At 43.5% G+C, this 227,496-nt stretch overlaps 5 protein-coding genes across 11 annotated transcripts; 3 read left to right on the top strand and 2 right to left on the bottom strand.

Annotated features, from left to right (window-relative positions):
• Positions 1–17,768: 17,768 nt before the first annotated feature.
• Positions 17,769–50,571, top strand: FBXO28 (F-box protein 28). The gene is made up of 5 exons (XM_006276639.4): positions 17,769–18,072; positions 28,149–28,258; positions 30,936–31,074; positions 42,107–42,302; positions 48,033–50,571. The coding sequence occupies exons 1-5, from the start codon at positions 17,827–17,829 to the stop codon at positions 48,425–48,427; spliced, it is 1,086 nt and encodes a 361-aa protein (XP_006276701.4). The 5' UTR covers positions 17,769–17,826; the 3' UTR covers positions 48,428–50,571.
• Positions 50,572–70,399: 19,828 nt separating this feature from the next.
• DEGS1 (delta 4-desaturase, sphingolipid 1) lies at positions 70,400–77,419 on the top strand. The gene is made up of 3 exons (XM_006276633.4): positions 70,400–70,531; positions 71,731–72,473; positions 74,550–77,419. The coding sequence occupies exons 1-3, from the start codon at positions 70,450–70,452 to the stop codon at positions 74,694–74,696; spliced, it is 972 nt and encodes a 323-aa protein (XP_006276695.1). The 5' UTR covers positions 70,400–70,449; the 3' UTR covers positions 74,697–77,419.
• A 6,436-nt stretch (positions 77,420–83,855) lies between these two features.
• Positions 83,856–149,251, bottom strand: NVL (nuclear VCP like). Of its 4 annotated transcripts, none has more exons than XM_059717509.1 (23): positions 149,130–149,251; positions 145,152–145,225; positions 142,914–142,966; positions 141,999–142,098; positions 139,728–139,779; positions 137,854–138,123; positions 137,243–137,369; positions 136,909–136,985; positions 136,486–136,620; positions 134,374–134,475; positions 132,041–132,158; positions 130,892–131,036; positions 129,402–129,657; positions 126,632–126,850; positions 125,851–125,955; positions 124,871–124,933; positions 123,339–123,458; positions 119,882–119,981; positions 103,360–103,466; positions 99,673–99,749; positions 95,471–95,559; positions 92,646–92,716; positions 83,856–84,982 (listed from the first exon to the last, which is right to left on the bottom strand). In XM_059717509.1, exons 5-23 carry the CDS (start codon positions 139,761–139,763, stop codon positions 84,938–84,940), a joined length of 2,262 nt encoding a protein of 753 aa, XP_059573492.1. In that variant the 5' UTR covers positions 139,764–139,779; positions 141,999–142,098; positions 142,914–142,966; positions 145,152–145,225; positions 149,130–149,251; the 3' UTR covers positions 83,856–84,937. The 4 variants fall into 4 exon arrangements, with proteins under 4 accessions (XP_059573492.1, XP_019338673.1, XP_014453583.1 ...); XM_019483128.2 differs by lacking the exon at positions 149,130–149,251 and adding an exon at positions 148,844–148,992 and having other exon boundaries at positions 92,646–92,713; XM_014598097.3 differs by lacking the exon at positions 149,130–149,251 and adding an exon at positions 148,844–148,989.
• Positions 149,252–149,275: 24 nt separating this feature from the next.
• CNIH4 (cornichon family AMPA receptor auxiliary protein 4) lies at positions 149,276–159,388 on the top strand. Of its 2 annotated transcripts, XM_006276632.4 has the most exons (5): positions 149,276–149,360; positions 151,549–151,617; positions 152,905–153,017; positions 157,884–158,024; positions 159,182–159,388. In XM_006276632.4, exons 1-5 carry the CDS (start codon positions 149,292–149,294, stop codon positions 159,207–159,209), a joined length of 420 nt encoding a protein of 139 aa, XP_006276694.1. In that variant the 5' UTR covers positions 149,276–149,291; the 3' UTR covers positions 159,210–159,388. The 2 variants fall into 2 exon arrangements, with proteins under 2 accessions (XP_006276694.1, XP_059573519.1); XM_059717536.1 differs by lacking the exons at positions 149,276–149,360; positions 151,549–151,617 and adding an exon at positions 149,764–149,988.
• Positions 159,389–166,860: 7,472 nt separating this feature from the next.
• On the bottom strand, positions 166,861–210,169 carry WDR26 (WD repeat domain 26). 3 transcript variants are annotated; one of them, XM_014598083.3, is made up of 15 exons: positions 209,444–210,167; positions 207,829–207,928; positions 207,661–207,717; positions 198,566–198,702; positions 196,950–197,047; positions 195,917–196,073; positions 194,161–194,217; positions 190,512–190,650; positions 188,510–188,650; positions 181,603–181,722; positions 180,266–180,411; positions 178,981–179,059; positions 178,262–178,391; positions 173,601–173,786; positions 166,861–172,033 (listed from the first exon to the last, which is right to left on the bottom strand). In XM_014598083.3, exons 1-15 carry the CDS (start codon positions 209,761–209,763, stop codon positions 172,008–172,010), a joined length of 1,893 nt encoding a protein of 630 aa, XP_014453569.3. In that variant the 5' UTR covers positions 209,764–210,167; the 3' UTR covers positions 166,861–172,007. The 3 variants fall into 3 exon arrangements, 2 of the variants coding, with proteins under 2 accessions (XP_014453569.3, XP_059573501.1); XR_009456710.1 differs by lacking the exon at positions 166,861–172,033 and adding an exon at positions 176,974–177,139 and having other exon boundaries at positions 173,702–173,786; positions 209,444–210,169; XM_059717518.1 differs by lacking the exon at positions 194,161–194,217.
• Between the last annotated feature and the right edge of the window lie 17,327 nt (positions 210,170–227,496).

Here is a 227,496-nt window from a genome sequence, read left to right as displayed (position 1 = left end):
ATCTTAGCAACTTCTTGGAGCTTCTGAGAGCTGCTGTTAACCCCTTCGTGGCTGCTAGCTACTCCAGACTGTCTGTCCCCCCCCCCACCCTGAAAGATGCTAAACAAAGTCTAAAAGACAGTGAAATAATACATGAAATCCTTCTGGTTATAGGTCTAGCCTATCTAGAGGCTTTTCAGTGAATAGCTCAGCCCTAGCACCAGCGAGCCAATGCACTCCCATGACATTTTTGTTTAGTAAAATATGCATTTGACCTCAAATACTGAACATCCCAAAATATTAAATACACTAAGCACGTTAATGTAGTCATACACATACCATACACTTTAAAATATTAACTCTCTGGCCTGTTGGGCCACAGTTTCAAGGGCCAGCTCCCTACTCAGGGAGTCACAGCCTTGCTTAGCCCAGCAGGGGGCAAAAGGGGCTCTTTCCCAGGTCACCAGGGAAGATTTTGTCACCACCTGCCACCTCTCAGGATCACCACCTTTTGCCCCTTGGGCAGCTGCTCAGGGACACCACTGCCACTTAGAGCGCCACTTGGCATTGCCATTGTTGCTCTGTGATTGCTGCTCAGAGATGCAGTCGAGGTGCTTGCTGGGGTCTCTGCTGCCTCTCGGGGTCATAGTCATCGCTGCTATACAAAGTTAGCACTGCTGCCCTGGAAGACCTGCTCTGCTGCCTCTAGAGATCATCAGTTGGGGTCTCTGTAACCTCAGCTTGCTGCTTCTGGGAGCACCGTGGGGGTCTCTGATGCAGAGGGTCAGTGCTGAGCGTGCCCCCTCTAGGATTTCAACTCTGAAACTCACCAGTGAGACAGCTTCAGCTGTCATTTACTAGTGAGGATTAACCAGTTTCAGCGAGAATGCCATTAAAGGATGACTGCAGTTGGGAATCTCCCTGGGCTGTCCAGTCACAGCCTCAAAGCTTGCTTTCCTTGGCCCCTCAGGACCCTACCGCTCCCAGCAACAACCCATCTGTCCCCCCCTAAGTGTAACCTCCCTGTCACAGAGTACACACAAGCTTGTTTACACCATTGAATAGCTATCAATAGATTCATTATTACTTGTTTTTGCACTATTGTTACCTTTTTTCCCTCCAGAAATCTAAGATACAGATAGAAGTGCTCTTTTTTCAATTTCCCCTCTTCCATAGGGCTCAAGCCTTACCCAAAAATCCAGAAGTGATCCCAACTTCAATGAGAAGGCAGTAGCACTCAGGACCGCTAGAATCAATGTCTCTCAGCTTACTGTAATGTGCTACAAATAATCTGTGGTCCTCACTTGTGGATTGATTCTCTACTGCCTCGCAATATTTAACCATAAAATGTAGGCAAAAGAGAAATCAAATTCTACCACTCAGATCTGGTAGCACTTCATTCCCACTCTGGATTCACTTGGGAAGTGAAAAAGCAGACTTCTAGAGGTCTTTTACAATTCTGCACCAAGTTTTCAGCAGCACTGGTTGGTTGTAGAAGAACAAAGCTAACTTGATGTGTTCTCTTAAGTATGAGTGCAAAATCTCTCTACACTCAGCAGAGATCATAACCAATGGGAATGTTAACCAAAATCAGCTATAAAGTGGTGTCAAACCACTTCTTTTGCAGTTATACTCCACAATTGAACTCTTGATGGACAATCTACATAAGCTTCTGTGAATGTGATTTTTATCTTTTCAACACAAAACTATAGTCCCACTTGCCAAGGAGATGCAGCCTCAAAGCATGACCATCCTCTTTGTTCCCAGTTTGTGCTCAGTTTGCATTATTTGCAAGTGGTTGCCTTTTCACTGCCAACTGGCAATACATGTTAAATGAGAGCTGCCACTCAAAAAGAAGGGCATTACTCACCAACTTTACAGGTGAAGTGAGGTCAAACACACCTGCACGCGTGCAAGTGTCAACACAGCTGCATCAATTGCTTTTTTTTTTTTATAACAACTTCTCCCTGGGGCATTCCCCATTTCTACCCTTTATAACAGTTCAGTCAAGGATTTCACTAGACTAGACAAGCATGAAATTAATTTTCCACAGTTGTTGATTAATTCCAAAGATCACAACTTGATAACTAGGGAGCATATCACTCCCTCCCAAAGAGAGACCCGGGGGCCGGGTGCCAGGGGATGAGAATTCTGCAAGATTCACCTCAATTCCCAATAAACAGTTCCCTCCACTGGAGAGGGGTTTATGGGAAGCATAGCAAAGCTTCTCTATCCTTCATATCTATATCAATGAAAAAGAAAAGTCTGAATCCATTGCAGCTAGAGCCACCCCATTTGAGCAACTACCTCTTTGTGCTACCACATTGACACTCTTTTCTCCTGGCTGCATATATCCAGCTGAAGCCAGGGGCTGATTCCCTTGCAGCTTCCCTTGAAGAACTCCTAGAAAGGATCCAAAGAGAAGTTAATGCTTTTGGACTAGTTTGGAGGGTCCCAAGGAAGAGTACCAGAGTAATCTCTTTACCCTCCATGTTCTTCGATGAGCCATCTAGTTGAGATCACTTGGGTGAGCAGAGCGGGTGATCTGGACTGTTAATGGGCCCCAATGGCAACCAGAATCAACCCACATGCCTCACATTATAAGTGCTCAGTCTCTTTTTCCACTGTATCATTCCACCTGACAGCGTCTTGGGGGAAAAAAACAGTTTCTTACCAGCACTCCAACATTTCACATTTTAACTACCAGAGCTTTGGTTTTTTTAGTCCTTCAGCATTACCACATAGAACATCTTCTCCTCCTATAATCCATCAGCCCATTCAGAGCTGATTCCAAGGTGCACAAGTGTTCTGCACTTTCCCCCATGACCAGAAAAGTGCCTGTATAAGATGCAGCTCCTCCTATCTTTTGCAATAACTTGTCTGTAACGTGGTGAAAAAAATCACTGCTGAACCTGCCAGTTTCCTTACCCCAGGATAATCTCTTCTACACTTTAATGCAACAAATGCTAAGTGACCTGAGTTTCAGGTCTACAAGAGTAAATCAGGAATTAGCCTGCCAAAATTAATGGAATAACTTCTGTGTTCGTGGCACAGAGGCAAAATTGGGCCTGGTTGTAGATTTGCTATCCAGCGCCACCTGCTGTTGAATAGGTATGGAGTCTAAACTCAGCAAACCTTCCAGTTTGTACAGGGTGGTGCTTAGGAGTGCAGGGAGCAAGGGGAGAACTGGAAGCTAAGGGGTTGGAAGAAAGGGCTGAAAAGGAGAGAATGCCTGGAGACATGCCTAAGTGATGCTCAGAGGCTTATAGTGCAACATCTTGTGCATTAAAAGCTCAGCCTTTCCTCCTCTGTCTCTCTCCAGTCCCTCTGCCGGCACCAGATGTGTCCCTTCTTTTTGCCAAGAGGTGAATGTTAACTAGTTTTGCTGAACTGCTGGGAAAGGAACCTACACTAGTCAGCTGTACTATGCAACCAGCTACTTCCTTATGGTTCTTACAGGATTTTTGTTATGCACTCAGTTTTTAGTACCTGTTTTATTTTAGAAGGGGGAAAGTGAGCATGGGTCTGTTATCACTCACTTCCAGCAAAAAAACATTGTGGGAGGAACAGGGAGATGTGAGGAGGTCCATTTTTCCCCCCAAACTGGGAAGAAACAGCAGTTTATGAAGATCTTAGAGGAACTGTTGAAGGCCTGAGCTCACTATGCAAAGCACTGTCTCTGTACCAGCACTGGGACCTAATCATACTCATCTAGCTCCTCTAAAGACAGATGTCTTTGCTTTTCACTGTAGTCAGAGTCGTCTTCTAAGTGGCACACACTGAGCATGGTTAACTATGCTGTTACCTGACAGAAGCGTGCACCTAACATGTCCAGCCCTGACCTCTTAGCCTTCCATATATCAAGATCCCATGCAGCACTGTAACTGAACTGCTGGCAGCCCTAGGCGAACTTTTAGTATAGGGCCCCCCCTTTGCCAGAGATAATGATAATAATAAATTTTAACATTACCATTTTCAGGGTCCCTTTCTGGGCAGCCTCCTGGTTCGCCCATGCCATGCCTGTGTCTAGCCCTGATCCCATGCATTGAAAAAGACTCTCCCAGAGGGTTTTAATGAGTATTACTTAAGAGACTAAGGACATAGGCAGGCAAGGTTCTTTGAGTAGATGTGATATCTTTTATTAGACCAACTGAATAGTTAGAAAAAATTCTTTGCACGCTTTCAGGCATAAGCAACCTTCTTCAGGCATAGGGAGTCTCAGCTGATCCAAGATCTCCAAGGAATGAAAGAAGCTAAATGTGTGAGTGACAGGTTGTCAAGGAGAATGTAAACAGGTGGCAATTAGGAAAATAAAAGGTAGAGGGGATGGAGGGGGGAAACAAATAATCTGTTATTAGTTGGTCTAATGAAAGATATCACCTCTACCCAGAGTTCTGATTCCTTTTGCCTGTGGCTACAATCTGTATCTCAGCAACAGGAATGGCCAAATCACACAGATCTTATCTTACCTGAAAAAAGCAAAGACCTGCCTTCTACCTTGTGTACTCATTTACCTCTGCATGAAGTGGATGTAACATGAAACCATTCTGATGTGGTATCCCTGTACTTTGCAGAGATGTGAATGACTGGAGAAGACAAAGCTGTGGAGAATCAGGACCTGCTGTTTGGTTGCTTAATCTGCAAAATAAGCAGCAGTAAGAGACTGGAAGACTGTTAGAAATATTTCTCTCTCATAACTTAGATCCTCTCTGTAAACAGCCTGTGCACATATGGTGCAAGAAACACATAGCACGATCATAATAATTAGTATGCTAATAATTATTTACAAGCCAAGAAGTCAGAGCACCTAGAAACTACCCTAGAAATCTGTAATGAACTAAGCTGCCACCAATTCCACTCTTGATTTGAGATTTCCAGGAGGATTTTAAATGGTGATTCTATAAATAAGGGGGTGAATAGTTGGTACACTGCCTATGAAAGCTTATGCTACACTTCTCTGATTTAGTTAGTCTTATATCAAAGTGCAAATCTACCCTGCCTTCTTCCTGACCAACACAGCTAACCTCCCCTTTCTACTAACTACTACTCTATTAAAATATTACTAATAATTAATATAGAAAAGTTTTTGATTTTCTACAGTCCAACAAGGAATGGGTGAACATCAAAGATTCTGCACAAATTCTGCAAACCTCTCAGTCTTTTTGGTCCATAGAAATCTCAATTCCCTTCTCCTAAACTCTTCATGTTCACCACATACTCTAAACCTGTTGCTTTTCTTTGACGATAGTTCAACAGACAAAGGGAACTTCTTTCTAGCTAAAGAAAGCCTGTGCTGTATATTTGGGCCAGAATAAACAAACTTCCCCTCCAACAATCTTTCCCTCCTCCCCAGTTTGGGGAGGTAAAAATGAGTGACTTGTATACAACATACACAGTGAATTTTTCCTTCTCTCCTAAAGTTTTCTTCTCAGTAATAAAATGCTATTCACCAGTCCAATCACACTCTAAGAGTTGTGGTGATTTCTTTCAGCCCACACCTTGCCAGAAAGTTTTCTGTAATGGAAAGTCCATTTGGGGCACGTTACTATAGTAGTTTAGTAATTAAGCAGAAGCAGCTAAACCTGCTTTTTGCCAGTGGCCACCTATCCAACCTCAAAAATAGAATAGGCCAGTAAGCTAAAGTGGGGCAGACAGCTGAAGAAGGAGCTAATTAAATAACTCTTCTTGTTCAGTCTTTGCCAACAGGGCTCCTGTGACTAAAGCTAGCCTCCATGCCAAAAGCCTCAATGTACTGATTGGCCACACACTGGTGCTGCAAATACATCTGAGTAGGTGCTCACGGGATAAGGAGAACAATTTAGGTCACTCTCCTACCCTCATGTACCCAGCACTTCATTTAGCTTGTCAGAGTGGTCCCTCCAAAGTCAAGGCCAAGAAAAAAACGGACATTAAAATCAATAATAATTTTCAGGGCATGAGGAATTCAGAATCAGTCCTAAAATAGTTTTCTTGCCAGGACTGCAGGACTGAAAGTCCTTAGTTAACATATTCTCTTAGTTAATTCATATGTTCTCTTCACATGTTTTCATACTGACAAATCCCTCTGTGCTGATACCCAAGTCATATCTTATTTTGACTGGCCCTGCTGAAGGCTGGATCATGCAGCTCAGCTTGCCATAGACTCGAGAAGGGACTGTGAATGATAAAAGGCACAGGCAGGGATTAGTCCCCAAACACTGTTCAACTATTCTAGTTCAGTCCTACCAGCCTTTGACATATACTTGAAAGATCTATCTTTTTTGGCAACATTTGTACAGCTTGTCATGCCAATCAAGTCTCACTGAGCTGAATTGAGGGACATAAAAGGAATTCCCCTCCCCCCACCTCTACCCCCCACTGCCCTTTTAGGAGCAAATTATTTTCTTATTTACAACAGTCACATAACAAAGTCAAAAGGAATTATTCAGGTTTTATACCTGTGTAGTTGACAGTAGAACTGAATCTTTAATGAAGGAAGCAATTTATCTTTCTCTGTTTTTTGACTGTTCTAAGAGAAGAGGTGGAGAGATACCTGGCAAAAGACATTTCAGCTAATTAATACCTTTCCATATCTCCTCCCTATTTCTATAGATGCTGCTTCACTGCTTCTCTTTCCGAGTTGATGCATTTGTACTTAATTGTACTTTGCCAAGGGTATTCTTGTGCTAATTCTTTAGTCTGTAAACCTTCCAAGGAAGGAAGTATTATTTCTTCTCTGCCTTTGTACAGTGCTGAGCACAAGATGCTCATATCAATACATTACTAGACAAATAGTGATACTTTCCTGTGTTACAGAACAACTAACACTGAACCAGTCCATAGCAGTATACTAGCTCAGCACCCTAGCACTGGGACATACTGTACTTGGAAGGCCTAGGGAGCTGCATTAATGCACGGGCCTTGTACTGGCCCTCCACACAGAAGTGGATTTTGACCCATTGTGCATAAAAGCATGTAGGTTTTAAAACTGGCCACAAGATGTCGCTATAACTCTAATCCTATCTTACGCTTTAAGGGCAGGGCTGCTCAGTATTTGAATGTCAGGCTTCATAGCACTGATGAAGTGCTCTTGGGTTCACAAAAGCTTGTGCGCTTCCGCGCTCTCACACGTGCTCTCTGTCTGTCTCTTATTTAGCTAGTCTATAAAGATACATATCTACCCTGCCTTTGGGCTTCTAAGGAAAATTGAAAGGTGACACAGGAATGGTCCTGGTGATCTCATAGCTGACTCTCCTCTGTTGAACTGGCACCAAAGCAATGGCTAGTTGGTGTTGGATCCCTGCATGGATCTCTGAAATAAGACAAAACCAAGTTCTGGGTAAAAACCGGCTTGAGTAATTGTCAACTTATACTCCTTCTTCTGGCTTCGGGTTGGCAGTTGTTAGGTATCTCCCCCACATCTGGAGGACTGCAGCTCTGACAACAACACTTGTTAGAAAAGAGGATTTTGGGTCTATGCCCATTTGACCAGAAATCCAAAAAGGATACGTTCCAGCGTCATTTCTTTCTCTACCTAATCTTCGAGGTTGAAACTACCCCATGCAGGGTAGCATGTATAAAATTCCTACCTAGCTTGTGATAAAACAAGATTTAAGAAAAAGAGAACATCATGCTGAATAAAGGAATAAACTTTTTTGCATGACATGTCTTGCCTGAGACTGCAGAAGATCTTCAAAACTGATCTAATCCACGTTGTTTTGGCCAGAAATCACACTTATTTACAAAAAAGTGCATTTTCTCCTTCCCTAGCTTGCTTCCTTCTCCCTGCCTCTCATCTCTAAAAGTGAACATTATACCCACCCTCCTGATCTGCAGCCTTGCTTTCTTTTTCTGGCTTAAAACATCAGCCATGATGCCAAAAGGCATATTAATTTATCTGTAATACAGATGAATACAGTATTGCCAAGAAGCCTCAGCTAGGTTGTGGGGCTCATTATGCTACATGATAGACATATACCCGTAGTAAAAGAATGAACATTTTAATAATAAAATACAACAGGTGGATGAAACCAAGAAACCAGGGTGTGTGAAAGGGACAGGGTAAGGAAGGTTGAGGTAACAGTAACATGATGATGTTTTTGCATACACTCATTGTAAGTACAAATCATAGGTGCAATAAGCAGATTAGTGGCAGTAATGTCATCTTGTCACCTGCCTAGTATTATCCGGTGGTATTGTCCTGTTGACATAATAGCAATGAGGTCAGTTTTGCTGCATAGGGAGGCACTAAATCCTGTCTCTCATCTTGTTTTTTTTTCAGGGGTTGAAAACTTACAGTATATGAACTGCATCCGGCCCAAGGCACAGTAGCATAAGTGGGGGCAGATGACAAGGATACCAGGTCCCCTTTATCTGAATGTATACCCCTTCACCACCCTGATCCAGTTTTTATTCAGTGCTCCCTGCTTCCCCAACCTTCTCTGCTCTTTTTCTCTTACACACCCTTAATGTAGCCACTGCTTCTCTCGCTGCAGCAGTTGCTGGCAATGGGAATTTGTGACAAGGGTAACAGTCACTGTAACAGAGGATGAATGAGAGTGGCTAGGGACATACATTACACATAAACCAGTTTAAGTGATCAGAAGCCAGTTTAAACTTGTAACAGAACAGACATTTGGTAAACATAAACCAGTTTGAAAATGGCTAAAACTGGTTTGAGATAAACCTGGTTGAATGTAGTATCAGACTTAACTGATTTGGGTCAAACCAGTTTATGCAATGTCTGTCCCAGATCCCTTGCTGGTGTAAGTTAAATCAGATTCCCCCAGCATCCTGGCATGCTCTCTGGGCTGAGGAGGGGCGGGGGGTGGGGGACTCTATGCTCCAAAGCAGAGCTAGCCCTTCCCCTCTGCTTCCTGGCTGGAGCTCTGGCAGAGACTTGCAGGCACAGCAGGGTCTGCTGGCTTCCGCATGCCCCACTCCCCCCTCTCACCACTCACTGCTTAAGCGAAGATCCCTTCCTCCTCTCTCCCACAGCAGGGACCATAGCCAGCATGTGGTATGCTAGCTAATGCTGTGTAAGGCAGATAGGGCAGTGTCTGTTTAGGGCTTTTTGGAGCTAATCAACAGTTCAGCTGATAATGTCCCTGCATTCCTTCCTTTGGAAAAAGGTGTTTAAGAAGAGCTTGAACTAATGAGTGAGGCTTTGTTTTCTGATGGGGTGCCAAATGCTGATAACAGAGCTGATAAATGTTCTGTTATCAAGGAGGGGGGGCCCTCCCTAATCACAGCATCCTGCCGGGACCTGGCCATGACCCCATTAGCTCAGTCCTGTGCAAGGGAAGAGAGGGCTGCCCCATTGCCCCCTGGCTTCTAGCCTGAGCCACTGCAGGTATGTGCCGGCATTTCTCAGTCCAAAGGAGATGTCTGTACAGTTACAAAGTGACTCAGCCTAGCCAGGTTAGACTAACTTGCAAAGATTGAATCAATTCAGGCTCAGGCTTTTTGAATATCTATCCCTAGCCAGTGAGAGAACATCCCTGAGCACAGAACAGGGAGAGCAGTTGCAGCTACAGGCAGCTGAGAGCAGTGGCTGGGGTGCAAGTGCTGGCCCACCTTTGAACCTAGCTGCCTTATTTTGGCCTGCCAGTCCTTAAAGATTACCATTTTCTACCCTACAACATTTGAGGTTACTATTTTACTGGGCCCATGTTATATATATCAAGACATTTTTCACAAGAAAATTTGCACCAGTTTAGCTGAAATCAGATTGGTTAAACCAGTGTAAATCTTATTTCCCTTTAAGAGTGGCTCATTCTGGTTATATTTAAGCCCCATTTCCCATTGCTTTATGTTAAACCAAAATAAGTCACTCAAACTGAAAAAAAAAAAAAAAGGCAAGACGGAGCTCTGTGCCACTTTAAATCTGTTTAAACACACATCTTAGGGCTTCTCTACCAAGACAAGCTAGTGCAGAATTAGATAAGGTGTAAACTTACAGTGCTCTTGCTACTCGGTGCAAACTCTCTGTGTGGACACTCTGAATTACATTCTGCCCCCTCTCTGAGTATAGCTTTTATCTCCACCTCCCTAAGAGCCAGGCTAAGCCTCTTCTGGTCCCACAACCACCACAGCTTCATATGGTGAGCAAGGAGCCAAATCCCTGAATTCAGCAGCTGTAGGGCCAGGGAAGGGTTAACCTGGCTTTTGTCAATGACATCTGGCAGCTCTAGCAGCAGCCTCTTGCCCTGCCTGGATCAGAGGCTTGAGCCTCTCTCTCTCTATTCCAGCACTTTCCTTGTCTGAGCCCCCCAGGTTTTATGCACCACACACACAGCAGCTGTCTGTGCTACTTGTGTCACACATGCTGTGGGTTGGCCACTATTGCCCTACTGAGCTGGCTAACAATTGTTCAGGGAAGCAGTAAAACTATGCCAGCAGAAAAAAACCCATCTGGTGGCATATGTCACCTTGCCAGTAGGGGGTTCTACCAACATACCAACATGCTGGTACAGCTATAGTAGCAGCACCTCTGAAATGCAGACAAGCCTGCAGTATGCAGTAAATGTACCTTTGTGAGAGCTGGCCAATTCTACACAAAGAGCATCTACGTGGGATGTTAGTGCAGGGTATCTAGTGCACTGTAAATGCACACCCTATCTTAATGTGTACTGCTCCCTCGGCAGACAAGCCCTGACCTAAATTCACACAATTCTGACTGTAGATTAATTCTTGCTTCCAAACAAACCTCTCTGCACCATGCTGTATCTGCCTGCTCTTTGATCTACCTTTAGGATTCTTTTACAGGTTCACTGTCCTAGGAGGAGGTGTCATGCTGAAGATAATTCCTCACTTCCATGACTTGTGAGTTGAAAGAGACTTGCACTGTACTCTGCTGTACCACATTTCTGTTCACACTGCTCTTGCTCTAGATCAAATATTGCACTCAAAATACTTAATAAAATAATGTTAGTGTTGCTAAGTGAAGCATGCAAAAGTTAGGAAGCAGAAGAATTAAGGTTTTTAGTGCAACCAAGGTGCTTGGATCCAGAGCACAGTTCTCTGCCTCTGGAGCTAAGGAAGAAACTGGCTGCAGTAGAAGCTCGGTCCCTTTCACATGGACCTGCCACAAGGGGGGAAATGGGCACACACTCCCTCGGTCCATTTCATGTCTATTTCCTAGAGAGCACTGGAATGCTGACTCAGGCATAATGGGGTCACTCAGTTTCTGCAGGGGAGGCTGCTTTAGTGCAGTGATTCTCAGTCCTTTTAGGCACAAGACAGGCCTTAGAAAATGTCAGCCCTTTGCTTTTACATGTTTTTTTGACTATGGAAAACTAATAGCACAATTCTTTTGTTGCAAAGAACTCAGAAAGACTACAACAAGTCAGAGTATTTTTGACACTGTAGATTCCTAATTTAAATCTCTGGTTTATCTTGTGAATCATGTGTTTGTATACCTAACAGTGCTAATATTATGAAGCACTCTCTAGCATCCTTAAAAGGATCTTATGGCACCCAAAGATGCCATTGAACCCTGGTTGGGAATCACTGCTTTAGAGATACTCATGCTTTCCGTATCTGCTCCTATCCCTCTCTCCCCAGCTCTTAGCTCTCCACATCCCTGTTGCAGTTCTTGCCTGTTCCTGGCCCCAGCGCCAGCCTGTCCTTACTTCCTACTCACTCTTTGCTCCTTTCCCATTTCCACAGCTCTCACGCTCCCCCCCCCCCCAACCCTTCCATCATCTCATATCTCTCCCTGACTTCTGTCTCAATACTGTACTCCCTCCTTCTCCTCCTGCCCCGCTATCCCAAACCAGGTTCTCCTCCTTCCCCTCTCTTGTCCCCTGAATCTCATTTCCTCTCCTCACTTCTGTTCCTCCCCCTCTGTATATGGTTCATGCATCATCTTCTTCACCATGTTGTATGGACACCAGGCAAGGGGCCACTGAGACCACAAGAGTACCACAGTAGCCAGGCAGAAGCATTTGTAGGCCTAGGTTACAACCCTAGGTTGGGGTGAGCCCAATGGCTCTATCATCCATACATTTATAGTCCAGTTGACATGGGGTAGCTTGGGGCATACTCAGTGCAGGTAGGATCTTTAAAGCAGTGGTCACCAAGCAGTGGTCACCAACCAGTAGATGCTCTTTGTGTAGAATTGGCCAGCTCTCACAAAGGTACATTTACTGCATACTGCAGGCTTGTCTGCATTTCAGAGGTGCTGCTACTATAGCTGTACCAGCATGTTGGTATGTTGGTAGAACCCCCTACTGGCAAGGTGACATATGCCACCAGATGGGTTTTCTCGATCCACCGGTAGATCTCGAAGCCTCTTGCGGTAGATCTCGGAGCCTCTTGGAGTTGATCCAAGGCTGGGGTGGGGGGGCTGAGTGCCCATTAGCATGCACATGTGTACCCCAGCACAGCAGGTCAGTCCGTGGGGGACGGAAGGGGTGAGGGCTAGATCGAGGCCCCCATGGTGAGAGACAGTGCCGCAGAGGCAGGAGCAGAGGTAAGTTGAGTGGGGTCCCGGCCGAGTGCAACTTACTTGCTGGGGAGGTGTGCCCCCAAATAATTTTTTCTCCCTCTGCCTTGATCAGCCCCCTTCCCTTTCCTCCCCACAGACTTACCTGCTGGGCAGCGGAAGGAGGGGTGGCAACAGTGCGTGGTAGATCTTAAATGCCAAAAGTGATCTCCTACTTAAAAGGGTTGGAGACCACTGCTTTAAAGGATGTTGCTTCAAATTCTAAGTTTCTAGTGAGCATGTGTGAACTGAGATCTTTCAAATATTTATTACTTGGGAAAATTTTGCAGAACTTCCAAGACAGATTGGAAGAAATTACTAAAGAGGAGTATACCTCCTCTGCTCGCACTTGTAGGAAGGCAGTTAGACAGGCCAAAGCTACCATGGAGCTGAGGATCGCATCCCAAGTTAAGGATAACAAAAAATTGTTCTTTAGATATACAGGGAGTAAAGGAAGGCCCAGGGTGGAATAGGACCTCTACTAAATGGGCATAAGCAACTGGTGATGGACAGGGGGGACAAGGCTGAACTCCTCAATGAGTTCTTTGCCTCAGTGTTCCTAAGCGAGGGGCAAGACAAGGCTCTCACTGGGATTGTAGAGAGGCAGCAGCAGGATGCCAGACTACCAAGCGTAGAACCTGAGATGGTGCAGAGGCACTTGGAGGAACTGGATGCCTTTAAGTCGGCAGGCCTGGATGAGCTCCATCCGAGGGTACTGAAGGCACTGGCTGACGTCATTGCGCAGCCACTGGCGGGAATACTTGAACACTCGTGGCGCACGAGCCAGGTCCCGGAGGACTGAAAAAGGGCCAGTGTGGTCCCCATTTTCAAGAAGGGGAGGAAGGAGGATCCAGGCAACTATAGGCCAGTCAGTCTCACCTCCATCCTAGGCAAAGTCTTTGAAAAAATTATCAAGGCTTACATTTGCGAGAGCCCGGCAGGAAAAATTATGCTGAGGGGAAACCAGCACAGGTTCGTAGCAGGTAGATCATGCCTGACTAATCTAGTCTCTTTTTATGACCAGGTTACAAAATGCCTGGAGGCAGGACTAGGGGTTGACGTCGTTTACTTAGACTTCAGGAAGGCCTTTGATACGGTATCCCACCCCATACTGGTGAACAAGTTAAGAGGCTGTGACTTGGATGACTACACAGTCCGGTGGGTGGCGAATTGGCTAGAGGGTCGTGCCCAGAGAGTTGTAGTGGATGGGTCGGTATCGACCTGGAAGTGTGTGGGCAGTGGGGTCCCGCAGGCCTCGGTCCTTGGACTGATACTCTTCAATGTCTTCATCAGCAACTTGGACGAGGGAGTGAAGTGTACTCTGTCCAAATTTGCAGATGACACAAAACTGTGGGGAGAAGTGAACATGCCAGAGGGCAGGGAACAACTACAAGCAGACCTGGACAGGTTGGACGTATGGGCGGAAAACAGCAGAATGCAATTCAACAAGGAGAAATGCAAAGTGCTGCACCTAGGGAGGAAAAATGTCCAGCATACCTACTGCCTAGGAAATGACCTGCCTGGAGGCATGGAAGAGGAAAGGGATCTTGGAGTCCTAGTGGACTCCAAGATGAACATGAGTCGTCAGTGTGATGAAGCCATCAGAAAAGCTAATGGCACCTTATCATGCATCAGCAGATGCATGACGAACAGAACGAAGGAGGTGATACTTCCCCTCTATCAGGCGCTGGTCAGACTGCAGTTGGAGTACTGCGTGCAATTTTGGGCGCTGCACTTCAAGAGGGATGTGGATAACCTGGAGAGGGTCCAGAGAAGGGCCACTCGTATGGTTAAGGGCTTGCAGGCCAAGCCCTATGAGGAGAGACTAGGGCACCTGGACCTCTTCAGCCTCCGCAAGAAAAGGTTGAGAGGTGACCTTGTGGCTGCCTATAAGTTCATCATGGGGGCACAGAAGGGAATTGACCAAGGCGCCCCTGGTGGTTACAAGGAATAATGGCCACAAACTAGCAGAGAGCAGATTTAGACTGGACATTAGGAAGAATTTCTTCACAGTTAGAGTGGCCAAGGTCTGGAATGGGCTCCCAAGGGAGGTGGTGCTCTCCCCTACCCTGGGGGTCTTCAAGAAGAAGTTAGATAGGCATCTAGCTGGGGTCATCTAGACCCAGCACTCTTTCCTGCCTATGCAGGGGGTCGGACTCGATGATCTACTGAGGTCCCTTCCAACCCTAGCATCTCTGAATATATGAATCTATGACAGCAAAAGGTATTCTTTGACACCGGGATGACTCTCTTGCTAATTTTTTTAGCATACTGTGAAACAGATATATGGCTGAAGAATTTATACATGGGCAAAATTATTTGTTTTTCTCTAACATCAGTCTGAGAAATAGCTGAAACGCTTATCTTGCTGGGGTCATCTGACCCCAACTGACTTGCTGCCCCTGGGGCACGGGGCTGGACCCGATGATCTTGCAAGGTCCCTTCCAGCACTAATGTCTATGAAATCTAGGAAACATCCCACAAAAATTTCAGCCCAAGATAGACTCTGATTGTGATGTCGGGCTACTGCGTTTATTCTGACACTTTTTAAAGATTGTTTTCAGGTCTTCAACTCTTGCTCACACTGCAAAGATCTGGACAAGTTGCAATTCTAACAGCATACAGAACATACGTACTGCATCAACTGTAAATGCTGCCTGCAGGCATATTATTGAATGTGCACTAAAAGGTGCATTTATACATTTTCAGGAGCTACTCCTGGGGTCACGGGACTGCACTCAATGCCTTACTGTGGACTAAAATGTTAAGCCACACTTATGCTTATATTGTGAATCATGGGCAGATTAATGCAAACTGACCATTGTGCAAGAAAATGATATAGAGAATAGCAAACAGTGCTGCGGTGCGAATCAAAACCTAAAGAATCAGTAGACAGGCTGCATTTAACCCAGCAGGCTAATTACTGGTTATCTAAAGAACCCGATCTTCAAAATGCAAGCTGCTCAGGAGACACAGCAGAATGGGAAAGCATTCTGAAGACGATTAAAAAAAAATCCACCACAAGTGAAAGGTGACTTATTTCTTTTGAATTTGGAAGTTAACAACGTCTCCATTTGGGCCTTGTGTGCCAAGATACCAGTCTAGCCTGAATTGATGCAACCCAGTTTCTAATCACTAATGGTTTGTGTTGAAAAAGCTGTCAGATCCTGAGCTTTGAAAAGAAAAAGGGAGGCCTTGTTCCAATATTGGCCTGTAATTTTAGAGCTGCATTAGCAGGGGGCAGGGCAGAAGTCAGTACGCCTCTAAATATGTACAGGGTGCACTGTGCTCTGCTCCCAAATAGGAAATACTTGTTTCGGAGCACATTTTTGGAGTGCCCTTGTGCTGATGCATGCAATGGCTTCCCTGCCGCTTCCTCTTATGGCACCTGATTTATTGCTTCCCTAGCTGAATAGTTCCAAGGTGGGATCCTGGCATGGGCAGATCCAGGATTTTGAAGAAGAGGGGTGGGGTGGGGGCATGCAGATGGTGAGGTACATTGTCACATATGACACAACATACATTTTTCTCCTGTTAAAAATAAACTAGAAGCTGTATTCATAGGCTAGGGGCCTGGGGCTGTATGATTCCTTTTCAGATTAAGCAAAAAACAAATAGAATGTCATTGGAATGAGTTAAAAACAGTCTGCTGGGCTGTGAAGTAGGAGCTTCATGACAAGGAGCAGCTGACAGACAGCAGCATGGCAAAGCAAAGGCTAGCTTGACTGGTGGAACATCCAGACCATTAAAAAGAAGTGGGGATCACTCACACTTATGGAATGAAGAGTTTAGGAGGGATCAGGTAGAGGATGATGAGTTATGAAGTCAAGAGCTCTGCAGAAAAGGACCTGAGGGTTATAGTGGACAACAAGCTGAATATGATGAGCCAACAGTGTGCCTTTGTTCCCAAAAAGGCTATCAGCATACTGGGCTTCATTAGTAGGAGCACTGCCAGCAGATAGAGCAGAGGTGGGCAAAATGGTGGAGATGGCCAGTGGTTGGACTCCATTTCCCAGCAGTCCCTGCCTGCATCACTGTGGCTGGTTTCCATGGACACCCAATAGTGGCAGTGCCATGACAGTGCAGGGCCAGGGTTTCCATGCAGACCAGCCGCAGCAGTGCTGGCAGGGTACACTGCTGGGCAGGTGCTGCTCTGGGGCCAGGGCTGGGATCCTGAAGTGGTGACAGTATGGTCTGGAGCCCGGGCAGAGCCACAATCTGCTGCCTGCATGCCCCTGCCCTAGATGTGAGGGCAGCAGATCGCAGCTCGGCCCTGGCTCTTGACCATGCTGCCACCATCACCAGATCCCAGCCCTGGAGCAGCTCCCTGCCCAGCCATCTGCCCTGCCAGTGCTGCTGGGGCTGGTCTCCATGGAAACCCTGGTCCCTAGTCACAGCCCCACTGCTGCTGGGGTCTCCATGGAAACTAGCAGCAGTGACCTGGGCAAAGTCTGCTGGGAAATGGAGTCCACTGTGGGCCTGATGTGGCCCACGTCTGCCCCAAGATAGAGGGAAGTGGTTCTTCCCCTCTATTCTGCACTGGTGAAGCTGCACCTGGAGTACTGTGTCCACCTTTGGGCCCCCCCGCTATGTGGATGTGGACAAGTTGGAGAGAATATAGCAGAGGGCAATGAAAATAGTTGAGGGGCTGGGGAACAAGAGTGGTGAGGAGACGCTGAGGGAACTGGGCTTATTTAGTGTGGAGAGTAGTCTGATGAGGGATAATAGCAGCCCTCCAAGCCTTGAAGGGGGCTCCGAAGAGGACGGAGCGGGCTGCCGACAGGGCAGGACATGGCAGGCCAGGGAGCAATGGGCTCGCGCTGCAGCAGGGGGTCTGAGGGTAGAGATGAGGGGAGCCTCTCTGAGGCGGAGGGCGGGGAAGCTCTGGGCCAGGCTGCGGAGTCTCCTTGCTTGAGGGGGTGTTGAGCCGGCAGACAAAGCCCTGCTGGGGGCAGACAGGTGGGGCTGGTCCTGCTCGGAGCAGGGGGGACTCCATGCCCTCCCAGCAGGGCTCCAATTACATTGATTCTGGGGCGATCTGCAAAAAAAAATGGGGATGCCCTAATAAAATCGCCCCGCCCCAGGTTATGATTTTCAAATCTCACAGAGGAGCTCTCTCTCTTATGGGTGGGGCTCAACTGCCCCCTAACAAGAGCCCTGCCCCTCCCCGACCCGTGCGCTGACTCCGGGCCGCGCGACCTCAGCCATCGACCCCCTCCCCAGGGGGCGGGGCGAGGGGCGGGGCCAGACAGGAGGGGCTCGCGCCGAGTCCTTTAAGAGCTCCTCGCGAGGGGCGGGGCCGGAAGCACTGTCACCGGAAGTGCCCCCTCCCGGCGTGGCGGCAGTAGCTGTGGCGGCAGTGGCAGGGGACAGAGCCGAAGATGGCGGCGGCGGAGGAGCAACCGCAGCAGCAGCGGGCGCTGTCGGAGGGGGAAGGCGGCGGCGCGGCGCCGGCCCCGGGCTCGGGCTCGGCGCGGCTGTCCCCGCCACCTGCCCCGCAGCCGCCGGCGGCCCTGGCGCCTGTGGATCAGCCGCCGCAGAGCAACACGCTGGTGGGGCTGCCCATCGTGGCCATCGAGGGCATCCTCGGCTTCCTCTCCTACGACGAGACCAGCCAGCTCCGCCTGGTGAGCGCAGCCCCGCGCCGGGCCGCCTCCCGCCCACCCCTGCCTCCTGGGGTCGGGCAGGGCCCGGCTGCTCTGCAGCTCCGGGTTTGCAATGTGCATCTCCTGCCGTGGCGGGCGTGGGGGAAAGCCAGCTGCCTCCTTCTTTGCAGAGGGAGAGGTGTCCGCCGGGCCCTGAGCCGCTTTCCGCACCGGAGCCGTCTCCCAAAATGGATCCCGCCCAGCGAGGCTCTGCTCCCCCCTCCCGGGTCCAGCCTGTGCCGTTGCCATCCTCCCCACCTCTCGTAGTGCCGCAAGCTGTAGCTCCCCAGGCAGGAGGAGGATGGAAACCTGCCCCACAGGGGTTGCTGTCTTCCCCGGGCAGGTGCCTAGTTTAATGTCCCCTGCCCCGGAAAAAACACCCTAGTGTGTGCATAGGCAGGTGGGATAATTGGTGGGTGAAGCCAGTGCCAGGCGGGCTTAATGAACTTCTGGGGAGCAGCCAGGTAGGGGGAGAAAAGCGGCTTCTGTAGTCCTGCTAAATCTGAGGTAGGGAGAGCTTTCTGGTTTAAGGCCCTGTAACTAGGCACAGGGCAGCAGACTCCAAGGTTATAAGGAATTTGGGCAATGTTTCCAAAAACAATATTTTGAAAAATGTTTTCAGTATCTTGTATAGAAATCTTTGGGCAAGAGCTCTGTCCAGGACTAAATGTTATGATCTTTGGTAAATACCTTTCTAGCACGGGTTAAGTTCAGCTGCAGTGGGTTTGTGGCTTGTTTGGGGTTTTTTTGGCTTTCTTTGTTTTGGGGGAGAGAGTGATATTTCAAGTCGGCCCAACTGCTAAGAAACCTTAACACCTTGGAACGCTGAATCTTCTCTCTGTCAAGATGTTGCACTCTTGGAAATGTGCATACTGTTTAGGGAGACTTCTTTATGTGCCATAACTGTGAGAAAACATTGGCATTCCTGGGATCCAGGCCCTGCTTTCAATTCTTCCACAAACTTCCTAGGTGACATTGCATGAATGATACTGCCCTTGTTGTATCTGTTTTCCTGCTTGTAAAATATGACTAGTACTTGGTTACCTCACTGCTTTGTCTGCAAAGCTAAATGTAATTAATGGATGTAGGTACTTCTGGCATTCTTGGTTGAAAGGCCCTATGGAAAAGCAAAGCACTTTTGCTGGGCTAAAGAGGATATTTGTAATAGTCACCTATCTCATTGAGAGAAATACAAGTATTTTTACTGGGTGGGTCCAATGCTGGGTATGCTAAGATTTTTTTGACAGAATTTCTCCATGACAGCCACCAAGGGAAGTAGTAATGAAATTGTTGGATTCTTAAAACAAGGTTGGATAAAGGATTGACAGATGTGCAATAGGTAACAATGCTGCACTGGATAGCGAATAAATAAAATAATCCAGTGGATTTTTCCATCTTGAATTTTTTGATTCAGTGAAGGTAAAAAAAATAAATCCTTTATCTTTGTTCTTTTTCAGGGACTCACCTCGGTATCTGTCAGTAGAGAAATGCTTTCAGAGAAGCTTTTTTAAAAAGTACACATCTCCAACCAGCCACTGACATCAAGAATGTCTGACTGCTCCCTTTCTCCTACTCTTGCAAGAGTGGAAATCCAGAATCATTTGCATTCACCCATTTGAAGTTATATAAGGGGATTGTTCAAAACTAAAATATGTTCAGTCACCGATCCCATTGAATGCAATAAAAAGGAATTATGAGAAGACTTATCTTTAATGTTGTCACTGTAGAGCCAGTTCCTGGCATGAGATTCTAATATTTATGTTGAATTTCTCATGGTGTCCAAGAAATATAAGTGGAGCCAGGCTGTATTTCATCCTTAAATTTCTAAGCAGGTACTCAAAGCATTGTGAGGTCCTTTCCAGCCATACTTTCTCATGATCAAAATGGAAGTTGTCCACCCTGTTCTGATGCTTTTAATAACGGCAGTGGATATAATAGAGGTGGATGTATTTCTATTAAATTCTGACATCCTGAGGTTTTCAGTCTTGTTGCAACACACAATCATTTTCAGCATCCAAGCTCTGTGGATATATATTGATTCCAGTTGCATACCTAAGAAAGATACTCTGCAGTGAACAAGTGAGTTTAATGTTGCTCGTCTTGCAGTTTTCAAATCTCATGGTCATGAAGTAAATGTAGCCAAATAGTTTTCTTCACAGAATACCCACATTCTGGGTGCGTCTACACATGTGGTTAATTCAGAGCAATAAACTCTGGAGCAGTTTGAGCCATAGTAAATTACTCCCAGTTGCAGGGTCTACACAAGTGCCCAGGACAGCAGCAATTTGAGTGGAGTGGAACAGTTTATCCAAGGGATGCTCCTGTCCTGCTCTATCCCAGGCTCCAGGTGGTAGCTGTCAGGTGGCAGAGGAGTTGGCTGGGGTATGAGGGTGCTGAAAGTGCTGAGTTGTGTGGCTAGGTGGCAGGCAGAAGTCTGGCCCCTGCTGCCTGGGCTACCTGGGCACAATTTATACCTGTGGTCAACATTTAATGGCATGTTTAATGGCAGTAAATTATCCTGGCCTAGTTAGTACTGTCCCCAACAGTGCTATCTTACTGTGATGTAAATTAGTTTACTGCAGCCTAATACTGTCACACATGTAGATGGTAACACTTTCCTCCACAGCTAATTAGTCTACTCTGCAGTAAAGTACATGTGTAGATGCAGCCTCGGAGTTTAATTTTGCAGAAGGGAGGATGCTTTCAGAGATGATCCTGATAAACTAGACCTCATTTGTCATTAGGACATCGAGAAACGAATGGAATTATTAACTGTGCTTTCATGCAGTGAGTCAGGCGTCTCTACATAAATTGCATCCGTCCCTTTTTTCTTCCCCCCCCCCTTGCACACAGCACTCTGGAGAAGAATAATGATGTCCTAGTTTCAGTTACCCTCTTGATATCTTTGGATCAGTCCCCCAGGGGAGATACCATCAGAATCCCAGGTGAGAGATGATATTGGAGCTAGAGAAGTTGAAAACAGGCTGGTTGAGGAGATGTTTCAGAAGAATTAGCAGATAGGATAGCGCTAGCAAATCTTTTTAGTATAAGAGGAAAAGATGGATGTAGGAACGCAAAGGGGACATAATCTATTGTTAATAAAGCTCTTTTGTCATTAAGAGAGAAATACAAAGTATGTCCTGCTTATGATGATTGCTGTCAGGCAGGGCATCAGCCATGGACACATCCATCCACAAGAAGTCCTCACCATAAGTCAGTGGGCAAAAAGCTTTCTAATATACTTGAAGCCATTGCATATAAAATAGTCCTGAACGAACTAGGTGATTGAGCAGGGACATAGATTTAAGTTAATGGAGAGTAAACAAATAGGTATTCAGAGTACAATTCAGTAATGAAGGAGTATCTTGTATGATCTTTCTGAACTGAAAGATGTAGTTAGGCATGTTAGTCTGAAGTCAAGTAACTTTAACCAATTCCTAAGGTATGTGTATATATATATAATGCTTGTTTTAATGTCTTATGTATAAACAGCACAAGCTTTTGTGAGCTGCAACTCTGATGAAGTGAACTTCAGCTCATGAAAGCTTGTGCTACATATACTGTATCTCTACTTTGACTAGTTTATAAGGTGGAAATCTACCTTGCTTTTTTCACAGTAAGATATTAATTTTAAAGTGCCCAAGTTTTACTACAGTCAAAGTAACCAAGAGGAAAGCAGCGGCTGATCAGCTTCTTCCAAATTAGTTTGCTCTGGTTACCAAGCTATGGAAAAAGACAGTATGAAAGGAAGGGTTATTGGTACCCTGAGAAGGTTATTGGTAATTTGATGGATTTCAGAAAAACGTTCTGCTAGGATTCAAGATTTGATTAAAAATGAAATATTAATAGGTACCACTTTTCTTCTATGAACTGGTTATGGGAGGAAATGTGACTGTAGATAGAATAGAGAACCCAGGGTTTTGTTCCTGGCTCTGCTGCTTGCATGCTGGGTGACCTTAGACAGAAAAATGAAGAACCTGCCTAAATTTCTCCATCTTTGAAACAGAGATAATACTTACCTCCTTTCTTAAGTTGAATTTGATGAAAACAGGAACACCTTACTTTTTTATTAATAATGTTCTGGCAACTGGGTTCATGAAAAGCATTCATGAGTCCAGAGCCTTGTGAAGTGGCACTTGGATGCTAAGGAAATGGTCTACCATATTTACTTGAATACAAGATGACCCTGAATATAAGAGAACCTCCCAAATAATTAGATTCTATATATGGAAAACTTATAAATTTGTTATCATTTTCCAGGTGTATAATCTAATTATTGGAGTATTGTCTTGAATTCATCTCCCTCCTGCTACTACAGCAGGGAAAATAGTGGCTGGGGGTAAGGAGTTAAGTGGGCTACTGACCCCCCCCCAACTTCTTCCCCCCTGCTGCAACCTTCCTGGCCACCTTTACTGTCAGACCCTGTTCAGGCTCTGTTCCTTTTCCAGGCACAATGTGGAAGTGAGCTGCATGTGAAAGAAAAGTGCAGGGCACAAGGGCAGAAATTGCAAAGAGAAACAGGAGACTGCTGTGGGTCTAACTCTGGACCCCAGCCCTGACTACTGCAAACTTCAGTACAGGTACTCCATAAACACTTCTGAGCGCTACTTTTGTACCTACTTACACATAATACAAACTGCGCTCAGTATTAATCCAGAGTCAAAAGTCTCATGCTTCACCATATAGGATAAGGAGCCACATGCTGTTTAGCCCCCATTTGCGACTGGAACCAGGTGTTCTTGTCACAAGTCCTGGGACCCTCCAAAAATGTATGTGCCGATAAGGCACACAGAGGACAGACCCACCCTAATCATGTGTGACAGGCTGAAGGTCTAGGTGACAAAACCTCAGTTACATAGGAGTTTGACGTTTGCCAGACAATTAAGACTTGTGAAGAAACAGGAATTATTGGAAATGGGAAAGAGGCACTGCTAAGCTGTGGGAGTGAAGAGGAAGTGTAAATGTATTTGATGTAGTAGTTCACCATGACTTGAAAAAGAGTTGGCATGGAAGGGGACTGAGCACAATGGGCACTATACTTATTCAGATGGACTATGTTAACCTAGCCTTGCGGAAGGCTTCCATCAATGCATTTGCCCAATATGGGGCATGTGTATTCTGGGCATGCTCAGCATGGGCTACATTCCCTCAACTTCATAGTTGGCTTCCAAGACTGAGCACATGCTGCTTTTTATGATAGCTGGTGTATTTAATGGGGGAGTTTCCTGTGATGTGAACGTAAGGGGCTCTCCATTCCTCCCCAGCTCGGCGATTGGGCATGTGGGGGACCCCTTGTGCCCCCCCCAGACCCAGGAGGCACCAGTCGCCAAGCCAGCAGGGCACGGGGGAGGCACCCCCCTCCCCTCCCCCAGCGTGCCCCCTGCTTGACCCAGAATTGGACCAAAAGTGCTTTTGGTCCACTTCTGGGTCTGCTGCTGAGCGCACTGGGGAGCCACCCACACTCCTGTGGGATGCTCTATGTACCCCAGCATCGCAGCATTCACAAGCCGCCTGGTACCTAGAGGTATGTAGAAAAAACATTTAAAGCTGTGTCTATGTCCAAATCGACAAATCTTTCTGAATCTCTCTGAATTGATTTGGAAGGTTCCGATGTGATTTGGAGAGATTAAAGGGTCCTCTGATTCGATCCGGATTCAGAGATCTGCCCGCTGAATCAAGCTGAATCTCTGCCAAATCAAATCAGGGACCGAAGCTTCGCACAACCCTATTTTTATGCCATTCTTTTAAAATGGCATTTGTTATCCAACTTCCTACACCCCCTTGCCACTTGCAAACATTTATATGCAAGTGTATGGTATAGGAAGATGAATATACACATGCTGTTTTAAAAGAATGGCAATATATATGTATTACTCAGATGGCTGTGTGGAAATAAGGTCCAGTTCAAGTAACTGCCATAGCAAGTGTGATTTAGGTTCAAGTAATCCAGGCCTGATGTCCATGTTACTCGCACTTGCTGAATACAAGGTTGTCTTGAATTTTGGCCCTCTTCACAAACATACCATATTTTATAAATTGTGCAACACACTCGTGTGTGTGTGTGTGTATTCAAACATGCAAAAATGGAACGAGCTGGACACTAGACCCTTCACTTTTTCAGAACAAAGAGTTTTAGTAAATCTATGGTGGTTAGTTTTACTTCTGTGCTATTTAAAACAAGACCTTGATGATATTTAATAAAATGGCTCAAGCTTACTGGAAGCCTAATACAGTAAAATCATACTCCAGGCTGTGGTGCCAAAGTGATCAGTTATTTTGGGTTTGGGCTCTGCATCGTATCTAAATATTTTGCATGCTTTACGTCCCATATGACATTGCTCCTGGGCAGATTCTTCTAGTGAATATTGAAAGATACGATCTACAAAGGAAAAGCTACTAGTTTTGTCTGATTGTGTCACGAGTTCATCTGTTCTGCAAATAAGGTGAAGATATAAATTGTATAAAATCTTCCTTTGCTTCATGTGGTGACCTTAGAATTAGAAGGAATAATATCATTTTTCAGTTTTCTTTAGATTTTCACATAGGTTTGGAAGAACTTTTGTAAGCAATATTTGTGCATAGCACATTGAGGTAGGCTTGGATTTTTTCCCTAGTCTTGGATAGAAGAAGAAAAAGTCTCTTGTGAGTCTTGGTGAATGTGCTCATAGCAAATTTTTGTTCTTTAAACTGAAGGGAATTGTCATGTTTTTATTCAGGTCTCCTGTGCTCAGAAAACTCTTGAACGAGTGGTGCAGACCATTTCAAGCCCAGTTAACATGATTTTGCTTGCTACTGCTGGCCTTTGTAGACACAGCAAAACACCAAAATGTGTTCAAGCTGTTTGAAATTGCAAATCCTTCCTAGATAGAGCCTAGGATGTAAAATAGGAGCTTCAGCCTGAACTTTAATAACTCTCGCTAGATATGACATTTCTTTACTTAATTGGGTTAGTATGAAAAATTCTTATCTGCCCAGTCACTGCTTCTATCTTAAAATACTAAGTAGAAGATTTCGAGATGTGATATAGAGTAATTGTTTGTTAATCAAGTGAAGGAGGATGAGCAGTATCAACTAGTACTTGGACTCAAACATTTTTTCTTAGTTGCTCTTGGCACTCATGATCCCATTAGCATTTAGATTCAGCCTTGTGATAGTTGAGCTCTTATTTTGGTTTTTCAAGTTCCTGTATTTTTCTCTGCATAGAGGTACTGGAATAAGTGTCCACCCCCTGCCCCCTCTCCCTGTAATGTTGGTAAACATGCTATTTTAAATAAAGCTATCCTTAGTACAGCTTGGATTGCCCTTTAAAGCCTACCTCTTGGGTATTATCTCAATACACTGTTGACAGTGTTTGCCACTAGATGTCAGTATGAACTTGATTATGAATATTGGTTGAGTGATTCTGTTTACAACTGTTTCAGATTTTCTATTTTGTCAGTCCTGCAATTGTTGAGTTTATCCCAAATCTGGTTGGTGCTAGGCTTTTTTTTTTTCCATTTATAGTAACACAAGTTTGCATCATCTCTTAAAACAATTATTTTTTCAGCTACTGAATCTTTTAATAATTGCATTAGTCTATAGATGACTCCCTTCCTCTCTTAGATTTTGGAGAGATTGTTGAACAAATATGGTTAATTAAACATTTATTCTCTTGAAAATTAAAGGGTGATGTTTGTTTTGGTCCAACTGAAAATTGTAAAGGAACGGAAACTGATTATTTAGCCGGCTCCGGTGATATAGTGCAGTTTTCCTTCCACTCAATTAGTATGTTGATGGTTTTCCATGTTATGTACCAGAAATACTTCTGTTCCTTGCATCTTCTTCAGTTGTCAGCAAGCAATAATGTATAGACAACCTGGGAAGGTGTACCTTGTTCTAACTCTTATTCAGTTATCCATTATACTGTCTGCAGCTGTATTAAAAATAATTAAAATGTGTGCATATTCATGATTAAGTTTTAATGGACAAATTGATAGTTGGTTGCTACTTACTCTTTTCCATTCTGTTAACATACGGAGAACAAATGCTAGCTTTTTAAGCCTACATGTCATTGTCTTATAAGTTAACCAATACATTCTTTTAATTCAGAGATGCTCAACCCCATGGGCTGGATCCAGCCTGCAGCCATGTCATCCAGCCTTCAGACCCAGAGGGAGCCCTGCAAATTTGTCAGCAGGGGAGTGGCAGCAGCATTAATTGCCACCCTTCAATTCTGCTAAATTTTTGGATCTGTGGGGACCCCAGCAGACCAGATGTATGCTAACTCAGGCACGTGGGGCTGGGGTGGTGCTAGGCTTGAGCTGGATGTTAGGCTGGGATGGCAGGAGGCCTGAAACATGGCAGCAGGGTTGAAAGGTTGAGCACCACTGTTTTAACTGGCAACCTTCAGACAGTCTGGAAGAGAACCTTTTTCTCAAGCCTGTAGATGGGTGGGATATCACAAAGGCTATACATATTGACTGTTAAATATTTTAATAGGATACTGTTCAGAAAATACTTTAAACTTTGATTTGAAAATCCTGAGTCTGTGTCCCAGGAGATGAATGCAGCCTGGTATATGGTATATAATGTTCCAAGATAAATAGAATAGGGCATAAGAGTTTAGGTGAATAGTACAAATTTATACAAGTAGTGCTTAAAGCTAACTTGCTAGTTCATATTCATAGGAAATACCGATTGCAGTTTAGAAACCGACAAACCAGAGAATTCAAAGTCAAGGCTGATTATTTTCTAGTCTTAAAGGTTAAATGTAATGGGAAATTCAGTTAATCCTAGAATTGTGTGCTCAGTGTCCTTTCTAGCCAGGTTGTAGCAGCTCTTAGAATGTCATTTTAACTTTAAATGGTATTTTAGGAACAGAGACTTTTAAAAAAAAAAGTATATTTAGAATGTTTTCGTGATTGATGTCTGGGGGGAGGGGGGGGTTGTAAATGAACATTTTGTGCCAAGATCTAGACTAATACTCTTTGTTCTAATGCCTCTCCAATTGCTGTTAACACATCCTATTGCCAGAGATGTGCTGAAATGAACAAGGATACTGCTATCCAAAGTAACAGGACATAATATTCTTTACTACAAACTCCATTATAAATGGAAGAAAACACTTTGCTGGAGAAGAATCTTTCTTATGCTTTGAGAAGTCTTTAGTGGTGCTATTTTAGAGTGTATACCAGAGTTGCTTTAATTCTAATTCTGGCTCTGTTGTAAATCAAAAACTTGCTCTCTGTATATCATGCTTTTTATTTCAATTTGTGGCTTTTAGTGTTTTTTGCCATTTTTGAGAGAGCAAAGTATTTAGATTCAGAACCACTCTAGGGTCTGAGTGAGTGTAACTTCTGTTGAAGTCTATAGGAATTGTGGTTTCTTAGAGCATGGCAGATTTGGCCTAGTGACCTTTATGAAAGGCCACTGGCGATTTACTAGTAACAGCATGATTTTTAAGTCAGATATTTGGAAATCGCTCTCTGGGCGTTCTTGGACATCCTTTGTCCAGGATCCATGAGGTTGGGGTGTCTTGTCCATGAAAATGTGTCCTGTTCAAGCAAGTGATTTTTCCCACAGAGTCTTACTCTAAGGTTAGCTTCTGTGTCCCTTTGAACTCTCCTTAGTTTTAAATTTGGAGCATACTATTAATTTGAAATTTGGAAGTGTGGGGAGGAGAGAATTCCCTTGTTTCCTTAATTTATTAAAAAAGTCTCAGCTTTTTTATAGAAAAGAGTATTCCAAAAGAAGAGAGTGGAAGGTCCTAGCTCTTTGGAATATCTTGACAAGATTACTAAATAGGGATGTCACATGAGGCTTTCCATTGAACTGCAGCTAACATTTTGAAGTGACGAAGGAAGGGATATAGATTTGAAAGTGAGGGTGCTGTTGTAACAAAGGATCAACAGAAGGCAAAGAATTGTATGAATGCTTAATCCAATTCAGTGATGTTTTGAAATGTAGAAAGAATAAAAAACAATCTTGCACTACTGAGCAAACAAACAAACTGGCTAATCATGAGGAAAAAAACCCAGGAGTTTTGTCTGAGACGTTTTAAGTTTTCTTTTTTAATATAGGTTTGTAAGCGAATGGACTTGGTCTGCCAGCGAATGTTAAATCAGGGATTTCTGAAAGTGGAAAGATATCACAACTTGTGTCAGAAACAGGTTAAAGCACAACTTCCAAGGTATGTGCAAACTGCAATTTTATATCTCAGATTCTGTGTTCTTCTGAACAGTTCTTTCTGTGTAAAAGCTAAAACGTTAAATCTTTAACTTGAATTAGCCAGTTAAATTTAAAATGTTTTTAATCTTTTAACTACTTGGAATGTTTGTTTTTATTTGTTGAAATGTTGTAGCTTACTGCAAAACCATTTAGCTTAACCCTAAAGCTATTCATCTGCATTGTCTTTATATCCTGGCTTTTACTTTACAGCCTATCGGGAATTGGAGTGCTCAGAGGCAATGCCCCTCATACTTGAACAGAGAAATAGTGTCTAGTATTCAGAAGCAACTCCTCTAGCAAATCTAGGCGCTATGGCTAGTTTCAGAAGGAATCTTATCTCTAGCTGCACTAAATAGACTTCCTAACTACCTGCAGTATGAGGGTCATGTTAAAAACTTTTAAATTTTAAAAAATCTGAAAAGCAAAGATTCACTTGCATATTTACTTACCTTTGTATCTCCTTGAGCTAAGGACTTAACTACTGCATCATAAATACAGTATGTGTTAATAACTTCTGGGGAATTGGAGCAACAGCATTGGAGGACATCATTTGTCCCTAAGTGAATGAGATCAGCAGCCTCTTCCTTCTGAAATGTAATAAAGCAGTCAAGCTTAATTGTCCTAATTCAAATTGACTTCATATTACAGGTACTGCATTTAAAAAAAAGTCACTGGTTTTCTCAGCTCAACTGAAGCTTGAGACTGAACAGCTCTGCTCTACATTGCAGTGCCAGCTAGAGATACCCGAGCTAGCTGGGGTACCAGAAGCAGCCTACCTGTGTTAGCCTGAGCAAACTGCTGCACTAAATTTGCACTACTTTAAGGTTATTTCAGGTAACCTGGGCAACATGCTGTGCTAATGCAGCTAAACTGTATTTCCAGTGTCTGGTACACTACTAATGACCACTTACATGACCCTTTATCATACAGCATAGATGTATGCTAGTTTTTATTAGTAGTGATATTTCTTAGGTCAGTCACCAGAACATAAATGAATAGCAATAGCACAGTCGTATTGTAGCAGTTGGCCAATAATGGAGCACATGAATACCTTGAGAATATTTTGTTTTTTAAAAACTAAGATGCTTTAAACAAGGGCTGTCTGTTAATCACAGTTAATGTACACGATTAACGCAAAACAAATTCATGCATTGATTTTTGTAACGAGCATTAATTGCACACTTCCGTTTTGACCGGGGTGGGCAAAATGCGGCCCACCCCACCCCCTCTCCGGACTTGGCCTGGCAGGGTGGGCCAGTTCTGGACCAGCTGGAACCTGCATGCACAGATCCCACCCCGGCTCACCCCGTGCCTGCTCTGGACTACATGCTGACGCTGAGCAGTGGCAGCAGCTGGGCAGAAGCTGCTGTTTGGTGCAGGGGAAAAGCAGCCCCTCCCCATTGTTGCTGCTGGGCCCTTTTTGCTGGAGCTGCCCAGAGCCCATTCCAGGGCTGCCCTGTGGCACCTCTCTGCTGCTGTCACCACTGCCTCCAGACCACTTAGCCAGGCAGCGGTGGCAGTGCAGAGGAGCCACAGGGCAGCCCACGCGTGGGCTCTGGGTGACTGCAGGAAGAAGGGCCCGGCAGCAGCAAGAGTCAAGGGGGGGGCCTTTTCCTCTGCACCAAGCAGCAGCTTCTGCCCAGCCGCTGCCGCTCAGCATGAACAGGTAAGCTTGGAGTCAGGCGTGGAGCAGGCTGGGGTTGGGGCTGTATGCATGGGTTTTGGCTGGTCTTCTCCAGCCAGCGCAAGTCCAGAGTGGGTGCAGGGCAAGCCAGGGTTGGGGCTGGGGCTCTGCGCTCTTGGTGGTGGCAGGGGAGGGTGCATGGGCTCCAGGCTGTTGGGTGGAGGGGTGGTGACTGACTATTAACGGTGCAATCAAAATTGTGATTAATTACAACTATTTTTTTATCTTGCAGTTAATTGCGATTAATTTTTTTAATAGTTTGTCAGCCCTACTTTAAGGCTGCTGACACACATGGAAAAAAAAAATCGTGCTTTACCAGAAGAACCAGTGCATTAGTTCAACCCAGCTCCACATCTGTATAGATTGGGTGTTTCAGGAGGGCTTTATGGTGCTTTTATCAGCTTTTAGATCAAAGCATCAAAAAAGCCACTCTGAAACCGCCAATCTGTACAGCTGTTAGGGAAGTCAGTTCCAGCTAACGTGATGCCTCTTCTGGGTGTGTACTGGGCTTGGCACAGCGTACCCTGAGTTTAAAATTAAACACTTTTTGTTGTTTTTTTGTCTGTAAGCTGTCTGTGTGTACGGTGTAGCTTTAGGAAACCCTTTCATAGTAGTGATGTTAGGAAATCCAAATTTGACTAATAGGTTTACCTAAAAATTACTTTAGATTTTAGCCAACAATGTCATTTCTGTTCCCAGCTTACTCTTGCCATCTGCAGCAATCTCTTCATAAAGACTCAACAAATGGAAGTGGCTGCATTGTTTCTAGTCACAGTAGGTTAATGGCCATGCAATTCAAGACTCAGAACCTCTGAAAGACATACTAGTGCTGCCTATAGGATTGTGATTTAGGAGAATTTAAAGCCCATCTGTTGGAGTATGTTTCATTTCTGATAGCTTAAAATTGTTAAATCATCTCCAGTGTTGTATAATGCTTTCTTTGCTTCCCTCTTAGACGAGAGTCAGAAAGAAGAAACCATTCTTTAGCTCGTCATGCAGACATTCTTGCTGCTGTAGAAACTAGGCTTTCTCTGTTAAATATGACTTTCATGAAATACGTGGATTCCAATCTTTGTTGCTTCATACCTGGAAAGGTAACATGTAACTTTATGCAATTTTATGAATGTATATTGTGGAAAGTTAGAACAATTTTTTGGCAACAAGTTATTAACTGCCATAGCTACTTAAAGTAGCACGCTTATTACAGTGAGTTAGTATAGTACTGAAAGGGGCACCCTGGAAAGAGATGCTTGTTTGTGTTTTTTTTCTTATTATTTTTATTTTAAGTTAATAGTCCAACTTGGAAAGTGTCTGTCTGTCTGTCTCTTCTTTTTAAATTGGTATATCAGTTCTGAATCATGGATTGAATAGTAAATTTGTTAGATCAAATAAATATATATTTAAATTATTTAATTTGTCTAGGTTTGGGTTCATTTTACTATTCATAGGTGTCCTGTTTGGACAACTGAACACATAAGATTTGACTTGCAGTGTGCTCCTGTGGGTAGGGGGGCAATACTGCATATACAAGTGTTACTAATTTAAACTTGCCTGCATGCCCCAAACTGGAGGCTGTTTCTTTGCAAAGTGCTTTCACAAATATATGTTCCTAATGCCATAGGTCATATATAGTTTTTTTTTTAATGAGTTTTATTTAAGAAAACAAATTTAATAACTTTTTAGTATGTGAGAAGTATTTTACAGGTTGTTTTTTTTTAAGGCAGAAGTACGGTAATCAGTTACTTTACAATGCCTGTAGCACCTAACTCTGAGTGATATCCTACATAATACAAGGTGTTGGTTGGTATGTCAAAATCCAGGAGTATTGATCCAGGTAATACTCATTACTATGCAATTAAATTGCACTATAATGTCTTTTGTGATTAGATCAAGCAAGTCATACAGACACTTATCATTAGAAATACCATACATCTTTCCATCACTGTCGAACAACTTTGAGTGTGTTTTTCCATTATTATAGTATTCGAATATCTCTTAAGCATTAAAGATTTAATTCTAATAGTGTGTCTGAGATGGGTATTACCATTTTACAGGCATGAGAAACTTGTGGCATACTTACATAAATAAATTGTTGCAAGGTAAGTGAGTGTTTGAATTAACAGCGTGTTGGTTGTAGCTGTTCTGTAGTAATTACCGTTGTACAGAATCTCCCCTCTGTGCTACGTGCATTACAGATATTCTAATTTTGGAGGGACAGACTACCTTAAATTTACCCTGGGGTAAGTGTGTGTGCACAGCCAGTTCCTGCCAAGCAGCTAATATGTTGTTAGCTGGTTACCCTAGCTTACATGTTTGTTTAGCTGTTGCAGTGAGTTACTCGAGGTGTGTCAGGAAGAATGGCACAGCTGGAATTTGAATCCAGGTCTTCTAAATATTAGCCTAGTTTTTTTGCTCACTAGTTAATCTTTCCTACTTCACTTCATACTCTGAAATGCTTGTGGAGAATTAAGAATGAAGTCTCTTACTGGATTTTGCATTTTTTCCTCTAGAGTGGCAATACTGACAGTAGTTCAGGATAGCCATATAAACCCAGGAGTGCTGCAGGGTGCTTACACTTGAGGTATGGTAGGATAAATTGTTGGCCTAAAGTGTAGGTGTAAGCAGGTTTTCTTGCCTGCAGGCTTCTCCAGGTGGGCTTTACTCCCTGAGGAGTTTCTCAGCCAGTCCATACAAATAACATTTTAAACCAACAAAAGAAGCAAACAAAATGTTGTTGTCCTATCTTGGACACTGAGAGGAGACCCATGTAGCTCTGCTCCTAGCACAGCAGTTTGGTCTCTCTATGCAGCCAGTAGTTCATCCCGCTGCTTGCTTCTAGCTTGCAGCTGTTCCCTCAGTTTGCTGCCTTGCTACATCTTTTTGGGGCTTCTAAGCTCCCTCTGATCCACTCCCTTATCAGCAGGGATCTGTTTCCCCTTAAAGGAGAAAATCATGGATTTTCCCATTTAAAGCAGAAAAACCTGGGAAACTCTGGGTTTCCCTTGTAGGCTGGTAGCATTCCAGCCTGCAAGGGGCTGCTTAGGGCTGGGAGGAGTAGGAGGAGGGTGATCTGAGGCAGGGGGTACCATGTGCATACATTGCATGTGGCAGCCAGGCAGCATGGTGAAGAGCAGTTTTTTGGGGGGAGGGGGAGAGAGATTTTGTTTTAATTACAGAAAAACATGGATTTTGGAGGGTTTAATCAGAGAATTTAAGTTTGTTTTTTTTTTAAATCAATTTTGCTTAAACCAGCAAGTTGCTTAAACTACCAGGACCAAGATAAAGCAGCACCTATTGGTTCTTGGTTCCAAGGGCCCCACTGTATTTACCACAACAATTCAAAAGGGTTACCAACTATGGACAGGGCCATTAGTGGTGCCTGGCACTTGAGCCACACCTACAAAGCTCAGGGCCTGTATATCCCTTACCTACATGGAGATTTACATAGGTTCTCTGCTCCAAGGCCTCTGTTTGGAGGTCAGAGAGCCCAGACTATGTATACCTACAGTCCATCTGTGAGAAGTTCCTGCACCAGTGGCCTGGCTGTCCACACAGAGAGCTCCCTTTTCCCTTAGCCTAGCACTGCTTCCTGGAGGGGATCCTCTTTGAATCCCAAACCAGTGGTCCTGACACTGTGGAGCCTGCCCTTATGTCGTTGGAGATCTAGGTGGGATTCCCACACTGAGTGTAGGATTTCTAGCCGCTGGTCCTTAGGCTATAGGTCCTCCCCACTTTGAATTTGTGCCACATGGGAGCCATCCTCTTGACACAGCTGGGTATTTTCTGCACTCTCACTTGGCTTCCAGAAAGTTTTCAGCAAAATGGACTGCCTCTTCAAGATTAGCAACCTGATTTTGGCAAACATACTTCTGGGCTCCCACCTGCTGAAACTGTTCTGGGATTATCAGCTCCAGTTTCGGCGGCCAGGTGCACAGGTCTGAGAAACTGGGCAACTGCTTGGGGCCAGCAGTCTGAGTTAAAAGGCTCTTCCCATCTGCCTCTTCCATGAGCCCCATGTGATCTAAAATGACAGCCTTGAGGGCATCACAGTTTCATGTGGCCTGAGCTTGTAGGGCCCAGTAGGCTGTCTGAGCTTCCCCTTTTAAGTAAGGGGCTGGTTTCTGGAAAAACCTCAGGCTTATCAGCAGGGGTCTGGGTTTTCTGTTTCCCACAGAAAAACAGAAAACCACAGATTTCCTGCTTTTATTAGAAAAACAGATTTTACCTTTAGCAGAGAAACCTGGGGTTTTCCTGCTTTTGCAAAGAGCTCTGCAGGCTGGCAGAGTTCCAGCCTGCAAGAGCTAATTGCAGAAAGGGTGGGAAATCCTGCCCAGAGGGGAAGGGGGAGGGAGAAGGGGAAGGGTGGGGCCTAAGGTTCTCACCCACTTTGGATCAGGCTCAGTTTCCTTCTGGGAGCCTGAGGTAAGTGGGGTGCTGGCGGTGGGGGGGGGGCGCGTGGCGGCGGCACTGGGGGGGGCGCGGGTAAGCTGACTGGGGGCTGTGAGTGGTGTGGTATTGGCCCGAGCGGGCTCCGTGCCTCTGTGTGCGGCTTCCCTGAAGGACCAATACCGCGCAGCTCCGCGTCCACATGCTGCTGGCCAGGCACTTTATTGCAGGAAATTGGCTGGGGGCTGAGGGAGTTGGGAAGTGTTGGGAAAAGACATGGAGCATCTGGCTGGCAGCGTATGGACCCAGAGTAGCACGGTATTGGCCCTTCAGTTCAGGGAAGCCACACATGGAGGCACGGAGCCCACTCGGGCCAATACTGCACCACTCACTGTCCGCATGCCGCCAGCTGGTCTTTTCCTAACCTGTCCCCGCTCCCTCAGCCCTCAACCAGTTTCCAGCAGGAGTGCCTGGCCAGTGGTGCGTAGACTGCTGTTCCCCGCTGCCGGGCTTCTCTCCCCCAGGGCTTCCCTAGCCCAGCAGGTGTGACCCAGCACTGCAGACAGCAGTAGAGTCACACAGGGATCCCGTTGCTGCTCAGCCCCTGTTGCCCTGGCGACACGCCTCCAGCCCGCACGCAGGAGGTGCATCACCAGGGCAGTGGGGGGGCGAGCAGCGGCAAGATCCCCATGCGGCTCCTCCGTCTCCAGCTGCGCCAAGTGGGCATGACCTGGCCCAGCAAACAGCAGAGGAGCCGCGCAGGGATCTCCCCACTGTTGCTCACCCCGCGCTGCCCTGGTGATGCACCTCCTGCATGCAGGGCTGCAATGAGGGCAGCAGCGCAGAACTGCCCCTCAATGAGGAGATCCATGTGTGGCTCCTCTGCTCCCTGCTGGGTTGGGTCGTGTAGCCGCCGGACCTGGCTGCCTTCCCTTCCCCCCAGGGCAAGGCGCCTGGGACTTCCCTCCTGTGCTGTGCGGCCCTGGGTAGGAAGGCAGCCAGCTCCAGTGTGTGGGGCTTCTCTCCTGTGACGTACAAGTGTGGGGGCTGTGCATGTGTGGCAGGGAGTGATGGTGACAGACTGCCCAGCAGAGGCTGCACCCCTCACCACAGTGAGCTGCACCGCTCCAGGCACTAGTGCCTGCACCAAGCGTGAGCGCCCTCACCTGCTGCTGTTGTGCCATAGGGGAAGCGCCAGGGGCGGACCCCACATCTCCCCACCCTCCCTCACACCCCACAAACATCACACACCCACACCCTGCCCCTCCACTATACAAAACTAAGAATTTATTTTTACATTATTACACAATCACTTCTATATACACAATGCAAACACAAGTTGTGACAAAAATAGTTTTTGTAATAAAATTAAAATATAGTAGGTGTTTGATTTTTAGTGTATGATTTGTTTTTTTTTGGATTCTAAGATGGCACCCTCCCTCCCCCCATTCCAAAAGGAGTATTTCCACAGGGCATGCAGAGGGCTTCACGTGGCAGAGGTTAGGGGTGGGACATCTGGTCCCAAGATGGTGAGCAGGGGCGGAGCAACTGTCAGGGTGTGGGGCTTTTGGCTCTTGACAGCTCACCAAACCTTGGTAAGTGGCCCTCTACCCAAAATAATTGCTCACCCCTGTTTTAGCACAACCTCAGTACCTATTTTCAAGGTAGATGACTGAGGGGCACTCATGTTCTCCATCCCATGCAAGCAGGTTGCCAGACTTCTCCAGGCAGGCTTTTGCTCCCTGAGTTACTTCTCAGCCTGTCCATGCAAAAGAATTTTTAAACAGCCAGAACAAGCATGTAAAGCCCTGTTGTCTTATGCCCGACGCTGGGAGGGACTCCTGTGGCTCTGACCCCTCCATGCAGCCAATAGTTCAGCCTACTGCTGGCTTCCAGCTCGTAGCTGTTCCCTCACAGCGTGCTGCCCTGCTGCTGCTCTTGGGGGGTTTTAAGATCCCAGTCAGCAGCCTCCCCACAGCTGCAGCTACTCAAGGGGGCTGGCTGGCCCCTCTTAACAGGAAAGCCACTTTGGTTACAGTAGGATTCAATCTTTGAGGCAAGGCTGTCTTCCATATACTTCTATGATGGGAAGGGTACAGCTGAGTAATTCTTGATCACAGTTTGCTTAGTGGAATGTTTGAAGGACGCATTGGCATATGTATTTGGTTCAAAAGTGCACTGCTGCCATTTTCTCAGCACTGACATGCATTTTGTCGTTTATATACATGCACGTGCTGGGTGTTTTTAAAAGCACTTGGCACTGCAGCACAAGCATGTGTACAAATGCCCAAGGTGAGCTAGGGCAGTACTGAAGCTAGACCTTGTATGCAAGATAAATGAGGAAGCTTGCCATCCTTTTTGTGCAAGCAGTCAAGAGCCTTTTTATAAAAAGTTTGATTTTTCTGGCACTGCAGCTTAAATGGCCTCTTTAATCATCATCAGCTCAGTAGTACCGAAGCACTGGTGTTCTACAAACCACTCTCCACTTTCAGCAGAAGGGCCTTTCATTTTTTTGATGCAGAAGAACTCCAGGCAGCATTGTGTCCCAGGCTGTGCTTGTGACCAAGAAGTTGCCAGATCTGTAATTGAATTCTTTGATTCATGCCCCCTGAATTGGCGAATCCAGTCCTCCTAAATCTCATTTTCACCCACAGTACAATATGCCTGTGTAACTGTAATGACTGTTTGCTGCACACTAAGGGCTTGTCCAAGCTGGGATGGCAGGCAGTATGTCTTAGCTAGTATGCTCCATCTACCTGCCTCTGGGCATATGATCCAAATACAGAAATATGACAGTGGGGCTGCTCTGGGGTTGTCCCCCAGAAATTGCTCTCGAGCAGTTGCAGAGGAATGTATCCAGGGGACATCTCTGGCATACTTCTGGGTTTGGAGTACATGCACAAGTGTGGTCCCACGCTGCCACGATAGCACAAATGTGTCCTGAAAGTGTCACAGTTAGAATTTTATAAAGAAAAAAAAGCGGGGGGGGGACAGACAGACAAATAGTTCCTATATGGAAGAGATGTAGTTTCAGCTAGACTTTTAGATTGGTAAGCAAGATCCAAACAGGATTTGACTATGTAAACCAGGTGTGGGCAAAATGTGGCCCAAAGGCTGGATGTGGCCCGCCAGGCCATTCTTTCTGGACTGCAGGGCCCCTAAAAAATTTAGAAAATTAATATTTATCTGCCCCTGGCTGTCTCTCATGCAGCCCTTAATGGCTTGCCAAAACTCAGTAAGCAGCCCTTCTCCCAAAATAATTTCCCGTCTCTGATGTAAACAAAGGAATGTTTGACATTTCCCCAGTGATAGCGCTCAGCTGTGTATCTGGGATACCAGTTCAGGAATGCTTACCCACAATTGCTGGATATTATGTATGGTTATGCCTGCTACCGTATTGCAAGACAGTGTTGTTGTATTGTGTGGGCATGCAAAATTAAGGGATCTGTTATATAAACATTTTATTTGCTAACATAGCTGGCTTCCCAGCTATTCTTCAGTTCCCTCTGTTATTGAACTACTACTTCCTGCATACTTAAAATATTGAATGACCACCTCTCTTGCCTCTTGTACAATGACTAGGTTGATACCAACTGGAGCCTACTTTATAGCCAGGGCCCATGAGTAATCTCTCAACCTGGACGCAGGAGTAGGGGTTGACGTCGTTTACTTAGACTTCAGGAAGGCCTTCGATACAGTATCCCACACCATACTGGTGAACAAATTAAGAGGCTGTGACTTGGATGACTGCACGGTCCAGTGGGTAGCGAATTGGCTAGCGGGTCGTACCCAGAGAGTCGTAGTGGATGGGTCGGTATTGACCGGGAAGGGTGTGGGCAGTGGGGTCCCACAGGGCTCGGTCCTTGGACCAATACCCTCCAATGTCTTCATCAGCGACTTAGACGAGGGAGTGAAGTGTACTCTGTCCAAGTCTGCGGATGACACAAAACTCTGGGGAAAAGTGGACACGCCGGAGGGCAGGGAACAACTACAAGCAGACCTGGACAGGTTGGACAAATGGGCGGAAAACAACAGAATGCAATTCAGTAAGGAGAAATGCGAAGTGCTGCACCTAGGGAACAAAAATGTCCAGCATACCTACTGCCTAGGAAATTGCTTGGTGGCACGAAAGCAGAAAGGGATCTTGGAGTCCTAGTGGACTCCAAGATGAACATGAGTCGTCAGTGTGACAAAGTCATCAGGAAAGCTTATGGCACTATCGTTCATCGGCAGATGCATGACGAACAGATCCAAGGAGGTGATACTTCCCCTCTATCGGGCGCTGGTCAGACCGCAGTTGGAATACTGCGTGCAGTTTTGGGCGCCGCACTTCAAGAGGGATGTGGATAACCTGGAGAGGGTCCAGAGAAGGGCCACTCATATGGTTAAGGGCTTGCAGGCCAAGCCCTATGCGGAGAGACTGGGGCACCTGGACCTCTTCAACCTTTTCTTGTGGAGGCTGAGAGGCGACCTTGTGGCTGCCTATAAGTTCATCATGGGGGCACAGAAGGGAATTGGTGAGGCTTTACTCACCAAGGTGCCCCTGGGGGTTACAAGAAATAATGGCCATAAGCTAGCAGAGAGCAGAGTTAGACTGGACATTAGGAAGAACTTCTTCACAGTTAGAGTGGCCAAAGTCTGAAATGGGCTCCCAAGGGAGGTGGTGTGCTCTCCCCTACCCTGGAGGTCTTCAAGAGGAGGTTAGATAGGCATCTAGCTGGGGTCATCTAAACCCAGCACTCTTTCCTGCCTATGCAGGGGGTCGGACTCGATGTTATATTGAGGTCCCTTCCGACCCTAACATCTATGAATTTATGAAACCTTGAAATTCACTGCAGAATTTGCCTTTGGTCATACCATGGTGCACTGTAAGACTAGAGTTGAGTACATTAGCTAACATGGAATGACAATTATCTAAGTTAGGATTTAAGATACAGACTTCAAAATGCTCCAAAGCAATGCAGCTTTGTCTTCTGATGATATGTGGCTAACCTTAAGATATAAACAGCCATTGCCAAACAAAATAGACCAGGCTGTGGGGGAATGTGTCCTGCCACAGCTGATCCACTTTATTGGATGAAGCACACATCACCCATTACCCTGCATCAGAGAGGGGTCTGATGCAGGACAGCAGGCAATGTTTCCCTTGCCCCATACTTCCTTGCCGGGACCTGGGTCCCAGGCCAACCTGTGCCTCGTGCAGAGGTGTGGGTCTCAGCATTGGGCAGTGAGGGACCTGGGGAATCCCCAGCACCCCATGCTTCCACATGAAGCATGGCTCAGTGCAGGTCCTGGCATGGAGGTGTCAGACCTGGGAATTCCTAGAACCCTGTATCTCCATGCCTGGACCCGTGCCTGGGGGCACGGATCAGCATTGGTGCTGGTTTGGAGTTGAGGGGTGCCAGGAATTCCCTGGGTCCTGTGCCACCCTGTATCTCTGCTGGACATGTGTCTACCTGTGCTTCCGCGTGAAGTGTGGATCAACCTGGGACCTGGTGTGGGTTCCAGCTTGGAGTCATGGGGGTTCCATGGTCCTGGTGTGGAGGTAATTGGCGCTAGGGATTCCCTGGGATCTGCACAGGCATTCCTCACTTAAATGTACTCCTGGAGATCTTGGGGAGGGTCCCCATAAGCAGGGAGCTCTAACTTTTCCCACTTAGACACACCCCACAATTTCCCAGGCCGGTCTCCGAGCAGGGAAAGTCAGGCAGATGCTCAAGGGGTCCAATCCTGCATAACCCAGGACAAATAGTAGAGGATTGTGTCCCTCAAGCCTGCAGAGCCACCTGCCCCAGAGCAGCTGGAGGTGCAGGCAGCTCCGGACTGCCTGCACTCTTCTGCCACAGAGTAAATAGACGTCTGCTGCAATAAAGCAGCACTGTTTAACAGCACCCGTTGTGCCCGATGTGGCACAACAAAGGGGTAGGTACATCTATTTTCTTGCTACTTGTACCACCATAAAAATATTTATGGTGGCACAAATGGAACGTCAGCTGATGTCTGTTTCTATCCTTAGAGCACTTAGAAGTGTAAACAGACCCATGCAGTGCAAAGCGATGTGTAGCCCTGAGACTTAAGGTCATCAGGTCAGATATCAACACAACCAACTCTCTCCACCGGTTCTTAATTACTTTCATGTCTTCCTGAGTGTCCAGAGCTTCAACCTGGACAACTCCTAGCTCTTGTGTTCTCAACATACACTGACACATTACAGGGATAAAAAAGAGAGAAAATGAGAAATGTTGATACCAACATCTCAGTTCAGTTTTGCATACCTCCTAGGCTTCTATATGGGACGGTATTTTATATTTAAGTGAAAACCTTCCAGGTTTTATTTTAAACGAAGCTGCAACTAGAGATGCATCAATAATATCAGTTGCATATCAGATCAACACAGATAAAAAGAAAATTAACATCATCTGCTATCAGCTTTTTTTGACCGGTGTAGCCGATAATGCCACTGGTAAATATAATACGCCTTTTGGCTGGGGCCCCCGGAAGCTGTGTGCACGTGCACAGCAGCATGCACGCACCTGGCCAGAATGCAGCCAGCCAGTGGAGAGCAGCACCCTGGACGTAAGTGTTTTGAAGGGAGGAGTGTGGAGGAAGGAAGGGGCGTGGGGGGACGGGGTAGATCAAGGTCCCCACAGTAAGGGAGGGAGTGGGAAAGGAGCTACTTCACTGCTCCCAGTCACAGCCATGGTAGTGAATGGAACCCAGGGCAGGGAGCAGGACAGAGCCATGGGCGACTCGTCCTGGGGGGGGCGTTTCCCACCACTGCACGCACCCCTCCCCCCCCCCCCCCCCCCGGAGAGGCATTTGGGACATGTGCCCCCCAGATTTGTCCACAGGGTGCATGCGGGTTGCTTTCTACAGGCTCGGGGCTCTCCACTGCTGCTGTTCCCTCAGGAGTCATATGCTAGATGCACACCCCCTGCCTGCCCAGCAGCAGTGGAGGTGGCAAGTTGTGCCTCCTACTGCCAGGTGGGCAGGAGATGTGTGGCCAGTGCAGGAATCCTGGGGCAAAGGCAGCAGAGCTGGGAGCCGTGAGCCCACAGCGGGCAACTCATATCTGCCCTCACCCCACTTGGTTTGGCTCTGTTTAAGAGTCCCTGCACTTAAAAAATGGTAGTAGTGGCGCTTGAACTAAAGCTAATTTCATGAACTTTAATTCAAGTACCAGCAACACCATTTTTAAGCACTAGGACACTGATCCCCTGGATGAGTTGCCTGCGGCTTTTGTCCCACTCCTGCCCTGACCCTGGATCCTGTTCACTGCCCTGGCTGGGCAGCGCCCCCAGCCCCTGCCCCACTCCCTCCCTCATCTTGGGGGGCCTTGATCTGTGCCTCCCCTCCCTCCCCCCCCCATGCCCCTTCCCCTCCACAGACTTACCTGCAGGGCACTGCTGTCCATGCTGCCAGGCTGTGCATGAAACAAAATGTTGCGAGTTATTATAGAATGTTCCAATAAATTTTATGCTGTGAATAGATCAGGCCATGAGTTCAAAGATGACTATTTTAGTAAATATGCATCAAAGTTTTTCTTAACCTGCAATGACCTCATTCTGCTTTTTCTATAAAGTATAACATTTCATTACCATACTCCAGCATTATGCTAGTGTGATGGGTGTGAGAGAGAAGCCTAGCAGTAAATCAGAATTTCAGATAATTTCAATAACTATTTTAAGCTTTTTTTTCCCTGAACTCAACAGAATATCTAATGGTTCTTCAATATTTTAGGTGATTGATGAAATCTATCGTGTGCTAAGATATGTAAACTCTACAAGAGCTCCTCAAAGAGCCCATGAAGTTCTTCAAGAGTTAAGGGACATCTCTTCCATGGCTATGGAATACTTTGACGAGAAGATTGTTCCCATTCTCAAAAAAAAGCTGCCTGGATCAGATGTATCAGGACGTCTCATAGGAGCTGCTCCAGGTATTTCTTCAACTGTTAGCCAATATTTAGTCTTACACAGGTTGTTTGCTTAGCAGCTTATTTTTTTTAAAATTCTTAATATCCCACTTTCTTGTAAGCATTTTCTGCCTCTTCCTTCAGTCATGGAATACCCTATTGTAGTCCAGCCTCCTCATGAAAATGCATTTGGCTTTCTAAGGATGTGGAGTGTGGTATCTAATTTGCCTAAAGATTTAAAAAGGCTTTGTACTGCTAAAAGAAAGGTCACTTGAATGTATTTTATAATTATGCATAGTTTGTATTCATTAAACATGCTTTTGTGCTAATAACTTGATCATTGCAGTTAGTTGAAATTTGGTACACAAGATTGCAACTCAAGATGTTTGTCTTTTTAAGAATAGGATAAACGGATGAACTAACTTTAGTTTTCTTTGTACTGCAATAACTTAAGGAAGCTTGGATGTATTTTTTCTCATCTGAAATAAAATATTTGTAGGCCTGTAATCTGTAAAGTGGAAAAAATCACTTGAAAATGGTAAGAGTGAATGTTCAAACTGTTTACTTTGCATAACTAGTCACAGGCTTCAGATGACTTAATTTATACTTTCAACATGTTGAGAGAGCCAGCTTTTGCCACTTTGGCCACGATATTCCAAAAAGCTGAACACCTTCCTAACTTGCGCAAAATGCATCCCAGCCCTCTGTCACAGAACCTTAGAGTACTAAGAGAGAAATTTTTCATCAGTCAGTCTTTGTAAGTGAAGTTGAGGGCTTTGTAAAAATGTATCCTTTAGTTCAACCAGAAATGTAAGTGGGTATAGGAATACATTAGATGAGATTCTTTTATCCTTCTCTCTTGGGGAAGAGAAGTAAAAACAGCTCATAAACGGGCATGACAGGTGGATTAGCATAACACACAAGTTGTATAAATCAATACACCCATCTTTGTTCACTCCATACCCTGCAGTCTTTAGCCATTCTACTCCTGTATTATAGAATCATAGAAAGTTAGAGTTGGAAGGTGTGCGGGCCGGGCCCCGATCCCGCCGCCAAGTGCGAGTCGGGGGGGTGCGATCCGTGGCCCATCTTTGCGCATGCGGGCTGTGGCCAGCAGCCCGGGCACGCGGGGTCGGAGAAAACCAGTGGCGAGCTAGAATTAGTCACAAACGCATAGTGGTTGATTGAAAGATTATTTACTTACACCGAAGATGGTCGCGGTGCAGGCAGAAAACTTGCTTGAATTCAGCTGCAGATAGAAAAGAAGAGAGACGGACTAGAGTTCCTCCCCGTGAACACTCTTCTAGCCCATCCGGTTGGAGGCTCTAAACCGCGAACCTGTCATCCCAACCGGAGAAAGTACGTATGGTAAAGAGCTCTGAATACACTCACTCACACGAAGTTTGCTAGGCTCCGTGGATCCTTCTTGCGCGCAGGGAAGAAGGATATGTCGGGATTGCGCTCGGTGACGGGGAGAGGCTAGAGGCTGATCAGACCTCTGTTGCCTGCTTGAAATGCGTTGGGTCCGTGAGGATCCGCAGTGCTTAGAGATCTTCACACAGCGTGAAGTCTCCTCCTCCTGGTGTTCATGGAGTCCTCCAACTTGGGCGGAAACCACTCAAGCTTTTTATATGGCTAGCAAGCCAATCGCTAGCCGCTGCGTGTGCATAATTTAGAACTAGCCAATGGTGGGGCACAAATTTGAATACGAATGGCGGGAACTCCTTGCAACGTGCATCTCTGTGCTGCAACAAAGAAATGCACCCTGCAAAGAAAGCTACAAAACGGCAGGAACTTCTTTTGCACCCGGGGTTCTCCTTTGCAGCGGAAAACTCCACCGTGCAAAGAAGCTGCAATTTGGCGGGAAATAATTCAGTGGTGCCAAAGCACACACAAAACAAAAATCACAACTTTGGGTTGTGACATTCCCCCCTTGCTGAAGGCACAGCTGAATTATGCTGTACTCTCATCACTCGAGTTATTGAGAGCTCTTACTACCGGTTGTCGAACTAAACGAGTAAACACAAAATTGGCCAACATAAGAAGTTTGTCTTCCAGGGATCGAATCAAATAATAACCAGCACAAATACATATACACATAATCAGATTCATAACAAAAAACTGCATGATCAGGGCTTCAGTGGGCGTCATGGCGAAGTCGTACGTCAGGCCCTCACTTCTCGGTGATGTTATCCTTCTCAGGGCTTCCCTTTGCCACGCACTCTGAGTTCGAGATCTGTAAACAAAACTCTTTAAAAATAAGTAACGTATTTCAAAAATATTTACAAAATGTACATAGAACCATACTACTATTTCCAGAACCTATAATACAAGTGTTTGCCACTCCAATCCACCCTCTCTTGCACGCTCAACTAGACGGTTAGTTAAGCTCAAACTCTGCGGACATGAGTCCCAACCATGAGACTATAGCCTCGTCAGACTCCATTTTAGATCCCCTGTACAGCTGTTGTAATTCCGTCCAAGCATGAAAGCGACTGGTGGCGGCATCTCGTGCATCAGTTACTGGGTTGATCGTTGTTACAGGACAAGCTGCTCTGTTAGGAGTTGATGTTGTTACAGGCTGAACTACTGCTGCGGGAGTCATTGCTGCTGTTGTTGCTTCAGGCAGGGGGGCGGATGCACTCCTCCGCTTGACTCTCTCCTTCGTCGGCAGGAAGGCGTGGTCGGTAGGGGCGTCGCTGCGTCGCTAGGCGGGGTTGCCGGAGACGATGCTGCGTCGATGGGCGGAGTCGCTGACCGAACTCTCACGGGTTCTTCAGAAGCTCCACCCTTCTTTTCTGGTTCTTCCACGCGGTCTCCCTCTTGCTCGGCGCCATCTTGGACCGGCGTTTCAGGCTCCTTTTTCTCAGCCACTTCTTTGACTGCTCGGATCGCCATCTGCAGCTGGGTTTTCAAACTTAAATTCCTTTGCATTAAATTCATCACAGTACGAAAAGTTGTACCACATTCTCCCCCCTCGTCGTACCACAAGGCCACTCTTTCATCCGCGGCGCGTTCCTCTGTCTCCAGATCTTCACGGAGTTTGGATGGAAGCTCGCGACCCCGTAATCTAGGCATTACCATACAAGGGGAGAACCGGCCAATTGGCTCTGGTTCTTCACTCTCCCGAGCATATCGTAGGCATCAGGCACACTCCCAGGTGAAAATCAGGTTCGTTTCACCTGCCGGGTTGGGTCCGGCGAGAGAGACAGTATCGAGGGGCCTGAACAGGACCCGCTCATCTTTCATTATACACCCGAACGCCGCAGGGAGCAAGTACACTTCCCTCTCTCTCGGGGCTCTGTCTTCGGAGATTCCCTCTTTCCCCCTTCAGCGACAGGCGTCCTCCGTTAACAAATCTTTCACCCGTTCCGCCCGCCTGGTGGTAAGCGATATGCACCTCCAGTTCCTCAAACCTTTTCACTTGGCGTTGGTTATTGCGCCAAGGGCAGTTCTGAACCAACTCTAGCTCTAGCGTGTTTTCTCCTGATCCCATCCTCGTCGCCATGTGCAGGCCGGGCCCCGATCCCGCTGCCAAGTGCGAGTCGGGGGGGGGGGGGCCATCCGCGGCCCGTCTTTGCGCATGCGGGCTGTGGCCAGCAGCCCGGGCACACGGGGTCAGAGAAAACCGGTGGCGAGCTAGAATTAGTCACAAACGCATAGTGGTTGATTGAAAGATTATTTACTTACACCGAAGATGGTTACGGTGCAGGCAGAAAACTTGCTTGAATTACAGTTGCAGATAGAAAAGAAGAGAGACGGACTAGAGTTCCTCCCCGTGAACACTCTTCTAGCCCATCCGGTTGGAGGCTCTAAACCGCGAGCCCGTCATCCCAACCAGAGAAAGTACGTACGGTAAAGAGCTCTGAATACACTCACTCACACGAAGTTTGCTAGGCTCCGTGGATCCTTCTTGCGCGCAGGGAAGAAGGATACGTCAGGATTGCGCTCAGTGACGGGGAGAGGCTAGAGGCTGATCAGACCTCTGTTGCCTGCTTGAAATACGTTGGGTCCGTGAGGATCCGCAGTGCTTAGAGATCTTCACACAGCGTGAAGTCTCCTCCTCCTGGTGTTCATGGAGTCCTCCAACTTGGGCGGAAACCACTCAAGCTTTTTATATGGCTAGCAAGCCAATCACTAGCTGCCGCGTGTGCATAATTTAGAACTAGCCAATGGTGGGGCACAAATTTGAATACGAATGGCGGGAACTCCTTGCAACGTGCATCTCTGTGCTGCAACAAAGAAATGCACCCTGCAAAGAAAGCTACAAAACGGCGAGAACTTCTTTTGCACCCGGGGTTCTCCTTTGCAGCGGAAAACTCCACCGTGCAAAGAAGCTGCGATTTGGTGGGAAATAATTCAGTGGTGCCAAAGCGCGCACAAAAAAATCACAACTTTGGGTTGTGACAGAAGGAACCTCAGGAGGTCATCTAGTCCAGCCTCCTGCTCAAAGCAGGACCAGCCCCAACTAGATCATCCTATCCAAGGCTTTGTCTAGCTGGGTTTTGAAAACCCCCAAGGATGGCACTTCCACCACCTATTAGTGCTGTGGTCTTTAAAAACAGCTTGGAAATGATGATTCCATTGTTTTTTGTATAATAAAATAGGAACATTTCTACACTGAATTTAACTTTATATCTGCTGTAACATGCATAGCCTGAACCATATGGATTAATATAGCTAAGAGCTGTTTTATGACTTGCATAACCTCTCCAAAGGGTGAAATGCCACTATAGTATATAAGTAGGGACCCACCCAGATCAGGGTGACAGATGGGCAACTTCACAGACTGATTGCAGTGCTGGCCACTGTTTTCACGGTTTTATCATGGTGCCCACCCTTCCCCCTGCACCCCCCTCCACACCTCTGCCCAAAGGGCCCTGGCAGCCCCACCTCCACCACTGATTAGCCAAAAGGGATGGGGCCACATGAAAGGGAGCTCTTGCTGCCAATCAGTGGCAAAGGGAGGAGGGGGTGGGCACCATCTTGGCTGCTCCCCTTCATGCTGCCTCCTGCTCCCTGCAGGCTGTGAGACTGAGCCACGTTCCCACTGGGGAGCCAGCATCTTATTTTTAGCAATTTTTTTCTTCCCCGTGATTCCACGCAAAATTGTGGAAACTGATATTTTTTGTGGCATTCGTGGAAACTGACGTTTTTCATGGTTTCTGCAAAAATCACAAAATTGCAATTTGAGTAGATCCTATATATAAAGTGAAAAGTCAAATGGCAGAGCCATTAATCTAACTGAAGATAATTTGTGCAATCTCACTGAGAGCAGGATTGTTTGTGGGATCTGCTGGAATAATGCATTGCACGTGCAAAGCAGCAACTCTTGAATATTCATGAGGCTTTTTTCTTAACCATTGCTTAAACTCCGTTGCTCAAAATCTTTTAACTTGGTGGTTTGTTTATTGCTTAAGTCTTGATGACACGATATAATGCTTTTATATTCAGAAGTGGAAGACAATTTATGCTTTGAATTCCTAAAAAACCTAAAACAGTGGGCCTAATTTTACTCTGACTCATTCTCTGAGCAATTCTCTTGACTATTACCAAATAGTTGTAAGTAACACTTGCATGCTTGGAGTATTTTTCAAACTACTGATGATTTAGATTCTGGATTTGGCAGTGGGGTGGAATAAAATGTGAATTTGGGCATGATTTGGTACACTTGGGGCTTTTCCCCCTGCCTCCTAAATCTTGTCTTAATAATAAAATCACTTCCTGTCCCCGCCCCCTTCTCTCTCTCTCAAGTTCCAGGTCCGTCTGCTGCATTGACAACAATGCAGCTGTTCTCCAAGCAAAACCCTTCAAGGCAGGAAGTCACCAAACTCCAGCAGCAAGTCAAAACAAATGGTGCAGGTGTGACTATGCTAAGGCGGGAAATTTCAGAGCTTCGCACCAAAGTGCAAGAACAGCAGAAACAGCTTCAGGACCAAGACCAGAAACTGCTAGAGCAAACCCAAATCATAGGTGAACAGAACGCCCGCTTGGCTGAGCTTGAACGCAAACTCCGAGAAGTAATGGAAAGTGCAGTAGGAAATTCCTCAGGTTCTGGCTCAAATGAGGAGTCTCCTAGAAAACGGAGGAAGGCAGTGGAATCCGTAGACTCTCCTAGGAAATCTAAACGCCTTCGAAACAGAAAATAATTTTGGAGTAAACAACGTCTCCAGAAGAATACACTTTTCTAGTAACCCAAGCAGTCTGGCTTGCCTGGATACTGTGATTAGCAGCATGGTGTCATTTAGGCTGCTGGCTCTCCAAAATTCCACTTAGACTTGAAAAGTAAACTTCTCACTCTTGAGACATTTATTTCCCCTTCTCCCCTCCGCTTCTGTCTGAGTGGGCCTAACGCACGGGATCTTTATAATTTGCAATAGATACGTACTAACCAGACCTGCTCTGTCATGTTTTGAGGAGTTAACCTTTTTTTTTTCTTCTGTGCGGATGTGTTAAAGTGAACTTATTTGTGTTTATGCATATATTCACATAAAAATATCTTAAATAAATCCAGTCTCAACTGATTAGAAAGTTAAATTTACAAACAGATGTCCTTTTCACTTGAAAAAGACCCACTTTTTAAATCTTGTTTTAAAACAAGTTGACTCTTTTGTTACAAGTGACCTTGTCTGGAATGTCTGAAAAGTAGTTAATACTTTGGGGATCTATGTAATAAGTAAAATAACTTCTTATGCTACAGTATTGGCTATATATTTTTGTAAACTATGAGCAAGGGACTTCTATCCAGTCTACATGTGCACACCCCCTAGTTCAAAGTATCTGGAGCCATATTCTACATTTGCATGAATAGATGCATGCATTGCTTAATCAGCTTGCTAAAAGCACTTGCCTGGAGTTGCTCTTAAATTAAGTCTCTGTACTTTCCCAGAGTTAGAGAGCAATTTTAATTCTTCAGCCATAACTTTGCATCTGCTTTCAGTACAGCTGCTTTCTTACAGTGAAAGGGTTCTTGTGAGACCAGTTGCAGAAAAGGAAGTATTTAAGCCAGGCTATTTGCTGCTTACACTCCTTGTAAACTACAGGTACAGTCAGCTAGAGGTTGAAAATTCAGAGGCTGTTTCTGTCCATCGTTCCTTTGGCTCATAGACCAAAAGCTGATGAGTATTGGACAAAATGATCTGTCCCCACAATAAGCAGGCTTAGTGGAACACTGAACGAAACACTGTATTACAAGAAATCTTAAAGAATTTCATGTGTGGAAAAGTGCTCTCTGTAATATTAATAACTATACTCTTAACTTTCCTTATTCTGAAAGGTAAATCACTTCAGACAAAGCTTTAATTTCTTTTGCACTTCTGTTTTGAGCTTGTAACTGGAAAAGCATGTCTTGCACTGTTCAGTCTTTTGATTGGTCACTTTAACAACCTCAGAGTTGTTTTGTACAGTGATTTTTTTTTTTTTTTTTTTTTTTAATTCTCCCCCCAGTTGTATATTTTTGGAACCTTATACAAGTATTGCTGTCCTTGTTTTTGTTTTAATGTACTAAAACTATGTAGCTTTATCATTTGACTGTTTATGCTTTCTTTTAATCAACTGTTGCCTTGGGTTTAGGTGGAATTAAATGCTGTGTGGCACTGAAAAATGCCACATTCTGGTGGTGGTTTGAAGTTTTGATGACTACTACCATGGCTAAAAGTGCAGGTTCAGCACTCCTATATTTTCTATGTCTGTTCACACAAAATTATTATGTTTCAATTAACCAAACAGGAATTTGAAGCTGTCCTGTAAATTCTTTTGTGATACCTAATACGCTTCTTTAAATTTGATTATCCTAGGTTTTATTTCTAAAACACACTGGTTTGTGTCAGAGATAATTTCCCATGAAACATGCCATTACAAATTAATGTCTAGTTTTTGGCAGAGCATTTAATTTTTAAATAAACTTGTTTTGCTAGTTTAAAGAGTCTTTAAAATGGGTTGTTTCATTAAAGAAAACATTAAATTGACTTCTACCCATTTGCTCATTGGTGATATAAAATTTAAAAGTGGCTAAGGCCTTTTGTTGTTGATCTGTAGAACTTGAGCTGTAATGCTATTACATGACAAAGGCCTGTTGGAGATACTACATAGCAGTTTTCAACTAAACACTTGAATGTTTCCCTTGTGTCTAGAAAGGACTTTTCTCGCAAAAGTCAATGTGATTATCATTTAACAGGTGTAACTATTGTATCAGTACTTGGTACATATGATTTTAGTTCATTTAATGGGCTTATTCCTTTAACAGGTATTTGTTTTGAAAGGATTTAAGCATAAATAAAAAACCTGTAACGTGCATTTTTTTTAAAGGTTTGTTCATGCATATTAGTTTCTCTCTAGTTTCTTTTACTTTTTCTTATTGAATCCACATAGCTTTTTTTTAAACAAGAGTTTTGGGCTAATTTTTGTTAATATTATATTAGCTAAAAGCAGGAGGAGTCATGAATTGAAAGCCCCCTGGGTGTGTGCCTGTGCTTTGGGACATAAAAACTTGTTAAGTAAAGGTATATGGATAAAATCCAACTGGATAGTCTTGCACTATGCAGCTTGATGCCATATTTATTTTTCCTCCATTATTTTATCAATAGTTACTTAAATGTAGGTGAAAACTATCAGGTCTTATCTGATCAGGAACTGACACGTGTAGACACTATATAAAGGCATAACTAGTTCTTGTAAAAGTGATATTCTCTAATCTGTTGTTCCCTGTATTGAAATTAATGTCAATGGGGAGAATTCTTACACCTTGTCTATACCATTTTGTTGGCATAGATATACCAGAGAAACATTAGTGTAGATCAAGCTGTACTGGCAAACAGCATTTTCTTTAAAAATCTAAGCAAAATTAAAAAGTGACTGCCTTCTTGTAAATTTAATATTTTAAACTAGTATCCTATTAGAAGCTCAGCTTTCAACATGCACAGTCCTCTAATCTTCCCCCAAAAATACATTCTTATTAGAACTTTGCATCTTATTGTTATAAAATTCCATTTTATTCCTGAAAAAACAATTCTCTGAAAGTCTGGTAAGTATCAGAAGGAATTCTAAAGGCATGTTGCATGACAGGTACCTCATTCACTTTTTTCAATGTTCCTAACTTTCTTGGATCAGAAATCCAAAATAGCCTAGCATGAATATCTCGTGTGTGCAGTGTGGCTGTTCCAGCCATTTTTTAGTATAGTGAGAAAAGGAGGAAGAAGACTCTTCAGTTGTTTCCAAACTTGTACAGAAAACAATTTGATACCAAGACATGAAAAGAAAAGATTAACTAGGGCTTCATTAAAATGGAGCTGTAAAAGAATCATTGGAAGCTTCAAAGGGCTAAGGAAGAACAGCAAGTGTGATGAGCCAAATGTTATTGGAGTGAGTATCAAATAGACATTGGGAAACCTAAAGTAGCGAAAGTAATGCTTTCAAAAGGCTAATGAACTGTCTATGCAGGAGGTCTGTTCCATATTCAATCTGAATTACATCAAACAAAAGATTTGCATTCACATGGCATAACTGCCTATAACACAGTAACTGGTAGTTTTACTTCTGTTGAAATCAGCAGGAAATTAATCTGATTTAGCAAGTTACCTTGTTACCTTCACATGATTAGAGCTGTGCTGCAATCTACTACTGGCGGTCCTGCAGCTTTCTTCCCATTATGATTTACACCTTGCTTGGATCAATTGATTCACCTGTTGTGCCTTCTCTTGCTCAGGGAACACCATAACAGAATGTTAATTTTCTGTTTAAGTACTGGCACAATCAGATTCAACAATCTACTTGTGCTTATGTGCTTCAGGAGTTTATAAACCCAGGTCGGTTTTTGGTATTGCATCTCTGTACTTTCAGCTTGAACAGTGTTGAGGTCCTGAATCTCCTTACCTCTGGAGAGGGGCAAGTGTTTGGGCAGTTCTAGGGTCCAGACAGCTGTATATTTTGAGGAAATCCCTAACAGGCTGGCCAAGTGGAGTTGTAACTAAGACACAAGGTACAGCTACCCAAAAGCAAAGGATGTGAAGATGGCTTAGAAGCTAAGAAAACAAGCCAGACCACTGGCAGCAATCAAGCCATGCATCTGTTTTGACAAATTGGACAGAATTTTGGCATAGAATACCAGCATCAACTTGCACATCATTTCAGCTACAATCAAAGAACAAAAAAATGCCAGGGACTGCAAGATGCGTAATATCCAGAACAGAAGCCCTTTAATGCACAGCAGCCTGTAACAATAGATCTGGACACCAGACGTTGCTAGCCAGTCTCCTTCCAATGGCACGGCAGCCAAGAAGACTGGTAACTTTCACTAAGGTTGCCTGGTGAGGAACACCTGGTATATGTGTTTATTTCTGGAGCTGGATACCACCATCTTTGGCAGATGTAGCTAGTACCCTTTCTTGGTTACAAGCTCCCTTTGTGTTTCAAAGAATGACTGCAGCAATTGAACTGCAGTAGCCAGCATATCAGCTATAACCTTCCCCTTCTTCTGTGGACTGCTACTCTCATCTCAGTGCATGGCCACCTACCCACTATGCCATTTATTTACAAACTGCCAAATTCAAAAAAGAATACCTTATCATAGCAATGTGTTAGGAGCAGAAAGTTATGAAGTATCTGGTGTGTTCAGATCAAACAAATTCAGTTCATCGGTGCAATGTTTGGTTATTACAAATTTTAGCAAGGTATTTCTCAGTTTAAAAAAAAAAAAAGGCAATAAGCAAGCTCCAGGTACAACATACGTTATACAGCCCCAATGGTATAAACTCATATTATGCCTAAAACTCATTCCAGATTAGAATAAAGAGCGCTGAGCAGGTCTGCAGGGGATATAGTATGCCTCTAACACTGCAAAATTGGGGTGGTCTTCTCCCCTGTTCTCAAATAGTTGTCTTTGCTATTTGTCAGGCAAAACATCGGGAGGTACCATTATGCTGAATAATAGCAATGCATATTTTGCTTGGTACTCTTTAGCCTTTAAATAGGTAGTTTCCTTGCTGTTGAGAGAGAGATCAGTGCTGTACCCTGATGCTGGGACTACCTGCAAAGGTGCAAAGTCAATCTATAGTCTCATTAGCCTTTGTCCATTCAACACCCTGAAAATGCTGTGAATTAGTACCCTCAGGCAGCGGTCATTATGGTTCCAAATCACATGGGGAACATAGTGAAGGACTTGCTTTCTCCAGAGTTTCTCAAGACTTAGAAAAGGTTCTGGGGATGGCCTTTCAGAACTGCAGAGTGAATGATCATTCTTTGCTGCCGAGGAAAGAACAATAACTTATTTTTCTCATTTTACAGAGTCCACATTGTGAGGGTCAAGACACTTCATGATGTTGCCACTAAAGGTCTGTTAAATAAACAAGTGAAGAAAAATCACAAAAAATATCTGAATTCATGAAAGACTCCAACAGTGAAAGACAGGTGGCTCAGGCATTGGGGGAAGTTCTCATGAATGAGAAGCAAAAGGATCAAGTCAAAGGGGCTTCTCTGTAGCCATGGAACTAGTGGAAAAAGTCGTCTTGACACCCAAATGAGCTGTAGAAACAGACAAGAAGGTGGAGATACAGCTGGTAAAGCCGATGACCAGATAAATGTTGCCAGAGCATGTATTCCATTAAAGTTGCTGTTAGGTTGTTTGGCATTTGGCCTCAACCTCTTCCCCGTTTAGCAAACCACTGGAGCAACATCAGTTTCAAGATCTGTCAGTCCTGGTTCCAGAAAACTATTCAGCAAAAACTAGGGCCATGGCATTTGGGTAATATGTTTCTAAAACTTTGCATTTAGGAAAAGAAGGATCACCAGCTTGGAAAAGGTACAGAGAAGAACAATCAAAATTATCGGGTATAGAGCAGTTGCCATATCAGGAGAGACTAAAAAGGCTAGGACTCTTCAGTTTAGAAAGGAGAAGGCTGGATAAAGTGAACAGGGAAATGTTAATCATCCAGTCTCAGAATACTAGAACTATAGGGCAGGCACTGAAATTTGTGGGAGGTGACAGGTTTAACACTAACAAGAGAAAGTACTTTTTTATTCAAAGTGTAATTAACTTGTAGAGTTAACAGCCACAGGAGGTGGTAGTGGCAGAGACCACAGGTTCAAAATGGACTAAAGTTCATGGATGATAGATTTATCAATAGGTGTTAAATAGAACTGTTGGGAGATGTTTTCTTTGGCAGCTATCACCACTAATGGTAGGTGCCAGAGAGAGTCATGAGCAGGAGATAAATCACTTCAGATATATTTGGTTCAGTGCTTTCTCCCTCTAAAGCATATACTCCTGGCAGAGACAGGATACTGGGCTAGATGGATCATTGGTCTGACCCAGATGACACTTCTTATGTTCTTAAGTGCTGGCTGGCCTGGAGGTTACAGCACTTTGCTGGAAAGCAAAAAATACTGGGTGAGTGGGGCTTCGAACCTGGGTCTCCTGGTCCCTGGATAAGCTCCCTCACTACTAAGTGTCTTTACTTCTGGAAGATATATAAGCAGGGTGATTCTATTTTAAGTACCAAAAATGGCAGTTATGTGGCCACATAGGCATGAAAATCAGAGTGGCCCTAAATGTCTAGCTACATTAGAAAACAATCTTAGAATCAGGGATGAGGAATGTCACTCATTTTGCTTTTGGCTAATAGAGAATTTAACTCTGAAGTACAAAGTAAACAAGGGCAAATGACTATGGTCCCTTTATTCATGGTGACTAGTCACCTGGAATGCTAGTATTGGCTTCAAGCTCCCTTGCTATAATGTCTCTTCTACAGGCACAACATCTAGTAATCTACTAATTAACTCTCCATTTTTATCTTATAACCAAGTAAAAGTTTGTAATAATGGATTGTGAACCAGGGTCCAAAGATAAAATGTCATGCATAAGTAATTTATGCTCAGGTTATCTGATTGTGTTGGCTGTGAATACAATATATTATGTTTATCTTGAGAAATTATTTTCCAAAGAATAAGGTGAAGAATGACACACATTTGGTCTGTAAAGTGATAAGAAATGTACTGGAATGCTAAAAAACAATGGGATGAACAAGGATAAAGTCCAAATTTTAGAGGCAGCCTATTAAGGAGGACTATGCTGTCAAAAACGCATACTGGTGTATGCTTACTGTCCTTTTAACATTTTTTGTCTTACAGAATGTCTACTCAGTAAATCTATTTGGCACTAAGGTTACTCTCAATTGTATAAATAAAGTGTACTTGCATTATTCTCTTAGTACTTCTAGCCTCTGTGTGTTGCCTACATGAGCATTTGTTTATAGCATAACAGCAGATTTGGGTGAGGGGTGGGAAATAATTTCAATACTTGTGTTAGCTTCATTTTCAGTCCAGTACAACGGAAAACCAAAAGTGTTTTAACAAATACTGTCTAAAAAGTTCCCTCCTACACATACCATTTATAAAATGAGTATACATATTTTTCATTTAGCAACACAAATGTACAGAGTGCTCTACATAACACTTAAAACATGCCAACTAAGAATATGCAGAAAATAGTCTCTTTCAATGGAATCACTATCTTGAAAAAACAAGTTCTGCAGGTCCTATTTAGTTTTAGGCCAAATTTATAAGCTTGAGCGTGAGTTCCTGAATTCATAATTGGAAACTCAAACTAAAGTGACCTGGCTTTCAGTCTTTTCCTATTTTATAGAGAAAGAAACAGAGGCTGAGGGTTGACTTCCTCAAGTCAGTGGCAGTGTTAGAAACAGAATCTGTCCCCTGACTGCCAGATTTGTGCTTTAACTCTTAGATCAAATATCCTGAAAATGTCCTCAGAAGAAAGGATTGCTGATGACAACTCCAGCTGATTTTCTAAGACACAAGCAAAAGCTCACTATTATACGTACCACACCAACAGACAAGTATTTCAAAACATTCACGAGTAAGTTATAGTAATATGCAAGTTTGCTATAAAAACAAGATGACATACTTTTTAAAATCTCAAGCAAACAACATCAATGTGTTGAATGTGATGGGAAAAACCTGTTCTTCATGCAAGAGTTCATAGAGACATTCCACTGATGGTGGATGCACATCCAGTGCCCTTGAGGCATGTGGTGGGAGAAACCTCCCTAAGGTCCGTTGTCTAGCTGTAATTTGATTGACAGACAACGCGGGTAAAGAAAGACAGCTGCTTATTTGCTTGAGCAAAGACCATAAAGCCAGCAAAAGGCAAAATGGCCCCCCCTCAAGGGTGAGGCGATCTTTTATACTTCTTACAACAAAGCAAGACTATATGGTTAACAAAAAGCAATACTTGGGGCGGTGCTCTACAAATCTTTGTAACAGCATATTTCTATTAAGCTGAACTAGCACTTTTTAAAAGCTAAAAGTTAAGTAACAGTAACATTATGTTAGCAAAACCTTACACAGTAGAAGATACTTCTCAAGGACACAACCAGTAAGCTCAAACAATGGTTTCTCTGTCTTATCTTACTTCTTGCTGTAGCTGATTTTTTTTTTTTAGCACACAGACACAGATTCACTTTTTAACTCAGAAAATGCTTGTTGCAGTTAAAATGATTACTTGACACAAGCAAAGGCCTAGCTATCATTCTGCCTTGTGGTCAGCTGCATTACTAGGCCACAGGTCATGCCTTGTATTCAGCTGTAAAGCTAATACTTCTTAAAAATCCAAATTATTGTAAACCTAACAGTATGCTTTCAGAAAACTATTCTGTTTCAGGGTAATGACAAACTTGCGCACTACAGGCAGAAGATTTATCCTTCAAGTCCTCATGTTTGTAACTGATGGTTTTAAGGACAGTGCTGCCCCCAACATGCCCCAGTTCTTTCTCACTGCCTAGGCTAGGTGTGGCCAGCCTTTTGCATAAGTGCCACAAGTAGTCTCAGTATGTGGCACATGGCAGATCAGGGAGGGGGCAAGACAGCACAGCAACAGATAGGGCAGAAAGAGCAGGAGACAGCACAGAGCACCGAGTAAGGAACAGAAAGCAGAGCAGCCAATCAGGTGGAGGAAGAGGATCAGAGTGGCATTTGGGGACAGTGCAACCCTGATTTGTGGCAAGTACGGCAAACAAAAAGTTTGCCCTGCTCAACTAAGGCACAAGTCAAAACACCTCAGCTTTCTAAGCTGCTAATGCTTACTAGTTGTAAATATTGCCGACATGTCAGGAGGCAGGCAGATAAGTCCACAGCAGCCTGCATGGGACTGGCTGCTGGCTGTCTCAGTGGCTTCAGCTGCATCTCATTAAAGTGCTCTTCCTTAATCTGCTCTACCCAGGCAGAAGGACTATTTATTCTTCTCATCAGCATCTGACCAGATTAGGGATTGTTGCCCTAGCTATCACCTGCCTATTAAACCTCTGAAGGGGACTCCAAGGCAGGGACAAAAAGAAAAACAATAGGGAGAGGCATGCGACTAGGAACCCCCTTCCTAAATCCATTAAACAGTTCATTAACAAATCACAACCCGAACTCTACTGAGCTTTTCTAGACCCTCAGCATAAGAGAATGCCAGCCTCTTCTAACTACTCTTCTCTGGAATCTAAAGCTTCAGCTTAACCAACCTCTGGAATCTAAAGCCTCAACCAACGGACTCTGCTCAACTTTAGGCAGCTACGTACTACATACTCATCTAAATATTAAAGCATAAGTACTGTATCACAGAATGTCACATGAAATGTAGGTACCGTATTTACCCAAATCCAAGACAATCCTGAATTTTAGACAACCCCTCCAATTATTAGATCCTAGGCATGGTAAAAGTATAAGTGGTTAATTTTCCATGGCTAAAATCTAGTTATTAGAGGGTTGTCTTAAATTCATTTCCCTGCTCCCCACACTGATGCAAGCAAAGTAGCAGCTGGGGGACAGTCATCTTGCCCCACATCCTTTTCCCCCCTGCCATTTGCCCCCTCCCCCATGCCTGCCCCCTTGTTGCCTGTCCCCAGTCTCCTTTGCCACTGTCCCCCTCTGGTGCCTTTGCCCTACCTTTGCAGCTGCTTAACTCTGTTTCCGCCAGGGGTATGGAGGCAGTAGTGGTGGCTCCCACTCCAGACTGCAGTTGGGGTTGGGGCCAGAGCTACAGCAGCTCCCTGCACTGCTTTGTGTGCCCCTTCCATGCACTCTTCCCTGCTCTGTGTGTCCCTTTCCCCAGTCTTCCTCCTACACAATGTGCCCCATCCCTGCACCCTTTCCCTGTACTCCCTTTGCTCCATGCTCCCCTTCCCCTATGCTCCACACTTCGCTCTGTCCACACTTACCTCACTCTAGTGCATCCCTTCACCTATGCCCGCCCTGCACCACATGCCCTTTCCCCTGCACCGCTCCCTGCAATAAATGCCCTCTTCCCCATGTTCCATGTGTCCCTTTCCCTGAACTGTTTCCCCATGCTCCTGTCACTGCGTGTCCCTTCCCCCACAATCCCTGCCACCACGTTGCACCCTTTGCTCCCTTCCCCCATGCTCCCCCCTGCACTGCATGCTACTTCCCTCCATGCTCCACGCACCCCCACCTGTTGCATAAGCCTTACCAGTCCCATCTGGAGCTACAACAGCTGTTTGCCTAGCCTATACTCAAATCTAAGACAAGGGGTTTCTCCCTCCCCCCATGCTGAATGGAGAAAAAAAACCTTTGTCTTAGATTCAAGCAAGTATGGGTCTATTTTCACTGTACAACTAGATCTGTCCTAAGTATATTTGGACGGGACTTACTATTGCCACTTGTGCTCAGGGATGATCCCATGCCACTTGGGAAGGCATGTAAGTCCCCAGATTTTTAGCTGGAGAAAAAACAGGTGGAACAATACATAAGTAGCACATAGACAACCAAAGGTAAAATAAGATTTGATCCCAAAAATCCCTAGTCGAGGCAGTGAATGAAAAATCTCACAAATGGTTAGCTGTTTTACACAAATCTTTCAGCTGCAAGTGTAGACTTGCGCTTTAGATTCATAGATTGTTAGGGGCTGGAAGGGACCTCGCAGATCATCAGGTCTAGCCCCACCCTGCTCTAGGCAGGAAGACAACTGGGGTCAAGTGACCCCAGCGAGTGACTGTCCAGTCTCCTCTTGGAAACCACCAGGGTAGCTGACTGCACCACCTCTGGAGGGAGTTTATTCCACAGTCTGGACACCCTGACTGTGAAGGAGTTTTTCCTGGTATTAAGCCTGAAGCAGCCTTCCAGGAGCTTGTACCTATAGTTTATAAACTATGCAACAAATGTCTAATTTACTTAGTCTATATTAAGGTTCAAATCTACCTTGCCTTCTGCCTGCCTCAGACTACCATGCCTAACTTTACCTCTTTCTTCACAAATCTTATCAAAGACTCGCTGGTAAAGCTGCTGTTTTCTAGAACCAGCTCTGTTATTGTGACAAACACCAGCCACTCCCTCTCTAACCCCTATGAAACTAGCTAAGATTCAAACCCTCCTCAGGGTTTGAATTTTTCTATATGCTGCACTCCCCTCTTGAATCTCTTGTGGTTACCACAGTTCAGGAATGTGCAAAACAACAGAACTCCAAACCTGGTTCAAACGATTGGGTTGGGAAAAATTGCTGGTTTTTAAGCAGTTTTTAGGTAAAGATTGCTAAAACACTCAAAAACTCTTCTACAAATGCGACTATCTCAGTTGGCATAAGGTATCAGATTTTGTAAAAAAATTGCCACAAACATTTAGGGAGGAATTTAAGTCTTTAATTCCTAAGAAGCAGTTGGTAACACTGCAGTACAAAACATCAGTGACTTTTAAATTGTTTTCAGTTACAACTGTAATATCAGACATATCTGTGTCAGTTTCAGTCTTCTTGAATTTCCCATGAAATCCTGAAAAGAATCAAGAATCTTCCTTTTATGAATGTTATAGTTCTCAAACTTTAAACTCATTATTCTTGAGCCTTATCAAGACCACTCAAGATACATGCTCTACAATTGAAAACAAAGTAATATAAACTACAAGCATTACTTAGACAGACTCCATATTCTGATTACCACATATATCAAACGTCAGATTAAATAGTCAGAAAGAATCTGTGCTGTCAAAAGAGAAGCACTGTGGCTTTGTTAGCTGCACCAGCATGCCGGTTGCTTTCTTCAATCAGGTGCTATAGGCCTATTTTCTTTCTTTTCCCTTCTCCATTTGGAGGCCATCTTATCTATTTTTTGCAAGCCTGGAACACCACTCCAACAGATCAATGGGATCTTGATATCATATAGACTGGGTATTGGAATCAATTCCAGACTCCCTCTACCACTAACCTCATGAGATCATTGGGTCCAGCCCCCCTGCTTAATTCCCTTTCACAAAACACCGTTACCTCAGCAGGTTCATGCTTTGTTGTCTTTTGGAATTAGAGAAATTCTTCCTCGATACAGTCAAAAGGATTTTTAATTTTCAGCTTTTTCCAATTCCGAAAAAGAAAGGAGACTGGTAAGCAAATCTGGACCCAAACAGACACAGCTCTTTTATTTACCAATTCAGATTCAGAATGGAGACCTGAATGTTAATAATCCTGTCGTGTCCACAGGACTGGTAAGAAACTCTCAATCTCCAGGTTGAATGCTTCCGTATTTTGACATGTTCACAGAAAATAAAGAGAATTTCAAGAGTGACAGAATGCATCTGTTACAGAGTAGAGATGTGTGTGTAGCTGTCCACAGGCTTTCATCAAATGCCTTGAAGTGGCTGCATTGCCATTGTTATCATTTATTTCCTGCCAGTGGTGGATTAAGATTTATTGGCGCCCTGAGCTCCAGCAGGGGGAGGGGCCCCTTCTCCTGCTGCTGCTGCCACTGCCATGGGTGGGGTGGGCCTCCGTGCCCTGTGAGGAAGTGTGGGTGAAACTGGCTGGGCGAGCGGAAGGGTGGGACATGCCCACCTCTTCTCTCTGCTCCCTGCCCGCCCCTCACCCACCATGGGCAGAGTGGAGACAAGCAGGGTGAGGGCAGATGTGGGCTGCCCGCTGTGGGCTCAGGGCTCTCTACTCTGCTGCCGTGGCCCTGGGGACTTGGTGCCAGCTGTGCACCTCCTGGCAGCAGGAGGCGCAACTCACCACCCCCACTGCTGCTGGGTGGGCAGGGAGGGGGCACACGGCTGGCATGGGGTCCTCAGGGCAATGGCAGCAGTGTGGAGAGCTCTTAGCCCACAGTGAGAAGCCCACATCTGCCCCATGTACAAATCCGCAACGGGGCACATGCCCTCCCATGCCTCCCTAGGGGTGTGCATGCAGTGGCGGGGAACTGCCCTCCCTCCTTGTCATCACCCCCACACCCCTTGGACAAGCCACCTGTGTGGCTCTATTCCACTCCCCACCCTGGCCCCAGGTCCCCCACACTGCCCTGACTGGCCAGTGCCCTCAGCCCCAGCCCCTGCCCCACTCCCTCCCTCACTGTGTAAGCCTTGTTCTGCCCCCTCCATGCCCCTTCCCCCATACACTTACCTACAGAGAGCTGCTCTGCATGCTGCCCAGCTGTGTTCCCAGCCATGTGCACGTGGCGCTCCCTGAATCTCATTCAAGGCAGACCCAAGCAGCCCCTTGCAAGCTAGAAGGCTGACTACTTGCAATGGGAAACCCATTGCTTTCCATGGGAACCCAGGCATCTGGGGGCCCCTGATTGGCAGAGGCCCCTGGGCCCATGCATTAATCCACCTATGCTTCCTGCCCTATCCAAAAAGGCTCAGGACAGTTTACAATAAATTACTTTAATCCAGTGAAAATATTGTCAGCCTTTGAATTACAAGTACTCCACATTAACAACTCTTCAAGCTCCCAATGCCTGTGTTTGCCCAAAATGAACCAAAATCTTTAATAAATGCACCATAGTTCATTTAAAGGTAGGTTATGCCTATCTTGATATCTGTCTCATTCAAAGACATTCCTTTAACAGGTGATAGACTTCCTTCAACTCTTCACCAAGCTGGGACTGAACACAAAAATAGAAGTCATCCTTAATGCCATCCCTGGAGATGGTATTTATAGAAGTAGTTCTGTGATACATAACAGCAACAATTTACTTATTCATACCATGTCTGAAGCCATAGAGGAGCTTATGTGTCATTTACAGACCACCATAAGGGAGTAATTAAGGATGCTACGTGAGATGGATTCTCACACATTCATCTATCCTTATGCCAGACTTCTGATGTATGCAAGGTTGGCTTAAGATCATCCACCAGTAATTATACAGCATACAGATATGGCAGTGTAGATATTCCAGCCAGCCTCATCACTAGTATAGCAGAAGAATACACTCCAAGTATGAAGAGGTATGCATTCTTCTTCCATCTATGTCCATAACAAAACCCATAACAGGTGTTTCCAACACACACATCATTTGACTCAGCGACTATAGTTGAGAGATAGTGTGCCCACACATAAATATCCATCTTTTCTGAATCCTTCCAGCCTCCTTTCCCTTCCCCAATTAAGCCAAATGAGACTGTAAGAGCTAAGCTCTGTGATAAGGAAGGAAGCAAAACCCTCTGTGTTATTGGGTTTGGGAGGTACCGCCCGTTCCTCTGGTTCTCGCCTGCCATGACTTTGATCTTATTAAGAGAGGAAAAAGATGGAATGTTAATAGGTACCCGTGGAGCAATAATGTTTGACCCGTCATGTGATCCCAGGTGCTTTATTCTCTTGTCTCTCTTTTACAGCGGCCTGGACCACAGGTGGTAGCCCATCCCACTTGCTTCCCCAGTCACCCTCATGTTCTGGAGAGGATCACTGGCTTTGCAGTTCAAAAGGTAAGTACCAGCCAAAGTCCCATGGTGCTAATTACCTCCTTAGCAGCTCATGTGAGTGGTGCCTTTTATCCTGCACCAATTATGGCCAAAGAGCAGTCCCAGCTGTTCCCCCTCTGCGGGCAATGGTACCTTACAGTCCTGACCCAGACCTCCTGGGTGCAAGCTGCTCCCGCCTGGGTTCGGCTTATTGCCTGCTAATTGCCCCATTAGCAGCGGAGGCTCACCGTGTCTCTCTCCGCCTCCCCACGGTTTGTGCCGGCTCGCCTCCGGGACCTCCCTCACTGCCAGCGCCGGCACTGAGGATCCAGGATGGTCTACCCCTTTGCTCTGGGATCGTTGCCAGCTTTTCCTTTCGGGTCCCAACCAGGGACCGCCTCTCTATTGTAGGACGCCTTGCCCTGTCGCTGCCTGGACCTGCAGCTTCTTCTCCCTTCTAACTCACCACGGCGGCTGGAGTTCTGTCGCAGGTATTGGGCATCTTTACTGATCTGGCAGCTGTACGGTCCCTTCTCCACATCTTTCTGGGTCTCAGTTCTGCATTTTAGGGCTGTCTTTCTCCGGGGTCTCAAGCAACCCCTCCCTCCCTCTCTCTCAGTGCCCGAAGGCATCTTTTTCTGGGGTCTCATCCTCCCTTTATTCCCAGAAGCCGGGTCCCATTGGCTTACCAGTGGTGTGGGGAATCTGCCTCCCCCCCCCTTCCCCCCACCCCCCTCACCTGGGCATCATGACTGCCAGCTGCAGGGATTTTCCCCACGTAACGGGACTCCGGTCAGGAACCCTGTTATACTCTGCGTAGAAAAGCTGGCTTGCCTTTGAGAGTTGCTATATGTGATTGATTTCTGTTTACTTTCATTTTTTGAATTCTTTGGGTTAACTCTGGGGTCCTGGGATAAAAACCAAGAAGAACTTAGTTCAATCTTGAATATTGTTCATCTCTGTACTTTAGGTAACAGTATTAGTTATAATAATTCATTACAGTTTTTTAGAATTAAATTATTTCACAATAACAATTAACTAATTTGGTTTTCATAATTAGCATAATTATTGAACTGATTGAAGATTAAAGCCTCTCTCTTTCCTTTGCAATAAAAATTAATGCTTAAGATACTTGATCATTGTTTGACAATATTTGACCAGTCAAGTGACCATATTTTTTTCCCAGTCAAATACTTAACCCTATTCAAAACAGCTATGAAGGCAGTCTTCTGGAGTGAGCATATATTCCAAGGACAAATCTAAGCTGCTTTTCATATTTGTAGGCATATGTTATGTCTTGGACTAAGGAAAGGATCATTCAGGTAAGGAAAATATTTGTTAACAAGGTGCTTTTCCCCCCCCAACAAGTGGGTTGACAGGGATCTAAAACAATAGCTGAGTGACCGTTCTTTACCCTATGCATTTCCAAGATGTCGGGACCCAGGGCAGCCAGCCAGCAGCTCTTCCTGACTCTCACCTGGGCAGATAAGGGTCCGGGGCCTTAGAAGGCCGTCAGGCGGGTATTTGTGATGCTTGGAGTGGAATTAATTAGGCGGACGCTTATCGGTTGTAAAGCAAGATTATTTATTTACGCCGTCAAGGTGGTGAATAGCGGAGGTCAGAGATACTTGGTTAGTTACAGCTTAAGGTTCGTAGGTCGTATGTCGGTCTGCATAAGAGTTCGTCGGTCGGGCAGATAAATGGAGAAAAAAGTCGGGCCGGCAGGTCGTTGATTTACGTCTGATTAGGTTGAGACGGGGGAGACTGACAAGTGATCAATTTGTCAGTTATTCTCACGCATAGGTTCAGAGGTTTTTTAGGTGTGTGTGCGGAGGTCTCCCGTTCTTCACGGAAGTGAAGACGGGTTTTATTTGTGTAATAGCCAATTGCTTTTCGCCACATCATAAATTTAATTAGAATCGCCAATTATCTAGCGGTCTTCGCTAGGGTGTTATTACAGGGTTATTCCTTGTTTTCTTTGACCAATTATAATGATTTATGTACAGCACAGAAGGCTAAGTTTTATCTCTGTTAGTGTCGCAGTTATAAATTTTTTTTTGACATGCGCAGCAAAAAAACGCGGTTACTATCATTATTGTTAACCCTTAGTTAACTTAGTGTAGAAAAAAACTGTTTTGAATGGTTTTATTTGTTTGTGACATGGGCACTACTTAATTTGGTTGTGACACAAGATAGTTGCGATCAGCACAGTTGTCTACGCTATTACTGCTAGAAATACCATTGACAAGACACTGAAGTACTTTCACTGAACTCCTGATGGCTGACTTCAACATGAGGTATATATTCTTTGCATTTGGGTCAGCTTTCTTTTTTCTTCCAAACAGTAAAGCAAGAAACTAAACTAAAGCACACTGTACCTTAAATGCTATACCATGGATGCCGTGGAATAAAGTGAAGGTAGTTTGAAAACTGTAGATGTCTTCCACCTCTATTTGCTATTAATTTCAAGGAAGGTACACACATTGCCTTGTTCATATTTCCTCAACAATATTGTTTCTCTTTATAATCTTGCATTTGTTCTAGTCTCCTGATTTTTGTATCTGCTTTAATGCCATAACAGACTATTTTCTTATCAAGGAAAATGCATACATCAAGTTCTACGTATGTTTTTAATGACTCATTTCCTTATAGTGAAATAACAGGAAAAGTAAGAAGCAAGGTTATAGCAGTAACTGACCACACCGTTTGTTAAGTGGAAAACAATGGGAAGGATATAACAAGAATAAAGACCCTTAAAGGATGAAATTATTATTATATAATTTAAATTCTCAATTTGGATATAATAGTGGTGGTTGTGCTGTGAAGATGTTACAAGAAAAAATATTGTATAACATCTGAAAGCATGCAATTCCAGTTCTCCTATTATATAAACATAGCCCTAATATTCATTTTCGTTATGGTATATTGATTGCCAAATAATGCTGGAACTGAAGCAGAGGGAAGCAATAATGAGAATTATTTATTCAAAAAACAAGATGTTACCTAACCTTTGATTATGTAAATGTTTTTGTTATTGAAAGTTAACTGTACAAAACTTATTCTACAAACCAAGTCAGAGGGGCTGTTTGTTTCCAAGGCTGTTACTGATATCACCATAATTTCCTCTTTCCATATTCAGAAAGAACTGCATCAGTTATCTGGCCTGAAGTGGAATGCCATTTTACAATAACAACGTCAAAAGTTTTCTCAATTTAATTTCCTTAGCCTGTTGGAGATCCTTCCAAACACATGTCAGCAACACCCTGGATCACTAAGAGTCTCTCTGACATTGGGAGAGAGAATTACAGCTTAGGCACAAATATTAGCATTCAATTTAATGAAACTCGGGAGCTTTTACAGTTACTACTCGGTAACACAAACGGTGAAGACCTCAGTAGTGAAGAACTTTTAAATAACTAGGCTCCCCACTGAAATGTCCAATGATTTGTAATGTGTATCAACAATACTTTGGCAAACCTTGTAAAAAATGCATTCAGCAGCAGTAAACTTTTCTGTGCATGAGACTTGGACATATTATCAGATTTTTTAAATAAATTTTTAAGTAGAAAGACTGGTATAATATTTCTTGTAGCTATACAGGAAGGATGATGAAAGAATCCCTTGGAGTGTGCCAAATGGAAGTCCTCTGTAACACTTCAGCTCCACAGCATTGTTTTGCAAAGTTGTGTGGTGTGAGTAGCAACAAATAAGGTCTCTACACTTTTTGTGTTCTGCAGATGTGGGATTTGCATCACTCCCAACAGGTCTTTAAAAAGGGAAATACAGTCATTAACCTGGGAACGGTTCCCTTATGTGCATCTACTTGTATTTTAAATCTGGGACCTCTCATTCTCATAAGGACTACTGAGAAACAGTGTTACTACACCAGACTATAAGGGGAAATAGCAACTCTGATGTGGAGGCTGCACTGTACTGTAAAAAATAGATATATTTATCCACATGTACAGAGCTGGAGTTCAACCCCTGTGGGTATGGGTATTTTTTGGGCGCTCTATCTAAAATTCCACTTTTAAAATGGAATTTTTATATTGAAAATTATCATTATCATTTGCATGTACATTAGGGCTAACAGTTTTAGCCAAAAGTTTGCAGGGAAATAGCTAATAAAGTCTCAACTAGTTAGCATAATTGCCCAAACAACAAAGGCACTGGTTATCTATAGCCATCTGCTCAGGCCAATGTAGGTTTTCTTAGCCTCTGGGAAATCAAATCACTAAGACCTCCAGGCTACAAATTCTTTCATCAGTCTGACTATTTTGGTTCTATGACCATTTGTATTCAGCTCTAGCTTACATGATGCTTTATAAGTTTATGGTATGGTTGCTATAAACCTGATTCTCGGCTTGTGTCTACCCTGAATGTTTTTGGATAATCTCTCTCTGTCCTGCAATGCTAATGTAGGTCAATTTCTAGCTTTTATATTACTCAATATACTAACTCTTTTAGCTAGTTGACACCATATGGTGGTGAGAGTGCTTGTGGCCAGCCCAGTGCTACTCCCTGTACTAGAGAAATGGGAGAAATTTTTAGGAAAAAGGAAGAGTAGTCAAGCAATTTTGTGTATTTTGGAGCCAGCTTCTAGTTCATACAAAGACTAACTCATGACTCGTTGTGAAGCAAAGTCATTAGCAAACAAATGAAAGACCTTGATAAAATCTAAACAGCTCCTACCTGATACCATTAAGCCCTCCCTTAAGACTGACTTCTGTCAGAGTGCCTACAAAACCAACCTAGTAGCGAGGCAGGGACAAGTTGGGACTAGTCCTCTTCTTCATCTTTACTTTTTCTACTTTCTTTCTTGATTCCACCTCCCACCCATGCCCCACACCCTTAATAAAATGACACATCTCTGACAGATTCTGACAGAATGGCTGTAATTCTCCAGATTGATTTGCTTGTATGTTATCTCCACATCCTCTTTTGTCCATTTAGGTTTGTGACTCTCCATCACCAGGGTGCAACTTTGAAGGAGATTGCATAATATTAGCACTATTAGGTGTGCAAACACCTATACATGATTCACAAGACAAAGCCAGAGGGTTCAAATAGGAATCCAAAGTGTCAAATCCATCCTGACCACCTGGGATCTTCCAGAGTTCTTTGCAACAGAAGAACTGCTCTGTCATGTTTTCTGTTGTCAAAAAATGACTGAAAGCTATGAGCTAGCATTTTCTGAGGGGTGTCTTGAGTCTAAAAGAGTTGAGAAACCGTGGTTTAGATCTTTACATTGTAAAACCTCCAAAGCAGGGATTGATTCTTTTCTATGTTGGTACATTACCAAGCAGGGCTCTAATCCCAACTGGGGCCTTTGGGCTGTACTATAATAAAATTATTTAATTGTTAATGCCATAATCTATATTTAATAATAATAAAGTCTTTCGACTGGCTCCTTCTGAATCTGGAGGGGCGTTAAGAACTTTGCATAAATGGGAAGATATCTCATCTGGTGGTGATCTGCTATCATATAAACTAACCCTAGCAGCATGATTTAAAATATCTTCATTTTGAGTGGACTTATAAACAACTCAAATCCCAACCATGTATGCATTCATCGTGGCATGAAGCAATCCTTAATCTAAAATGCTGTCAGTAAACTTCTCCCCCAGCAAATCCTCACAAGCCATCACAAGAAAACAGAAAGTACAATTGCAACATGAGCAATATCACGTATGACACTCTCCATGGCAAGTACACACAAGCCTCGGAACAAGATTTTTGGGATGCCCATGAGCACCTGCCAGCAATATGAACCCTTTTTTGATTCTGCAATAATGCCACAAGATTTTTATCTTCAATATTTATGCTTCTTCATATAAGACAGTGATTCTCATGTAGGGCAATGTGGCACCCTGGGCGCCTTAAGATCCTTTCCAGGGTGCTGCGGGGTACCATGCAGTGTTAGCACTGTAAGGAGCACAAAAATGAATTGCAAGATAAACCCAGAGATTTCAAACAGGAATCCAGAGTGTTAAAACCATTCTGACCTGTTGTGGGCTTTCACAGTTCTTAGTAACAGATGAATGGCTCTAGGATTTTTCCGTAGTCAAAAAATGAGTGAAAACTAAGATGGTGTTATCTGAGGGAGCCTTGAGTCCAAGGAGGAAAGCCTTGAGTCTGAGGGAAGCCCTGAGTCTGAGGCGGGGAGCCCTTAATTGGATGGGAGCCTTGAATCAGAAGGGAGCCTGGAGTCTGAGAGGGAGGAGCCTTTCATCTGAGGTGGGGAGCCTTGAGTGTAAGGAGAGGAGCCTTGAATTGGGGGGAGCCTTGACTGGGAGCCAGGGAGCCTTGATTGGAGGGAAGCATTAAATTTAAGGAGGGGAGCTTTGGGTCTGAGGTGGGAAGCCTTGAGTCAAAGGAGCAGGGCCTTGGGTCTGACAGGTAGGGTTGCCAGCTCTGTTTGAAACTATTCTGGGAGTTTTTCTGGAAGGCCAGCATGCCCACAACACAAACATGCCTATGTGCTTGTGTATATCAGGTCTGGATTATGCTCTGTAGACTTTAAATCAGGAAGGAAAATGCACCTTACATTTAAACAACCCACTGGACTACTGTACAAAGCAAATTCAACAGTTAATATTTATTTGAAGGAATGCCCTATTCTTGATCTCCTGGGTGACTCTCAGCAGCCTCCTGGAGATTTAGATCTAATCCCTGAAAACTCCAGGGCAATCCTGGGGGGTTGGCTGGCAACCCTACTGCCAGGAGCCTTGATTTGGAGGGGAGACTAAGGGTTTAAGCCCATAATCTCACAAGAGAGCCTTGAGTCTGAGGGGAGACTTGACTTTAAGAGGGGAGCCTTGAGGTGGAGAGCAGCATTGTGTCAGTCTGTGGGGAAGAGTCTCGCGTCTCTGCTTGCGCTGCTTTACTCCTTCTTTACTCCTCTTCCCCATTCCCTGACTTGTCCGATTTCTCTCCTTCCTGCCCCCTGCCTGCCCCCCTTCCTCTCCCAGCACCTGCCCACGTGGGCGGGATGGGGGAGGGGGCACGCGCCCAACCGAGCTAAGGCTGCGGGAGACTCGCTCGCTCTGGCCCCGCCCCTAGCAACATGCTCCTAGCAACGTGCCGGGCGGGGGGGACGTTGTGGGGGGTGGGGTGGGGAGAGGCTGTTGGTCCAGCAAAGTCATAAACGACACCGCCCTCGCACACGCCGCCAAACGGGCCCTGACCAGTTTCCCATCCAACAGTCACGTCACCCGCCCTTTCAAACCCCAACGTCGCTTCTAATCTAAGGGGGCCGTTGATCCTTGAAGCGCTGCCCGAGCTGTGCGCAGGGGAAGTGGCGGAGGGAACACGTTGCCAGGAACCAACGAAAGCAAAAGGGAAAGAGGCGAACTTTGGGGGGTCGGCAGCAGCCAATCAGCAACGAGCCAGGGGGTGGGGCGGGGCCTGGAAGGGGCCCTGTCCCCTCCCTCGCCGACGGTATAAAAGCGGGGGATTGGGGGTAAGTGGAGGGCAGAGCTGGGGCAGGTCGGAGGCAGCCGATATGGGGAACACGGTGGCGCGCGAGGACTTCGAGTGGGTTTACACGGACCAGCCCCACGCCGACCGCCGCAAGGAGATTCTGGGTGAGCGCTGCGGCCTCGGGCATTGGGTCGGGGCGTGCGCTGCGGCGGCGGGCAGCGTCGTAAGATGGCGGCCCGCGCGTGTCTCGGGGCGGGGTGGGGCATCCCCGCGCGGCGGCCTCCAGCCAGGCTCCTTTCTGGCCACGGCGGCGTCTGGGGCCGGGGGCGCTGTCCTGCCCGCTTCCTCGTCGGGTTGCGCCTGCTCGGGGCCTGGAGGCCGGAGGGGGGAGCTTTGCTGCGGCTTAGGCGCCTCGCTCCGGCTGGGGCTGCTCCCCTCTTTGCATGGCTTAAAGGGCGGCGTCCAGCTGCGCCACGCGTGTCCCTGGGTCCTGTGTGCCCAGGGCCGGGGAGTGGGGGGTCTAGGCTTGTGGCAGGCCTGCTGAAAAAGTTGCCCCCCTGCTAGTGTAGAGCCAGAACCTGGAGCAGTTGATTAATATTGGCCCTCGGGGTGTGGACAGCTTCTCTAGATCCCAGTTGAGATAGGGTGTGCACATGCTGGTTTAAAAAAATACTTCTGGGATGCTTTCCCTCTTGGCCTGGGTCTGTTGGCTCCACCGAGCAGTTCCTTCAGGAGTTACAGATGCTCTTGAGTGACTGCTTGCGCTTGTCTCGCTCTCCTCTCTTCACATTGCTCTTAATGGAGTTCTTTGACCTCTGGACCCAAATCATGTGAAGCACTACTAAGAAATTGGTGTTTTTTAGATTAAATGCCTCCTTCAGCAGATGCAACTGAAGGATTTCTCCATCTTCCTCCACTACAAGCATGTTTGCCTGACTCTCTGACATAAGCATTCTAATTGCAAACGATTAATCAAGCAGCCTTAACTGTAACAAACTCTGAAATGGCTAATAAATGGTAATCCCAACTGGCATAACTTTAATTTAGGGTAGTTGCAGGCACACTTAACAGTAAGCTGGAACAACTTGGCCTACATGAAACAGCCCTAAATTTAGCTTGTAGAACTACATCTATCCCCACAGTACATACATGTCATCACTTTGCTGGTTAAGTCCCTGCTTGCTCTGACTTGTTTTGTTCATACTCTGGGATACTTATTCCTAATAAATAGAATCCAAATAGTTGGAAATGTGACTGGAGTTGTTCTCTAGTTTTTCACTAAGCTTTTTTGTTGCAACTTTTTCCCTTTTTTATACTTAACTTTTTTCTCTTTTTTTTTTTTTTTTCTCTTTGACCACAACAGCAAAACATCCTGAGATAAAAGCCTTGATGAAGCCAGACCGGCACTTGATCGGGGTAGTTGTACTGATGGTTCTTGCACAGTTGATAGCATTTTATCTTGTTAAAGACTTGGACTGGAAATGGGTTATATTCTGGGCTTATGTGTTTGGAAGCTGTATTAGTCATTCAATGACTTTAGCTATTCATGAGATCTCCCACAATAGTGCCTTTGGCAACTGCAAAGCAATGTGGAATCGATGGTTTGGAATATTTGCCAATCTTCCTCTTGGCCTCCCATACTCCATATCCTTCAAGAGATACCACATGGATCATCATCGCTACCTGGGAGGGGATGGCATTGACGTGGATATTCCAACTGACTTTGAGGGCTGGTTTTTCTGTACTCGTTTTAGGAAGTTCATCTGGATTGTTCTTCAACCCCTGTTCTATGCCATTCGACCTCTCTGCATCAATCCCAAACCTATTTCTCGACTAGAAATCATCAACTTGTTAGCCCAGCTCTCTTTTGATGTTGTGATATATTACTTCTGGGGAATAAAGTCGGTATGTTACATGCTAGCAGGTTCAGTGCTTGGACTGGGACTGCACCCTATTTCAGGACACTTTATAGCTGAACACTACATGTTTCTAAAGGGGCATGAGACTTATTCCTATTATGGGCCACTCAACTTGCTCACTTTTAATGTTGGCTATCACAACGAACACCATGACTTTCCTAATATTCCTGGCAAGAGCCTTCCGTTGGTAAGTGGAGGGGTGTGTGTGGGTGGGGAGGGTAGGGGGATTGGTTTGAGTTTAAAGCTAATATAAATATTCTTGCCTAAGCTGTGGTCTAAATAAGATGCTGTAGGTTGCAGATTCTTCAATAAAGATCAGTATAGTATTCCAGAACGGGTTGGCAACCTTGCTACTGCAGACTGTTCTGTGTGACTCTACTGCTGATGCTTATCCTTTCTGTAGTGCAGGTAAGCTGCAGGCTTTCCAGTGGAGCCAACCCAACTTCCTTGGGATGAAAGCTGTCCTACAAGGCTTTCATTTGTCCCTCCTAACTAGAGATGCTTATCGGCTATTTTGTTGCTTCCTGTTTAACAAGCCACAACTAAACATGTCTATTCCTCACTGAGTGGGGTGTTTCCAAGTTCTTGATAAGTCATCCTGCAAGGGAACTTTACAGCAGGAGTTGGCAGCATTTTTGGCCAGAGTGCCAAAAACACCCCAACTCTGACTCGTGCCTCAATTTGGCATGCCAGGGACAGACCAATTTGGGGGGGGGGGGTTAACAAGGGGCTGGCTGCATATGTGCCTGGGGGGGGGGTGCACTGCACTGACTCAGCTTCATCCCTGTCCTGCTGAGGCACACATGCAGTTGTGGCCACCACAGAGCCTGGCTGTGGCTTGAGCCCAGTGCAGCAGGCCACGAAGCTAAGGTGCTTGCAACCTCCCTGCTGCAAGCAGCCCAGTTTCATGGCTGGTAGCAGCTGCTCGGAGCTGAGGGTGAGCTGTGGTGTGCTGAGTGGAATGGCCTTGTGTGCCATGCTCTGGCACATGTGACCAGGGGCTGCCAACCCTTACTCTAAAGCTTTTTACTATGATCTGTATGATGGCTAATTTAGCTAGAGCTGCATCTCATCTGAAAGCTTAAGATGTAATGCATACACTACAGCTTCATCAGTGGAAAGTAATGGAGGGTTGCATTACTTGCAGGGTTTACAGATCTTTGTCAAAGCTCCTTTTTCTGTAGTGGAAGTGTGGGTGTTTCACAAGTCTAGAATATGGTAATCAGTTCTACAATATCCTTGCAGATTTCTCAGACTATTACCATAAATGGGCTTTTGACCCTGTTACTTAACTAACTGGAGTACTCTTAATTTAAGCCCACTTTGCTTAGGAAAAGCAGCAAATGAAGAAAACCTGCCCAATAACTGGATCCTATGAGAGATTCTTAATAGCCTCCTTAGTGTACACAAGGGAAATTCCTATTTCTTTAGCTTCTGAAATAGGAAAACATCTTTAAAGACTCCAGAAGGATGCACTGATAGATATTTCTAATGGATTTCTACACTTTAGTCTGTATTCAGCGAGTCTAGTTTTGACCATCCCTAGTTCAGGGCTCCAAAGGTATGTCTGCACTTTCGGAGATCAGTGCTATGGGCAGTGAAATGCACTATGCCTGCTCTACTTCCATGGTCTCCCAAACCAGCTGGCTTAGTGCATAAGGGGCTTTCTGGTGCAAGACCACCTTTCTCCTTGGAAAAATGCTCCAAACTGCATCGCAAAACTACCTTTGCTATCTGGACTTGGACCTGGATGATGTCCTAGTTGAATAGTAGAGCGACTAACAGGCATACAGGACTCAGCAGAATTGTCATTGGTCTTGGCAGGGATGTTAACTTTCAACATGTTTGATTTACGTTCCCCTAAGTGGCACTTTCTCACAGTATGCATGGAAGCCTGAATCTGTTCAGTGAAGTTCTTGCTCGCCACAAATTGCCTTTGCTTAAATTTGGGAAACTAGCAAAATCTGAATGTTTCTCATCAATCACGGGTGGGTGGTGGTGGTGGGTTGGTGTTTGTTTTTTTTTTTTTGGGGGGGGGGTGCAAGTTGCATACATTAAAGTGTGTGTGTGGTGTTAATTCCTAATGCTTTTCAAAGCTTGAAGTGTATAGAATAGGGGTAATACTTTTCTAGTCAGTTTAAAGTGAATCTCTTACTCTGGATTGCTGAAGGGTGGACCAGATTGGCTTCAAAAAGCACTAGCAGATATATCTTGGGGAAACTTTCTGTTTATTTACATTTGTTTCTCTTTATTTTTGCTTTAGGTGAAGAAAATAGCAGCTGAATACTATGACAACCTGCCACAATATAATTCTTGGATAAAAGTGCTCTATGATTTTGTGATGGATGATACAATCAGTCCATACTCGCGTATGAAAAGGCATTTAAAGGGTGATGTGAAACAAGAGTGAACTTCTGGTGACCAAAAATTTGGATATGTCAAGAATGTTGCTCTAAAGTAGGTGGTACAAGGCATGTCCTGCTAAAGATGTGTATTTGTATACTGAATAATTTAAACTAATTCAACAATCTACAAGAGTACATCACTATATCCCAAAACAAAGACCTCTACGACAAGTTAGAGTAGACTGGCACCAGCTGTAACGCTCCTAGAAGTCTTCAGCTTCGTTGGTATAATCTACATCTTGTTTAACTAAACTTTGTTCAGTGTTAAGTATATACGACTGTCACCGTTGTTACAGGATTTTCTTTTTTTTTTTTTTTTTTGGCAGGTGTTAGCAGATCTTGTACTAAAAAAAAGCAACTTTCTGTCTTGTGTATTTATTCTTCCTTCTTTCCTGCAATTCTCAATATGCACTTTTGGCTTTAGCATGGTCACTGAGAGTGTACTAATGTTCACAGCTTAGTTGCTTTGTCATGTTGCAAGTTTTATATTTAATTAGTAAATCATGTTTAAAATAAGGTGTTGTTAATTTTAAATTTAATTGTGGAAATTTTAATTTTACTGTTACGCTTCAGGTCATTAATCTAAAATGGAAGTAATTAGTAAGATAGATGTCTTGGCTATTGCTTTAGACAAAAAAGCAGACACAAACACCTAGTTATGTTCTGCCACACTTAGATGCTTGCACTAAAGTGCTCTAAGCAAAAGAATATTTTGCTGTGCTCCTGAGTAACTGAAATCACAGCTTAAGCAGAGTGGAGATTTAAAATACTAGTAGAATGCTTGTTATCTAGGGTAGCTACTGGCACCATTGATCTGGATTAACTAGTTTTCTTGGGAAGCTGTTCAAGCAGCTGTCCTAGCAGGGACCCTGTAAGGCTCCCTGACGGCATGCCAGCTGCACACTGAGTGAGCCTTGGTGAGAGGAAGATCGGGTAAGCTAAGGTTCTACTCCATTCTTTGGAGTACTATGGACTCAAGTAGTGAAATAACTTATTGTAACAACATTCTATTTGAGTCATCTTAGTTTTCCCAGTGTCCAATGGGAAGCTTCATGTAGCGTAGCATAGCATGGCACTCTTAAAACCAAACTAACACAACATCTTGCTGCACAAAGTATTGGTAACCTAAGGTAGCTGACTTTGGTTCTCCCAGTTTGTTTGGGGGCTTGTATTTTTTTTGTGGCTTTTTTTTCTTGGTTTTGTTTCTTTTGTGGTGGTCTTAAACATTCAATGTTTGTGTAATTTGAATATTCATGTATGCATTGTCTATCCCATCCATTGAGCCATATGGATGGCTGGGCATCCTCCTGAAAAGGGGGATGTTAGCAGCCATCAGCCTAATGCAAGGTCAGGTTGGCACACAGTGATTCCTGTAGCCTAGTGGTCACCAACCAGTGGATCTCTATCCATCAGTAGATCTTGGAGTCGATCCAAGGCTGGGTGGGGGGGCTGAGTGCTTATGTGCACCCCAACCCGGTAGGTCAGTTCATGCGGGAAGGAAGGGGCAGAGGATAGATCAAGGCCCCTGCAGCGAGGGACAGTGCCACAGAGGCAGAGCAGGGGTAAGTTGAGTGTGGGGCCCTGGCTGGGTGGGACTTACCTGCAGGGGAGGCATGCCCCCCAATTTTTTCTCCCTCTGCTTCTATACCTGCAGGGGGGCACAGGCCCCCCTTTCCCCCCAGATTTACCTGCTGTGGGGGGCATGATAGATCTTGAGTTGCTTTTTAAATGCCAAAGATGATCTCTCCTACTTTTAAAAGTTGGAGACCACTGCTGTAGCCTTCTTAAATGTGGAGAAACTTCAAGTGTGAAGGGAGGGAAAAGGACTAGGCATCTTGCCAGATGGTGGCATGGCCCATTCTTGTTTTCTAGCCCTAAATTTCTGCTTCTAATTTCTTTGTCTCTGCAAAAAGCCACATTGGACTATGCTGAAGAACAGCTTGCTTATCTCTTGCATTAGTACTGTACCTTTTTTGTTTGCCTAATAACTACCCTTATGATATAGGGGCCAGGCCAATGGAGTTAGGCACCTACTTTATTTCGGGTACTACTTCTCACATCTTAAGCTCCTAAAAATGCTCCAAAAGGTCCTAGCTCTTGCTTCATATCAACTGAAGATAACCTCACGGTGTTGGTAGAATGTTTATCATTATGTAAGCCTGGCTAACATCAGTCCAGTTTAGCCTCAGTTCTTAAGATGAGTGACTCTTTCAGATGTCAGTCTTCCAGGACCCCTTGGAGGCACTGGAAAAACTCTGCTAGAGGAGCATGATGGGTTGCTAATGTAGCTTTAAGCTCTGGCATCTAGCATAATTACTCACTTTGAAAATATAGGTCCTTTATCTGTGGATGTGCTTAACAAGTGTAAAACCCTGCCATTGATTGTAATCTTGCTACAAAAGCTCACTAACCAAAATTAACTTCATTGTGGGCTTGTGACCAATAGTTGGCATACTGCTCGGTGTGAAAGCTTTGACTGCTTAAATAAACTTCCTTGTTAGTGGAATAAGGTTCCAAACCTATTTTTAATTTTTTACATTTTAAGTAAGGGAATATGTTTTAAGACTAGGGGAGGGATGGCTTCTGCTAGATGCCATAATATTAAACTGCAGCAGTTTAAGTAATATAGCTAAAGTATCCACTTACAATATGCCTGGGGTAGGGAGGCTCATTAGGTAATCTTTTACAATTTCACTTGTTCAATAAATGTCCTAATTAGTTACCTTAATCTTGCCTAACAACTTTTGATTGGCAGTAATCTTCATATTCCAGCTTTTTGAAGAAGAGCTTTGGGGGTTGTGGGGGGAACCAGAGGAGATGACTGGAATTGAAGATAGGGATTTAGGCCAGCAGGTGCCTGATGGGTAAGAAGTGTGGCTCCAAACTCAAGCTAGCACTAACCTGAATCAACAGTTCCGTGGCTGCCAGCATAAGGTGTAACAAGACCCTACATTTCCCTAGGTAACAAAGGGAACAAGAAGCCTATTAAACAGATGTTACTACACTAATGCCTGTGGCAGTTTTGGAAACAAAAGCTCACTTCTTGTACTGCAGAAAAGAAGCCAGAGTTTGAAAGAGATTCTAACACCATGGACCTTTCAAGACTGATACATTTTAGTTTTGGTGAATGAAGAAATTTGTCCTCTTCTTGAACTCAGATGGGGGGAAGGGAAAACTTAATTTTTTATTTATTTATTTATTTTTAATTATATACTATATGTGGCTTAGAACAACTCGGGGACCTCAAAAATGCAGATCATCAACATGCTCATTGCCAAACTCAGGCCTGAGGAACACTACCTGCTTCATAGTAATGTGTACCTTATGAGTGCCCTGCAACCACCCAGCTAATTACCTACTGACCCAAAGCAATTAGCAGCAGCCCCAAATCTGCATGCACTAGAGACCCACAGGTGTTCCTTCAGGCTGAGCAGAGCTCTTATGGACGTCTGCCTAGCTTTCCAGGAAAGAGACCTTTGCCCTCTTGATGCTCTTGTTGCCACTGCTATTTATTATAGGCATGCAGAACTAACCTCACTTGTGAGTGCCAGCTGCTGGAGTCCAGAAACAGCCACTCATCCTGAGGCTATTCCAGGAAAGGTTCACACAGCAATAAGTCAGTTTCCTGCTCTCCCTGCACCTGTATTGCTGCAGGACTCTAGTGTCATGTTCAAAGCAATTTGGATTTGAAGGTGCAGACTAACTGAAGATGCCAACCAGCTAGGAGCCATAATCATGCCTGAGAATTGAGCTGATTTTTGTTCTGTTGATAGCATTCACAACACCTGTTCTTGGTGATGATAGCAGAATTGCAACACTTCTAAGCTGCTGGACAGCAGTCTGGAAAAAGTGCTGGCTCACAAAAGCCAAATGAGCACTGGGATAGAACTCCCAGACTGACAGGAAACTTATTTTAATCATAAATTACAATATGCCACTAGCTTCTGGTATATATCCCACAACTCGCAGCAAGAAAAATACTAGTATGCAAGGAGCCTAGCAGGAGATCATTGTATTGGGGATGGCTGCCCAGAATGTGATGCACTTATTTAACAAGCACATACAAGTGCTGTGTGGATCAAGTGATTCAAAGAGGGCAGTAGCTTAAGCTAGCATCAAGAAGCAGGGCAGGTGCTTTGCTTTCAGTATAGTTCCTAATTAAAGCAGTAGAGTCCAGAGAAGAGCCACAGGCATGATCAGAGGTCAGGAAAACAGGCCTTATGACAACAGGCTGAGAGCTATGGGGCTCTTCAGCCTAGAAAAGCACAGGCTCAGGGGTAATCTGATGGCCACCTATAAGTTTATCAGGGGTGACCACCAGTATCTGGGGAAATGTTTGTTCACCAGAGCGCCCTAAGGGATAGTGAGGTCAAAAGGTTATAAACTACTGCAAGACCATTTCAGGCTGGACATAAGGAAGAATTTCTTTACTGTCTGAGCCCCCAAGGTCCGGAATAGCCTGCCATCGGAGGTGGTTCAAGCACCTACATTGAACACCTTCAAGAGAAATGTGGGTGCTTATCTTGCTGGGATCCTATGACCCCAGCTGAATTCCTGCCCCTCGGGCAGGGGCTGGACTTGATGATCTTCCGAGGTCCCTTCCAGCCCTACTGTCTATGAAATCTATGAAACAATTTTCAGGCACTGGCATACCACCATTTAGGACTTGGGAACTTTTGTACTTTGCACTGTTGGGAATCTGTAGAACCACAACTATGAATCTCATTTATAAAAGGAGATAACTGGCTGCAGAAACATTCTCCCACATCCGTTAACAATCAAGTCTGGAGCCAAGCTTCAGAGTGCAAAGGTCCCATAAGCAGACTCTTGTTGGGGAAAGTGGAGCAGCAAGACGACACATGAAAAGAACTGAGCAGCAGAGAGATATGATCACACTAGAGGTGGTTTACAGTGTTTGACCTGGCACGTCATTGTCTACTACGCTGTTTCCATCCTTCCTCTTCTTTCAGTACTGTGCCAAATGAGGTACAGATGTGAGAAACACATTAGATATTAGAAACTTTATTTAGGTTTGGGTGTTGCAACTGGAAAGTTTAATCATTGGTACTTATCCCTCTTTCCACCTCCAAGTACAAACACAGAAGGCAAATAAACATGAAGAAAGAGGGAAGAAAAGCTCTTGAGGCTAATACAAAATTGAACAAACTTGATGTTTTTACTCCTATCTGGGGATCAGGAAGTAACAGTCTAAAGCAGGAGTGGGCAAAATTGCAGATCTAGCTGGCAGCTGGACTCCGTTTTCCAGCATCCCCTGCCAAGGTCACTGCAGCTGGTTTCTATGAAGACCCCAGCAATGGCAGGGCCAGGGCTTCCAGGGAGACTGGACCCAGAAGTGTTGGCAGGGTGTGTGGCTGGTTGTGGAGCTGCTTTGGGCCTGGGATCTTGCAGCAGTGACAGTGTGGTCTGGAGCTGGGGCAGAGCCACAGTCCACTGCCTGCACACCCCTGCCTGCTCTGCCCTAGCTCCGGACCACGTTGTCACTGCTGCAGGACACTAACTTAGGTTAAGGAAGCACTGTTGATGGAAGATAAATCTCTGCCTTCATGTATATTTTAGGGGATTGAATGCATTTTCAAATGCTAAGTCTGTGATTTGATAAGTTGGATTAATTAATAAAGTTAAAAGGGGAAAATAAAGGGGGTTCCATGGCATTACAGATCAGTCACTGTGACCTCCATAGCAGGAACACTTATGGATAAGTCATCAAGGACTCCAAGTACTTGGATAAGAATAAGCTGGTTGATCAGGAATAGCCAGCATAGATTTATCATGAGCAAATCACACCTGACCAACTTGATTACTTTTTATGACATTGTGACAGGCTCTATACATGGAGGGAGAGCAATAGATATGTTATACCCTGATTTTAGCAAGGCTTTTGACACTACCTTCCACTACATTCTCATTTCTAAACTAAGGAAACAGACTAGATGAAAGTACTGCAAGTTGGATACAAAACTGGTTAGATCATCATGCTTAAGTATGATGTAGCCAGCAACAGTTCAATGCCCAACTGGAAGGAAGTATGAAGTGGGGATTGCCAGGGCTCTATCCTGATTCCAGTATTGCTTAACATTTCATTAATATTTCAGAGGATAGGACTGAGCGCACACAGCAATTTTGCAGACAACACCAAGTTGGCTAGAGTTCCAGACACTCTGGAGCACAGGGCTAGGATTCAGAATGGTCTTGATAAACTGAACAAATGGTTCAAAATCAATCTCATGAAATTCAAGAAGGACAAGTGCAGAGTCCTGTACTTGGGATGAAACAACTGCATTAAAAGTACAGACTGGGGAAAGATTGGTAGTACTGCAAAAGAGGACTAAGGGGTAGAGGAAGGAGAGGGCAGGGATGACAGGGGACCAGAAACAGTAGGAGCCATTGCTGTGCTAGGCTGTATTAATAGAAGCGTTCCTTTCAAATCTAAAGGAAAAGAAAGATGTTGACGGATTGGAAGGAGTCCAGCAAATAACAGCAAAATTGATTAGAGGCCTGGAAAACATGATTTATGAGGGAAAGATGAAATGGGATTGTTTAGTCTGGAGAAGAGAGGACTGAAGGAGGATTTGAATAGTCTTCTAATACCTGAAGGATGATTTAAAAAAGAATGGAGATAGCCTCTTTTCTGGCCACAGAGGGCAGGATTAGGAGCAGTGGTCTTAAGTTGCAGCAGTAGAAATTTAGGTTGGATATTAGGAAAATTTATCATTATGATAATGGCCAAGCACTGGAACAGGTTGCCCAGAGAGGTTGTGGAATCTCCATCTTTGGTTGTTTTTAAGAGCAGGTTACACAGATACTTGACTGAGACTCTTTTAGTCAGAGACAATCTTGCCTTGAACAAGGCATTGGATTAGGGTTTGGTTTTTTTTAGCTGAAATTGTCCTTATCTTCATAAAGGGATCCGCTGACCATGATCCAGACACACAGCATCGTAGATTTCATGCCAAACACAGAGCATCCCAGCTATCACTGGTTTAACTCAGCATAAGTACAGTTGCCACCACGAACAGTGGCCTTTGTCTACAAATAGGCTAAGCACCAGTTTCCATATCTACAAAAACATTTTATTTTCTTACTGCGAATGATAATTCTTAATGGCAATCCCTATAATTTTTCACTCTTGATTATAATGTTGCACCCATAATAAGCTTGATAGGTTAGTTTACATTTAGGAAAAAAACAACCTTCAGTCAGTAAAGACCTCTGGTGCTGGTGCATGGTAGCAGAATGGGTGAACCTTGTGTCTATTTCCTCCAGCTGGCTCATTTGTAAATGGGTACCTTGGTGTGCCACTGAATACAGAAACTGGTGTACCTTAACCAAGCCAGTTGGATGGGCTATTAGTCACACAGCTGTCTAAGTACCTCTTCTGACTTTGATAGACACCTAGCACCTCAATTTTATGCCACCAGGGTTGTACTGATAGTTCAAAAGAGTTCCTGTTTTTGAAGATTAGTAACTAACATGTGGGATAAAATATCCTTAAGTGTTAAGTGCCTTTTTGAAAAAAGAACAATATTTCTTTTACACTAAACTAGTGGTATTCAACCTCTGCAACCCTGCACTATGGATGAGGAATGCTGCGCCTATCCATGGGCCAGATCCTATGCATGAGATCTTATCCACCGGTTGGATCCAGTGGGGGGTTAGGGGGCAGGGCAAGTCCACAGATGTGATCCAGCATGCCAGTGCAACCTTGCACACCAGATTCAGCCACAGAGCAGGGAGGCTATGTTACCCAGACCCCAGGGCTTTCCAGAGGTTCAGAAATTTGGCAGCAGAAGAGCAGTGGCAATGCTAATTGCCACAGTTCTAGAAGCAATTCATGTTGCTATCACTCCCATCAATTTTCCTTACCTGCAGGTCAGGGAGCCTTATGGGCTGAATGACATGACTCTACAGGGGTTGAGCAACATTGGATTAAAAACAAATTGTTGTCAACTGCATTATCAGTATATGAATTGACCCTTAGCACAAGCAACACATACATGAAAAAGGAAGAGACTTATAAAATTAGTCTGGTCATTTTCAGTTGATTTGTAGTGCATGATTCAATTATTGTTTACTGCAAAACAAGCTAAAAAGGGAAGTTATTGTCAGGGTTGTTTTGGGTTCTCTCTTTTTTATAGTCAAAAACTTAAATGTGTTATTTATAAAACAACTTCACAGCTAATATAAGCCTGTGCTTCCTGTGCTAACAATGGTCAGCAACTCCTGGTCTCAAGCATGTGAGCTGTCCTTTAATACTCTGACCAGAGGCTTCTGAAGAGCAAGAATGGGCAGCTCCCATTTCCTTCAAGATTACATCGGCATGAAATGAATGGTCCTTCCTCTCCCGACATATTTAATCAGATGGTAGCCTTGCCATATTTAGTCAGTGTTTCCATACAAGCTCTTCCAACCTGTAGAATGCCGTAACCATAGCCCCTTCTTGAGAGAACCTGAGAAAAAAAGCCCTGTAGTACAGGGCTATTGATTCAATAAGGCCAACACTTACAAGACAGGTTTAACAAAAATCGATACAAATGTTACAATTTGTCATTTGGAAATATCACCAATTTTTACAATTCAGTGGTTTGGCAGATAACCAAGTAGCAGAAAAGCTTTCCTGTTACTGTATGTACCATAACCACGTGTTTTACTTATTACACATTTGACTAAGACGGCAACAGCTCTGATAAAGTAAAGGAGAGGCTTTTTTATGATGAGTAACAATTAGAGCCAAGTTTGCTTCAAATATTTCTCCTGCTTAGCAAAACATGCCCCTTTTTAAAAAACATTTTTTTCAGAAGGAAAGATGTGCAGAATGCTTATAGCTTTCAGTAGTTACACTTTGTCAGCCTTAAGATACTACAGTGTTTTTCTTTTCTTATAATCCAGTTTCAACTTGTTCAGACAGGCAGGGAAGTCGTGATCCTTTTTCTAGATTATGGCCCAACACAGAAACCACTCAACATAGCTTAGTTAAGGCCTGAAAAGAATCTCTGATATGAACTGTGTTCAACTCTTTCTCCAGTGTTTAAAAGCAAATGCTGAAGCATCAAGAACTGAAATAACAGCTGCAAGCAAAAGTGAAACTGAGGTCATTGATCTATTGAGGAAGCTAAGAAAATATAACAGGAGTCCAACAAGCTGGATAAAAAAAAAGAAAGAAAAAGAAAATCACTTTAATAAGCTAAGATCCTCTTGGCAACAAGCTGGAAACAAAATATTTAACAAGTTGCAGGAATTTCAACTAGTCATCTAAACTGAAAATCCTAGATGCCTGGTTGAAACATATGTCCTGACACAAAAGTGGTTTAAAAGTACATTTTTTTTTAGAAAATTATTGGGGTAAAATGTCAACTGGGAGCCCTCACCTGATCCGTGCTAGAACAATGGGAAAATTCTCCTCTCCTGGAGGATTCTTGTCTGGACATACTAAATTAAGAGCAACTCAAATCAGTAATAGCACTGGTACCATAGCACACAGCATCACCCACTTTTTGCTTGTATTTCTGATAGTCACAATTTCTTCTCTCTTTTCACAGATACTTAAGCTCAGCTTTCTAGATGCATTAAAAACAGTAATATTCAGTGCTTCCTTAAAAGAGAATTTCCCTGCACCAGCATTATGAAGGGTTTGCAAATTTCTGTTTTTTACTCCTTTGCATACAGGTTACTTTAAAATAACTTGCCCTCTGGAGAGTATTTCTTTTGATAAAGTGATAGGGAGGCTTCTCAAAGTTATGCTGGCTCAAAATGTCAGGGCAGTTTTGCTTTCAGTTTGGAAAAGGAAGACTCAGCGATGCAAGAGCATGTGGCATAACACTTTTCCAGACTGCTTTTGTGGCTTTCTCCTTATAGAATAATGCTGGGAAAAGGAATGCTCAACTTCTTGAAAATGTAGTTGCTTTCCAAATTTCATTTATAAAATTCTACATAAACTGTTTGCTCAGTTTAATGTATGCTATAGCTTCATTGACAGTAAGCAGAACTGGAGAAAAGGATCCCCTTGGATGTTTTACTCTTACAATTCTTAAAGTATGGACTCTGATAAAATGGCATCTAGATCCTTGCAGGTTTCTTCAGGTGCAATACTCCTTTAAGAAGTCAAATGAAACCAGGTGCAGCTTCTTTCCAGTTGTCTTTGAGGAAATAAACTTGGATCAGGCTCAGTCACTATGAGCTTCTTCAACATAGCAGAATTATTTTGTCTTTCAAGAGCCATCCAGCTCTTTCACCTGCTCAGTGACTGACGTAGCTCTTCGTATGTTATCTGATCCTAATAAGAGCAAATTAGGAGGAGGAAGAAAAAAAAATAAAAATGAAAAACACTTCAGCAGCCAGATCAAGAAACCATGCAATGTTTAAAAGGTGACATCCACTTTTTGCTAGGAAAACTAAATAGCAGCACCCTTGTGCCTGCTGGCTAGTATCTGGCTGAAGTATTTACAAAAGGCAAATCAAACAGTCAAAATAAATATCATTTATAAGGTTCCCTTAAGACAAAAGTCACCACTGATCTGCAATTATTAACAGAAATCTCTGTTGGCAGAGTTCTTGTCCTTCACAATGTTTTGCTAGTCAGACACTCCCCTGACAGTTAAATTAAAAAAGTACTAGTTTAAGCTAAACTTCAGATCTAAGTTAAACTTTTGCAAAGCCCTTTGTGTATGGGTCTCTTATTTCAGTCTGAAAGCAATTTGGTGTAGTTTAGCTTAAATCTGTTACCAAACTGAACGGAGAGGCAAGGATTTCCTTAGGGTGATATCTTGGGATAGAGTTAAACAAGCTTTCAAAGGCAAGACAATACTCTTGATGCCTGACAACAGCAAGCCAAGCACAGTATAGTTAAAAACAAAACAAAACAAACAAACAAACAAAAACAGCTGCAGGAAGGGATGAGATAAAATGCCAGAGGTAGCACAATTAGCAGAAGAAAAAAAAACCCAAACCAAACTGCAAATCAGAGAGACCATGCTGCAGGGGCTTGCAATGGATTAACACTGAGGTAACTGATTACATTTCTCATGTGGGCTGCTCTTATTCCTGTGATGTACAGGAGGATGGTGGATAATGCAGGATGGACAGGTTGCTGCCAACACTCAAGGCATTGTTACACGTGCAAACGCTGCAGTACTGGGCACTTTTAAAAGTCCTTGGTGCTGTGACACTTGCAGTTGTATAAATGGTGAAATGCACATCAGCGCAAAGAAAATGGTAACGGTGCACTTTTGAACTAAAACACTTTGGAGGTGCTTTAGTTCAAAAGTGCACTGCTGCCATTTTATCCTGATGTGCATTTCACCACTTATACAACTGCAAGCGGTGCAGCGTGATGCACATGTTATCATGCAGAGCAGACTCAATCAAGTCTGCTCTGAAGCGGCAGATCTCCAGTGCGTCCGAGAACTAAAAGGTACGTGTATAAATGCCCACACATTCTTTGTCAGAGCAGATCTGGACAAGTGTCTTAACTGTTAGGGTATTTCTGTGGAGAGAGTGAATCTGTCTCCACCACTTCCCTAGACCGGCAAAACCTTGGACCTGCAATAGTTTAACCAAAACAAATACTTTCATCCAGAAAGTTTTAGGTTTGATGAATCACATGCCCAATGAAGCTTTAGGCTGAAAGCTTTCCAACCAGTTCTAACTGAAATCAAGATTGACAGTTGTCTATTGCTTTTTCAGGGTTGTCTAACTGGCAGTCCACAGGCCTATCATGCCACTCCTGGGCTCCTGCCTGGCCACAGCTCCCCTCAGCACTTTCGATACAGCAGCAGCTGGGGGTGCTCCGTGCTCCCCCTCCCACTCCAGCCTCTGCTTCCTGCCCTCAAACCTGAGGGCAGGGCTGTGCCTGTAGTGTGCACATAGTGTGCAGCCTGGGAGAGGGCAGGGGGCTGAGTTGCCTGATATGTTAGCAAGAAAAAAAAAAACAAAACACTTTTGCCTTAAGGCTGATGAAGAGGACATTGACAGATTATTGTAATGGAGATGTTTAGCACATACAGAAAACAGATAGGCTGAACGGAGGTAAACCTAGAAAGGAAAGGGTTTAAATAAACCAGTGTTAACATTCACATTTCCATGCCAGAATACAGCAATGTCCATTTGGTCCAATATCCTTGTATCCAACAATGGCTTACTACCAGACAGTCTAAAAGGCAAAAATCCTCAAGTATCTGATCTATCTTGCTATGGCCCTGGGTGCAAGGTAAAACAGACAGGGGCTCTCATTGATCCTCCAGTCAAGGATAAAGGCCTGGGTAGAAGCAGATGCATTCTAGTTATCAACACATGGCTGTATAGATGGTATTGCAAGCAGGGCTTTTACTTTGACCATGGGGTGGTGTTCCAACAAAGGACTGCTGGGAAGAGATGGAGGGAATGGGGGGAGGGGAGCAGAAAAAAGCATCATGTACAGGATCACTAACCTAATAAGGAGGGCTTTAAACTAGGTCCCCTGGGAATGGAGACCAAAGCCCAGGGGTATGTGAAGAGCCAGGAAACCTGGATAAAAAACTTAGTAAGAGGCGGCAATAGTGGAAGCTTTAGCAATAATCTCAAGGAGGAGTTAGGACAACAGCTAGTTACCCAAAATGTTTATGAACTAATGCAAAGAAGTATGGGAAATAAACAGGAAGAACTGGAGGTCCCAGTTCAATCCCAGGATTATGACGTAATTGAAATAAAGATGTGGTGGAATAGTTCACATGACTGGAGCATAGTCATGGATGAGTATAACTTGCTCAGGAATGACAGGGAAGGAAAATGAGGTGTTGCCCTATATATAAAGGAGATGTACACACATTCAGAGGTACAATATGGATAGCAGATCAGTGGATGTGACATACCTTGATTTTAGCAAGGTTTTTGACATTGATTTCCTACAGAATTCTCATTAGCAAGCTATGGCAGGGCTGTCTAACTGGCAACCTTTATATGGCCCCATGGGGGGTTGATTTGTAGCCCCCAAGGGTCTGGCTACAGCAGCAGACAGTACTGCTGCAGTCTGCAGGATCCCTCTTCCATCTCTGGCTTCTGCTTCCTGCCCTTGTCCAGGCATGGCAGTAGATGGAGAATCAGTGGTGTGGTGAGCTGAGGATGGGGGCCAGGGTGACCATGCAGGGTGCAGCAGAAAGGGGAGGGGGGGTGTAGCAGGGGATGGTGGGAAAGGGCTATAACCTACACTGATGCAGTCCATGTGGCCATTTAAAAGTTGGAATGGACATCCCTGTGCTAAGAAAATACAGACTGGATGAGATAGTAAGGTGGATACATAAACTGGTTGGATCACCATGTTCAGTGAGTAGTCATCAACAGTTCAATGTCTGCTTGTGAAGAAGTAACAAGTGGGGTTCTCCAGGAGTCTGTCCTGGGCCCAGTACTGGTTGATATCTTTATTAATGATGTGGAGAATAGGATTGATTGCAGGTTTAGCATACTGGCAGATAACACCAAGTTTGGTGGAACTGCAGACACTCTGGAGGGCAGAGCTAGGATCTAGAAAAACCTTGAAAAATTGGGAAAATGCTCCAAAGTCAATCAGATGAAATAAAGGGCAAATGTCTAGCCCTACACTTGGGAAGAAACAAGTGTATGCACAAACAGACTGGGGAATGATCGGCTAGACTGAAGAAAAGGACCCAGGAGTTTCCATGGTTCATAAGCTGAACATGTGCTACCAATGTGCTCTTGTTGCAAAAAAACTAAACAGCATACTGTATTCCATTAACAAAAGTATTATTTGCAAATTAATGGAAGTGATTCTCCTTCCAATAAATGGAACTGATTCTCCTGCTCTATTTGGTACTGGTAAGCCTCACCTGGAGTATTGGGCCCCACGCTTCAAGAAGGATGTGTACAATTACCCTCCTGCTAGCTGACACTAACCCAGACATAGTGGAGCTCACCGAAATGTGGTGGGACCCAATGCACAACTGGGCAGTGAATATCAAGGGCTATAGGCTGTACAGGAGGGATAGGACAGGGAGGAAAGGTGGGGGTGTGGTGCTCTACATCAAGGAGAAATACACATCCTCAACCAGTAGCACTGGGTCAGAGGAGGGGCACACTGGGTTAGAATACAAGGAGGTTGAGGGGAAAGGGACTTAACGGTGGGGGTCTCCTACAGATCACCCAACCAAGCAGAAGAGCTAAACCGGAAATTCTTAAGTCAGCTCACGGAGGCAGTTAGGTCAAAGAACGTGGTCATCATGGGCGACCTAAACTTTCTAGACATCTGCTGGGAAGAGCAGTCAGCCAGGTCTGACCACTCACGTAGGTTCCTAGCCGAGATACAGGACCTCCATCTAACCCAGGAAGTGCACAGCCCCACCAGGGGAGACGCCTTGTTGGATCTGGTCCTGGCCACGGGTGATGACCTGGTGAGGGGTCTGCGGGTGCTTGACCACCTGGGCAACAGCGACCATTGCCTGCTGGAATTCATCATCCAGTGCAAGCCGGCAAAGGCCTGCAGCAAGGCAGCAGCCCTGGACTACAGAAGGGCCGATTTCAATGAGGTAAGGAGAATAGTCGGGGAGACACTGAGGTCCCGGAGGGGAGGGAAGTCGAGTGTCCAAGAAGAGTGGTCGTTCCTTAAGGAGACGATCCTCCACACCCAAAGGGAGGTAACCCCAACACGGGTCAAAGTGGGCAAGAGAGCACAAAAGCCCCCATGGCTCACCAAAAGCATCTGGGAACATCTCCTAGCTAAAAAGGAGGCGTACACCCAATGGAAGGGAGGGGCCATCACCAGGGAGGACTATACCTGTTGCTCGGGACTGTAGGGGGGGTGGTCAAGAAGGCCAAGGTGGAGATGGAACTGGGACTAGCTACATGGATCAAGGACAACAAGTCCTTTTTTAAATACATAGGAGGTAAAAAGAAGGTACCAGGTAACGTGGGGCGTCTGCAGGACACGCTAGGGAATCTGGTCGTCGCACCAGACAGCAAAGCTAACCTATTTAACAATTTCTTTGCCTCCATTTTTCTGAGCAGGGACCGGGTCATCCCCCTCACTGGGACCCCCGTAGGCCTCAGGGGAGGTGCATCCAGGCCTAGTCAGAGAGGACTTAGTCAGGGAATTTCTGGAGGGACTGGATGTATTTAAAATCAGCAGGTCCTGATGATCTCTGTGGCAGAAATGCCACTGTCTGTGTCCCTCTCCAGAAATCTGTCTCTGCCAGCGTGACAGGCTGGTGTTGAATTCCTCAGGGAGGGGGGAATCACAAAAGCCTGGTGCCTCGGTGTGTGGATTCTCTGGTCACCTGGGAAGGGGGAGGGAAAAGCCCCACTCACCAGCTCAGGTAGCCAGTGATGCTTTTTAAATTGGTTGGCTAGTGGCCAGCACTGGCAGCTTCAATTGGACCGAGGTCAGAAAGGTTATTTAAAGGCCCGGTCCAGGAAAAAGGCAGCCATTAGCCATGTGGTCGTCCAGGTGAATCTGAAACTGGGAGAGGAGTTTCACCATCTGAAACTGGCTCCCACCTCATAACCGCATGCTCAAAGAGTGACCTGCCTTCAGAGGAAAACTCCAACCACCTCTGGATCATGCGTGCGAGTAAGCTACTCAAGATCCGACTAGATATTTAGCTTACAGTAACTCAGATGCGAGATCAAAAGGCCACCATCAGCCATACTGGTTTGCTCTATGGAATTCCTCTGATATTTCTATGATACTGCTCTACCTTTTACCCTGTTTTCACCCTACCCCCTGGAATCAATAAAGTTCTCCTTTGTGACTGGTGTGGGAGACTTATTGAGGGGCGGGTCTAAATTATGCCTAGGAGGCCCCTTAGGACTGTAGACTAAGGGAGACTTTCCTGTTAAGCCCCTGACTTGGGGAAGTGCCCCAAGTGCCTGTAATGGGTCTAGTACCCATTGGACTATCAGGCCTGTGTTTTCCAAGGTGCGAAGAGCCAGAATTGAGTCCAGAGCCTTGGATGGTGGCAGTGGGAACTCCAGGCTAGCGGGTGTGCTCCAGGGAAGGGGTCGGCCAGACATGAGGCACCCCAGGGAGGGCGGCTCAATGCAGGAGCGCCCCCTACTGGTCTGCCACAATCTCCACCCCAGAGTACTGAGGGAATTAGCAGAGGTCATTGCAGGACCCCTGGCACGGCTTTACAAGCACTCATGGTGCTCTGGTGATGTGCCGGAGGACTGGAAAAGGGCCAATGTGGTTCCCATTTTCAAAAAAGGGAGGAAGGACGACCCAGGAAACTACAGGCCAGTCAGTCTTACCTCGGTCCTGGGTAAGCTTTTTGAGAGAATTATCCTGGCGCATGTCCGCAAGGGGCCAGCAGGGGAGATTATGCTTAGGGGCAACCAACATGGGTTCATTAGAGGCAGGTCCTGTCAGACCAACCTGGTGGTCTTCTATGGCCAGGTCACAAAATCCTTGGATGCAGGTGTCGTGGTGGAGTCTTTCTGGACTTTAGGAAAGCCTTCGACATTCTCATTAATATATAACTAGGGGACTGTGGCGTCGATACCTACACAGTCAGATGGGTCACTAATTGGGTGGAGGGCCGCACCCAGGGAGTGGTGGACAGGTCATTTTCAGCCTGGAGGGATGTGGGCAGTGGGGTCCGCAGGGCTCGGCCCTCGGGCCTGCACTGTTCAACATCTTCATCAGCAATTTGGATGAGGGGGTAAAAAGCACCCTGTTCAAATTCAAACAATGTGATGCTCTTGTAAAAACAAACCAAAAGAATTTGGGTCATATTAACATAAGCATGGTATGCAAGACACTATCATACCATCATTCTACTCAAGGTTGGTTAGGGTCCTGCTGAAGGGTCTGGTTATAGAGAAAATGGAGTGAATCCAGAGACAAGCAATTCAATGATATAAGAATTAATATGCAAACCATGAGGGAAGCTTGGCAAAAAACTAAGTACATTTATGGCTGGAGAAAAGAAGATTTAGCATTATAATTTTCAAGTACTTGAAAAGGTACCTAAAGAAAAGGGCAAGATTTTTTCTCCTTTGCTGTGGACAGCAGGATACAGGCAAAGGCTTTAAATTGCAGCAAAGCAGATTTAGATCAAATCTCAGGAAAAAAAACAACAAAAAACTTAGAAACAATGGAAAAAGCTGCCTAGGAAAGTTGTGAAATCTCCTTTTTCAACAGTTTTCAAAAGGAGACTAGAGCACAATTACCTGGGATGGTTTAGAACAAGTACATCTGTGCAGAAGATTGGATTAGGTGATTGAGGTTCTTTCCACCCCTTTGATTCTATCTCAGGTCTCCAGTTTAATATTAATAGGTGAGAACTTTTTCAGTACTTGGATGAAAAATCTCCGTAAAGTATCAGTGATACCATGACATTAATTCTATTAGCAAAATGTTTTATTGTGCCAGTAAAAATCCATTCTTTGCCCAACTTAACCTGGTCCACACAGGACCAAACCATATCTAAGAACATTGCTAGAAGTTACCGTGCTGCTGCAGAGACAGGATTAGTTTTGTATGAATTCTAAAACAGAGACCCTAAATGCTTGAGGTCATTTTAAGTGCCACAAGATCTTTCAGAACAAGGGTGGCCAGCCTGCAGCATGTGTGCCACAAATGGCACAGAGAGCCTGTGACACATGGCAGACAAGGGAGGGAGCAAGGAACACTGTGGCAGATAGGGACAGGGAGCAGAAACCAGAGCAGCAGGTCTGTCAGGGAACAGAAAGCAAAGAAGCATTTCATATAGAGGAAGGGGACCAGAGTGGCACTCAGGGAGGGTGCAGGGCTTATGTTGTGGCATGCCTGCCTAGAAGTTTGATCCTTACTGTTTTAGAGCGTGACCTTAGGTACCCCAAATTGACCTGGATACAGGCAAATGCATTCTCTCCAGCAATTTCAGGCAAATATACAATTCTATGCTTCTTATCTTCAGTCTGCTTTATGCAAAGTTAAACATTACTTATTCATTCAAAATTAATATTCTTACCTTTTTTGATATTGATGATTTCACTTTCTTAAAAGCTTCTTCGAAGTGTTTTTGTCCAATCTTGATTTCTCCTTAGAAAAAGCACACAGTACAATAACTTAATGACTAGAAATTACTCATATACAATACCACTACACACATGGACTAATACCATTTTCTAAATAAATTCCAAGACAACATTAATGAAAATATTAAGATAATGAATTTCACTAACTGCACAGTCTATTATCCTCAGTGAGTCAATGGTTTCATGAACTTTGAATTTCCACGGTGTATCTAATGCAAGCTATATGAACCTGAGCAACTCCTTTGTCCCTCTCTGCATCAGTTATAGGGCATCTAAATTATGACAATACATATATTTTAATAGGACTGTTTTAGATACAGCATTGATACCCAAGGCCTTGACCAACTGTAGCATACATTGAATTCAACTAGAATTTAGAGTGCTCAACACTTAAAAGTAAGGCTTAAAATGATTCACTAAAATTAAACAGAAGTTAGTCTGTGACAAAACTAGACAATTATGGCTTCCTGGTTTCTAAGCTTGTGCTTTAACAAGACTGTACACAGACAAGGTGTTCTAGTATAAAGGGACTGCACCCTTTACATAGGCTGGCTTATACTAGCATCTTATCAGTACTTTCTGGTGCTCAAAGGATCAGGTGATTGGTTGCCCCCATTATCACTGATCCAACCTTGTATAATCTGTAGACATATCAGGCCAGCCCTTTACCCATATTTCCATCCAAAAACCCCCATGTTAATAAATCAGTCTTAATGACCCTCCACTACCACCTTTGAGAGAGGCCTTTGTTAGCCTGCTGCTGGCCACAAGAATTTCATTCTAAAAGAAAAAGTGGGTATTTTCTTGCACTCATGCAAACGTCTTGTCGTATACATATAATTAACATCCTCCAAAATCAAGTTGCTACACAGAATTAGTACAATAACTATCACGAATACAGGTACAGTACAGTTTTATTGGACATCCTGAATTAGCCGATTATGTTACTTTAAGGAACTTTTCAGCACCTGTTCGGTACTGCATTTCATCAAGATATGTCCAGCTTCACAAGAATGCCCTACCACTGTCTTGAGTAAATATACACCGAGAGGCCTTGTGTATCTCTATCCAAAAAACCCCACATTAACAAATCAGTGCAGTCAATTCAGGATTTCTCTGTGCAAAAGGATGGAAAAAATCTGTCACTACTAATCAGGATTTGGACCTAACTGTACTAAAGGTCAATAAAAACTGTAAAAAGAAAGAGGAAAAAGGTGGCAGTCTCTCCTTGCTTCATAATGTCCAAGTATTTCCTTGTTCTTTTCTACAAAATTAATATATACATACAAAGTCTGATGTCCCTCTTCCTCCTCTTGTTCATTTTAAGTTAACCAGGACAATTGCATTATGCAAATAAGAAGAAATCAAACAAAGGCTAGATCTTACTTAAGGCTCACCATTGTAGCATAAGCGAACAAATTCAGCAGCCTCAGTACTTATGGGAGAACAGCTACAGCACACGTTCCTTCTCACAAGCCATGAGTTAGGTGGGATGTTATTCTGCCTTTCTTGTTAAGTGTGTGCGAGTATTTCATTTTGTGTTGGCTCTTAGGTCAGGACACGAAGAATACATTTGAAAACAGTTTGACACACCTGCTCTACGCCAATGATGGTGGATGCCAGGAAGAGAAATAAACGGGATGGATCACTCTAGATACACCCTTTTCAATGCTATCCCTCTAAAACATCTGTTCCTGCCACTGTTGAAGACAGGCTACGGGGCTAGACAGATTACTGATCTGACCCAGTAGGGCACTTATGTTCTTCAAATGGGTAAACATGGCTTTAAAACCACAAGACCTGGTATAGGGACTTCAGGTGCAGTACTTCAGACAACTTGCTGATGAAACAATAGATTTCAAGTTTGTGGGATCCCTTAGTGACAGCTCTTCATTTGCATTTCTGAAAAATCAGAAATTTCAGTGGGTAGAATTTGCATGGGACTGATTCACGCTTCCCCTGTACCCCATCACCAAAGACCTTAATGACTGCTGAGCACATTGTGGGATTGGATTTTGCACACAGGGATCTTAACACACTGTGCTTCCTCCCCATAAACACGCAGGAAAAAAAAAATCTGTCCCCTGGGAGAAGTATAATCATCAGGATTTTCTTGATCCCAGAAAGGACACTCAGCTTGTTCAAACCGAACACTTCCTGATCCAAATATACAAAATTATATACATTCAATAATTTGCTTAACATGTTGTGGTAACAGCACAGGAGTTTACCTCCAAAATGCATAATTACTTTTAGGTAGACAAAGTTCCTTGGGTGAATCTGATATCTTTTATTAGACCAACCCAAATAGTTGGAGAATAGTTATTAAGCAAGCTTTCGGGTTCAAAAACCCTTTGTCAGGCTAAGGAAGTTTCAGCAGTTGGTGTGTGCTTTTCCTAGATGGAATGGAAAGTAAAGAAGCCAGTGGCTGGGCTGGTATGCATACAAGATAGGTATGTACTTAGACCAACATGGCTACAACCTATACCCCTAATTACTTTTACACTTTCTAGTCCTATCCATGCAGAATTAAATCCATTCCAGTGCACCTGTTGTATTCATCACTCTCTCCTAGAGATGCCACCTCCCAAAGGGTCTTACATATTGTCAACACACATTAACAACTGTTGTCCTCTTAGTAAATTCCAACAGTTTAAGCAGCCTAACTTCAGAATTATCTTGAACTACTTTATAAACTTTCCCAACCTACTTATCTTCCCTTGGTTGCATTTCAACTTTTAAAAAAAGATCATCTTACCTTTCCTGCTTTTGCTCTTCTGCAAGGCCATTTCTTGTCTCAAGGCACAAAGAGAAGCTTCACGCACTAGAGCAGAAAGATCTGCCCCCCTAGAGATAGATATGGAAAGAAGGAGCTAGTTTAGGTCAGACGTCAACCAGCTGTCTGTGTCCAACGACACACACAAAAAGGCAGGAGAGTATTAAAAGGTGGAATGATAATAGAACAATTGGTCAACAGCATTTATATCTGCAAAAAGAGAATGAACTTCCTTACTTATAAAAAAAAAGAATTACTGATGATCAGAGCAAGTACAAGGATTTAAAGATTTACTTCTCTCAGAATAATTTACACAAATTGGGATGGGGTGCAGAGAATGGTTAGAGTTTGGTACAAAAGTAACACGCTTTTCAAACAACAGTTGGATTAGATTCATTCAAAGGATGCTGTGATATCATGTGAAAGATTACAGAGTGAAGTGCATTTGATCCCGAGTAAAGCTTCTGTTGTAAGAGACACAAGAGAAGGGAATAAATGGCTTATTGACACTTTGCTGAAATGCTGCACCCACAAGATCTCTCTAAAGCATCTGGATTAGCCATTTCTGATGCTAAATGGGGCTTTAAATTTACACTGCAGACATTCCCCGTCCGCAGTTATTCCCATGTTATTTTGTTTACTCCCCAGGCCCCAGTTCCTTTTACTTTTTTCCCCCCGTTGCTACCAGTTTATTTTGAGGGATTTTTGCTCATCAGTTTGCTCTTTCCAGATGTCATTCCAGCCTTCTCACCCTCTTTCCAGTTGAGCTTGGCAGGGACTGCCCATCACAAATCAAGCCATTACTTGCTATGCATTATTTCTTCCTACCTCAGAACTAATAAGTAATTTTTTTGCAGGGCTACCTATTGTTATGGATAAAAAAGGGGAGAGACCTGACAGACTGACTGAGAGTGAGCAAATCTAGTCATGCTTCCTCTCACACAGGGTGAAAAATCCTGATTTTACACTTAACACACTGCTACCCACAAGTAAGTGATCAGGCCTATCTAGCAACGGTGGCAAACATCAACTTTTTTTTTAAGTTTTAAAACAAATTATTCACAAATATAAAGATGGTTACATGCCACCAAACTGAAACATCCATTCTTTGCTTAACCTTGTCCAAGCGGAGTCTTCAGATAATGTTATACCCTAACATGAAATACTAGCACCTTCCTCTCATTTAAGCAGAGGCAGGAAAGAAAGCATCTGTGAATGTGAGTGCTGCCCTTCAATATTGCAGGTGGAAGCTGGGACAGACAGTGCAAACTTCATGTTCTGCAAATTCCATTTTGGATTAGAGCTGTAAATGTGACTTTTACTGGGCAGTGTAACCTCTATTTTGAGTTAAGACAGGCAAGAAGGGTTGAAAACTAGTCCAATCCTGACATGGTCAGTCTATTCTGGGCATTGTGTGGCCATGTTAGATGGGGAGAAATGTATTAGAGAGACGAGGGACTCCTACACCCATGCATGGAGCCTGCTTTGATGCACTCTGGCAGCCTCGTGTGTCATGTGCATCAGTGTCGCCATGTTTCTCCACGCTGACAAAATGGCAGTGGCATGCTTTGAAATAAAACACATCCGATGAGCTTTAGTTCAAAGTGCCCTGCTGCCATTTTTTCAGCGTGGAGACAAGCAGTGACGCTGATACACGTGACATCTGGAACCTTTTAAGTAGCGTGACTTACTAGGAATGCCCTCCCTGCCACTGCTTTGTGGTCCTGAGCAGCCCTATCATGCTGATGCCTTGCCCATGTTGTTGCCCCTTACTCCCAAGCCACACCCCCTCCAGAGCCCCTTACTCCCAATGCAGTCTCTTGCCCCCCTGGGTACCCCTCACTCCCAAGCTGCAGCCTCTGCCCCTCTGGTGTCTCTCACTCTCAACCTGCAGCCCCACTTCCCTGCTGGTGCCCCTCACTCCCAACCCACAGCCCTCTACCCCCCTCAGCCCTGCTGGTGTTCCTCACTTCGGACCTGCAGCCCCCTGCCGCCAGCCAGAGGGGGCTCCCAGCTGCCTCCGTCCAGCCATGCACAGACTACAGGATGGTGGTCTGGGGGAACCTAGTGGAGAGAGCCTGCATGCAAAGCACCTCATGTAGAAGCACGAGCAGTGGCTGAGGCATCACATGCTGCCCTGTGCCGCCAGCTGAGGCCGGGGCTGGGGCTGCAGTGCAATGGAGAGGACCAACGCTGTGCTCCACAGCAGCAGTGTGAAGTGGAGCGTGGCTCTGGCCCGGGCCATTCTGTGGGCAATGGGAGGAGTATGAGAGGAAGAGCACTGTGCCAGGTGGCCTGGCACCCCCCCCAGCGCGTCTTGGCTGCTGTGCCCCTGAGAGCACAGGCATCAACTCTGGCACCACTGACCTGGCCATGCAGCTCCCTGGAGCCCCCAAAGGACCCCCTCCATCCCCTTCCCCTGCTGGAAGGGCAGATGTCTGCAGGCAGGCCCCACTGGCAGCAGCACAGAACTGGGACCACTGGTAGCACCTAGCACTATCTTAGACCTCTCTACCCCAAGGTGCCTGGACACCTTCCCCACCTCCACACCCCCTTGTCACCTGCATGTCCCACCCCCAGCACTCTGGACAGTCCCCAAGCCATGGCCCTCCATTCCTCTTTTCCCCACCACCGACTTACTTTTATCCAGCTGCCAGAGCTACTACCACCACCCTGCCTGGCTGTAGGCTGGCCACATTCATGTGCATGCGCACACACACACATACACGGCACCCCCTGATGCCAATCACTCTCCCTCTGATCCTCCCAGCCCCAAGCAGATACTTGAAGGCTGGAAGGCTGCCAGCCTGTAAGGGGAAACCTGCAATTTCCCACGATTTTTCTCCTTTAAAAGGGGAAAGCCAATTTTTTCTGCAGCAAACAGAAAACCTGGATCCCTGCTGATTTCAGCAGTGGGTAATAGAGAGGAAAGAGGAGGGGGAGGAGCAGGGGCACCACCTGATAAGCACCACCGGCCAGATGACACCTCTGCAGGCTGGATCTGGCCTGCAGGCCGTATTTGATAGTGATGCTCTAGTGCTTTCAAGAGTAAAAGTATCTGTGGTTAAACTCCTCTGCTGAGCCTATCTTTCTTTTTGACTGCCGTGGTCTATCCAAAAGGTTTTAATAGATGTCAGAGCTACCCCAGCTAAGAGGGCATGTGTAAACAGCTGGAGCACTGGAGTTCACATTTTAGGCTCCCACTGCCAAAACAGGACATCAAGTACTCTCCCAAGGTATCTGCACCTGGGAACCCAGCAGATTCACAGAGCTGCAATACAGTTATCATCAGTCACTACCCAGACCAAGAGGGCCCAAAAGCATACGGACCCAGGCCAGAGTTGCATTTACAACACAGTGGTGTGTGCCCAGACAGGGGAACCTGGGTCAAGTTGTAACAACCACAAGCATTCTCTTTTTACAAAAACACAGCACACCAGCTGAAAGACTATTTTTGCTAGGAGGAGCATAAATCATAGTTTAAGAAATTGCAAATTTCTTAAACTATGATTTAAATAGCTGCTTACTAATTATCTTTCTTGTTTTACTATATAAACCAGTTTTATTGCACAAGTAAGACATGTCAAGAGCACATAGTGTTTTAAGGAAGAAGCTTATTGCCATTAGTGATAGTAAAACCCTAATAAACAATCTAATTGTTCAATGCTTTTATGAAGTTGTACACATCTAGAAGTTTGCAAATGACTGACAACTGGTTGCCATCTCATGGAATTTACCTCAGATAGTGTATACTTAAGAATTTGCATGACAGTGAAGGGCATAACATACACTCCCTTGTCTGTCAAATAACAGCACAACATTTGCTCATTGATGTCAATTGTATCAAAGGAGACATACACTCTAGTTTCACTTATCCAAATTGAACGTCCTGAGTTTAGAGCTTTTATATGTCATATCTGCAGTGTGATGTAAATCTTATGGGAAGAGATGTAAAGGAAAGAAGAGAGATGGCAAAGCTGCCTTTGCTAAGCAGTTTTTTTGCAGGTGATAAAAAGTCAGGCACCTGAACACTCCTATGTAAGAAAAGGAAGTCTGTTGCATCAACAAAGTCTTATTAAATTCCTGGATGGCTTCTTTTTATTAACAATGAGGTAGCACACCTTCATATAAGCCAGAGCATATTTGCTAGTACAGGAATTAGAGTTAAAAAAGAAGTCACTCACGTGTAACAATCACAGCGCTGATCATAAGCAATTGCTTCAAGGTTTACATCGGTGTCCAGTGGAGGCTGAGTACCATCCTAAGAAGTTGGCAGTGATAGAAGGGAAGAGAGAAAGACAAAAAGCCCCAAAATGACTAATTCAACCACAAATAATATTGTGCTCAAGCAATATACATCCTGAAACTACAAGAGCAGGCCTGGACACTAGTGCATCTCAAAAACAGACAAACAGAATGGACTGCATTTAAAGAAACATTTGGTGTTGACACAGTAGAAGAGAACACCGGAGAATCTTACTTTGATTTTGGGATGTTCAAGTTTAACGTTCTGGGTTGGGTTTTTTTTAAGAGCAATGCAAAACTAATATGTTTTAGCACATTAGTACTGACATTCAGCACAATGGTATTGACATATTTTTTCAAATATATTTCAAGGGACTTCACTGCAAACAAATCTTTGTCATGAGCTCATGGCCTAATGCAGGGGTCTCAAACATATAGCTTGGACCTGGCCTACGTAGCCACTTCATCTGGCCTGCTTGTTACTGGTGGACTAGGGAACTTGGGGGCATGGCTAAGGGAACTAAGGCCTGCTGTAGAAGATGATGCTCCAAAACCCCATTGGACATGGCTGTTGGTAGCAGGCAGGCAAGCAAGGGCTGTCCCAACAGCACTGCTGCCACCACTACTTGAACTGCCTTTGCCACTGACTTCACCACCACCACTTGCCCCACAGTTCAGGTTTGGCCCAGGGCATAAGACAAGATGGGTCCCAGGATCTAAGGGCATGAGCAGATGCAACAAAATTAGTAGACGGTCAACTACTGATCAAAACTTCATCTCTGGCAGAAAGAGGGAGAAACTTCATCTCTGGATGAAATATGGCAAGTGAGATAAAACTGCATGGAAGTGAGGAAGGCAGGATGCAAAAGGTGACTAGAAAGAGACAAAGACTGATCAGGAATGAATCCTGTATGGAACATAAGAAATAGATGGTGGGACAGAGGAAAAGCAGAGACAGGAACAAGGCCCAGGCTTGGAGTGCCTTTAGGAGAGAAAAGGCTTTAACCTAGACAGAAGGAAAGCAAAATAACTTTAAATTTAGTACTTTTCTACTCACTGACAAGTTAAGTATTTGCAGGCCAGACAGACACAGCTTTATGTTATTATGATAAAGGTTTTCCCTATTGGTTTCATATGCAAAGCAGGATGTTTGCCACCTATGCTGAAGCTGCACCAGGCATGCAGTTTTAGGTTTCATTAGTACTCTTACTTTACAGCTTGCATGGGTTCATTGAAATTGAGTCCTTACACAATAGCACCCTGCTTACCTCTACCTTTCTTACTCTTAGGGGTTCCTCTCTTAAGCTCCTCACTGATCTTTTTTCTTACAAAGATACCAGTTTGTAAACACCCACTTTTACTGTGAATGACCTCTTCTTCCTTAACACATACCACTTGTGCTATGCCTTTTACTCTAAGCCCCCACTGTACTCCACCCACAAAACGACTGTCGGGCCCCGTGTTCTGCCTGTGAAAATTGGGGGGCAGCTGCCCCGAATTTAGCATGTCCCTAATTATGTGACCCTACAATTTAGATGACAAGACTGCTACAAGGACAGTTCACCACGTGCCTTTAATCCATTGTTTTCTGTAAAGTCTGCCTCTGAAGGTTCACGTTTATGTAATGCAGGGGTGTCCAACCTTTTTGAATGTGGAGCTGGATCATGAACTTTTTATCACCCAGTAGGCTGGCGAGCCATATTCATATTTTATCACCCCGCAGTCCATACGTTGGACAAGCCTGAAATAAGGCAAAGCTGGCATAAACCCCAACCTGTGTTCAACTAGTGACAAACTACAGCAAATGATGTCCTGGACCAGCCATCCCAACAGCTGGGGCCCCCCTTCTGCCTACTACAATCACCATTTGAAGGCAACCCCAGAAGATATTTGACAGCCGTGTTAAAATATGTGACCAAACCGATGTAGCCGGTGCTCTCTCGCAGGCCAAGGGGCTGCCTATGCCACTGCTTCCCCAGGCCTTGCCCACACCAGCAACACTGCTGCCCAAAGTCTTGGCAGCACTGGGGCTCAGCCAACGCGTGAGATGGGGGACGGCGGAACTGCGGGAGCGAAGCTGGTTCCCAGCCTGGCAGGGTCTCAGGCCTGGTCTGCCCAGGGCAGCTCCTGGCAGGGGAAGGCCTCGGGGGAACATGGGCCGCTCTGCTCCTCGACGCTTCCCTGCGGCGAAGGCAAACGGCCCCCAGGAGGGCTCAGGCAGCTGCCGTGGCAGGAGAGCAGCACCTAGCCCAGCCACAGGAAACAACAATGTCCGTATGTTGGACATGCCTGATGTAACGTAACCAGCAACTGAAGGTTTAAAGAAGAAACACCCAGGAGTTCTACAGCACATAATACCACCTACTGCAAAGAGGTGACAGATGCTAGTCTGTCCAACTTCAGCTCATGTAACACAAGGTAGCACAATGTCCAACTTTTGCCTAAGAACTTCCAGGTTTTCTTTATTGGTATCAAAAAAGAAAAAAAATAACCCGTTTTTATAAGACACTTTGCAGGCCATCTTCAAAAGAACCTTTTGTAAGTGTAATTTCAGTCCATAATCAGTCCTCTCAAAGGACTGACAAACATTATGTTACAAAAACCTCCAAGTTTTTTCATTGTTAATTATTGGCTTTTGGAGATTATTAGAGATAACCTTTTAATCTTTACAATCTTTAAAATGGCAAATTCCTCCATCGGTAGTAACAAACTCACACGCTCAACATTATTTCCATGAGGCTGTAATATGCCATGTGAAATTTGTTCAAGGCAAATCAGACATCCTGAGTCTTGCATAACTTGATGCATCTCTATATTACATTTGCCTATTAATAGGATCTTATCAAAATTCTATTATTAACAAAACATTTTAAATTTTATTTCTTATTAACTTTTATACAGTTTAAAGCAAAGTTCCCTTGGAGTGGTCTTTGAGAGTTTCTTGCACATTATTTGGTCTTGAAAATCTCATCCCTCCTGTGGACCTAAAATAGTTGTCTTCACAGCTTAAGAAAATGCCATGGGACACTTTTCCAGAGCCTATACTCAGGGCCTAACAGTAGGAAGCAACAGAATCCAGAGCTCATGCAAGGAAAAGAGTGCCACAGATGAGATTCACAGTGAAAAAAAAAAAATTATAATTTTCTCCTTAATTACTTGATTCTGCAACCCACACACATAACTTGTCAATTTTAATGGGAACTTGTACAGAAATACTGCTGGACAACGTGTATTTGGGATTTGTGCATCAAGATTCAAAATTCTACATTCAAACACTTTGTCAGGGCAAAGGTAGCAGGTCCAGTAGATATAAGGAAGTCTTCTCTGCATGTTTCCCATTGAGCTATGACTCATCTTATACTTGTCCAAATTTTGACCATCAGTAGCAGCATTTTCTGTTATAATTCTTGTGTAGAGAAGTTCCTATTGTCACTCATAACAGCTGATTTCTGTCAGCCTTTACAACTCTGTAAACAATTGTTTGGCTGAATTTTATTGATTTAAAACAAACATTAGTTATTTTATCATGCTTCATTGTATAAGGGCCTGCAATTCTTCTCTGGCTTTAGTTTGTATTGCACCATCCCACTCAACTTCAAGATAAGCATTTCTTTCCAATTACTCACTTTAGTGATAGTCTTCAAAATGGCAAATCGATCTGCAGGAGGTGGCAAACCCACGTAGAGTGTTTTATCCAGTCTGCCAGGTCGCAAGATTGCTGGATCAATTATATCTGACAGGAGAAAGAGAAAACAGTTTATGTATTGGATGCAATATTAGCCAACATTTGAAGCTCTGAGAGCTAAGGACAGTTACTAAATAGTTTGTGTTTCTGTCAGATAAATCTCCTCACTGCCTAGTTCACTCACAAGCCTGGTATGACACAAGACTTGCCCTGAACTGCCAGCTGATAGATGCAGACAAATCTTTCTTAACGGCAAGTATTCAGTGAACATTCATCTATCACACTTAACATAGCTGAGCAAAAAATTCCACGCGAATTCACAGCATGAAGAATATTTTCAGTTTGCTCTACTGGGGAAGGGGAGGAGCAGGCAGGAGAATTCTCTCCAAATCAAGTATTGTGACAATGTCTAAAAGTCTATATAAAAGATAAATCTGAGCAAAGTGTAGCTATCTACATAGAAAAGGTTTTTTTTATAAGAAGTTAAATTTTTATTGAATAAACTGTAATAGTTTAGCCTTCCTTCTTGATAATTCTCTCAGTTAAAACATGAACACACAAACAAACATTTTCACTGAGTGTTAATTAGCTGTAGAGCAGAAGTGTACACATGGGCAGTTACTGCAGACAAGTGGTCATATTCTAAGTCTCCACTCCATTTTATTTCACAGTAGCATGTCCATGTGTCCTTGTAGCATAAGAGAGAAAATTGTGTATCCATACATTTGAAAAATGCTTGGTCCTCTGCAAATATATACCATTCACTTCTTACTTGAAGAAGACTGAGTAACAAAAATTAAAAAAAAAAAAATTGCTGTATTCTTCTTTTTCTTTTAGAAGTGCCAACAACAAACCAGGTCCTCCCCCAAGATATAGTAGCTGTGCATCCAACAGACAAACTATTCAAGATTTCCCAAACAAGCTAACAGTTTTTAAATTGAGGGGGCAAAGAAAATTCCTACCAGCTATTGTTATTGGTCAAAAGTTCAGGAAAATTATCTCCACTACTCAATAAACAGTTCTCTCACTTTTCTTAAGACACAAACATATTTCAGTTAATGTCTTTGGCCACATACAGACATTCCATTTGTGCCAAGAGAAAAAGCAAAGCCTATCTCTGAGCACAAACAGGCATATCAAGGGATTTCTTGCAGATTACTGGCTCTTCTACAATAAGTTAGATTGGGTAACTCAAAAGAAAATTTCCCTCTTCCCGATCCAAACTGAAGGTCTATATACACTTCTCTCAGGTAAGGAGGACACCTAATATCCCAAAGTCCTTTGCTCTTGCTCCCTTCTAGAGGCGGAGGGAAGGAAAGCACTGGCTCATTGATAGCTAGTCCAGAGGCAAGCTGTCAGGGAGCCCTATGGGGCCTTTCCAAAAAAAATTATTCCCCCCCTCCACCTCATCAGTCAGCTGATTGGTGGCAGAAGGGGATTCACCTGCAATGGAAAACCTCCAAGAAGTTGTTCCCCCAGCGAGAGAATGCCCCTGCCAGTCTTCCGCGCGTGCGTAGGGCATTCTCTGGGCTGCTTGTGGCAGTTGCTGCCAATTAAGCTAAAGAACAGTATTGGCATAAGAACAAAGTGGATACACACTTGTATTTAGTCTGGAAATTTAAAAATATTCTTATAGAGCTGTGAGGTTCTAGAGCTAAAACCAGTCTTGTTTGGCTTGCAGGTTTGCATATTGTGCTCTGGGCACAAAGGTTGCGAGATCGAGGCTGGGTATGGGCAAAGACTCATCTGGGAGGTGGCTGTGAGGAAATTTTAACAGTGGAACAGGTTACCCACCTGAGAGGTAGCGGAAGCTCCATGCTTGGAGTTTTTGAAAACCTGGCTAGACAAAGCTTTGGCTGGGATGATCTAGTTGGGGAAGGTCCTGCTTTGAGCAGGGGGTTGGACTAGATGACCTCCTAGGTCCCTTCCAACCCTAACTTTTATGATTCTAACAGTCTTCCAGTCACAGGCCTGGGGGTAAAAAGCCTAGCTACTTTTAAGATCATACACTTATCAAGTTCTAAGGAGATTGTATGATATAGTGCCTGTGATAGCAGAGTACTGGACTCAAGGAAGCATGTTTTCCTGTTGGAGTTAGTTTTTTCTTTGACCAAAATGGTGGAGGGATAGATTTCAAATTGATGTATTAACTTCCCTCTTGATCAGGGAAATTAAGAGTTAACTTATAGGATTAGTGTCACGGTTTGGTATGTTGTTCTTGTTGTAGACATAGTGCTATATGTGTTCATTTATCTTTTCTGGCACAAACACACTTCACAGTTACAACATACGCACTTACATAATAATTTTCCCTGTAACTAATACACATTCATCAAATGACAGTAAGTCCTTCCAATAAAAATCAGATCTGGTTTCAGTGTACCAGATACCATAAAATGTACATAACAAATGAGACTAGTCACTGCATCCTCCTTCTTAACAAAAGATACGATAATTGTATCATATAGATATCTACATAAAATTGTAAAAGTACTTTGCAATTAGATGAAACGTAACATTTTTCTTACACAGAAAAAGTTCTTTCAATTGAATACGCAGGAGACAGAGGCACAAGGTGAGTGACTTTTTCATAGATAGCCGCTAAGTTAGTGACAAACTCTAGGGGCATGTCCACACCTGCAGGCACGTGCGCTTGCAGCAGCTCAAATAGAAGCGGTGCAAATTTGAGCTGGGGCTTTTTGCCTCAGTGCACATGCCCAGACATGCACTTTGGTGTGGGGCAAATTGTGCCACTTGGGGCAAAATAACCCTGCCTGGCTTCTCTCGGGTCTGCAGACGGGGGAGCTAGAGACTGGGGTCAGCACCTGTGCTGGCCCCAGCAGTATAAAAACCTGCCCTGGCAAGAAGCTCAGGGCTACTCACAGGAGCTTCTGAGGCCTGGCCAATTGGTACCTGGGGACACTACCCCTTGTGCCAGCTGGACTGCTGAAGCAGCCCTGAGAGTTCCCTGCACCCTCTACCCACTGCAGCAGAATGGCAGGAGGGACTGCTGCCTGGCTGTGACCTGCTGTGACCTGCAACAGCATGTGGCCCCAAGGCTGCATGCCTGCCAGACCCAGATGGGGACTGCATGGCCATTAGAGGCATCTGCACCTCTGGGCCAACTGCCAGTGGGCTGTAGCTTCCCAGTTGGCCTTTGTGCCACCACCCAGCCATCTGGGCAGCTATTGCCCAGAAGATGTTCTCAGTGTGGTGGCCTGCTTTGAACTGTCAAAGCATGTCCTCCTGGCCCCAAGTGGCCAGGAGGTCAGCCACCTCCATCTGGGTCCCAGGTATAGGCTCTGAGCAGGCTCCTTGCCTGGGTCCTGCCACTTGCCTCACTAGCAAGAGTTCTAGTGTTCCCTATTTAAAAACTGCAAAAATCCCTGATAAAAAAAATCCTGAAGTCAGTCTTTAAAATACAGCCAATTCAATGTTATATAAATATTAAAATCGAGAGAGAGAGAGAAAGAAAATCAGTTGGGCAATGTTTTATTGATATATTTACAATTTTAAAGCAATTTGTAAGCCTACCAGTGCCTCTATCATCATAATAAAATAAATTCTAAATATCTATACAGTTTGGCATTGACTTTTGGCTTTTCTGTCATAGAAAAAATCAGAGCTGTCCTTACCCCCTTCACTCACCAGAATGTGCAACACTGAGTAGCACTGATCTGCCAGTGCCCTGACCCTACCCTTGTCCCTCACTCTCAACCCACAGCCTGCCCCCCACCCCAGTCCCCTCACTCCTCACTCACAGGGCTAGGTATGTGGGTGAGGGGTTTGTGGGGGTGGCTCCCCTGCCCCCTCCCCCCGCAGGGTGCAGGCCCCCTGTACAGCTCAAGGGCTTCCCCCCCCAACAGGGCCACAGCCCCTCCAACAGGGGGCCCCAGCCCCCCACCCAGCCCCAGCTCACTCTTCCAGTCCCCCTCAATAATTCCCCTGCCCAGCCCCAACCCCACGATCATACTCCCACCTGGTTCCAGCCCCCAAATTGCCCCCCCTCCTGGCCCCAGCATCCCCACACTCACTGGCTATAGCAGTGGTTGTCTTGGCCACTGGGGCCTCATGGCAGAGCCCCCCCATGCAGCATGGGGCAGTGGGGATCAGCCTCAGCTGCCTGGTAACCACGGTGCCACATTGCACGAGTGCGGCCTGGCTCAGCAGGGCACTCTGCAGCACTGCACAGTCAGGCAACTTGGGCTGAACAGTGAACAGCCAGAGCAGCTCTGAGATGCCAGACAGCATGCAGCACCCTGCAGAGCTAGGCTGCACTTGCACGATGTGGCAGCGCAGGTGCCAGGCAGTCAGGGCTGAGCCCTGCTGCCCTGTGCCGCGTGGGGGAGGGGCTGTGCCACAAGGTCCCAAGTGGCCTTGATGGCTGCTGCTACAGCCAGTGAGTGTGGGCTGTATAGGGGGAGGGTGGGGCCAGGCAGGAAAGCTATCAGGAGCTGGGGAAATGAGCTGGGAGTTGGGGAAACAAGCGGGGCCCCGCCCCCATGGTCCCTTCCCCCCTCCTCTAGCCCCCCCAACCCATACTTACCCATCAGGAACCCAGGTCCAGGTCCCTGCAGCCTGCACCGCTGCTTGCCCTGCACAGGCAGGCAGCATGCTTCAGCATCAGGGGAAGGGTCAGCCATAGAGATGCTCTGGCTGGCTACTTGAGTGTCTCTGTGGAGGACCTGAGCTCCAGTTTCCTCAGGGTACGGTCCAGAACCATACCCTGCCCCGCTTTTTTCTCCCGGGGTATTTTTTTGATACCTGGATCTCCAGGTATCAAAATTTTGCCCCCGTGCTGCAAATATGCAGCACAGGGAATTTTTTTGTTTGTTTCTGCATATGCATCTTGCAGCATCTCAAAGGGGTTTGAGATGCTGTAAGAGGCACGCGCGTGCTTGTCTGGATGCACCCTAGGAGTTCAACTGAGTTTTATATTTGTGTGCCCTACCTTTTAGACTGTGCTGCTGGTTACCCCTTTTTTCAGCTACTGGCTTTGAAACAATCCTAAGAACATAAATGATTATAGCACTGAAATGGGAAGGGGGGGGATTAAAAATGCTCAGTATTTCTTCCATTATTTTGGGATGTCAGACCTTTCCAGAAGGAACTACAAAACATCCCACTCCATCTAGACTACAGTGGCACTTGCACAGCAGCAAGCACAACAGCTCAGCATTTACCCAAGTAGCTGATGTGAAATTCAAAAAAGGCTGTAGATTAAATTTAAATGCACATTAAAATGAAACTGAGAAGTTACTCATTATCACAGAAGCATCTTTCAGAGCCTGTTGTTATCTCTCACAATGCGTGAGAACCAGATGATGCACAAGACCTGTCCACTAAATAATTCTCCCAAAGGCAAGCACCTAAAGCTTCTGAGGGAGGAATTTGGAAATTGTTTACTTTCTTTGTTCTCTGACATGGTCAACACTACTGTGACATCTGACAAGGAATTATTTGCAAGATGTGAAGAAGATTCTGTCTACCCAGTTGGGTGTTTTTTTAAGGATTTGGGACAGAAACTCTTTAGAAACTGATTTCATTTCTGATTTTGCTAGTTCTCCCCCAGGAGCACAAGGTCTTTTGTCTGTGTGTCCTACTTTGTTGCAGATACCGATATATACATGCTTATCATTGGGGCTGTGGGAAACAGCACTGTTTCGCTTCAACTTCTGTTTTGCTGTTTGGACAGGACAGTGTTTTGTGTCGAGTTTAGTTTCAAAGGCATTGTTCCATTTTGTTTAGTTGAAACTGTTTTGCTATTTTGGCGCTGTTTCAACCTTTTGCCCATAGGCTATAATGCGGAAGCACAAAAGAGCCTATAACTTTGACATTTTTGGAAAATTTTGATGAAACAACAGGCATGGTAGCCCCTGCTGAGGCCACAAAGCCTGCCACGGTTTAAGGAGTACTGCATCCAGTTTTGGGCTCCGCAATTCAAAAAGGATGTGGAAAAGCTTGAGAGAGTGCAGAGGAGAGGCACATGCATGATCAGAGGCCAGGAAAAGACCTTATGAAGAGAGGCTGAAAGCTATGGGACTCTTCAGCCTGGAAAAGCGCAGGCTAAGGGGTGATCTGATGGCCGCGCCTATAAGTTTATCAGGGGTGCTCACCAGGATCTGGGGGAACGTCTGTTCACCAGAGTGCCCCAGGGGAATACAAGGTCGAACAGTCACAAACTCCTCCATGACCGTTTCAGGCTGGACATAAGGAAGAATTTCTTTACTGTCCGAGCCCCCAAGGTTTGGAATAGGCTGCCACCGGAGGTGGTTCAAGCACCTACCTTGAACACCTTCAAGAGAAATTTGGATATTTATCTTGCTGGGATCCTATGATTCCTGCCCCTGGGGCAGGGGGCTGGACTTGATGATCCGCTGAGGTCCCTTCCAGCCCTAACGTCTATGAATCTATGAGATAGGTGCAGGGGTTTATGGGAAACTGCACCTCAAGCTGCTGACAAGCAAAATGCACATGTGACTGTGTGTGTTAAGGTGCGCCCTCAGTGGGGCTGGTAGTGTGCCCCAGTGAGGTCTCCTCCTCCCCTACAGCCTCATCTTGGTCCACCACTTTAAATGGCAACAGGTTATAACTGAGTGAGCAGCACAGTAGCACCAGCAGCATTCCAGGCAGCCAAACAGTCACAGTCAATGAGAGCAGTCCTTCCTCCCCTTCCCTCTCCTTATTTTCCGTTTCCTTGCAGGCAAGCCAAGCTTCAGCTTTGAAACGTTTCAAAACATTTTGACTGCCCTCATTTCATTTTGAGGCCGTTTCAAAGCCCTTCATTTAGATTTCAAAATGAGTCAAGACAGCATCGAAACAAAACAGCCGGTGACATTTCACACAGCCCTACTTACCATCACCTGTAGCTAAACTCTTATATAGCCACGTCCACAGATCATGCTATCATTTTTAGCTGACTGGATTCTAACCAATCCTTGCAGATAGTGATCAGACTTTGGTTATTCACATTTTGGTCACTTCTCAACAGGATTATAGCAATGCAAGATACCTGGCCATAAAGTCCCGCACTTTATACCGCAATGAAGGAGACTGTATGATATAGTGCAATATACCTAGCCATAAAGTCCGTCGCTTGCCAAAAAACTCTAGTAAGTTTGCAACACTGCAACACAGGCACAGCAAACCTATCCCCTGCTTTTTACAACAGCTTCCTGTAGATTTGCCAATCAAGTCTCGGTATTGACTCTTATCTTCAAGGCTTCCCATGGCCTGAGCTTAGATATCTAAACCACAGCTAAAAGCTCCTCTAGCTTTTCTGTGCAGAAAGCTTTAAAAGCTTTTCTGTGCAGTATACACAATATTCAAGGATTGGTTTAAATCAGTGGAAGATACTTCCATGAGAATTCAGGACAGCCACAAACTAAACCCCATTTTGTTCCCACTGCACAGGTGTGCACACATAGAATTTTGTGAGTGGTGCACATATATCACAACAAACAGTCCATTGCCCATCCCTTTTCCCCTTGGAGCAAGATTTTTGTTTAGTGATTTATCAGAGATCAGAGTAGTTTTGGGTTTTTTGCTTTGGATATAAATATGCTTGAAGCAAACAGATTTATCAAATAAACAAGGAGGTCATGTGTATATGCTAGCTAAAGGGAACAAAAGTTGTCAGATGTCTTAAGCTAAATTAGTATGCAAGTTTTCCTTTTAATTTTATTGGAGGAGGAGCAATGACAATAAATGAAAAAAGCAGAGCTGAAATCAATTTGATGTTAATAGTGATGCTTGTACTGGGACACAAATGTGTAGTGCTCTATCAAAACTTTAGTTTATTTTCCCCACAGAAAGTTCCTATCAAAATGTGAAGCACAATTTTGTGGATTTCTTAAAAGCAGCTGGTGAACAACGTACTACCATTCATTACTACCTTTCTAAAGTTTCTGTGCAAGAGATTTCTGGGTTCAGAGGGGAGTGAAAATGACAGGAACACCACACAGCACCAAAATCTACAATGCATTTTGCAGAATCCAGGAATATTACAAACCCTAATACCCAAGATTCTTGGCATTAATATACGCCAAAACTGGGGGGGGGGGGGGGGGGGGCGGCTGCAGTTGAGTAAAGTCACAAAATAACTGGGCTCTAACAACATTTATAGGATTTATGCTTCCCTTCCCAAATTTTTTGTAAGACCAGGGTATCTAAAAGCTAAATCCCATTTAGATAAATTAGATGTTTGACTTGAATTAAATCTCTTACCCTCTATGTGCAGAATCAAAATGGGGTTCTGTATCCTTGCTATTATGAAAATAATCTAGCCAGGGTCCATCAAGGTCACTGGATTTCTGCAACAAGTCCTCAAACATCCTATTTTTGTGGACAAGCTAAAGTCTGTTTTGGAACTTCTACAACAAAGCCACAGCCACTGTAAGATTTCACAATAAAGGTGAAGGAGCAGTGACAGTGCCTGGCCCCTTCTCTTCCAGAGAATGTTAAGAATTGGGCAACTTGCAAGTGCTTTATATTTCCAAGTCTTCATAAAAGGAGTTCAGCATTTGACATGTAGTGCAGTCATTAACAATTAGCTGAGCAAGATAACCAGAAATTCCAGTCTTCTTTTTATTTATTATTCTCTTGGGGATATTCTCCGATATTGCTTCAGCCTGTTTCACTCACTAACAAAGTCTGCAGTTATCAAAATAGTTTTTGACACACTGTCAACTGGAAATTTGGAAACAGCTGAAGTTTTTTTATGGATTACTAGCAGCACTGGGAAACATTAAGGATGCAAATACCAATGACTGTCCACGTACCTGTGCTTCCATGCTTCAAAGAAGCATATTGTAAGCCACCTATGATATCTCGTTGGCTGTCAAGTGAAATTTCAGGTCTCCCCATCTATGCTGGTGTCTCCTTCCACAGTCTTAAGTGTATACCAAAAAATTTGGCTGGCATAATTACACCTATTAGGGCCGTGATGAGAAAAAAAAAAACAACACACTCCAATCCAATGCAGCTATGCCAGCAAAAGTCTACCACTGAGAAATACAACTCACACCAGTAAAATTATTTTTCTTCCTAGTATAGTCTGTTTTATTCAGGGAAGTGGTTTAATTAGTAAAACACTGGAAGAAGGAAGTAAAGCACTGGAACAAGCTACCCAAAGAGGTTGTAGAATCTCTATCCTTAGAGGTTTTTAAGACCTGGGTAGACAAAGCCTTGGCTGGGATGATCTAGTTGGGGCTGGTTTTGCTCTGAGCAGGCAGCTGGAACTAGATGACTTCCTGAGGTCTGTTCCAACCATAATTTTCTATGATTTTACGAATTATATCAGCATAAAACTTATTTTGACACTAGAAGCTGCATTTCCACTTGGGGACTGGTAGCCACAGGGAGTATCTACACATGCACTTCAAGGAGCATTAAAGCGTCACAAGAAACCCATGCTAGCTAATGCGCATTAAAATTGACTAATTCGCTTTTTCTTAGTACCTTACAATGGAGGTACTAAATTTAATGTGCATTACTTAAAGCGTATTAATGAATGTGTACGCGTGCCCACCATGTATCAGCAACAGCTTTGGGACACGGACCCGATCAAAGACTGATCTTATACTAGCTGTGCTTTATTAATACAGGTTACTAGATGCTATATCAGTCAAGCACTCCCATCATGGATGTGGCTTTTACTAGCAAGACACTACGCAAAAACTATAACAACTTCAACAAGTAAAATAAACTATATCACTAAAACACTTCAGATACTGCAGTGGTTCTCAACCTTGTTAGACTCAAAGCACCCCTCAAGAATATCAGCTCTTAGCTTTCACTCAGTTTTTGATTACAGAAAAAAAATAGAGCAATTCTTCTGTTGCAAAGACCTCAAAATGCTTCTGACACTGCAAATTCCTATGTGAAATCCCCGTGTTAATCATGTGAACCATATGGAGGTGTTTGCACACCTAACAGAACTAATATTGCATGTCACCCTTGAAAGGATCTTGTGACATCCTGGTCGAAAGTTAGTAAGTAGGGACCCACTTAAAATCAGGCGTTTTCTGTGAAAAATGGCAGGCTTTGCGATTTTGGCAGGCTTGCTGCAAACCCCCCTTAAACTTACAAAAACAAACTTCAAGATTGCAGGAAACCTCTAAGTTCATCCTGGAACAGGAGCTCAGCAGGGAGATGTTCTCCCCCTGCTGGCTGGTGAAAAACTAAACTGCCGCCTGCAGCTCTGAGAGCGGGGCATTAAATGGTTGTGAAAGCAACTAAAGAAAGAAAATTGGTGCCTGTGGCCCTGCCTTCCGCAGCTCCTCTCTCAAGTACTCCCTGCATGCCTCATACAGGGAAGGCACCACCATCCTGTTAAAGGTAGTGTGTACGGACACTTGGTAGGATGGGGCGATGAGTACCATGAGCCACCTGAGCCCTGGCCACTCAAAGGAGAAGGGCTGGCCATCCAGAGCAAGCATCTTCCCCATGCTCTGGGTGACCTCGCTCACCCTTGCAATGCACCCCCCCTTTGTCTGAGGCTTTCCCCCACCACTCCAGGGTGGCCTGCCTCTGCTTTGTGGGGATGGGAGCTTTGGAAAGGAAGGGGGACCTCTTTTTGGGCATGGTCCCACTGGTGCCAGGCTGAGGAGGAACAAGTGCAAAGTGGTGCTGCCTCCGGAGATGCAGCAGCATCGTTGTGGTAGTGAAGTATTTCACCCTGTTGCCCTCCTGATCTGCCTTTGGCAGTGCTAGCAGGTAGCATACCTGGGATCATCTGCCACCTCAGAATGATTGCACATTCCCCCCCCGTCCCCCGCTTCTGGGTTGAGGGTGGGGATCCTGACTTATCCCCCTCCTCAGCAGGCAGAGGTACAACAACAGGGGAAGCTAAGCCACCTGACCCCACAACCTCCTCTGAGGTGCCTTCCGGAGAAGGAGACCTGCCTCTAGAGGAACTTTGAGGGGTGTGGAACACAAACTCAGATTCTCCCCACCCCAGAATTTCCCTGGCTATGGCACTCTGCTCCCCACCTTCCAGATCCAGCTCCTCCTTTGGCACTGGGAGGCTAATGCTGGGAGATGAAATTGGAGTGGAAGAGACCATCATGCTGGTGGCCATTTCTGATGTTAGTAGAGGTGGTGCAGGTACAGACAGGTACTGCTCCCACTGGCAGCAGAAGACTTATCGCTGCCAGGAAAGAGGGTGTGTCTATGTTTGGGGGGGGGGGGGGGGGGGGGCCTTGCATGCTCTTCCCCTACCCCCTCCCCCTCCCTTGCCAGAAGACCTGGCACCTGCTTTTCCAGCATGCTTCATAATGTTTGCTGTGCTGGAAAATGTACGTGTGTGTGTGATCTCTTGAATGTGTTACTTTTCGGCCTCTTGAAGGCTCAGATCAAGTGTAGTATTTGTACGTGTGTGTTTAAGTAAAATATATGTGCTTTCCTACACAGCAAACTGCCAGGGAAGACACAGGTTTCTTTTTTAGCCTAGTCCTTCCTGCAGTACTTTGAAACTCTTGTCAAGCAAAAGATCACTTTCCATAAGTCTTGTTAAATTCTGTGGACACAAATCCATTCGCTGATGGGGCTGTTTCACTTAGCTGAAAGTGAGCACATCCTTCTTACTCAATAAATACTTCTAAAATGGTGGAAACAGATCAATAATATGGGAGATAAGTTACTTAGAAATAAACCAATGCTTCCGAGTTACACCACCACATGTGGCTAACCTTTCAGGCCCAGAGTACAATAGGAGGAAAAAATGCACTTGAACTTGCATATTCCATTGTAGACAAGACAAAGGTAGTCATACACATTTATCAAGACATTTTTTACTGTACCTACTTGGATCGAAGATGAGGATTTTTTCCTCCTTTCAACATAGGAAAATAAACCTCCTGGTCTTAAATTTCAGTATGGCTTGGGGACAGGTGGTGGCTGCAGCCAGAACCTGCCACAGGCTGGGGTGGCTTGTGGAGCAGGGGGAACACAGAGGAGACTGACCAGTGCATGGTTCAGGGGGAGTGCAGGCAGGAAGTGTGTGGTAGGGGAAGTGCAAGGAAGACCACACAGCGACAGAGAAGCCACAGCTGCCACCTGCCCCACTGCCACTGCTGGTGTCTGGCTAGGCTTGATCCACCATGCGCTCCATGGCCCTGGCTAGGGGGCAGGTCCATGGGGGCAACTGGAGCTGGCAGATGGATTGGTGGGGGAAGGAGTTCAGTGGTCTGCTTTCCTTGTCATAGTGGTGGTGGAGGGAGGGGAACTAACTTAAGATGATCCTCCAATAATTAGATTCTATACAAGGACAAATATAACAAACATGATGAAATGAATAATTTTCCATGTACAGAACCTAATTATGTGATGGAGTATCTTAAATTCAAAGTTGTCTTGGACTTGGGTAAATACAGTAAGTGGCCAAGGTAAACCCTAGGTTCTTCTTATGGTTTACCTGAACCTGACAAAAATACTCATTTTTTCATTTTCAACCATATCAAGTCAAGTCCTCAGAACAGTTACCAAACCCTCAGTTTAATCATTATTCTCATTTACATACCTTGGGATTTTGACTAGACGTTTCTCATTTTATGTCCCCAGCAAATTCCTCATCGACTCCCATCTGTCACCCCAATTAGGAAAGCACTGATGCCAGAATACAACCCAAATCCAAGATGACTCTGAATTTAAGATGACCCCCCAATAATTAGATTCTATCCATGGATAAGTTATAAATTTGTTATAATTTTCCACATATACAATCTAATTATTGGATGATCATATTAAAATGTATGCCCCACTAGCACTGCAGGTAGTGTGGGGTGGCAGGCAGCTTGCTCTCTATCCCCCCCACCACCACTGGCCCCTCCTTGTGCCTGCCACCTACCTCCCATAGCCTTGGGCCCCCACCCTTTTTCCCCCCCTCCATGTCTCCCTCTGCCAATTCCACCCCCTGCAGCCTTGGTTCCCCACCCCACCTTGCCTATTTCCCTCCTCACCTCCAAAGCCTCTTCCCCTGATTCACCCCTCCCCTGCTTATTCTTGCTTTGGTGAGCCATGAAACCTGAGCTCAGCTTTTCCAGGAATTCATCAGTGAGTGAGTGCCCATTGTTCTGGACACTAAAGCCCATTCCAGTATACTGCACCTACATTGTAAACATTGCCAAGATATCCTCTCTTTGACTGTCCCTCTTCCCCATCTCATCTGTTACACTTAGAAAGATGTCTCTTACCAAAGTCTCTGGACACCCTTGTGCACATGTTTATCAGTACCCACATGCAGATGTCCTTTACGATTATGTCATATATTTAATTATATTATGATCACTCATGATTAATTACCTTCATATATGAAATTAAGTTCTTAGAGCTTATTCTGGATTTTCTATATATGGATTATAAAAGGAATAAGGGATCAACGTTCAAGAACTGTAATAGTCTTCAGTGCATATTCAAGACCTTCTGTGGGTCTCTATGCCAGAAGCATCAAACCCATCTGGCCCCAAATTGCAAAATGAATGGCATATTGTTAGCCCCCTGGGTTAGGTTGGGTCTGTGGACTCACTTTCCTTCCCCCTGTATCCACCGTACTTATGCAACCGATTCCGGACAGCACCACATATGGTGCCCATGTGAGGCTGGTCCAGGAACACAGTGTGTGGAACGCTCGCTCAGGCTGGTCTGGGACTCTCACCTGTACGCAATGAAGCACTGGGGGTTGCATGTTGGGCCTCCATGGGTCAAATGCAGCCTATGGACCTTATCTTTGAAACTCCTTCTCTATGCATTTTTAAGAGTCTCCATGAGATCAGAAATTAATGCAACATTCCTGTGCTCCCCGATACATTTTCTAAGTTACAGCTGCAAACAGAAGTACATTCTAAAACTAAGACAATACTCTTAATGTGAAGCACATGAGGTTTACTTGAAGACTGCTTCATGGAATGTGCAGACTGGCTTATTTTCAGAGAGTTTCAAATACAGAACACTGCTCCACAGCTAGTGGACATGGTACAAGCAGGCATAAAACTGTTCTATCACTCCTATTTTGCAAAAGAACAATGAAGGAAGCAAAAAGCACTCGGGTACCTAAATACAATCTGGTGCCAAGGCATCAAAGTAGAGCAGATATGCAATAAAAACAGTGCTCTCTCAAGCAGAAGCACTTATACCCCTTAACAACTTCAAAACCATTTGGCAAAAGACTCATCGTAGCAAAGGGGAAGGCCTATTGGATCCAAATTATACACTTTATTTCAAATCGGATTCCCAATGCAATTTATGCCATGTTAAGCATATGTGGTACTGTCCTGAGCCTATGCCAAGCAGCATGCTGCCTCCTGGGCACAATCCTAAATGGGGCTATGCTATTGGTTCAACTGCCTGCAACGGCAGTCCAGAGCCTCAGGCTATGCAACACTTGCTGCAATGCCCGCTGCTTGAAGACACATGTACAATGAAAGACCTCACAAAGTACAATAAATGAACACAAGCATATGCAACAAAATGGTCAAATGTGGTGTAATACAAGAAGGAAGCACAATCCTAAGGGCAGAGGCTGTATGTATAGGACAAGTGATGAGCCAGTCAAGTTTCAGATTATAGTCCCAATTTACCCAATTACTTAGAAGCCTTCTATTAAAAATTAAATTGAAATGTGCTTTGAAAGTTGCACCAAGTTCCACATTAAGCTAGTAGGAGTATGTAGTAGGAGTATGTGGTGGGGCAGGGCAGAGGTTTGCTTGTTTTGCTGCATAAACAGCTCCCATTCCAAACCTGGTAGAACAGCATAATAAGATGAAAATTAGGTTTAGAGCTGCAACTAGGAGGTACTCAGCCCTACAAAAGGTGTAGGAGTAGCTAACTGCCACCTGAAATCATCCTTCCCTCAAGTATCCCCAAACTCATGATCATCCATGGGAAAACCCCACCCTGTTCACCTGTGAACCCTATACTCCCATTCCTCCTCACCAGCCACATAAGCTCAGGAAAGGGGCTACTGGAACCCTGCCAAGTAGGAGCAGAGGCAAGCAAGTGAAGCAAGGGCTTTTGGATGCTGAAGTTGGGCTATTTTTTCAGGATTTAATTTGGACGTTCTTTTCTTTGTATTGACTGGTTGCTCACGCCATTTCCCACCCGGATTATCCTCTCAATCCACTTGCCACTCCTGATCCCCTTCTCCTACCTAACTTAACCCGTCCCTTCAATATCATTTTCCCTTCCTTTGTTTCCATTCATCTGAATATTCCCAATGAACCACACCAAAATCATTTTACTCCCTCCCAAAAACTAACCTGCCCAAATGCATGCAACTAACATGACATTTGTAGACCTTTATCCTGTTCCCTCCGCTTTTGTTTTACAGCCCTTTACTTGTCTATCAGATTCTAGAGCACAAGTTTCCCAGGGCAAGGATTGCCTTTTACTCTGGGTATAGCACCTGCCATGAGAGCCCAGAACTCTACAATGAAAATAACTCTACAAATGACAAACAATGGAGGAACCTACGGAGTTGCAAGGTGCATGATGTTTTCAAAAAGGGCTCACTCAGTACCACATGTACTACCTGAGAACTGATGTGATGCATTTGTGAAAGAACCCCAAGAACTCAGGAGTCTAGCAAGCTGAAACATGGAGGTCAGGCACAAGACTTGACAAGACAAGCAGACACTGGAACAGCAAAGCGTGTTTGGGGTTCAGCAGAAGAGTTTTAGGGAAGCAGAGAAGTGCTAGAGAAAGGAGTATGAGAAGTTAAATGCAAATCATGAATCATTAACTTTTTTGCTAATGATCTAGCAGCTAAAACTACACCGATGAACAGCAAGCAAACAACCAAAAATGAACATGCAACACCTCATTTTCAGATTTATTTTGAAATTCCAAGGGTTTAATCCAAAACCAGTGAAGTCAATGGAATCTTTTCACGGATTTATGCCGATCAGCTCCCAGCTGACCTCAAGTTACTTCACTTCACACCCTGACAATTATGAGAAACTGGAATACACTTTACATGCTTGCTGTATGCCAGAGCCTTACTCTGAAGTGACTATATACTTTGACTATACAGAAATTTTGCCCAACTGTCATCTGAACTTACTTGAATATTGGAGATGCAAAAGAACAGAAACAACACATCATATTTGCTTTACAAGTTGTAGTTAAATAGTTTAACCATCAAATCAGGTCATGCAAATAAAAGGTAACTTTTAAGTAGCCTTGACAGAGAAAAGACATTTTGACTTCTTTATGAAACAGTTTATTTGAATTTAAACATTCCCTACAGTATTTGCAAACACTGTATTACTATGCTAGAACTGTTCCATTGTCCAAGATGAGAGAAAAATAAAGGTCATGTAAACATGAATGAAGAGCTGAATTTTAAAAGATCTCTCAGTTATAAGCTGAGATTCCTTAGTAACACGAAGTATAGGTGGTTGTTTTTAAATATATTCCTAAGCTTGAGTCTAAGTAAAAGAAGATTTCACTGGTTTTTGGGTTCTTACCTGGCCTGTTGGTGGCAGCCATAATGAAAACCTGTTGACGATTTTCCAGACCATCCATCTCAGTTAATAACTGGTTCACCACACGAACACTAACACCTGCCTTTAAAACAGTAATGCATTCTCAGTTAAATTGGGAAAACAACTGTCAATCATTCGGGTATGAACTCCCCCCCAACCCACAGCATTTATTACCCCCCTTGATCGCTACTCAAAGATCACCTTCCTCTCTCTGCACCCTGATCAAACTTCATTCTTGACCACTGCCATTGGCTTCTTTTTCACTAACCCCAACTTCATGTATTGAGGCCATATTTATACTGGCACAGCTTTCTTAATAGTCTGTGACAAGTGCAGAGACTCATATTTCTGGGAAACATTCCAGCTACTTGAACCATTTGCAATCCTGTGTTTGGCTTGCCTACTTATTACCTTTTAATTCATAAATAATTGATAGAAACTCGCCCAAGCTTTGAGGAACCTGACCAGTCATTTAAACATTCAAACTGAATAAAATCCCATTCACTGGCCTTATCTACTGAGCAGCAATTTATAATTATATTTTAACAATCCCAATACAGATGCATCCTACAAAGGTAAGCAACTGGATTATTCTGAACTCCACTGTAAAGGTGTCCACTTATCATAGGCTTTATAGTTCCAAGATCTGTGTGTCAGATTCTGGAGAGCACACATCAGCCTTGTTTAACATTTAAAAGAGTGAAATCCTACTGAAATTTGCGGCTTGCAAGAGTCAGGTTGCCAGCCCATAAAGATGTGCTGTTGGATTAGCCAAATTCTTGACAAAGAAATGAGCTGGCAAGAACACAATTACAAATGAGAGACTGCTTGACAGTTTAGCACATGCCTTTGTTGCTTTGTTAAAAGTTATATATTTATTCTGCAATTAAATATAAATAATTAAACAACCTCTTCAGATTCAACTGCTAATCAGATCAAATAGTGGAGATGTACACACGTTACCGTAAAAGTGACTAGATCACACAGAAGATCGTATGAATCCCAACTATGCACCATAAGGATCATAACTCTGATACATTGTCAATTCAGTGCAGTATTTACAGGACAAGCCGTTTTTATTGTGATTCTGAGGTAACAGTGCAGCAATAAAGTCTGCTTCATCACTACATTAACTCCAGTTTTAAGCCTGTATAACTTAACCAGCATTAATGACTCTATACCACTGTAAAATTGGAGTAATCAAATGGTTAGTCATAGCTTCACTTTTAAAATTGGATTACTGGCCCCAAATTCTTGCTCTATAGCAGGGCTATCCAACTTCTGAGCATCCAGGGGCTGCATGGTCCCTGGGTCATATAGCAGTGCCCCCCTCCCTTGCCACTCCTCCACTGGGATGTGCAGTATGTGCACACGTGGCTGAGCTACACCACATCACATGGGTCCCCTGCCCAAAGTTCCCTGGGTCCTGCAAACTGCACTGCCCTGTCCCACCTCTGGAAGATGGAAGAGGTGGAAGAAGCCTGGAATCCCTTGCAGCAAAGTAATGAAGGGGGCTGGTGATCAAACTGGGAGCTTGAGGGCTGTAAGCTAATTCCTTGTGGGCCACATGCAACATTCACAGGGTACAGAGCTCATCAGCCAGGGTGGACTTTACAGAAGTAGAGGTTTCTGTATATTGTGAAGGCAGTAGGGCTGTGCTTCAGACACAGTTATTCAAACTCCTACCTCTCTTATTGCAGATACTGCAACTGCCCCCAAAGCCCCCTACTTGCAGTTTACAAATAATGTGAAAGCATGCCTGACATGCCTAACAAGAGGGTGTTTGAAGAATTCTTGGCAGTGGCACAGATTTTTTTTTTTTTTTTTTTAAAAAGGTGGCAGGTCTGAACACCAAAGCTTAGTCTTAGAATCAAGAGTCAAGTAAAAATGCAGTAAGTGTAGAAGCAGCAGCAGGAATCCACTCTGTGAGGTGTGGGGCAATGCAGAACCCAGTGCAAGGTAGTGGTATAGGGTGCCAAGGGACCCAGGGCACAGTGGGACACAGTGACGGGGCAAGCACTGGGGGAAGGGTAGGTGCAAGAGTTGAGGGGGGATGGGACAAAGGACCAGGGACAAGCTGCCTCCCCCTTGCCACTGCTTTACCTGCTGCAGCATTGGGAGGGAGGGAATGGACAAATCTGAGATTTTGAGATGAACATCCAATAATTATATTCTACACATGGAGAATTACAACATATTTATAGTTTTCTATGTATAGAATCTAATTTAGGGGGGTTATTTTCAATTGGAAGTCATCTTGGATTCAGATAAATATGATAGGTGACCTTAGTTCTTCTCTTAAAAAAATGAAATAAAGAACTAACTCATTTAATCTCTTATAAAATAATATATATTTTGGGTCATTTGTTGAGCTTCTAGATTTCTAACCACAAAGAAAAGATCATTAGGATAACTCTTAGTCCTAGTTTGTGTGTAAATTCAGTTTAGAGAACAACAAAAGTAATTTGGCACCTTGAACTTAAAATCACATTTAAATTTGATTGTAAAATACTGGGATAGTGTTTGAACTGTATGGGCTAGATCAATGGTGCTTGACCTTTCTGATCTTTGCAGCTCCTGGAGCTGCAGAATCAATGCTGCCACCTCTCTCCTGCCACCAAGTTTCCAAACCCATAGAAAGCCCCATGGGTCAGATGACTGGATTACTTTACTTTGCAGGCTGGATCCAGCCCACAGCCTATATTGGGTACTATTGGGCTAGATTATCATATGTTACCAACTGCACTGAATTGCACCCAATTTTATTATGGCTTTACATTGACAAGAACTGTTATGGCTACCATACACATGATTAATGTAGAGGAGTTTTCCATACCCAGGGGCCCTTTTACACACGAGCACAGACATTTGTAGAGGCCAAAATCATACCCAATTACAAACTTAGTACTAGTATTTCTATCTTTTGGTTCAAGTTTGTGACAATTTTGCACTAGGACTATTGTTTTTAGGAGATGGAAGATTTACATGGCACCTGTGAGTGAAGGGGCCAGTGGGAAGAGAAAATATTTAGAAGTTTAAATGCAAGCATACTTAAAACTCATATCTGAATAATGAGGAAGTGTGATGTGCACAACTCAACATGCTCAAAGAGGATATCAAAATGAAGAAACATCGCCAAACATCCCCAGAGGTGCAGAACAGACTTGATCACCATAGACATATTTAAACTGTCTGTCTTTCAACAAAAGTCAGATGGTCAAAAGACGACAACATCTGGGAGTGATGTTACTCTAAACAGCCTTAAATGCATGTGACTGCAGTGACCATGGAACATGTGTTAGGCTTCTAAAAGAGAGTACACCATAGAAGAAGTCCTTACCAAGGCTACAATCCAGGCCACATTATGTGCCCAACAGTAGCAGGACACAAAAGAAAGATCTGATTAAAGTAACTTGTGGGATTATGATTTCAGGCTTACCTCGCAATCTGACCTCCGGGGACACAATGCATCCACTTCATCAAAAAATATAACGCAAGGAGCAGAATTCCTGGCCCTCTGAAATACCTGACGTACAGCACGCTCACTTTCACCGACATACTGAAATAATACAGAAACACGGTGGGAACAATCCAAAATATCAAACTTTTGCTTCATAATCCAATTTAACCCATGATTGGTGGTGCCTGCCAAGGCCAAAGGATCACATACTTTTATTTACTCCATTTAATTCTGCCAAGTTTATCATCAATTTAAACCCATAGTTTTTATTTTGGAGGGGGAAAAGGGCAAATTTGGATGCATTTGTCACTACCCAGTTCACAACTGTTAAGTTGTTGCATGCAGCGCAGTGTCAGTGCCAAACTGGTAAGGCTCTACCTTTTAGGGGAATTAATATCTGCTACCATACTGACAAAGAGAGTTAACAGTTATATTCCTCTCCATGACCTTAGTTAAGCTTTTTAAATATCCGAGGCATCCACAGATTCACATCTGCAGAAGCTCATAAACAGAACTATGTAGAAAGAATTGAAATAGAGTTTCTTCCCTCAGAAAGTCATTACACAAGGGAAAAAGCCTCACTTGATTTGCAAATGGAAAATGTTGTCACCCCACAGACAGCATTCATTTACCATTAATGTGCTTTGTCTCTTCATTCTCAGAGTCCAGAAATCAGTTCCCTTTGAATTTAAGGAGGCAGGGATCTGCACTAACTAAAAAAATGGATCAAATCCATTTCTTTTGGCTTCAGTTTCACCCATTTACTAAAACAGGTAAGTGATATGCTCCAATCTGAATCTGAGCAGCAGAAGTAAAATCATTTTGATCACCTTGCACATTTCTTAAACTGTAAAAAGGTGTGGGAAATATCAAAGTGTAATAAAAATGATATTTTTAAGTCGAGGACTTACCTTAAATCATAACACATCACTTGTGACTGATTACAATAAATGACTTTTAAACATTCTGAAGAGTAGCATCTTTTCTGAGGTTTAGACCCTGATAAAGTCGATGGAAAACTTTAGCAAAATCTAACCCCAAACTTAAATCACCTAAAGTTAATTTAGAGTTGTTTTAGGTACCTGATTTGATTTTCAGAGGTGCCAAGTCCTGAAGCCATCACTATTTGAAAATTTTAATTTGACTTGAAAATGTTGCCTTTTGTCCTCACAGCACACACTAACAATGAGGCAAACAGCTAGTTACTTCAAAAGTCTTACTATGCAAATCAAGCAATCCCCACAGTCTCTAATCCTTAAAAGAGGATTACCACCTTAAGAGAAGATGCACCACAAGAGGCAGATTGAACTAGGTAAGATCTATGCCACCTAAATGCATCCTTTGAGAGCAACCTGGCTGCTATAAGAGCTATTACAATTAAGATGATATTACATGAGGTATTCTTGTTGCACAAAACACCAGCTTAGTGATCATCAGGACTCAATTGCCTCAAGCTGCACAAAGAACTCAGTCAAAATAGTAAAGGTCAAGGTATAATGATCAACACTTACCATATTTAACAGTTCTGGACCTTTTACAGAGATGAAGTTCAGCCCAGACTCATTTGCCACAGCCTATCCAGAAAATTAAAAAAAAAAAATCCACTATCACACACTGATAATATTAGGTTTCCATTCACTAGACTTCCTGAAGCATCATTTTAAGAGCATTATCTATTTTCTTTTCTTGAAAACTCTGGCAAGATTCCAGATGCACTATGAAAAAGGTCATTTTCTTTTCTATTCATTGATTTATGAAGAACTCAAAAGAAAAGATTATTTATCAAACCTCTCTCAAAATATATGAAGCTCTTTAGGAGCCCAGACCCATGCCCAGATACTAATTCATTCATTCAACACTGTTTCCCACAGCGGTTTTTTTTTTTTTTTTAAAAACAGGTCCTGTTCCAGAAATGCTTTTAAAAGCAACTCTAAATGACTAGTGCACATTACAGAGAAATGTCATCACATAAACAGTCCTTAAAGACCAAACACAAGAGTTGGTCTAGAAATTCAAGGAAATATGCAAGTTAAGGAGGAAAGCAATAAGTGCATTGTTCCAGGAGCATTGGGAATAAATGGTAAAGTGGACCTGGTCTTTAGTGGACAACTACAGCTTTTAATTACAGTAGACAACTTCAAAGTGATAGATCTGTAGGAAGGAGCCATTTCCTTTTCACCACTTTATTATTTTTCAACCTATTGCATTCTTTCTGACTTTACCTTTCTTCCTTCTCACCCACGTGAAACGGAACTATTTTACTGGGAAATCAATTAACTTCAAAAGACTTTTTTTAATTTAATTTTTTTTTTTTAACTCAAGCTCCTGCTGAAAGCAATGTGAGGGCTTGACTCCTATTGCCATCACGCAATTAAGCAATCTACCATTGGATGTCACCAAGTCATTCTTATGAAAGAAATCTGACTTCTTCCCTAGGGTACTCTACTACCTCCCAGTATTCACATGAAACATACAAATTGGCAATTCCTACCTTGGCCAGTAATGTTTTGCCACATCCAGGAGGCCCTGCAAGTAGTACACCAGCTGGAGCAGTCAGGCCAAGAGCCCTGAATTGCTCTGGATTCCGAACAGGTGCCTATGATAAAAACCCAAACAATTAACAGTGACTGAAGCATTGATCTTTAAGTTTCAACAAGGTGCAACTAAAGCTGAAGCCAAAACAAAAAGGTACAAAGAACTTTCCACCTGAGCTGAACCAGCAACTGTATGGGTATATTCAGACCAAACAACTAGATGGGCACTTTCTTGCTTGTGGTAGCAAATGGCTTTCACATACAGCTTAACTGAAGAAAATGAGAGTAGAGCTTTCTTAATTAAAAACTTTCCCTAAACTGAGTGTCTATGGTGAGCTTACATGAAGGTTGTTGAGGAAGAGGAAAGTACACTAAAACACATGCATGTAATTTCTTTAAATTAGGAAACTGTCAGAAAAAAGTGAGGATAGGTCTTTGATTAAACACAGATCAAAGACATGTCTAAGGGCAGCATTGATATAAGCTCTCTTGTTAAATACATCTTGTCACTGAAAAGGAAGACATAAATCAAAGACAAAATTAGCTGTCTACCTTAATTCACAAAAATACAAGGATTTTTAAATAAGGTGCAGCAGAAAGACCAACCAAAAAAGATTTCAGACAATTTGAAGTAAAACTTCAGAACAGAACACCAGGTTCAGATTCTAAAGCATGTGATTTTGCCTCTGGCTAGATATCATGTTTCCTAGCAGGACTCTAAATGGTATTCATGCCTACCAGTATAACCATGGCAAGCTCCTCCCGAATGTCCTCCAGAGCTCCAATATCTGCCCATGTCACATCAGGAACTGTCACAAAGCCTTCTCTCTTGGCAGAGGGCTGCACTGAGGACAGTGCAACAATAAAATCATTCATCTCAATGCAGAGCTTTTGCAGCTGCTCCTCTACCAAGGGGTCCTGCTCTTTAAGCAATTCCAGCAGTTTCTGCAATTCATCCTGAGAGAAAGGGAAAAAAAAAAAGATTACAATGGACAAAATTTTACCACCACACAATTTTTCAAGGTTTCCCTGGAGCAAAAGCATCTTCATTAAGGTAAAATTCCAGCTGAATATTGGAAAAGGCGCTAGACAACTCTGGAGTCTTGGTTTTAAATCCCACTTTCCATCTTCCCTCCCACACCACCACCATACCAGTACAACAGTAATTGTAACAGTAGTACTTGTACCAGGGCAAGATTACTCTACACTGCCTCAGTGAGGGCTGTCTCTGTAGTGCTATGCAGTGCTTGGCCACTTCTGGGGAGGCTGCCAAAAAAATCTCTGTTAAGATTTTCTTTTATCAAGGTATTTGCTGTTATGATTTGCTCTGCAGTTCTAACTGGTTCTATATAGAAGCACAGCGAGTCCCACACATGAATTTCATACACAGCTGTACACAGTCCTTAAAAGTCAATGCTTATTTCTAGAAACTTTCACAACATGTCAGCACATTGCTGAGTGTATCTTCAGGTTCAGCAATTAATGAAATGCAATTGCTATATACAAGTTGTAGTGTCTCGTTTATTCCCAGGCTGACCAAAATGGGATTTGCCAGTCATGCCCTAAGTTGTTCATGACAGGAAAGTTGTGCTGCTATAAATAAGGTTGTACTAGAATTTCCATTTCAAAGTGAAAAAAAGCCTACAAAAACACAGATTTTAGTTGCTTGGGTTCCCAAGAGGATCTTGTTGCAGAAAATATTATTTGATGTTTGTTAAGGGTGTTTTAAAGGATAGTCACTGAATTAAAAGTTTTGCCAGCATCTTCCATTTTTCAAAGAAAAGCACAGCACTTTCAGATGTGAATTAACTCGGTGTGAATGCTTGGTTTGTGTAAATGGGATCAAATATTACATAAGTTGTTTTCTGCAATGAACTTAAAATTGCTGTTTTGAAGTAACTCCTAAAATTAGCAAAATAATTCCTAAAACTGAATTAGTTGATGTTGACCTCAGGGCAGTCGTTAGAATTGGGTTCGTTGTTGCGATTAGTTTTCTGAAAAACAGAAAACCCCTTTGATCATGCTGATGTGAGTTACAGCTGTTTGCTTTAACTCAGTCCCATTCAGGAGATGTGTGACAGGCATGTAGCACAATTAATTTACTGCAGTGAAGCTGCTTCCCCCCCCCCACAAATATAAAAACAATTTTTTAATATTTAAGCAAGCAGTGAAGCTGCTTACTTTTTGACACTACCTCAAAAAGTGGAACAAAGTATAGATGTGAATTTTAGAACATTTTAAAGCATTAGCTGTTAAACTACAAGGCAAGACTTCCAGAAGCCTTTGCATAGTGCAGGAACAGAGCAACTAAATGTGCACAGCACATTCCTAGAAAGTTTCTAATGGAAGGATTTAGAATTCATAGGGCATAGGCGCCATTCAGATTCAATGATCACAACAGCCCTTGGCAGATATAACATTTATCATGCAATTAATGTGTTAATCGCACAATAAGTTGCAACATGCCACATGGTCAACCAATTTATCATAGAAAAAAAAAAAAAATGGCAAATGGATGTTTTCTATTTGTGTGGCAGGTTTGTATCACAGTTAAATTTGAATGTGTAGTATTGAATTCCCCAATCCTTAGCTGCCTACATCCCATACTCATGCAAGTCAGCTGTTGGCACACACCTCTTAAATACTGTGGGGCAAAGGAAGCTTGGCATTAGGGACTGGAACCCCATACCATGGCTCAAGGAATGCTAGCACTTACATCATTACAATCTGTTTAAGCTCAACCCCAATGGCAGGACCTTCTAGTTTTGGGATCAGGGATAAAATCTGCCAGGTCCCAACCGTGTGACTTAATGTCTGCCAGGGGCCAACGTCACCTCAAGCTACCCCATTATTTCATCACCAGGTTATTTGCAAAGGTTCTTACTTGCAACAGAGTCCCTGTTATGTCTCTAGCTGCTGCAAACAACCAACCAACTACTTTCTCTAGCTCATGCTATGTCACAGATCTAACCTTGAATAATTTTTAAAATGTTGCTTTCCTAAATGAGTTGTTGAATGACAATCACCAAATGAGATCAATCCTGAGCTGGTGAGATCAATTTGGAGAGGATCAGAGCCACAATCCAAGCCTAAGCATGTGCAAAAAAAATTAAGACCTAAAACATGTTGACATCATTTGATCTGTATTCGCCCATGTCTTGGGAACTGTTTGTTCAAGCAACCTCAAATCTGCACCAGTAGCTGTATCACCACCCCTCATAAGGCACAGTAGTTTTCAAACAAGCACCTAAAAAAAACAGCTGTTAAAGCATTAAACTAGTCTCAAAGTTTCCTATAGTGGTGCAACTGCCTCAAAAATGTTCACATAGTTTCTACAATTAATTAGGAAGTATTTTATTAACTGGAAAGATAAAAATTCTACATAAATATATAACATGCAAGCAAATATTGCTGTGATTAAAATGTGTTTACTACAGATTGAGCACAGAATCTTACAACCCTGAAGTAGTTTATTTTTAAGAAAGGAGAGTGTCAAAGGATCAAATACCTTTACAAGCTCTGGCTGCCTTTTGACTGGTACTTCTCCATTTTCAATGCTTTGTTCACTCACTGCTTTTCCAGCCTCTGTCTCCTTCCATTTTTGCCCTTCTGAATTTATCAGGACCCTGTTCACTGTGCACATGGCTGCCTCACGACAAAGTGCCATCAGATCTGCACCTACATAGCCTGGAGTCACGTGAGCCAAGTGATGAAAATCAAAAGATTCAGGGAGCTTAAGTTTTCGACACAATGTCTGTAGAATTCTGTTCAAAAGAAAAAGAAAAAAAACCCACCATACAAATAATCCTTGCAGCGATTTTCCCTCCTATCTAAAAACATAATTATTCAGTCAGTCCTTTTGACTGGATCTTAGCAGTGCAATAGCATAATAATTCAGCTGTAACTCAATTTAAAGTTACTCAAAGCTGAGAATCACAAGTCACATAGTCTCCAGATACATAAATCTCAGTCACGCGATCTTATTTAAATTTTAAGAATCAGTTCAGTTGAGTATACTGTAACAGGGGTTTTCAACCTTTTTTTAAGAAGTGTACCCTTTGTGGCTGGATGGAGTGGCAGGTGGCCTGTGGGGCCTGACCCCACACACAGGGGTCCTCAGGGCCTGGCCCCACGAACACCCAGCCCAGGCCAGCCCTGCGCTGCAGGCTCTTCCCGTGGGATGGTGGCCTGGGCCCTTCTCCTCCCCTCCCCTCCCAGGGTCCAAGGCACTCACAAGTTGAAGGCAGAAGCCACCAGCATCAACAGCACAGGAGCCAGTCAGGGCCTCCTCCCAAGCATGGCACCTCCCCCTGCCTCTGCTCACACCCAGCCAATTGTCAGCAGAACCACGGAGCCACACGTGATCGGCCCTGGGAAAGTAGTGGGTGGTGGCGCAGGGTGGTGGATGGTGTTGGCAGCCACCATGTAAGCCCCCGCCCTCCCCCACCCCTGTATCCGGCTGGCAGCCCAGAGAGGCAGTTGTGCCCTAGCTCCCCCTGGTCCTGCTCCTGGGAGGTGGTGGCTGTGCTCTGTCCCTGCCCACCTGCACATACCCCCTAGGACCTTTCAAAGTACCCCCAGGGGTACGCATACCCCTGGTTGACAACCCCTATACTATAATAAAATGACAGCTTTGTTATATTTTTTGGAAAAAAATAACACTGAGCTTAAAAAAATAAATAAATAAGCAACGGTCTCAACTAAGGGACCCACTGAGATTTTGACTTTACTTGCATTCCTGCACATGATGTGTTCTATCTAGTCCATCCTGAAGAAGCACCCTATTTTGGTTTACAGAACAAAAATGAGGTCTAGTGCAAGGGCCAGCCTTACCTGGATAAGTTTAAGTAAAAGGCATTTAGTCTTTAAGAAGACTACCTCTAATTGGGCAAGGAAGATTTAAAAAAAAAAAAAAAAAAAAAAGTTCAGAAGCCTTTAAAATTTGTTTACTCATTTTTAACAGCTCTACTGAAGAAGCCAAGACCTACTGAAACATACTTTTCTCTAGCTGCTTCATCAGGAATCCCTAGACAAATTTCTCGATCAAATCTTCCAGCTCGCCTCAGTGCTGGATCTAGCGAGTCTGGCCTGTTAGTGGCTCCAATGACTAGGACCTGAGCAGAAGCCGGCAAATTGTTCAGATCTGAGGAAGGAAGGGAAGAAGGAAGAAAACAAATAAGTACTCACGGTATTGTATCTTCAGATTATCACTGTTTATTTTATTCTAGTTAAAAATCCATGCTGCAGGAAGTTACTCCTGATAGGTGAAAATAATATTTGCTGCTATGCTGAACTGCCAGCAATCCATTCCCCACCCCAGTTTTAACCATTTCTCTTTATTTTCACTAATAAGTTTTTGCACTGCACTATCACAGGCAGATATTTGTATGGGAAAGTATTTTGTGACATTCTTTATTTTGCTTTCCCAAAAACAAGATGCATGTGGTATGCAAGAAAATAAAGTAAAATATTTTTCCAGGTCATGGTCTAAGCTGACTGCCTGAAATGGCTTGCTTACTCTCAGCCAGCCCACTGGCTGCTGCTGGCAAAGTTAGTTTTAACTCATTCACTGCCACTGCCAAATTGACAGCAGCTTTTTGCTGCTCAGCCAAAGCTACTGCCAATTCAGCAGCAGTTGAGAAAAGGCAAAATTAACTGACACTGCAGAGTATACTCTGCCCTCTCTCTCTCTGAAGCCAGAGAGCAAAGCAGACCCCCTGCAGCCACTACAGTTCCAAATGCAGCTAATTTCAGCATTTCCATCCTTCAACTCCAGCACAGATTTCAGCTTTCCCCAAATAATATACAGGAGTAATTCCCCCTCATATTGAAAAAAAATACCCTAAGGGTAAAATACCACATATATTTCTAGAACATGTAACACAGAACAGGAAGTTAATACCACTATATCCCCAGAAATTAAGACTGTTATACTGGATTTGCAAGGGTCCTTTAAGGTAACAAAGAATTTAAATGAAAGGGATTTTGGCTGGGGCACCAGAGTTAACAACCCTTGTTCCTAAATGAATGCCACAGGATTTTCAATCATCCCAGCTAGCTAAAATCAGAGAAATTAAAATGAAGACAGAACTGGATTTCAGAAGAAAGGCTAGGTTTTAGAAAAAAAAAATTATTCTTGAAACTGACCATCCATGCAGGTTAGTAACTGGGCCACAATTCTTCGCTCCATGTCTTTCGATGCAACTTCCCTCTTTGGGGTGATAGCATCAATCTCATCTATGAAAAGGATGCATGGTGCATTGGACTAGGAACAAGAACATCACCATAATCACTATAAACACACACAGCATATTACAAACATTGCAACAAATTTAAGGAAAGGGGTTTCCAGTTTAAAAGTTAAGAAAATATTACTGCATATGCTGCCATTTACTCTGAACAACAGCCCTGTGCCAAAATAACCATAAATAATCCTTATCTATTTTTATTTTCCATCACTGGAACAACCAAATATAGAATAGAATTGTGCATAAGGCATGAGATTTTTCTTTAAAATATATAATTATGGTCTATAGATCCTGCACTCCAGCAATCACTTTTTCATTTGAAAAAGTCATATTTACTTGCATATCACATGCCCTACATAGCTTTATGAACAAAGAGCATGGCTGAATGCTGGCCCCAGGAAGGAGGGGCAGAGCTCTCTCCTCAACATCACTCATCATCAGAACTACAGTTCTACTGTTCAGTGGCTGTAATATGGTTAAAACTACCTGTAACCCTGAAGCACTCCGATTCTCCCTCCTGGGCAAATCATTACCTGCTTTGATTACTGTGCAGAGAATTAGCTCCCACACTTAAAAAGCATACCTATTTTGCAGGGCTGATTTTTTGGAAAAAAGGTGCACGTAGTATGAGAGTAAATATGATGTTCAAGTTCAAGAATATCTGAACCAGCTAACTTCTTAGCACTGATACTGTGGTATCTGGAACGCTACCAGTACTAGCTGTGCAATGGAATAAGAAGGAATGGCAAAAGATCAATGGAAAATTTATTTGCCAGTTCTGAGATTAGAAGATAGCCTCTTGACTGTAATCTGAGTTAAAGCAGGAAGTATATAAATCATAATAAGGTTTTATAAACCTTTTGTTCCCGAATTCACTGTTCTTAAAAGGTCAATATTAATCAAAAGCAGCACTTGCAGGACTCCCTGAATCACCTATGTGCTTAACAAACTCTAAAGCTAAAAATGTGTATTGAAGGCCAACTCTTCCCTCCTGGATAGAGAGGCATTTATGGACTTGAACAGACAAACTTTCAGAGTTTAAAAGCAGAACTCCACAGCCATCAGGCCAATGCAGTATTATTTCTCTGAGTCCCTCAGAATAACTGATATAGCATGAACATTATTTTGCTAAGAGGGTATCATAGAACAAAAGGCAGTTTTATTCATGAGAAGCAACCTCTGAAAAACCACCTTAAAAAAAACAACAAAAACAACAAGCATCAGTGGCTTAAAAAAAAAAGCCAGAGAACTTTTTTTTAACAAGTCAAAACATGCTGCACACAATAAGTATCCTTAAGAAAATAATACTGTTAAGAGTTAAGGCAAGACCATGTAAACTCAAAGGATATTTAAAAACTTTTACTGACTATTTTATTCCATAGTTTAGTTATTTACTTATTGTTTGCACGAATGGAGTTTTATGATAAAATATTACACCTTGGCTTCAGATTAAGGTAGAAGGCAACGTGACACTTTGGTATTGCTGCTCTCCCAGCATCCCCCTGAAGAACAATGGTATATGTCCCCAGCTTAGTGGTGATGGAATGGAATGGGATGGGAAAACAGAATATTTTCTTAATATACCTTATGGAAGACTCTCTCAGATAATAGGATACCAGAGATTTTATTTACATGTTAAAAATCACTATGTGAAAGCACCCTAACTACTCATGCTGTTCTTGATGACAAGAAAAGAACAAGGTGGCTTACACAAAACTCCTCGCACATCAGTGTTTGATCATAATCAACCCATCCTGTAATATGGAAATACTGTTGTTTTTAAAGGCAGCTCACACATAGGAAAATTTTGATCTTAACTTTTTCTCCTTGGATTCATAACTCTGCCTGCAGTCTCTTCTTTCATACTAAAAATCACTGTGTCCAAATCAGTTCTAAGAGATATCAGCTTCATAAAGCATAATATACTGCCCCAGCACAAATAAAAGCCAAGTATTTTAAGTAGTGAATTGCCATGGACAGCAGCCTATACTTTAATATTAGTTTTGTCATCTTTAAAAGATGAAAGTGCATTGTTGGTTGCATTTTGTAAAGGTCCAAGCACAGCAGGGTCCGTATCCACTACTATGGATGCCTCCCGGCTCTAGAACGCTACTAATAAATACTAACAAGTTGTTCAAATTCAAACTGCAGCAATGGAACATGTAGATTTAAAATGTTAAGGAACTAAGGCACAAGCAATTTTATGATGAGAACACTGCCAGCTTGCCATACCACAGCATGTTCAAACAATTCTCTCAGCTTCTGTTCAGATTCCCCTGACACTCCTGACACCATCTCAGTAGCTGCTACTTTGAGGATTGGTAGTTCAAGCTCCTAAAAATAGGCAAGGAAAAATAAAAAAAAATACCTGTTATGAAACCTCCAGAACGTAGAAATATCACCCCCCACTTCCAAGCAAAACAATTTCCTTGAAAAAGTTATATAGACCAGGTATTTAAGATTGTGTCTTGTTTATGGAATCTGTGTAAAGGACCTGATATGGTACTTTCCTCATTTCCAGAAAATCTGAGCAGTACTGCATTAAAGATCACTGAATCTCTAGCCTCCCATTTTAAGAGCTAAATAGCATTGCTGCTGATCAGGAAAGAGTTGGCATACTGATGCCTGATCCCCAAGAAGAATCCTGATGTCAATGTTAGAGAGTAAATCTTCAAACTCTTTTTGATCTGGTAAACCTCCAACACATAAATAAATAAATATTATGGTATTAAATTAATCCAAGTTGTCTAACAGCTACCATATTAGGATAGTTTTTATATTTAAATTTAAAATGGGAATATTTTGACATAGATATTATACATGAACTATGCATACATACAGAGATTATATCTACACACACACACACACACACACTTAGATCTCTCTCTCTCATGTATAATATCCAAGCCTAAATATTCACATTTTAAATCTGAAAAGGGCACAGTCAACTTGTTTCAATAAAAGTTTGAGAGGTTCTGAACCTTTCTGAAGCTTTTGAAGAAAAAATGCTGTGCCCTGTTAATAATTTATATATAACGTTTAAACCTAAAAAATTATAACCTGTGGCCATTTCAGTAAAATATTAAAATCGAAAAAGAAAGCCCTGATAATAGGGAGCCTCCATTTATGCTCAGAAGAGGTGAAAAGGTAGGAACACTGCAAATGCCACAGTGCCACCAAGCTCTCTCTACCCTGATTTGCAGATGTCCTCCATAGGGGAAATGGCAGCTTCAACATAACAATCTTTGATGCTTTCTATTAACAGTTTAAAAAAGGATACAAGGGAGGAATTCTTGTGGGTGATATATTTTATTGGACTAAGCACTTGATCCAAGTAAAAGATATCACCCATGAGAATCATCGCCTCTTGCATAGGTCTTGGATCATCACAGCACCAACATCACATCAATACTAGCAAATAAATAAATAAATAAATAAATAAATAAATGTAATTTGCTGTGAGAACTTTTTGATAAGGATAAAGACCAGCATCTTATTTGGTAAGAGCTAAGTGGTTGCCAAAGGGTAAATTCCAAGCTTGGACTAGAGGAGCTACTCCCTCAGGAGTCAGACTTGTCACAACATCCTACATGTGTTTCTGTTTTAAGGTCAGGCTTAAAACTGTTGGAGAAGAGTTTTGAATAATCAAACTAATCCAATATGTGGCCTGCTTGAAGTCTATCCCTTATCTTACTTCCTTGGAAGCATTTGCCAAAAATAAAATCCATCTCTTAATACTGAGACATCTCTTTTTGGCTGAAAGACACATTAAGGTTAGATTCAGACTGCATTGCTGTTACTTAACTTCTAATGAATGTGTGTTATTCAGGAAGGAGACAAGAGAAATCATTCTTCTCTTGACTTTTATTTAGTCTAGGGGTGTCACACTTGTCTTGTGCATGAGGCTGCATCCAGACTGCAGGGTTGTTCACACACTGAATCCAGCCCAGAGTACAGGGTAGCTGTGATAGCCACTGTGGCATCAGCAAGTCAAGTGGCCATGGACCAGGAGGGCACCTGCCATGGTGGAGGTGGCACAAGTAGCTGGGGTCAGGCAGCTGCAGGCAACAGGGCTGCATTACCAAACCCTCACTCACCCCTCAATAGCCCTGTCCACCAGGGCCCTAGATTCTGCAGCAGACCTTGCCTACCACTAGCCAGGGCCTGAATTCTGTGGCCCACCAGTAACCCAGCAGGGTGAAATGGAGTGGCTTTGAGACAGATATGGCCCACAGACCCCTGTGTTTTATACCCCTAATCTAGTCTATAACAAAGGTGGATTCTTTCCCCTCTACCTGACCCAATTATGATTAAAGGCAGACATGAGAAACAAAGCCATCTCACCCCAGCAATTGCCTGTGCTAGTAGTGTCTTTCCACATCCTGGTGGTCCATGTAAAAGAAATCCCCGAGGTGGGACCACACCTAAGTGGTTGTAGACTTCAGGGTGACGTACGTGTATCAGCATTTTACAGACTTCCTGAAAGGAATAAGAAACTCCCATTCTGACAGAAGAAAATTAAGTTACACATGACAATGCTGATCACAGAAACTAAATTCTGTGTCACTATCTTACTTCAGTGGTCATGAGAGAGGTGAATCAGGGTGAAGGTCTATGACGAGCCCTACTGCTCTATGTGAGAGAGAACTGTGGATATTTCCAAGCAAAATCAGCATTGTTCTCTCATTCAACATACCAAGATTCTCCCCACTTCGTTCTCTATTCCGCAAACACCCTTAATAGGTTTTAATAAAAATCAAGACTAACCTTCAGCGTTTCATCATTGCCTCCCACATCTTCAAATTTCACTGAAGGGTGAAGCAACTCTGGTCCTTTAGATTTAGCTAAAGAAAGAAAAGAAAAAACTGAATTACTGAAAATGTGGACATACTAACAGTAATGGTGGATTTTAACCGCAAATAAAAAGACACCAACATTAACACTTGGATTATACAGATCAAATTGCATATTTATCTAATAATCAAAGTACTTAAATATTCCACAAGGGCTAAATTCCTTACTGAATTTTTTCAGACTCAAGTACCACAGCTACCTGGCAGGTGCATGCTTGGAAAGCCACTCAAAAAATAACAGCTTTCACCTTTCTGCTTACGCAGTGCGGATTGTATTTCACCATCTACATCCTGGGAATCCTCTTTCCTTCGTCTTTCTCGCTTACCCTTTGTCTTCCTTCTTTCACTCTCCAAAAGAGAGAAATCTTTTGATTTCTAGATCACAAGAAAACAGAATGCAGCAATCAATCTAAAAGGGGAGGCTCGGGTAAATCCCTTCTTGCATGCAAATTACTTTATTACTTTGTTTTTTATTAAAAACCAGTGACAACGATTTTCATCTTTTTCCAACAAAGGATTGTATAAATATTACCAAAGCAAACAAATGATCCAAGAACAAAGGCTTAATACAAGCTATTGCTTTTTACGGATCGAAAAATTATCAAAAAACCTCACATTGTTTCATTTATCACTGAAATGCAGTTACCTCCAGGGTTAAACAGACTAGCTATATAAATAAAAACAAGTGTGTATTTCACACTAGAGGCTCATGTTTTTTAAAATGTACAAACTTTCCTCTGAGGCAGGGTGTAGATGACAGTTTTGTTCTACATATTGACCTTCAAATGACTATCAAATAAGGTAGGAAATGTGTACATGCAACCTAGTTAAATGTTATCAGGTCTGTAAGACACAATACCTCAGAAATCAGTTTTTCTTCATTTCCTTCCTCACAAAGGTCAGTGAAAAAGTCCACATCTTTTCTACTTGGGTTTTTATCAATAAACCAGCCACCTTCAGAGATTCTGGTCTCAAGAGGAGTTCCAGAGGTAAGGGCACTTGGTTGGGGTGCTGTCACTTGAACAGGGGTGCTTGTTTCTGTCAGCTCATTCTTTGGAGTTCCTGGGACAGAATCAGGATTTTCTTTCCGGTATAAGGTCAACAAGGAGCTGTTCATGTGATTCTGAGACTGAGGAATTCATGTGTTTAAAAGAAAGTTTAAAAACAAACAAACAAACAAAACAAAAACTTAGTAGGATGCAGAGATAGAACTTTAGTTTCTCACATTCAGAGCAGCATTTATTGGAAAAGTTGCACACAGGAACAATTCAACACACACCACTTGGCCCTTAGAAGTCTTGTTTACACTAGAAAGTACTCAATTGACAGCGTCTCCCACTCCTCAGTTGACTATGTAAGTACAGAAGTGTTGCATTTGCCCATTAGAAGACAAAAACTTTTGCAACTTGCACTGGAAGCTAAGTTTATCAACTGCGCGCTAGCATAGATGCAACTATCAGCTCTGCACCATTAACTGATGATAACTATCAGAATGGATACTTCTCTCAGTCAGCAAAGCTTTCAGAGCTTACTGGTCAAGTTCTCTCTCTGCCTTCTGCCCCTGCCCTCCAAAAGTTTGCCTCCCTCAGAAATAGCCCCAACCCATAGTCCTGCCATAGTCTTCTCAGGAAAATAACTTCATGTCCTCAGCTGGGAAACCACCTGCAAATTGCTAGTTCTGGTTGTACTCCTATCCACACCTCAGCCCCAATTACCTCCCTCTATGGAGTTCTAGCCTATCTTCCCTACTTGGGAGGGACAATTAACACCACATCCAAGGTCTGTTCAGGCCTTTCCTTCAGGCCACAGTTTTATTCTTCCAACTCAAAACTCAAAGTGGCACACACAAAGTTGCTCCTCTTCTCAAAGCAGGCTGCAGGGGCCCAACAGCCTGTCTCCCTGCTGCTATGGGGGCCTACCGTGGGCCCACTGCTACCTGTAGCACTTCCCCAACTGAGTCACTTAATGGCTTTCATGATCAATTGTCTATTCTCAGATGAAAAGCAGCTGATGAGTCATGAGAGGCTGGGCCTGCTCCACTTAAAGGGCAATGCCCTGTGACACCTGCCCTTAGCTATGCTCTCCTTCCCATCCTTAGTAATGCCTCAGACTTGGTCTATATCACTTCTCGGCCAGTAAAACTACTGATGAGTTGTCATCCAATATTTTCAGAGCCAGCATATCACCAAGAACAACTGAAACAGTAGAGGCAATTCTCATAGCTCTTCAGTTGCTATTCAAACTCCTCCCTCCCAGCCACATTAACAAGAGAGGAGTTAGAAACTTATAGGTTTAAATGCTGGCATTTACCACTTCCAGTCCTCAGGCTGCAGCCTCAACATATTACCTGGAGATTGCTGGATGCTGTGTCCATTCTGATGAGCTACTTGTGATGAATCAGAAAGCCACTAGGAAGGACAACAACTGGAGAGAGGCACAACCAAGCAGAAGGGTATGGCCAATGGGGAACACTGTGGGAAGTATGATTCCTAATATGCCCACTTAAAAAACAAACACCAGGTGGTAGCAGGAAAATACCTATTTCAAAATGCGTCTCTCACCAGCAATTGGATGAACTCTAAGCCACTGTTTGAGCCTCTTCATCTAAAGAGCATCTATTTATTCACAGTTAGATCTTAATATTCTTGGATGTTTTAGGTAAAGCAAACTGAGATTTGTAGAGCTACAAGGGTGTGTTAATTTGTATTATATATGGAGAAAAATATGACTTACTGGATGTTCTGGATAATCATCGTCCAACTCATCCATGGAGCTTTCTGTATTCCTTTATGAGAAAGGAGAGGAGACAGAAATGCTAAGTTTGGCTGCTGACAGACATGAACAGCCCCCTCCCCTCCCCCAAAAATACACTTTACCGGAAGCAGCAGTGTGTTACTTGGACCCAACTCTGCAGTGTCTGTATAGATTGGGTGCTTCAGCAGGGCTTTTTGGTGCACCCCCAGAGGGCCGGGGGGGGGGGGGGGGGGGAGGGGGGCTGTGCCCCCATATCTGCATGGTGGGGGCAGGCTGCAGCTGCAGGGTGGAGCTGGAACCAGGTCTGCAGTTCCCTGTCCCCAACAGAAGGCACTGGCTGCTGCAGCAGGAGCACAGAGCCGGCTCCCCCACTTGAGCGGGGGCTCCTAGCTGCAGCATGCACTCCTGGGGAGCAAGGGGGAACCGCAACCCCATATCCGTGCAGGGGGTGGGGGCAGGGCGGGTGCGTGCTGCAGGCTTGTGCTCCCCACCCTGTTGCCCTCCCCCAGGGCCTCCGCAGCGCAGAGTGTGACCCGGTATGGCAGGACACAGCGGGGCCGCACAGGAAAGCTGCTTGCCTCTGCAAGCTCCGTGCTGCCCCGGCCACACTTTCCCAGTGTGCACACAGGCAACAGCACAGGTTTGCTCGATGCTGCCCACACCTGCAGGGGAAGAGTGGTTACACGGTGCTTGCAGAGGCAAGCAGCTTTCCTATGTGGCCCCGCAGTTCCCTACCATATGCATGGCACATGGCACCAGTCTGTGGCATGTGTTGCCTGTAGCACCCATGCCAGACTCGCTCTGCACATTGGATCTGGCCTGTAGGGCTAATCTACTGGCCCTGGATCTAGCACATAGGCTGGTCTCGCATAGGCGCCACATACGGGCCAGTGTGGAGCATTCACTGCATCATTAGTGCTGCCTGTTCCCTCCCCAATCTGCTGCACATCCCACACAGACTGCCTGTGCTACTTGTGGTTGGCCACCCCTACTTTAGGGCCATATAGGTCAGAAACAGCACCCTGAATTTCACCCAGGAAACTGTTGGGAGCCAGTGTAGACTCTGTGTAACAGGTTGTTCTGTCTCTTTAACAGGAAATGGGTAGCCCTGTTGAGAGAGTCCATCTGTGGAGCTTTTGGTTAGCCAGGGACTATCCTGCTAGGAGCATTAAAAAGCTTCCAGAACTGTAAGCAAGAAAGGTGGAAGCAATCTGTGAGCAGAATAGTTTGGTACAGGAAAGGGCCAGGATGCTGTGCTGGAGCCAGAGCCAAAGGGTTCCTCTCCTGGTGCCTAAGAGACGGCAGAAGGACTTGATTTTGTTGGCTGAACCTGCTCAGCCTCAGCAAGAGGAGGCTGAGGGGGGACCTGGTGGCTGCCTACAAACTCATCAGGGGAGATCAACAGCAAATAGGTAGAGCCCTTTTCTCCCCAGCACCACCTGGGATGACAAGGAACAATGGTAATAAGCTGATGGAGAATAGGTTTAGGTTGGAGATCAGAAGGCAATTTTTTTACAGTTAAGGTGGCCAAAATCTGGAACCAACATCCCAGGGAAGTGGTCCTTATCCCTACCTTGGGCAAATTCAAGAAGAGGTTGGACGATCACCTGTCTGGGGTCTTGTGAACCCAGCATTCATTCCTGCCTGTGGCAGGGGGTCAGGCTAGACGATCTGTTCAGGTCCCTCCTGACCCTAGCTACTATGAAACTATGGGCAGGCCACGCCAAACCAGCCTCAGATGCAGTGCACAGGCACCATACACAGCAAATGCTAGAGGGGCTCCACACACTGGGCCAGGGCCAGCACATGCTGCATGTGATCTGCCTGCGTGTATTCAACCGGCATAACTGCAGGCCAGACGATAGGGCTCTATGGGCCAGATGTGGCCTACAAGCCATGTCTTTAATGGCCTTAGCTCAAAGCTTGGGAGACTTGGGTTTAATTCTCTGCTCTGCTGCAGGCTTCCTACGTGACCCTAAGCAAGTAACAACCTCTTAGTGCCTCAGTTCCCCTACTGCACTGACACTTGATCTGCTAATGTACGTGAAAACTATAACTGCTTTGTCTTTACTGCAAAAAATGTGCTCTTAAGTTAAATCCTAATAAAGACATGGCCTGCGAGGGTGCAAGAACCATCAATTCCTTTCACCCTGAAGGATTTATAGTGATTCGAAGATGCAAAACACTAGAAGAATGCTACCTATTAGCATCAATATTAAGTACACTTATGATAACTAATCTCTTACTTACTCATTCTCTTCTCGTCTGTGTCTTGCTCTTTTTGCTACATGTTCATCTTCTAAAGCTGATAAATTCTCAGATTCATTCTCACTACAGATTATCTCAAACACTGAAGGAAAAATACAAGAACATAAGAACTTGTAAATCAACCTAACTCTATTGTAGCCACTCTCCCCATGTCTGTTCAAACCTTACTATCTGATCCAGATATCCTAAAACTAAATTCCATGTTTACTGGCTGAACAGTAAAGGATACAATCTTTTAAATATGTTGCTGAAATATATAGAAAAATGTATTGACATAGCAAATGTGTAATCCTAACCTCAAAAGTATTCAGTGTAATGAAACTTCTGTTGTGTTTGTCATGTGTGTCCCTTCTTAATTGATCATTCCAGCAATAACTATATTTTAGTTACAAGCTCTTTAGACAAAGAAGTACTCTTTAAAAGTTCCTTTAAAATACATTTTATGCACCTTTCCAGCTTAATGTCCATAGAGGTTATTCCTCCATCTCTATTAGGCCCAGAAGAGCGCTTTCTGTCAAAATGTTTTGAGGGTTTTCTTTTAATTAAAAACTTCTGTTTTAGAAAATGGATTTTTTTTGCCAAAGAAAAACCCCTTTCATTTTTATTAATTTTTTCCAAGCTTATATTGTAAATCCCCCAAAATGTTTGTTTCATAAAGATTCTCCTTTTTGACAAGAGAATACTTTCAATGACAAATATCTGGCTGGGGTTATCTGACCCCAGCAGTCTTTCCTGCGTAGAGCAGGATGTCAGATTCGATGATCTACTAGGGTCCCTTCCAACCCTAAAAAGTCTATGAAATCTATGAACTTGCTTTTGTCTTATTCTTAACAGCTGCACAGTGAGTTGTTTTTTTACAAATCCTTGGTCCTTCAGAGACAATACTGGCAGACGTACCTTTCTCAACCTGTATTCTAAAGGCATTTCTTTTCCTTCGTCCATACTCTGCACTGCAAAACAATTGCATAGATTAGGCTCCCATTAAGGGCTTCTCCCATACACCATCATTCTTAGCATTGTTTTCAAGTCGCTTTCATGCGAGTGGTCAAGGGAATAAATTATGCAAAACATAAGCTGTGAATAGCTCATACTAAAGTTAAGAAAACAAGTGACTGATGCAGCTTAAATGGCAACATAATATGCTCGGTTTTTGGAATGAAACGTGAAAGCTGAATCAGTGGCCTCTAGCTACTGAGCTCTAGAGGAACATTCAAATACAGAATACCAACAGCCTACTCAGCTGAATGCAGAGAGCAGAGGCAATACAAGAGTCAAACAGACCTTTTTCCACAATACACAACTGGCTTTGTTTGTTTTAAACTCCACATAGGTATACAAATGATTAGAGACTGGAAAGAAAAGTCCATTAGTCAAGACCAAGGCACAATAAAAGACTAGGATGAGAAATCATGTACAACATGGTACCTCAATCTAGAAAATGATGATGACCTGTCCTTTACTTTCACAAGCACCAAGTTGATCCGCTGAATTTTTTTTGTTGGAATGGTACTGAAAAATTCAGTCTCTTTCATCCTAAGCAATAAACATGATCTCCCAACTTCATGGCTAAGGGGTCAGATTTCCTTCTACTAACAGCATGTGACACTGATACCAAGGGTGGACTTTGAGGTCTTTCTTATCTAGCTGGAGCCCTGTGACACCCCCCACCTCCCCATCTACATTTTGCCTTGCCTTCACAATTGTGCTGGCAACATCATGCTTATTTCTTGAGGACAGCACTGAGATAGACATAACCCACAGTCCTCTTATATGCTTCTCAAAAACCCCTGCCCAAAATACAAACTACTTTGCCAACATTTCTTGTCTGCAGAGAGAGCAGACGAGTGCAGAAAGACCAGAACACAGTAGCAGGGAATTACTGCTGCCAGACTCTCAGTTCTTAGGTCTGAAGCATCTAGGTAAGTTCTAAACCCAGTGTAGAAAGGAAGGGGCAAGGGGCAGGGTTAACTTCATACCTAGAAGGTGAGCAGAGTTTTCAAGGTCAGGCTAAACTGCCACTGGGTTTGAGCTAAGGGGTTTACAGATGAGTTTAATGTCCTATCTGCCCCACTCCAAGCCAGGTCTGGACCATGGAGCTTCCTTCCCCAAACGAGCTCCATACCCTGGATTTCAGCAGCAAGCCCTGCCCCACTTTTCCCACCCCCTCTAAAAGATCTGTGGGACAGAAGACATGGCTTAGTTGATGTTTGACACCGATGGACGACCTTAAAAATCAAGCCTGTCAGGCTAGGCATGCCTGAAAGCACAAGTTAAACACTTCCCCAGAAAGAACCCTGTAATCATATGTAAAGCTGCTGTTTTGCCTCTTTGAAATCTTCCTTAACTCTATGCTGGGGCTCAAACCAACAAATTTTGAAAATGGTTGGGTGACTGGTGCACAAACTCTTCCCTACTGCACTGACCAATAGTATTCTTACAGTTGTTTTGTGCTCCCTTGTCTGCCTTTATCTACCTGTTCTCTCTTTTTCATGCTTTTCAGTGTGGGGACCATTTTTCTGTTATGGGTTTGTAAGGTGCTCAGTCCCACAGTCATGAGTGATGACTGGGACTCATAGGACATTTATTCATGTGCTCTAGGAGGGGGCAGGTGGGGGGGAAGGGTGATTTAATTAGAGTGGCCACAAGAAGATCACGTGTATCAGCATCCCCACACTGAAAAAGGGAGGCAGGGGTGCTTTAACTAAAGCTTGTTTGATGAGTTTTAAAGTGCCTCTGCTGTTGTTTCTCAGTGTAGGGATGCTGATACACATGATGCCAGAGCATGGTTATTACTATGCTCCAGCAGACTTGATTAATCAAGTCTGCTCCAACGCACTACACTTAAAGCATGTTGGAACAGCCTCGATGCACATGTATAGCACTACCTGCACAAATCAGAAATAGGTACATCAGCCATAGATAACTTAACAGTGCAAATGATGTATCTATCTATCTGTATTTTTTCCTCCACTAGTGACATTTAATTAACTTTTAGTTTCATTTTATAATAATGCAAGAGGCCATCCATCCAAGGGAAATACTCCATGTACATTTTTTACAGTGCAAGTTATGAATAAAAATATATTATTTATATACTTTATAAAGAACTAAGTAAGGATTAAACTTTTTGCTTACCTATACGTTTTCTGCAAATCAGCTGCTATCACACCAATGTCCACGTACTGGCCACATTTATTACTAATTAAATACTGAAATGAAGAAGTAAAAAAAAAAAAACAAAAACAAAAAATCAACCAAAAACAAAACAAAACACTTTATAGCCTTTCCAATGAAGCAACTGACTTTTACAAATTATCCCCCCAAAATTAGAGAAAGCAAGCTAAGAAAGGAGAAGCTAAATTAACTTGTTTCACAAGAAATCATCAGATAGTTTGTACTGATAAGAATTAGATGGAAAACTACTGACAGCCACCTAGCTGCCTTTACAGGAAAAACGGAGCAAGCTATATTTTTTAGACTGACCGTTACCATTAGCTGATTAAATACCAGTGACCTCAACTCACTGTGTCTTGCAGCCAAGGCACTGAGAAGTCAAAATCACTGGTTCTACTAGACTTCCTGTGAAATCTCTAACAAGCAACTCACTACAGACAGGCCTTACATTTGTGCTGCGAGAACACCTTTCCCCTGAAACAGAGCTATCTTGCAGGTACTCACTCAATGGGTTTTACTTAGGGGAAAAAATAATGACTCATCCACAAAACACATGGGAACTCTTCTGACCAGGAAGTTTTCCTGAGAAGTTTTCCAACATCAGCTTGAACACCTAGCTGTAAGCTTCTTTCGGAGTCGAGTATCCCCACAGTCCCAGTCTTCTGGTCTCTCTCCCCCTCTCCCCTGTCTCCTCTCCAAGGAGGGAGGGAAAGCATTGGCCTCTGACAGCTTGCCCAGTGACAAGCTGTCAGGGAGCCCTGGGGGGACCTTGCTGCAGCTGTCTGAATGGTGCCCACTGTTCAAGTGATGGTGCTGATTCCCACCCCACTGCCCCCTGCCAGGGTGGATTTGATTTAAATCAAGTCAACTTAAATCATGATTTAAATCTTGGTTTAAAACACTGGTCAGGAAGTCTCGATGTAATCACTGTTTGCTACAAAAAGTGCATTCTTGTTGTTTGATATCCTTTATTCATTTAACTTCTTGAAACTTTGCACTTTTAGATCTCTCTAAGGTAAGGGCTTGGTAAGGTAAGGTAAGGGCTTGACTCTGTGTGCACAAACTTGCAGAGAGACAAGAGAGATGATGGGTAGGTAATCAGGTCTGTTATCTCTGATCTCCATATACTGCTGTTAACAAGGATGTTATCTCTGGAGACAAATCCACAGTTTGAGAACTGAAACTAAGCAACAAAGAGGTGTTTAATGGGATCTTCTAGACAGAGCACTGAGTCCCACTGGGTAAAGTGGTTTTCTTTAATCTTTAAGAAACTATATAGGAGCTCTGGGAACCCCATAAGATTGGGCCCCTAATATAGTCCATGGTCTGTTGTGAACTATTTATAAAACATTTCTAAAAATATTACATGAATATATAGTCTCAAATAATATAGAATTAGAAGTTATAATATCTATTCCATGATGATATCTTGAGCTTTAACCCATTTTAAAGTAAAGCTATCTTTATAAAAGTTTTTTTCAAAAAAAGCATCTTAACAAAAAAAAAATAAAAATCTGATTTAAATAAAAAAAAAATCTGTTGTTTGGTTTTGTTTTTAATTGTTGATTTTTATCCTCCCTGCCCAGACCAGGGTGACTGAACTTCAGGGAAGTGCTCCCCCACAGACAAGCCTGTGCAAGGAGCAAGGGGGTGGGGGGGGCACATGAAGGATGGGGAGAACTGCTTTCCTCACCCTTTTTACCCCTATAAGGTGTGGAGCTGTCTTTAGGAGCTGCTGCTTTTCAGCAGTGGCCTGCTGCTTATTGACAGCCTGCCCCTTTCCCTAGCAGGGGAGAGGACAAACTGTCAACCATGGCTCCTCCAGGGGTAGGGGAGAAAACCAGAATCAGCCTTCTAGTGCCCCTAGTTGGAGAGCTCACATTTAGAGCATCTGCACAGCTTTCCATGGAGGAGGCTGGAACACATTTATGTAGCAACCCTAACCTCTTTTTCCAGCACTAAGAATTTTGCAGAAATTGTTTGTGCCAGATATGAACATCTGTCTATAGCCACTGTCTCCCTATACCTACCTTCCTCACCCAAAAAACACATATGGCAGTGTGATACTTAATCCCAACAGTGCAACAATGCATTTAGCACTGAAAGTGCTAGGAAGAGTTCCACAGAAAAGTGTGTTCAGAAAGTTTAATGGCATTAAGCTATATCTCCCTGGGATCATACATGACCAACAAAATCCTGGGAACTACTTCTCCAATTCACTAACTCCCTAGGCATCTCAAGTTTCCTTGGATGTATACACTTGGATGTCTTCCAGTACAACTCTCCCAGGTTTGTTTTCTTGAGAGAAAACCTGACCTATACCATTCGAACAGAGAATGAAAGAGCCTGCAGTGTGGATGCTGTGCTACCAAGGGTCCCTAAAGTGCACAGCCCAGAAGAGCTTTGTAGCGTTTGTTTTTGTTTAAGTGAATGTAGGCGGGGATTGTCAGTCAGGGAAGGTAGGGGCAGGGTCTGTGCTGTGCAGAGCCCTCCAACCTTCCCCTCTCTGTGCACTGTTTCAGCCCAGCTGCAGCTGGACAGGGACTATGGTGGCACCTTCCCAAGTGCTGCAGTGTGATTCAGGCAGAGAACAAGCCCAGAGTAGAACATGTCCCCCAAGTACTTCAGTGCTGGGTCAGCCAAAAACACTGGGGGGGGGGGGGGGGGGGGGGGGAAATCCTTCAAAAGATATTCTACAGGGAGTCACTTCACTTGGGTCATTCCCCAGTTCTTTTTCTCCCCGATTGGCCACTTTTACTCTGGGAGAAAAATTACAAACTTCTGTATACTTGTGGTTTCTTCTGAGGGATCAGGGATGCTACCTGGAGAAAGGGAACATTGGTCCAAGCCCCTCAAATCAGTAATTCTCAAGCCGTAATGCCTACACCCATTCAGTTTCTCCTGGGACAGTCGCTGTTCACCCAGAATATGCAAGCGTACAAATGTTCAGGCTTTGTCTCCAAGAGTAAGGACAGCTGCTCCAGGAGAAAGGCGCCCTGGAAGCCACCAGGATTAAATCAGTCCCAGGAGTGTTTCTCCTGAGATAGCACCCCAGCCTGTCCAGGCACTTGCTCTCAGGAGAGAGCAGGGTCCTTCAGGGAGACAAGCCTGTCAGGGGCTGGACTCTGCAGCTCTAGTGCCTAGGAGAACAGGCCCCCTCTCACCCCCACACTCCCCTGCAGGGAGCCCCAGGCTGACTTTGCCCAGTCTGGAGCAACCAATCAGGGCTGCCCTATGCACTGCTGCCACCCAGGGCCAGGCAGACTGAAGAAGCCTGTCTGTACACGAACCCTCCCCCTGCACCCGCTGTGGGCGGGTCACAGAGCCCCGCTCATGGGAAGGGCGCCAGCCCCACTCTCCTATAGCTCACGTTCAACCGTCGCCAACGGCCAGCGCGAGGTTTCGCTTTCCGTTGCCTGGGAAACGCCAAATCTCTGGGCCGCAATTGGCTGCCAGGCACCGCGTCACCGCCCGGGCCGCGTCCCCTCCCGTGTTGCCCGGGGAAAGGCAGCCGAGCCGAACCAAGCCGGGCCGGGCCCCTCCCCCTTATAACAGCACGGAGCGGTGCAGCCTAACGCCCGCCCGCACCAAGGGCGCCCGAGGGGTCGCCACGCCGCACAGAGGCTGGTCCTGTCCTGCCCGGCCCGCGGTACCTGTCTGATCCGCTGCTTCAGCCTGGGGTCAACAGAGCCTGCCGCGCGGCCCCGCATGGCCCTGCTGTATTCGGGCCAGCCGCAGGGCCCTGGACAGGGGGTAGCTGACCACCACACCGCCTGCAACAGAGCTGCACGCAAGCAGACGGCGGCTAGGCCCTTTCTGCGCAGGCAGCGCTAGAGACACCTAAGCCACCCCAGGCCCTTAAAGCCTATTGAAAGCGACCAACTTTATTAACAGCCCTAGCGCAGCAGCTGGGGGTGGGGTTTATTGTAGGGTCTTTACCCCTTCTTTCTGGCGCTGTGTTAGGCAGCGCAGAGCTACCAGGCAGGCAGAAGGACTACGTTTCCCATCAAGCTGCGGGGCGCGGCGGGGCTTCCGGGGAGAGGCAGCGGAAGGGGTGCGGATGGTTGCCGGGAAGGGAGAGAAGGCGGTGCTGGCGGCGGGATGGAGTCCGTTGTCTTCATTTTCTCGCTCATTGATTGCTGCGCCCTCATCTTCCTCTCCGTCTACTTCGTATCCGCCCGGGGGCCGGGGGGAGCGGGGAGAACGGCCGTCGGGGGCCGTCGCTGCCGCCCTAGGTCGCGCCGCTCTGAAGTCCAGTTGTGCGCGCGCACTTTGCCCGAGTCTGCGCGCGCAGTGCGAGGGGCCGCGCAGGGAGTGCCCCGGCCACCTCGCGCGCCCGCCCGAGCTGCCCTGTCTTGCCCCGCGGCTTCATGGCCGAGTGAGCCCGGGCAACAGCGGGGCTGGTCTTGCCCTGACACGGGGCACCACTGGCAGCTCCTCCCGGTGGCAGTGGGACCGATGCAGCCGCTGCAGTGGCTGCCCCGCTCCCACCCCGGCTCTGCGGAGAGCTCAGTAGTTCAGCGCTGCTGGCAGACCTCAGGTTGTTGGCTGTCAGAGGCCTGGGGAGATCTAGCTGGGCCGGGATTTTCTATCCCTGAAGCAGGGCGGGTGATTTAAAAAAAAAATTTTTTTTAAAGAGCAAATATTTCTGGGCTATATAAAGGGGGTAGGAAAGGAGGAGGCTGTAACAAAAAATCAAAAGCAGGAAAGCAGGGCTCAGTGGAGCAGCACTGTCCTGGCAGCCCCAGGGCAAACTTCTAATATCACCCCCCCACCCCCTCTTTGTCAGAGATTTAAGGTAATAATAATTTTCAAATGTCCATTTTCGGGCTCCTTTTCTGTCCAGGCCCTGGGTGGCTGCCTGGTTCACCCCTGCTGCTGAGCATGCCCCTTCCCATTCCCAAACGCCAACATTGCAAGGATTGCTGCCTGCTCGTGCTCACGTGTGGAGACACGTCGGGTAGGGAGAATTACACGGCAATGCTTCTGGATAGCTTGGCACTGTGCAGGGCAGGGGAGGGGTGTCAAACCCTGCCACGAGAGTGTGAACTCCTGGGGATTCAGGAGTGAGGGAGGGGACAGGGCCTGCCATCAAATTGGGGTATGGGGCCCTACTGAGGCCATGTTTTGGCAGTGGCTCAGGGAGCAACAGCTATGTAAACCCCAATCCGGCCTACAAGGAGTCCTGGTTGCCAAACAAGTTTTATACCCTTGATGTAGAGGAAGGAAGATGTAAAAGTATGGGGTCGTGAGGGTTGTTGTTTTCTTTTAATCTTGAAAACTTTGGAAAGCATGAGAGTCTGTTACAAGCCAGGAGTATGTGAATCACCTGCTAACCCCCAGAGTGTATTTCAGGCAGTTTGTATTGTTAGTTCCTGGTTGAACTACGCCTTCATAAATCTTTTTATGCATACCTCTTTAATCTTTTTTCTATTGATTTATGGCATTATTAGGATTCAGAAATTGATTTCTCAGTCAGAAGAGAACCCGAGATTTCAGATTCTTATAAGCCTTGAAATTATTTCAGAGCATAGGTAGACCACTTAGCATGAGGGTGGGAAAGAAACCCTGCAGCATTTCAGAAGGACAAGAAATTCTTGTTTTGTTCTGCTATAGAAAGATGGGGTGGTTCATAAAGATTTTCTGCCTTTAATTTTACTTTTGGGACTTTAGGGATGCTGAGTATTTGTCTTGGCTTGTGCTGGACACCTGGAGTGTGAACTTTGCACTTAAAACCTGTGCAACCCAACTTCTGTCTCTTCCAAAGAGGAATGTCTTAACAAAAAAAATTCTTCTTTTATTTAATAACGTTCAATTTCTCATTATGTTTTTCCACTCAGCTGTAGCAGAATGTAGAGCAACCTGATATTGCTGCTAAATGCAAAATGCACAGAACTAATATTAAAAAAAAATCCTGGTCTCCTTTGTTGTAAAGAACAAAAAACGTAATTCTTTTCTTCCCTCATGGATTCTTTTTTCAGATCTGATATTAAATGTGCCAGGCTCTGGATTTCCATAATCTGTTTTCAGTTTGTTGAATTCAACTTCAGCATATGGTCATAAGTTGTTGTTAGGAAAAATACTATAAAATAACTTGTGTGCTGATACCAATATGTTGCCCATCTTTACCCTACATATAGAAGAAATAAAATAGGACCGTAAATTCTCATTTAACTTTGGTGCAATTCTGACATCATTTCCTAACAGTAGAAAAGGCCTAGAGCAGATTGCAGTGATCAAGCCTTAAGTTTCCTCTCTTCTTGTATAAATTTGTCTAAATACTGTATGAGGCTTAAAATAGAGTTTTGAATTATGAGTTGAATTTCTGCATGAAAATATTCCTTATCTTGGACTTCAGATAATTACACTATCGGATTTGGAATGTGACTACATTAATGCTAGATCTTGCTGCTCAAAGCTGAATAAAGTAAAGAGTTTTCTTTTACGTTTAATTTGATAAAACTCAATGGGCCCTATGTCCTTGCATCAGAAACAGTAGGATGTCTCTCAAGATGTTTGATGTCCTATATACGTCTGTGTGTCTTCTCCCCCCACCACCCCTTCTCTGTCCCGTGTCCCCCCCCCCCCCCGCCACCCATGTCCCCTTTTTGATCAATTGTTGGCTTACATCATAAGACATTTCTCCTCTGAGGGGCACTTGCGGCAGACTGTACGGTGGGTCTTTACTGGAGATCTCCAGAGTTCTCTTTCTCTCCCTTTGCATGTGGTGGACTGTGGGTCTGTACTTTGGGATCTTTTAAAAATTATTTGGCTGTCATTCTTAGCTGCCTTTGACCAGAAGAGTTCTCTGAGGCATATTATGCAGGGGAAACCTGCAGCCTGCTCCCTCCTGCCCCCCCCTTCTGCTCTCCTGCTTTACCTTCTGCTCTGGCTGCGGTCCCTTCAGCCTATCTGGGAGCTGCTGCCACTTCTCCTGGACTGGGCTGAGGCCTGGCCAGGGCCGCTACTGCTGCTGACTTCCCCAGAGGAGCAGAGCTGCAGCAGAAGGTAAGGGTGGGGGCAGGCTGCAGGGGAGAATGGGGGGACAGGTACAGGTATGGAGAGACAGGTTGGAGGGGGCATGTGACAAGGGGCGGGGGGGGGGGGCAGTCATAGGCAGAGGTGTATAAGGGGAGGGGTCTGGTTCCTCCTCTACACCACTGTTTTCTGTGTCACAGAACTGGGGGGGATGAATTTAAGATGCCCTTCCACTAATTAGATTCTACACATGAAAAATTATAACACATTTATAATTTTCCATGTATAGAATCTAATTATTGTGAGGGCAGGTATCATATTCGAAGTTATCTTGGATTGGTATAAATATGATAGTGTATGGTCAGAGCAGCAAACTTTTATGAAACAACATTTTGTTAGCTTCCTGGATCTGTTGCTTCTCCAATGCCTTAGGTAGGGAGGCTTCATTAATTACCTTCTATTTAAAACTCACTTTCCCTGCAGCAGTTCCATCTGAATACATTATGTTTTACTTGCTTAAACTCTTGTTTACCTAGTAACTATAAAATGCACAGGGTTTTTCTGCCTCATCATCACCCTGGTGTATGGATGAAAGTAACTGCTCTATAGTAAAGTAGGGAAATACTTTTCTACTCTTTTTGTAGGCCTTGATATGATTAGATTGGGCAGTGGGTCCTAAGGGTTCACTGCCTCTGGAAATGTGTTTAATTTTTTGCAATATTCTTTTCTTTCACAGTGGGTGATCCCAGAATTGATTGGCCATACTGTTGTAACAGTATTAATGCTTATTTCTTTGCACTGGTTCATCTTCCTCCTTAACTTCCCTGTAGCAACCTGGAATATATATCGGTGAGTACAAATCCATTTTTGGTCATTTTTTTTTAAGAATTCTAATATATTTAGTATAAATATGGTTTTAAGATAAATAGTATCTATTTACATTTTAATTTACAGCCCTCAGTTGGTTTTGCAAATTTAACTTTTTTTTTTTAAATTAACCCTTCTAGTACTTTCAGCTGAAACTACAACAAATGTTGAAAACTTGAGAATCTTCAGTCTTCTGGGTTTGTTGTAACACAGTTAATGGCTGAATACCCTGATATTGTGAGAGGACAGATTTATTTTGGTGCTACCTTAATTGGGCCAACTATATGGTTGAGAGAGGTGTTAGCCGAGTTGTTGGTGTTTGGAAATGGTAGCAGTTTGTTTGGGTTGGGAAATGGCAATGGTGTTTTCAGTGCTAGGATTTTTCCCTGGTTATAACTGATCATGTCTTTCCTGGCCATTTATTGGTTGGCTTCACTTTCTCGTTTTAAAAATTGACCTAGAGCAGGTCTAAGTGCAGTTCTTGTACAGCTATCTTGTAGAAGTTTAAAGCAATGCATTTCCCATTCTGTACAGGTGCTTGGGACAGCATACTTTCTTTCTGCAATTTTTATACCAGCATAAGTTTCTAGACCAGTTTCTAAACCACTGTAGCTATGGCGGGACAATACTGCATAAACCGTATTATCAGCCCCACTGTGCCAAAAATCATGAGATGAACTCTTAAATCAAGATGTTGTCATGTAAATCATGAGATGCTATTTTGGAAATGTGTGGGGGGGGGGCGTTATTTGTGAAGGTGTGGAGGGCTGTAGATGTGTGTGTAGAGTTTGGAGTCTGGGGAAGGAGGGTCCCCAATCACCCTGGCAGGATACAGGGTGCTGAGAGTCGGGAGTGAGAGGCAGCAGTAGGGCTGGAGGGGCTATGGCTTTGGACTGAGGAGAGGAGACGCAGACAGCTGGTAAGCAGAGTGGAAGGGATGGGGAGAGAGGGAAGGGTATGGGGGTGCAGATTGAGGCCCCTATGGGGAGGGGGGGGGTGGGGCAGGAGCAGGGGTTGGGGTGAATGGGGCCCTGGGGCTGGGGCGGGTCATTCAGAGGTGCAGGGAGAGGTGCGGCTCTCCACAGCAGCACACTCCCCTGAGGGAGGCATGGGGGGCATGTGCCTCCCGCAGGGGAGAGGCGAGCTGCCCGCTGCGGGCAGGGGCTCTGTCCTGCTGATTTTGCCCCAGGAGCTCAGCTATGCAACACCAGTGTGCTTCCTGTTTCTGGGCGGTCAGGGGATGCACTGTGCAGCCAATGCGCTCCACATTCCCTGCCAGCTCGGCAAAGGCAGCAGGATGCACAGCCCCAGCCTGCAGTAGGCAGCCTGCTTCTGCCCTCCTGGTGGGTGGGGTGGAAACACATGCCCCCCATGTCTCCTCTGGGAGTGTGCGCAGTTGCGGTAAGTCCTGTCCTCCCACGCCTCTGGACAGCTTGCCTTGGACCTGGTCTCCATTCACCCTTGCTCCTGCCCCAACTCCCTCCCTCACCGTGGGGGCCTTGATTTCCTCCCCCTCACTTCCTACCATAGACTTATCAGCTGGGAAAATCCGCAGATCTGAGGGTTCAATCAGGAGATTGTGAGTCAGAGTTATTTTGACTTAGAAATCCCGAGTCTTGCGATGGTTTTACAACAGTTGGCATTACTGCTTAAATGAGCCCCCAAGTCTGTGGGAAGATCTGGAATTTTGAAAACAGGGTACAGTTGGAGAGGTGCGCCATCACATAGAAAACAACACGCATTTTTTCTCCATTTAATAAACTAGAAGCTTTACTAATATACTAGGGGCCTAGGGCCATATTATTTCATTTAAGATTGAAGCAAAAGCAAATATAACTCCATTGAAATGAGTTTAAAAATATCTGCAGAACTGTGAAGTAGGAGCTTCCTTACCTGGAGCAGCTAGCAAGGCAGCAGAATTGCAGAACAAAGGCCGGCTTGATTGATGGTGGACCATCAAGAAGGTTAAAAAAAAAAAAGAGGGTCATTAACACCTGCAAAATGAAGAGTTTTAAAGGAATCATGGCTCAGACTCAGTTGACTTCACTTCCCCAGCACTGCCTGGCTTAAAATGCTGCCACCACTACCAGGCTTTAAACTTCCGGTGGAGCAGGAATCAAAGGAGGGTGCAAGTGCGCCCCCACCTCCCCAGATCCCCTCCTTAGCTACAACTTACCTTTTTGCTCCCTTCACATGTACTATCCACTCTCAACTTTGTTTAACACAACATGGAGGACACACCCTTCCAGTTCATGCACATCAGGCTGTGAAACAGATGAGTGGAAATTGTGGCCAACCACCCTAGGTAGTGCCTATAATTTTTAGTGCATTTGGTCATGAGACATGGCACTTGTCACTTAGTTCTATAGCATTGCCCCTGACTCTCTTTCCCTGTGCCTGCAGGGTATGGGGGCTATCTGTCTGCAGAGGTCAGGATGGCTATTGATTAACTCAAGCAAGCAGTTCCCAGTTGTCATAACTCATGAGAGAGAAGTTGCAGCAATCGTACTTGTGAGATTCCCATTTATTTTTAGACTGAATACGTTCCAACTCGTTGCTGACCTTTGCTTCTAATGAACTACCGGCCAAGCCTTTGAGCATCTTGCAGGTTGAGTAGCTTAAGATAATATAATTTGCAGTAGATTGTGTGTGTCAAATATATGGTTTATGGGCTGGATGGGTGTCAGACCAACCTGCATGTGGCATGCAGAGCTGGTCTGGCACGCTTGCTGGACCCTGCAGTGCAGGTGTTGCTTGCAGCACGGGTGGGGTAGGTTCGGGGTGTGAGCTGCACGTGGTACCTGCATTGGACCAACCTTGCATACTGGCTCTGGGGCTGGTCTGGATCAGACCACCTGATCCAGCAGGGTATTGTGTGCAGTGCGCACCCATGGCAGTCCCTTGTGGTGTGAGCTGCACTGGGTCCAGCACTTCCACCATGTGCTGACCCTGCTCTGGGACTTTTGTTGCCTGCAGTGCATGGGTATTACCTGGTGCCATGGCAAAGGGGATTGGCACAGGATGCATGCTCCATGCAGTGTGCTGCCAGACAGCCCTATGCATTGGCTGTAGTTTGCTTGGACAGCCTGGGGCCCAATCCTGACTGCCCTGGAGCCAGCACACATGTAGTGCACACCCCATGCCAGCCCCCTGGGCCATGGACAGTGCTCAAGGCACTGGGTTCAGCCCATGCAATCCCTGCAGCATGAGTCCTGGAGTGGGGATGGCACAGGGTGCATGCTGCACATGGCACCCACCAGTCGAGCCCTGCCCACTGGCTCTGGCATGTCCAGATCCAGCCTGCAGACCAGCTCAGAGACCCTCGGGGCTAGATGTGTTTGACGCCCCTGGTTTAGATGAAAACAAGGAATGTGTCATGTGATAGGGTTCCATGAAGTTTGTATATGAAGCAAAGAATTGAAATGTATCTAATTTATCTTTGTAACTTTGAACTGTAAATTGAAGATCTAGGGATTGTTGGGTTGGATTCTTTACAGAAAAGCTTCACTTTGCTTACAAGACTTTCTAGGAGTTCATCACGGTCCTATAATTTTTTTCTATACATCTCCCTTTCTACTCCCTTAAGCATAACTAGTACAAAAGCCTCTGGCAGAGAAGAGCTGCAGACAGTCATTGCTTATGTTGGCCAGAGGGGAGCACTAGAGAACAATGCATCTCCCATTCTCACCCTTGCAAGAAACAATTCTCAGAAGCCATTTTGAATTGACTGTTTGTTTTGTAACCTGGTAGTCACCCTGGAGCAATAGACATTCTGACCACCCAAAGAGATGGGCTTTCCCTCTCTCCCCACTACCTTTTTAGACTTACAATGCATATTACAAAATGAATGGAACAATACAGCAGTTCACATCTCCTAGCACTACATTCATGATTATAAATCTGTACTTCTAATACTGCTTTCCTTCTGAGGATCTAGAAGTGTTTTAGAAATGCTCATTAACTTTGCCTTACAACATATCTGTCATGTTGGTAACTAACCCATATTATAGCTTAAGAAAATGTGATGCAGTCCAGTTACTCTGCGAGTGTGACCTAACTAGGGACAGGACACAGATATGGTCTGAGCTTTGGTTGTATGTACAAGTATTCTATCCAGATGAGTAAAAGACAGTGCAGCCGCAAATTATGTAAGGGAGAGTTGTGGAAAGGTCCCCACCACTAAAAGTTTAGGGGGGGACCTTTAGACACATTAGAGGGTTGTAGGGCTGGAAGGGACCTCACAAGGTCATCTTTTAGTATGAACCCTAAACTGTTAACATCAGACAGGTGGATCCAAATTTTGCATCAGAGATGTCTTGCATACCCCCAGGGGTACACGTACCACAGTTTGGGAACCCCTGTTCTAAACAACAGAACATAGGTCCTCCATTAATCAGCTTTCTCAGTTTAAGTAATAGATTCTGTACATTGAATAGTTTACGTAGTTTCTAATTGAAACTCATTTTCCACTGGTTTTAGCTGTCCTTTCCCACCTCGTTTCTTTCTTCTGCAGGCTTCTTCCATAAAGTTAGGTAACTACAGGCAGCAATAGAACTGGTGCAGAACTGTTTGTTATCACCATTTTAAATGTCACCAGTTTTCCCTTGTCCAAATATTGTCTAATGTATTTTGGGGATGTAGCGGCTAAGTCATGGGCAGTATACTGAGACTGTTACAAGAAGGGAGATTGCTGGGTTTGTACCCAAGTACAAAACAACTCTTAAAATGGGGAGCAGTTTGGTTGGTTCCATTCTTTGGCTACTTTGAGATTAGATCGAATAACAAGGTCAGTATTTTGATGGTTGTCATTTTTGTTGGTTTGTTGTTGTTTTTTTTTAAACCTTTCAGGTACATCATGGTGCCAAGTGGGAACATGGGAGTGTTTGACCCTACAGAGATCCATAATCGAGGGCAACTGAAATCACATATGAAGGAAGCCATGATTAAGTTAGGCTTTCACCTGCTTTGTTTCTTCATGTACCTTTACAGGTTAGACTTGAATTTTGCTGCCTAGGGACAAAGAAATGTCATACCAACAATTTCTGTTTTCTGTCCTTCTCGCATCACTGTTAATATTCACAGCAGTTCATCCTTTATAAGCTCTTTCCCCAGGTAATGTTTTGTGGCAGCTGATTCCAAGTTAATCATACATTTGGTGAAATTATTTCTTTCTGTCAGTCTTACATTTGTTTCCTTACAACAGTGGGAACACTGTTTTTGGCAGGCATACCACAGATTAACGCTGTGCCCTTCGCAAGTGTCACTCTGATCTATTTTCTTTGCCCTGTCTGCTGCTCTGCTTTCTGCACCCTGCCCAGTCTTATCCTCTGCTTTGTGATTTATTGGTTGCCGTGCTGTGCTGTCTCCTCCTTTATCCTCTGGGTGCCACACACAAAGGCTGCCTGTGGCACTTGTTCTGCAGGTTGGCTGCCCCTGCCTTACAATTTCATATGTGAGTGAATACAAACAAGTGCCTGGCTGTTTTTTCTAAACCAGGATGTGGTGGCTCATTCCAAGTCAAGGCAAGAAGAAGAATAGTTTTTATATTTCCAGCGCAAAAAAAATAAGTTGCATTCTTCCAAATACAAATGCCCATTAACTGCAGCTGTCTGTGTCCAATAAAAGTGATCAACGCAGACGTTTACTTTTCCTTGAATTTAAAGGGAGGTAACTACCCAAAGACAAAATAAGGTCTCTGGTGTCTTGCCTATGACTTGTGATGACCTTCCAGGGGGTTTGTTTTGGGTTGGGGGGTGGAGTTTGAACATTCATAGGGCTTGGAAACTCAGGCTAAGTTCCTGTCTGTAATCCATTATAAGAAAGAAAATACTATAGAGGGTTAAGTGGATTTATCACACAATAAAAAGTAGTTGTTAATGTATTTCCAGAACAGGAGCTGTTCTGAAAACCATATTGGTTTTAATGGCTGTGTCTCCATAATACACATTTTACCACATAGCCTCCAGCTAGTTTTAGGATGGAGTGCTCTGTCTCTGTAGATCTTGCCTTTGCAACAAAGGTGAATGCAACTGTGATCTCTCTTTCATTTAAGTCAATGAGCTTTAGCTACCTATCTGAATTGTGAGAATATCTTAGATTTGAATATGTGGTAACACCTTGATCTTACCTTTTCTGTCTTGCTACAGTATGATCCTGGCTTTGATAAATGACTGAGGAGCTGAATGGGAACCATTAGTTGCCAAATTTTGAATCATCACTCCTGTGACCAGTTATGGAGCCAGAGACACCTTCCAAGCATACCTAGACCAGTGTTGTCATGCACTATATTTTTTCCTCTTTGAACAAAAAATATTTTTGCTGTATTTTTAACATAAAATATTTAAAAAAAATAACACTGAGTTTTTGTAGCAGTTGATTATTGTTTCTTTCATACCAGACCCCAAGGTTACCAGTTTCTTCTGTTGGGTCAGGTTCTTAAATATGGACTTGATTAGATAGTAAAGAAACTAATTTTGTAAAGAAAAGAAAATAGGAAAAGTGATTTGGTTTGGCAGATCTGCACTTTGCCTAGCTCTCTGCGAAGGGCAGTTCCAGGCTAATATTTACGTGCAGGTCTAATGCATTTGCTCATTAATAAAGCACTTCTCTAAGTGCCTCGGGGTATCAGGCTGTTTGAAGGCGTGTTATGGAGGTGCATCTTTAGCAGTTTTGCATTCCTACCTATCTTACCTGCCTGAAGTTACTTAGTGGCAGGTGCCCCTGGCAACAATTACCCTTGTCTATACAATAGTACACAATGTACATTTTTTTTTTTTCTTGATACAGATAATAATTGACTTTCCCTTTATCTTTGTGCAGTACAGTGTGGAGGCTGACATACAGAGACTTCATTCAGGAATAAATACCATGTTCTATCTGAGGATAGGCAGAGTGGCAGTGAAACAAAATGGCCTTTGGGTCCATTTATCCAGGAACCTGCTGTTCCAATTTCAAGCAGGTGAATCAAAAATAAAGGCTTAGAAGAAATGGTTCGTGATATGTCAAGAAAACCTGCAGAACTGTTACTGCAGGGAGGGTAGTGACGAGCTCTGACTTCATGTTTACTTATTTTCCCTAAGCTGCTTTCTCAACATGTAGCTGAATCTGAACTTGTTAATGGGGGTTCTGATTTTCAGGTCAATTGGGTGGGTGTTTTTCTTATGGGTTTGGTAAAGCAAGCTGCCACTTACAGAAGCTTGTGCTCTCTGATTCATTTGGTCTATAAAACGTGAATTCATAGATTGTAAGGCTAGAAGGGACCTCAGAAGATCATCGGGTTCAGCCCTCTGCACCAAGCAGGAAAGATAACTGGGGGTCAGGTGACCCCAGCAAGGTGATTGTCTAGTCTCCTCTTGAAGATTTCCAGGGTAGGTGATTGCACCACCTCTGGAGGGGGAGCTTATTTCAGTCTGAATCTACCCTGCCTACTTTTTATAAGCCATTCATTGAGACAAGTTGTGGATACGAGTTTTACAACATAGTGGACCAAACTTCTTAGTCAGTGAAAGTCCTAACCTCTTGATCTTTCCTGCTTAAGGCTTGGCATCTAACAGTTTTCTCTTCAGTATGAAACTTACACTTAAAGTTTCTATTGGGTCTTTCTGACATTGGTGCCCAGATAAGCACAGGAGAGAGGCTTGTTCCTGAAATCAACCCTTTACATGTCAGTGTCCTTCAGCTTCTGTAGCAGATGTTTAACTCTTGCTGGGACAGCTTTGATTTTGTGTGTGTGTAAAAGAGATAAAACTTGAAATGTTTGGGTCTTAGCTGCTTCAAAATCAAAACTAATTCTTAATTTATAGGGGGGCACTTACCATCCTTAAGTGCTGGTATATGCCTGTCTGCATATTATTAAAAAGACAGATGGTGACGGAGACTAACGTTTTAAGTACAATTGACTCCCAGTCAACATTTGAGGAATGTTTATATTGAGGCATTTGTTACAATACATTCTCCTCACTTTTACTTATCTTAGGATGTATGCCAAATTGCACTTGTGGGGTTCTGCCACATACTTTACATGCAACTTTAAAAAGCTTGATATTGCAGTCAAATGTTGGCTCTTCAGAATATATTGCTATTTTCTGGGGGAGTGAAAAGCTAAGAGGTTCCTATTTTTGATGTACCAAGTGCTGCCATGTAAACACATAGCTAACAAAGGGTAGGGATGTCAGTAGTTTAACAGAACAAGGACAGAGAAGCGTAAACAGCTCCACTGGTCCCTGACTTGCTGCTGATAGCACTAACCTAGTGGTTCTCAACCTTTTGGGGCTTGAGGCACCCCTTTAGCTTTTGAGAATTGAATGGTACCCAGTTTAAAAAACAAATGCATATATTACAGTGCATACCTCCTTGCAAAGGGGCCAGGCTGTAAGGGTTGGGGAATTAGCGAGGCAGGGATAAGCTTGAGCCTGCATTTATCTCCTCATCCCTTCAAAATGACATCACCCTAGTTGAGAATCACTGCGCTAAGCATTTGCAGCTTTTTCACAACATGATTATGTGCCTGAAAAGCCCTGGCTCCTAGTTGTTAGTGAGAGGTAGTTACATGTGTTAGTCTGAAGTCAGGCAGAAGGCAGGGTAAGATTTGCACCTTTTGTAGACTAAATCAGAGACGTATAGCATAATCTTTAGTAAGCAGAGGGCTTTCTTCATCAGATGCTGGGCACATCTACATGTGCAGTTAATGTGACTGAATATACTCCAGCTCAGTTTGAGCCAGAGTAAACTAATCCCGATGTCACTCTCTCCACATGTTTAAATGCAGTAATTTATTGCATTGTATCTGATGGGACTATCCAGCAGTACAGTAAATTAGTCTACTGCACCCTAATTGCCATGCACATGTAGATGGTGACACTTTACTGCACAGCACATTTGTCTACTGCACAGTAAAGCGTTGTGTAACATTGTGCCTGCTGTGAAGGGACTGTAGGAAGCAGATTTTCTTAAGTAGAAAGCAGTGATTAGAATGCAAAGGATAAGGAAGGGGTAAGGAAAAAGGGGGCACTGATGAGACAGGCAGGCTCTTCTGTCTTACTACAATAGCAACCCAAAGACAAGGACATCATATTGGTTTGGTTGTCACCTACAGCTCCCAGCTCAGACACATCATTAATAACCTCCAGCCCTTCCTGGAAAATTATGACCATCTCAAAACAGCCTTGGGGGACAAATCTGTCCTGGCTTAGAGGCAGCTGCCAAACCTCAAATGACCTCTCTCCAGCAACAGGTGACCTAACTGCTAGTGTCATCAAAGCCCTTGACCTTGCTCCAGACCCAAATGCGTGTCATGCTGCCGCATCAACAAAGACCTCATCATCTCTGGACCAAACAATGTGGATTATAACATCCAAGGTTCACTTCCCTGCACCTCTACCAATATCATGTATGCCATCACCTGCTTACAGTTCCCCCTGTTGTCCACATTGAACAGATGGGATAATCTCTGTGTATAATGGACACAGATCTGTTATCTGTGAAAGATGGACAAGCCTGTGGCAGAACACTTTAACCTCCCTGGACATTCTATTGCTGACCTCAGAGTGGCTGTTTTTAGATGACAAAACTTTAAAAATGAGTATGAACAAGAGATTGTCCATACATTGGTTGGTGTTAAGTGTAGTCTAAAACAAGACTGGATTCTTATCACATTACCTGGGTTAGCTTTTAAGCTCTGTCCCTCAATGGGTTAACCACTGTTTTTCTCTCCTGTGCACTCTTCCTCTCCCAGCAGTATCTCCTCCCTGGCTTCCCTTCCCTGCCCCTTTGTATTCTAAACCTGCTTTCTGTTTTTAGCAGCCTCACTTCCTGCAGTCCTTTCACAGCATCTGCTGAAGCAAGCAAGTTGCTTATGGAAACTTATGCTATTCATCTCTGACTTAGAGTCTATAAAGGTGCAAATCTACCCTGCCTCTGATAGTCAAAATGCCAGTTCCTACAATGCAGCATGGCTTTCTAACTTTACACCTTCTAGTCCACTATGGACATACTCTGAACAGAGGTAGTCATCTGAGGTGGTCCTGATTGTCCTGGGTTTTAATTTGGATCAGAATGCTAGGGGCACAACTATTTGCATACTTAGTCTTTCCAAGCCTTGCTAAGCCTCTGCTAGTAGATGGCCAAGAGCAGCAAACAGCCTGACAAGATGGTCCTTAGAGCAACTGGCAGTAAACTTGCATGAGCTGCAATTACACAGCATTATCCTGGGGAAATAAATTTTAGCATGCTTTATCTTTCCTGCTTCACAGGTACTTCTAGCAGGACAATGGACTTCCTGGGAGAAATGTCTGTTTACACCCCAGCAAGGTTCTTTGGGTAAATGTGATCTCTCTTATTAGACCAACTCCAACAGTTAAAAAAAAAAAAGAATTCTTTTTTTGCAAGCTTTCCAGTATAAATACCCTTCATCAGGCTGAGAAAGCATCTGCAGTTGGTGTGTGCTCTTCCTGGATGAAATGAAAAAGCCAGAGGCTGGGCTGTGCGTAAGACAGGCAGCCAGTGAAAATGTGAATTGAGGAGTCAGTGGGTGAGAGACAGGAGGGGAATGAATGTAGCTGGTAAATAGTGGAGAGGTACCTGGGAAGTCTGATGTTAGGCAGGTTATAATGTGTTTCACATCCAGTGTGTATGTTTAGTCCATGACTTTGTAACTAGTAGGTTGATGTGAAGTTCATAGGCTTATCTGTTAAGTGTTTTATAACTTCCTTTTGAGGATTAGAACCAGGAGATTGAAGAGAGAGTGGTTTTCTTGTGAGAAATGTGCCCCCCACAGGTAACTGGTGAAATGGCTGGGAGAATGAAAGGGCCTAGTACAGACAGCACAGAGTGGACTGCTGTGCTGTGCAGGCCCTGTCATGACATGGCCTTGCTCCTATGAATGCAGTTAAGTTAGAGGACTGCTTTCAGGGTTTGACCAGTGAGTATACTAGTTCACTCATTCCAGGAAGCTAAAAAAGCCATTCAGGAGCTAAACTTTGTTCACTGGTAGGGGGAAAAAACCCAAATTGGAGTTGTAGAATATTCCCCTTCACAAGGGCTCAGTACTGAAAAGACAGACAAGAAATTAAAACAGTCTTCACCTGAATTTAATTCCCTACCCCCCACCCAAGGCCAGGGTACTAAAAACAAAGCATGAACACTATGTTGCATTGGTGACCATGCCACTCTGCTCTAGTGCTTTTTGTCTACATCTGAAGCATTTTATAAAGGAGTGCAAGTCCAATCCTTCTGTAACAGATAGAATGACCCCTGTTCTAGGAACCCTGAAGGATGACAAATTTCTAACTGGAATTTTTGAGACTGCTGTAAATATGGTCTTACTACTTCCCAGGTGAGCACAGATTTGCATGTTGAAAATGCCTATTAATCTGGCCCCACAATTCTCAACTGGATTGCTGTGGCAACCTGCATATGTTATAGGCCTTGCTGTTACAAGTAAGGCTCTACTGCAATGGTATTAATATACTAAAAGTGAGTAACCAACTTGGCCTGTACAGTGGAATGTGTGAAGAGAGCCGTGCAAAACTAAAGCTCAAGCTGACCTCTTAAGGACTTCGTTAAGACTGTTAAACACCTACAGGACAAAATGTTATGGTTTGTTACAAAAGTAACATGTTCTCACCTCAAATGTCTAGAATCCATCTTTCTTTCATAACAACTCCAAGTCTTACATACTTCCATGCAAGTCCTGAGTCCTCCTAGTGACCTCCATGGAGCAAATGGATACTTATTTGGCCTTACTGTTATCAGCATCTGGCCTGGTCTCCCCTAATGAACTATCAGAAAGAAGAAAGTGCTTCCTCGATCCTCTGTTCCTTTATTCATAGTCACTTCTTCTAATGAGCTTTTCCTTTTGGTCAGGGCCGTCAAATTCATTTGAGCTCCAGGCTTCTGCAGGCTAGATAATCATAGACTGCATCTGGCCAGAAGCCTTGTTTGATACACCTGCTTCACGCCTTTCTGTTGTACTTTTTAGTCCCTTGCTGTGGGGTCTGCATGGAGCAAGCTGGCTATAGGACACCACTATCTAGCTCATGTTACCATATTTTTAGCACTTAAAGTACATCATGCTTTCACATGTGCACTTCCTAAAGCTGCTATTAGGACCTTACAAGGTCTTGACTAAGGCAGCCAGGCCCATTGGGAAGGTTTCATGGATCAATCTGTACAATCCTGGTAACAGATGCTTTTGCCAGAGTTTCTACAGTTAGTGTTAAGCCCAGCTATGACAGTTTCAAACCTGGGGACAAACTGTAAAATGCATACATGAATAATTTATAAGCTTTATGCAGAGAAGTTAGAGCAGGGTTAGAGTTATAGTCAATGACAATGATGTTTGATTATTAGCAAACATCCCAGTCATTTTAAATGTAGTTCCTCCCCATGCAAAGAAGAAAGGTCCAGAGTAGAGTAAAATTCAAATCAAGGCCCCAATTGAGAAGCATTATCACAAGAGTTGGGGATTGAATCTTTTCTCAGTAAAGCTACTGTATAAATAGGTCCTTTTAATAGGACCAATAGCAAAAGATGATTTTGAAGCTAGTCCAACCTGCCTAGTTCTCATGAAGTTAGTTCTGATTCTTAGCAGTTGCCAGTTCAGTACAAAGTACTCAGTACTCTGCAAGGCATATAGAAATGCAGTTTCCCAATTTCTCTTGCCATTACTAGCATCTGAAATGTTCTCTAAGTACCATAGTTATGTACCTCTGACAGCTATCCTGTTTTGCTGATCCAGCAAGTCCAGGTGCCAAAAGACAAAATATTATTCCTCCTCCCTGACACTAATAGGTGCCAAGACATAGAATCAACCCCTTTATTTATAAGGAAGGTAAGAAGCCTGTCCAGTATTATAACATTCAACCAGATTTATGCTCCGAGTTTCAAATAGTCTGTAAATAATGACCCTTAAGTATCCTGTTACGATGCATAGCTATTTATACACTGGAAGCAAGTATACAAAAAAACAAAAAAAACAAACAAACTACTACAAACTTCTATGAGATTGTGGGGGGGGAACCCAAACATTTGTGTCTCTCATTAAGGTTTTGCTATTTTTCCCCCCCTGGGGCTGAAAAAGCTAGAAATGATCACCTAGTTTTCAAGATGGTTTTCCATGAATAGGAGGAATGAGAGGTACAGGGTAGGTTAGGTATAGAGAGGTTAGTCAGTTTTAATAATAATAAATACTATTATTCTTATTAACTCTTAAAGAGTGTTATTTTTTTTTTTTTTTTTAGAAATGAGTGTTAGCCCATTTCCACAGACACGTTAAACATTTGGAGAAACAACTGCATAATACATGGGAGATAGTGGTGGTAGCTGCTGATGGGAATAGGGGTATATGTTAGTTAAGGGATCCCCACCTCCAGTGCTTAAACAGCAGCTTGAGTCACCAGCCTCTCATTTCATATAAAAAGGGACAGATGCCTTTGTGATCCAACTCTTAGAACCAAGCTCTTGCACTCACCATGTGCTTCTATGCTTGTAAACAGGAGTAATATTTATAGATACCAACGAACAAAGCACACTACAAACATTCAAGGAACAGATGCTTTTGTAACATGAATAGGCCCCGGATAAGACCCTTGAAAGTAAAGCACTCCAAATCTCAAAGTATTATATAAGTACAAGCGAGGTTAAGTCTGCGCAAGCAAAACAGGAGTCTACATATGGGCAAAGTTAGATACATTCAGTTTAAGATGCGAATAAAATTTTCCTCAATATAAAAATAGTTAAAATAATGCACTGTCAAGGCCAGAGGTGAAATGGGTCATCCAAATGGCAGCTATGTGACTGAAGTTGAGGAGACTTAAGAACTGTTCAGTCCAGTTATTCATTCTGTTTATTGAATTGAAAGAAAGGGAATACAAACAGTTAAGTGCTGTGCACTGACATGGAAAAAGTGTATTTTTTTAAAAAACCCTAATAAAAACAAAATCAGAAGTTAATGTTCCAATCGAACAATTTTTGAAGATGTTTAACATACTACACATTTATAAAATAAAAAAAAAGTTAAAAGGTGTACTGTAAATAATTAGTAAAATGAGTGAAAATAAATACGAGACCCAACATTCTTATGTTTTTAATGTAATATAGCAAAGAAATTTGAACTACTTAATATAATCCAAGAGGAGAGTAACAAAAATCCAGAAAGTTTAAGAACGCAATCCTTTGAAACATTTAATATCAGTCCATAGCAAAGTCATTACATACCAAAAGCTCTAAGTGTTAACTAGTTCCACCACAACTCCATAGAAATTTTGACAATTTAGAAATTTTGAGATCAACAATAAAGTTCTTGTCTTGATCTCTACAGCTTGGTTTGTAAGTACACACATGCTTTGAGGATCCATTTTTGTTCCATACATTTTCAAAGAGCCAATAACTTTTTCCATCTGTGCCTAAAAATGTTAAGATTCAGATCTAGCACGTTTACCCTAAGAATGAAAAATGCTCAAGTAAACATGGGGCACATTGAATTTAAAATTTATAAAAATATACTGGTATTAACCAAAGTCTTGAAGTCAGAGAACACTTCACACACACGCACACAATGTGGCTTAAAGTATGCAGTAAACATGAAAAGTACCTAGAACACTTAGTTCTTTGTCTGTTTATGGGACACACACACCCACACATTCATACTACATGGGAAACACATTCACACAGTTTTATTGAATCCAGGTAATCTGAATTCAAAACACAGGAAATGTGTTTATATTTGTGTTTCAGCAACTAGAGGCAGCTACTGTAGCAGTTCAAAAACACTACACAATTCAATTAAGTCCACCCTGTTCAAAAAAAAAAAAAAAAAAAGTGTCAAAGTGTTAATGAAGTTTTTCTAATCCTCTTACAAATTAGCATTTTCTGAATAAAATGACAGCCAATAATGGTCCTGAGCCAATGTGGGTTTTCAAGCCATAATATAGTACTGATGCTCCTTTTTAATAGTTATTCCAAATTAAGTCACGTTGAGGCAACTTGCGTGTTCTGGGATATAGATATGAACACAGGTCTACTGAAAGTCTGTCTTCTCCCTTCCCCCCTGCCCACTCCGCAAGCTACCAGTCAACAGAAATTCTACTGTGAACTAGACTTGTGTTGTCCCCCCCCACCCACCACCACCTTGTGCATATAAAATATATTAGCTCAACATAGGGCAGTTCTGTTTATGTCAGTTCTGGTTTCCATGAAGTATCCTAAAGATTTTTTTTTCCTTTTAAAAGGTGGGAGTGTTGTTTATTGATGTGATGAGATGCCATTAGACATAAAACACTCCGCTTAAGCAGATTGGCTGTATTAAAAATTACTGGCTTGAAACCAGGCTGAGAAGTTACTGCCAAGAGTTTAACAGTTCTCTAGCTTGCATCTTTGTCTACTTGTAAAGTTACTACATTCACTTTGTTTTAGATTTGAAGAATTTATATTAGAAAGGAGGGAAAATGAACAAAGTTATGTTTTTCCAGAAGGAGAGATTTGTAACAGCTTATTTCCCCTTTTGTGCTCCATCATCTCTTAGGAGTTACTTACCTGAACAGCTCAGGAGCATAATTAATTCATAAAAGGTTTGCCCTGCTAATAATCTGTAGCTATTATGAGTTGTAAGACAGCTACAAAACAGTATCAAAGGCAAAAATAAAGTAAAATACAAGTTTATAGTAGGTTCTCCCAGGATTATAGAATCAGTAACTAGAAATAACTGATCATTGAAGGCAAGTGTCTTGAACTTGCTCTAACCCTTAAATCCCAGCTTGGGAACATTTTTAAGCACATGGAAGTTAACGCATTGCAGATGAGCAAATAGCATTTGCTTTTTCCATTGCCAAAGTCTCATTTTTTTTTGGTCTATGTGCAAAAAGTATTAGTACTTTTCAATCCATGTAATGAATGTGTGATAGCATGTTAGAAATAGTTTAGGCCGATCTCTTGTAGACTAATCCTAAAGCAGTAGCTATAGCTGCATCATTCACTGTCTGTAGGTTTACAGCTAATTTTGATATCAAATAATGTACCATCAATTTTTGTCATGCAGTCTCCTTTCTATCAATTTCTGCAGAAGTCATAGAGGCAACACAAAATGTTGACAGGAACCTTAAGAAAAATTCTGGACATAAACCACTCCATCTGATACATAAGCCTTTCATCTATATTGCATAGTCACATAACTAAATTAAAATGAAAAATAAAAACATGTACTTCTCCTTAGCTCCTCTAAACCGTTTTCTGTGAGTATATATTTTAAGAGTATATACTGACTTTTAGAAGCTTGTAATTCTTGGGTTTGGAGATGGAGGGGAGAATGTTTTTCTAACAAATTTAAATTAATATTCCTAGATATGTACCCCTATATAAAAAGGTAGGTATTGGCTAGATGTGCCTCTGTAGCTTCTACTGGCTGTAGAATTCCTGCTATCAGTTTTTACAGGTAGTATGCTACACAAACCCTGTGGAAGGTTTTTTTTTATATAAAAACACTTCTGGGAATACAGTAGGAGCTTTGGCCTGCATTCTTTATGTGCTCAAAACTCATACAAAGTTAAGGGCAACATGGGGCAAGCAAGCAGTGCCAGACTGGGCACCTCATCAATTAAATGCACCACGGTAAGTAACTCTGGTAACTGAACATCATTATAAAAGAATTAAAGTTGTAAAAAAAAAACAACCAAAAACAAAAATCAGGAGAATGTCATGCTCTAAAAATACCACCTTAACATATGTATTTAACATAATACATATGAAGCTTTGAAAGTAATGAATAATAATATTGCTGCTGCTAAACAATTATACTGTACTTCAAATATGTAAGTGCTGTATACAAATTTGGTTTCAAATAAATTCTGAGTCTCAAAGAGGTTATAATAGCCTAGGGTTTTTTTTCCCCCCCTCTCTTGCCACAGGAGAAGTCATACTGCAACTGTGGCAAGAATCACAGAATGCTGGTCTAAAGAATGAGCAAGTTGGGGGGAGGGAGAAAATCCTAGTTTTTCATTGTTTAATCAAAAAAAAAAAAAAATCTATGCATCCTCATGTTCCAGGATTATTAAATTCTCACAGTGCAATTTTAAAGCAGATTGTGGAAAGCTGAAGAAAAAAAACAACTAGATTGAGGATATGCATATGCTATGCAGCCCTCGTTTCAGTTTGGCAGTACCACAGAGAGGAATAAAACTGGTTAGCTTAAAAGGTTCATCTCAGCAAGTACACAGAAAATGGGATTTAAGATTAGACACAAGCATGAGAAGAACCTGTTAAACAGCCATAATCTGTTCAAATCCATCCTGCTTTGTAAACCTTAGAAGAATCCATTTGGTTTTCTTTCCCTTTAAAAAGGGACCCATTACTGTGCCATTTCTCTCATTCTTGTTATCCAGGCATGAATGTTTCAGTCTTCCCATGGACCCTAGCAAAGTTCTCTCTCCATCCAACCAATGACACACTAGTGTAGATTCACTTAGCTTCAGTAGGAAACAGCCTCATCCACTCCTTTCTTCACACCTTTCATGATAGCAAGGAAGAGGGCATGCAATGTCTTATTTCCAAGCAGTCCCAATACTACCCTTACCTTCCAATTAGAAAAAACAGAATTCAAAACCATACCATGAACCAAATGCCGAGTAGTGCAGAAGCACAATAGAGATACCAGGCCATCTGTTTATTTTAAGAAGCATAAAGTACTCAAACTAAGTGTTTTTACACAGGAAATTAAATGAACCATTCCTAAAATGTCAGGTTATTCCACAGCACCAGTTCAGAACAAGATCCAAGAGAGACATTTAACCTGTAAACTTTAAAGTATATTCTCAAAAATCTATGCATTTGTTAATCAAAGGCTAAAGAAAATATTGCAGGTGTGTAATTCTTCCCTTAACCTAAAAAGGGAAGTTTTAAAAATGTACTGAAATTTGAAAGGTCAGGTACTCTTATTAAAATCACAAAGTAATCATTTGTTCCAGCTCTTTCCTAATATTGCTACACAAATTAAATATATGCAAGAAGTTTGTTTTTATGTAATCCAAACTTTGTCCTGTTTATTAACCTAGTAGTCTCATGCTGCAACCTGATGTTTCTTGCTTCTAAATAATCCAATTTCTTCATTAGGATGGGCAATGAGGTTTCTCTTTTAAAACAATACTTTTTGTAGCCTGTGTAAAACTCCTTACAGCCACTGTTTTTGGCCAGGTCTTGCACAACACTCTAGAAGAACATTAATTATACTGCATTGCACGACACTTTTTAGGCTGGTTTAAATTCCAAATGTATACAAATGAAGTCATTTTTATCCTATAAATAATTTATTTTTAAAAAATTGTGCTGTTTACCCCTTTACAGGGCAACGAGCCATGTGAAAAGTACAAAACTTTTTGTCAAATGTGATATTGAGTGCTTTTGACATAGTTCACTTGTTTATCACCTGGATTTATATATACTGCGCAACGGGCAAGGCTAGAATCCATGAACCAAGCTGCAAAGATCTCAAGCTAAATAAGGCGGAGAGAGATTTAGAGAAACAAGAGAAGGAAATACTTTCCTATCCAATGTGTACTCTTCAGACTAAAGCACTCTTTCTATCAAGCCTTCTAAACTGTTAAATAAAGTTTTCCAAACAAGCATTTAAACTTCATTACACAGAAGAGCAACAAGAACAGTAGCCCGCCAGACAAAAGGCAGGAGGGAAAAAAATATATATACGGAGTTCAATGGTTAGCCTGAATGTAGCACAGTTCTTCACAACCGATGGGGGGGTAATTCAACACGGTGTCCAACAACGCTCTAAACGACGTGCTTCATCTCAACTGGTTACTATGAAGCAAGGTGGTAAATGTTTGGCCCCGATCGGGCTTCAGAAATGGTTCTTTTTTCATGACGAGCATGTCTGTCCAGCTATCAATCATGTTTGTTTGCACCAAATCCCAAGCCATTTAAAATACGACTAATTAAGTTAAACAGAAGTCGTCTGCTCCAAATTCTCCATCAACTATCCATGCTACTGCATTCCTCTGAGCAAAGACAAGATGAAACAAAGGGGGAAAAATATTACACTTCGAAGTATTTTTACGTCCATTTAAATACCTCTATTACAAATACAAATTTGCATATACTTAGATAAAAATATAGAAATCAGGTTTTACTACCATGCAATGGAGAAAGAGAGAACTGGCACTCCCTTACACAGAACTACTCTCTCCAGTTCCTTTAGTGTATTTAATTATACAGCTTCTCACTTCATCAAGAAGTATCCATGATAGAAATATAATTGCTAAAAGGTGTTTTGTTTTGTTGGTTTAAGCATAGCTTGTTCTCCTCTCAGGATATTAATGCAGGGTATTGGAAGGAAGTTTTGTTACTGAACATATGCTACTTAATGAAACAGCGATACAATGAAAAACAAAGTAATGAACTGGAAACTCATCCAGCATGGCAACATTTTTTTTTAAACTGGCATCTCATTATTTAGCCCTTCAAAGAAATAAGGCTGTATGTCCCCCTTAACATGCTTTAATTATATCACATTACCAATACTGCTTCACTTGGATTTGGGGAACATCAACCTTTTGTAATTAACATGTTTTCACTGTTTGCCATATTTTAAAAGGTTCCTGAAGCATAAGAAAGCTAATCTAGCTGTTCCCAAGTTTCATGCAGTTACTTAAAAGAAATCCACAGCACTGAAAGTTTTATCCCTTTCCTGTTACATTATACAAATGTTTTCTTTGGGATGGGGGCTGGAAAGGAGCCTGAAATCTAATAGAAGTAGGGTCAGGAAAGAATGAAAAGAAAGAAATGGAAACATTGAGGACAGGAAGTTGGAAAATATTTGGAGTGGGCTGGGACTGAAAACAGTATATACTATCCCACCTTTAAGTCCGGAGACATAGTTAGCCGATTAGTCTCAAGTCGGACAGAAGGCTGGGCAGGGTAACACTTAAGAGACTAACTGGTTCAAAGGCATGAGCTTTCATAGGCAGTGGCCTACTTAGTCAGACACTATGAACGGAAGTAGGCTGTCCCCTACAAGAGTTCATGCCTCAGAATCAGTTTCTAAGGTACCGCCCTGCCCTGCCTTTAAGTCTAGGATTTATTTAATTTAGGCCATTACTACTGGATGGAAGTCTACAACACCTACCTGATCACTAGTTTCAAACAGATGAGCCACAGACTGGATGGCTGTGGACCCTCTCACTAAGACAGGCAGTTCTTTTGGACATGGTTAAGTGGTGGCAAGAGTGGGGGCTTGCAGTGCCATAACCTTGGCTGTACTAGGTCATTGGTTTGGGTTTTCCAGAGGGGACATCCTTGCAGTTCACTCCAGCTCCATACTGGAGGTTGAAAATGAGAACTGGAAGGCTCCAATGGCTTCACTAGTGAAGTTTGTGGAATAAGCATACTGATGATTCTGAAGACAACAGAGGGTTTTTTGTTTTTTCCCCAGAAGAGGCAATGGTTCCGTCCAAAACCCAGGAGCTATTAAGTGTTTCATGTTAAATGATGGATCCAAAGCAACTGGCTGGGAGTCCATTTCACTTGCATAAGCCCCTAGTACAATCTGTACACAAGCAGTTTTACCTTCAATATCCTGGTTGTCTACAAAAGGTGCTGGTCCCCATATTCTAACAGTGCCATCATCGGAGGCGCTGGCCATCATGGATGGAATCTGCGGGTTCCAGCTGACACAGTTAACAGTACGTGTGTGCCCTGTCAGCTCCGCGATTGGCAGCTCACTACGTTTGTGCCAAATGTAGACTTTGTGATCTAAACAAAACATTTGTTTTAAGAAGCAGAATGAGAAATACTGAATTAATGGTCTTTAAAAAAAAAAAAAAAAAAAAAACAAAATTCAGAAGACATGAAATTTAATCTCTTTCACATACACATTTAGTTCTTAGATATCAACACTGTATAACCTCCCCCACCCTGCATGTGCGCGCACAGACTTTCAATGTTACAAATTCTAAAACTAAGGCCCCTGATGAACCTACAGCAACAAGGTTTTCCTTTTAATCTAAAAGTAAACTGATCAAGAAAACATGGGCAAGTCTCATTAATAAACAAGCCTTGCAAGTCTAGTGGGATCACTAACTGAATGAAAGAATTTAATTGCAATCATACAGCTGTCAAAATATGGATAAGACAAATCATGCTCCTCCTAAATAAAAGGATATGTATGTACTTGCAAACTAAGCCTAGAACAACTGTTGAACTACATCTTAAACTTTACATTTTTATTATACAATTCTATCTGAAATATACACCTTAAAGAATTTATTTTAACATAAATATTCTGAAACAAACACTCCTAAAGAGCCAGCAGACAAAGCCACATCTCTAAATCACTAGAAGATGCACCTTAATATTAAAAAGACCTTCAAAGTTCTAGCCTCCTTAATCTATTTCTTTCTAAATAGTTTCGCAACAGACTCAACTAGCTTTGGCTCAGCAACCCCCTACCCACAAGGGTAAACTGTGAACAATTACTGACCAACCTTGATACCAATACTTCAAGACCCATACACTGAATAAATTGTGAACATTTCAGGAGCCACCACCACATCTGAAGGGCAGAGATGCCCCCCTTTGTCCTTCCCAGCAGTATAATTTGAGGAACAGTAATTGGTGAAGTGATTCAATGGAGTCTCAAAATCACACTAGTCTAAATAAAATGCAGTTCATTATAGAGTAACTGGTTAAAAGATATTCAGGCAACTGTAGACTGACAGTCTGACAAACATGTGGATGGAAGTTGTTACTTAGTGCTACACCAGTCCCCATCCCAAACAGATACAGACAGAACTACATGCAACAATTGCTCAGGAACACATGCACTACTACTAGTATTTCCAAATTAAAATCTTCAAAAGAAGAAACTGTGGCAACATTTCAGCTCTTGCATCTAATGCTGTTCTGAAAGCTTAACCTGAACATTTGAGCAGCCTACTTCCTCTGCCTCCCAACCCCGTAAAAACAAAACCAGCCACAGTCTCTGGACCTACCTGCTAGAACAAGATCAGGTAATTATTTGATAAAACAATTGCTTTTTGCTTAATCAGCTCATTTGAATAAAACATCACTGCATTAGAGAATTTGCAACAAATACGCCAGCTTGCATTTACATTTCACACTCCTCAATTCAGGAGATTAAGGCCTCTTGACAGATATGACATTTGTCAAGCATTGTATGTGCGAGAGTAACATACCACATGCTGCAACAGTTTATCCTTAGATAAAAAGTAGCCCATCATCCACAAAACTGCTCACTGAAACTACAACTTTGTTGTGTGGAAGCAACCACCAAAATTTTAACATACGTCCAGCTGGTATGCAACTATCTGTGATGAAATAGTTACATGTAATGTGTGACAAATGCAATGTCTGCTACTGCTAGGGGCCTAAATATTAGGGCTGTGCGAAGGTTTAGTAGCCAATTTGATTCGGAGGAGATTCGGCAGCTGAACCCCCGAATCCGAATCGAACTGGGAGACTCATTAAAAGGTCTGAATCGAATCAGAAGCCTCCAAATTGACTCAGAGATTTGGAAGGCTTTCATCAAACAGAAACTGAGAAGACGCAGGGGGATGGGGTGATCTTCCATACAAGGAAAAGGCCGAGAGGGATAGGGGAAAGACTGCTCTGATATTGACATTTGTAACTGGCCAGTGACTGTGATCTTCCCCCACACACACAAAAGTGATTTGTGTCACACACACAGTTTTGCTTTCAACAATTTGATGTGCACTTTCACAAAAACCCCTGCCAGGGCTGTTCTTGGGCCGGGGGTGGGGGGTGCAAATCAGGGCGACTGCTCCAGTTCCTGCGCTTTGGGGGGCCCTGCAGAGCCAGACAGAACAGCCACAGAGACTCAGCACCACCACTGGCTTCGCATCCAGCCACTCCGCAACCCCCCCCCCCCCAAATCTGCTGCTGGCTGCTTCATGTCTGGGGCATACAGGGGCAGGGCCCTGCACAGGCGGATTTGCCCAGGGCCCTGCACCCTGCTCAGGTCATCTCTGACCCCTGCACCTATCTCCTTGAAACTTGGCAGGCTTCATGCCCTCAGAAGGGGCTACCATTCCTGCTGTTTTCATCCGAATCTGCAAAAAAATGACAAAGTTATAGGTATTGTAGTGATGCCCCATTATAGTCTATGGCCAAATCTCCAAATCTGCACCAAACCTCTGAATCCGAAATCAGCCAGATCAGATCAGGACAGTGATTCAAATCACTGAATCGAATCACAGTCCTTCCAAATCGACCGAATTCGAATCCAAAGTAAATACTTGCTGCTTCGCACAGGCCTACTAAATATCTCTTTTCTGCACAGGCGATGTATGTGTGTGGGGGAGGGGGGCATGTGACCCCCAGAGATTGGCCACGTGCCCCCCAGAGATTGGCCACCGCCAAAGTTGCTGCCAGCTTCTGAGGGCAGTCGCCACCCCCCCCTCCCCACCCACTGTTGATGAGGCTGCTGGCAGCTGTGGGCAGTCCCCGCTTACTGCTTGCCACTCCCCAACCCCCTTGCTGCCAACAGTGCTGTGGCTGCCTATGGGCAGTCCCCGTTCAGCCCGCCTTTGCTGCCGACATCACTATGGCGGTCCCCACTCGCCGTCACCATGGCCCTGTTGCTGGCACTGCCGCTGCCTGTGGGTGGTCACTGTGCCCGCCCCCAGCCTCAGAAGGCACGTGACATTTATGCTTTTCTGTGTTTAAGAAAATCCATGAGCCATTTGCTCAAGGTGGTACACACAAAGTGTAAAGACAAGCCAGCATCTTGGTATGGGACAGGATGTCTTTTTTTTGTTTTAATTTAAATGGAAAACTCCACAAATGAGCCAGACTGATACAGAAATCAATTTTACTTTAAAAAAAAAAAAAAAAAGAGGCCTCATTTTCTTCTTATTTGTGCAGATAGTAGAAAAAAAAGCCTACCTAGCTGACAACATACCTTAAATTTAAGAGGTTATGACATATTAATCTGTTACTTTTTTGTACTTAGACTTTCACAGCAGCCATATTTGCAACAATTCAGTGCAAAGAGGCAAACAGCCTCAGGCAGTCCGAATCTAAATTAGGTGCCATCAGCTTCAACTACAGCTGGGTAGTTTTAGACACTGAAAATGAAAAATAAAAAAGCTGTTCTTAAGATGACAACTTGGATAAATTCATTACCACATTCATGTTAGATATAGTCTGTCAAAAAAGTGAGCTTTCACAAAAGAGGGATTGGTGTACACCCACACATGCACAAAATATCATGAGAGCTCAACACAGATTCTGAACTTTCTGGTACATAAGGTACTAACCCCCAAACCAGGACTCTGACTTAAAGAAATAAAAAAACCCAATAAACAAATGAGGATGACACTGTCATCTATCCTTCAACTGATAAGGGGTGGGGTGGTTTGGTTTAAATTTCAAGAGCTTTCTTGATACTTTCCAAGAAGAATAGGAAAATTACCCTAACATGCTGGCCAAGATTCCTACCTTCCAAAAAGGCTATTGTGAGCTACTGAGTATAAATAGCAAGTACTTAGTTGTCTCAGTCACTGCCTACAAATATTGTACCTAAAACAGGGTTCAGCATCCACAATTCCCACTGAGGTCAATGGGAGTTGAAAGCACTTAACTGCTCACAAGACTGAACCAGCTCAGAGCAAGTTCCATTAACTACATTCTATTCTTACCACAGACTATTTACAAGCCATAACAAATCCACTATAGTTGCTATGTCATTGACTGAAGACTTCGAAACTTTCTTCCTAGTCTAAATAGTCCTATCCAAGTTGAGATGAATGCTCTCCTAGAACCAGAACAATCTAACCACACCTATCTGATAAAATACCAATCACATTTAAGTTATTCACTTCAGAACTACTTTGGTTCTGAACACAATGCAAAGTGTCACGCCCTCCCCCCCCCCCAAGCCCAATCATACCACCCCCCCCACCATCCAATTTTACAAGATTCTTGGTAGTATTAATGCTTTAAAAAGGGTGACACACAAGACACCCATTAGATCACACAGGCCATTCTACTAATGTAGCATTGTTCCTTACAATGCGTATATAAATAAATACCAAAAGCATCAAGAAATACTTGTTAACAAGTTATTTCCTTCTAGGTGGCAGTTGCTAGGAAAAGCATTAAAATGCTTACAGAAATATGCATACATCCCCTTTTAAGCAAGAAGTGTGCATTCTATTAAAATAGACTGCAGTTAAAATTGGTATTACCTTCACTGCCACTAGCGATGAAGTCTTCATTATGGCCTCCAAAACAAGAGTGAATTGTGTAAAAACCTTGTGTAACTCCTTGATACTTTCTCACTAAAACTCTGTCTTGCAAGTCCCATAAGTGAACTCCCTGTGGGCAGACAAAAGAACACATTGGAGATTTTATCAAAAAAGATGTCCATGACCTTGCTCTGAAGTATTCTAACCTCATGGTGTTTCAGTCATCTCAGGCAATGAAACTAGACCCAAAACAGTTCAGCTGAATAGCTATGTGCTAAAATAATACCGTAGTTATTATTCTGTGGTGCCTTTCTTTCTAGAACCCTCAATTTATACATTGTCGTTTCCAAAAATACTTAAATTTTGAAAAAAGTAAAAAAGCTGATGTGGAATACCAATGGTTCACAAATCATGTTGAGATACTGATGCACTGCTGGGAAGCCAAATACAGAAAACAGTTTATTATTTACCAATATATGTTTTGTAACTTACACAGTCAAAGGTATTTCTAAAATCACACTGGGTTTAAAGATTTCTTAAAAGGGGTACGGAGGAAAAAGAACCACCTTCCTTTTGGAAAACCGCAAAATTATGCACACCACAGAGCAAGTGTAAAATACTACTTTGTCCACTATTAGGAATGCTCAAGTTTCCCTCAAATATTTTCTAAACATGAAGTGTGATAAAAATAGTGTTAGTTTGCATTTCCATTAACTCACCTGAGTTGCTACATTTAACAAAGCTAGACGGCCATTTTTTGAAATAGTAAATGACATAATAGGATGATCTTCTTGTACTCTGAAATTATAACAAAACATCGTAAGCTTGTTAAAAAAGATCTGCACTACCACACTTTGGACATTTCATCAGAAAGAATGGAAAACTGCAAAGCAGAGCTGCCAACTATCTATAAACACAAGGTTAAAAACTGTTTAAAAAATAAGCCATCCATAAAAAAAAAAACAAAAAACAAAAAACCTTAAGCAACTGGGAGCTTGACTGAAGCTCTCTAGTTAGAAAGAAGCTGGAGCAAGTTTTGACACAGACAGCAGAGCAGCACCACCTGGTGCGTGAGCAGAAGCACAACATGGAGAAGGGAGCTCTGTCATAGTTTTGCAGCTCATGGGAGTCTCCATATCTCCCTCTACCCCAATCCCAGCCAGGTGCTGCTGTATCCCATCACCTGCCTGTAACACTGCTAGGTCACAGATAGGTAGACAGTTGTCCTTTGAATATCCATGCTGGGATGGTGGGGACTAGGAACCCCTGGTGTGGGGGCAAAACAGTATAAAACCATTGCTACAGTCAAGCAGGGTTGCCATTCCAATATTTTTTTTTCTTTTACTGAAAAAATCTGTAAACATTTTACTGACAGCCAAACACTTATTATGGCTGGTGTTAAACTCCTAGGTCTGAACCTGGCCCTTGCCTGGAGCCTGCCAGAAGGGTTACATTTATATTTTGTAACTAGTGTCATTATTGACATATTTACAAGTTTGCAGATCATTAGTAAATAAAAGAAGTCTGTCTTGGGTTGGCAACCCTGCTACAATGAGAAGTGCTTTCTACTGCATTACTTCCAATTACTATTTCACAAATAAAAGTCTATTATAGTTTTTGTACATGAAAGTGGATGGGCAAAAAAATCTATATAAAGTCCTCTGGTTCTATTTTAGTACTTGCAGAGGCTACAGGAAGTTGCATGTTGTAGGTCAAGAGTCTGTAATCAACAGTCAGATCCAGCCCACAAAGGAGATTTTATCTGGCCTGCTAACCATGCCATTAGTACATCCTGCCATTAGTAAATGTGTGAAAACATGCCACCTATTGACAGATTATCTAACTGCCCCCTGTGGCCTGCCTTAGGATCAAGTTGTATTAATTCAACCTGCTGTTAGTAAAAGGTTGCCGACTCATGCCAGAACAACCATTTACATATTATATCAACTGTTTGCTCAGCAGAGGGTTACACTATAACATTTGAGTTTGTCCTAGAATACTTACATGTTCCTGTCTGTAAGGTCCTCAAAATTATAACCTCGAATCCGCTGGTGTGTGTCTGATGCCAGAACAGTCTTCCCATCGCTCAAGCACCAGAGGCATTGCACTCTAACCCCTTCCCAAGAGTCAAGGAGATTACCATCTAAATCCTAATTATGAAAAAAATCATTGAGTCCTTAAAGTTACACTTCCAAAGAGTTGCACTGACAGCTTTTATTAACAATTATATAAAGAAAAAAAAAACCCAACAAAAAAACCTTTTCCTGCATCACACGATACCTTGTGATCATGTAAATGAGTATTATTTTGTTTTTGATTAGAGCCAATAGATATTAGAGGGGCCTGAGAATCCTCTGTCCCGTTTCTTTTTAAAAGAAGTCTGATCCAACCACAATCCATGCTCACCAGTAACTGTGAGAGCTCACTTCCCCAGAGAGGGATTGTTCCACTTCTCCCCACCAACCCCCCCCAAAAAAATCAGTATTGCCAACCCAGTGACACAACCAATGAAAAGCCAGACCTAAAAGAAAGCTCTAGACTTCCATTTAACATGAACAATTATCCATAAAACTAACCTTCTTCCCCACCCCTCCCAAGAATATTTTACATTTTAGCATGAAAAGCTATGAAGATTAATTCTACAGAAAGCCAACTTCTGCTGCTTAAATAGATTACGTAGTCAGTAATCTCTCAGCTACAGTAAAACCTGGTTACTTTGTGGGGTTATGATTTCTAACCCCCTGTGAAAAAAAGGAGTTTATGAATTAACTCGGGTACACTGAACAAAGAGCAAACAGCTGTGCTGGACCACTGAGGCACTCTAGCTGACTGCTGTAGCTTTTGTTATTTCAAAAGGGAGCCAGTTCTCTAACTAGTTAGATGAGATGACCAATAAGCTACAGCTGATCAGAGAAGCTGCAGCCTTTGAAATGAGACAACAGCAAACAGCTAAACCTTTAATTTGACAACCTGCTGTGAACTAAGCAGGTTGCTAAACACATGAACAAAAAAAAAAAAATACAGGTTCTACTTTATAAGTGAAAGACTATATAAAATGTTTTTCAGTATGATCCAGAATATTGTTCTCTCAGAGTAATCTCTCTGGGTTCATCAACAAAAATTTAAAAAGCTCTTAGTGTTAGCATGACATGTTATGCCATCTTCAAATTAGGAAGACCAAAAAAAAGATTCCACAGGTAACTTAATTCATCCTTCAGTATATGTATTTTTATACTACAAAGAAAGAGACCTATTAACCTTGTTGTACTAGTTTTAGGCATATTTCACTATTTAAGATGCAACTACACAAGTCTTCTGAAGGGGACACAGATGGAACTTACACACTGGTAGAACTGCCCACGCTGTCCTCCTGTTACAAAGCGTTTCCCATCTGGATTCCAGGCCACACTTGTTAAACTGTCTTCATGGGACTGGCTCATCTTAGTCCTCAGCTCCCCGGTCTGGAGAATAAGCAAAGAAAAATTAAACCCCTGAACACAAGCATTCCCTCTTTCCCTAAAGATGCAAACATAAAATTAACAGATGTGCATGAAACATTAACCTAACATTCCTACAAGTATGAACATTTCCCTGCATCAATTTAATAAAAAGGTGAGAAAGGATTATAATATGAATGTCTAGTAGGAAGCAGTGAGATAATGGGGCTGGAACCATTCTGCTTTTCCTTCAAAATGAAAAAAACCTGTAAGCCATGTTCTCACTCTAGCAGTTGCAGTGAGTTCATCCTCAGGAGCACTCGGCCTTCATTCAGGGCTACTGCCAGGACACCAAGTGGTGTATTTAACAGATTGGAAGGGGATCTCTTACAAGTGGGGATGAAAAAAAATATACAAATAAGTGGAGGAAAAGAAAGGGAGTGAAAGAAAAAGAGGAGACCTTTTTTGTTTTTACAGATCTTTAAGAATCTAACTGAAAACTGACTACCAATCTTACAAGAATTTATAATTTCCCATCCTGCTGAATATAGCAGCTTGATGCATTCTTAGATTATGAAGCAGTAAGTAAAGCAAGGCCAGGTAGGCATGTCAAACATATCTGAATTCAATTTAGTAGTGTTTAAGTGATGCTGTAGTTGTAATGGTCCAGGAAATATGCAACAGGTGGTATTTCACTGAACCAGCTGCATGACTGGGGTAAACCATTTTCTATAGCCAAGCTCTATTTTACAATCATATCTGCTCTAAACCCATCAACTAGGACACACCTTAAGGATCTGGAACAGAGATTCCCTACAATTACAATACAACCACAAAACTGTAGCTGCTTAAATCAACAAAATCAGACTTGCATCCTGCTGACACCAACCCCAAGACAATAATAAAGGAGTCCCTCTGGCTCTCACCTATAGCTTGAACACTTTAGATACATCATTAATGACCTCCAACCGCCTCCTGGAAAAGGATGACCAGCTTAAAGTAGTCATAGGAGACAAACCAGTCCTGGCTTATAGACAGTGCTCCCTCTCCCCAACCTCAGCCAGCATACTTAAATCCCAGTCTCACTGAGGCCCCAGGCTTTGCAATACACCCAAATGCCTTCTGTGCCCCAACATCAATACAGACCACATCATCACTGGACCAAATAACACAGATAACGGCATCTGAGATTTGTTCACTTGTAACCTCAATGTCATATACACCATCCACCTGCTTAGTGACCCTCTGCTGTCTGTACTGGACAGACTGGCCAATCCCTATGGGACAGAATGAATAAATACCACTCAACTGCAGAAGTGATGCAAGTGTGTGGCAGGACACTTTAATCTCCCTGGACTCTACATCGTTAGCTGTTCTCAGACAGCAAGTTTTAAAAACCCAATCTGAACCGGAAACTGTTGAACAGGAAATCATCCAAGGACTGGATTATGTTAAGTATGGTTTAAACAGGGACTATGGATTCTTATTTCGTTACCTGGTTTAGTTTGGTCAACTCCTTTTTTCCTATGGGTTTAAATGTTTGTTCGCTTGTCTCTTGCAACATTGCCTCCTTCCCCCTTCTCTCTCCTCCACCCCCAGTCTTTTGTATTCTTTTATAGCATGATGAAGTGAGTTTCAGCCCCATGAATGCTTATGCTAGATGCATCTACTCTGGCTGCTCTACAAGATGCAAATCTATTCTGCCTTCTACAGGACAGCCTCAAAACAGATTTTGGGATGTCACGGTATCCTTCCTCAGGTCTCTGGGATAGAACGAGGCACAGCAGAGGTAAGCAGTAGACAGAACAAGGGCTTGTTTAAAACTCATGTAAATAGAAATCAGGTAGTCAGACAACAGATGCAGCTAAAATCTGATACATGGAAAAGCAAGATCATTCAGAAGGTTCCTTATCATCTGGCAAATGAAGAGATTAGTATCAAGTAAACTATAATGGGCCAGGAAGTCATTGTCCATGTTAAATCCCTAGCTCTTAGTGTCTACTTGGCTAATGAACTGTAGCCTGTTCCCAAGCTCCTTTTAAACGTGTTTTGTAAGTTTCCCTTGAGCACAAGAACTGTGAGGTCAGACAGGAAATGATTTGTGACATGTTCTCCTAGCTGTGTTTTAGTGCCTCTGTCATTTTTTGTCAGCATTCATTCTGCCGTGTAGTTTTTGCCTGATTTCACCCACAATTTCCACAAGGGACATTTGGTGCAAAAGAAGAGTAATACCCGAAAGCTTGTCTAAAAGCTATTCCAACCACACAGCTGGTCCAATAAAAGATAAAATCACCCACAAAAATCCTTGTTTCTTGAGATTCAGTTAGTCATTGCCCAAGACAAATCCACCAGGTTACAGATATGGAACCTTGTATATTCCCTTCAGTCCTCAGTGGATCTTACAGCAGCATCAGCTAAGGGACTTGCAAAGAATAAGGCTAGAATACAACAAGGTTTAACCCCCTGAATATTTACTCTATTCCAAGATGAGGGCCCCCCCCCATTGAACACAGGGAAAAGCCTAGTTTTAGGTTTGACTACAGGCCCATGACAGGTGGCTACTGTACCTCCGGCTCCAGGCTAGAGCCACAGATGCTTCTGTTGCTTGTCAAGGGATGGGGCAAGGGAAAGGGAAGGGCACAGGATGATCTGAATGAGTCACCCTGGGTTGGCCAGGTGGCAGAGACAGCAGTCACTCTAGCCCACAGCAGTGGAAAAGAGCATGGCAAAACCATGCAGCAGCAAGGGAGATACTGCAGCTCCACGTCTGGCTCTTAACTGGGCCAGAGCCAGAGATGCCACACAAGGCAAGTGGCACTGGTGGGATGGGTGAAGGGCAGGGGGACAGGTGGTAGGCAAGGAGTGAGGCTCTGGCCACCTACCTCCTTGCTGCTGCTTTCCCCATCACAGCAGTGGGAGGGATGAATTTTAAAATGACCCTGGAAAAATTAGATTCTACACATGTTCTAATTTTATAAAATTTTTTGCCTTGTATAGAATCTAAATTATTCAGGAGTTATTTTAAATTAAAAAGTAGTCTTGGATTCAGGCAAAGACAGTAATTAATGCAAGAATTCTACAGATATAAAAAGCAATGACAATCTGCTCTATTTTAGGCCACTTCTGTCATTTGTTTGTCTCTCTCTCTTTCAGAGACCATTCAGTTTTGTTCTCCCCTCCACTACTATAACTCTATTATCTGAAGGCCTTTACTCTCATCCCCTTATCCTAGTTTCCAAAATATCAAGAGTAGAATACATAAATACTGACACCGCAGTACATTCACTGGTCTTAAGAACTGGTATTCCAGTAGGATTTAAACAAGAACATATCAAAAACAATGACATGGAAGGCTATTTGTAGACTCCATGCAGGCCATTTAGATATAAAAGGCTAGGTCTACAGTCACATTGGTTAGAAACATATGATTTAGTCCATACCCAATGCCTGACACTTCCAAACCTACCATATTTACTTGCATATCACACACCTTTGCTCCCCACTCACCTCTTCCCCCTCACCACCCCCCCCCCCAAAAAAAAAAAAAAGAAAGAAAGAAAGAAAGAAACCAGCCTTCTAGAATTGGGATCTTAAGCAAGGAAGCTCAATTTTCTTTACTGGAATAGAAGCATGGAGATGTTTTTCCCTAATAGCTGCCCAAATGGCTCCTGCTTCTTTCTGGTCCAACAAGCACAAGGGGTGCAGTCCAGCATTAACCCTCTCTCAGCTAAGGAATTTGCAGTAGCTACTGGTTGAGCACTACAGCTTGTTTGAAGCAACAAATGTGCTGGCTCAGGTCAAGTGAGCGGTTACATGCTGTCCGCAGCATCTTGATGAGGCTTCTTGTGTGGAAACATTTATTTATAGAAATGTATATAAAGAACTATTTACTCCAAAGTAGTAACAGTCTTGCTACTGCTCTTACAAGGTTCCGAGGCAATTATTTGGGCCCGAGGGCCACGTAGGGAGTTTTGGTGAGCTGTCATGGGCCAACTCAGCCCCTGCTCCCAACTGCAACAGCTCAGCAAAACTCCCTAAATTGAGGTCCACACTTCTCTCTCCTCTCCTCCCCGCCCCATCCCCATCCCCTGCTGCCCCCCCCCCCCACAGTGCTGCAGCAAGCGCCAATCTCCACCCCACCCCAGAACATGCTGGCTGCATCTGCAGCTTACACCAGCACCTGGCTGGCATGCAGGAAGCAGTCCTGGGCAGGTACTTGTCTCAGCTGTGGATGCAACAGGCAGATTCCAGGTGGGGATCAGGGCATCAACCCAGGTGCACAGCTGATGTCGCCGCTTCAGCACTGGGCAGAAATACCTCTGTCTGTCCAGCACCATACAGTGGCTGGAGCCACCAGCTGCCTGTGGGCTGGATCTCAACAGTTTGTGACCACCCACCCGTGGACCAGATGCAATCAGTTGGCAGGTGGCCCGTGGGCTGTATTCTTGCCCGCCTCAGTTCTGGGGCCTAGCCTTGTTGCTGTCCTGGCACACCAGAAAGGTCTGGGTGTGGCTGCAAGAACATCTTCTAGCATGCTATGCTTCCTGGATACTTTAATCACCAGGGATCTGGGTTTTCTCTGTTCCCCATGGAAAGACAGAGAAAACAACGGATTTCACACTTAAATCAGAACACCACCCCCCCACCCCCAATTTTACCTTTTAGCAGAGAAACAGTGGATTTCCCTCTTTTGCAGAGAGCTCTGCAGGCTGGCTGAGTTCCAGCCTGCAAGAGCTAATTGCAAAAAGGGTGGGAAACCCTGCCCAGAGGGGGAGGGAGAGGGGGAAAAGGCAGGGCCTGAGGCTCTTGCCTCAGGCTCCCAGAAGAAAAGTGAGCCTGATCCAAAGTGGGTAAGTGGGGCACTGGCAGGGCTGGGGGAAGCCACTTTGAGGGGTGCAGCCCTGAGCTGTTGCCTTCACTGCAGCCCTGCGTGCAGGAAGCACAATTGCCAGGGCAGCGCAGACAAGCAGTAGTGGGGAGATCCCCATGTGGCTCCACTACTGCTTGCCGTGCTGGGTCGTGCCCACCAGGCTGGGGAGGCCCCAGGGGAGACAAGCAGGGCAGCAGGGAGCGCAGAGAAGCTGCTCACTGCTGTTTTCTACTGCCCTGCTTTTCTCCCCTGGGGCCCCCACAGCCTGGCAGGTGCGACCTGGCGTGGCAGGCAGCAGTGGAGCCACACGTGGATCTCCCCACCACTGCTCAGCCCGTGCTGCCCTGGCGATGCGCCTCCTGGGCATGGAGCTGCAATGAGGGCAGCAGCGTGAGGCTGTGCCCCTCAAAGCAGTGGCATGTGCAGGAGGTGTGCAATATGATATCAATTCCGATGTTTTGTATTATGTTATTTGAAATGTTGTATTACCCTTTTGCGAGGCCTCTGTTTGGGGTCGTTTTGAGTCTTTTGTTATAGTCTAGTTATTTTAATAAAATGTTTAAAAAAAAAAAAGTCACCAGGGCAGCAGGTGGGGAGTAGTGGCAAGGGGATCCCCACATGGCTACTCTACTCCCTGCCGTGCTGGGTCATGCCTGCAGAGGCCCTGGGAGAGTGAAACAGGGCACAAGCCTGAGCCCACAGCCAGCTCCTGTCCCTGGTACAAATCTGGGAGTATACGCAGTGGCCAGAAGCTGCTCCCCCCGCCCAAGCCCACAGCAAGGGGGGGGGGTGGGGGGCGGTGCGTGTGCATGTGCAGCCTCTGATGGCCCTTTTATTTTTAGGACATATTTTGGATTTTTTTAGCAGACTGTGAGAGATTTTTTAAATCAGGGAAAATCAGGATCCCTGTTTATCACTCAGGCAAGTCGCCCATGACCATGGAAGAATCTTTCCCCCTTACTTTCCAAAAACAAGGCATGCATCTTACTTGCCTTGCATGATTTACACCACTAATCAGTCTTTGAAATGTCTCAGATAGTTATCAAAAGCATCTCCCTCTTTGACCACACAAAAGATATTCAGCACGGGTCAGAGACCACAACAATAGTCTCCCATACCTCAAAACAAAACCAGGCAGAGTAAACAAGAGTACTGTTTTGGGGGGGTTTTTTTGCTTTTACTACATAAACCCCATAATCTCACCGGAACATTACAAGTAATTCTGATTAACAGGGCAGTAAAAGCAGTAAACCTTTTATTCCCTGCCCGCCAGGACTGATATCACTCCTGCAAACTGACAGAAAATATTTTTGCTGCAACTACATCTCTGTTAAATAGTCCAGTTCCTCAAGAACTACATATTGCAGAATCCATATGCACACTCCAACATTATATACTAAGAGTAGTAAAGAGAATGAATGTAATTTTTCAAGGGGAGGTGGGGAAGAAGGGAGAAAAACCAAAACAGATAAACAAAAGAAACCACATCATACTCCAATAAGGAGACGATACAAATATACAGAGCTAGAGGAATTTATTCCCCAGTAGTTTTCAAACGGATGCTGTTGAAATGTATGATACCATAACTGACACAGATCGCCATTTGCAGCAGTAAGCTTGGTAAAAAGACCAAAGTAAAAAGGAACATGATTTGTGTACAAGCTAAGATTTTCCACATTTGTTTAGTTCTGTTCATACTTAGCATAAGCACCTTACCAAAAAAAAAAAAAAAAAAAAAAAAAAAAATCTATATTTGGTTAATATCACTCATTTATCTGTCCATTTTCAGGCTATTTACTAAAATTTATTTAGTAAAATAAATCCAGTTGTTCCATATTCACATATAAAGAACAAATCTGCTCATTGTCTCAGAATTATTATGCATAACAAAAAGATTGCTTAAAATACGAAGTCTTTTATTGGTTATTCATCATTACTTACTTGTACATTCCAGAGCCAAAGCTCAGAGCAGTCGTCTGGGCCACAGGCAACAAGGTAGTTGTCATCTGGACTCCAAGCAATGTAAGAAACACCATACGCATGGCCTTCTAATGTCTTAAGTAGTTTTAGCTGGTGTGTATCCTGAAACAGCATATCAACTAAAATACTTACAATCAACATTTACCACAATGATTTGAACAAATGTTAAAAACAACTCAAGGTAAATCCTGTTGGCTTTATACAGAGAAGACATATTTGGTCCAGGCTTCAAGGTCTGACCCTTTAAGAGGGCAAACCACATTTTTAAAAGAAAAATAAGCTTAACAGTTCTGATTTTTAAATCAGCACTTATTATACTGCTAAATCCATCCTTAAGGCAGGGGGGTAGGAGGGAAGGGGGAATCTCACATGAAGAAAAGGATCAGCAAAATCTTCTTCAAGAACTTTTAAGTCCTCGAGTAAAACACTTACACTAAGTTCAACACTGCAGGACTTATCTTCACAATTTTTTGAAAAAAAAAAAAAAATCTTAATTACATGCTGAAGCACACAGTAAAACTCGTTTGAAGAAAAGGACTAGTAAATCTTCCTCAAGAATACCGTTTTATTTTTCCATTGCTTTGCACGTGAAACTCAACCGTTAAGAATTCAACACAATGAAAGGGCAGATTGCTGTCCATAAAGCAAACTATAGTTTATACAATAAATTTCTGCAATTTTTTGCAGAGTGACATTAGAACCAGTCTTTACAGTCTAATCAAGCAAGCAAGCATTGCTCTACATGTTGCAACACGGAGCAAGTTGCCTTGCTGAGGGCCCCAACGTGATTACAAGACCAAGACTAGAATTTTAGGTTTCTTGGCTTTTGCTCCCACAATACCCATGTCAACCCCAATTCAACTGAGTTCTGAAGGACGCAGTCACATTACTACTACTACAAAAAAATCATGTTTTTCTTCAGTTTTTTTTAGTTACTTGAAATATAGTAGGAAGGAAAAAAAAGATACAGTAGAGGCCTGGTTGACACTATGAAGAAAACGAAGTCTCATGTGGAACAAACCAAAGATGCAAGGCAGCAAATCTTATGAGAAGGAGCAAGGAACACTCTTGAAGATGGATACAAGAGGATAAAGAGATGCAGAAGTTAAAAGAAAGCTCTTCAAAAGGAATGAAGACCAGATGCAGTCTGGGCAGACTCTAGAAGCAAGATAGGTAAGAGGAACGGAGGAGCATGCACTGTCCTCTTTGTCCTTGCTTCCAACATGTGCTGTATGGATACTAGCTATTAGAACAAAGCCTCCAAGCTCAAGTACAAAGAGGCACATGTACACCAACAGTGACAATGTATATGTGAACAACACTTGATGGAGAATTAAGTCTTTAAAATATTTCTCATCCGTTTCTAATACTAGTTTGTCTACACCATTAGATATGGATGGACATTTGATCCAAATAATTCAGTAATCTCTCTGTATCATTGATCATACTGATCTCAAGCCTTCTAAATCTGTCTCAAGTAGAACAAGTCACATTAAGGATGAATTATACAGTAATTGCAGCTATATTAACAATTGGTCCAGCAGAGTGCTACTGGAACTTTATTCTCCAAGGTTTTATTACCTTGTTTCCGTATTTCAGATGAAACCTCTGTCAAAAAGTGTCAGTTTATTGAAACAAAACAAAAACCCCACTTGCATTTGGCAAGATCCCTACAGCTCAAGACAATTTCTCCCATCACAAAACAGCTAACAGCCCAGCGATTATAGCACTCGCTCAGAAAACAAGAGGCTATGTTTAAGACCCCGCTATGTCTACTGCATAAGAAGAACTTGAATTTCATTTTCCACATGAGTACCATGAACTGCTGCGTTATTAAACTGCTTTCTCTGGTCCAATTTAATAAGTTTCAACAAAGCAAGCCAGCTCCACCAGGAGATGGAGTGATTCTTGCCCAGCACACACACACGCCAACATACATTTAACATAAAACATGCGCACTTACTGGATCAACCTGCCATATAATAACAGTGGTGTCCTTTGATCCTGTTGCTAGTTTAGTGCCATCATTGGAGAATTTACAGAACCATACTTCATTACAATGCTCTGTAAGTATCTGCTGTGTGTAACATGGAAACTGTTTCCTGAAAAACAGAAGAAGAAAACAGTTTAACACAACCCAAGAAGTAATTTGAAATATTAATACATTTTATATATGGTAAATATTTTTTCAAGCAACGCTCTCAAACCATTATAATTGAGACTTCTTACCAAACACCCAGTAAACCCATACAGTTTGTGGTGATATTGTTATTATATACTCAATAAGGACACAAGACTGTGTGGGTTTACTTTTGCATGCATTTTTTTTTTTTTAAAACAGAAAACATCTATAGAAGCAAGTTACTCATACTCCCTTCTTATCCCTTCCCCTTTTTGGGTCAATTTTGTTGGCTAAAATTGTCATCTCAGCAGGAAACAACTGCATCTTCCTTTAAATTTTGTAGAGCACAGAGAACTCTGAAGCCTCAGTTTGACTGAAGCCCTTTAAGTCCTAGGGTAAAACATATTTGACCTATTTCAACACTGCAGGACTTGTCTTCACTTTAACAATTCTTTGAAAAAATGATCTTGATTACATGCTGAAGCACACCGTAAACTTAGCATCCAATACAGAATCATTTTTCAAGGAAACTATAATGAAAGTCTATTAGCTCACAGGTCAATTTAAGTTTTATTTAGTGTTCAGAACAGCGGTAGTTTCCAGAATAATATCTTCTAGGTCTGTGGGAGAGAGTAATATATAGTTTCCAGAGTAATATATCCTACATCTGAGGGGGAGAGGGACAACAACCCAACTGTTTTGAGGTCTCGTTACTAAGAGTCCATTCTGCACAAATACACACTGAAAAAGTATTAATTCTTATGAACTATAATTATGGCAATAGATGGATAAAAGGATGCTACACTGTAGAATGTTAGGCTTAACTGTATATTAATTGGAAAAAGACTCCATAACTTCCAGTCACTACTCTATTGTGAATTTAGAGTAAACCATTTCAAACAGAAATTAGTCTACATTTTCTGTTACATATTAAGTAAATCCTATAGTTAACTTAGTAAGTTTACACAAAAACTAAGCTATGTTATATTTAAAGGTTATCTGCAAGAAGCAAGTTGTTTTTTTAAGCGGAGAAAAAATTAACAACAAAAAAAGCATTACTTGAGATCAGTTTTTATACATATTTACCCTACTAAACAGTCCAGTTTGCTAAACACTGAAGGCACATTAGGTTATTTCAACCCAAAACAGCTTACATGTATTAGCCTAAGTGTAAAGTGCTTGGGGTAAGGCCAGGCTTTATTTATTTGTACAATGCCTAGCACAAGGGGGTGCTAAGCTCATTATTTAGGCCAGGCTCTCCAATTTCTAAGCTCCCAAGGGCCACAGCAACAGGGGCTATATGCCATGTGGGCCACACCAGGTGAGCCATAGGCCACTGGGCTTCATGCTGTTCTACAAGCCTGCACAGACAACCCCGACCACTGCCCTGTATGGGTGCAATCTCAAGCATGCCCGATTCCCTCCTCCAACACCACATGTGGCTGGGGCTCACACAACTCCCTGCATGGCAGCACACTGCCTCACTACCCAGAGACTTAACTCCGGTAGTTGAGCAGCCCAGACTTGGGGATCAAGTGCTATCACAATACAATCACTCATACAATTTATTTGGTTATAAAAGGCTTAGTTAAAAATTTAAATTACGCTGAAAAGAAAATTCAAGGCACCAGTTACAGTCACAAACAAGAAACTCTCCTACTTTATTCAGGACTTCGTTAAGTACAAGTTTCGGAAGTAAGCAGAATCAGCCACAAAAAGCCCTAATAAACAATGTTTATTATGCTAAGGATACATGAATCCTGCAAGATACTCTCTGCTTTCTTTAAAGTTGAATGCTCCTAGCATTACTCTATACAGAACAAACTGTACTCCAAGATTCAGAGAATCACAAGGCTGATCTGCACTCCTACAGCTAGTTATAATTGGAGAGTCAGAAACAACCCTTCATACATGCAGAGGTTCTACATTATTTGATTTCCCTCCTCCCCCCAGTACTGGTGATCTTTAGACTGCGCAAGTTAGTGACACTGGTTCTAAAGAAAAAAAAAAAGATCTTGTTTTATGCATAATTCAGTGCTATTAACAATGCTTTAATACTAGTGAGCCAGGTCTAATACTATACTTCAAATTTGAAGTAGTTGGATTTTTTTTAAGTAACTTAAAAAAAACCCCATAAACATTTAGCATAAAGATATATAAAAATGTGAATAAAAACAATGCCATGGTTAAGCCAAAAAGGGTGTTAGGAAACAGAAGTGTGTTGCTCAGACATTATTTACAGTAGAGGAGTTGCATTAACTGGCACTGAACTAGAATGAGGGAGTCCATTAACATGAAATTCACTTGCATCAGATCCTTCAGTCGCAAAAGAGAATTACATCCTCTACTCGAATGAATGACGATGCAATTCATATATACAGCAAGACTTAAGTAACCATTCAACTGAGCAATAAATTGGTTGCTTTAAAAACTTGATATTCTGAGGTGGTCTGAAGACAAGAAGTTGCTTAATGAAGTTGGCTGCTTGAAGAGGTTTCATTTTATTGAAAATGACAGTTGCTCAAACAAATTCCTGCAAAATGCACACAACTAGGTTGTTTCATTCATGGCAGCATATTTAGCCAGTCTGTCAATGCAATGCTTCATTTCCACTCTCTCAACAATCTGGCTCATCAGTATATTTTCATATATTTAGAATTAAAATTTAGTCCTCTAGGATCAAAGCCCCATTTTGAAATTAAGAAAAACAAACTGAATTTATCTCCACTGTTTATGATGAAAGTACTGCAGTGGGGAGGAGTGGCAGAACTGTTTAGACACTGACAGGGTTAGAGCTGCTGAACTAACCAGTATCGTTAAGAAGCAGTATTCACTTCCTCCCCCCAGAAAGTAAACTCTTCAGCATAAACAGCCCTATGAGCCATAGAGTAAAGTGAACATCCATAAGAAGAGGGAAGAATAAGTTGTTTCCACTTTCATGTTCTCAAGGTAGAAAAAAAAAAAAAAAAAAAAAGAAAGAAAGAGTTAGAAATGGACTTTAAACAAGACACATACTCTTAAATGGTCCCTCCCCCACCCCCATTTTACTTTTTTCATTATGTTATTTCATTATTCATAACTGGCCCAGACACAGTAATGTGGCAAGCCTCACCTTCACTCCAAGCACTTTCCCCCTTCATGCCCTTCTCCAAACATCCCCCCACCCCACCATGCCTCCGCTTGAGAAGCAGAAGTGATTTAGTCTAACTCAGCAATATACCTATTAGTGTGAGACAAGCATGCTTGAGCACAATATTGCCAACACAGATTAGTCCCTGACTCAAAAGGTGTGAAAGTTTTAAGTGGTCTATCATTCTTAATATAATGGAAGTGATATCATGGATGTCTTTTTAAGCTATTACAGTATTATTATTTCTATCTGTTTGTTTATGCATACTTAGAAGCCTAAGCATAAATAAATAAATAAATAAATAAATAATAATAATAATAATAATAATCCGAAATTTGGCTTCCACTGTCTTTAACTCACCTCATTATGCCCAAGCATTGCAGCATGTACGGCGCATCACATATTGATCTCAGACCCCTGCAATAGGTAGGTACAATAGGTTGAGTTGAGGACAGAGTGGAAGCCTTCATCTTGAATGTTTTGTGGGGTTATAGACTGTATTTCATTTTTTATTCACCCAATTTACATGCTTGAACATGGGCAATACAAAATTTAGGGGAAAAAAGTAAAAGAGGAGGTGAGCAGGTATTTACATGCGGGTGATATTTAGACAAGCATGGGCAAAGTAACAGTCTCCTTTAATGTCTGATCAGAACTGAATGTAATTTGAAATGTGTCTGCATGTTTTAGTTAACTAAATCTCAGAGAAGGGCAAGTCAATTTTACTGCACCCTGCCAACTACATCATTAACATACACTTGGGGACTGGCAGTATTAAAAGCTAATATGCTACCCAATTCACCACTGGCCTAACTCTAAGAATTTATTCTGAAGGAAAATACAAAGGCCCCAGTTCCCCTCTCACTGAAAACCCTCATCACCAATTCCTTCTAGAAATCAAGTGAACCAAGATGGCATTGTAGCAATCAAAAGTAGCAAGACTACAAATTATACAAAAAGTTAGAGCTAAAACAATTACTTTGATGTGTTAAATTAATAACCTTACACTAAGTTGTCAGATGGCTGCTGTAACAGAATACTATGGAGATAACTATTTTCCAAAGACAGAGTACAAATCCTAAAGATCCAGGTTTTCAAAGAAACTTGATTTAAGAGCAAAATTACAGGGCGATATCAAAGATGTTCTAGCAATAGCAAGCTACTGTGGCCATTTACATGAAGAAAACCTTCACTAGAGACAGATAACTGAACTGAACTGCTATTTAAAAAATTAGTGTAAAATTCACTCCCAATTTTGCAGTGCTACTTTAGCAGGCTACAACTTGTGGCTGTCATTCCTTAAGTTATATCTTGCAGACATTTACAAGTTTTGTCTTTCCATTCAAGCAGCTTCTCTTAGATCATTGATGAGCTCTGGTTGGCTGAAGTTCAAACACCACCGTTACTTAGTCCATTAAAAATTCCATCCCTGCCCTCCCTCCCTCCACAACAAAAACCCATAAGTTTGTGCACACTGAAATAAAATGGAAGTTAGAGCCAGACAACCCTTATAAATTTCAGAGTTTTAAAACATTTGCATGTGCTCAGCCTTATTTAGTTTGCTTGACACATTTGCAGCTAGACCTAGAGAGTAAAACACATTCTGTTTTCCCATTTAACTCCAACATTAAAAAAACCCAACATTCATTATAAGCTAAATCAGGAGCATAGCTTTGATGGGTAAATTTTAAATTCCCTAGCACACAAAAGATTAAAGACAGAGTAGGTATGTAAAATAGTAGCAACTGTTCTTAAAAAGTGACAAAGTATCACTTAAACTCATCCTCAGACATTAGAAGTAGGAAATTCTTGCCTTAACCTAGAGGGGTGTATTATCTTCATAAGCACCCCATCTTACTAAAAGTTTTCAATATTACCCATAATGGAAATGAGTTAGAGCACTAGCTATCAAGAAACATTTTGATACATATTCTCCAGTTTCTTTGTACGGTCATTAACAGGGACTGGCTTTTCCTAGACAACTTCAGCATGTTCCATTTCAAAACAGGACTAAGATACCTATAGTTCAAAAGGAACAAAGATTGCTCATGTGGACATCTCTTTAAAAAAGTAGATCTTGCTACCCAGATTGAAAAAAGTGGAAAGATTCTCTTACCTACTACAAACGTGGTCTATAAGCAATGAGACAGAATCTAGATTATTATCTAGTTTGGTATTGTGATATAGGCACCGGTCCCGTTGTAGCTCCACAGCTTGACGTAATAGATTCTGTAAACGCCTTGGAGGAAGCATCACTGAAGGTGGTAGGTATGCTTTAAAATAAATAAAACACTATAATAAAATATCTGTGTATAGACAGGGGTTTAGGTTGTAGCCGTGTTGGTCTAAGGATATAGGCAGACAAGGTTCCTTGGGTGAATTTGATATCTTTTATTAGATTTATTACATTTGGGTTGGTCTAATAAAAGATAACAAATTCACCCAAGGAACCTTGTCTGTGTATAGACATGCATTTTATACTTCTGAGTGCTTTGGGAAAAGCTCTTTGTAAAAATTTCTGATTCTTGGTAGATTAAAAAAAAAAAAAAAAAAAATCCATCCTAGTGCTGAAATCTGTTAGTTAAATCCCCCATTGTACAGGTATAAAGTCAATATACAAGTAAGAATTCCATGTATATAGTAAGTGATCATTATACACCGATGTTAAACTAAAAAAATCTCAGTTGCAAAAGCCCACTCAGTCATACTGTGCTTTTTTTTATTTTTTTGTATTCCCTATTAACAGAAGACATTTTAAACAGTACTGTAGGACTTAATCAAAACGTTGAGTGCATCACGTAATATGACAGGCCCATGGAAATTGAGAAGTAACTCAAATCCCAAGACAGAAAAATCCCTGAGCTAGTATCAAGAACAGTGTAAGACACTCATGTTGGTAACATGGAAACAGTAAATTAACACCCAAAGCAGACAATGAAAGCAATTTATACCCTTTCCATATACTGCAGAGATATGGAACTGGGAAAAACGAAAGCTGCCATTACCAACAACAAAATCTTAGTAAATTCGACCAATGGCATACCAGAATTACTAGCAAGTGTAGCTCCCTTAGAAATTAACCCTGTTTAAGTTGGTGTACTTGATTTAGAAAGATCTGTATAAACAGAGAATACTAAAAGATATCTTACTCTGGAGCTTGTCCAGAAGTTTAGATCTGGAAGCTGTTCCCTTCCCTTCCCATTCTGCTTTTGCACGTAGGTCTTCTGCATGACTACACATCAAGTACCTGTTAAAATATAAAAGATGAACACAGATTATGATCTAAACCTTTCAGAATTAGTTATCACTTATAACATGGTGCATATGGCAATGTTCCTGCTTACAAGGATTTTTTTCTGGAAAGAGTGTGGGAAGAGGGAGGGTTCTCTCAGCAGACAGCTTGTGAATCAAAGCTCCCCCCCCCCAACCTGCTTACTAGAGCCAGAGTGCGTTCATCTTCAGAACACAGCAAAACACCACTCACCCAAACCACAACCAAGCAAAAGCTTGACTAAATGAAGGAGTCAAAGGATGAACTGCGGCAAATAAACAGGGATAAGAACTGAGGCCTTCTGTAAACTGCCCTACTCTCCACCCCCAGAAGATTAACTCAAAGGCTTCAATATAAAAATCCCAATTCAATCATTTAAAAGTTTACAGTGATTTGAAATATTTGGAATAAGCACCAAGAATACCTAAATGGCAACAAGTACAATTTAAACAGATCTAAATGAGTTTGAGAGGTATTTGCAGCTGCATCACAACAATGTTTTAAAACAGTATTTTCCACTAATAGTTTTGTTAGCTATTACTGCTCCATGAACACTAGAAGTTGGTCCCTGGGGTGATGAAGAGACAACAAATGAATACGTTTTATTGTTGGACTCTGAGGCATGGCTAAGAACCATTTGCTCCAAAAAAAATTAAAAAATCCCTTTAATCATGTTCCTTACTAAAAGGCTATGAGAGAGGCCAGATACCATAAAAAGTAATAAAGAAATTGAGAGATTTTGGTGGAAATGGCCTTTGCAGTAGATAAAAACAGAGGCCACTGTGTACATGCCTGACTTCTCCACAGAGAAAATCTGGGGACTTAGTTACTCCTGTAGAAGAGAGGGTGAATACACCCTTAAAAAAGAAGAAATTTGGAGGCATAACAGTTTGGGTTCCTAGTCTATAAAAATAGTCGTGAATGCTTGGCTTAGATAAAAGAAATGCACATCAGGATACAACAGAAATACACATATAATCTTCCCCTGATCATTTCAACCTGTTACCTATACCAGAGTTTGGAAACCTATGGCTTGTAGGCCAGATCCATCCTGCAGAACCATTTGATCCAGGCTACAGATATGGACTTGTGGCATGTACTCTCCCCATGCCACTGCTGGTAGGCAGGTCCTGGTGCCTGCTGACCAGCCTCTGACTTGGGGTAGATCATTCTGATCTGCAGCAAAAAAGGCTACCTACCTCTGCTCTATGCTGTTGGCTTCTGAGCTAAAACAGATCGTGAAGTGTTAGCATGAATGAATGAGAAGAGGCAAAAAAAAAAAACTATGGAGTTTTTCCATTGATTTCGAAAGAGAATGGGACTGGCCCAAAGAGAAAATAAGTTATTTCACTCTGACGCAGCTACAATAAGTACACTTCGAAAATTATTAAAATAAGACACATAAAAATAATGACCAGATTGTTTTGCCCTAGTTATAACATCCCTCAAGAAACTCCGTACAACTAGCTGTCCAAGTCTGAACAACACCCTTACCCACTGAGGACATGAATGCGCTCGGTATTATATTTCAGTGGAGTCAGTTCACATCGTAGAACTTGAAGAGCCTCCAGGACCTTGCCATCCTCCAGGTATTCCAGGTACTTCTGCTGCAGCAGCAAAAACTTCATCCTCTGACATGACAGAAAGCAGCAGTCAGAGGAAAAAGGTTGACTGAAGTTTCAGAAAACGTTTGCGCCTAAACAGAACAGTAGAAACCATTCTACTATGCCCTTCAGATACATAACTATACGTAATGTTTCACTACTTTAAAACAGAGATTCTTTTGGCTGGTCTTCCCATAAAACTGTGGTAGTTATATTAGAAGCTGTCTACAAGTTCCTCTTTCCCATTTGGTGGAGCTTCAAGTACCTTCTACATCACTCCTCACCCTACTACTCCCTTTAGTCACCACCCCATAGAGGAGGTTTAGATGGGACTTGATCAGTTCCATGTTCACTTCAGAAAAACCTATACCCTCTCCACATATGGTGAGTAATAAAGAAAATTAGCCAGCAGGTCAAGTCAACATGTAGTTGTACAGTTTGCATGGGAGCTCACTAAGGAGTTACCGAAATGGCTGTGTAAGATGCCATAGCAACAGATTACATTCTGGAACTTGGAAAAACAAGATAGCAGACAAGTAAAAGTACTTGAACTTTTATATTAAACCCTGCCACTTTCTTCCCAAGGATCACAGAAAGTGATTGCTTCCCACAGAGTTCACCTGACCTATGTTCAAATCACTCTATTAAAGTTCTATTGTGAACTTCACAAACTTCTTCACAACCGGCTTTTCATCAATAGCCAATTCTACCTTTATTAAAAAGCAGGCATTCAATGTGGCATTAAAAACCTGCAACCCTGGAAATTTCTAAGTATGCTCATCTTTAAAATGAAAGTAAAACAGTTTGGTTGCTTCCAGATAGAGTTACTTGGTGTTTGATTTTTTATTAATTTAATTTGCATGACTTCATTAATTTCAGGGCCTACTGCCATGAGAAGAGACATTCCCGGCCTGCAACTAATGGGTTAAGGCAAAAATCTGTTTTTAAGAAAAAGTGTAATTTGCTAGTTTCTTTCTGGGAGTGACAAAGAATAATGCTGCACGTGACTGAACTTAAGCACGATTCATTATCTTATCCCCTTCCCAGCCCCCGTGAGATGAGCAGATCCCAAAGACTGTCAGATCCAAAATGTAAATATTTGGTCAAATATTTACGTACTCATTACTACAATGCTAGTTCATTACTAATACCTTGTGCAGTTCTAAACTAGGTATTACCATCTTAGAGTCAAGGTATCAGAGAAGCAAACAAAATATTTATGATGTTAACACCTTATATATTTACACTTACCAAGGTTTACTGCATACTGCTATTTTACCTCAACTAGTGAACCTATATTGCTCCATTTGGACAAATTCATGTTTGTTTATTGTGCAGTAACTCAGTGCTACAGTTTTAACTTCTACTGGAATGCAGAAACAAGAACTTAATTGAGAAAAAAATTGATACGCGTTTCTAGTAATTTAGAAAAAAAATAAGCTTAAGCTATTTGATAACATCACTTTTACATTTTAAAACAATTACAAGCCATATTTTAAAAAAGCAAACTCTTTCAAATTCTCATCTTCTACTCACACTGTCATCATTAGCGTGGACAAAGATGGTATATACCAAGTCAGTCATTGTATAAAATTCCTTCCTATATTTTGATTCGATTAAAGTGAGACGGAACTCTTTCAAAGAGTTCAACTGACAAGATCCCAGATCACATTTTTCCTGAATTATTTTAATACTTTCTTTCCTTCAGGAGAAAAGTACTGCAGAATGCTGCTAAAGATTCCAATTCTCACTTGTATTTTATACAGAATTGTTTTTATTATACTGTTACCATGTCTTACACTGCACGCTAACTTTTACCTCCATCTCTCCTCTTTGCATTTTTTTTTATGAAGTTATGGTTCTAGAAATACCACTCTCAGTGAAGGAGAAAGGCCAAAAGAGCAACTTTCTGCAGTGCCAACATCAGCTATTGTGCCTACACCAGTAGAACTGACCATTCAACCCAGATATTTTGCATAGCAATCAAGTGACTGTGCTGTTGCCAAACCAGCTACAGAGAGCATGCTTCTCTTCTGAAAGTCATTAACTTCACAGGTAGCCTGGGCAAGTCCTTTTCCATACCATTCAAATGATGCAACATGAGATTTCATACATTACAGACACTGTTCAAATACTACATGCTAAAAACATCTGATTAATAAGCATAATGGCAAGCTGGAAAGGAGATTCTGAATAGAATTGTAAGTAATATCCATTTTAAAACCTAGATAACATTTTACCTACATTTAAGTTGCTGCTTTCCTGTTGCTAGCTTAGAAGTGTATTTTTGACTGTAACACAGGCACTCTGCCTGAAAACTCATATAACATCTCTCCCAGGTATACAGTTGGTCCAACAAAAGATTAACAACAACAAAACCCTTGTTTTTCATACTTGTTTAGAGAACCCTTAGAGCCAATACACTACAGGATAAATTTAAGAATGTTCAAATAAGGAGAAATTAAGGGTGGAGAACCTCAGAGATCACCAGAACCGTTCTCGCTACAACGTTAAAAAAAAAGTTCTTAACTTATAATAGAAAAAAATTCAGCCCTCCCCATGCTTCCATCAATTTTTCTGAAACTACTACTTGTCTGATAAGGGTCTCTTCAAGGGAGACTAAATTCTGCGTCTCCTGCTCATATTCTCCCCCACTATTAGCATTTATATTATAAGTCTGCTAGTTACTTCTATTGTCAGATGTGATCTTCCCCAACTAGACAGGAGGGACCTTAAAAGGTGCAAGACCCACTCAGTTCCACGCTCAGAGCTATTCTGGAATCTGGAACAAGATCTGCTGGAAAAAATCTCCGTTCAGATTATTTCTCTGAAAATGACACAGTCAATACTATTTATTCTGTTTTATAGTAGCTAGGGTCAGGAGGGTCCTGAACAGATCATTTAACCTTATTGAACAGAATACTAAGTAATATCCCTTTTAAAACCTAGATAACATTTTACCTACATTTAAGTTGCTGCTTTCCTGTTGCTAGCTTAGAAGCATATTTTTGACTGTAACACAGGTACTTTGCCTGAAAACTCATATAACATCTCTCCCAGGTATACAGTTGGTCCAACAAAAGATTAACAACAACAAAACCCTTGTTTCTCACACTTGTTTAGTGAACCCTTAGAGCCAATATGGTTCTTATTGAACAGAACACCAACAGTACTAAACTGATAAGGTAGAGGGTGCTCATATATTCAACTCACACATCTTTCTTCTAGACATTTTCTTTAACTATTATTTCAAGACTTTTTTTTAAATTAAGAGACTTCAATAATCCCTATCAATTGTTCTTGTTATAGGAGAAAAGAGTTTTGAGACAGTAACTATAAACCAAATGCTTGCAGTGCAGCTTGAGATATAGTTGCCACTTCATTGCTGAATGATCATAATAAATCCAGCAAAAACTATGTCTGTTCCATGTTCCAACAGTAAGGAGTCCTCAGTATATCAGCTGGGAAAAGGGGGGGAGGGGGGGGAAAGAATACTGATGGGGCATGACATCCCAAACTCAGGCTAAAAACTTTTGTTCAATTAAATACTACCTCATGCTGCCATACAATACTCAAGTTCAAAATAAAGTGTAATCCTGCTGTTTCTAGAAATTTTACAAATTAAATAACCTTAAAATTTGAGCCAAAAATCCAATGTTATCATAATGCGACTCCGCATGAATAGCAGCTTGGCTTTATTTGAACAGATTTGACTTTTTTCTTTAGTTGTATGCTAATGCTTTATTTTCTTCCCAATATACTTTAATACTTTAAGAAAATATGTTTAGTATTTGTTTAAGTCTTAGTTGTCAATGAAAAACCATATAACATTGAGACTTTATAGTCTTGCACTTAATATCCAGAGACTGAAAAAGCAAAGTCCAGGGCCTCATCAATATCCTTACTCTGAAAACATGAATGCAAGACAAAGTTGATAAGCACATTAGAATATTCTAATTAAGTTTCCCTTTTCACGTTTAAGTGACTTAAGCACATGCTTGAATCCATATTTAGAATGGACCCTATCTTTCAATATATTGAATTTCCTCAAGTCAAGACCATTTGAAGCAATCTGATCAGTGTTTACGGCGTGAAGTCAGTAGGATGCATGTGCTTAAGTCACTTAAAAACATGAAAATATATCTATAATATTTAAGTTTCAATTTAACTTTTTATGTACTAAAACTCTAAATAATTTCTCATCATGAAAACACTGATGTGGCTTTGTTCTGAAGTGCCAAGCTTGTCACCAAAGCACGTTGAAGATACAGTTTTAGTGCCTAATATTGTAAACCCTTAGGCACATAAGTATTCCCACTCACTTCAAAGGGATTGCTCATGCAAGGAGGTTATGTATCTGCTTAAAATAATTTGCAGGATCAGGACCTGAATTTCCAAAGTTTTGTTTTTCACCTATGACAGTCTCATAAAATTCAGATAAGGCACTCTATTGTAAGTGCTTGGCTTTGTTTAATGAGGCTATCGATAATTTATCGCATCTTAATCTAAGTTTGCAACCATACATTTTTCAAGTTAGTTTAAGAAAGCCTCAAACCAATTTAGATATGCGGCTTAATAAAAAAGTTGATTTGTCAGCAAATTAATTCACTCCATATGTCAGCAGCAGCTATATCACATTAGGCACAGGCAGCATGTAGTTAATATCATGATGGACAAACAACATGTGCATGGTTTACTTCACCATTAGAATGGCGAAAAAACAAGCACAGGACATATGAATCGCATACTGGAATAAGACTGCCCAACCTGTTATAGAATTACCACAAAAGAATCAGGAATAAGACTAGTACATTAGTACAGGTGTCATTCGTCCTGCATATTCCAGCAAACATTTACTCAAGTCAAATATAGACTAGTACTTAGTAGTAATGAGACTATGTAACAGCAGCTTACTGCAAGCAGCTACACTGGGACAGATGATTATCTGTTCACTCTGGATCCCAACATGATTTAGATCAGTGTAAAAAAAATAAAAAATGTAAGTTATACCCACATAGCTAGCATGAGTTTTATTATGCGCCAGGGTGCCCAAAGCTTAGTGCAGAGAAGTGAAATTCTGCTTTGAAATCATAAATGTAGACACCGATATACTAGGGTGGGGCTACAAACAATTTTTTTAGTGCAATGCCACTAAACCATGTACAAGTTAGGGCTCTCTGGTGAAGTCTTCTCATGGCTCTTCTCAGACAGACGCATCATCTGAACTACATTAGAGGATGAGGAGACATAACTGATCATCTAATTCATCAGCACAAATGCTACTCAGTGGTATTTAAAAATATTACAGACATATGAATGGAGGGAGAAAGCTCCAGGCATAAACCTAGGCCTAATCATGGTGTGGCAGCTGCACGCAAACAAACAAACAGTTTATTTGCAAGCAAAAGTGAGCAGCCTGTGCAATCAAAGGCAGTTTTCTTACACTTTCAAGTGCCTTTGGCTTGTCCAGGGTCTGCCACAGTTTGGGTTGGGTCTATATTAGTTCTAGAGATTGGGTCATATGTCAAAATCAGCAGCTTTTTAATTGGGAAAAATTAAAGTCAAGACCAGCTTGACTTTCCATGGGTGAAGCAGTTTCTATGGCCATGGACACATGAACAGAGCATACTCGTTTTAATTTTCAGTTCTGGCCAAAATCCAACAACCCTTTAGTTCATTTGTGGTTTTAGACTCTGATCAGCACCTTCAGCAGCAGATCTCAGAATACTTACAACATTACTCCCGTTTGCACAGATTGGGAAATTATAGCCTGCTATAAAATTCTGTGCATGCACGCACACAAACTTAGATTTTGCTTTTAAACTGCTCGTGTGAAAGCAGCCTGATATGCAGATGGTTTGACAAAAAAAAAAAAAATTATATATATCATATTAAAAATAATTCTTTGCTTGTAAAGCTCACATAAGCTACACTGAAAGTAACTACTTCTCCACCCAGGCATTTAGTCTTTGCAGATATGCTCGATTAGATAAACTGCCAGGTTAGGAGTCAAGAAGCCCAAAACAGATGTTTGGTTCATAAAAGTTGAATTTCTTTCCTTAAGCAGTGTTTTTTGGGGTTTTTTTTGTTTTTGTTTGTTTTGTTTTTTTAAGTATACCTCACTACAACCCAAATAAAAACACAACACATCTATACAGACCTGTAATAAAATTGAGGTTATGATTTAAAACAAACTGGAATAGTATGGTACCTTCCAAGATAATGTTTAAAATGCCAAGATAAAAAAGGTAAACTATTTCCCTAATGAGGAGGAAAAAATAAACACAGTGCAGGCACCAACAAGATGACTACCAAAATAAAAAAAATCTGAATGGATTTCAAGAAGCTGGTAAGAATGGGAGAAAGATGCCTCCTCCGCTGCCCTTAAGAAGCAATTCAAACATAACTTTGGGTATGTCCACAGTACAGAGCTCAACCCTATGCCTAACTTGACACAGATATGGCAGCAGAGCCCCATAGTGATGATGCAGCAGGCACTGAAGAAGTTCTGTCTGTAGCTTCACCATTTCCCCAAACAAACTAAGCCAATAAAAGCTTGGTTGTGTTAATGTAACTACATTCAAATGAAGGGGTTTGTCATATAGCTACCTCAGCTTGAGGGTGTCATTTTCTCATGTCTCCAATGCAGCTATTCTAGAAAAAGACTTTGTAATATAGACCTGGAGGTGTTTGACAGTGCAAAGACCAGCCAGGTATTTAATCCTTTTTTATGCCCTTTTGATTTTCTTGTCAGGTCAGACAAAAGATTTGTCTATTCTCCTATTTTTCAAATGTCTACTTATTTCTCTAAATTAAGATTAAGTTTTGGAATAGCCATCAAAACTAATTCTGACAATTACCTTTACATTAGCACAGTAAATAAAACCCCTGTACAAAACATGTTCATAAACCCATAAGGAAATACTCTTTCAACAGCTGCTTAAAAACTCAAAATTTTAAAATCCTAATCAACTCCAGAAACTTAGATAATACAATGAAGAAAGTCCACAAGTTCCTTAATTTATTATTTTCATAATGCTGTACATCTGAGAGGTCTATTTTAAAAACTCAACAGTTGCTTTTTTAAGATTGTTGCTCACTTCAGCTAGGTCTAATCAGTCACAAACTGAGGGAAGACCATTTTAGATGGACATAAGGAAGAACTTCTTTACCATCCGAGTCTCCAGAATTCTGAATAGACTCCCCCCAGAAGTGGTGCAAGCACCTACTCTGGACACATTCCAGAAGCATTTGGATGATTATCTTGCTGGGCTGATTTGACCCCAGCTGACTTCCTGCCCTTTGGGCAGGGGGCTGGACCCAATGATCTTCAAAGTCCCTTCCAGCCCTAATGTCTATGAAAGCTATGAACAAAAAAAGAGATTCACAATGCAATTAGGCTCTCTTATCTAAACTAAATACATAGAACAAAACCACCCAACTTTCATTTGTTTGACTGCTTGAGTAAAAACTTAATTTCCTTGCTCCAAGGCTAGGATTTACAACACTTTTGCCTTCAAAAGAAATTTCCTAATTAAGTTACCTCCTCTCCCTCCTTCAAACAGTTATAGATTGGCATTTTACATGTTATTACTTTAAAGACTTATTGTTTTGGTCAATTTTTTATAGAATTAAAATTGAAAGCAACATTTTGAAAGCTACTAAGAAATTAACAACATCCTCAAAAAATTAAGAATGGTAAGGTTTGCTTCAATAAAGGCCTACACTCGTAAATATGTACATAATATTCCAGGCTATTCTGTTTAGATAGTAGCATTTCCTGCAGTCTTAATCTTGCCAATCAAAGTAGAGACAAACACTATTAGCGTCACACTATAGATTTCGGAAGGGTTTAAACTTAGACACAATTAAAACACCAAAAATATAAACTTCTTTTAGGCATCAATTGATGTTCTGTTATAACATCTGCTTTTTCCCTACTCTACTTCCTGTTCTCTCTCTTCCCCTCCCCCACTAGACAGGAAGCAGTCCCTTGACAACAAATGAATCAGCTTTAAATAAGAAGCTAAGCAGCCATCAGCTGGTTCCTCATTGTTTACAGGCACAGGTATTAAAAAAAAAAAAAAGCAACCCCCCCCCACCAAAAATAAAAGAGAAATGGCAGCCCATGGTTTTCATCTCTCCCCCAATTTACTGTAAAATAGCATGAATAACTAGTCATTTCAGTAAGCATTTAAGGTGATAAAAATGGGATGTTTGAAGGAATATTAGTTAAAGCTAAGCAGCTACTTTGATCCAGCATCATACAGAGTATACGCAGAAATATTTTGTACCTCAGCACACAGCTTTCACAAAGTTATTGAAATAACAAATAATGAAATACATTGTAACAGTGTAGGATCGCAGGTCCTGTGATTTGACATTACCAGGCTGTCTGCTTTAAGTTAACAAAAAAAGCCAGCCAACAGGACAAAGCACTAAATAAAAAGTGAAACAGCGATACATTTGTCCATTAGAAGCCATTTGGAAAAGCAACACTATTGTTAATTTTCTATAACAGCAGCCATAACATTCTATTTCAGCAAACTCCTCAACACCAATAATACCCTCTACCTGCCCCCTTCCCCAAGCTTGATTCTTTTGGAGGAGGAGGAGAAGGAAGAAAAGGAGGTGGGGGGGGGAAGGGGAAGGACTGCCCAGATTTCTGTGAAGTAACTGAAGTTAACCAACTTAGCTTTTAAGCTAGATATATAGGTTACAGAATCAGTTTTGATCCACTAAAACTAATGGAACTTTGAGCCCATATTGAGTATGTAAACTTGTGAGTATTGTTCTTAATATATAGGTTTGTTCTATGAGGTGCTATGAAGTAGCAGAAGAGCAAAATCAATACCACACCTGGAATAACATGCTGCTTGCTATAACAAAGTACGGTAGCCAACATTAACTTTCAAGTAAGCACAACACTGCATTATTACAAATATTCTCAACTGTATCTGAAACATGTCAATGGGTGCCTCTTACCACAATTGCATGAGGAGAATGCACTAAAGGCTTAAGTTCATTCAGGTCGTTCTCAGCCTGCAGAAATTGGTATAAAAAGAAAGAAACATAAGCCAAGAGGATTGTGAAATGCATCTCAGATGCTATTAATTTTACAGCAGTTATGCAGTCCTACATGCCCTACATTACCTTATCCCATTCTCCTTCCATGACATGATTACGGAATTTGGTAGCAGAAGGATGTTCTAAACGACATCCTGACTCTTGCATGAGAAGATCAACAGTCTGGCTGCAGGAGAGATACAGTGTAAAAAATATGGACCAATTGTACCCCTGCAAATAAACTGATTGCTCCAATAGTTTGCAGCATTGAAAAGCAAGCTTTTTTATTATGCAGATGTGCCACGATCAGAATTGGAAAGTTATAGGGAAGGTGACCTCACTCTCTGACACTTTTTTTTTTTTTAATAGAGACTGGTATGCATCAAAGATAAGATGTCAATGGGTTTGAAAACTGACATGAAGTCCATGATAGCCTTTCCCTTTCATGACTAGCCACCACCATGCAAGCAAGCACTGCTAGTCAAAAATAAAGCAGTGGCAAGCTGTCTGCATGGGTGACAACATAGTTTACAAACACTAGATCTGTCTCTGTTTCTCTGTGACCCCAGGCGTAGCTTTTCTTCATTTCAGGTCTCTGGAAGGCTGGCTCCTTAAAATAAACCCATGAACCTGTAAGGCCCTCCTCCCCTTTACACTAAAAACAGAATATTTACTAGAGTGTGGTCTATGACCAGTCATGGATAGTCTCCTACTGCTCTAAAACTTGCCTATGCCAGTAGTAGATTTTATTTGTGTATTAAGTTCATTAGAAGTGATCCTTTTCCAGAAGAAGCTAGTCTTCCTTTGTAGTACTAGAGCTGAAGATATTCCAGGGGTACCACCTGTAGATTCCCCCCTGAGAACATGCCAATATATCTGTTTAGCTACTGGTATGTTTTAAAGAAAAAAAAAAAAAAAGCAGCAAGATTTCTTGGGTAAAAAAAAAATAAAATAAAAAAGTTAGTCATCTCTCTGTATTCAGCAGATGTCCCCCCTCCCCCACTGCCTAATTACTCAGACAGAAATACTGCAGCAGCCCAAGTGACAGAGGAGTCAATGCACTTGTCACCTGAAGTCTCAATCTACAAAGGAGATCTACAGCTATTAGACATGGGTCCAAACCAAATCCACAACACCCCTCACCCCTTTTACCTGAATAAAGCTTTCCAGTAAGAAAGTGGCCTAAGTGATGGTTGAATTCTCAGGTTGGTTGATCATCAACCAACCAGAACTTAAAAAAAAAACCCAAAACAAAAAACAACCAAAAACAAACCCAAAACCTGTCATATGCAAAAAAAACCCAAAACAAAGCAATACCCTCCCAAAAAGGCCAGCCTCCCATCAGCTGGGGGTTCCTGATCCCTTGACCCTCCCTGCTTGCTGGCAGGGGTCCGGCTGCCCTGGTGTGTCACTGGGGCTCTGCCAGGAGGCCCTACCTGTCACTCGGCCCCGCTGGCATGCACAGGGTGGGCTGGCACAGCCTGGCAAGCGCATCTTGGCTCCATTTCCCCCCGCACCTGATCATCTCAGCTCTGCCCTACTGCTTCCTCCCCCACACTCCCAGGCCCTGGTCCCTCTGCCACGGGGTCCGGCTGTGACGGTGCTCCTCCAACACAGCCGGGCCACGGCACCCCACCGGGGGGCCACAACCCCCCAGCCCAGGCGGAGGTGGAGCCTGGCAGAGGCAGCGGCAGTCACGTACTTGAGGCCCAGGCCGTGCAGGTGCTGCCCGATGAGGCGGATCACGTCCTCGTCCGACTGCGAGAGCCGCTTCTTCTTCTTCAGCTCCGTGGGGGCCCCCCCGGCCCCGGCCCCGGCCCCCGCCGCGGGCGCCACGCCGTTGTTGACGCCGAGGCCGGCGGGCGGCAGCAGCCCGTTGGCGTGAGCCAGGCCGTCGGCGCCGGGCGCCGGCCCCGAGGAGGAGGAGGAGGACGAGGCCTCGCCGTTCTGCGCGCCTAGGCAGCCCAGCTCGGCGCCCGGAGGCGGCGGCGGCGGGCCCGCTCCGGCGCCGTTGGCCTGCATGGCGCTGCCGCCGCGGGCCGGGAGCGGGAGCGGCGCCGGGAGCGGGGGGGCCGGAGCCGGGGACGGGGGGAGGCCGGCTCTGCCCGCGGACGCGCCGGGCTCTCCTGCGCCCGCCGCCGCCGCCGCCGGGGAGGCCCGCGCGCGCTTCCGCGGGGGCGGGGAGGCGCCGCCGGTGTCCGAGTCGGAGGAGGAGGAAGCGGAGGCCAGCGCTCCCTCGCCCAGCGCGGCCGTGGTGGGAGGCCGGGGGGCGGCGGCGCGGGGCGGAGTGGGGCCTGGCTCCCCCCGGGGCCCGCCGCCCACGCGGGCTCGTTCTGCGGGTTGCTGCCGGAGCCCCTCCTCCCTGCCCCGCCCGCCGGCCCGGCCCGGCCCGGCCCGCGCGGCCGCTGCTCCGCCCGCCGCTCGGCTGCTTCTCTAACCAGCTGCAGCCTAATGGAGTCCGCACCGGGACGTCACCGGAAATTCCTATACTGCCCCCTACGTCCACTTCCGCCGCCGCAGCCGCCAGCGCGGGGCTGGTCTTGCCGCCGGGGGGCGGGGCTTAGAGCAGCAGCGGCCGGGGCGGGCATGGAACGCTGTGGGAGGTCGTCTCACGGGGGGGAGGGGAGGGGAAGGGGGGGCTGTGGAGTGTCTGTGACGGGGGGTGACCCCCACGGGGGGAACTTGGGGCAGCTGTAGCTCGGGAGGGGGTGAACCCCGTGGGGGTGGGGTGGAGCAGCCGTGCGGGGGGTCGGGGGGTGAACCCCGTGGGAGGACCTGGAGCAACCAGTGGCTGGGAAGTGAATCCCAACCCGGAGCATCTGTGAGTGGGGGGTGAACTTCATGGGGAGGGACCTGGTGAACCTCATGGGGGGTGGCAGTTGTGAGGCACAGCTGCTCAGTGCCCACCAGGGCACCTGCATGCTTGCCCACTGTGCGCTGGGGGATTGTGCAGGTGTAGGGGGGCGGTAGTGCAGGGATTCTCAATCAGGGCCTGGCACACTGGGCTTCCTGGAGATCCTTTCTGAGGTGCTGCGCAAAGTGAGCTCTGGTTGGTGTGCAGCCAGCATTTGCAAGACACCCCCTCCCCATTCCACCCCCAAGTTTTCCACTAGGAATCCAGAGTGGCAAAACTGTTGGATCTGCCAGGGTCCATCTGAGTTGTTTGCCACCAAAGAGCAGCTCCGTTATTGTTCCCTGGTCAAGTGAGCAAGCAGAAATGTAGAGCTGTCATTTTCTGAGGGGGCTTGAGTCTAATGAGGGGTGCCTCGCGTCCCCAAAGTTTGAGAACCACTGGTTTGGTCAGATGTGTGTGAGATACATATTCAGACTCTGTGTTGGTGCACACAAGTATGTGCACTCGTTATACGTGCAAGCACTAACCTACAGTAAAATTACCAGGCTTCCCATTCAAACAGGCAACCACTCAGAAGTCCCTGACAAGGTTGCCCTTGGGAGTATGCATGAGACAACCATGTGCTGCATGGCCTGCAATTTGTAAGCTTCATTATTTTTTTACTTGGGCTTGCCTGTGTGTCTGTGCTGTGTGTAAATGCATAATGTTTCTCTGCATATTTTGAGTATGTAATATTTCTAAAAGCAAACCAGAAAAAAAAATGGGCACTCCATCCTGCATCGTTCTGATGCCCATATGGGTCACTGACAGGGTTGAAAACTTTAGATCCAGCATGCAGGCATTTCTCAGTGGAGTCATTTTCTGTGGACCAGCACTTAGGTAGAGATGGGAAGCTTTGTCAGCAAGTGGCACAGTTATCTGCTCTCAGCAGAACACTCCTGTGGCTCAGGAATCGTATTCCAGTGGGCACAGACTCCCTTGTCTCCCCAAAGTTTTATTCCTTCTGCCTTTTCCACCCATCTTGTCCCTAGCCTTAGCCATCTTGTCCCTTAGCCTTCATCTTACCCACTCCTATATTTTGTCCCAATCCCATTCTCTGTACTTCCCCAGTTCTTGTCACTACTCCTTAAACTTTCATCATAGTCCATCCACATCTCCTTGTCCAGTCCGTCTTAATCTCCGTCTCCCATATTCTCACCCTAACTTCCCCCTTCCCAGTCCAAGTCTCTCCCCAAATTTCACTCTTAAATCTTCTAGGCTAGTCAGTGTCCTACCTAACATGGATGTAGGTTGTAATGTGACCCTGCCCCACCTGCACACGGGATGCCCAGCTTGTCCCTCTAAGACTTCTCAAGTGGGTGCAGAGGATCAGAACTATAGTCACTCCACAGCCACCTCCACTTCCTTCCTTTCTAATCCAGTTCTTCTCCCTTCCAGCCTTTAGCTGTACCTACCAGGTCATCCACATTCCCCATTCTTCTCCCCTCATCAAAACTCAATGTCTCTTCAGGCCCTTAACCCCTTGTCTCCTAAGCAAGTCAGCCACAGTTCCTCCACTGTATCATGGTTCCTACTCAGATGTGTTTTCCCATCACCACCACATCATTTTCCCATCCCCAAGAGTCTACATCTCATTGCCCCCAGCACCTTAGTCCCATTCACATTCTCTATGCCCAGACAGCTCCTCTGTCATCCCCTCCCTTAATCTTTTATTATTGGATGCAGACTTTCCTACCACAGTTCCTCTCTATGTGACTGGTAGAGAGGACTCAGTGTGATCCAGGTGGCAGGTGGCACTGCTCTGGAATGCTATGGTGTGCTTGCTGTATGAAATAGCTTGCCATGAACATGTGATATTGGTGCTTCTTGACCTGCACTTTCTGCCAGCTGGCTTCCCAATGGAGTTTGAAATGTTGCATTTGATCTATGAAGCCCTAAATGCCTTGTTACAAATAAACTGCCCCTCTTTCTGTGTGATGCCATGACCGCTTCTATCAGAACTGGCACCTGAGCTTGAAATGTCTTTGATCTATTAAAAGACAGACCAATGAGCTGGGCCTTTAAGAAGGCCAAGTCTATGCTCTGATGGTTTTTCCATATCACCCCTGTCACGCGGCTGAGCAGATAACTGAGAACTAGGTCTGTGGAGAAATATAAAAGGAAGCCTTTACCCATATTGCCACCCACAAATGATTGAGGATCGATTGGCTTAATATGAGATCTTAAAAATAATACAGTCCAGGTTATTTTTATTTTTCCCTTGGTGTTTTCCCTTTTGACATTTTCAATCTTTCCTCCACAATCACAAAGACAAAACAGTATATTTTTTTTCTAATGAAAGCTGAGATTCACACCAAATAAGTCCCCTCCAACAGCTGAGGCTTTATAAAAACACCAAGTAGACTGGCCTCTTGATAAAATGGTGAGAACTGACAATGCTGCTTTCCTTAAAGTGGAAAAAGGTCAGGAGGAGAGATTTCTGGAAAAATCATACACTAGCATGAAACCTGCATGGATGTTTTTTGAAGGAGGATACAAACCTGGAGCACCATGGATGCTGGGGGGTAGACAGGACAGAAATGAAGCTCCCCATATCTCCCAGGGTCTTGTTCTGTCCTTTTGCTAGTCTGACTTATTTTGCTTATAGAGGTGGTATAAGAGCTGTAGTGTCAATGCACAGTCTCATTTCAGTGGCTTGGACTCATGAATGTTGGCACATGCTATTCTGGAGATCCAGTTAGTGGTTCCCAAACTAGGTGACCCTAAGTGGTGTCATAACACTTAGGGGTGGGATTGTGAGGGCCATTGCTATGTCTCCACCAGAAGCAGGGTCACAAGCCAACCAGAAGTGGACTAACAGATAGAAAGATTGGGAAATATTGTTTTAAGTTTAATAAAGTTTTCTGTTTCAGTAGTATAAAACAGCTTCGCAGCTGGAGAGTAGGAATCGTACATTAGCTGAGATAAATGTTGAGCACATGAGATAGTTTGGGGCATGCTCAGAGTTGAAGACCCAGGTGTGTGTGCTGAACACCATACAAAACACCTGATTTTGTACAATGCTGTTTTCTTCAGTAGGTCATGTCTTAGGACCCATTTATTGAAACGGCCTCAAATTTGGTCCCCAGACTGGACAAATTTAAAGAAAATATAAGCAAGCATACAGATTTCTGAGCACTTTGGTTAGTCACCTATTATAAAGAAACTGCTCCTTATCTTTACCTATAGCAGAGCAGGCACTTTGCTATATGACACTGTTTCTATCTCTGTGTGCATGCATGTGTGTGTATGTGTGTATACATGCATACATACATACATACAAACATATATATATTGGGAGAAAGAGAGAGTGTTATAGCAATATATATATATATTTGCTGGACAAAATATATATTTCTCTGGGCAGAGTACAAATCTACCAGAAATCAGTCTAAAAGATAAAGTGACAAAGTTAAAATAACTGAAAATGTAGTTCTGGTGGCAAGCGTTGGGCAACCTTAGCTTTAGCTGTCATATATCCAGCTATATTACATAGTAAGCACAGGAAGACAGAATATACCGGTAGGTTGATGCGGTGTGTTTTATCAACCATTTAAGTTGTCTGTTTTTCTCACTGTTGGTAATTTAAATAAACCTGAGTTCTATATATCCACATATTTCACAGAAGAAAATTAGAAACACAAGTTTTGGGGTTTTTTTAAATTTAAACAAATCCCTATATGCTTGTGTCAGTAAAGCCCCTTAGAAACTGTGAAGAATTATCAGACCAGGGAGAGGAAAATTAAAACTAATGTACAGAGTGAAACATCAGTAAAAATAATAAAAAAATAAAATACTTTGAAGTCATGACATGCTTGTATTTAAAAAAAAAGCTAGCTTGAGACATTAAAAAGCTAAATGCAAGTGCTCTTCTCCTCTTGAAAAGCTAGGAATTTCACTTTTTTAACGAAAGTATGCAGTTTCTATTTGTAGGCCTGCAAGCTCAAAACCTTTCTGCCCTTAAACTTGTCACTAGTGAAGGGATGAATATCATCTATGCTAGGACTCAAAGTGTAATCTTTTGTCTGTCTGTTTTGAGGTGGGCTGGGACAGAGACTCCACATTTGAGTGGAAAGAAGGGAACTCTTATTTTTCAGGTTGATATTTGTTCGGCAGGGGAGTGGAGGGTGGGGACTGGTGATGGAGGCTGCTCAGGGGTTGGGAATGTTGGAATGAATTCCTATGGGATGGATCAACAGACAAATTAAGTGAAGTGGCCAGAGGCACCATGTGATATATTATAGGGCTATAACCTCCTATGGAGTGTGTGTATAGTTTTCTTCAATGCAAAACAAAAAAGTAAAAACATCACAAGAGGAACAAAGAAAGGCAAGTAAGTTAGAATGATAGAATTTTCCAAAATGCCAAATAAATTAATGTTTGGACAGATATCTGGGTATATCTGCAGTCTCACAAAGATGAACTATGGACTGAAAACGAACACCATTTTAAATGGCTTTTCTTCTTCCAAGAACTACACAATAAATAGACAGTCTGTGAACAAATTGCCCTGTCCTGTGAACCCATCAGTTCTCTCAGGCTAAACAGAGTTGGGTTTGCTTAGTACTTCAGTAAAGGTGAAAAAAAAGGGTAAAAAAAATCTAGGATGATGCACAAGTGATGTTAATGACTCAGAATATGGCCTCCCTTCTGACTCCTCATTAGCCCCATGCCCAAGGTTACAGTAGGGAACCACCATGCTTGCCTTCAGATGAAACATCACATTGAGATCTTCTCCCTTTATTTATAATAAAGATACTTTGCTTTTTGGTAAGAACAGGGATGTTAACCCTCTTGTCATGGGCAAATTCAGTCTGGGATAATTACATGTCACCTACTTCTTACCTACATAACCTCTGTAATTTCAATTGACTGCAATATTCTCCTTCACTTCCTGTCATTAAGTTGTTGTGTAATGTTGCTATAAAGTAGTAAACAGCTATCAAATTTAATCTTTTTATCATGCAGTTGATTGAACTTGAGTAGGCAGGATGTCTCTGGAATGGCAATGAAGGTGATCTAGGTATAGAACAGCTTCCAGATAAGGATAGACTGAAAAGGCCAGGACTCTTCAACTTGGAAAAAGGACAATTAAGGGGGAATATGACAGAGACCGTTGAAATTGTGAATTGGGGAAAAATGAATAAGCAATTATTTTTCACTATATCTCATGCTATAAGAGCTAGGGAATGCCTGATGAAATTATCAGGTGGCAGCTTTACAACAAAAGGAAGTCCTTTTTTATACCACTCCTAATTAACTTGTGGAAGTCATTGCTACAGGCCATTGTGGAAGCCAATAGTATAACTAGATTCAAAAAGGGACTGCAGAAAATTAATGGACAAGAGATTCATCAGGGGCTATTAAGCATGACAGCCAGGAATGTGACCTCAGGCTTGGGACATCCCTAAACCTAGAACTGCTGGTAACTTGGAGAGTGTGGTAGAGTATATGCAGTTAACATGTTTCCTGTGCTCTACTAAAGCAATGGTTCCCAGTCTGTGGTACAGGTACCACCAGTGGTATGCAGACAACCTGTCAGTGGTACACATTAACAGATTTATTATAGTTACTTTATATGACAAAAATTGGCTGGTGGTACTTAAGGTCGTATCCTTTTAAATTGGTGGTATGCAATCTGTCAGATTTTGGGAACCATTGCTCTAAAGCATCCACTACTTGTCACAGTTGGAGATGAGACATGGGGCTAGATGAACCTTTGGACTCGCCAGCATGCCAGGTTCTGCTTAGGCTCTTCCGTTCTTTTTGTGTACCCACCCACCACCACTCCTGTCCTGGCCACTCCTATTCTGCTCCAGCCAGGGCTGTGAAGAGCCAGACTCAAGGGACAGCAGAAGTGAGCAGGTTATCATGTCTCTGCTCCAGCACCTGGGCCAGCAGGGAATACCAGGGGGGAGGAGGGGAACCAGGCAGAGAGGAGGAACCTGCCTACTGCTGATGTCTCCAGCTGAGTCTAGCTTCCCCTGCAGCCCTACTGGAGTGGGGCTGGAGCTGCTCTGGAGCGCTCCCTACTCCTATACCAGTAGGGACAGTGGCAGCAGGGGGTGGATGAGATGGGAGATGGGCGGGAATGTGCCACTGAGCATTGAGGGGAAGGGAGAGGTGCCAAGAGTGGTGCAATCCTTACCTGCTTTGGGACTTAAAATGTCCCCAGTTGCTGCTTCCAGGACACGGTCTGAAAGTGGGGTGTGACAGTACCACTGTATCCCCTGTGGATCTATCTCTGCTCACATCCTAGATGAGTAAAGGTCAGGTAGAGAGGAGAAGATGTCTATCCAACCGCATGTTCAACAAAAGGATCAGATAACCAAACATATTTGAGATGTGGGCTCTAGCTAGGGAATCCACTCGAGGGGTAAAGAGGTAACTGTCCTGTGGCACTTTTCAGTCCTAATGTGGAAAGCCCTGTTAGTGCACCCTTCTAAATATTTCTTTGTAAATTTCACTGGCCAGAGGTCAGCTCTGTTATCTGTGATTTTTGTTGGTGGAGCAAATGTGTTCAGATTGCCCTCCAATTGTCCAGCTACCGCAGGTTCTTCACATTTCCTAACTGTAGGCAGTTCCCCCCAGCTTTCTCTTAGCAGCCAGTTTCCAGGCTGCTCCTTCAAACCTGCTCTTTACATCTGTCAGCCTTTTGTGTCTCTTCTAGCCTGGTACCTAGTTCCTTAACCAAAGTAGATATATACATATACATATACATAGTACAAGCTTTTGCAGGATGAAGCTTACTTCATCAGATGCTTTGATAAGCAGGGATCCTGGTTTTCTCTGTTAAAAATCCAAAATTCTTTGGTTAAAAAAACCCAAATCAGCATTTTCCTGTGATTAAAATGAAACACCTATATATATATAGATAGATAGATAGATAGATAGATATCAGTTGAACACAATGTTTTCTTGCTATATTTACAATTTTAAAGCAATTTGGAAGCCTACCAGTGCCTCAATCTTTATAATTAAATGCATTCTAAATACCTATATATTCTGGTGTTTTGATTTTTGTTTTTTTTTATCCTGGAAAATCAGAGCTCTCTGCCCCCCATGCTCACCAGCTGTGGCTGGCCCCCCAACTGCGTTGTGGTGCTGAGCCCTAATATGTGGGTGCCCTTCACTCCCAACCAGAGACAACCAGAGCAGGGTGTGGGGCCCGGGGCAAATCAGCCTGTGTGGGGGCCCACCCCCAGACATGAGGAAGCTGGCAGCAGATTCAGGAGGGGAGGGAGGGATACTGAGCGGCTGGACGTGAAGCTGGTGGCAGTGCAGAATCACCGCGGCAGTTCTGCCCAGCTCCTTGAGCCCCCCCGAAGCACAGGACCCAGGGCAGTTACCCCGATACACCCCTCCAGGGACAGCCCTGCTCCCAACTCACAGCCCCTGCCTACCCCCACTCACTTTCTCCTGGCAGCAGCTCTCCCTGCACCAGGACACAGGTCCAACTGCAACTGTCCTCCACACTGCTTTGTGGCACTGAGCAGCTCTAATATGCCTCTCACAGTCCTGCCAGTGCCCCTTTGTGTCCCAAGTTTTGCTGTCTCCTGCCCAAGGGAAGTCTAGCAGCAAGCAGGGCAGGTGGGAGGGAGGGCAGGAGGGGGAGGAGAGGGAGGAGGGGAAGAGAGGGGGAGCAGGATGGGGATGCAGCAAGGGCAACCCACGGGGACAGGTCAGGTCTACCCCAGCTAACTTTTAGCTCCCACGGAGCAGAGATCGCTATCACCCACCCGCTGCTCCCACAGGCCCCCCCAGCCCACCACAGCCCCCACCCACTACCCCTACCCCACTGCTCCCAGGTGCTCACCGCCCAAATGGTTCCAGGTGGAACCAGCACATCCTGGTGGAGCAGGACTGCCTCTGACAGCAACAGGCTTATTGTGGCTCTGGCTGGTCCCCACATGCTGCGTGGGACCACCACCTGTCCCTGCTGCACATCCCAGAGCCACTTTCCTGGGACGTGCCACACTAGCCCAGCCTGGCCCATGCAGTACCGTCCCTGAGTGCTTTGATGTGCCCATCACTGCCCTCTGGAACCATCTGGGTAGTGAGTGCCCAGGAGCAGCAGGACAGAGACTGCGGCAGGCTGGGGACTTGCATTGGGGCAGTCGGCAGGCAGCAGCAGTCCTTGCTTGGTGGAAGCTAAAAGGGTGGGTGGGGCAGACTCCACCTGGAGGAGGAGGAGGAGGTGAGGACATGGGTGGCCCCCGCTGCATCCCCCTTCCATGTCCTCACCTCCTCCTCCTCCTCTCTCTCCCCTCCTCCATCCCACTTGCCTTGCTTATCACCAGGCTTCCCTTCCCCTCACTTCCTTGCAGAGCCAAGCAGTGGGCCTCAAAACCTGCAAAATCAGGCCAGGGGCTGCACAGGGACCAGGAGATCACTGGCTCCCTCATTCCCAACCTGCAACACCCTGCCTCCACAACCCTGCCAGAGGGGGGCCCCAGTTGCATCTCTGCCTTGAGGCCCCAGGCCCTACTTATCTCAAACACTGCAGAAGGCAGAGTGAGTCTGACCCGGACCTGGCTTGTTTCAGATTCTCAGGCCCCGCTGCTGCCCTGACTCCTGCCCGCTTCCCTTCCCCATCCTGCCCTGCCCCCTTCCACTTCCCTTCCCTTCCCCTCCCCTCCAGTAGGTTTCCAGAATGCTAACATGCCCGTAACATACAATGTGAACGTTTCCATGTGCTTGCATATATCAGTTACGGATTACAGTGCATAGACTTTATATCAGGAAGGCAAACCCACTGGACTACTGTAGAAGTCGGATTCAACATTTAATATTCATTTTAAAGAATGTCCTATCATTTATCTTCTGGGTGACTCTCAGCAGTTTCCTGGAGTTGTATATCTAATTTCTGGAGACTCCAGGGAAATCCTGGAGGGTTGGCAACCCTACCCTCCAGACAGGGCTTAGGGTTTTGCCCTTTTTGCAAGCACCTTGTTGCAGGCTGGAACTCTGCCAGCCTGTGGGGAGTTGTTTGCAAAAGGGGAAACCCATGGTTTCCCACCTCAAAAGGGAAAATCTGTGTTTTTCTCCTTTAAAGGGCAAAATCAACGTTTTTCTGCAGGAAATGGAAAACCTGGATCCCTGGTGATAACACAGTGTCCTTTATTGCTCAGGTGTAGAACTAATCTGCACCTCTCCAGGAATGACAGTGTGGTGTAGTCCTTCCCATCTGTTTACTCTAGAGCACAGGTCAGCAACCCTGCCATGTATGCCAGAGCATGGTACATGAAGCCATTTTGCTTGGCACACCCTGGCTCTGGGCAGGCCTCTGCTGCCTGCCATGGACCCTGGGCTGCTTGTAGCAGATAGTGAGCAGCCTGGGCTTCGTGGCTGGCGGCAGGGTGCCACCCAGAGCCAGGCTGCTTGCAGCAGGCACCTGCAAGCCTGCAAGAGGCTGTACCAGGATCTAGAGCCCTGACCTGGCTTGTTGTTAGGGGTGGCTGCATGCACACTAGGGGGGAAGGGCTGAGGCTACACAAGAATCAGGCCCCTCATGGCTCCCCTACCATCTACCCCTGACACATCAATATCTTACAAGTCAAAGTTGCAGGGTTTTTTGGCACTCAGCCCAAAAACATTGTTGATCCCTGCTCTAGAGTTGTAGTTCTCAACGTTTTTAGATTCAAAGCATCCCTCAGAAAATGTCAGCTATTAATTTTCACTTGTTTTTTGATTACAGGGAGTCCTCGGACTTAAGACACAATTGGTTCCTGAAAACCGTGTCTTAAGTCGAAAAGTTATAATTCGGAACTGATTTTCCCATAGGAAACAATGTTATAAATGGGGGATTGGTTCCTGAACCAATGCCCAATATCCTATTTTCACCAAAAATAACCCATAATTTTGTACTCAATCAATTATAGATGAGTAACAAAGAGAGGCTGAGAGCCGTGGGACTCTTGAACCTGTGCTTCTCCAGGCTTAGGGGTGTCTTGGTGGCAGCCTATAAGTACGTAAAGGGTGTGCATCAGGATCTGGGAGAACGCCTGTACACCAGACCACCCCAAGGAATAACAAGGTCCAACGGTCACAAACTCCTGCAAGACTGTTTTAGGCTGGACATAAGGAAAAACTGCTTTACTGTCCGAGCTCCCAAGGCCTGGATAGATTCTCCCCAGAGGTGGTGCTAGCACCTACTCTGGATACCTTTAAGAAACAGTTAGATGCTTACCTTGCTGGGATCCTTTGAACCTAGCTGACTTCCTGCCCCTTGGGCAGGGGGCTGGACCCAATGATCTTACGAGGTCCTTTCCAGCCCTAATGTCTATGAAATCTATGAAATATAGCTACATTAATGTATTTATATTGTAAATAGCAATGATATTGATTTGGAAGGATTTCTTTGAGGTGACTTTGCTGGACTTTTTGAAGGGTTCTTGGCTGGAATCTTCTCAGGAGTCTTGGCTGCAGGTTTTGCTGGAGTCTTGTCTGCTTTCTTAAAGAAAGTATCCAAGGAAGTTTAGACAGATGTTCTCCAGGGAGATGGGCGACGCAGCAAACTTGTTCACTGGCATGGCATGGCATCAGATCAAGCATTGTAAAGTCAAAACTGACATCAGAAAGTTGAACCAGGGTGTCAATTTATAAACATTGTAAGTGCAAAATGTTGTAAGTCGAGGACTAGCTGTACCTAAAAGTAATAGAGCAGTTCGTCTGTTGGCAAAACTCAGAAAGACCACAACAGGTTCTAGAATGCTTTTTGACACTATGGATTCCTATTTGAAATTTCTGGGTTTATCCTGTGGATCATGTATAAGTGTTTGAACACCCAGCAGTATTAATATTGCACAGTACCTCCAGGCACCCTTAAAAGGATCTTGCGGTACCCCATGGTGCCATGGCGCACTGGCTGAGAATCACTGTTCTAGAGAAATACCCAGCAATGTGTTGGCAGGGTAGCAAACCTTATTCATGCAACTGAGCTAGGAAAAAGAGAACGTTTTAGTAGTGCTTTTATATAGCATCTCATTACAAAATGTCAGAAGGAAACCTCTGCAAAAAATAAGCAAATAAGATTATGCAAACCACTTCATCCGGAAGGGAACCTGACAAACGACTGGTGGACATTGATGTCACGTTGCCACAAGAAATCTTACTGGTGGCAGCTTTAGGCACATCACTGCTCCAGTCATTCAGAAACATATGGAATAATCTGTTCAAGAATGTCCCTTGTGAGGCACCATTGCTTTCAAGAAACTAGCTGCCCAAGAACCCCACTGACCATTATATTATAGAGATCTTCATGAAAAAGCTAAGTCGTGTAAATGTGAACAGTTAACAGCTAAACTGATGAATCATTAAATCATTGGTAACATAATTGATAACTAGGTCAAAGTAAGATACTTGAGAGATGAATATGGCTTTGCAAACAGTGGGCCTCTGCAGGACTAGTGAAAACTGTGATTCCCAAATTAAAATGTTAGCCAGCATTTAAAGTAATGAAGTACATCTCATTAAAAATGCATCCCAAAGCATTAAGGGAGATTACAGGGGTAACAGATGACAAGGACTAGATTAGAAAAGATGGAGACAATGACAGCATGATACAAAAGAGTGCAATGTAAAGCATGAATTTTCATTATGCAACCAATTTGCAAAAGCTTGTCAGCAAAAACTGCCAAGAAATATGGGAGCCCAGGAATTCAAAAATACACAGCTAAAGGACAAAGCTCCGATACACATAGCTCTTTGTTAGATCTTTTAAGCATAGCCTCAATGATTTTTTTAGAAATTTAACTATATGGTAAGTTGGATAATTTTATACCAAAATAAGTAAACTGGTACAGACCCCTATTGTGGCTATTACACATGTTTAAAGAAGCTCATGCTTATTTAGCTTATTTTCATAAATTAATAGGAATAAACTCCAGCTGTAAAACTGCAGCCATACTAAGGAGACTTACTGCTTTAACACGTATCAGTGCAACAACTGTGCATAGATAAGCAAGTCTACGGAGCAAGGGATTGCAACAGATATGGCTTATACTTGGAATAAACAAACTGTAAATTTCAAAGAAGAGTGTTATACAGTCACAGCAACTGAATATGTATAAAAAGTTAGTGACAACCCGATTTAAAATACATAACAAACATGATTTTTAATTAGTTGGCACAGAGTGACCCCAGACTGGCATGCTAGCAGAAGAGCAATAGAGTTTGAACAAATAGAACAAAAAATTCTATTTGTGCTTTGATTGAAAAGTAGCATGCAGAAAGAGTTGATTGGATGGGAATACAACCAGAATACTGAACAAAATGCAAAATGTATTCTTAAAGAATTTTGGGCGCTCAACAAACTGTAATCCATTATGGCTATAATAAATTACATTAATGTGGATCTACTGTATCAGCAAAATGCATACACCACATAAGGTCTCTTTGGCACTGAGCTATAAATTAAAAGCTGAGTTTGACAGGATGGTAAAATTAGATGTCTGACTTCAGAAATCAATGGTCTAGGTTAACAGTATGATCACTGTAAAGCACATGTAAGTTAAGAACTTATCATAGGTCTAAAAAGTTTAGACAAAGGCATCAAACACAAGAGCATCTCATGTGCTTAGCTGACATCGTCATGTCTAAATTTCAAGTTTATTTCCATTTTTTATGCAAATCAAAGCTTCTGACAGGTCTGAGTTGATACAGAAACTGCAAAACACTATAATTTCAGCTCCTTTCTTGTTAGATATATTTCAGCTCGTGTCTTGGTAGATTGTTTTAGGGCCTAGGGTGTCCCAAAGCATCACATCCCAGAACCTGGAGGGATGTATGGAAGGGGAAGCAATGGCTGTTCTCTTAATTTGGATTGACAACCAGTAATCAATAAAACATGAGATTGTATAATGTTGCATATCATGCAAGAGCAAACATCGTTTTTGCTCCATAGCAGAGGTAAGACTTTTGCCAACGTGACTACTATTTATACTAAAATAATACCTAGATACTCCAAGTGAAATCTGGGTTTTAAGGCTTGGCACTGGACAAACATAGCCTTCTTTGGCAATCCCTCACAGCCGAGGATGATTGTCTTCCATGATTGTCTTATCTGTGTTTCCGAGGATGGATGATGAAGCCTATCCAGGATCAACAGACTCTACTGCAGTTTGGATATGTTTTTGTGCAGGATGGGTTTCTTGATTTGGTCCACAACACACTGTTTGTGCCATTCCTGTTTTTCCATCTCCTGTTGTTGTGAGGTTTCAAAGTACTGAGATCCCTGCAGCAGACTCTTCCTCCATTTGGGGTTGTCCTGGGTGATAGTCTCCCACAAGTTGACATCAATGTTTCATTTTTTAAGTTGTTCTTGAGGACATCCCTGAAGCTCTTTCTCTGCCTTCCTCTTGGGCCTTCCTCTTTCTCTGCCTTCCTCTCTGCTATGCCTTGGCTGAGCTGGGAGAATAAAATTTGCTTCAGGAGTCTGGAGTCAGACATTTGGATGACATGGCCGGCCCAATGAGTTGATGTCAGGTGATCATCGCTTCGATACTTGTGGTGTTTGCTTGCAGATACTAACATTGGTGTATCTGTCTTCTCACTGGGTTCAGGAGATCTTCTGCAGGCAGCATTGATGGCACTTTTCCAACAATTTTAGATGTCTTCTGTACATTGTCTGTGTCTCAGCTCTACACAGCAAGGTAGGGATCATGACTGCTTGATAAACCATGAGTTTGGTTTTGGATCTAATGTTGTGATCTTCGAACACCCATTTCTTCAGGTGTCCAAAGGCTGTACTTGCATATTTGAGGTGATGCTGGATTTCTTCATCCATGTCAGCCTTCTGCGAGAGATGGCTTCCAATGTACAGGAAATATTCAGTGTTCTGCAGGGTCTCACCATGGGTCTGAATTAGCAGAGCTGGGGACTGTTCATTAGGAGCTTGTTGGTGGAGGACTTTAGTCTTCTGAATGTTAAGCATTAGTCCCATTTTCTTGTATGCCTCAATAAAGACATTGACGATTGCCTGAAGGTCTGCTTCCAAGTAAGCACACACTACAGCATCAACAGCATATTGGAGCTGAATGACTGAGGTCAGGGTGGTCTTGATTTTGGCTCTGAGTCAGCTGAGGTTAAACAACTTACCAATCATTCAGTAGTTTAGTTCCACTCCAGCTGGAAGCTTGTTGGTGATCAGATGTAGTATCGTGGCAAGGAATATTGAGAAGAGTTTGGAGTGATGATGCAACCTTGCTTAACACTGTTTTAACTTCAAAAGGATCTGTGATAGATCCATTACTGGGAACTGGTGCTCGCATACTACTATGGAGCAGACAGAAAATGGTTACAAATTTTGTTGGACATTGGTACTTTAGAACGATCCTCCACAACACTTCTTAGCTGACAGAGTAAAAAGCTTTCATGAGGTCAAAGAAAGCCAAGTAAAGAGGCTTATGTTGTTCCTGGCATTTCTCCTGCATCTGGCGAGCTGTCAAGATCATGTCAGTTGTGCCTCTAGATGCCCTAAACCCACACTGAGATTCTGGGAGGAACCCTTCAGCAAGTGGAAGGAGATGGTTCAGGAGGGTTCTCGCAATGATCTTCCCTGTGGTGGACTTGTCGTCTTTCTTGTAGATTGTCCCTATCTTGGCATCCCTGAGGTCATCTGGGATTTCCTCATCATTCCAGATCCTTCAGCTGAGGCCATGAAGCTGTGAAGTGAGCTCCTTTCCTTCCTGTTTGAAGATTTCAGCAGGGAATCCATCTGCTCTATATGCTTTGTTGTTCTACACCTGCTTGATGGTTTTTGTCACCGTGTCAAGGGTTGAAGGGATTCTGAGATCATCTCTGACCCGGTGTAGTCTCAGAATTCCCAGGTGGCTACAGTTTAATATTAAAGCATGGAAATAGTTCCACTGAAGTCCAGAGACTACTAATATGATAAAGTATTTTCCCAAACCAAATTTTATTATGATTTGCTGGCTTATATGATTTGCTCAGGCAAAGGAAATTTGTGGCAGAACCAGGAGGGCCAATCTATCAGTTTAACTAGCAGGCCATCCTTCTTTTCTAGAACAGAGAATAAAGGCAAGTCTCTTGACAATACTTCCATAGGCACATCCAGATGAGCTCACATGTGCCTCTTGCCACATCTCAAAGCAGGATGAGATGTGGCAAGAGGCACGCTGGGAACAAAAACACATTCCCTACAGGCTCAAAATTTGTCCAGGTATCAAAACAAATCCCCAGAAAAAAACTGGGTCCGACAACCGGAGGCTTGGGTCCTCCAAAGAGATGCTCTGGTAGCCAGCCAGAGCATCTTTATGGCTGCCCCTTGCCCCATTGCTGAAGCATGCTGCCTCTATGTGCGGGGCAGCCTGCAGCAGTGCAGGCTCCAACCTGAGGGGACCGTACTCCATTCCAGGTAAGTAAGGGACTGGGGTGGGGAGCCTGGAGTGGGTGGGGGGGAACTATGGAGGTGTTGGGGGACTGTGGGTGTGGAGATGCTTGTGGGGGGGCTCCCTGCCTGTCCCCGGCATGGCCCACAGCCTCCCCCATGCAGCAGCAGCCCATTGGGGCACTTGGGGCCCTCCTACCAAAGCCCCCCCGTGGTGTGTGGCGGTGCGGCTTGGCCCTGACTGCCTGGCACCCGGCGTTGCCTGTGCCAAATTGCAAAATCCCGGTCTGGCTCAGTGTGGGGCATGTGCCTTTGGGCAGCTCCAGGCCACTTGGGCTGTCACCTGGGGCCCCGTGCCACTTCTGGGACCTGCTTGTCATGCCAGGCTGGGTCCTGCGTGCACAGAACCGGCCCAGCCCAATGGCGCACAGGGCCTGTGCATGCAGGACCCAGCCCAGCATGACACGCAGTCCCCACAGTGATGGCCTGAGTGGCCCAGAGCTGCCCGAAAACACACTGTCCCACACTGAGCTGGGCTGGGCCCACACAATTTGGCACAGGCAGCACCAGGTGCCAGGCAGCTGGGGCTGAGCTGTGCTACTCCGTGCCATGGGGGGGCTGTGCCAGGAGGGCCCTGAGTGCTCTGATGGCTGCTGCTGCTGCTGGGGGGTGGGGTGTGCTTTGGGTCATGTTGGGGGGGCATGTGCCCTGCAGGGGGTATGTAGGCCGAGCGGGGGGCATATGGGCCAATTTGGGGGGGGCATGAGGGCCAAGTGGGGAGGCGGGTTCCCTGTGGGGGGGGGGCTGTGGTATTGTAGGGGGTGCTGTGGGCCCTGTGGGGGGAGGTGTGGGCCCTATCGGAGGGCAGTCCATGTGCTGGGGGGGGGCTACACCCTGTGGGGGGGCAGGGGACTCACCCCTTCTGAGCAGCCTCCCCCCACAGCCCACCACAGTCCTCCCCACAATCCACCCACACTTACCCACATGTCCCATGTCCTCACACACCCACCCTCATCCCCCCCACACCCTTTCCCACCCCGCTTCTGCAAACCCCACATCCCCCCATCACACACCTAGCATGCCCAGGTTCCAGACAGATTGAGAGCTGCTGGAAGGAGCTGTGGTTGCAGGGGCATCTTTCCCCACATCCTAGTTAGTGAAGGGGTCAGGGGGCACTGATTGTTCTATGATAAAGAAACCAAAAGTAAACATCAAAACATATAGATATTTTGAATTTATTTTATTATCATGATAGAGACACTGGTAAGCTTTCAAATTGCTTTAAAGTTGTAAATACATCAATAAAACATTGCCCAACTGATCTCTCTCTCTCTCTCTCTGTATATATATATAGTGGTCTTTGGTTTTAATTGTGGAAGAACATGGATTTTGGGGTATTTTAAAGACTGAATTTGGTCTTTTTTATCAGAGATTTTGTAGTTTTTAAATAGGGAACACCAGAATTCCTGCTAGTGAAGCAAGTGGCAGGACCCAGGCAGAGAAGCCTGCTCAG

Source organism: Alligator mississippiensis, chromosome 1 (genome assembly GCF_030867095.1).
Source record: "Alligator mississippiensis isolate rAllMis1 chromosome 1, rAllMis1, whole genome shotgun sequence".
NCBI classification, from domain to species: Eukaryota; Metazoa; Chordata; order Crocodylia; family Alligatoridae; genus Alligator; species Alligator mississippiensis.
Note: the sequence above shows the minus strand (reverse complement) of the source record. Positions and strands in the feature narration are given on the sequence as shown.

What these genes read in the sequence shown, in the direction of transcription:
- WDR26 (XM_014598083.3), bottom strand. Translation starts at nt 209,763, where the DNA reads ATGCAGGCCAACGGCGCCGGAGCGGGCCCGCCGCCGCCGCCTCCGGGC. An exon ending in CTGCACGGCCTGGGCCTCAA is followed by an intron (nt 207,929 to 209,443) that starts GTACGTGACTGC and finishes TCTCTCCTGCAG; the next exon opens with CCAGACTGTTGATCTTCTCA. An exon ending in CATCGCTAGTGGCAGTGAAG is followed by an intron (nt 173,787 to 178,261) that starts GTAATACCAATT and finishes TGTTTTGTTTAG; the next exon opens with ATCACAAAGTCTACATTTGG.
- NVL (XM_014598097.3), bottom strand. Translation starts at nt 148,900, where the DNA reads ATGCGGGGCCGCGCGGCAGGCTCTGTTGACCCCAGGCTGAAGCAGCGG. An exon ending in CGCACTGCGTAAGCAGAAAG is followed by an intron (nt 136,986 to 137,242) that starts GTGAAAGCTGTT and finishes TTCTTTCTTTAG; the next exon opens with CTAAATCTAAAGGACCAGAG. An exon ending in AATTGTTTGAACATGCTGTG is followed by an intron (nt 132,159 to 134,373) that starts GTATGGCAAGCT and finishes TCTTGTTCCTAG; the next exon opens with TCCAATGCACCATGCATCCT.
- DEGS1 (XM_006276633.4), top strand. Translation starts at nt 70,450, where the DNA reads ATGGGGAACACGGTGGCGCGCGAGGACTTCGAGTGGGTTTACACGGAC. An exon ending in CCGCCGCAAGGAGATTCTGG is followed by an intron (nt 70,532 to 71,730) that starts GTGAGCGCTGCG and finishes TGACCACAACAG; the next exon opens with CAAAACATCCTGAGATAAAA. An exon ending in CTGGCAAGAGCCTTCCGTTG is followed by an intron (nt 72,474 to 74,549) that starts GTAAGTGGAGGG and finishes TTTTTGCTTTAG; the next exon opens with GTGAAGAAAATAGCAGCTGA.
- FBXO28 (XM_006276639.4), top strand. Translation starts at nt 17,827, where the DNA reads ATGGCGGCGGCGGAGGAGCAACCGCAGCAGCAGCGGGCGCTGTCGGAG. An exon ending in AGACCAGCCAGCTCCGCCTG is followed by an intron (nt 18,073 to 28,148) that starts GTGAGCGCAGCC and finishes TTTTTAATATAG; the next exon opens with GTTTGTAAGCGAATGGACTT. An exon ending in GTTAAAGCACAACTTCCAAG is followed by an intron (nt 28,259 to 30,935) that starts GTATGTGCAAAC and finishes CTTCCCTCTTAG; the next exon opens with ACGAGAGTCAGAAAGAAGAA.
- CNIH4 (XM_006276632.4), top strand. Translation starts at nt 149,292, where the DNA reads ATGGAGTCCGTTGTCTTCATTTTCTCGCTCATTGATTGCTGCGCCCTC. An exon ending in GCTGCTCAAAGCTGAATAAA is followed by an intron (nt 151,618 to 152,904) that starts GTAAAGAGTTTT and finishes TTTCTTTCACAG; the next exon opens with TGGGTGATCCCAGAATTGAT. An exon ending in TTCTTCATGTACCTTTACAG is followed by an intron (nt 158,025 to 159,181) that starts GTTAGACTTGAA and finishes GTCTTGCTACAG; the next exon opens with TATGATCCTGGCTTTGATAA.